At 45.2% G+C, this 266077-nt stretch overlaps 1 protein-coding gene across 2 annotated transcripts; it reads left to right on the top strand.

Moving 5' to 3' along the window:
- The first annotated feature begins 129858 nt into the window (after positions 1–129858).
- On the top strand, positions 129859–257995 carry STON1 (stonin 1). Of its 2 annotated transcripts, XM_044292486.1 has the most exons (5): positions 129859–129898; positions 131204–131357; positions 245174–247075; positions 249121–249323; positions 257595–257995. In XM_044292486.1, the coding sequence occupies exons 3-5, from the start codon at positions 245194–245196 to the stop codon at positions 257667–257669; spliced, it is 2160 nt and encodes a 719-aa protein (XP_044148421.1). In that variant the 5' UTR covers positions 129859–129898; positions 131204–131357; positions 245174–245193; the 3' UTR covers positions 257670–257995. The 2 variants fall into 2 exon arrangements, with proteins under 2 accessions (XP_044148421.1, XP_044148420.1); XM_044292485.1 differs by lacking the exon at positions 129859–129898 and having other exon boundaries at positions 130888–131357.
- Positions 257996–266077: the final 8082 nt, after the last annotated feature.

The following is a 266077-nucleotide window of genomic DNA, read 5'->3' as shown; positions in this document are numbered from 1 at the left end:
ACCCCACTGGCCTAAATGAGCAACAGAATTATAGTTGCTTCATATGAAGAAAGGATGGCAGCCTATATAGGTTGAACAATTATTTAGGGAATTTCATGGTGACCCGTTGCTGCGCACCTATGCACCAATATACCGATTGTCACATTGTTCATCCTTACGTATGAGGGCATTGTTTGCAGATTTTCCCTTTATGCTTTTCTGCCCCAGGAGGTAGGCAGGCAGGGGGATATGATGATTCGAGAGGGGGTACGGATTGTTACACTGCCGTATAGCATCCTTGGTAGATAATCAATAATTGCCGAGTTTGATATATATGTTCATCTAGGGTTTCCCATAGGTGGATATGTAAGATAAGCCCCATAATAAGAGGTCCTCTTTGAACACTCTGTATGAGCCAAACTATTCGGCGTCTCTTAATGTATTTGGCGATCCTGGCCAATTAAATCCTATGTACCGATTGAGCAATTGTTTAATAGCAGGCAAATCATCATTTGCAGCAGCAACGGGCCCATTGTGTGTGAGCTGTGACGTTGCCAAGCAACGAGCGACGCTCAGACGCAGGTCCCCACCTCACTTCTGGTGAGCCCGCACTAGATGATCCCGGCTCCCGGTCTGGTGGAGCGCACGCGAGCGGCGTACGTTCCACAGGCAGAAACATCAACTCACAGTGCTACAGACAGGTGAGGCGGCTGATCGGGGGGCGTAAACTAACCGGGAGTGGAGGTATATAAGGCGGGGGGGGGGGGGGGGTGACTATTATTAGTTACTCACCCAAATCACCACTATTTGAGGTGAGACAAAGGCTGACAAGGGACACTTCCCTGGATGCAGCATGGATGTGATGCACTCATGATCCATATTGAAAATACGGAGTAATTCCATCTTGGATTTTAGTAAGTAAATATTCTGAGTTTCTTATCTGCCACTCAGAAGTATAAGTGATCAATACTTAGTATATTTCTGTAATTTTTCTCTAGTTATCCCTGAATACTGTGTGAAGTCCCCTGATGATGTCTGAGAAACAAGACTGAAACATGACGTGTAGGGCTTTGTAAACAGGGTAAAGTGCAGTACTAGGCCCATACTGAGGGTAAGGTTCCGTATGGGGTCGCCCCTGTCGGGGCGGGTGCTCTGTGTCTGTTAGGCAGGTGTAAAGAACCGCTCCTAGCCCTCCTACAGGTAGGGAACCCAGTAACCGGGAATACTAGGAGTTTGTCATGCCATCAGACACAATCACCATGGTCACCTTGGTTCCTGTAGAACCGATTACCAGGACCTTCCTCCACTGGATGTGGAATCCACAAGACGTGGTAAGATCCACCCTTTTTCTTCACTTTATTGTGATCTTTGAAACAGTGGAGTTGTTCATTTCGTTGTCTCTCACCTAGTGGTATTCTACATATTTTAAATAAATTTGTAAAAGCTATGTTTTAAAGATACCCAGTTCACATATAATTTCCGCTATAATTTGGGTGTGACTATATACTGCTACACACCCACCATTGTGTGGTGGTATAACCAATACATTGTCTATGTTAAAACCAGCTCAACATTCTTTTGACTTACAAAATTTGGGATTCAGATTTGATTTTTTTTGGGGGGGGGGGGGGGGGATTTGAGGATCCGTACAGTGTTGGCTCTGATATTGTGAAATCTCTATGTCACGGTCTGGAGTCAGGCTCGGAGGCCAGTAGCTATAGCAGCGGAGCAGATATTCACACTGGTCACCCTGGCTGATGACACGGGTTCACCTGAGGTGCGGGGTCTAAGTACTAACCGGTATTCGCCAGAGCTCCTGATGGTGGAGATGGACTTTGCTGCGTGTTAGTACCAGGTCGCGGTCCTCAGGATAGCCCCAGCAGGAGGTGAGCAAGCCGAGGTCCAGTAGCAGATATAGCAGACAAGGATCAAGCAGAAGCGTGGTTGAATAACAAGCCAAAGTCGGTAACAAATAGTGCAGGTTGGGATTAAGCAGGAGCGTAGTCGAGGAACAAGCCAAATGTCAGTAACGGATGGTAGCAGAGATACGGTCGGCAGCAGTAAGACAAGAGCAAGATATTGGCTGGTAAGGCACAATAATCTGGCAACCAGGAAGTGCAGAGACATGGCTTAAATCAGGAAGTTCATGGGAGGAGCAAGGGGTTCAAGGTTCAAGGCAAACAAGATTCAAGACAAGATCATTCAAGGAATAGTCTAAGGAACTGTCCAGCACTTCAGGTGGCTCAGCAAGTAGAGGCACCGCCAGACACAGCAGAGGTCCCAGGTTCAAGTCCAGATCCTAACAGTACTCCCGTCCTCCCAGGACATCCCCTGGATGTCTTAGGGCCAGGTTTGTGAGGAAACCTCTGGTGGAATTCCTTTGTTAATCTAGGGGCGTGAACATTCTCAGCCGGCTCCCAAGAGTTTTCTTCTGGCCCATATCCTTCCCATTGAACCAGATATTGTAATTTTTTCCGAAAGATCCTGGAGTCAAGAATTTTTTCCACCACAAATTCTTCTTCACCCTGTACTTCAACAGGTGGAGGAGGAGGATGAATTCTTCCAGAAAAAGTATTTTCATGAAACGTTTTAAGTAGCGATACATGAAAAACAGGGTGAATCCTCATATTGTCGGGAAGTTTTAGGCGAAAAGTGACCGGGTTTATTTGAGAAGAAATCTCAAAAGGTCCCACAAACTTTTGACCCAACTTAGCACATGGAACCTGAACCTTCAAATTTTTGGTAGATAACCAAACTTTGTCACCTACTTGAAAGGTGGGGATTGATCTCCGATGTCTGTCAGCAGCTTTCTTGTAATATTCCTGAGCCTCCTTCAATGTGTCCGTCAATTTCTCCTGGATCTCCTGTAATGAAGTTAATCTGTCTGTAACAGCAGGAATTGGAGTTGAAATAGGTAGCCCTGGAATAAAAACTGGATGATACCCAGTGTTTAGGAAAAAGGGGCTTTGGGAAGTGGAGCTATGTTTAGAGTTATTGTAAGCAAACTCTGCCGTAGGAAGGTAGTCCACCCAATCATCCTGAAGATAACTCACAAAGCATCGAAGGTATTGCTCCAAGGTTTGATTGGTCCTCTCGGTCTGACCATTAGACTGTGGATGAAAAGCTGAGGACAGATTAATTGTTACACCCAACGCTGAGCAAAAACTTCTCCAAAATTTAGAGGTAAACTGTACTCCTCTGTCAGACACCACATCATCAGGAATTCCATGTAGTTTAAAAACTTCCCGGACCATTACTTCTGCAGTATGTTCGGCAGAGGGTACCCCCTTAACTGGAATAAAATGAGCCATTTTAGTGAGACGGTCCACAACTACCAAGATGGTGGTCATCCCTTTAGAAAGGGGAAGGTCAACCACAAAGTCCATCGAAATTGACCCCCATGGTCTTGATGGAACAGGCAGTGGTTGAAGTAACCCCAGAGGAGACGATCGGGGTGTCTTATTGCGAGCACAGGTTCGACACGAAGCCACATAATTCTTGACATCTTTCTTGTACCCAGGCCACCAAAAGGAACGTGATAAGAGTTCCTCTGTCTTAGAAACCCCAAAATGACCAGCAAGTTTAGAGTCGTGAACCAACCTGAGGGCTTCTACTCGAACTGATTCAGGTACATAGAGGCAATGCGCTTGAGTCCAAAAACCGTTGCTGTACTTGAGGTTAAAGTCTTTAGGAGGATGATTAAGAAGTGGGTCACTTCTCATACCCCTTCTTGAGAAGATTAAGAAAGGTCTTAGAACTCATGGCCCCTAGAAAGTTCTTTTGAGGCAGGATTGTACATTCGGAGTTGCTTTCCTGGAGAGGCCCAGACAACATCCGTGACAGGGCATCAGCCTTACCATTCCTTGACCCAGGGCGGTACGAGATAACGAAATTGAACCTCGAGAAGAATAGGGTCCAACGTGCTTGTCTAGATGACAACCTCTTGGCAGAACGAATAAATTCTAAATTTTTGTGATCCGTGAGAACGGTTACAGGGTGCTTAGCCCCTTCCAGCAGATGCCTCCACTCAGAAAATGCTTGCTTAATTGCCAGCAGCTCCTTGTTTCCAATGTCATAATTCTTCTCGGCTGGAGACATCAGTCGAGAGAAATAAGCACAAGGATGAAGCTGCATTCTTTCTCCAATTCGCTGAGAAAGAATAGCTCCCACAGCAGAATCTGAAGCATCAACTTCTACGATGAAAGGTAGTTCAGGATCTGGATGTACCAGTATTGGTGCAGTAGTGAAGAGAGTCTTTAGTTTACTAAAGGCAGCTTGTGACTCAGATGACCACAAAAAGGGTATTCCTTTCTTTGTCATCTGTGTAATTGGAGCTATTACCTTGGAGAAATTCCTTATAAATCTCCTGTAAAAGTTAGCAAATCCAACAAATCGTTGTATCTCCTTAACATTCGTAGGGACAGGCCAATCCACCACTGCTTTGATCTTATCGGGATCCATGCTTACCCCTTCAGAAGAAATTATGTAACCCAAGAACTGGATCTGACTTTGTTCAAACTCGCATTTCTCTAGTTTTATGTAAAGTTGATTCTGCCTTAGTCTCTTGAGGACAATACAGACATGCTTGCGGTGTTCTTCCAAATTATCAGAAAAAATTAGAATATCATCCAAATAGGCTATTACAAACTGATCCAGCAAATCTCGGAAAACATCATTAATAAAATGCTGAAAGGTTGCGGGAGCATTGCACAGTCCAAAGGGCATGACCAAAGACTCAAAATGTCCATATCTGGTTCTGAAAGCAGTTTTCCATTCATCTCCAGGACGAATGCGGACAAGGTTGTATGCCCCCCGTAAATCTAATTTGGTAAAGAGCTTGGCGGAGCGGAGTCTCTCGAGCATTTCTGGAATCAGTGGAAGTGGATAGCGATTTTTAATTGTGATCCTGTTTAAATCTCTGTAGTCGATACACGGACGCAGGGTTGAGTCCTTTTTCTCCACGAAGAACAAGGCTGCCCCAGCAGGAGAGGTTGAGTGTCTGATAAAACCCTTCTCCAGATTCTCATTAAGCCACTCCCGGAGCACCTTCAGCTCAGGTTCTGATAAAGAAAAAAGGCGACCAAAGGGTATTTCTGCCCCTGGAAGCAATTCAATGGGGCAATCATACGAGCGATGAGGAGGCAGCTGATCGGCGTTCTTTTTATCACAAACGTCACAAAACTCAAGATATTGTGGAGGTAGCTTGTCATATGACTGGGTAGTTACCATAACTGCTTGTGAATCCAGGGTTGGTGGAGGGCTTATTTGATAAGATTCCCTGCAATGTTTTTTGCAATGGTCAGAGGTAAAACTTAAAGAACGTGTTTCCCAGTTGATGGAGGGATTATGGATAGAGAACCAAGGAATGCCCAGGATGATAGGGAACTTGGGTGATGTGATCAGCTGAAAACTGATAGTCTCCTGATGGTCAGTCTCAATTAGGAGTTTAAGTGAAACAGTCTCATGGGTAACAGGTCCTGAAGATAAGGGTGAGCCATCCACAGTTTCCATATCAACAGGGGTGAGTTTATTTCTTATTTGAATGTTATGATTTTGGGCAAATTCAATGTCCATGAAGTTTCCCCCGGCCCCTGAGTCCAGCATAGCAGAACAAGGTATTTCACCATCTTCAACGATAAGCTTTATAGGGATGATAAAATGAGTTGATAAAGAATGAACTTTATTTGCTTCCTGAATCAAAGGAGAGACAGACTGAGAAATTGAGTTTATTTGTTCAGATACAACATCAGTTGCCGCAATTGTTCTTCTAAATTTATTGGGACAATTAATTGCGTAGTGTCCAGCGTTTCCACAATAAAGACATAAGTTCTCTGAACGTCGTCTTTCTTTCTCCTGAGTAGTAATAGATCTTTTAATAGCATCCACCTGCATAGGTTCAGCACTGTCAGAATCTGGAAGAACTCTTGGATCCTTAGGAGTAAACTGGCTAGTAGAAAAACGCATGTCACCATTACTGCCTAGGATTCCCAGTCTCTCTTTTCTCCTTTCAGTAAGCCTCTGATCAATTCGAATACATAATTTAATAAAAGCCTCAAGGTCTTCAGGACTTTCTACTCTGGCTAGCTCATCTTTTACTTGTTCAGAGAGTCCTTGACGGAACTGACTCTTTTGTGCTGCTGGATTCCAATTGGTATCTGAGATCCAACGTCGGAATTCTGTGGTGTACTCTGCAACTGAGCGTCTGCCCTGCCTTAATTTGTGTAATTTTGCCTCAGCAGTAGCGCAGCGGTTAGGATCATCGAAAACTTGATTCATAGCAGCCACAAAATTATTGAAATTATCCAGAATGACATCATCTTTCTCCACATAAGGGGAGGCCCAGGCTAAGGCTTCCTCAGTCAGGAGATTAATAATAAACAGCACCCTTCTCCTGTCAGAAGTAAATGCAGCTGGTTGCATCTGAAAGTATATACGACACTGATTAAGGAAACCTCTGTAATGGTGACGGTCTCCATTAAACTTGAGTGGTAGGGGCATTCGTGCATTAGTATCTACAGCAGCAGTGTCACGGGAGCGAAAGTCCCGCAATTGTCTATGCAGATCAAGGATGTCCTCTTGTAGCCCTTTCACTTCAATTTGTAAATCAGCAAACTTCTCCTGGTAGTTAACACCAAATGCCTGCAACTCAGAGATTTGTACCCTGAGAGGAGCCACAGCAGCTGCTACAGCGGCCTCCATGTTTTGGGCCAGATTATTCTGTCACGGTCTGGAGTCAGGCTCGGAGGCCAGTAGCTATAGCAGCGGAGCAGATATTCACACTGGTCACCCTGGCTGATGACACGGGTTCACCTGAGGTGCGGGGTCTAAGTACTAACCGGTATTCGCCAGAGCTCCTGATGGTGGAGATGGACTTTGCTGCGTGTTAGTACCAGGTCGCGGTCCTCAGGATAGCCCCAGCAGGAGGTGAGCAAGCCGAGGTCCAGTAGCAGATATAGCAGACAAGGGATCAAGCAGAAGCGTGGTTGAATAACAAGCCAAAGTCGGTAACAAATAGTGCAGGTTGGGATTAAGCAGGAGCGTAGTCGAGGAACAAGCCAAATGTCAGTAACGGATGGTAGCAGAGATACGGTCGGCAGCAGTAAGACAAGAGCAAGATATTGGCTGGTAAGGCACAATAATCTGGCAACCAGGAAGTGCAGAGACATGGCTTAAATCAGGAAGTTCATGGGAGGAGCAAGGGGTTCAAGGTTCAAGGCAAACAAGATTCAAGACAAGATCATTCAAGGAATAGTCTAAGGAACTGTCCAGCACTTCAGGTGGCTCAGCAAGTAGAGGCACCGCCAGACACAGCAGAGGTCCCAGGTTCAAGTCCAGATCCTAACACTCTATTTTGCAAAAGCACTGCCACCAACAGTCTGCTTTATTATCACAGCTTTCATCCAGTGCATCTTAACCACTTCAACCCCGCTAGCTGAAACCCCCTTCATGACCAGAGCACTTTTTACACTTCTGCACTACACTACTTTCACCGTTTATCGCTCGGTCATGCAACTTACCACCCAAATGAATTTTACCTCCTTTTCTTCTCACTAATAGAGCTTTCATTGGGTGGTATTTTATTGCTGCTGACATTTTTACTTTTTTTGTTATTAATCGAAATGTAACGATTTTTTTGCAAAAAAATGACATTTTTCACTTTCAGCTGTAAAATTTTGCAAAAAAAACGACATCCATGTATAAATTTTTCGCTAAATTTATAGTTCTACATGTCTTTAATAAAAAAAAATGGTTTGGGTAAAAGTTATAGCGTTTACAAACTATGGTACAAAAATGTGAATTTCCGCTTTTTGAATCAGCTCTGACTTTCTGAGCACCTGTCATGATTCCTGAGGTTCTACAATGCCCAAACAGTAGAAAAACCCCACAAATGACCCCATTTCGGAAAGTAGACACCCTAAGGTATTCGCTGATGGGCATAGTGAGTTCATAGAACTTTTTATTTTTTGTCACAAGTTAGCGGAAAATGATGATGATTTTTTATTTTTATTTTTTTCTTACAAAGTCTCATATTCCACTAACTTGCGACAAAAAAAATAAAATTCTAGGAACTCGCCGTGCCCCTCACGGAATACCTTGGGGTGTCTTCTCTCCAAAATGGGGTCACTTGTGGGGTAGTTATACTGCCCTGGCAATTTAGGGGCCCAAATGTGTGAGAAGTACTTTGCAATCAAAATGTGTAAAAAATGGCCTGTGAAATCCGAAAGGTGCTCTTTGGAATGTGTGCCCCTTTGCCCACCTTGGCAGCAAAAAAGTGTCACACATCTGGTATCGCCGTACTCAGGAGAAGTTGGGGAATGTGTTTTGGGGTGTCATTTTACATATAACCATGCTGGGTGAGAGAAATATCTTGGCAAAAGATAACTTTTCCCATTTTTTTATACAAAGTTGGCATTTGACCAAGATATTTTTCTCACCCAGCATGGGTATATGTAAAATGACACCCCAAAACACATTGCCCAACTTCTCCTGAGTACGGCGATACCAGATGTGTGACACTTTTTTGCAGCCTAGATGCGCAAAGGTGCCCAAATTCCTTTTAGGAGGGCATTTTTAGACATTTGGATCCCAGACTTCTTCTCACACTTTCGGGCCCCTAAAAAGCCTGGGCAGTATAAATACCCCACATGTGACCCCACTTTGGAAAGAAGACACCCCAAGGTATCCAATGAGGGGCCTGGCGAGTTCATAGAAATTATTATTTTTTTTGCATAAGTTAGCGGAAATTGATTTTTTTTGTTTTTTTCTCACAAAGTCTCACTTTCCGCTAACTTAGGACAAAAATTTCAATCTTTCATGGACTCAATATGCCCCTCACGGAATACCTTGGGGTGTCTTCTTTCCGAAATGGGGTCACATGTGGGGTATTTATACTGCCCTGGCTTTTTAGGGGCCCTAAAGCGTGAGAAGAAGTCTGGAATATAAATGTCTAAAAATGTTTACGCATTTGGATTCCGTGAGGGGTATGGTGAGTTCATGTGAGATTTTATTTTTTGACACAAGTTAGTGGAATATGAGACTTAGTAAGAAAAAACAAAAACAAACAAGGCTCCATTCAGACGTCCGTATGATTTTTACGGATCCGATCCATGGATGCACATGCGGACGTCTGAATGGAGCCTTACAGGGGGGTGATCAATGACAGGGGGTGATCAGGGTGATCACCCCCCTGTCACTGATCACCCCCCCTGTAAGGCTCCATTCAGACGTCCGTATGATTTTTACGGATCCATGGATACATGGATCGGATCCGCAAAACACAGGCGGACGTCTGAATGGAGCCTTACAGGGGGGTTATCAATGACAGGGGGTGATCAGGGTGATCACCCCCTGTCACTGATCACCCCCCTGTAAGGCTCCATTCAGACGTCCGTATGATTTTTACGGATCCATGGATACATGGATCGGATCCGCAAAACACATGCGGACGTCTGAATGGAGCCTTACAGGGGGGGGTGATCAATGACAGGGGGTGATCAGGATGATCACCCCCCTGTCACTGATCAACCCCCTGTAAGGCTCCATTCAGACGTCCGTATGATTTTTACGGATCCATGGATACATGGATCGGATCCGCAAAACACATGCGGACGTCTGAATGGAGCCTTACAGGGGGGTGATCAATGACAGGGGGTGATCAGGGTGATCACCCCCCTGTCACTGATCACCCCCCTGTAAGGCTCCATTCAGACGTCCGTATGATTTTTACGGATCCATGGATACATGGATCGGATCCGCAAAACACATGCGGACGTCTGAATGGAGCCTTACAGGGGGGTGATCAATGACAGGGGGTGATCAGGGTGATCACCCCCCTGTCACTGATCACCCCCCCTGTAAGGCTCCATTCAGACGTTCGTATGATTTTTACGGATCCATGGATACATGGATCGGATCCGCAAAACACATGCGGACGTCTGAATGGAGCCTTACAGGGGGTTATCAATGACAGGGGGTGATCAGGGTGATCACCCCCCTGTCACTGATCACCCCCCTGTAAGGCTCCATTCAGACGTCCGTATGATTTTTACGGATCCATGGATACATGGATCGGATCCGCAAAACACATGCGGACGTCTGAATGGAGCCTTACAGGGGGGGTTATCAATGACAGGGGGTGATCAGGGTGATCACCCCCCTGTCACTGATCACCCCCCCTGTAAGGCTCCATTCAGACGTCCGTATGATTTTTACGGATCCATGGATACATGGATCGGATCCGCAAAACACATGCGGACGTCTGAATGGAGCCTTACAGGGGGGTTATCAATGACAGGGGGTGATCAGGGTGATCACCCCCCTGTCACTGATCACCCCCCCTGTAAGGCTCCATTCAGACGTCCGTATGATTTTTACGGATCCATGGATACATGGATCGGATCCGCAAAACACATGCGGACGTCTGAATGGAGCCTTACAGGGGGGTGATCAATGACAGGGGGGTGATCAGGGAGTGTATATGGGTGATCACCCCCCTGTCATTGATCACCCCCCTGTAAGGCTCCATTCAGACGTCCGCATGTGTTTTGTGGATCCGATCCATGTATCCGTGGATCTGTAAAAATCATACGGATGTCTGAATGGAGCCTGACAGGGGGGTGATCAATGACAGGGGGGGTGATCAATGACAGGGGGGGGTGATCAATGACAGGGGGGTGATCAGGGAGTTTATATGGGGTGATCATGGGTGATCAGGGGTTCATAAAGGGTTAAGTGACAGGGGGGGGGGTGTAGTGTAGTGTAGTGTTTGGTGCGACTTTACTGACCTACCTGTGTCCTCTGGTGGTCGATCCTAACAAAAGGGACCACCAGAGGACCAGGTAGCAGGTATATTAGACGCTGTTATCAAAACAGGGGTTAAAAAAAATCAGATCTCCAGCCTGCCAGCGAGCGATCGCCGCTGGCAGGCTGGAGATCCACTCGCTTACCGTCCGTTCCTGTGAGCGCGCGCGCCTGTGTGCGCGCGTTCACAGGAAATCTCGGCTCTCGCGGGAGGACGCGTATATGCGTCCACCCAGAAGAGCAGGGCCGCCGGCAGGGCGCAATCCTGCATACGGCGGTCCTGAGGAGGTTAAGAAAGGGATACTCAAGGGCCAGTTCTTGAGGCTCCGACGTAATTGCACATCTATGACGGATTTCAAGGAGGCCTCTAACGATTTATCGTCGCTGTTCCAAAAGAGGGGATACCCTAAAAAGGTTATCTCACAGGCTTATTGTTTAGCAAGGAGCTCGAATCGCTCTGATCTCTTTAAACCAAGACCAAGGATCTGTGATAATAAGGTATGACCCATCACTCGGTTTACCAATCAATGGACTGACCTCTATAGGATTTTGGGCACATATTGGTACCTTCTAACTTTTGATACAAAACTTACTCCACATATTGATTCTAAACCAAGAATAATTGCTTGTAGAGCTCCTAATTTGCAGGATAAACTGGTGCAAAGTCATTTCCAACGTCCACCTGTTATGACGGATGGTTGTATGAAATTGAGGGGCACATATCCATGTGGGAATTGCAACGTATGTCAACTCGTGTTGGGCTCCAACACCTTCGTGAATATGGGCAAACAGAAGAATCTAATTTCTGTCGCTCCAGAAATGTGGTATATGCCTTATTGTTCCCTTGTGGGAAGATATACATGGGACAAACGACACAGGAATTGCGTAAGAGGGCACAACAGCATCTTTCCAATATTGGCCTGGCATCACGGGACAAGCTTAGAAGAAAAACCTTTGACATCGGTGGCTTCTAATTTTTTGGAACATCATGGAGGTAGGTGCAGTGGCTTGAAAATTGCTGGCTTGGATCTGATTCGTATTTAATTAAAATTTTATTTTTATTTTTCCCCCACACATTTTACACTAATTTGGTCATTTTGTATTCTAGGTTTTCTTTTTTTCTTTATTCAGCACTTTGGATTTGTATTCGTCTTTGGGATTGGAGACACAAGCACATCGCACTTTTTGGGAACATACATATTTTGGATCAGATTTTTGTACCTTCACATCTGGGATTTATATAATAGAATTGTGGTCATGGACAGGCTTTTGAAGCTACTTTTACCTAGATGAGGACTCTTATAATAGTCTACATGTGTTGAATATATGAATTTTGTTATAATGCAATAATTTTTATATATAAAAAATGTGTATTTATTTAGTTTCTCTCTCTTTCATTCTCTTTAATGGCTTCCCGATGCAGGCCCATGTGGTTCTTAATGTTCAGCTTCCACAATCACTTTGTTGGTTCCTCCTTTCCTTTCCGTTTTCCCATTCAAAATATTTTTTTAGATATACATTACATTTCCCTAGTTTCCAGGCCTAGTACCTCTTCCCTTCCCTCCTGTGTTTGGTGTGGAGTTAACCACCCACACCGCACCGTGATATTATCAACCCCTACAATCCGTCATTTTTTGTTTGTGTCAGTGAGGCTATGGATCCAATCACAGCACTGGCTAGACAATTGCAGGGTTTGTCTATAGAGGGAGCTGACCTCCGCACGCAGATCCAGGGATCACAGGCTGCTGGTGCCAGTATTAGTTACCAGGCCTGTCCTGAACCTAAGGTTGCACTTCCAGACAGATTTTCGGGGGGAAGCGATCATTTCATTCGGTTCAGAGTCTTGTAAATCGCACTTTAAGTTACGTCCGCTCTCATCTGGGAATGAGAGTCAAAGAGTGGGTATTATCATGTCGTTGCTTAAAGGGGATGCTCAGTCTTGGGCTTTTTCTCTACTGACCGGATCACAGTCCCTCCAGCCGGTAGATGAATTTTTCAGAGCTCTAGGTCTTATCTACGATGACCCGGATCGGATCTCCCTGGCCCGAGACCAAGTTACGTGGTTTATAGCAGAGAGAGCTATCTGCGGAGATCTATTGCTCTGAATTTAGGAGATGGGCTACGGATACGGAGTGGAATGATCCAGCACTGTCAAGGATTATCCTAGAGGCTGGCCTTTCACGAAAATCCTGAGTCATTGGAAGCGGCTATTTTCCTTGCTGTACATATGGATAGACGCCTGATAGACATCTAAGATCTCGGGACGAACTATCCTATAACATGGCGGCTTCCTCTGACACCTTGGGTGGGGAGACTCCTGAGTTTATGCCTGGTGATGAACCTATGCAGTTAGGGGGAGCTACCCCTGGGACTGCTTGCAGTTTGAGTTTTAGTCATAAGAAGGAAGTATGTTTTTTCTGTGGAAAAAGGGGGCATTTTGTTAATTTTTGGCCTTACATTCAGCATCAAGGTGAAAACAAAAATAAAAAAATGTTTAATTCCCATCTTACTCTTGGTGGTGTGGGTGGGGAGTCAGAGAATTCACTTTTGTCATTCATTGGTAGTCCCCGATTTCTCCTGTCTGCAGAGGTGGCGCTTGAGTCCAAAACTGTGGGAATTGAGGTGTTTATTGACAGTGGGGCAGGGGTTAACCTAGTTGATGGTAGGTTGGTCCGTTTGCATGGGTTGACAACAAGTGCATTAGAGAAAAATATTTTGGTGTTTGCAATAGACTCTGCACCACTTAGGCCTCTTTCACACTTGCGTTGTCCGGATCCGGCGTGTACTCCACTTGCCGGAATTACACGCCGGATCCGGAAAAACACAAGTGAACTGAAAGCATTTGAAGACGGATCCGTCTTTAAAATGCGTTCAGTGTTACTATGGCAGCCAGAAAATATTTAAATGGTCTCTTGGACCTGAAGCGTGTGTCTGCAACCTCTCTGATAATATAACTTAAACTAAATCTAATAATAATTCTTTATTGAAATCCTTAGATTACACAAATGTATAATGTACACTTAGGGACAAACATTTAAAACTATCAGGTCTGGGTAGATTCCAAGGTGAATGAATCTGCTGCTGATGCGGGTTTCACATGTGCATTCATATCCTCCCCATTGGGGGAAGGGGACCGCACTCTGATACTTTAATGATAGGTATGTCTGAATCTACCCTACCTGCCTAAAAGCTATAGACCTGCTTCCCTACATGTTTCGCCGAGCTATTCGGCTTCTTCAGGGGAAAACAACACAGGTACTGAAAATTGGGGGCGGGGCCAGGGCATTTAAAACTTCCGGATTGCTTAGCGATCGTTTTAGACCAGACAAAACCCTTACCTAACTAGGTGTGTGTACACGTCACCCGGAAGGACCTTCCTATTGGACCGGGCTCTGCTCTCATGGGGCATCATCGGGGTGCGTCGCGCATGCGCCATACCGGGATATGCAGCCGTGCCTCCTTAGGACTTCATCCATACGTGCGCATGCGCCGTTCCTATGCTACCATGGACGCTCCATCGGACACTTCTGCGCATGCGCTAGGCTTCGTCCCTTCCTGCTATCATTTACCTTCTATCGCGCATGCTCCGGATCGCAGGCGCAGTTTACCTCTGAGACTGAGGAGCAGCGATCCGGAGCATGCGCGATAGAAGGTAAATGATAGCAGGAAGGGACGAAGCCTAGCGCATGCGCAGAAGTGTCCGATGGAGCGTCCATGGTAGCATAGGAACGGCGCATGCGCACGTACGGATGAAGTCCTAAGGAGGCACGGCTGCATATCCCGGTATGGCGCATGCGCGACGCACCCCGATGATGCCCTTTGGCCGCCACGGACCATGAGAGCAGAGCCCGGTCCAATAGGAAGGTCCTTCCGGGTGACGTGTACACACACCTAGTTAGGTAAGGGTTTTGACTGGTCTAAAACGATCGCTAAGCAATCCGGAAGTTTTAAATGCCCTGGCCCCGCCCCCAATTTTCAGTACCTGTGTTGTTTTCCCCTGAAGAAGCCGAATAGCTCGGCGAAACATGTAGGGAAGCAGGTCTATAGCTTTTAGGCAGGTAGGGTAGATTCAGACATACCTATCATTAAAGTATCAGAGTGCGGTCCCCTTCCCCCAATGGGGAGGATATGAATGCACATGTGAAACACGCATCAGCAGCAGATTCATTCACCTTGGAATCTACCCAGACCTGATAGTTTTAAATGTTTGTCCCTAAGTGTACATTATACATTTGTGTAATCTAAGGATTTCAATAAAGAATTATTATTAGATTTAGTTTAAGTTATATTATCAGAGAGGTTGCAGACACACGCTTCAGGTCCAAGAGACCATTTAAATATTTTCTGTTTATCAAAAATTAGCGTGGTAACCTCCTGCGGGATTTTTTGTTTGTTAATAATATCATTTAAAGGGGTTTATCCGCCCAATCTAATAATTGATCCGTTATACATGCCGGTTGACGCGGTCGCGCTGAGCTGTTTGGAGTTCCTCATATGACATCCTGATACCACACATACTCCCTATTGTGTAGTCAGAGATATAGCCCTAATGATATGGCAGGGTTTCTCTCCAACCAACTGAATAGCCAAACCTTTTTATCTGAGGCGAAAATTGTTTTTTCCAGCGACAATCTCCCACTCAATTGTCAAGATATCTCCCAAGCTTTTAAAGAGATTGAGAAAACATACAAAAGATATATCAGATCCTTATGGGAGATTACCAGCTTGGAGACATACCTCCAACAAAAAATTGTGTATAGGGGTATGCGTATACGCATCACCCCCAATGCACATCAGGAGGATATAGAATTTGTTAAAGGGTGGGAGGATTTGCTTACAGATAACTCGCTACGTATGCAGGCCTACATATGCGAATATGAAAAAAAGCTGCTAATAAAGTCATCTTCACAGCTTGAAAAGGAGATAGGAGATATACAGACATTTCGGACACAGCCAGAATTCCCTACATTCGAGAACAGACTCCAAAAGAATATAGAGAATTTACAAATCGAAATTAAAGAGAGGAAACATAAAAAATACCTAAGAGATAGAAGAGATTTTGAGACGGGCTACATCTATAATAATACGAATAGCAATAGGCCTCAGTACCCCAGGAGGACCGATCAGAGAGATTATACTGATATCTCTGAATCGGATCTCTCAGAGTCAGAGGGAAATACAAGACCCCCTAAAACGGGGGAAAAAAGGAGGAACAAATATTATAGAGGAGGCTACCAAAATAAAAAATACTCACAAAATTCAGGACAATCTACGGGATTTAATCCTAATCAGAAATGGCAAAATCCACCGCAGGTAAATCAGGTGGTCAATACACAAGATGCAAATGTACAACTGGCAGCCGCCCTGACACCCTCTACATCCTCGTCTTCCTCCTTATTTGGGGAACATGGAGCCATACCACAAGTGATGGTACCAGGGGTCAATGCCATACCACCGCCTTTTTTAGCACCGGGGGCAAAATTAAGAGACAGGGACAAGTGGGGCTACAACCAGCAGAAAATTTAGCGAATATCAACATGCTACAAATTATTAATGTATCCGGAGTCAGTCTAGGACCCCAATATGAATCACTGTTAAGTAAGGGCCTTTCTTTTACCCCGACCCCAGTATTCAATTGTTTCACCTGGGTGAAAGATGTAAATCTTTTTGCCAGGAAGCTGGCATTACACAAAGAATATAAAGAAAAAGATAGGCAAGACCCTGGTAGGAAAGAAAGGGAAGCCCTGTCTGTCCTAGAAGAACTGTTTAGAGAAGGTCGAGGCGAAGTTAGTACCCCGGCAGCCCCTCTAACGGATCTGGGTCCAAAATCCAGATACACTCCTCCCTTCTCGGGATATGCCAGTGTCGAGACCTTCGTGAATGCAGTAACTAGAGATCTTGAAAAAATCAAGACAAAAAAAAGTGATGTGGGAAATAATCTGACTCTAGAAGAGAAGGGAGTATTAGAAGACCTGACCAAAAAAGATGGTATAGTGATAAAGCCCTCTGATAAAGGGGGCAATATTGTTATAATGAAACAAGAAGACTATATAGATATGGTCATGAGACTGCTGAAAGATCAAAACACTTATAAAAAACTAGAGGCTAACCCCACAACCAAATTCAAATTAGAACTTGAGATTCTCTTAAAGACAGCTAAAGATTCAAACTTGATCTCTAAAGATGAATATAAGATCCTATTTAATGCATATCCCACAACTCCTACCTTCTACGCGTTACCGAAGGTACACAAAAAACGTGACCCCATACCAGGCAGACCGATCGTGTCTGGAAATGGGAGTATGTGCGAAGGAATTAGCACGTATGTGGATCTAATCATTAGGCCCTTTGTCGAAACTCTCCCATCCTATATAAAAGACTCTCTAGATCTGGTCAAAAAACTAAAGGATATTGCAGTAGGCCCCAACACCCTGATAGCCAGCCTTGATGTCGAGGCCCTCTACACAAGTATAGAACACGAAAAGGGGATACGAGCGGTCAAGCACTACTTGTACACTAAAGGGATACAATTTTATAGTCACAATGATTTCGTCATTAATCTCTTACGTTTTTTACTCACCCACAATTATTTTATGTTTGATTGCACTTATTATTTGCAGACACGCGGCACCGCTATGGGGACGGTTTGCGCACCTACGTTCGCTAACCTGTTTCTTGGGTGGTGGGAAGATCAACACGTTTTCACTGAAGAGAATACACAGTACACAAATTTAATTTCTTTTTGGGGTCGTTACATAGACGACATTATAATTTTCTGGGATGGCACGGTCAGGGAGTTTAAAGAATTTACTGATAAGCTAAATAACAATCAATTAGGCCTTATCTTTACAACGGAGATCCAGATGGAAAGCATTAGCTTTCTTGACCTTAAAATAACATTGGATGGAAGAGGAGGTATTAAAACCGAAATATTTAGGAAACCCACGTCATCAAATAGCCTCTTACATTGGCAAAGCCACCACCCTTTGCCGCTGAAAAGAGGTATTCCCGTGGGCCAATACCTGAGAGCCCGACGAAATTGTTCGGATGACGAGGCCTTTCAAAAAGAGAGTAATATTTTATACTCCAGATTTCGTATGAGAGGCTATCCTAAAAAAGTCCTGCACCGAGCCTATAATAGAGCTCGTAACGCCGATAGAGATGAATTGTTAAATAAGAAAAAAACGGAAGAAGGGAAAGTTGTGAGATGCATTGGCAAATATAGGAAGGTGTACGAGGTCCTAAAAAGACACTGGCATATCCTCAGGATGGATAAAGACCTTAGACAGATACTCCCGAAAAATCCCAGTATCACATATAGAAGGGGCCCTAACTTAAAAGAAATGCTGGTCCGAAGTCACTTCCAGAGAACATCGAGAAGTAAAGAAACATGGCTCAAAACCACGGGATCCTATCCATGTGGGGCGTGCAGCTTTTGTAAATTCATGATTCCTAAAAAGGAATTTGCGAACCCAATAGATGGTCGAGTATTCCAAATTCGTGAATTCATAAACTGCAAAAGCACGGGGGTAGTCTACTGTATTCAATGCGAATGTGACAAACTGTATATCGGTAAAACTATTCAGGACCTGAGGAGGAGCATTTCAGTCGAAACATTTCAGCATACTCAATACAAGTGAGGAGACGCCATTGTCTAGACACCTACAGGAGTGCCATGATGGTAAAACTAATGGTCTAAAGGTATGGGGAATACAAAAGATGAGGAATTCACCTAGGCAGGGCAGCGTAGACCGAAAGCTGCAACAAGAGGAGACGAGGTGGATATATCGTCTCCAATCACTAGCCCCTAATGGGCTGAATGAGGGTTTTACTTTTACCTCTTTCTTATAAAATGCAGCTGTTTTGAATTGTAGTGAACCGGCCTGTTTCAAAATTAGTAAGAAAACAAAATACTAAAGACAGCACTAAAAATATTGATTATTTATTAGACACCTTAGGGATGAATTTAGTTGCTACGTCTGAAAATTTAAGGGACTGGAACAAAAGAAAACGGTAACAAGAGAGCGATTAGTAGTTGGAAAAATATCAGTCGTCCCCCCACTAGTTTATGGGGTCATTACTCACCTGGGGATTCTTGCGGGCCGTGACTGGGGGTGTCAGCATGTGGGGTGAAGTCGCAGCATTGTGGAGTTCATGGATGGAGGTCCACTGCCATTAAAACCTGTAAAGAGGTGTAAAATTCCATCAAAACAATAGTGACAGTAACACATGAGTATGCATAAGTAATAATAAAAAGTCCTTCTTGAAGTGCCACATAATACATTTTTGAGGACTATTGTATAAATCTATATATATACACATATATATATATATATATATACATGTTAGAGATGGGTACCCATCAAGAGGTATAGTTAATATCGATACATGTAGAGATCCATCAATACAGAGGGTACCCCTAGGGCACGAAAATAAGATCTACTCATACAAATGTTAGTATAAGGACATAGTTAATGCAATTTTACATTAGCAGAAATCCAATTGCTGGACGCAGGCGCAGTTTACCTCTGAGACTGAGGAGCAGCTATCCGGAGCATGCGCGATAGAAGGTAAATGATAGCAGGAAGGGACGAAGCCTAGCGCATGCGCAGAAGTGTCCGATGGAGCGTCCATGGTAGCATAGGAACGGCGCATGCGCACGTACGGATGAAGTCCTAAGGAGGCACGGCTGCATATCCCGGTATGGCGCATGCGCGACGCACCCCGATGATGCCCTTTGGCCGCCACGGACCATGAGAGCAGAGCCCGGTCCAATAGGAAGGTCCTTCCGGGTGACGTGTACACACACCTAGTTAGGTAAGGGTTTTGACTGGTCTAAAACGATCGCTAAGCAATCCGGAAGTTTTAAATGCCCTGGCCCCGCCCCCAATTTTCAGTACCTGTGTTGTTTTCCCCTGAAGAAGCCGAATAGCTCGGCGAAACATGTAGGGAAGCAGGTCTATAGCTTTTAGGCAGGTAGGGTAGATTCAGACATACCTATCATTAAAGTATCAGAGTGCGGTCCCCTTCCCCCAATGGGGAGGATATGAATGCACATGTGAAACCCGCATCAGCAGCAGATTCATTCACCTTGGAATCTACCCAGACCTGATAGTTTTAAATGTTTGTCCCTAAGTGTACATTATACATTTGTGTAATCTAAGGATTTCAATAAAGAATTATTATTAGATTTAGTTTAAGTTATATTATCAGAGAGGTTGCAGACACACGCTTCAGGTCCAAGAGACCATTTAAATATTTTCTGTTTATCAAAAATTAGCGTGGTAACCTCCTGCGGGATTTTTTGTTTGTTAATAATATCACTATGGCAGCCAGGACACTATTAAAGTCCTGGTTGCCATAGTAGTAGTGGGGAGCAGGGGAGCGGTATACTTACAGTCCGTGCGTCCCCACTACACTTTACCATGCCTGCCAGGACTTTAGCGTCCCGGCAGCCATGGTAACCATTCAGGAAAAGCTAAATGTCGGATCCGGCAATGCGCCGAAACGACGTTTAGCTTAAGGCCGGATCCGGATCAATGCCTTTCAATGGGCATTCATTCCGGATCCGGCCTTGCGGCAAGTGTTCAGGATTTTTGGCCGGAGCAAAAAGCGCAGCATGATGCGGTATTTTCTCCGGCCAAAAAACGTTCCGGTCCTGAACTGAAGACATCCTGATGCATCCTGAACGGATTTCTCTCCATTCAGAATGCATTAGGATAAAACTGATCAGGATTCTTCCGGCATAGAGCCCCAACGACGGAACTCTATGCCGGAAGAAAAGAATGCAGGTGTGAAAGAGCCCTTACTCAGAAATGTTTGTCACAGATGGTGCAGGACATCCGTTTAAGAGTGGGTGATTTTCATCAGGAATCCATTTCGTGTTTTGCCCTGGGGGGTCTGCCTGCTCCATTGGTTCTGTGTTTACCATGGGTGAGCAAACATAATCCTACCATTGACAGATTCTCGATTGGAGTGATTATTGCATGGACAACTGTCTTAATACATCTCTTTCCGTCTTGCTCACTAAAGCTGTTCCCTCTTTCATTTCAGATTTTTCTGATGTATTTTCTGAGAGTGGTTGCCAGGGTTTACCCCCACTCCGGGAATGTGATTGTCCTATCAATCTTATTCCCGGAGCGAAGGTGCCAAAATCTAGGTTATATAACCTCTCTGAACCCGAAAGAGCGGCCATGCGAGAGTATATTGCCGAGAGTTTGGCTAAGGGCTAGTAGACATGAGCTCAATTCGATTACGGTCCCTGATCCGTACCCCCTTCCTTTGATTCCTGACTTGTTTAACCAGATTGTTGGTACCAAGGTGTTCTCCAAGTTGGACCTAAGAGGGGCATATAATCTAGTCAGGATCAAGGAAGGGGATGAATGGAAGATGGCGTTTAATACCCCAAAAGGTCATTTTGAGTGTCTGGTCATGCCGTTTGGGTTAACTAATGCTCCTGCGGTTTTCCAGCATTTTATTAATGATATTGCTGTGTCCCACTCAAGTAACCGTGGGCCCCGCAAATGTGTTTTTATCATGTATTAATGTCATGTGATATGCCTGTATTTTGTATTTTATCTCCTGTCATATTCTCGTGTCACAATGTGATTTTACATGCAAATATCCTCTATACAGGCCTAGTCAGGGTGCACTACACTCCATTCTCCACAGGATGGAGCAGTGTCAGTGTGTATAAATAGCTTAGCTCAGTCCCATGTTAGGCTACTTTCACACTTGCGTTCAGGGCTCCGCTTGTGAGTTCCGTTTGAAGGGGCTCACAAGGGGCCCCGAACGCATCCGTCCAGCCCTAATGCATTCTGAGTGGATGCGGATCCGCTCAGAATGCATCAGTCTGGCGGCGTTCAGCCTCCGCTCCGCTCAGCAGACGGACACCTGGACGCTGCTTGCAGCGTTCGGGTGTCCGCCTGGCCGTGCGGAGGCGTGCGGATCCGTCCAGACTTACAATGGAAGTCAATGGGGGCGGATCCGTTTGAAGGTGACACAATATGGTGCAATTTTCAAACGGATCCGTCCCCCATTGACTTTCAATGTAAAGTCTGGACGGATCCGTCTGCGGCTACTTTCACACTTAGAATTTATTTTACAATATAATGCAGACGGATCCGTTCTGAACGGATCCGTCGTCTGCATTATATGAGCGGATCCGTCTCAGACGGATCCGCTCTGAACGCAAGTGTGAAAGTAGCCTTAGGCTGTGCAGTCATATGCCGTGTGTGCAGTCCTGTGCAGTTGTGTGCTGTGCAGTTCAGTTCCTGGTTGATGTAAATCCAGACCAGTGCAGATGAGCTCAGGTAAATCCAAGTGAGACCAAGTGGGCAAGTTGGGACAGTGAGCCTTTTCCCCCAAGCACTACAAGTGACCGGATAGTGACTACGTCGGTCGGGGTGATCTGCATAGCCAGTCTCGCATTGAGGTGGTGTTTGTCAAGCTCTATGGAAATACGGTACAACAATTCCAGCTGATGAGTCACGTGAGACGTCACGTTTAGACTCTATACCACGTGGGACGCCGCGTCAGCTGTGATCGGCTGCTACCTCGATTCTCCACAGCGAGCTGAGTGGAAGCATATGGTAAGAGATCTCTGTTACTATTTTTCTACTATATCCGAAGAGTGACTCTTTTCAGGACTTGACACAAGTGTCGATTCTTCTATCCTGGAGGCTTGAAACTGGACAGTGTTTGGTATCTTTACCTCCATTTGATACACTTGAACCATACACCTTGGGAACATCATTTGACTGATTCTTAGTGGACAGTGTCTCATGAACCCCTGAACTATTATTACCAACAGGTTTTTTCAGGACCCTGCCTTCATTTATATATTTTATTGTACTGATACAATGTTTTTATGTATGATGATCTGATGCTATATTAAATTTATACCCCTTACTACCGTTTCCTGTTCCCTTATACGGAGTGCCCCTCATTTGTTTTTATTTTCACTTTTTACCTACCGTGCGGTCTGGGTGGACCGAGAGGTGAGCACCCTTTCCATTCAGTCTATAGGGTGAGCCGCTGATCTGTATTACTCGTTATTTAAATCCAAGTGAGAGTTCAGTTGAATGCAGTTCTCTCAGGAGCCTTCAAGAAAGCTACAGCGATGTAGCTGAATTTCTGGAGAGAGGCCCCTTCCTAGCCTCTCTGTCCCTGTCGGTTCCATAGCTGAGGGTTAAGACCTGCAAGTATTCTTCCTAGAGGTGAGCAATCCACTCCTATAGATCGCTCTTCCAGGGTGACCAATGTCTAAACTGTATGCAGCCGAGTATATAAGGAATTATCACGTTTATGCAAGAAAAAAGGATTAGCAATATAGTCATTACCTGAGGACTTATTAGGCACCTTTGTAGTAGGTGTAGGAGATAGCTTGAAGCATCTACAGCTCCTGTTTAAATCCTGAGGACAGTCAGGCCAACTGTCAGAACGGCATTGGAATAGAAGTTTCAGGATTCAGAAAAGCACCTTTTTATTCAAGGATTAGGACCAGGCCGGAGTTGTTACCAGTGTAAGACCTCCATTATTACCAGCCTAGTCTGAGCAGTAGTCTTCTTATGTGTTACATGAGCCTGTACTTCATTGAGGATCTGCATTTCCCCTTCCCCATATGTATGGGAGATTGTGCTTAATGCCGGATTGTATCAAGAGACTGTTTAATGCCTATGGATGTGTTGTAATCAAGAGTCGTCATCAGTAAAGTGCCATTTGGAGTTTCACCCTGCTTGCCTCAGACTCAGTTCCTCTATTAACGCTATAGTAAATGGTTGTACCTCCATCCAACAGGTACTGGCGTCACGATTACAAGGGACATTGCCACTGGCACATTAATACAGACCACCAAGGGCACCTCAAACCACCATCTGGCCTGTGTCCCTTACACCAGAGTGTGCCCCAGAGAATCCTTGTGCCATTCTCCTTTTCACTTATGCGAGCCTGCCCAGGGACAACATAACCGTGAGTAACCAGAACTGTATTCACCTCGGCCCACCTATTGCTCACACCCTGACCTGACACATAATTCCCCTGCAAGGTCTGGCATACCACAATATCTTTCATCATCTGGTGGGGAGATTTGTTGTTGTGTATCTGGATGACATACTAATTTATTCTCCTGATATGGAGATTCATCAGGATCATGTGAGACAGGTGTTACAGATCCTAAGAGAGAATAAATTGTATGCTAATATGGAGAAGTGTGTATTTGCATTTCCGGAAGTGCAATTTCTGGGTTACCTACTCTCAACTTCAGGTTTTCGTATGGATCCAGAGAAGGTCCGTGCTGTGTTGGACTGGGATCGACCCGAAAATCCAAAAGCGCTTATGTGGTTTTTGGGATTCACCAACTACTACCGTAAATTTATTTTGAACTACTCGACTGTGGTTAAACCTTTAACAGACATGACTAGGAACGGTTCGGATGTCTCAGTCTGGTCTGATGCGTCATTACAAGCTTTTTCTGTGGTTAAGGAATGTTTTGCTTCTGCTCCTATACTGGTGCAACCGGATGTGTAGGGAGCAGAGGTAGGGGTAGGAGCAGTCTTGTTGCAGGGTCCTTCACCTAGTAAATAGCGCCCATGTGCATTCTTCTCTAAGAAACTCTTGGCTGCAGAAAAAGAATTATAACGTGGGTAATAGAGAGTTGCTGGCCATTAAGTTGGCTTGTGAGTAGTGGCGTCATTGGTTGGAAGGAGAAATCCCTCCTATTACTGTGCTTACTGATCAAAAAAAATCTGGCTTACCTGTAGTCGGCTAAACGACTGAACCCAAGGCAGGCCAGATGGTCGTTGTTTTTTGCCAGATTTAATTTCACTGTCATGGTCTCTCCCTTGACAGGGGTCAGAATATCTAAACCAAAGAGGCTGCACCTGATGTGATCCGACAGCCTCTTTGGTTTCATTTGTTTCTGTGTTGTTGCTGGTTATGACCACACCTCTTGTCTCAGGTGTAGCTCAAGTGGTCATTCCAACTCCTCTATTTAGTCTGGTCTCACCCATCTTGCTATGCGGTTGATAGCTCCTTTCTGGTTGTGGAAGTGCTATGTTTGATTTTCCTCTGAGTTCCTGCTTGTCCGCGTACTTTGGAGTTAAGTGTCTTTCCTATTTCTAGTTTGTTGTTTTCCCCTATCTTTTGGTATTATGCCTGAGGGAGTCCCCTGTTCCTTTAGCTGGGAAGGAACAGGTCATCTTTTGTCCTGACACTATTTCCAGTGAACTTTAGGGTCAGATAGGGCTCAAGGTTCCTGCATAGAAACATTCCTACCATCAAGGTATTTTCATACTGATAGTAGTCAGGGCTCGGTTAAGGGATTCACTAGGTGGTGACCTTTCCCCTTTCCCTAGTTTTCAGGCCTAGTACCCCTTCCCTTCCCACCTGTGTTCGGTGTAGAGTTTACCACCCACACTGCGCCGTGACAGTTACACGATACATAATATGGTATAACGGCACATGTCCCTTTCGTTATTTTCTTGTGGAACGCATGTTGGCACGCACAATTTGGACCCAGTGGATGCACATACTGATTGTTGTGATGCGTTTCCGGTCTTTAGAACGCATTGTGAATACACTTCAGTTTTTGCGCATGTGCAGATTACATTCTCAAGACGCCCTTGCACTGTATTTGATGCCATGTTTATGAACTGTATATTTTCTTAGCGGTCTTACTTATGTTCTTATATTGAACTTGGTGTTTGTGGCTATGTGTGTTGATCCAAACACAATGTTGTAATTGTATACAATGGTTTTAACTTTTTGGGCTTTGTGTTTACTTCTTTTTTTATTTTTTTGCATGGTCATGTGTTGATGCCGTGGTTTGCACTCCTCTATTGAATGTGGTGTGCCCCCTTACTTCATAGTTTTTTATATCTGGCTCCTCAATCTATCAAGGGGATTCTTTACGGTAAGAGCAGTGAGACTATGGAACTCTCTGCCTGAGGAGGTGGTGATGGTTTTTCAAATTGAGGAAAATTAATTTCTACCTTTTTTTTTCCTTCTTCTGGATCAACATTACAGGATAAAAAAACAGTACTGGATGGACATATGTCTTTCTTTAGCCTTACAAATTATGTTATTCCATCTATCCTTCCATCCAATCTCTTATCTTCTGATATTTACAAAAGCAGATTTTAGGTTGGCCTTATACCTTGGGACTGTCACTACCTTAACCACCCAATAAACCAGAGTTCAAAGGGTTTGTCCCATGAAAGACATTTATCACCTATCTATAGGATGTCTGATTGCTGGGGGCCACACCACTTGGGCCCCCACCAACCATGGTCATGCAGTGATCAGGTGGGACGCTCAATGTCTGCACCTGAGTACAGGGGACATTTATTAAGACCAGCTTCCTACACGCCATCAGAGGCGCCACAATTTTTAAGAGGCGCATGGCTCTTAATAATTTTGCCTCCTCTGTGCTGGTACGTGCGCCAGAATGGAAATGTACACCAGCTGGTGTAGATTTTGGTAAAACCTATGTCAGTCTCGTGGCATAAATTTATAATAAATGTGTTGGGTCGGCTATATCTTGCCCCACACCACAATGGTGAACGTAGCTGTAAACAGTGATGGTCAGTTCGCAGTGTTCGCCAACGAACACATGCGATCTGCCATCTTTACTCCCAAATCCGGCGCTGCAGAGGTAAGTCCTTATCTGTGCCTGCGCCGCGAGCCGCTCTGAAACACATGCGGTCACCGGGAGCAGGCAGTTCTGAGAACAGCCTTCATCGGCATAATACATACGGTCGTGTGCATGAGCCCTTAGGCCGCTTTCACATGAGCGTATTGAAGTCCGTCAGTATTCTGGCTCAGGATTCCCGATGACATACCATCAGTATTGCTTCAGGATTTCATCAGGATTTATATTCGTGTTTCTTCCTTCCTTCATTATTAATGCACTGCACAGACTGTAATGTGCGTATTTGGAAACAAATCCACACAAAACTCGGACATGCTACGGATTGCAAATGCTGACGGAAATTATACGCCCATGTGTATAGCTCCATTCATTAACATTAGCTATAACAAAACCAAGGTTCGCAGTGTAGTGGGGCTGCCACCGAATGAATGACTGCATGTGAATAGCAAAAAAATTTTGCGATTCGCTTCTCCCGATTGCAGCAAACGTGTGAGTTAGGGCTCATGCACACAAACGTATTTTCTATCTGTGTCCATTCCGTTTTTTTATTACGGACCGTATTCGGAACTATTCACTTCAATGGGTCAGCAAAAAAAAAATACGGAAGTTACTCCGTGTGCATTCCATTTCCGTATGTCCATATTTCCGTTCCACAAAAAAATGAAATGTCCTATTATTGTCCGCATTACGGACAAGGATAGTACTGTTCTATGAAGGGCCAGCTGTTCTATTCCGCAAAATACGGAATGCACACGGATGTCATCCATATTTTTTGCGGATCTGTTTTTTGCGCACCTCAAAATATATATGGTCGTGTGCATGAGCCCTTACACTGTGCGCCCAAAATCACCATGTAGACATAACCTTAGGGAGGAATGAGTCACTTGGGAACTCTGTTCTTGTGATCGGTGGGGCCCCCAGTGATCAGGCGTTTGTCACTCGTCTTGTGGATAGACGATAAATAACCTCGGGGGGGGGGGGGGGGGGGGGGGGGCGACCTCCTATATTATATAATCTGGATACCTTCCAAAACTGTGAAGTCCACATTATATGTCGTGTACACATCAGTGGTATGCAATCTGTGGCTCAGTTGTCAAACTAATATTCCCAGCATGTTCTGACTTGGGGCATGCTGGGGGTTGTAGTTTGAAAACAGGTGGGGGAGAAAATTGCATAAATGGGGGAGGGGAAGAAGCGGTGCCAAGCTGTACCTTTATAGCACTGCAGTAATGTTTTCCTATGGTGGCTATAATTTTGTTTTTGGCTCATTAAATGTCCACAAGTTCCAGAAGGTGGCATAGTGAGACAACGCTGCTATTCCTGTGAAGCAAGCGCTCCAATGTTTCCATTAAAAAGTCTATCTGCCGACAGTCCCTGCTCATAAATCACTTATATAATTGGTGTGCAGTTCATTTAAAAGGAGTCATTCTCCAAACAGGATTGTTTGTTAAGCGGGAGGATAGAAAAACATTGCTTTGAAATGTACAAAATTGGAAAATTAATGAATCCAGGAAGGTTTTGCAACTTAATCAGCTTGAACTGCAGTTTACAGCCCGTCACATACGCACCATACCTCTTTCTATTGTGTCCTATAACCCAATACAAGTTAAGCTAAACTAGACCAAGTAAAACAAAATTGCTAATCGGAAGGAACGCTCTGCTATAATCACACTTTCCAGAGTAAATTCTCGCCAACAATTTTAACATTTGATGTCACCCCTGTCTGTGGCGGGTTTCGGGAATAATAAAGTATCAGACAGAAAGTGACAACTGGAAATCTTGGAGGTTGTCCATCGGGTCATTTATGAAACAGCAAAAGGATATGCCATAAATGTCTGTTAGTCTTATAACATTATCAGGAAGTAGCCCTAAGGGCTCATGCACACGACCGTATGTATTTTGCGGTCCGCAAAAAATACGGATGACGTCCGTGTGCACTCCGTATTTTGCGGAACAGTACAGCTGGCCCCTAATAGAACAGTACTATCGTTGTCCGTAATGCAGACAATAATAGGACATGTTCTATTTTTTTGCGGACCGGAAATACGGACATTCCTAAATGGAATGCACGCGGAGTAATTTCTTTTTTTTTTTTGCAGACCCATTGAAAGGAATGGTTCCGCATATGGTCCGAAAAAAAACAAAAACGGAACAAACATGGAAAAAAAATAAGTTTGTGTACATGAGCCCTAACCCTGTGGAAAGTCATTGACATAACAAGAGTTCTCCAGGCTTTTAATGTTGATGACCTATCCTCGGAATAGGTCATCAATATCAGATCGGCAGGGATCCGACACCCAGCCCCCCGCCGAACAGCTGTATGGAGGGAAGGCGTGCACAGTCTGCACTGCAATAGACAAAGCAGCAGAGAGCAGGAAGAGAGACCGCACGTACCCACCGCGCATGCCTTCCCTTCATACAGCTGATCGGCAGGGGTGCCGTGTGTCTGAACCCCTCCGATAAAAGCCCGGAGAACCCCTTTAAAGATTTTTTCGCAACTGTATATGTATTTCATATTAATATCCAATAGGAGTTGGTTTGGCGCATGCTCAGCGCCCTCTCCCTTTACTGCTATGGTACTGTCGAACAAAGCCTAGCAAGCACACTCTGCTATTTAGAAGAACCATGGCAGTAAACAGAGGGTAAGCCCTGCAGAGGGGGGATCTGCTGCTACTAGACATTTAGGGCATATCCTATTGATATATCATGAGACAAACCCGTTAACTGTTGGTATGTCAATGACTTTTCAAAGGGTTAGGGCTACTTCCTGATGATGACATAAGACTACCCTCCCCAATACTTAAAAAAAAATGTACCCCCTCATTGTGCCCCCCTTGCAGTAGTTATGACCTCTCTGTGCCCCTTTCACAGTAGTAATGCCCTCTTTGTGCCCCTTTACAGTAGTTATGCCCCTTCACAGTAGTAATGCCCTCTGTGCCCCATTCACAGTAGTAATGCCCTCTGTGCCCCCTTCACAGTAGTAATGCCCTCTGTGCCCCCTTCACAGTAGTAATGCCCTCTGTGCCCCCTTCACAGTAGTAATGCCCTCTGTGCCCCCTTCACAGTAGTAATGCCCTCTGTGCCCCCTTCACAGTAGTAATGCCCTCTGTGCCCCCTTCACAGTAGTAATGCCCTCTGTGCCCCCTTCACAGTAGTAATGCCCTGTGTGCCCCATTCACAGTAGTAATGACCATTGTGCCCACTTTATAGTAATGATGCCCATTGTGCCCCTTTCATAGTAATAATCCCCATTGTGCCCTCTTAATAGTAGTAATGCTCTCTGTGCCCATTTTAGTAGTAATGCCCTGTGTGCCAGCCCCCTTCCCCTTTAGCACCCTACTGCTACCACCAACCAATTATCTCTGTGCCTGCATGTAGTAGACTGGCATTTGCACAATGCCTGTGACATGCATGCTGCTGCAGCAACACCTTTCTAGTCTGCAGCCATTCCTGGGCCTCCTGTTCACAGTTTGGAATGACCAATATAACCATAGTTTCTGATAGTTTCATCTGGCTGTACTTTATTATGTGATCAGTAAGGCATTGTGGTTTTAGCATTAACTGGTCAGTGACCACCCTCCCTATTTTTATGTTGGACGGTGAAAGTCACTAAAGCCCTCATGATACTATATCTATGGTGCGACTAACTGGACAGCCAAATGTTGGGACCCCCACTGTGAAAGATAGCTGGGGTCCCTAGAGAGAAGACAGAAGTGGTTTTCGCTGGTTATGTCTTCCCTATTCTCACATACACAGGGCTCTGTATGAGCACTCTGTACAGAATAGAGGCCGTGGCATTTTCCTGGTGGTCATGTGACTGGCCAGGATCGCGGTCCTAGGTGCCTGCTGCTGGTTCTAAATGCTACTTTAAATTGCATAATATTTTGACAGATTATTGCTAACAAGCGTTCGTACGATAATCGGCCCGTTTAAAGATGCCACCAATTACCAGATGAACAAACGAAGCACTCGTTGTTTGGGTAATAGATGATTGGTGCAGTCACCTATATTAGCAACAATGATTCTGTGTTGGAACGAGCGATGGCATTAGCGATCACTCCTCCCCGTACTGTGAAGGAGATTGCTGCATGTACATGCAGTAGTCACCTCCGCTGAGAAGCAGGCGATTGTGGGGAAGAAATTCTTCCATCCCGAAAATCTTTTGCTCCATCAAGCAGTGTAAAGAGGCCTTACCTAGACTCAGTACTGCCCTAATAGTGGCGGTGGTCTCTACAGATCTTTGAGGGTCAGAGTATAAAAGTAAAAACAAAATTTTAAAATTCCCCAAAATATTTCCCTCCCAATAAAAAAGTTCCCTGTGCTAATCCCTATTATACCGTTAGACAAAACTTCATAACCTGAAACTGGGCATGTAGTATATCAAATTTATGGTAGACAATGATGAAAGCAAAACAAAAAAAAAACATCTATTATGAGGGCAATACTATACTATTACTAGAACAAAGATGCAAAAAAAACATGTTTTTACTATTTTTCAAACTATAAGTCTAAAGATTCTAAAAAAAGGAATGTGTAGAAAAACTACACTTGCATTATTCTCCAAAAAATAAAAAATTGGGAAAAATAATTTCTCTATCCTGACCAATAAAATAGTTATAGCTGTTAAATTGAAATGCTTACATTTGTTTCGGGAATGGATTGTAACGATCGGCAGGGTGGTTCCATCTGCAGCACAGCGACTCCTCCCACTGGGTGGAGCTACCCCATATAAGCCCCGTGGCAGCTATGCACAGTGTTCCACTAATTTGGAGTGTGCACCGTGCATACTGCTACAGAAGCCTCCCCCATAGGCATTGGATCCGGACCCCGGAACCCCTGGGAACCTTATTCCTCACTCCGCTAACCTCCCTGGCAATCCGGGACGCTACTGAGGACTCTACCAAACCGCAAGTATAATGAATTCAGTGGCTGAATATAACCTGGACTATCAGTACCTTCCAACTAAACAATAATATTCAAGGCACTCTGTTCTCTGTATAACTTATGCAAGTGAGGTGTGTGTTATGGAAAACAAGATTTATGGACTATAACTGTTGCCTACATCAAAATGAATTACTACATCCACCTGTAGGGCGTATGGCATCTCGCCGCTAATAATACATTCAGAGCAGGGAACAGGTGTATGATGTCAGGATCCCTAACTCTCCGCTCAGTTGTTTGAGAGAGCCGCCTGGGAATCCACTACTGAACCTGATCTATAACCTCACTTTCCTTCTGGGTCTTGGGCACTGGTTAATGCAACACGATTCCGCAGTTGAGATCCTCGCAAAACAGCTCGGTGCATTACATATTAGTGGAACCCCAATGGATCCAGCGGAACTAGCACGACACATCGTCATCCTCTCACAAAAGGTTGAGAACCTCTCAGAGGATGTTCAGAACCTGCAACTAGAGAACCAGACATTGCGAGACCTTGTCGCACAGAACACAAACCCCCCAAGGGAGGGACCTGAGCCAATGGTCAGTCCTCCGGAACTATTCTCAGGCGATCGCAAGCAGTTCCGAGATTTCATTAATGCTTCCAAATTAATGTTTGAGCTTCGTCCTAGGACCTACCCTACTGACCGGATAAAAGTCCTCACTATGATCTCCTTTCTTAGGGGGGAGCCCAGAGCCTGGGCAAATACCTACTTGGAGAGGGAGGACCCCGTCCTAGACAACTACCACCAATTTCTTACAATCATGGCCCTCTTGTATGAAGACCATAGCAAGCAGCTGACGGCGGAATCCGCCATCAGGAGCATTAAACAAGGCAGACGACCTGTTGAGGATTTTATCGCGGAATATACGCGGTGGGCTCGGGAGACTGAGTGGAACGATCTCAGTCTTAGGAACCAGTTCCGTCTCGGCCTTTCCGAAGCACTGAAGGATGAGTTGGCAAGAGGTGACATGCCCCTCACCCTAGAAGATCTTATGTAACGTGTCACCATCCTCGACAGGCGTCTCCGTGAACGCAGAGCAGAGCGGTCCTATGGATATCTACCTCCCAGTAGACAAACCGAGATGCATCCTCCTGAAGAAAAGATGGAGATAGCTGCCCTCAGGGGCCCTCTAACAGAAAGAGAGAAAACCAGAAGACGCAACCTGAATCTCTGCCTATATTGCTCTTCCGAAGGCCATGGGGTAGAAGATTGCCCGGTAATACGGAAGAAGTCCGAAGGTAAGCGATACTCTCTATGTAAAATCGTAGATCCCCAGATCAGAACCCCGGGTTACTTATACACCTCTCTTACTCTACAGTGGGACCAAAATCGTCTTACCGTTGACGCAATGGTGGATACAGGATCCTGCGGAAATTTTATCGATACGCTGTTGATTAAGCGAAATAAAATTCCATTGATCAAAAAGAATTCCCCGTTGTCTGTGAGTTTTATTGACGGTACTACTTCGGCCTCAGGCCCAGTTCAAAACCAAACCTTACCTATAATGGTGACCTGTGAAAACAACCACACTGAATTTATGTCCTTTGACATTATACCCTCCCCTCTATTCCCTATCATACTAGGACTACCTTGGTTAAAACTACATAGACCAACACTACTATGGGACCAAGGAAGGGTACGGTTAGATTCGGGGTATTGCCAGGAGACCTGTTATCCTACAAATTCCATACTACTGGTTGGCGGCACCCAGGTACCAGACCACTACCAGGATTTCGCCGACGTGTTCAGTTCAAAGAATGCAGAGATGCTTCCGCCTCACAGGACATACGACTGTCCCATAGATCTACTTCCAGGAAGTGAAATACCTAAGGGGAGAATCTACCCATTGGCGAAACCTGAGCTAGACCACCTCAAACAGTATCTAGAGGAAAACCTGAAAAAGGGATTCATTAGGGCCTCTACTTCACCCGCAGGATCGGGAATGTTCTTTGTTCGGAACAAGGATTCCAGCCTCCGTCCTATCATCGACTATAGAGCCCTAAATAAAGTGACGGTAAAGAACAGGTACCCACTGCCTCTCATTAACGAACTGATTGAACGTCTCAGCACTGCCACTGTCTATACCAAACTGGACCTTAGAGGAGCTTATAACTTGATAAGGATCAGAAAAGGAGACGAGTGGAAAACCGCTTTTCGCACCCGTTACGGACTCTTTGAGTACCAAGTGATGCCGTTCGGACTGTGCAATGCACCTGCAACATTCCAAAATTTTATAAATGATATTTTTCGAGATCTACTGGATGTTTGTGTCATTGTCTACCTCGATGACATATTGGTTTATTCAGACAACATCCAAGACCATAGAAGACATGTGCGTTGGGTATTAGCACGTTTGAGAGCCCATTGCCTGTACGCAAAATTCGAGAAATGCGTATTTGATACGACTACACTACCGTTCCTGGGTTACATCATCTCCCCCGAGGGGATTCAGATGGACCAGACAAAGATTGAATGTATACAAAATTGGCCCACTCCAGGATCCAGAAAGGCACTTCAAAGGTTTTTGGGGTTCGCTAATTTCTATAGGAAATTCATCAAGAATTACTCTGCAACTACAAAACCGCTCACCAGACTTACAAGCATCAACACGAGGTTCATATGGAATGGAGAAGCTCAGGAAGCATTCCAACTACTGAAGGACAGGTTTACATCCGCTCCCATTCTCACCATACCTGACCCTAACAACTTGTACGTCCTCGAAGTGGATGCTTCCCAACATGCTGTTGGAGCTGTCTTATCTCAACGTTCATCATTAATGACGCCCCTACATCCGGTAGGGTTTTTCTCCCGGACACTCAATCCGGCCGAGGTTAACTACCCCATAGGGGAAAAAGAACTTCTGGCAATAAAAAACGCGTTGGAAAATTGGAGACATATAGTGGAAGGCTCAACACACCCAATCACCATATACTCAGACCACCGCAACCTCCAATACCTAAAGACGGGTAAGACATTATCCTCTCGCCAAGTGAGGTGGAGTTTCTTCTTCGACCGCTTCGATTTTCAAATCACATACAGACCCGGTTCAAAAAACGGAAAGGCAGACGCCCTATCTCGTTTGAATGATCCCCATCCAGGAGCAGAATTCCCTTCGTGGGTAATTCCACCAAAAAAAATTATCGCCACTGTAGCTCTACGACAAAGACTCAAGGACTGTCTAACCCTAAATGAAAACGATCTACCTCCAGGACTCCGTAAGGATGATGAAGGCTTCTATTATAAGGGAAATCATCTATATATACCACCAAACGTTACAACACAAGTAATTCAACTATGCCATGATACTCCCATGGCGGGTCATCCGGGCATCTCCAAAACCGTGGATTTAGTCCGCAGATATTACTGGTGGCCCAACATGATACAGGAAATTGAGGACTACGTCGCCTCATGTGAGATTTGTGCCACCTGCAAACATGATCGTAAGCAACCTTACGGCCTACTAATGAATCTCCCGATACCCTCCAGACCCTGGGAGTGGGTATCACTGGATTTTATAGTTGATCTTCCTCCCTCACATGGTCATAATACCGTACTTGTTGTTGTGGATCTACTAACAAAAATGGCACATTTTGTGGCCCTGAAAAAATTACCATCTTCGAAGGAGACTGCTAAGGTTTTTGTGACTAACATCGTCCGTCTACATGGAGTGCCTACTAAACTGATATCGGACAGAGGCTCACAATTTATCTCCAAGTTCTGGAAGGCTCTTTGTGGGAAACTCCAGATAGACCATCGGATGTCCAGTGCATACCACCCGCAGACAAACGGACAAACTGAGAGAGTAAACCAATGCCTCGAGCAGTACCTTCGCTGTCACTGCTCATATCTCCAGGACAACTGGGAGCGCCTGCTTCCTCTCGCGGAATTCTCCTATAACAATTCCAAAAGTGCCTCCACTCTTCACTCTCCATTCTTCTCGAACTACGGTTTTCACCCTTCTCCTCTCACTCCGATGAGTATCCCTACTAACGTGCCAGCTACTGAAGATTACATCTCCACATTACAGAAGACCCTCAAGGAGCTTAAAGAAAACCTTATCCGAGCTAGAGATCGACAAAAATGTTATTATGATCGACGCAGGAGGCCGAGTCCCCCATATCAAGCAGGGGACTCCGTCTGGCTCTCCACCAAAAACCTCCGCTTGGGTACTCCTTCTAAAAAATTGGGGAAACAGTTCCTGGGACCATTCCGTATCGAGAAGGTCGTCAACCCCAACACGATGAAACTCATTCTACCTCCTCGTTTTCAGGTACACCCCACCTTTCACGTATCTTTGCTGAAGCCTTTTCGTCCTAACCCTTTCCCGGGCAGGAACCCTGCCCCGTCACCTCCGGTCATTGTCCAAGGTGATGAAGAGTTCGAGGTTGAGGAGCTCTTGGATTCCAGAAGGAGGAGGGGGAGACTCCAGTACCTCATACGATGGAAGGGTTATGGTCCCCAAGATGATTCCTGGGAGGAGGCCGATGATGTCCACGCTCCAAAATTGCAAAGGGAGTTTCACCGCAGGTTCCCCGACCGGCCCTCCCCTTCTAGGGTACCCCGGAGGGGTTCCCTTGGGAGGGGGGTACTGTAACGATCGGCAGGGTGGTTCCATCTGCAGCACAGCGACTCCTCCCACTGGGTGGAGCTACCTCATATAAGCCCCGTGGCAGCTATGCACAGTGTTCCACTAATTTGGAGTGTGCACCGTGCATACTGCTACAGAAGCCTCCCCCATAGGCATTGGATCCGGACCCCGGAACCCCTGGGAACCTTATTCCTCACTCCGCTAACCTCCCTGGCAATCCGGGACGCTACTGAGGACTCTACCAAACCGCAAGTATAATGAATTCAGTGGCTGAATATAACCTGGACTATCAGTACCTTCCAACTAAACAATAATATTCAAGGCACTCTGTTCTCTGTATAACTTATGCAAGTGAGGTGTGTGTTATGGAAAACAAGATTTATGGACTATAACTGTTGCCTACATCAAAATGAATTACTACATCCACCTGTAGGGCGTATGGCATCTCGCCGCTAATAATACATTCAGAGCAGGGAACAGGTGTATGATGTCAGGATCCCTAACTCTCCGCTCAGTTGTTTGAGAGAGCCGCCTGGAAATCCACTACTGAACCTGATCTATAACCTCACTTTCCTTCTGGGTCTTGGGCACTGGTTAATGCAACACGATTCCGCAGTTGAGATCCTCGCAAAACAGCTCGGTGCATTACATGGATAAAGTGAAATTCGGGGGAAATTTTCATTAGTAAAATCTACTAGAGTCACATAACGTACAAGTTGTTAATCTCATCTCTCTGATCCTTAAAATGCAACTTATCAAGGTGCTCTGTACACTATTCACCTTAATATACACCCCAGGAAATAAAAAATGGCTGCATGTTGCTGGGCTGTAGATGTGAAGTAGCTAAACTGATGCCTGCTTACTATGACATCACTTCCTGCTCTCCAGCTATTGGCTGAAGCTTCTCCTCACTGACTTCCTGTTCTGCCCGCCCCTGCATACACACTACAGAAAGCTCTCTGCTTTATTTTAGCTGCATCCTTCGTGTTTGTTATCTACTTTTATGTAGTTATCTTGTCTGTAGGGAGAATCTCTGATTTCTGCTATCGTTCATTGAATATAAGATAATATACTTCTGTTATTATGTCTGCTCTTTTACACCTGGTACAGAGCGTACGAGAGCAATAACCATCTCATGAGTAAATTACAAACTGTTCACAAGATTTGGAAAGATGTGCTTTAGTTGTTTCTTTGCTGCAGCTATTTGTATAGTCACACGAAAGTAAGAAATAATATAGAAAAGCTATTTTTCTACATTAGAAAGTTTATTCAATATTTGTCAAGTTGACTTATAGAGCTACCATACAAATAGCATCTGTGAAGGATCCTCCTGCTTTTCCTAAAAGAGTTGTCAGGACAATATTAGGACATAGTGATGTCACAGTGGGGGGGAGGGGAGCAAATCTGTTGCAATAGAGCCATCCATTAACCGCCTCCGGACCGCCTAACGCAGGATTGCGTTCCGGAGGCGGCTGTCCCAGGCAGAGTCAGGCATCTATGCGTCATCTCGCGAGAGGTGAGATTTCCTGTGAACGCGCGCACACAGGCGCGCGCGTTCACAGGGTCGGAAGGTAAGCGAGCTGATCTACAGCCTGCCAGTGGCGATCGTTCGCTGGCAGGCTGTAGATGCGATTTTTTTTAACCCCTAATAGGTATATTAGACACTGTTTTGATAACAACGTCTAATATACCTGCTACCTGGTCCTCTGGTGGTCCCTTTTGCTTGGATCGACCACCAGAGGACACAGGCAGCTGTGTAAAGTAGCACCAAGCACCACACTACACCCCCCCTGTCACTTATTAACCCCTTATGAACCCCTGATCACCCCATATAGACTCCCTGATCACCCCCTGTCATTGATCACCCCCCTGTAAGGCTCCATTCAGACGTCCGTATGTGTTTTACGGATCCATGGATCGGATCCGCAAAACACATACGGACGTCTGAATGGAGCCTTACAGGGGGGTGATCAGGGAGTCTATATGGGATGATCACCCCCCTGTAAGGCTCCATTCAGACGTCCGTATGTGTTTTACGGATCCACGCATACATGGATTGGATCCGCAAAACACATACGGACATCTGAATGGAGCCTTACAGGGGGGTGATCAGGGAGTCTATATGGGGTGATCATCCCCCTGTCATTGATCACCCCCCTGTAAGGCTCCATTCAGACGTCCGTATGTGTTTTGCGGATCCGTGGATCCGCAAAACACGGACACCGCGGATTCGCAAAACACATACAGACTTCTGAATGGAGCCTTACAGGGGGGTGATCAATGACAGGGTGGTGATCACCCCATATAGACTCCCTGATCACCCCCCTGTCATTGATCACCCCCCTGTAAGACTCCATTCAGACATTTTTTTGGCACAAGTTAGCGGAATTTTTTTCTTTTTTGTTTTTGTTTTTTCTTACAAAATCTCATATTCCACTAACTTGTGTCAAAAAATAAAATCTCACATGAACTCACCATACCCCTCACGGAATCCAAATGCGTAATGTTTTTTAGACATTTATATTCCAGACTTCTTCTCACGCTTTAGGCCCCCTAAAATGCCAGGGCAGTATAAATACCCCACATGTGACCCCATTTCGGAAAGAAGACACCCCAAGGTATTCCGTGAGGGGCATATTGAGTCCATGAAAGATTGAAATTTTTGTCCCAAGTTAGCGGAAAGGGAGACTTTGTGAGAAAAAACAAAAAAAAATCAATTTCAGCTAACTTGTGCCAACAAATTTTTTTTTCGATGAACTCGCCATGCCCCTCATTGAATACCTTGGGGTGTTTTCTTTCCAAAATGGGGTCACATGTGGGGTATTTATACTGTCCTGGCATTTTAGGGGCCCTAAAGCTTGAGAAGAAGTCTGGGATTCAAATGTCTAAAAATGCCCTTCTAAAAAGGAATTTGGGCCGCTTTGCGCATCTTGGCTGCAAAAAAAGTGTCACACATGTGGTATCGCCATACTGAGGAGAAGTTGGGGAATGTGTTTTGGGGTGTCATTTTACATATACCCATGCTGGGTGAGATAAATATCTCGGCAAAAGACAACTTTTCCCATAATTTTTATACAAAGTTGGCATTTGACCAAGATATTTATCTCACCCAGCATGGGTATATGTAAAATAACACCCTAAAACACATTGCCCAACTTCTCCTGAGTACGGCGATACAACATGTGTGACACTTTTTTGCAGCCTAGGTGGCTGCCACCATACCTGATCATGTGGTGGCAGAAATTGAACTTTGTACTTAACTGTCACAACCAGACAGCTGAGAAGCTCTGACAGAGGCCTTTCAGAACCTCCTCCTTGAGTTCTCTTGTTGTGCTGTTCAGTTGCTCATCTCGTTAGCCTCTCTCAGCTGTCATGTGTTGGACTAATTGCTTCCCTTTAAATTCCTCCCCAGAATGCTTTTCTGGGCGGCTTATACTTCTTCCTGGAGTGTGTGTGCATGCTGGTCTTGTTCTCCTGTCTGCTACAAAGCTAAGTGTTGAACATTTATCTGTTATTTTCTGTTTGCTGGATCCCAGGTGACCCTGACTCCCTCCGTATCTTGTGTAGGGAGCCGGTGGTCGTGTCCCCTCACTATTGTAGGGTGCTCAGGGATTATATAGTCAAGGTACGTGGATATGCAAACTTCCACCATTCGGATCTTTGCATAGGCTGAGCAGCCAGGGAAAGTGCCAGGTCTTCTGCAGGGGTCTCCCTTTTGTTCCTTAGCTTTTGGATCCAGCGGGTCATTTATGCTTGTTGCTTTGCCTTGTTTCCTGTACACCATCCGTGACATTATAAGCCGCCAAAACCGTCTCAAGCATGGATCCGGTTTCACTTTTGGCTGAACGCTTCCAGGGTCTTTCATTGGAGGTAGCTGATCTCCGTAAGACTTTCTCAGCTTCAAGTGACCGGTTCAGCTTGCGTTCATGGAGTTTGTTCTGAGCCTAAGATCTCGCTCCCTGATACGTTCTCCGGGGGTAGTGAGAATTTTGTGCGTTTTAGAGAGGCTTGCAAACTCCATTTTCGCCTTCTTCCTCATTCCTCTGGTGATGAGGAACGGAGGGTGGGGATCATTATATCGCTGCTCAGAAGTAACGCTCAGTCCTGGGCCTTTTCGCTGCCGGAGGGGGCACGGCCTCTCCGTTCAGTGGATGAATTCTTTTTAGCCCTGGGTCAGATATATGATGATCCGGATCGTATTGCTCTGGCTGAGTCTAGACTACGTCTATTACGCCAGGGTAAACAATCCGCAGAAATATACTGCTCAGAATTTCGGAGATGGGCAATTGATACTGGTTGGAATGATACTGCACTCCGAAGTCAATTTTGCCATGGTCTTTCAGAGGGATTGAAAGATGCATTTGCCTTTCATGAGAGGCCTATTTCTTTGGACTCTGCTATGTCTCAGGCCGTTCGTATTGACAGGCGTCTTAGAGAGAGAGGAGAGATGTCCCCTTCCTGTCATACTCAGTCCCAGGACAGTGCAGCGGTCCCATTCTGTGCGCAAGGGTCTCAGTCGCCGTCAGCCCCTTCTGAGCAGGAGCCCATGCAGCTGGGGTTGATTGCTTCTGACAATAGAAGATTCAGCTCGCATGGGAGGGTTTGTTTTTGTTGTGGAGGTATAAATCATCTGGCAAATATTTGTCCCTCTAGGAGATTCAGGCAGTTTTCTGGGAGTAATAAAGAAACAAACAGGAAAAAATCTTTTAAAAATGTTCCGCCTGTTACTATTGGCAGGGTTCAGGCGGAAATTGAAGGTTTTCCGTTTGCTTGTAGTTCCCATTTTGTCCTGCCGGCTAGGGTAGCGCTAGAGAGCAAGAACATTTTTTGTGAGATTTTTGTAGATAGTGGAGCAGCGGTCAATCTCATTGATAATCAATTTGCGATAACTCATGGTTTCCAGGTGTGCACTTTGGGAAAGGATATTCCTGTTTTTGCTATCGATTCCGCTCCACTTTCTCAGAAATCATTAAAGGGCATAGTTCACAATATCCGTTTAATTGTGAGTGATGCTCATGTTGAGGATGTGTCATGTTTCGTCCTTAGCGGTTTGCCCACCCCTCTGGTGTTGGGGCTGCCCTGGCTCACTAAGCATAACCCCACCATTGATTGGCAAGCGAGGCAAATAAATGGTTGGAGTGACTTTTGCAGAGAGAATTGCCTCATGACATCTGTTTCTGAGGTTGCTACTAAGACTGTACCATCTTTTCTCTCTGAATTTTCGGATGTCTTCTCTGAGAGTGGAGTTCAGGATTTGCCCCCGCACAGGGAGTACGATTGCCCTATTAATCTCATCCCAGACGCCAAGCTGCCTAAATCTCGTTTATACAATCTTTCCCAACCTGAGAGGATCGCTATGCGTGCTTATATCTCTGAGAGTCTGAGAAAAGGTCACATACGACCCTCATAGTCACCTGTTGCCGCTGGTTTTTTCTTTGTTAAGAAAAAAGATGGTTCTTTAAGACCTTGTCTGGATTTCAGGGAGCTGAACAGTATCACAATTCGTGACCCTTATCCGCTTCCTCTGATTCCGGACCTGTTTAACCAGGTTGTTGGGGCTAAAGTCTTTTCCAAATTAGATCTAAGAGGGGCATACAACCTGGTCAGGGTCAGAGAAGGGGACGAATGGAAGACGGCCTTCAATACCCCTGAGGGCCATTTTGAAAATTTGGTTATGCCTTTTGGTTTGATGAATGCCCCAGCCGTTTTTCAGCATTTTGTGAACAGCATTTTTTATCATTTGATGGGAAAATTTGTATTGGTGTAATTGGATGACATTTTGATTTTTTCTCCCGATTTCAAAACTCATAAGGAACATTTACGTCAGGTCTTGCTCATCCTGCGGGAGAATAAATTATATGCGAAACTGGAAAAATGTGTGTTTGCGGTTCCAGAAATTCAATTTCTGGGGTTTCTTCTCTCCGCTTCTGGTTTTCGCATGGACCCCGAGAAGGTCCGCGCTGTGCTTGAGTGGGAGCTTCCTGAGAATCAGAAGGCGCTGATGCGTTTTTTGGGCTTTGCCAATTATTACAGGAAGTTCATTTTGAATTATTCTTCTATTGTTAAACCACTCACTGATATGACCAGAAAGGGGGTAGATTTTTCTTCTTGGTCAGTAGAGGCGCGTAAGGCTTTTTCTGATATCAAGGAGAGTTTTGCTTCCGCTCCCATCTTGGTGCAACCTGATGTTTCTTTACCCTTCATAGTTGAGGTTGATGCTTCTGAGGTGGGTGTGGGGGCGGTCTTGTCTCAGGGTTCCTCTCCTGCCAATTGGCGACCGTGTGCCTTTTTCTCAAGAAAACTCTCCTCCGCAGAGAGAAATTACGATGTGGGAGATAGGGAATTGTTGGCCATCAAGTTGGCTTTTGAGGAATGGCGCCATTGGCTAGAGGGAGCCAGACACCCTATTACCGTATTTACTGACCATAAAAATCTGGCCTACTTGGAGTCAGCCAAGCGTCTGAACCCGAGACAGGCCAGATGGTCTTTGTTCTTTTCTAGGTTTAATTTTGTTGTCACGTTCCGTCCTGGAGTTAAGAATGTGAAGGCAGATGCCCTGTCACGTTGTTTTCCGGGAGGCGGGAATTTTGAAGACCCGGGTCCCATTTTGGCTGAAGGTGTGGTGGTCTCTGCTCTTTTTCCTGAATTGGAGGCAGAGGTGCAGGCAGCCCAGTCAGAGGCTCCTGATCTTTGTCCTCCTGGGAGGTTGTTTGTGCCTCTCGCTTTAAGACACAAGATTTTTAAAGAACACCACGATACGGTCCTTGCTGGGCACCCGGGGCTAAGAGCCACACTGGATCTCATCGCTCAGAGATTCTGGTGGCCTGCGCTTCGTAAGTCAGTTGAGGGTATTGTGGCAGCCTGCGAGACTTGCGCTCGTGCCAAAGTCCCTCATTCACGGCCATCAGGTCCTCTCCTTCCCTTACCCATTCCTTCCCGTCCTTGGACACATCTGTCCATGGACTTCATAACGGACCTGCCTCGTTCCTCGGGGAAGACTGTGATTCTGGTGGTGGTGGACCGTTTTAGCAAAATGGTGCATTTCATCCCTTTTCCTGATTTGCCCAATGCTAAGACGCTGGCGCAGGCATTTATTGATCACATTGTCAAATTGCACGGTATTCCTTCAGACATAGTCTCTGATAGGGGCACGCAGTTTGTTTCCAGATTCTGAATGGCTTTCTGTTCTCGCTTGGGGGTTCGGTTGTCATTCTCTTCTGCTTTCCACCCGCAGTCGAATGGCCAGACAGAGCGCGTCAATCAGAATCTGGAGACATATCTGCGCTGTTTTGTGGCGGAGAATCAAGAGGATTGGTGTTCTTTTTTGTCCCTTGCTGAGTTTGCTTTAAATAACCGTCGTCAGGAGTCCTCTGATAAGTCACCATTTTTTGGTGCATATGGGTTTCATCCGCAGTTTGGGACTTTCTCGGGAGAGGGGTCTTCTGGTTTACCTGATGAGGACAGATTCTCCTCGTCTTTGTCATCTATTTGGCAAAAGATTCAGGATAATCTAAAGAGCATGAGTGAGAGATATAAGCGTGTGGCAGATAAGAGACGTGTGCTTGGTCCGGACCTGAATGTTGGTGATCTGGTGTGGTTGTCTACCAAGAATATCAAATTGAAGGTTCCCTCCTGGAAGTTGGGTCCTAGGTTTATTGGGCCTTACAAAATCCTGTCTGTCATCAATCCTGTTGCATACCGTCTTGATCTTCCTCAGACTTGGAAGATCCATAATGTTTTTCATAAGTTCTTATTGAAACCTTATGTTCAACCCATTGTACCCTCGCCTTTGCCTCCTCCTCCGATTATGGTTGATGGGAATCTTGAATTTCAGGTCTCTAGGATTGTGGATTCTCGTCTTGTCCGCGGTTCTCTTCAGTACCTTGTTCATTGGGAGGGGTATGGTCCTGAGGAGAGGATGTGGGTCCCAGTGACGGACATTAAGGCCTCTCGTCTCATCAGGGCTTTCCATAGGTCCCATCCTGAGAAGGTGGGTTCTGAGTGTCCGGAGTCCACTCGTAGAGGGAGGGGTACTGTCACAACCAGACAGCTGAGAAGCTCTGACAGAGGCCTTTCAGAACCTCCTCCTTGAGTTCTCTTGTTGTGCTGTTCAGTTGCTCATCTCGTTAGCCTCTCTCAGCTGTCATGTGTTGGACTAATTGCTTCCCTTTAAATTCCTCCCCAGAATGCTTTTCTGGGCGGCTTATACTTCTTCCTGGAGTGTGTGTGCATGCTGGTCTTGTTCTCCTGTCTGCTACAAAGCTAAGTGTTGAACATTTATCTGTTATTTTCTGTTTGCTGGATCCCAGGTGACCCTGACTCCCTCCGTATCTTGTGTAGGGAGCCAGTGGTCGTGTCCCCTCACTATTGTAGGGTGCTCAGGGATTATATAGTCAAGGTACGTGGATATGCAAACTTCCACCATTCGGATCTTTGCATAGGCTGAGCAGCCAGGGAAAGTGCCAGGTCTTCTGCAGGGGTCTCCCTTTTGTTCCTTAGCTTTTGGATCCAGCAGGTCATTTATGCTTGTTGCTTTGCCTTGTTTCCTGTACACCGTCCGTGACATTAACACTGCTGGATGCACTACAAATTATATTTTGCACTAAGTAAAGATAGACTTTTATACTTTTACTTCTGCCTGCTTTTTAAAACCACCTTTCCACTGCAACGAGCCCCAGGGAGCAACGGTCTGAGGGAGTACACTGTGACACAACATCTCACCAGGGCCACTACCACTCCCAAACTCTGCACAGGTGGAGGAACCTGAGATAGATTTTGCATTGGGCCTCTGTATATGGTTGGCTTAAAGGGAACCTGTCATCAACTTTATGCTGCATATACTAACAGCAGCATAAAGAAGAGACAGGTGAGTTGATTTCCGAGGTCTGTCGATTAAAAGTAAATGGTTGCCGAGAACCAACATCACAATCATTGCAGACTGGGCCTGGAGAAGAGTCATGGCCACCTGAGAAGAATCATTGTTATTCATGAATTCCTGCTCTCCTGCCACCTGCTGATGGCTGACAGTCTTCTACCGAGTTTTCTAGGAGAGAACTGCCAATCATCAGCAGATGGGCGAGAGAGCAGGAGATTAGGAATAACCATGACTCTTCTCAGGTAGATTTGACTCTTTTTAAGGCCTGGACTGCAATAATTATGATGCTGGTTCTCAACAACCACTTACTTTTAGCTCATGAATGACACACCACTGACATCAACATTTCGGTCACTACTTTATGCTGCCCTCAGTGAGGTCAACATAAAGGTGATGACAGGTTCCCTTTAAAGGGATTGTCTCATCAAGACAGCATGTAATGCAAAACAGTTAATCAGACAGCCCTCAAAGACCCCTCTCGATTGATCAGAGAGGAGAGCAGCTGTTGATCTTGAAGGACCCTGCCAAACAGCGAGCATTGCTTCTTCCCCAGCGACCGGGACCCAACTTTCTTAGCATTCTGAATGGCAAATGTGCTTAAATATATAGTCTCACACACTCTTTTTGTACATAACGCTCCATATAGTCATAAGCAGTGTTTGTATCATATCTATCTATGTGGTGAGAGGGAGAGAAGGGAGATCAGAAGAAGAGGGGAAGCAGGGGGAAGTATGCAAAGAATAAAGCTATTTTACAATGTATTGAAATCCGTAATTTATTATAAAGAGGATGGTAGTTACCTACCAGGTCTCAGTCGCCCTCAGCCCAGACCTCGGTGTCCTTATCCCTGCAGTAGGTTATTTCCATATATTTATATTAAATACCAGCACTGCCCACTCTGGGTGTCATGATAACCCTGTTACACTGGCAGGCTACAACGCATCAGGCTGGAAATGTTCTTCTGAATACAAGGCACACATAGGTTTTGGTCACCGAATAAGTGCAGGCATTAAATCCCGAGGTAATGACAGAGATTTTATTTATTCCCAATGGATGCCCTAAAGTGCGGTGGATGCACAAATACATGCCTTATTCAAATCTATGCTTACTTTTTATTCCACAAATTCTGCAAAAGAAAATTGTTTTGACAACAGTTACTTTGGAAAATGTCTATGCTAGATGGGTCCCTTGCCAATATTAAAATAATGTGTCCCCCTACTGGGACCCCCAGTGATCAGCTGTAATCTGTGAGGGAATTATTCAGTATGTGTTCATTTTCCCTGCATCGCCACCTCAGGAAAAATAAAGTATTACACAGTGCCCATCAAAATCAATGGCTTATCTGTGTAATGCAGGATAGAGAGGTGCAAGTAACAGTACCCCTTCTACAAACAACCTGGACACCAGCATTTACAATTTATAATGCTTGGGGGGGCGTGTCTGAACGCCAACTAAGATGGTCGCTTAAATGCTCGGCTCCTGCCTGCACCGCCGTAATCTGGCCAGTGACACCCACATTACCGGCCAAATGGGGGAAACCTCCCCGCAGGTCATCTCCTCCTCCCCGATCTCCATCGCCGCCCAGGACGCTTGAGGAGTGTTGGACGCAGGCTCCCAGGACAGCACTCCCCGCGAGGCGCTCCACCCAGCAAGGAGCCTCCCGCCATCGCTCCCTCCCACCACTTCGACAAAGCGCTCGAGCTGGAGCGCGGGAAGATCCACTGGAGTGGAGGGACGAGCTACCCACCATCACAGAGGCGGCCTCACTACCCGGAGACCTTACACCCCAGACGACCGGACCTGAGCTTTCTCCTGCAGCAAGGAAATTCCTGCCTGCCACATCCAGGAGGTCAGGACATAACGTGGTGGCCCTGGAGGGTAGTACACAACAGAGGTCTGAGGATTCAGGTACTGTGCCCTTACCCGCCCCACAGATCCCAGCCTCCTCATCCTCCTCTAAGAGACCACTTATGGCCCTTTCTGGGGACCTATGATCTGCCCCTCCTGCCCTGGCTACTGAAAACAGCAGCTCCCCATTTCCCACAGATGCCTGGGCTAGCTCCCCAAGCCCTCCCCCTCTGGCTGGCTGCTATATCTCTCTATGCTGCTTCTGAACCCCCACATTTCTTGTAAGTCTTCCTCAGCCAATTCCCTACAAAAGAAGACTTTCGGATGCTCATATGTGAAGTTAAGGGAGCCTGTAGGGCAGAGATTAAGCATATTGTCGACCGAGTGGACTCATTAGAAAATGCACACAATGACACCAGACAGTACATCTGTGCCCTTCACGAGTCTGTAACATCTCAAACGGCGGCTCTTAGGGAAATGGGTCGGCATCTGGAGGACTTTGACAATAGGGGCCGTAGAAATAACATCAAAGTCTGGGGTCTCCCGGAGGCAACTGGGGATGAAGATCTTTTTGTCACTTTGGAGGCTTTATTTAATATGATTCTTGGAGAGCCGCCCTCGCACAAGATAAAATTGCACAGGGCCCACAGAGCGCTCAAACCCAAGGGCACCTCCACTCGTCCTAGGGACATAATTTCTTGTGTCCACAATTATACTCTCAAAGAGGCCATTATAGCAAAGGCCCGGACCCTACACAACTTTGAATTTGACACTGCTACGAGACCGTCAAATAACATACCGCAAGGGATTTTCGTTTGCTTTGTCAGCGAGCCAGCAGGGAATGACAGCAACCATTTGCTCCTTCTCAGACCTGCACCCTTTCTGTGAGATGCTGGGACTTCCTGTACCTGCAACGACAGACTGGGAGATTGAACCCCCCGTGCCACCGCTGCCCCGTGTCTGGTCCCAGGTGGCAAAGAAGAGAAGAGCAGGTCAGAACGCGAGTCCATTCTAAGCTTCAGGGACCCCCCCCCCCCCCCATCTCCAGGACATCGATCACCAGACTGATCCCTCTAATCTAAGTGAAAGGAGACAACCCTGATTCTACCTCTGAGCTACCTACATGAGCAGTAGTTTCCTATTGTTGCAGACATTCCGCACACTTATGCTCCCATTTGCCTTATCTATTTGCTATTTAGCCAGTTACTTAGAAAATGTTATTTTGTTTTTGCTTTCATGGTGCAGGCCCCCCCGAGCATCGGTTGACCTTAGAAGGTCTTGTTAGTTAGTATTTGCTCCACAAGGAGCCTCGGTCAATTGACCTCTGACACTGCAACCCCAGAAGAGGCTATGGTTGTTGCCTCTAGCAGGGATATACAGTACATCCCTGGGAATTGCCATTCACTGTTAGTTATATGTCTTTGAGTTTTGTCTTGTCTGCCCCTCCCTCTTGTTTCCAAATCCCTTTCTAGCTACCTCACACTCCTCAATCAAAGCTCTAATGAACCCTGATCCCGGCACTGGACGAGAATTCATCAGACGTGAGGTTCTTCGACTAACGAACAAGGAACACGCAGAATTACTTTATGTGAATATTGGTGAGCTGTATTCTCCCTGCACTCGATTCCTTCCTACATTACCATGGTGAAGTGTATGACCCTAAATGTCAAGGAACTCAACTTCAACGCCAAGAGGAAACTTTTGATTTTGGAGTTGAAGCCCCTCAAAGCGGACATAGTGTTTTTTCAGGAAACCCACTTTGATAAAAATTCCTCCTTTCGCTTTGCATCTAACCTATATCCTATTGCATACTCGACCACCCATTCTCGCCGGAAGGCGGGAGTCGCCATTCTCATATCAGCCCACTGTCCCATCAGAATTGAATCTTCAATACTAGATCCGCAGGAGCGCTATATTATTCTGAGAGGTAAACTTGCAGGTCAGTCAATCACGCTTTGTAATGTATATGCCTCGAACACATCCCAGATTCATTTCCTTAGCGGAGTGTTCCACAAGGTTTTCAGATTTCTTGATCCATTGGTCCTACTGGGAGGAGACTAACACTTGCAGTCATATTTGGCCTCATGTAACCTGCCCACCCTCTCGACTACAGATACTAATGCCCTTAATAGACCTGTGACTGTGGAAGAGATACAGGAGGTAATTGACCACCTATCGGAGGCCAAGTCCCCGCCCCCTGACGGCTTCTCCTATAAATATTATACATTTTTTAAGACAGAACTGATCCCGCATATGGTAAATCTCTTTAATCGATTCCTATCAGGCGATGCGGTACCTACTCCCATGTCCCACTCATATCTTACATTAATCCTGAAACCCGGAAAGGACCCTCTCGATTGCCAAAATTATAGGCCTATTGCATTACTTAATTCGGACCTCAAGATTTTTACTAAAATACTGGCCTCCCGCTTAAATGCCTTTCTCCCTTCATTGATTCATAAAGATCAGGTAGGTTTTGTTTCATGTCGACAGGGCAGTGACAATACACAACGGAACATTTACTTGATGGAGGTGGTTGTCTGCTCGGGGGAGGAGGCATTGCTTTTAAGTTTGGATGCTAAAAAAGCGTTTGATCACTTGAGCTGGCCGTATCTGTTCGCGACCTTGAAGGCATATGGTCTCTCTGGCCCTTTTGTTCAGGCCATCCGAGGCTTATACTCCTCCCCCACGGCGACAATCAAGCGTCCACACGTTGAGTCTCGACCAATACACATAACCAATGGGATAAGACAGGGAAGTCCCTTATTCCCCTTACTATTTGCATTGTGTATTGAACCGCTAGCGGTTAAAATTAGGGCTTGCCCGGATGTCAGGGGTATCATGGTCAGGGATAAAGAGTTTAAGCTATCACTATATGCGGACGATGTCCTCCTCACCCTCACTAAACCTCATGTCTCCCTCCCAAACCTCCACTCCATATTACAAGAGTTTGAACGACTGTCGGGGTATAAGGTCAATACCCATAAAACTGAGGCCCTCCCCCTCAGCTCTTAGCCCCCTCAGGGAAAACTTTTCTTTCCTTTGGAAGAAGGACTCCTTGCGATACTTGGGTGTGGACCTTACCTTTAGTTACACAGACCTCTACAGAATGAATTTCCTACGTATATATAAAGAAATTAGAGATCTCCTTGCGAAATAGCAAACACTCCCATTATCCTTCCTAGGTCGCACTGTGGCTTTAAATTTGACAATCTTACCTAAGATCCTGTTGTTTGAGACCTTACCCGTTACAGGTCCCCTCATAGATTTGAGATCCGTTTAGTCCCAGCTCCTCCGATTTATATGGGCCGAGAGACGCCATAGGATCCCTAGGTCTCTTCTCCTGTCTAGCAGGTCTCAGGATGGTCTGGGAGTACCTGACCTGATCAAATTTTATTGGGCAGCTCAGTTACGCTGCATCACAGCATTGGCAGCTCTGCAACCTTATTCTATCTGGATGCAGATAGAGAGACTCTGTCTGGCTCCTATACACCCTAATTCTCTGCTACGTTCTAGCCCATATAATACGTCATCAACTAGGGAACTTTTGGGGCCTATGGCCTGCACTAAATCCGTATGGCGGACCTGTAGTAGTAGGTTCCCTCTGGTCTCCCGCCACTCTTCCTTGACCTCCTTTCTATATCATCCTCTACTCCCAGCGAGTCTCACCACTTCAGCGACGAGACTATGGTTTCAGCGTGGTGTCTTTCGCTATGCGGACTTTGTAGACCCATTCATTAAGGACTTTTCAGCTATTCAGAACAAATATAGCCTTCCCTCTTCGACCAATTACTTCTACATTCAGATTAGACACTTTGAGGACAATTATTGGGCTACTAGGCAACCCTGAGATGAGCCCAAGAGAATAATGTAATCCCCCTCCTCCCCTCCCCTTGATGTGTCATTGTCTGTATTGTCTAAGGCCTCTTTAACACGAACGATACGAATTAGGTCCGGATGCGTTCAGGGTGCGGTCAGTGAAACTCGCACCATTTTTCAAGCAAGTTCAGTCAGTTTTGTCTGCGATTGTGTTCAGTTGTTCAGTTTTTTCAACGCGGGTGCAATGCGTTTTGATACGTTTTTCACACGCGTGATAAGTCTATGAGGCCATGGCTGCGTGAAAAACGCAGAATATAGAACAGGCTGCGATTCTCATGCAACGCAGAACTGATGCGTGAAAAACAACACTCATGTACACAGACCCATTGAGATGAATGGGTCAGGATTCAGTGCGGGTGCTATGCGTTCACGTCACGCATTGCACCCGCGCGGAGAACTCGCTCGTGTAAAAGGGACCTAAGTCTTTCTTTACTCTGTTGTTACAGTGTTGTTCAAATAGTCTTCAGCATAGAGCCCATCCTAATAATAGATTTATGTAGCTACTTCCTCACGAACGTTCTTTATACGGTGGGACGCCGTTGATAATTGTCTTTTTTTACTTTTCTTTTTTTTTCAATATCTATTCTTTTCAAAGAAATGAGTACGAGAAGACGCTGGATTTTCATGTAACCTTTATTGGCTTTTGTCTGATTTACATAGCACATAACACGTGACGTTATCGTATATGTTCCTTTGTTGAATATGTCGTGCATTTTGCCTCGTTCACTTGACCTTGTACAATTGTGCATACAGTTGAAACAGATTTGTATTGTTGTATTTCAATAAAAATACAATTATAAAAAAAAAATTAGTAATTTTGCAGTTTTTGTAGTAAAATGCTTTTGCTGTAACTACACAGTATTTTAAGTAAATACAACGTGTTCACGAAAACGGGTATAGTAATGCAGTTTTTGGTGTAATGTAGTGTTTGCTGTAACTACACGGTATCTTGAAGTAATACAGCACATTTACTGAAATGGGTATAGTAATGCAGCTTTTGTCAACTCATCAGTATAGTAATGCAGTGTTTGAAGTAAAATGCTTTTGCTGTAACTGTACAGTACAGGGGCGGACATACCGCCTGAGCAGCCGATTCAGCTGCACAGGGGCCCAGCCTGTGAGGGGGCCCTCCATCTCAGCTGTCTGTGCGTCCACAGGAGGCACAGACAGCGGACTGTAATGGTGAAGCAGAGGGCCGCAGGCTCCCCGCTTCACCATTCATCATCACTCCATCCAGCATGTAGAAGAGGCCCACCTCACTATCTGACCTCAATCTCAGGAGTTACTGTGCCATCCACACAGTGGTGTCACCCGGTGAGGTAGAAAATGGTGTCACCCCCCTGGGACGAGTCACGTAGGGGACGTCCATCAAGCTCCGCCCTGCCGCCGCCGCCGCCGCCGCGCCGCTGACATCCCTTCACTGAGCCTACCGACCCAAGCGGTAACTCGGGGGGGAGGGTTTGGACAGTAAACAAACCGCTGACGTGGGGGGGGGGGGGGCTAGGCAGACAGATTGGCAACAGGGGGTGGAATTTTTTTTGGGGGGGATCAGGGGTGCTAGCAGGCAGATCGACAATGGGGGGGGGGGGTCGGATAAAAAAAGTAATATGCCCCCCCACACTGCCCCACATTAAGTAATATCCGACACCCGGGACCCCCGCCAATCAGTTGTTTGAGAAGGCAGCGGCGCTCCAGCAGCGCCGCGGCCTTCTCACTGTTTACCGCTGGCCCAGTGACGTCACGACTAGTATCAACTAGCGTGGGAGGGGCTAAGCTCTGTTTACTTGAATGGAGCTTAGACGCGCCCAGGCCAGTTGATACTAGTCGTGACGTCACTGGGCCAGCGGCGCTGCTGCCTTCTCAAACAGCTGATTGGCGGGGATCCCGCGTGTCGGACGCCCGCTGATCAGATGCTGATGATCTATCCAGAGGATAGATCATCAGTTAAAACAAAGTGGAGAACCCCTTTATGTAATATGCCCCCCCCACACTGCCCTCAATCATGTAATTTGCCCCCCACTAAGTAATTTGCCCCCCACACTGCCCTCCATTATGTTGTTTGCGGCATTTCCAGGAAATGCACTTTAATGCTCCATGAGTCATGGAGCATTAAAGTGCATTTCCACCTTCTGTTCAAGCTTTACCCTGGCTGGACCTGGAGGCCCCAACCCCCTGCCCCCCCTAAATATAATAAATACTATAATGGGGTATTAAATGAAATCTAAATATAAAGTCAATATGCGCTCAGGCGCGGCAGTGGCAGGTCTGGCTGGCTGTGTGAGTGAGTCACCACCCAATCCATTAGCTCCAGACTCCAGTCCTGGGCCTGCAGGCTGCTCCTGCAGTGCAGCCGCGGCAGCGCTACTCACCAGGTAGTCACACCCCCTTCTCCACGTGACGGCCGGACCGACATCCTTGCTAGTGAGTAAGGAGTAGTGATGGGAAGTTCGGATCTTTTAGGTGAATCGGTTCATTTAAATCAGCTCATTCAAATGAACCGATTCATGAATCGGATCTTCGGTTCACTTGCTGAGTCACTGACTGCTGAGTTGACTCGCAAGTGAACCGAAGACTCTAGGTGCCGTTGCGCATGCGCAGATGCTATACATTCGATTCACTTGCTGCTGACTCAGTGCAGTCGGCTCTTCAGCTCTCTAATTAGTAATGAGTCAGGATCAGGAAGAGTGATTGATTATAGTGATAGTGAAGGGAAGCTGAGGCTGACGCCGGACAGGAGGACTCAGGAGTCAGAAGCTGTCACTGTGGTGTGCAATGTGCATTGTTACCCACAGTGACAACAGTCTGACACTGACAGGAGTAAATTAACCAAGTGAAGTGAAATGTGAATGCACAGGGAAAACTATGTGCTGAATTGATAACAGTATTACAGTAACACAGTCACTGGCTGATAATAAAATAGTCCCCACAGTCATCACTCAGGAAAATAACTAGTGTGCAATTTGTGCACGATTTTCTAATAAACCTGAAGAGAGATTGTCACCCTGTCGGATCCGTCCTGCCACCGCTCCGTCCCCGGATCCCATTGACTATAATGGGGACGGGGGTGGAGCTCCAGCACGGCAGTTTGCGGTGAGAGGCCGCCGGACTAAAAAGTTGGACATGCAGGACTTTTAGTCCGGCGGCCTTTCGCCATGCACTGCCGTGCTGGAGCTCCACCCCCGTCCCCATTATAGTCAATGGGGACGGAACGGTGGTCTGGCGAAATAACGGCAGGACGGATCTGACAGGGTGAACAACCTGTCGGATCCGTCATGCCGCTAGTGTGAAAGTAGCCTTACAATCTCATGGCTTCTGAGCAACAGATCGCGTGGTCTTCACAGTCATCTGCTGCCCAGAAACCATGATTCTGTAGGGGGACGAGCAGTAGCCATCCCTCATCCACATGGCTCACGGGCTCAATATAGAGTTAGGGCTCTTTCACACTTGCGTTCTTTTCTTCCGGCATAGAGTTCCGTCGTCGGGGCTCTATGCCGGAAGAATCCTGATCAGTTTTATCCTAATGCATTCTGTATGGAGTGAAATCCGTTCAGGATGCATCAGGATGTCTTCAGTTCCGGAACAGAACGTTTTTTTGGCCGGAGAAAATACCGTAGCATGCTGCGCTTTTTGCTCCGGCCAAAAATCCTGAACACTTGCCGCAAGGCCGGATCTGGAATTAATGCCCATTGAAAGGCGTTGATCCGGATCCGGCCTTAAGCTAAACGTCGTTTTGGCGCATTGCCGGATGCGACGTTTAGCTTTTTCTCAATGGTTACCATGACTGCCGGGACGCTAAAGTCCTGGCAGCCATGGTAAAGTGTAGTGGGGAGCGGGGGAGCAGCATACTTACCGTCCGTGCGGCTCCCGGGGCGCTCCAGAGTGACGTCAGGGCGCCCCACGCGCATGGATCACGTGATCGCATGTCACGTCATCCATGCGCATGGGGCGCTCTGACGTCATTCTGGAGCGCCCCGGGAGCCACACGGACTGTAAGTATACCGCTCCCCCGCTCCCCGCTCCTACTATGGCAACCAGGACTTTAATAGCGTCCTGGCTGCCATAGTAACACTGAACGCATTTTGAAGACGGATCCGTCTTCAAATGCTTTCAGTACACTTGCGTTTTTTCGGATCCGGCGTGTAATTCCGGCAAGTGGAGTACACGCCGGATCCGGACAACGCAAGTGTGAAAGAGGCCTAAGATAAAGATATAACACACTCTGTCTCCCACATGAACGGTGACATCTCTTTTGACAGACAATTTGATCCTAAAGGGTTAATTCAACCTGGAATCTAAACTCTGTGTCATCTGTCACTTCTCTCTCTGCTCCTGTAGCTCCTGTCCCTTAATCTTATCTCACTGCTGCAACAAAAGCAGCCAGACAGCCTCAGTGTAATGTAACCTGTTCTACACTCTGACTCGCGGCTCTTTTAACTCAAAGAATCGAATGAGTCACAAACTAAGGCCTCTTTCACACTTGCGTTGTCCGGATCCGGCGTGTACTCCACTTGCCGGAATTACACGCCAGATCCGGAAAAACGCAAGTGTACTGAAAGCATTTGAAGACGGATCCGTCTTCAAAATGCTTTCAGTGTTACTATGGCACCCAGGACGCTATTAAAGTCCTGGTTGCCATAGTAGTAGTGGGGAGCGGGGGAGCAGTATACTTACCATTCGTTATCTCCCGGGGCGCTCCAGAATGACGTCAGAGCGCCCCATGCGCATGGATCATGTGATCCATGCGATCACGTCATCCATGCGCCTGGGGCGCCCTGACGTCACTCTGGAGCGCCCCGGGAGCCGCACGGATGGTAAGTATGCTGCTCCCCGCTCCCCACTACAGTTTACCATGGCTGCCAGGACTTTAGCGTCCCGGCAGCCATGGTAACCATTGAGAAAAAGCTAAACGTCGCATCCGGCAATGCGCCGAAACGACGTTTAGCTTAAGATCTGATCCGGATCAATGCCTTTCAATGGGCATTCATTCCGGATCAGGGCTTGCGGCAAGTGTTCCGGATTTTTGGCCGGAGCAAAAAGCGCTATTTGCTGCGGCCAAAAAACGTTCCGTTCCGGAACGGAAGACATCCTGATGCATCCTGAAGGACGGACTGTCCATTCAGAATGCATTAGGAAAATCCTGATCAGTATTCTTCCGGCATAGAGCCCCGACGACGGAACTCTATGCCGGAAGACTATAACGCAGATGTGAAAGAGCCCTTAGTCCGATCTTTAGATTCTTTTAACTTGTGACTCATTTCTATTCTTAGACTCCCTGCACTTGTGTGACTCAGACAGAGCTGCTAGTGTGCTGTGCTTGCCTTGCCCCCTCAGCTCTGATTGGTTGGTGGGCGGGGAGGGGTGGGGCTGGCAGAAGCCAGCTCCACTCTAAGATCATATTACGCTCCTCCCCGTCCCTCCCTCAGGCTCCCTGCTGCCAGCGTCTCTGCATTGTCTGTGTGACTGAGCTTAGCTGTTTCAAAACGGATCGGATCAGTCAAGGAGAACTCAGGCGGTCGGCGGGTGACACCCCATCAGACTGGTGTCACCCGGTGCGGCCCGCACCCCCCGCACCCCCCTCGCAAAGCCACTGCATCCACAGCTCTGAGGAGCAGGGCCTGGGCAGCATGTCCTGATGGCCCTGCCTCCTTACAGCTCAGTCCTGCCGTGTGGTGGGCAGCCTCATGAAGAGTTTGACACCAGCTCAGCCAGGCCTGTCTCCTAGCTCTGCCTCCCGTCTAGTGATGTCAGTAGCCCCGCCCCCGCCGAGTGTTGTGGTAGCGCCACCCCTTGGCATTAGCCCTGCCCACATCTGTTCCTCTCCTAGCGCCCCTGGTGCTGGATGTGTGAGGCCTGCAGCAATTTAGAAGCAGGTGAGTGAGGACTGAAGGCTTCCAGTGTGTCCACTGTCCCACCCAGGCTCTGAACCTGACTTGGTATGGTACTTTTTTTACCCCACCCATCTTCCCTGTTCCCGTCTGGCCCTCCTGTGACTGTCCCTTATCCACATACTGTGAGGCTACATTCTAATGTCTTTTGCGGTCCGCGATCGGCAAGATATGGATGCCGTCCATGTGCGATCTGTATATTTTTGCAGACCTATTAACTTAAATAGGTCTGCAGTCCGCATTTTGTAGAGAAGTATAGGACGTGTCACATTTTCCATCTTGTGCAGAACGGACATACAGATGCAGAAAGCACATACAAGTCATTTGCTTTCCGCATCCGTATGTCTGTTCCGCAGAGGATAAAAAATGTGACATGTCCTATACTGGTCCGCAACGTGCAGGCTAGTTAATGGGTCTGCAAAAAAATGCAGATGGCACATGGGCGTCATCTGTAATTTGCAGATCACAAAATACATATGGTCCGTGTCATGTAAATGGGTTCAAAGTGTTGCCCAGGCACTCAGGGGGTCATTTATTAAGACCGGGGTTTTAGACGCTGATCTTAATAACCCCTAAACTGGCTGTGGTTCTGCTAAAGTTATGAAGAGGCCCCGGCCACCAGTGTAAATGTACTGAATCCTGACCCATGCATTTCAATGGGTCTGTGTGAGGGGCGCATATCTGTCCATAACTACTGTCAGGGGGCCACATATCTAGCATAATTACTGTGAGGGGGCACAGTGTATGAAAGTAGTTGCTAGTGATGAGCGGCAGGGGCAATATTCTAATTCGTGATATTTTGCGAATATTTGGGCGATTATTCGCAATATATTTGAGAATTCGTTATCTCCCGTCATTATTTTCTTGAATGCGGAAATCGGCAATTGAAAATTTGCGATAAAAATTTGCATTATGAAAATTCGCAATCAACACTACTCCTAAAGTCAAGTATATTGCAGCCTTCTCATTGGCCCACAAGCTAGAAGCAGGGAGGGATCATGTGTACTGATTAAAACAAATCTCGAATATTCGAAATTACGAATATATATCACTATATTCAAAATATTTGCAAATTCTCATGACCTGGTGATATGGCTCTTGTCCTGGTGTTAGCTCTGGTACAGTGTTCAAGCAATGTTATGGCCATTATGGGGTCATTGATGTGCAACCAACATGAATGAGGGAAATCGCTGTACAGCGCTGCAAAATATGTTGCCGCTATGTTAATAATTAAAAAAATATCAACCGATGAGCCGCACTAATGGCCAAAGAGGCATTTACTATAATGATATTACATAGGGCTAGTCATGCAGTTTTCTAACCAATTTCTAGTTCTTCCAGGACACCGTTACAGCCCCTCGGTGCTACGTCTATGCAGATACACAAATAAATAAATTGTAAAGCAGATTGTTAATTCTTACAAGACTGTAACTTGGATCATTTATTATTTTCACAAATTGATATTCACACAAAGCCAATTTACCTTCAGAGAACTTTTCCTGCTCCCTCGAGATCTGAGAATCTTCCAGTCACTGGGTAAAAAAAATGCTATTTTTCTTAGATAACTTTCAGAATTATGATAATTACTGAATCTAGTACAATTAGAACTTCACCTGCCAGGGCTGTGAATGCAGTTCCAGGGGTTATTAATGCACACATTTGCAGATAGTCATAAGTTCCGTTAACACACAAGTCCAACATATCAGGCTGGTAAATTTGATGAATGCATTCTGCACTGCGCTGCCTGCAGCCACCCCCAGGGGATGCTGAGTGGCTTGCTGCATAATGCAAAAATACTCCCTTATATGATACTGAAAGCTCCTAAGCTCCCCCTAGTGGAGGTCACCGGCAGTGTAAATTCTATAATTGAATTCTATGACTATACAGGGGATTTGGAGTTCTGTATGCAGAGAAAGAGGATTACTAAGAATTTAATCAGCTGACAATTTTGGAACTAGCTAAAAATACTAAATAAAATGATGTTCAAAGGTGGCATTTACAGTAGGACTAAAGAGGTTGTCTGAGATCCCGATATCCTTAGGATAGGCCATTAGTATTCGATCAGTGGGCGTTTAACTCTCAGCCACCCTAGTGATCAGCTGTTTGAAGGGGCTAGTGTTGCAGCCTCTTCCATGGTTACTATGGGCCACATACTTTGCCATATTCTGTGTAGCAACCGTTCTGTGTATTGCAGCTTTGCCCAGTTCAATTGAGAGGGTTAATGCTGCAATACGCAGGTCAACCGCTACTGTATGTATGGCAAGTGTACGGACCAAATTAAATATGGAAGAGGTGGCAGCACTAGCACGAGATCTGTACCCCCACCGATTTAATACTGATGACCTATCCTAAGGATAGGCCACAGTAGTATGATCTCGGACAACCCCTTTTATCTACTTGTATGTGATTTGCATAATTATATGGCCTTAAGAAGCATCCCAGAATTGAGACATGAGCCTGTGTCAGTCAGTCAGGAACCAGTGTTTATATGTGAGAGCGTCTCATTAGCCCTCTTCGATCTTCTGACTGATCGCTAAAACCTGAAGCTGGCGTCCCAGCTGGTCCCATAAATGTTCGATTGGTGATATTTGGTGACCAGGTGCAGCGAGCCCCTGAGGAGCCAGCGCAGAGGATGGGAGTGGTAGTGCACCTGATGAGATGATGTGCCACGGTGTACTCTCAGGCCATTGCTCCCTGGGGCTTGGTGTAGTTAAAAGGTGATATAAGGAATCAGTTCAGAAGTAGGAGAATATGCTTCTCTTTAGAAACTTGGGTGCAAATAGAAATTGTAGTATATCTAACAGTAGTTTGTACACAGTGCAACTCTGGTATGCTATATTGTTAATGTCTGTGTCCTGAACTTCTGGCTAAGAGCTGAAAGCTGGCACTTGTGGCTGTAGGTGTCCACTGTGTGATGCAGGTTTTTGGAGTTTGCCTGAACTGAACTATGGTAATGGATGTCTTTACACATTTCTCCTCACCTGCAGCAGGGTCTGTATAGCTGTGGTTGCTGATCACTCTGCTGACTGTTAATGCTATAGCTCTGAAGAATATCTGTAACCATGGACCTTGCAGTCTCCCTAACAGATAGAGCTGGATCTCTGGTCCTGAGGCCCTATGGAGCGGGACCAAATGGTTGTGCTCTCTCACTTCTCATTTACTATTTTAGTTATTCCCCCTCTTGACAGGAAGTAGGAATAGCCAACTGCTACCAAGAGGGAATTGTGATATAACATTTTCTTCTGCTAAGCGCAAAGAAATGGTCTGGGCAGAGACAGGGGTATGTGATGAAGATGCCACCGATGTCTGCACAGTGGACAATGAAACTGTGGGAGCTGCTACTGCTTGTCGGTGAAATAAAAAATCCTCTCTACTGGTGTTCTGTTTTGGTTGTCCAGAGCCTGTTCGGCGTGTTTGTGTGCAAAGCTAGGTCAGAACAGCCTAGATGGCAGGCATTTTGTTGAAGCAAGCATTCTGCGTCTCTCAGTTCAATGAAGCACCCTCTCAAAGTGTGTCAACTAGGCAAAATGTCTTTGAGTGCATCAAAGAGGTATGTCCAGCTGTCAACACTCTTACACCAAGAGGTACCCTACCCAAAAGTAGCCTCTCAGAGGCTTTTTATACAACAGCATGGAAGGACTTTTATGCCCTCTCGTGGGAAGACCCAGTGTCTAATCAGACCACACGCGTAATCATTTAAATATCTGCCTGAATCATAACAGCACGCCGAGTTCTGCAGCAATCCAACATTTCCATATGGGTGTGTTATTTTTTTCATAATGAGTGTGTTAATCTATTGTGGGGATTCGCTCTGGTAGTTGGGATAAGCGGGTGCAGTACAGAGGCAAAGTACAAATTCGTAATTCAAATGTCCGTGTTTATTCACACATAAGGTCAAACTAAAAAAAAACACTCTTTGCAAGGTTGGTGTTTGTTCACACCGAGTAGAAAGTTCGTGCATAACAAAAAAACATCACCTTGTCGGCGGTTCTCCTCCAGCAGTCAAAAATGCAGGCTTTAGGTGGCCTGCTCTCCCAACATACAGGTCTTAGCTTTTCAGCCCAGCACAAGGCTCAGTTCCCACACCAGCGATTGCCAGAGCTCCTCTGTCAGAGAGAGATAATCACTTACAGCTGACAATGCTGGCTGGGTTTTTTATAGCCCAGTCAAGACCTGGCCTGGAACGTTGGGAGTAGTCACCCACCCATCACTTTGACTACTCCCAGTAAGAGCCGTCCCGGATTAGCTATATAGCCATACTAAAATTGCAAAGTCTCAATCAGCAATAGCTGCCGCTGACACCTGAAAATACCGGCTCTTACTTCACCGAGGCCAGGAACCTCGGTCACACATACCTTCCTTCAACAACGGACCCTTGCGACTATCTATCTTTGTATCTATCTATTTATCTACACACATACACACTATATGGACAAAGGTATATGTGTGTATGTATATATATATATATATATATATATATATATACATACACACACATACAAATATATATACTTTCATATAATGGGCCATAGATGTGTCTCCTGCCTCAAAAAACATAATCAGTTCATTATAAATGAAAACGATTTATAATACAGTGCCTTGAAAAGGTACTCATACCCCTAGAACTTTTCCACATTTTTTCACATTAAACCCACAAACTTATACGCATTTTATTGAGATTTTATGTTATAGACCAACATCAGCTTTTTATTCTGTTAGGACGCTTCTTGCATTTTGTATTTTTCTGGTAGCTGTCAGAGATTTGCAGAGCAGCAGAAAACATGTTTGATTCTTAGCAGACTAATAAAAGGAATACCAGTGCCACCCGGGAAAATAGCTTAAGAAATCAATGTCCTGAATATAAATGGCTGTGAAAAAATAGTAGAACAACTTATTGACAAAAAACAAAACATTTGTATAGACAAATAGATGACTTTCAATGTCAGGATAAGTACATGACCGTATGCATTTTGTGGTCCGCAAACTTCGGATCCGCAAAAAATACGGATGAGATCTGTGTGGATTCCGTATTTTGCGGAACAGAACAGCTGGCTCTTCATAGAACAGTACTATCCTTGTCCGGAATGCGGACAATAATAGGACATGTATTTTTTTGCGGAACGGAAATACGGACATATGGAATAGGAATGCACACAGAGTAACTTCAGTTTTTTTTTTTGCGGATGAAGTGAATGGTTCAAGATACGGTCTGCAAAAAGTACGGAACAGACACGGAAAGAAAATACGTTCGTGAGCATGAGCCCTTACAGGGATGATTTGTCTATGAAGGTCTGAGGAAGATGCATTGCATTCAAGCAATCTGAATTTTTTGGTAAATCTAGATATAAAAAAACAAAAACAAACAAACAAGAAATAATGTATCAGTTTATAAGACCTTCTTAGAACCCCTCAAATGAACTTCGAGGAAATCTATGAGAGCGTCAGTATCCTCACATTTCTTACTAATTCTATAGAGGGTCTAGAACTTAACTGAGGGGTGGGCCTAATTTTTCTGGTAACAATTTCAGATAGAGCAATGGAGTTTACAATGTAATGGGTTAGAATCGTTTTTCATGACCCAATGTGTTACCTTAATGAGCACTGACAATATAAATCAATTGGTGCTCATTTTAAAAGGGCCTGTTACTCAGGTCGATGCAAATTGTATGGGAAACGAACGATCGTTGGTACGATTGTTTGTCCCCCTATACAGTTTGCATATTGTCAGCAGCACATCCCCTCCTTACCTAGGGATTTGTGTCACCATGAAAAATTACTAACATGAAATATCCAACCACCCGAAAAACAAGCAAACATCTTACCTATGGGCTGTTTAGACCAAACATGGCAACTTTTTGGCAGATGTGTCTGGGAGAGAGTGGTGGGCAGCATTCATAGTGTACCAGGGCACTGTCCCCTTATTTGGCAGCCAGGGCTGTGTCTGGTGATGTAGCCCTGGCACCCTACACAGCTAGGGGTCAATCTCCAGGAGATGCTGGGAGGCTTGGATTTGCCAAATCCATCACAAATATTGCAGTTGGTAAATTAGGTACAAATAGACCATGCCCTGGAATGCCCTCAAATGTGATGGAACCACCCATTTATTGGCAGGGTTTGCATAAACCTGACCTATTTTAGCCTGGAACAGGCTGAATTCGCAGGGACTGTCCCCCAATTCGACACTGTAGGCAACTATGAAACTATTCCAGGAGTCCTGAAGGGCTCCTTTTCCTCAGGAGCCTCCCGGAGATTCCAACAGATGATCGGGATCTAGAATTCTGACCAATTTTCGCCCTTTTTGAGAAGGCTTTTACAGTACCACCAAGACAAGGGCAAAACAACCTAACTCCTAGTCTTTTTAGCAAAACCTTTGTATAAATTACAAAATGAATTACAAAAATAAACTATTTTATACATTTTTACAAATAAAAACTTTACTCAGACAATGCAATCACTTCCAAATCAGGCCACAGAATACCTCAAGTTCAAAATATTCATCCTCTCAAGTATGTCAACCACATTTAGTGAAATGACAACCAAATATTATGGTCTTTAGCCTATACAAATCATGTATTAACCGTCAAGAAACATATCAGTTTTTAGATTTGGAACAACACTCCTACATGCAATGGTAAATCAACTCCCCAGAGATGCCTTGAATCCTGGTGCTCATCCTGATCAGACTTGACCAACAGTGATGCAGTGGTCAGATGACCAGGATTTCCTACCGTTCACACAGTTATATGAAACGTGTTAACCATGTGACCTGGGATGTAGATACCGGATTAGATGTGGACTGTTTAAAAGTTTGGCGGGTGCTTTAGATATTCAATGCAATGGCTAAGGACACGGCATAAGTCTGAAATGCGTAAGTGGTTGAGACTGGTGTTGATTGAGCACCGTAGTGCTCGGGTGCTCGGGCCGAACACATCGGGAGCACCCGAGTATAATGGAAGCCAATGGCAGAACCCGAGCATTAAACCAGGCACCCCCTGCTTTGAAGAGGGGAGGGTGCCTGGTTCATAGGAAAATGTCAGAAATTGATGGAAACACCACCAAAATGGTTCAGGAACAGCATGGGGAGGATGTCTGGATGCATCTTGTACTCGCAGATCGCTGCTGGGAACGATGTTGTCCGAATCGTACGCCACTTTTACAGACTGACAATAATACGCACAAAACTGGGGGGAAAAAAACAATTTTAGAGGAAATTTTTTTAATAAACATTCTTTCCTGTATATTTACTTGTATATAAAGTTCAAGTGCTGCTAAAAATTACAAGGAAGAGGTACTCTGATACAACCTGTATATCACATAGAGGAGGGCCTCATTCACATTGTGGTACAATAGTTCAGGTAGTGGGACTCCTACACTCAAAAAGCCTATGCACTAAGGGAAAGGGCTGCCAAAAATTACAAGGAACCAGCACTTCAAAACACCCTTTGTTACACATAAAGGAGGGCATCATACACACCCTTGAAAAATTATGATTGATGGCCTGCTGGTGACCCAAACATTTGGAGCAAGTTCCTGCTGATCTGACCATCTAAAACATTAGGGGCGAGGGCCTGCTGCTGCATTGGTGACTGTAGATAGCCTCTGGGCAATTGCATGTCCCCGTGACGGCACCGATCCATTTGGATGTCTGCCCTATGAACTTTCGATGTTCTTTTCTGCGCCTACATGGTGATCACGGGTAACGGGCAATCAGGGTTCGATGCCGGAGAGGGAGCCTGAGAAACGGCTACCACATCCAATGGAGGTCAATGGCTGAAATCTGATTGGTTGTTGTTTTTTTCCTAATTGTGAACCACCCAGAGAGGGTGGGTCAAGTTATTAAAGCACAAGCATCCAAGGAAGGCAGCAGGCGCGCGGCAATTACCCACTCCTAACTCGGGGAGGTAGTGACGATAAATAACAATACAGCACTGTTATTGGAATGAGTACACTTTCCGTTAACGAGGATCTATTGGAGGGCAAGTCTGGTGCCAGCAGCCAACTTGCTCCCGGCCTCCACAACGTTCACCCAGTGTGCCATCATGGGGAGGATTGTGTTGACCAGACTCTTGGTTACTAAGACTGGACTTGTAGGTGAGGGCCTGCTGCCGCTTTGTTGACTATAGATAACTTTTAGGCGATCGCACGTGACGGCGACGATCCATTTGGATGTCTGCCCTATCAACTTTGGAGCAATTTTTCAACAAGGACCTTCTGGTATAGCACCGTTTTGCTTGTAATCTCCACCAGAGGAATGATAGATGAGAAGTTCTCTTTGTAGCGGGGGTCAAGAATGGTGAACAACCAGTAATCCGCGTTGTCTAAAATGCGTATAACGCGTGGGTTGTGGGAAAGGCAGCCTAACATGAAGTCAGCCATGTGTGCCAGAGTACCAACAGGCAAGACTTCGCTGTCGTCATCAGAAGGTAAGCTGACCCTGTAAAATATTGTAGGTTAGGGCTTGCAGGTGAGCTGTCTCTGTAAAACATTATTTGTGAGGGCCTGCAGTTGAGCTGACCCTGTAAAACATTATATGCGATGGCCTGCAGGTGAGCTAACCCTGTAAAACATTATATGCAAGGGCTTTCAAGTGAGCTGACCCTGTAAAATATTATATGCGGGGGCCTCCAGGTGAGCTGACCCTGTAAAACATTATATGCGAGGGCCTGCAGGTGAGCTAACCCTGTAAAACATTATATGCAAGGGCTTTCAAGTGAGCTGACCCTGTAAAATATTATATGCGGGGGCCTCCAGGTGAGCTGACCCTGTAAAACATTATATGCGAGGGCCTGCAGGTGAGCTGACCCTGTAAAACATCATATGCGAGGGCCTGCAGTTGAACTGACCCTGTTAAACATTATATGCAGAGGCTTGCAGGTGAGCTGACCCTCAAAAAAATTATATGCGAGGGCCTGCAAGTGAGCTGACCCTGTAAAATATTATATGCGAGGGCATTGTATGCAAAGAATAAGCATGTTGATATGATGGAAGAGGAGGAGAAGGATGAGAAAAAGAAGATTTAACCCTTTTTTGTGGTGGAAGGAGTGCATGGGAATACAGTGTATTGAGTACATTAAACAACACATTTAAAGTGCCTTTGTTCATCTGCTTTCCTCTGGTGGAGTCGAGAAGTCTGGGGCAATCCAGGCCTTATTCATTTTTATAAGAGTCAACCTGTCAGTATTTTCAGTTGAGAGGCGGATACGCTTATCTGTTATAATGCCACCAGCAGCACTAAATACCCGCTCAGACAATACGCTGGCGGCAGGGCAGGCCAGCACCTCCAAGGCATAGAGCGCCAGTTCGTGCCACGTGTCCAGCTTGGACACCCAGTAGTTGTAAGGCACTGAGGGATCACTGAGGACGCTGACACGGTCTGCTACATACTCCTTCACCATCTTCCAAAACTTTTCCCTCCTTGTGACACTAGGCCGCGCATTAGGGTGAGGGTGCTGGCGGGGTGTCATGAAACTGTCCCAGGCCTTGGAGAGTGTTGCCCTGCCTCTGTTGGAACTGCTGTGTGTTCCCCTTGTCTCCCCTCCTCGGTTGGCCAAGGAAGTACGGACTCTGCAGTTATATTTCTCCAATCTCTGGCCCTGACACACAGAAGGTATTGTACAGATGTTTCTAGTCACTGCAGACACCCTCTATAGAAAATTTATTGAAAATGATGGAAAAAATATATTAATTTTCAGTTATATTTCTCCAATCTCTGGCCCTAACACACAGAAGGTATTGGACGGATGTCTCTTGTCACTGCAGACATCCTCTATATAAAAAGTATTGAAAATGATGGAAAAAAATATAGTAATTTTCAGTTATCTTTCTCCAATATCTGGCCCTGACACACAGAAGGTATTGGACAGATGTCTCTAGTCACTGCAGACACCCTCTATATAAAAACTATTGAAAATGATGGGAAAAATATATAAATGTTCAGTTATATTCCTCCAATCTCTGGCCCTGACACACAGAAGGTATTGTACAGATGTCTCTACTCACTGCAGACACCCTCTATAGAAAATTTATTGAAAATGATGGAAAAAATATAGTAATTTTCACTTATATTTCTCAAATCTCTGGCCCTGACACACAGAAGGTATTGTACAGATGTCTCTAGTCACTGCAGACACCCTCTTTAGAAAATTTATTAAAAATTATGGAAAAAATATAGTCATTTTTAGTTATATTTCTCCAATCTCTGGCCCTGACACACAGAAGGTATTGGACAGATGTCTCTAGTCACTGCAGACACCCTCTATATAAAAAGTATTGAAAATGCTGAAAAAAACAAACATTTGTACTGTAGCTATAACATACTGCCAGCCTGCCACCACACACAATAGTCCTTAAAAGGACTTTTGGGTCTTTGAAACGTTTTTCTACTGAATTGATTGTGATCAGACTGCCTACACTCTCTGTCCCTTCCGAAGCGCAGCTCTCCCTGACTACAAATGAGCCGAACATGCGTCATCGGGTGCTATATAGCACCCGATGACATGTGCCGGCCAGCCAATCACTGTAATGCCAGTAGCCAACATAGCTACTGGCATTACAGTAAGGGCGGTACTTACCTGCACATTTATTGGCTGCATAGCAACTGCAGAACGTGCAGGGAGGAGACTCGAGCATGGCCCTCGAGCACATGCGGTACACGGCCGAGCACCGCCATGTGTCGAGCCTAACACTCGCTCAACACTAGTTGAGACCAAATCTGGTGATGGTATATATTGCATTGTTTTAAACATTAAAGGAATTATGCCATAATTGATGTAAAAAAATTGAAATCAGACATTGTAGAGATAGAACCAGCCATGTATCTCCTCATTCATGTTTCTAATTGCTCTGCTAGCTTCTTTTCAGATTGGCAACTCAGAAGGCGTGTCGTTTCTCAGAGGCATGTCCTTTCTCAAAGGGTGTGTCCTTTCTCAGGGGGCATGTTCTTTCTGCCTCAGATCTCTCTTTGTAACTCTCACTGCTTCTGTTAATAGATGGAACTGACCATGTGCATCCACCTCAGTCGGTGGACATGAACATTACTATACAGAGTAAGCACCAGGGGGCGCCACTATAATGAAGTAATAGAATATCAACTGGAGGATTTTTGTAACAGAAAGTAAATGATAAAAGTAACCTGCTGAAACCCCTTTAATAAAGATGGACCTTCTTTTGTCCTGAGCGCTAAGTCTCTTGCTTTATAACACACCTTTCAAACTATCTAAAACAGGGATGCTCAACCTGCGGCTCTCTAGCTGTTGTAAAACTACAACTCCCGCCATGCCCTACTGTAGACTGATAGCTGTAGGCTGTTCAGGCATGCTGGGAGTTGTAGTTTTTCAACAGCTGGAGGGCCGTATTTTGAGCATGCCTGATCTAAAATGTATATGTGATAAATATGTACTGCTGGGAGGCTGAAGTCAGAACACTATTACATGCATTTTTGGAATTTCATGTCTAACTTCGTTAAGATGTCTCATTTAATACATCTTTCAAAAGCTTTTAGATTTCCTCACAAATTAACCCCTGAATTACATTTGCAGAGACGTTAAATGTAAGAATTTTTTTTTAACACAGGGGAATGGTGGAAAATCTCTGACTTTGCCATTGACCTTCCTCTCTAATTGCAGTAACATAACTTCTGTATAATAATGCATTGACAAGAATACAATTACCTATATGACCTGCTTTTCCATTTTCATTTTATTATGTCATGTTTTTTTTAAGTACACTGTTATGTGGTGCAGTATCTAACATTTTCTATCAAAAACCATGTAAACTGTATATGTCTTGTACTTTCTAGATTGTGATATTTGTATCTTCATATTTTCATATATCTGTTCATGCAAAATATTTACTGTACAATACAATAGAAAGATTGAAATGGAGAAAAGAGACATGGACATATGAAAACAGAATAACTGCTAAGAAGGAAGGTCTGTTATAAAATCTATAGAGACGTGGGTCCAGGGCAGTGGTGTACATAGAGAAGTAAAGGCCCCATAGCAAGGATCAAACCAGGCCCCCCACACAGGACAGAAGGGTTTCTGCCTAAACCCCTTTCAATGACCCTTGGGCCATTTTTCCACTGCCTCATTCGCCAAAAGTTGTTCCTTTAAAGGGTAGAGTCCTAACCAAGTTTTCACCTCTAGTAGAAGAGGAGATAATCCCAACTAAGACTGGGCCCCTTCTTGCCCTGGGCCCCATAGCAGTCGCATGGTCTGCCGCTATGGTAGTTACGCCGCTGGTCCAGGGTCTCTGTGGAATGGGCAAGGGACAAAGAAGACCGACAGGCCATCTCCTGGGTACCTTGACCCTTGCGCAAACGTCACAAGCAGGGACAAAAGCAACCACATCTCGTGACCAAGTAGGCCACCAGTAAGATCTGGAAACCAGATGCCTAGTACCAGTGATTCCCAGATGACCTGCAAGTACAGAGCAATGGGACTCCTCCAAAACTTTTAGATGAAGGTTTGGAGGAACTAAAATTTGCCTGAGGGAAGATAACTAGGAGCAACAGTAGAAAAGATAGTCCAGCACTTCAGAGAAGAATATCAAAACTCTGTCTTTATAGGTTGAATTCAAGATAACATATAGTGGACCCCACAGCACACTTGCTATTCCAAGTTGACGCGTTTCGACCAACAACTGGTTTTAGTCGTAACGACTAAGACCAGTTGTTGGTCGAAACTCGTCAACTTGGAGGAGCAAGTGTGCCGTGGGGTCCACTATATGTTATCTTGAATTCAACCAATAAAGACAGAGTTTTGATAGTCCAGCACTTCAGAGAAGAATATCTTTTCTACTGTTGCTGATTGAAGAACTCACCTGGTTCGGTCCACGCACAGGAGATTCTCCATGCAGGGTGAGCTGGACTTGTTTTCTACTGCGTAAAAGATTACTAGGAGCCAGGTTTGGACAGCTGTTTTCTTGATCAGGATTAAGGGCAGCAATGACAATACCTGGAGGAAGAATGTTTGCAGGTTCAATTTTGATGGGATCACTGGTACTGCTTTCACGTTTCCAGATCCAGGACGATATGTAACAATAAAATTAAAACAAGTAAAAACAAGGTCCAGCATTGCCTGTCTAGAATTCACAAGGCCCAGTGTGCCTTTCTAGGATTCACAAGGTCCAGCGTGCCTGTCTAGGATTCACAAGGTCCAGCGTGCCTGTCTAGGATTCACAAGGCCCAGCGTGCCTGTCAAGGATTCACAAGGTCCAGCGTGCCTGTCTAGGATTCAAGTGCTTAGCACTGTCAAGATACATCAGGTTTTTGTGATCAGTAAGTACAATGCTCTGACAATGAGCCCCTTCTATGCATTGCCGCCATTCCTCAGAGGCCCATCTGATAGCCAGGAATTTCCGATGGTAGGCACATGGTTGAAGATTAGTTAAAGAGGATGACCCCTCAAACAATACTGTACCAACTCCTATCTCAGAAGCAATAATGAATAGTTTAGTGACATCAGGTTGAATAAGTATGAGTGCACAAACAAAACTATCTTTCAGAGTTTCAAAAGCGTACAGAGCGTCGGAGACCAGTGGAGAAGATCTGACCCTTAAGTCAGTCAACAGAAACATTTTTAATAAACTTTCTATAATAGTTTGCAAAACCTTGAGAGAAGTAGGCCTAGCCCAACCAACTACAGCTTGAACTTTAGTGGGGTCCATATAGAAACTTTACGGTGACAGAATATAACTCTTCTCTTACACCAAAAACACATTTACTTAGTTTAGCAGAAAGCTGGTTTTCTCTAAATTTTTTAAGAACCTTGTAACATTTATAAGATGAGAAGACCAGTCGGGAGAAAATATCAGAATATCGTTGAGATAAACTACAAGAAATGACCTAGAAACTAGGAATAGCTGGAGCGTTACACAGCCCGAAGGGCATCACAAGATATTCAAAATGCCCTGAAACTGAAATACAGAAAACTGATAATACAACCATCTTCATCCGTTATTAACGGATATGGTTGTATTATCTGTAACATATCTTTAACATGAACTCCATTGAAAGTCAATGGGGGACAGATCCGTTTTCTGTCTGAGAAAACTGATCTGTTTTCATTGACTTGCATTGTGGGTCATGACTGATCCGTCTTGCTCCGCATCCCATGACGGAAATAAAAACGCAGCATGCTGCGGTTTGTTCTCCGGTATGAGAACGCAACCAAACGGAACGGAATGCTTTTTGGAGCATTCCGTTCTGTTCATTTCCATTTTGTCCCCATTGGCAATGAATGGGGACAAAATGGAAGCGTTTTTCTCCGGTATTGAGATCCTATGACAGATCTCAATACCGGAAAATAGAAACGCTAGTGTGAAAGTAGCCTTAATCATAGCTAAGAGTAATGGCTAATGCCCATGAATATATACACAATAAGAGCAGATGCTAATTAGTATTTAATATGATTAAGGATACTTTCAGTGTCCAAAACGCGTCAGAGTGATTGTGATGGCACATCGTGTTTTTAAAGTACCGTCTTCAATAAAGCTTACAAGATTTTAATCTGGACCCTCTCTCCTTTGGATTCGCCACATTGTGTTCTCACCTGGGAGTTTGCCTGTTGGTGTCTGGAGCAATGCAATAAGGAATGTTTCCTCAAGTGGAGGAGAGCTGGAGACTATGCTTATAAATGACCTCACCAGCCTCTGTCCATCCACTGTACCTAGATACTAGGCAGGGGCTTAGACTTACCTTCACCTGGGTCAAAGATTCAGTCCACTGCCTCGCCTTGTATCTAAATAATCTGACCATGACAGAGTGACTTGCTGGCACCCACACTGGCATCCAAGACACATGCCACCTTGCCATTAATTGAAATAGCTATGGATCCTGGTAAGCTTGAGGGGGCCGTTTGGTATCACAGATCAACCCAATGCAACTATTTAAAGGGGTTGTTCCACGAAAAATATTCTACATTTTTCAAACCAGCATCAGGATTCAGGATCTGAACAGTATTGTAACTGCATTTAATTAAAAAATTTGCATAGACTCTGACTTATTCAATTAAATCTATCTGTATAGCGCCACCTGCTGTTTGTTCTTTTTCTAATTTCTCTGTCCACCTGACTGAGGTTGACGCACATGCTCATTTCCATCCTTCAGCTGCCACCAGCTCTAGAAAAAAGGACATGACCCCTGAGAAAGGACACTCCCCTGAGCTGCCAGATTGAAATAGATTTAGCAGAACAATGAATGGGGAGATCTCCAGGTCCATGTGAGGTACAGGGCTGATTATAACTTTGTTTCAAAGAGATTGTCATGTACTACATGTGGTCTGATTTTAATTTTCACATTAATCATGGGATAACCCTTCTAATTTAAAGAGCTATTCCGGTTTTAATGATTACATTTATTTATGTAGATAATAGGATGTGGAACAATTTTCTAATTTGAATCTATTTAAAATGTTTCACCCAGACCTTTATTATAGGCGTGCATTTGTCTCTCCCTAAAGAAAAAAAATGGTACAGTCCAGTTTAGTTGCATCCGTAGGAGAGCTAGATAGGACTAAACATGGCGTCAGTCATGTGAGCCATCATGTGACCCTTAGGCCTCATGCACACGACCGTTTTTTTTTTATGGTCCGCAAAAACAGTAGGTCCGTGATCCGTGTCCATTTTTTCTTCCGTGGGTCTTCCTTGATTTTTGGAGGATTCACGGACATGAAGAAAAAATCGTTTTGGTGTCCGCCTGGCCATGCGGACCCAAACGGATCCTTACTGACTTACAATGCAAGTCAATGGGGACGGATCCGTTTGACGTTGACACAATATGGTGCAATTGCAAACGGATCCATCCCCCATTGACTTTCAATGTAAAGTCAGGAGTCCCTATTATACCATCGGAGTTTTCTCCAATCCGATGGTATATTTTAACTTGAAGCGTCCCCATCACCATGGGAACGCCTCTATGTTAGAATATACTGTCGGATATGAGTTAGATCGTGAAACTCAGATCCGACAGTATATTCTAACACAGAGGTGTTCCCATGGTGATGGGGACGCGTCAAGTTAGAATATACTAAGAACTGTGCACATGACTGCCCCCTGCTGCCTGGCAGCACCCGATCTCTTACAGGGGGCTGTGATCAGCACAATTAACCCCTCAGGTGCCGCACCTGAGGGGGGTTAATTGTGCGTATCATAGTCCCCTGTAAGAGATCAGAGTCTGCCAGGCAGCAGGGGGCAGACCCCCCTCCCTCCCCAGTTTTAATTTCATTGGTAGCCAGTGCGGCCCCCCCTCCCTCCCTCTACTGTATTAATTTCATTGGTGGCCAGTGTGCGGCCCCCCCTGGCCCCCCTCCCTCTATTGTATTAATTTCATTGGTGGCCAGTGTGCGCCCCCCCGGCCCCGCCTCCCTCCCTCTATTGTATTAATTTTATTGGTGGCCAGTGTGCGGCCCCCCCGGCCCCCCTCCCTCTATTGTATTAATTTTATTGGTGGCCAGTGTGCAGCCCCCCTCCCTCTATTGTATTAATTTCATTGGTGGCCAGTGTGCGGCCACCCCGGCCCCCCCTCCCTCCCTCCCTCTATTGTATTAGTTTCATTGGTGGCCAGTGTGCGGCCTCCCCTCTCCCCCCCCGATCATTGGTGGCAGCGGAGAGTTCCGATCAGCGTCCCAGTTTAATCGCTGGGGCTCCGTCCGGTAACCATGGCAACCAGGACGCTACTGCAGTCCTGGTTGCCATGGTTACTTAACAATATTAGAAGCATCATACTTACCTGCTGCGCTGTCTGTGACCGGCCGGGCGCTCCTCCTACTGGTAAGTGACAGGTCTGTGCGGCGCATTGCTTAATGATCTGTCACTTACCAGTAGGAGGAGCGCCCGGCCGGTCACAGACAGCGCAGCAGGTAAGTATGATGCTTCTAATATTGCTAAGTAACCATGGCAACCAGGACTGCAGTAGCATCCTGGTTGCCATGGTTACCAATCGGAGCCCCAACGATTAAACTAGGACTCCGATCGGAACTCTCTGCTGCCACCAATGATGGAGGAGGGTGGAGAGGGGAGTCCGCACTGGCCACCAATGAAATTATTACAATAGAGGGAGGGGGGCCGGGGGGGCCGCACTGGCCACCAATGAAATTAATACAATAGAGGGAGGGAGGGGGGTCTGCCCCCTGCTGCCTGGCAGCCCCTGATCTCTTATAGGGGGCTATGATATGCACAATTAACCCCTCAGGTGCGGCACTTGAGGGGTTAATTGTACAGATCACAGCCCCCTGTAAGAGATCGAGTGCTGCCAGTCAGCAGGGGGCAGTCATGTACACAGTTCGTAGGATATTCTAGCTTGAAGCATCCCCATCACTATGGGAACGCCTCTGTGTTAGAATATACTGTCAGATCTGAGTTTTCACGAAGTGAAAACTCAGCTCTGAAAAAGCTTTTATGCAGACGGATCTTCGGATCTGTCTGTATGAAAAGCTAAATTTGGAATAATGGTCACTCTTAAAGGTGACCATTATTCCAAATTTCGCTTTACATAATCACTAGGTACCTTATACCCCAACGGCTCATTAATTAGTTTTGTCTAGTCCGTCTGTATGAAAGTAACCTACGGCCACGGTTCACGGACGTGGATGCCAATCTTGTGTGCATCCGTGTTTTTTCATGGACCCATTGACTTGAATGGGTCCGTGAAACGTTGTCCGTCACAAAAATAGGACAGGTCCTATTTTTTTGACGGACAGGAAACACGGATCACGGCCGCTGATGAACAACGGTGCATTTTCAGAGTTTTCAACGGACCCATTGAAAGTCAATGGGTCCGCAGAAAATCACGGAAAACGGAACAACAGCCACGGATGCACACAACGGTCGTGTGCATGAGGCCTTATAAGTATCATGTAACCTGGCTTTCAGTTAACTGCCCTGGTATCTAACAGGTATTACTACCTGCAGAAGCACCTTATTTCTGTTAAAGGGGTTATCCGAGAGTATAAAATGTCCCCCATATTCCCGGGCCCCTCACACTGAATATACTTGCGCCGCTCCTCGTCCCCACACCGCCGCTGCTGCTTCTCCCCGTGCACGGATGAAAACATCTGGTGTCGGGGGGGAAAGCAGCCAATGGCAGGCGGGGACGGGCCTCTTTAGTGTCACCCGCAATGCTAGGGAGGCTCGTCTCCTCTCCCCGCCTGCCATTGGCTGCTTCCCCTCGGGATGTTTTCATCCATGCATGGGGAGAAGCAGCAGCGGTGGTGCGGGGACCAGGAGCAGCGCAGGGAGAGGGGAGCCAGGTAGGTATATTCAGTGTGAGGGGCCTGGGCATACGGGGGGAATTTTATACTCTCGGATAACTCCTTTAATGTCAGTGTACTGTAGAAGCAGATCTGTGTGTTTTTGTTTTTTTACACTAAACTTTATTAACAACATGACATCCCTTACAGACAGACAGACAGCCATTTTACAAATCACTACAAGACAGGCAGATAATGATGTAGTTACTGTAATAACCACCACACAAATAAATCATGAATCCAGCATTAGTCCTATTTACTTATCACATGAATGTGTCCTGAGTGCTAACCCAGCACATGTATGTCATGTAACACTGCTTACTGAAAGTCAGGGTGTAAGGAGTGCCAGATGACTGATGCCAAGTTTCAGTTAGGCCGTGCATGTGTTACATAGCCATGGGAATATGGTTCGCAAAGAGGCTCTGCCTCTGACGCCACCAGATGTAAGGCAGCTATCCTATAAGTCAATGTTCTACACTTTAAACAGGCCTTAAGACATGACTTGGATAATAAATAAGCCAGCACCCCATCTGCAAGCAGCTGCTTCTGGTGACTGTCCCTTATCTGTGAAGAGCAGAGAGCACTGGCTTAAGTGGGTGAGAGGCCTAGGTCAGGATTTGGGGGAGGGTACTATATCTCCTTACGAAGAACGCCTTAATCAGCATGAGATTTGTAGGCCATACATGCTCCTCTGGAATTCTGGGATGCAAATGAGATCTTAGCCAGCTCTGCCTCTAATCCCACCAGATTTAAGGCAGCTATCCTATAAGTCAGTGTTCAACACTTTAGACAGGCCTTGAGACATGACTCGGATATTAAATAAGCCAGCACCTCATCTGCAGACAGCTGTTTCAGGGTGATTGTCCCTCAACTGTGCAGAGCAGAGAGCACTGGCTTAACTGAGTGAGAGGCTAATCCAGGATTTCAGCATGAGGAAACTTATAGGCCACACATGCTCCTTTGGAATTCTGGGATCCAAATGAGCTCTTAGCCAGCTCTGCCTCTGATGCCACCAGATGTAAGGCAGCTATAGTCCTTACGTAGTCCTGATACATGGGCTATACTATTCTTCTGCACACTGTATAGGGCTCAAGTGCCTGACATAAGTAAGGTATGCATTCAGATTTTTAAATATGTGTATATTAGAAAATTGTATGATTTTCTATTATATACACAAATACATTTATAAAAAAATAAAAAAACTGAATATCCCTTTAATTTTATAACAACATAGTGCCAACATACTTAGCAGTGTCACCAATTTCCTTCCTCGATGGAGCTCACGATCACAGACGCACACAGACAGGAAGTCTATCAAGCTTTTTTTTCCAGCTGTCTGTAGAGCGGCATCTTAAGAATCAAAAGTAACATGTGCCTCTATAAATGAATAGTCATTCTCTGCGGGAGGCTCAGGTCTCGCCACTCACGTGTTTTTAGCTTCCACGCTCTCTCATGACAAGGTATATGAACATAAATACTCCTAACAAAGTAAAAATTATAAAAATTCATTTCGGAAAACAGGAACAGACTGTCAATCCTTATGTTCCTCGTCAATGACACGTTGGGCTACAGAGCTGCAGGCGACCAAGAAGCAGGACATGAAATATCTCGCAGTCTATGCAGCAACATCTGCTCTGTTTCCTGTACAAGGGCTGCATTCTGTCAGCTCCGCACCTTCCCGCTATGTATGGTCCTTGTTATTTTCCTCTTAATGCCACATTCAATTCAGTCTTTGGATTAAATTCTGGACTGAAATTTGGATGATGGCTTCTCTAGCCTGCACTGGACCAGATTTACTAAAGTGTCTATGGCTAAAGTCTAAACTATGGCACAAATTGATGCAATTTTTTTTATTTAGATTTTCTACACTTTTATTTAAATCCTGCTCGAAAAGGTGGCAGCGCTTAGCAGGAAGGAGGTGGGGCATCACTAGGAAGGGAAGTGGCCTAAGATGTCTCGGTTTATGCCACGATTCTGGTAGAAAATTCTGCTTCAAAGTAAACCAACCAACAAAAGTGTTTATACCTGCACCGCGGTGGGATAAATCTGGTGTACTACAATAGCGCAAAAGGAATACTGGGTAAAGGTATATGTACAAAATACACTAATGGCCAAAGCGGGGATCACTGCCAAACTTGACCCAGATCTCAAATAAGTGCTAAAAATTAACTCTTATTCATTTATATATAAAAGTAGGCTGTGAGCCTCAAGAAGGTGTTTAAAAACACTGTTTACTGCACCAGCGTATTAAACTCATAACTGCTTACATGTGGAGGAGATGTGCACCCCCCCCCCCCCCCCACAGTGGAGTGATAGATCACAGACCTGAACTTAGCGTCCGTGCGGTCACTGGCCACAATATCTTTTGGTGAAGGGTACTGGTTGCCTCCCAGACTCCCTTTAAAAAACAAATGTAACTGTTCTCTTGGTCAGTTATTTCTCTGACCAGTGCTAAGATCCATTCCTCCTGCCCGATGCTGACTAATGTGGGCTCTTACTACCTGACATGCAGAAGCTAGTAAACAGAATCACTGAACTGTCTAACTGACTAGTAGCATTGGCGCAGACAAACAGACAATAAAAGCAGACACTGCCCCCCGACATGTTTCGCCAGAGAACTGGCTTCTTCAGGGGTAACGGGCAGAGTTCATGCCCGTTACCCCTGAAGAAGCCAGTTCTCTGGCGAAACAGCCTACCTTTATATATAAATTAATAAAAGTAAATTTTTAGCACTTATTTGAGATCTGGGTCAAGTTTGGTAGTGAGCCGCGCTTTGGCCATAAATCTGGTGGTCTCTCCAAGGCTGTTTAAACCTGAACCACCAAATCCAGCCCAATGTCTTGTAGGGATAGCTCAGTTGAATGTAATAATAGCAATTCATAATATATACCAATAATCAAATAATAAATAGTTATAGTAATAAAAAATAATAATAATGACAATAAAAAACAATACAAATGGTATTTGTCACCTCAGAGTACTACTGTAGCATTATTTTTGCTCATTGGATAGTGCTGGGTTTACTGTGATGGAATGATTGTTTTATTGTTCTAGAGTTATACTATTAAAATGTAATAAAAAAAATATACTATTAAAAAAATTATAATAATACCTTTCAATTAATGATCTGTTGTTTCATTCTGGAGAAAAAGTGCTATGCATATGCAAATCAGCAGTAAAGTGCACTGTGGGTGGGTTCAAGCCACTCTGTGCACTTTTGCTCCTCCTGCTTCTTCTGCCTCTTTGATCGCTAGGTTCCTGTATATTCATCTCGCTTGACCTTGTCAATAAATATGAGGGGGAGGGTTTGGAAGAGGAAGTAGTAGGAGTAAGGGGGTCACAGAGTGGCTTGGACCGGCCCTCGGTGCACTTAACTGCTCATATGCATATGGTCTGAAAGTATGCAGAACAGTTGCTTAGTGGTTAGCAATGGTGCCTTGCAGGTTTGAACTGAACCAAGGACAACCCCTGTATGGAGTTTGTATGTTCTCCCCGTGTTTGTGTGGGTTTCCTCCGGGTTCTCCGGTTTCCTCCCAAAGACATACTGATAGGGAACTTAGATTGTGAGCCCCATTGGCAGTGATCAGGTCTGTAAAGCGCTGCTCAAAAAATGAATAAATAAATACATTCATTAATAAATACCTTTTCTCTCGAATGAAGCAATAGACCTTTAAGTGAACACTCAGCTAGACCTACAAGGCAACTGGACGTGTTTTAACAGTGAATATCCTGGTGACAGACTCCCTTCAAAGGGTATTGCTTGCAAAACAAAATCACAATCACTCCCTAGACATTAAAGGGGTTCTGCCACCACTGAATGTTATTTGAATATAATTCAGCATGAAACACAAGTTACTATTGTAATTTAGTTTGTTTTACAAAACACTCCATTTGAGAGCTATTCTAATAGCGCCTTCAGGTATTTAATCTGTATAGTAATGTACACGTCCGCCTACTGAGGTGGTCGCACATGCTCAGTTCCATCTTTCTACTTCCACCAGCTATATTTACAGTTAGAAGGTGTGAAAGTTAGGCCTCTTGCACACGACCGTATGTCTTTTTCAGTATTTTGCGGTCTGCCAAAAAATACAGAAGACATCCGTGTGCATTCTGTTTTTGCGGAACGGAACATCTGGCCCCTGACCCGAACAGTACTATCCTTGTCCGTTATGCGGACAATAATAGGACATGTTCTATCTTTGAACAGAAATATGGAAACGGAAGGCATACAGAGTACCTTCAGTTTTTTTTGTGGATCCATTGAAATGAATGGTTCCGTATACGGAACGCCAAAAACGGAATGGAAACGGAAGAAAAAACCTTTCTGTGAAAGAGGCCTTAGAGGGAGAGAGCTGCTGCAGAAAGGACATATCCCCTGAGTTATTATAGGGAGACAGTTTCAGCAGAAAAGACACCCCACAACAGAGGCTGTGATGGGGAGAGCTGCAGCAGAAAGGACACCCCCCCAGAGAAAAGACCCTCCACCCCCACTGTCATAGGGAGAGAACTGAAACAAAAAGGTCACACACCATGAGAAAAGACACACCGCTAGCTGCCACCCTGAAGAGCATTTGGTGCAATGAATGGGGAACCTTAGGGATCCATGTGAGGTACAGGGCTGGTTCTGGCTTGTAATGTACTATATCTAGGTTGGCCAACCTTACAGACACAAAGAGTCAAAAAAACAGCCACAAGCTATACATTTACACGCGAGTCACCGCATTTTTCGCCCGATTTTTCATCTGATCTGAGGTCTGATAAAAATATTTTTTTCTTATTTTTCATTAGCAGAGAAAAAAATATTTTTTTCATCAGACCACAGACCAGACTCCTAAATCAGATCTCCAATCCTCATCTGACCTAAAATAAGATCCCCAAACCTCATCAGACTGGAGAGCACCCGACAGTTTTAGGGAGGGTGATGAGGGACTGATGGTTCCTCCTATCCTTCCCTAAGGTGGTCAGAGGGCCTATATATGGGATGTTTCTGGTGGGTTATGTGGCAGATGGGGGAATGAAAAGGAACGGGTTAAATGGCAGGGTGGTGTGGCTAGTAGAAGGAAGGGGAGGTGGCCTTAGTGGAGGATAAATACGCCCTCCCTGCTCCTGCCTCTTCCTCTGTTCGGTGAAGGAAGCTGGTAGGTCTGCTAGCTCCCTGTCCCCAAGAGTCATGGCCGCAGGAGATGTTCACTTACGTGAAGCGCTCCTGGCTAGGTTTAGCGAGGAAGGGGAAGGCTGGCTGCGCTCTTTTTTGAGCGGCCTTAGCGCTCCTGCTTCCTCCGTCCCTCCTGTGCCTGCTGTGTTGGATGCGGTGGTGTCACCGCTAGTGGCTGTCTCCTCCCCCAGTGCCTTCAGCGATGCGCCGGCGGAGCGGCGGTCGGGTCGTACTCACTGGCCTCCGGTCCGCTTGGGGCATTCCCCTCCCTCCTCCTGGGTTGCGGCGGCTGAGGTTCCGATGCGCAGGCGCGCTGCCTCTGTTCGGCGGCCTGGGACAGACTCGCGCCGCCGTCATGTAGCTCCGCCCCTTCCGCTTCCGCCTGTTTTGCCGCCCCAGTTGCGTTGTACAGCGGCGGTGCAGGCGAGCGGACGTGGTGTTATGGGGTCCAATAACAGTGCCCCGGATGATGGGGATAGGCCGCCCACCCCTCCTGATTCCCAGCCAGCCCCTCTGTTACCTCCTCCTCCTTCTCGTTCAGGGGGAGCATTACAGGGGGATTCGGCGCACGATTTATTTGGGGGTTCAGGGCCTGGTCAGCATGTGGCCATACTGCCTTCTCCAACTGTTGGCATCGATAGTGTGATGGGTGCCCCGCAATTGCCCCCTTCCCTCCCACCCAGCCAGCCACTTGCTGCCCCCTCCACTCAGGTCCGATCACGCAGGCGCAGGGAGGTGTCATTGTCCCCCTCCTCATCGGTCGATGGCAGGAGCGGGGGGCGGCGGTATCGCCGTAGTCGCCGTCAGCGGCGTGGATCCCGGTCGTCTAAGCGTAGTAGGCGGTCCAGATCCTCTCGGTGGCGCTCCCCGTCGTCCTCAGATGGGTCATCGGGCGCCTCAGGGGAGTCTGTGCGTTCACCGCGTCCCCGACGGGATCGGCCAGTTCCGGTTGAAGTGTCCAGGGCCGCTAGCCTGGTGAATTTGGCGGTTCATGGAGATGTCGGTCCTGTACCTGTGATGGCGGCGCCAGTCCCTTCTCTTGCTGGTGAGTACCACTTTGCTGGGGTGTGGGGCAATAGTGGGGCTACTGCCGGGCTGGAGGTATTGTTGAAATCCTTGTTGGAAAGGTTGCCTGCCTCGTCGTCACCTGCAGCTTCAGTGGCTGTGTCGCCGGTAGCCGGGCCGGTGTCGGGGGACGCTGTGTCCCTCTCGGCGGGGCCCTCCCCTCCGGTGTTGGCGGGCGTACACAAGGATTAATTTTTCTGTGGGGTTAGTCCTTTGGGCTCGCATTTGGAGGAAGCGGTGAGGGAGAAGATTTGGGCTAACCAATATGTGGACATTTGGTCCTTAATATCGGTGGACCAACACACGGTGGATAAGGAGAAACGTTTTTTAGATAAGCCGTATGACAGACGAATGAAAGTGTCCAGGACTATGAACAACTGGTTACAAGCGTTTGCTGTCTTAGGTTGTGTTATGGGCCAGCGTCATCCTGAGCGCTGTGCGGAGTTTTTCATATACCTGGATACTATATATAGTGCCTATAAGGCGCATGGGGGCAGTGCGTGGTGGAGGTATGATGAAGAATTTAGGAGGCGTTTAGCACTGCAGCCGGAGCTGGGATGGGGGGTTAAGGCCACGGATGTGTGGCTTCGGCTTATGGTGTCGCAGCGACCCCCTCCCTTTTCAGGGGCGGCCGCTGGTGTCGGGGCTTCCACGGCTCAGGGATCAGTGGCCGTTAGACGACCAGGCGCGTGCTGGTTGTTCAATGAGGGGTTTTGCAAATACGCCGGTTTGTGCAAGTATAAACATGAATGCTCAGCTTGCGGGGGCCCTCACGGAGCGGGGAGATGTACTAAGTCCCAGTTTCGGTCCGGAAGAGTCCCTCCTGTCTTTGAGCAGAAGGACGCCGGTCAGCGTGGTAGAGATGGCGCCGTGGCTAGACAGGTACCCCAATAGGGAGGCTGCGAGTACGCTTCGTGCTGGTTTTTCTGAGGGTTTCCTTATACAGTTTGTTCTTAATAGGTCCCCGGTTTACTCTGATAACCTTAAGTCTGTCAGGGAAAATCCGGAAGTTTTGGTGGAGAAGTTGCGGAAGGAAGTGGCCGCGGGTAGGATGGCGGGGCCTTTTATTGCCCCTCCGTTTGCTAATTTGCGGGTGTCACCGTGGGGTGTTGTTCCCAAGAAAGAGCAGGGTAAATTTCGTCTCATACATCATTTGTCTCATCCACGGGGTATGTCCGTGAATGACGCCATCCTCCCTGAGGAGGCGTCGGTAACGTATGTATAATTTGATAGGGCGGTGGCATTGGTGAGGAATGCGGGGCGGGGTGCTCTAATGGCGAAGTCGGATATTGAATCCGCGTTTCGGCTTTTGCCCATTCACCCTGATTGTTTCCATCTGCTTGGCGGTTGCTTTAAGGGCCTGTTCTACTATGACATGTGTTTGCCTATGGGGTGCTCCATTTCGTGCCATTATTTCGAGATGTTCAGCTCCTTCTTGGAATGGGTTGTTCGGGTGGAGGCTGGGTTGTCGTCAGTGATTCACTATCTCGACGATTTCCTATTTGTGGGCTCGCAGGAGGGCGACGGCTGTCAGCTCCTGCTGGCCACATTTTTGAGGGTAATGGCACGTTTTGGAGTCCCTATTTCGGCGCAAAAGACGGAGGGTCCGGTGACTTGTCTTTCCTTTTTAGGGATTGAAATTGATTCTGTGGCTATGGTGTTTCGGCTTCCTGCAGACAAATTGAGTACTTTGGCGGGTTTGATTGAGGGTTTTTTGGTAGTTGACAAGGTGACTTTGCGGCAGCTCCAGTCCCTCCTGGGTTTGCTTTGCTTTGCGTGTCGGGTCATGCCTATGGGTCGTGTTTTTTCGCGGCGCCTCTCTTTGGCTACGCGGGGGAGCCGATCCCCTCGGCATCGCATTCGGCTCACAAAATCATTAAAGGCTGACCTGAGGGTGTGGAGGTCCTTTCTGGGTTCTTACAACGGGCACACTTGCTTTATCAATGAGATGGTATCGAACTCGGAGTTGGAATTGTGGTCTGATGCGGCTGGCTCGGGTGGTTTTGGAACGATACTGGGTAAGGAGTGGTGTGCGGCTTCCTGGCCGGAGGAGTGGCGGGTTTTGGGCTTGGTTAAGAATCTTACACTGTTGGAGCTGTTCCCTATGGTAGTGGCGGTGGAGATTTGGGGAGGACGTTTAGAGAACCGGCATGTTTGTTTTTGGTCGGATAATTTAAGTACGGTTCAGTGTATTAATTGTCTGTCTTCTTCCTCCCTCCCAGTGCTGGCGTTGCTGCGGCATTTGGTGCTTCGTTGTTTGGAGCGGAATATCTATTTCAGGGCCAGGCATGTTCCCGGAGTTGACAATCGGATCGCTGATGCTCTTTCTCGCTTTAATTGGCAGGTGTTTCGGGAGTTGCATCCGGAGGCGGCGTTGGATGGGCTGGTATGCCCTCAGTTCCTGTGGCAAGTAGTGGCCAACAGCTGATGTCACTCGTGAGTGCGTCAGTGTCGCCAGCAACGTGGCAGGCACATGGTAAGGCCTGGGTGGAATGGTTGGCGGTGTGTGGGGCGAGAAATGTTGTTGGGAGGGATGACATTCGCCTGGAGGTGACTGTGGAGTGACTGCTGAGAATGAGGTCTATGGGGGTTTCTGCTCCTGTTGCTCGGCGGCGGCTGTCCGGGGTGGCGTTCTATTTCAAATTATGTGGTTGGACGGATGTGATGAAATTATTTGTGGTGCGACAGGCTATGAAAGGATGGCAGAAAGAATATGTGGTGCGGGATAATAGACGGCCTGTTTCTTTCGCTCTGCTTTGCAAGATGATTGAATGTTGTGGGACTGTGTGTTCATCGGAATTTGAGGGCGCTATGGTGGCGGCTAGTTTTTGTTTAGCCTTTTTTGCGGCCCTGAGGGTGGGTGAATTGGTTGCTCCATCAAGTTCTAAAGCTGGGGGTTTTTTGCAGTCGGATGTGGTGTTGGCGAATAATGCTCTTAGAGTACATATTAAGAGGTCGAAAACGGATCAGTTGGGGGCAGGGGTGTGGTTGCCAATTTTACCGGTGGTGGGATTAGCTTGCCCAGTTAGGGTGGTTGGTAAGTATATGGCTGTCAGAGCGGGGGGAGTGAATTTTCTCGCGCACGCGGATGGGTCCCCATTTACGAAATTTCAATTTTCCTCAGTTTTGCGCAAATGCCTGAGGCGGGTGGGGGTTGTTCCTAGTGAGTTTGGTACTCATTCTTTTCGGATCGGGGCGGCAACTGAGGCGGCTAGAGCGGGTCTAGCTGAATCCGAAGTTATGCGGATTGGTAGGTGGCGTTCTGCTTGTTTTGCGCGATATATTCGGCCGGATTTGCTGGTTTAATTTAAAAAAAAATATATATATATTAAAAAAAATAAAAAAAAATTGGAAGAGAGGGGTTCGGTGGTTGCAGTTGTATGGAGGTTATGTTTTTCTTTTTGTCTTTTTAGGTGCTGTTCGTCCGGTGGTGTGGTTATTGGGCCACTCTTATATTTTCTGGGCTGCGCAGAGAGCGGAACGGAGGCCTGGAGGCCGGAACTTGGGTTTCAGGGAAGTAGAGGTTTTTTGGAAAGGTATTCGGGGCCTTCGGTGGTCGCAACTGTTGCCGGAGGTGGTCGATTTGGGTTTCCGGTCCGCTGGTCCGGTAATACTGGTGATTCATGCGGGTGGGAACGACTTATGTGCCCTTCGGCTTATGGAATTAATGGCGCTCATGCGATCTGACATAGAGCGGTTCCCGGCCTTCTTTAGAGAGTTGGTCATCGTGTGGTCGGAAGTGATTCCACGAGTGGTCTGGCACGGGGCTCGTGATGGTGAGGCACTTGAGAGGTGCCGAAAAACGCTGAATGCTCGCATTTCGCACTTTGTGCGTTCTCGAGGGGGTGTAACGGTCCGTCACCGTCAACTGGAGGGAGATAACAGGGCATTGGTGAGGCCAGATGGCGTGCACTTGACGGATATCGGTTTGGACATATTTATGTCTGGCATCCAAGACGGGATAGAGCAAGGTTTGTTTTTACTGGGTGGTGGTCGGAGTCCTGTATAAATTCGGCCTCCTCCGTGGCGGCAATGTGGAGAACTGAAGCATGATGGGAGACGATCTGGAGCACATGCCCTCTGATGTTCAGGGGTTGGCACACGCACAGAAGGAGTGGTTCGGAGGAGTTTATAATTGCCTGTATAATGTGAGCTGTGGCCGACAATCACCCAGTAAAAGAGAGTTTTAAAGTTGAAGGTTGTACGTGTCCTTTGTTATAGGATAAGTTGGTGAGGGGATGGGCCCTAAGGTAGGTGTCATCCTAACCCCCTTTTCCCTGAATACCAGCAGTCTGGAGAGCACCCGACAGTTTTAGGGAGGGTGATGAGGGACTGATGGTTCCTCCTATCCTTCCCTAAGGTGGTCAGAGGGCCTATATATGGGATGTTTCTGGTGGGTTATGTGGCAGATGGGGGAATGAAAAGGAACGGGTTAAATAGCAGGGTGGTGTGGCTAGTAGAAGGAAGGGGAGGTTGCCTTAGTGGAGGATAAATATGCCCTCCCCTGCTCCTGCCTCTTCCTCTGTTCAGTGAAGGAAGCTGGTCCTGCCCGCCCGCCCTGTTTATGGTTTTTAATTTTAATGCCTGGTTGGTCATATTGTGTTTCCTTTTTCGAGGTCCTATTGGTGCGGAATTAGGAAGTCACAGCTGGCGGCAATGTGGAGAACTGAAGCATGATGGGAGACGATCTGGAGCACGTGCCCTCTGATGTTCAGGGGTTGGCACACGCACAGAAGGAGTGGTTCGGAGGAGGAGTTTATAATTGCCTGTATAATGTGAGCTGTGGCCGACAATCACCCAGTAAAAGAGAGTTTTAAAGTTGAAGGTTGTACGTGTCCTTTGTTATAGGATAAGTTGGTGAGGGGATGGGCCCGAAGGTAGGTGTCATCCTAACCCCCTTTTCCCTGAATACCAGCAGTCCTCTAAATCAGACCCCCAAAATAAGACCCCCAATGCTCGGATCAGACAACACAAATCAGACTCCCAGTGTCAGACCCTCAGTGCTCAGATCTTCCCCCCAATGCTCAGATCTCTCCCCCATGCTCAGATTCCCCCCCATGCTCAGATCTCCCCCCTTCTCAGATCTCACCCTCCATGATCAGACCTGACCAACCCATGCTCAAACAAGACCCCCCATGCTCAGATTTGCCCCATGCTCAAATTTGCCCCCATGCTCAAATCTGAACCCCTATGCTCAGATCCCCCCCCATGCTAAGATCTGACCCCCATGCTCAGATCAGACCCCCATTGCTCAGATCAGGACCCCCCCATGCTCAGATCAGACCCCCATTGCCCAGATCAGGACCCCCCATGCTCAGATCAGAACCTCCCATGCTTAGATCAGACCCCCATGCTCAGTTCTATAATTTAAAAAAAATCTCTTCCCTTTCCTGATCAGGCACTGGGCTCCTGCTCGGGCACCTGCTACTCTGCAGGTCTGACAGGCTCTCCACTGTGACCTGACGAGCACAACGTCAGGTCATAGTCCGTGTCTCCACGTACTACGTTCTCACACTGTGTGCATTAGGACGTAGTGGAGAGTGAGCTGGATCTGCAAAGTAGCAACAGTGCCCGATCAGGAAAAGAGATCTGAGCATAGGGTGGAGAGTGAGCCGGCCTGACTGCTTCCCGGTCCACAGCTAGAGCTGCACTTGAAGTAGCAAAGATCCGCATGCGGCTCAAGAGCCACGGGTTGGCCACCCCTGTGCTATATGATGTCTGATTTTCATTTTTTACGTGAATCATTGCATAACCCCTTTAAGTTCTGTGATATAGTGGTTCTCAAAAAAATCTTGGGGACTGTAGATAAAAAAAAAACATACCAGCCATTAAAAAAACTGGAAAATCCATAACTACAGTACTAACCTGCAGCTTTTGCAGGGCAGCAGCGGCATGTCTCTGTGTAATACCAGTAGGTGTGACTGTAGCCTAAAACTAGTCAAGAATATCCACGACCTATGACACATATAAAGGGGAACCTGAGGAAGGAAACTTCTCCATCTGACCTTTGCTCTCTTACACATTCCTAAGTAATGTATTTTACTCAAAATTCTTTAAACATTTCCTTTTTTCCCCTCCACTTTTGTTTCCTTCATCGGTTGAATACTTCTAAAACAAAAATTCTTGGCTCTTCAGTTTATTCTTTTTTACGCTTGGTCATAAACATAGGAAGGTCATTCATTTGTTGTGATAACTTAATGCACAGTATGTCTTGGGTTGTTTATGCCTGATAAGACAGTGGATTTGTCTACAGCCGCTCGCTACCAGTTCCTTAGCAGCAGAAAAAAAAAAAAGAAATCAAGGCACAAAGTTAGGATAAAGAGTATTTTGCTACAGGGGCCAAGTAGGGGAGTTTAAAATCCGCCTCTGCCAGCTGAGTCAACAGTGAACCATTCCCATGGTAAAATAATGGGTGTGAAGAGTTTCTAGTACAGCAAGGATGGTTGATCGGGACCATAAGGATCTATGGAGGTGTCTCCGCTGCATTAGCATCAAAAGCAATGCAGTATATTCTACCGTACAATGTGGTGTACAGTCTCGAGTCTTTATTATGATTGAGGAAGCCTTATTTTTGCTACAATACTTGGTGCTTGTCACGTACCGGCAGGACAGGTAGTGGATCCTCTGGACCAGAGAGGCGATGGCGCGGGTTGTACTAAAGGACCGGTTCTAAGCAGTTACTGGTCTTCACCAGGGCCCGCCGCAAGGCGGGATGGATTTGCTGCGGCGGTAACTACCAGGTCGTGTCCCCTAGTAACAACTCGACCTCTCTGGCAGCTGATAAGGCGTGGTACACAGGGAGAAGGCAAGAGCGTAGTCGGACGTAGCAGAGGTCAGGGCAGGTGGCAAAGGTTCTAAGGCGAGTAGACGGTAGCAACGGGTTCGGCAACAGGCAAGGCAAACAAACACTGTGGAACGCTTTCTCTGAGGCACAAGGCACAAAGATCCGGCAGGAAGCTGTGGGAGTAGAAGGTATAAATGGGCAGTGCACAGGTGCAGCCTAATTAAGTCAGCACTGCCTCTCACAAACCTTAACCCTTAATATCCCTTTTGGACCAGGCACCAATCACTGGTGCACTGGCCCTTTGAATCTAAGAGTCCCGGCGCACGCGCGCCCGCCCTAGAGAGCGAGGACGCACACGCCGAGACACTGGAGTGCTGCCTGGGGGCATATGCTGTGAGCGCTCCGCGGCCAGCAGGGGACCCGGAGCGCTCAGCGTAACAGTGCTTTATATTATGGTGCCAGTATAATAGCCCCATGCAATTACCACATAATACTGCCACACAATGCCTGTTTCAAGGGGTTGTCCCAACATTTTTTTTTTTAAAGTTGCCCAAGTTAAATAAAAGCTTTACCAGGCATACCATCTAATATCCATTATCACAATTATAGACTACTAATTTCCCACTATCCAAGAGGGTAATGGTAGTCCCTCCCTGTCAACAGAGGAGTAACTTGATATACCTGGCACCAATTCAAAATTAATAACACTGTATCACTTGCCATTTATAAATGAAGTGAACCAGTGGATCACTGCTAAGAGGTAATTCATTATTAAAAGGGTTAATATCTACCATTAAGAGTAAATGTACTTTCCGTGCTTTCAGTGTGATCCCAAGACTTGTATATTGGTGGCACAGCTTAGTTATTGTGCCTTACTCAGCATAGAGAAGACTGGACCTCCCCCTATAAGGGAAGATATGTGTAGTTTTGGTTGCATCATCCAGTGAGTCTAGCCTTAGTAGCCAAAGTATGAGGCCTACTACAAAAGATTCTCCATCCCTACATGCCGAGGACAAGTGTCAGACCTCTGAAAGAAGGAAGCACGGACATCTTCAAACTGTTCAGGATCACAGGGACTGTGTCTGTTAGCAAAGGTAATGCTTGTTTCAGGCTATGGACTTTGCTGCCCGTGTAGAGGGTATATGGATTTGGCACCTGCAACACTTATAACAGATTGCCTGTCCATTTAAAGATCTGCTCCCTGCAGTGGGAACTGCAGTACTGATTTGAGACTTTTGGTTCTTGTGGTCAAATTGGAAAGTGTTTAGAGGGAGAGACTCAGGGACTAATACTTCCATCTTTGCCACTGCCTATACACAGCCATACAAAGTAAGCTCTGTGATGTAGCTCAGGAATTTACCAATTTCTGCTATACTACTACACTTATCATCAATTCAGTAAAGATCAACTTTATTTATTGCAACCAACTGCCCTGGTTATTAGCTTCACCATCCATTGGCCCCTACATCGGCCCTCCTGCCTTGCACCCTGCCAACTATCCACCATCAAGGGCACCCAAACTATCAACAGGCAAGAGTGTCCTAAAGGAAATGCCAGAGGGAATATCGTCACTGTGTATTTTGAGCACTACTGCCCATCATAGCCGCTACCACTTATCCCATCCTCCCCTCCCCTTAGGGTCATTCAGATTCACGTACCATTTTTATGACTGGTAGACTCCTACATGGCAAATGAATCATTGGGTACAACTGTAAAGAAATATCTTTTATAGGTATACCTCTGCCTATTAGCATATATCTGTTGAGTTTAGTGGATGATATTGGTGGGTAAAGGCATCTGACATCATTCACATCTCTGGCCATTTGGAAAGTGTCATGTGAATGATGAGCGGAAGTTGAAGTAGATACTTAGTCTCAGAGGTCTGGCATTTTTCTAGAGGAAGTTAGATTTATTTTAAAATGTTTGAGATTGCCTTATGTTGTACATCATAAATGCAAAATGGGAGACTGGAGGTCCTCTGCAATAAAGCTTTACTACGGTACGTCGAGACATAATACATGTCATATAACAGCGTTTTGATTCATAGTTCTGAAATATAGTTTGTTCAAGGAATTTGTGAACTCTGAGAAGGAAATCTGATGCCGAAGATGCAATAACAGATTATAGTTTATTTGCCTTAGAGGTCATAGAAGGAAGAGAGCTGGCTGTTCTCAGATCATCCAAGATATGAGATGTGCCTAGCAACATCAAATTCTTCCATGAGAGATTTACCATTAATTGAAGTCAAGACAGAAAATTCTTTATGGGTCGTAAAAAGAGCTACTCCTGATAAATATCCATGCTTTGTACCAACACAGTGCTCCTTCGGATATGCGCAATTCTCTACTTCATAGAGGCCCCCAAAAAGCCCCAAATTTAAACCATCTGCTGGACACCAGGCTTGCCCTAGTCATTTAGGATAACAAAAAGTGCAAAAATGCTGATAAAATCCTCACCAACCTAGATTTAGGAAAAGCTTGGATGAGATATATCAATTAGCTGGTGAAGAAGACAAGAATTTGCAGAGATGCAGACATCTGCCAGACTGGATGAAGCCACAGTTTTTTTTATCGCTGCATTAGGGCACATATTTGATCAAGAAGGTTTTGGTACCAAATTTTCTAAACAACATTTTATGTAGCTTGCATTGATAGCACCAGTCAAAATTATGGTAAACCATCGTAAATAATTTATCCCAAATTAACGAAATCACCAATAAAAAAACCCCCAAAAAACTAAAAAAACTCTAATTTGAACCCCCAAAGATGGCAAAACCTCTTATTTCAATGGATCTATGAACATCTTCTTATTTTCTGGTGCACACAGAGCCCGGTAGGTGTCACACAAAGTACCTAAATCTCTATATAGGCATATCATGTGCCACCACATGGTGCCACTATAAGGTGCCGTATTATGTTCTTCCCTAGAATGCCTCTGTAATACAGCATATGATAGATCATGACACAATTTTATTTCCAGAATTTGACAGAAATTGGAGGCTGTCAGGAGTTCAACCAGACAAATCCTTGTCCATGGCTGTGTTTGGTGGGAGGTAGCAAAGCCGAACAGCCAAGTCCCAGAAGCCAAGCCAATCAGCTTTCTTATTCCTTATTCACAAGTCAGTGATTTGGTCAGTGATTTCCATCAGTAATTTTGAGCCAAAACCAGGAGTGAAGCCTACACACAGAACAGGTATAAGGGAAAGATCGGCACTTGGTTTTGGCTCTAAATCACTGATGGAAAGCACTGACCAAAACACTGACTGTGAATAAGGCATTACTCTGTGTCCGATTCCAGAGCTAGGCGGAGGATTTAAGACCGCTGACTCCTAATTGACTTGATGGTGATTTTCCAAACTGAAGTCCTGGTGTAACGGTCACGTCCACACACACACACACAGGGGGAAGGATAGTGACCACTGCGCTCCACCCTCACCCCTGGCCCTGCCTACTTGCCTCACGAGTCCTGATGACAGGGAACAACTGGACGGCAGTCCCTAGCTTAGAATATGTGCAGGGAAGACAGACAAGACAAAATACGGAACGTGAACGGACCGGGTCAGGACCAAGAGGGCAACGCAGTACAGAGGGTTAAGCAAAGAATGGTCAGGAAAAGCCGGGGTCAAATATGAGGAGAGTCGAGAAGTACCACAGGAGTCAACAAAGAGTAGTCAAGTGGGAGTCGTGGTCAAAATACCAGGAGGGATGCAAAGTACAGGAGGAGCAGGCAAAGGATCGTCAGGGAACAGGATAAGGTAAGTATTCAGGAGTCAAACAATTTGCCAGGAACTTAAAATTAACAGGCAACCTGTGGCCAGCAGGCTGCCTGTTAAATACTGACTAGCTGGGGTCATGTGACGTGGCCAGCGTCACATGACCCGCAGCAGGGAGTATAGCTGAGCACCGAGTGCCCAGCTCAGTGCTCAGATCCCGCCTGGTTGCTGGGGGAACTGGGGACGCCGGCCGTGCGGAAGACACATGCACGGCCGGTCCGTCCCGCCCCTTATCACCAAGGAGAAGAGGACGCTGTGCGTGTCCTCGTTCCTGCACAGACACAGAACGCCGGTGGCGCTGAGGAGAGTAAGCGCCCCGGCGTCTTGTGACACCTGGTTCTTGAGCAGTTTGCTTCTTACTACTTAATTTGAACTCCTAGTACCCGACTGAGGTCAGGACTTCAATATAGAAAATCACAGGCAAGTCAAATTGGGATTGAACACAGAGTTAGAAATCTGATCGGCTTGGCTTCCAGTCACACTGACAGGTTAACCAGCCAGGACTTGGCTAATTGGTATGCCAACCCTCCCAGTAAAGCCAAACACAGAGATTTAGATGGGTGAACTCCTGACACCATAGAGCTCTGTAACTGTCTTATTATGGCATGTACGGAGCGTTAATATGAACCAATACATGATCCTTTATATAAGTATTTTTTAGTCTCCAATATTTTAATGAGTTAGGTCCTCAATTAGGCTCCCATGTCATACAGCATGTGGTGCTCTTCTGATGTTCCTCCTGGCCCCATATCCTTTTATCAGATAAGTAAGAAGTTTTTTACTGCAGTGTCCCTCCGTTGACAGTCCTTTGATAAATAAGACATAATTCACGCGTTGATCATTGATGGCTCTCCTTGATAACACTCAAGGGACTCTGCAACCCAACACTGTGCCATGGTTATGATAGATGTCAGAAAAGATGAAAAAGTGATCATTATTATTCCCATTAAGCTCCTGCTTGTCATTGTCTTTACATAGGTCAGGGAAGTAATGTGCTTGATTGAAAGCAGGTAAGATGATTTCTGCTGAGGAAGGAGTTGAAGAGCATTTGTCCTCGTGGCAGCATCCTCCATCCTCTTACATTTATTTGCTTGGTACAATTAATTTTATATCTGAGACCTTCGATGTGTCCTCTTAAAGGGTTTGTCTCACAAAGAAAACCCTTGGTGACCCCGGTGACATCTGCAGGAATAATGTAATACATAGATGGTGGAAGAGATGAAAACAAAGAGTTCTGAGTCAGGAATCCCCCTCTATGACAGCCATGAATATGGCATATGGAATGGGGGTGTTTTCGTTTTTCAGTTAGTGGTCAACCAAAAGATGACCTGGTGTAATCATATTATAATATCCATGATTCTCTGGTAGGTGCATGATGTCGACCAGATCTGCTGCTTTAGGGATCATATGATGGTCAAATATGAAAAGTGGACAGCAGATAACTTACTCGTTGGAGAAGCACAGCAAAGTACCTCCTAAGTCATGATCTATGCCCACTTGACCATCCATGATGCAGGACTAAATTGGGGAGAAGGAAACAGTATAAATAATTGCATTTATGTTGGTAGTGGTGAGCAAGTTGTGGTAGGCTTTATGCTTGTATGAAGGCCAAGGGTCTTATACACTAGATCAAGGGTGCAAACCCTTTTTTTGTCTGGGGGCCGCATTTTCACATTGCTCTATTTCAAGGGACCGCAAAAATATTGTCCATCGGAGCTCATTTGTAATATGGGAAGTAATGATCGCTACCGCAGTCATTCCTCCCTCTTTCACCTCTGTTGATTATTGCAATGCGTCCCTGATTACACGGGGAGAGGTGATGACGAAAATTGTACATCTTTCATCTTTAAAAAGCCCTGTGTATCAGCTGATCACACGATCGGCTGTGTTTCTGTCCAGCAGGACGGCGGCCACAAGCCGTGGCTCTATGGGCCGCAGGTTGGGCACCCCTACATTAGATGATGCAATTAAGATTTTATTGTAGATCCCGTGCCACCAATTACAACAGAGTGACATTTTGGGCTGGAGTTGCCCTTTATCAAGCTGTGGTGTGGGCTGTATGCGCCCTTGATAATGGGCAACTAGTGCCCGAAATGTTGCTTTATTGTCATTGGTGACACTGGATATACAGTAAAATCTTAATTGTATCACTTATGCTCTCTATAGTTTTGATGGTATTGGTGATCTCTGACAGCGGACCCTGGAGGAACGAGCACCAACCTTCACAGTTACAGCGACAGGGTGTGCAGCTTCCAACTACTATATCATACATGAAAATATACATGTATAAGACCTGGAATGATGCAGATGGATGAAGTCAGGGGCATGCTTGGAGGTGCAGAGCTAGCAATTTCAAATGAGTATATCAGGGGTCCAAACGTCCTTCTGGCATTTGTGGAGACACCGATGATAAAGGGGTTGCCCTGGTTCTAGACATTGCTAGGTGGGAGCTGAGCTGCAGTACCCTGTCACGGCCACTACACAGTGATGGCACCATCTGCTTCCGGCTCCATCCTCCGTGTTAGTTTTGGTGCCAGAACAGCTGATCCATGGGGGTACTGGGTATCAGACCCCACTGATCTGATATTAATAGGTCACCAATATCTAAAACCCGGAAAATGCCACTTGGTAGGTGGTGGAACCTTTTACAGATTTTGCATTGACATTTTACCTCTGATATACTGTAGTCATTCATACATTTCACCCAAAATAACAGTTCCTACAAGTCTTTGTGGTGTGAGAACTGCGGTAACACAGAGGGGATTAATGCGGAGGATGAGAGTATTCTCGCTGAGTAAGCATGTTTCCACATGTCAGGTTCCCCTTTTTACCGCAGATTGTGTTTTCTTTTCCTATTTTTTTTCATTTGCCTTGCAGTTTACAGGACTGAGTTCTCACAGAATCTCCCTATTCTGAAATTACCAAGAGTTCCAGACGCACTTTAACCCATCTGCATCAGGTGACCGCATGTGAACTGCCCTCCTAAATGTGATCAAAGTAGTCGTTTTTGTTCTCAATCACAGTGACTTCAAAATGTATTGATAAAGCCTTGTGATGTGCCCAGTGAAATACTGAGAATAGCACTTTGGTAGCCCTCTCCTTCTTTTTGCACCCTTGGTGAATACTGGCTGGAGTCTTCTTATCTGCCATGAGTAAGGGACTATGTTTTTAGGGGATTTGAGGTTTACACCCAAATACATAAAACTATACATAGAGACAGATGCCCGAGAGTGCACCCTCTGAAAGGAGGAGAGGGAGAGATCCCTGCTTCTGCCGAAAGTTAGTTGGACACGGCGCAGTGCCTATGTGCTTGACCTAAGTGTACCAGCTCCAGGTTGATGTAGTGCCCAATATTCAACTGAGCAAGCCAGGACAAGGCAGCTTTGCTTGCATATGAAAGTGCAATGGGCGCCTCCCCCCAGGGCCCTCTATATGGCGTCCCACATTTGGTAGAAATGCTGAGTGGTATAGTGCAGCCTAAAATGTCTCTTTATGTGTATCATGGTGCTCCTACCTGGATACGACTGGACCTCAGGCTTTAGCTCCGAAGCAATAAATAGGGGGAATAATTGAGGGATTGAGAAAATAACTTGAGTCCAGACCTTGAGATAAAGTTCAATGGCAGCTTTACTTGAAAAAAAACGTTTCTCCAAACAGTTTCCGGCTTTGTCTTGGTTTCAGCAGGCTTTAGCATTATACTGGCAGGCAAACTCAACTCTGCAATAACTTTTTCTCTCTGACTCTGCTGTACTGACAGGCTGGCTGTATAACTCAGCTTCTTCTTTATGATGCACTTCACTCTTTAGTCGGACTTAACTTCAGCCAAGGAACTAATCTCCTGGCTCCTGAGGCTTCAGGCTTTAGCCCCCGTGGCCAGCAAAGCATAAGGTGCTCTGGCTGGCTTTGGCATGTCCAGCAGAGACATGCCCCTGCACACCCTTCCCCCGGCTGGGGGTAAACTAGACTGAAGCTATCTGGTCCCCACCATTCCTGCAGGAAGTAGGGCAAGCCCACTTCTCTCCAGAGGGGGGTTAGAATAGAATTGTAAGTTCCATTCTCTCTAAGTACAGCTTTGCCGTGTTTTCTGCCACCTGCTGGTGAACCAGGCACATTACATGAACATAACAGATGCAAACAGATTAGGAATGCACAGTGTGGAGGACCTTGATATAATACATAGATGTCATTGGTGTCAGCCCAATAAAGAAAGTAGCAGTTTGCAGGACTGGTAACAGCACTCTGGGGTGTTACAGAAGAGAGTTGAAGGCAATAAAGGTTGGTCATGAGGAGGTGAGCAGTGCAAGACTATGGGATGGAGTCTCACCACTTCACTGCAGCGCTGTTGTATGTTAGCAATGTGCCATGTCGGCCCTTGTAGTGGATGATATTATTCCATTAGTAAAGTTGCCACCTGGTTTACTGCACTCTGTGTCTGTGTGCTCTGCCCTCTAAAAGTAAAAAGCCATGTAGTGCCATAGTGTGCACATTTTGTACCTAACAGTGCCCACTGAGTGTCATACTTTACCAACACAAAGCCATGTATTGATTACTTTGTGCCATAGTGTGCGCACATATTGCCTAACAGTGCCCACTGAGTGCCATACTTTATTCACATAAAGCCCTCTAGTGCCTAGTAGTGCGTGCAAAACAATGCCCAGTGAGTGCTGCAGCATATACTTTACCAACATAAAGCCCTGTAGTGCCATAGTGTGAGCACGTAGTACCAAGCAGTTCCCAGTGAGTGCCATACTTTACCAACATAAAGCCCTGTAGTCCTATTTAGTGCCATAGTGCGGGCATGTATTGCCAAACAGTGCCCAATGAGTGCTATCCTTTACTAGCATAAGGCTATGTAGTGATTATGTCATGCCATAGTGTGTACACATAATGCCCACCAGTCACCAGTACCCCGTGAGTGCATGCTTTACTAACATAAAGATCTGTAGAGCCCATGTAGTGCCATAGTGTGTACTTGTAGTGACAAGCAGTGCCCAGTGAGTTCCATACTTTACTAAAATAAAGACCTGTAGTGCCTATGTAGTGCCATAGGGTGTACATGTAGTGCCAATCAGTGCCCTGTAAGTGCCATACTTTACCAACATGAAGCCCTGTAGTGCCTATGTAGTGCCATAGTTCATGCACATAATGCAAAGCAATGCCTAATGAGTGCTGCAGTGCATACTTTGCCAACTTAAAGCCCTGTAGTTCCTATGTAGTGCCATAGTATGCACACATAGAGCCAAGCGGTGCCCAGTAAGTGCAATATAAAGCCCTGCAGAACCCATGTAGTGCCATAATCTTACATGTAGTGCTAAGCAGTGCCCAGTGAGTGCCATACATTACCAATGTAAAGCCATATAGTGCCATACAGAGTGCTAATAGTGCCAAACCATGCCCATGAGTGTCATACTTTGCCAACTTAAAGCCCTGTAGTGCCTATGTAGGGCCATAGTGTGCACATGTAGTGCCAAGTGGTGCCCAGTGAGTGTCATTCTTTGCCAACATAAAGCCTTATAGTTCCTATGTAGTTCCATAGTATGCACACATAGTGCCAAGCGGTGCCCAATGAGTGAAATATAAAGCCCTGCAGAACCTATGTAGTGTCATAATCTCACATGTAGTGCTAAGCGGTGCCCAGTGAGTGCCATACTTTGCCACATAAAGCCCTGTAGTACCTATGTAGTGCCCTAGTGTGCACATATAGTGCCAAGCCATGCCCATGAGTGCCATACTTTGCCAACATAAAGCCCTGTAGTGCCATAGTGAGTACACATAGTGCCAAGAGGTGCCCAGTGAGTGCCATACTTTGCCAATATAACTGTTACTTTTGACCATTTTCGCTCCTGTTGTGCTTTCTATGAAGCCGTTGATGATATGCTTATCTGACATTTCAGGGCAGCGTTCGTTATTGCTGGAGAACGGAGTGCCGAACATGTCATAACTATAGGCACAGGATGATGAAAGAAATGCAGGAGGAAGAGATTACTGACCAGTACTGACGCCTCCACCACTGCACTGATAAGGGAAATCCATTCCATGGCCGTCCCTTGCTTCCCACATCTCACCCATTTTTAATATGACATGCATTTGCCTGGAGATTTCGTGCATCCCTCCTATGTATTGATCTCATATATGATGTGCATGAAATGCTATCGCGGGGGGACAGAAACGACATTAAATCCATTTTATGATTGGAACTTCATCAGGTTATCCCGTCATGATTGACCCGCGAGAAACCCTTTTGAGACTCCAGAAGTATTTTTATGAATATATTTCTGGTTATCTCATTGGAATCCATAAAATGTATTTTATCCATTACTGGCGTTAGCTTCACTGGGATATGATTTTACTTCCTTGGGTCCACACGTGCCTTCAGCCACTGTAAGATGCCGTAGTCCTTGACTGTAAGAAACATTAGTTCCTGTAAAAAAGTAAAACTCCGTAGAGACAGGTGGGTAGATATAGTACACTGAAACATGTTTAGTAATACCGCCAAACGGTGTCCCAGTATATAACTGCAATGTAGTGTGCTCTCCTCCTCTAAGAAATTCTCAATGGCCTGGGTCCTAATAAATACGAAAAAAAAATGTTTTATAACGTCAGCAGATTTGTACCTATGACACTGGCTGACCTGTTACATGTGCGCTTGGCAGCTGAAGGCATCTGTGTTGGTCCCATGTTCGTATGTGCCCGCATTGCTGAGAAAAATTATGTTTTAATATACGCAAATGAGCTTCTAGGAGCAACAGGGGCGTTACCGTTACACCTAGAGGCTCTGCTCTTTCTACAACTGCCGCGCCCTCTCCACTTTCATTGACAGGACCAGGCAGTGTAAATGTCAGAAACCTGGGACTGTCAATCAGAGTGCAGAGGACGCAGCAGTTGCAGAGAAAGCAAAGCCTCTAGGTGTGATGACAACACCCCTGTTGCTCCTAGAGGCTCATTTGCATATATTAAAACTTATTTTTTTCTCAGCAATACAGCCACTTATGAACATAGGACCAACACAGATGCCTTCAGCTGCCAAGCGCACATGTAACAGGTCAGCCAGTTTCATAGGTACTAAATGCCCTTTAAGAAAAATTCATAACTCTCCTAACAGTGACAACCACAAGACCGCTATATCAGTTACTGCCATGTAGCAATGCCTGCTAGTTGACCACCAGACAAAAATCCCAATGACATGGCCCCATAACAGTGACAGCCACAGAGGGTTTCTTAGTGCGTTAGTGGCCAGGACAGAGGCAGCAAGATTTCCTCTCCTTCTCCCTACAATCTTGATTATACTCACTTTGGCATCTTATATCACATGCGTTCAAAAACAAATAATATCACACATTTTTATAATGTCCCTAGTGGTCTACAGTGGCTTAGTGGTTAATACTTATCTGGTGTGTGGGGACTCGCTCTGGTAGACAGGATTAGCGGATACAGTATAGAGGCAACAAGTTCTTTGGATGAAACAGTTCAGTGTTTTAATCAGACTTTAGGCAAGTGACAAAACAAGCAGTCATATTCAAGCAAAAAGTCACCTTGCCGTGTTGGTGGTAATTCACACCATGCGGCGGGTTTTATTGGCTCAAATCTCCGGGCCTGGGGTGGAGATTTCCGTGGTTTGCTGACCCCCCTCCCGACAGAACCCTCTTTTATATTCCTGGTAGCTTCATAGCTTTCCACCAAGTCCACCATCTCAAGGGCATTGCCAGGAGACACCTGACCGATCCAGTGTTGGAGAGGGTATGGCAAAGCGCTCCAGAACATATCGGCTAATAGTCTATCCAGCATAGCCGGGGGACTCAGCACATCAGGCTGTAGCCACTTTTGCAAGAGATGGAGTAAGTCATAATACTGGGTCCTCGCATGCTCAGCTGGTTTAAACCCCGACTGATGTACCCGCTGGGCCTAGACCAACACATTCACCCCCAGTCTTGCCAAAATCTCACCCTTTACTTTTTGGTAGTCAGGCCGCTTGATCTTCCGGCAAGTCGAAATACACCCGCTGGGAATCGGATGCCAGGAATCGAGCGACGACCTCAGCCCACTGGTCACAGGGTAGCCCCTGATGGCCACTTTCTCGTACATCGCCAGGTAGGTTTCAATGTTGTCTGCGGGGGTCATCTTAGGAATCGCGGCACGGACTGCTTTCCGGGCATCGTGGACGCTCGGGGTTGCTCCTGCAGTCTGCAAAGCCATCACGTGTTGTAGCAGCAACTGGTTAGTCTCCTGCTGCTGCTTATTAGCCTCACGTTGCTGCAGGTTTGTCTCTCGCTGCTGCAGATTAGCCTCCATGAGGGCCTTCACAACAGCCTCTATTTTATCATGGGGCACTGGTTGTAATACAGCTGGTTTAATGTACGACATACAACCGTGCCTGAAAAATGCAGAAACCCAAAATATTGACGTTCAAGCCAGCCTCACTGCTCTTGCCCGCATCCTCCACCAATTGTGGGGACTCGCTCTGGTAAACAGGATTAGCGGACGCAGTATAGAGGCAACAACAAGTTCTTTGGATCAAACAGTTCAGTGTTTTATTCACACTTTAGGCAAGTGACAAAACAATCAGTCATATTCAACCAAAAAGTTACCTTGCGGTATTGGTGGTAATTCACACCATGCGGAAATTCTGCCTGAAAGAGTCCTTGCTCATAGCAGCACCAACCTGTTTTCACTCCAAACAGGTAGCAAGCCTTCATCCAGACACAAGGCTCCCAGATCCTAACACAGAGACATGGCTTCTGAGCTCAGCTGCCTTTTTAAGGACAGCCAGGTGCTGCCAAAACCCGGACCGACATTTAAAATCCGGTCTGGTATTTGACCTCATCTGACTGTAAATCAGGCCAGCAGCACATGCTGGGAGGAAAATACCTGTTTTCCCAGACCAAACCTCTCACTGTGTCACAGGTGGTCCTGATTGATAAAGGGCTTAATATTGATATTCACTATCCTTAGGCTAGTTTTATATTGCTGGTAGTCAGATCTGCCAGCTCTCTCTGTATTCAGCACTGGCGGAAGCTACAGGGATGCTGTCCTGCCCCATTAACTATAATGGGAACCCGTTGAGATATGGCCGCAACCTTGCAAATATGCAGAGAATCGGACAGACAAATACCGCTGCGTGGCAAATGCCACATACAGACAGATCCGGCAGGCTGTTCCCAACCAGAACAGCCTACTATCGCACTTACGCACAAGCTGGCGCATGTACAGTTCTTTCCATGAAGCTATTGCCAGCACAGGGATGGGAGACTGTGCGGGCGCTTAGGTGACATGTAAACACACACGAGTGAGATTACATTGCGGCCTCAGAATGACATTGGAGAAGCTAGGACGGAACTTGAGGATGAGGGGAAGTAATAGACTCACTCAGAATGGGCATGGCTGGGCTCCGCTGACAGTTAGGACAGCCCTTTGGCCTCTTTTCACGGGTTATTTGCATACATATAAAATCTTTTTTTTTTTCAGGAAAACTGCATCAATCATACGATACATACTGGTATATTTCTGACATGCTATAGGAGACCTCCAATAACATGTAATCAGGTCTATACACATAATCTTACTGACAGAATCCCTTTAATGCCTTGTAATGTAATCAGTATAGCTTTTGTATTGACCTGTCGGGGTTAACAGTCCTGCACCTGCAGGACGTTAGGCATAAGCTTAGGTCTGCCCCTAACTCAGTCTGGTGCGTAGTGTGCTAGGGAGAAAGCTCCATGTGCTCCACTCCTCCCAGTATTATTCCAAAGATCCAGAGAATCACCTTCTCTGAAGATTCTCTACTTGAGAGAAAGACTTCACCATGTCTACAGTACTCAAGAAAGAGAGAGAGAGATAAAGGAAAGAACCAAGAGAGTTCTGAATCAGGATGGCCCAGTATTGGGTCAATCAGTAAGGAATTTTCTGTTTAAGGTTGACTTTACTGCAGTGAGAGGGACATCGTTTAAACACCCTTCATTCTTGGACATGGTCTGGTCAACCACCTCATCAACCCTGTATTCCTTACTTGAAAATTACAGCCACAGCTAGAAAAGTAATATTGACAGCCATAGATTTAAACTTTGGAAGGATGGAGTATAGACTACTATAATTCCCATCCTTGCTCAAATCCATACATTGTTGTCTGAGAGGATTTCCGCTATTTTCACTTGGAACTATTTACTATTATCCACTTTTGTAATGAGAGATGTTTATTTTCTACAACTGGCCTGGCTACTGACTCCTGCACCATTCACCGGCCATTGCACCACACACCTCCTGCCTTGCATTTGTACCAAACCTATAACATCAAAGCAACCCCAACTACCATCAGGCAGGATCTTCAACATCAATCTGTGCCCAGAGGGAAGAAAGGGTGTGACCTCCAAACACTGCTCTGGCCCTAGGAATCATTGTTGTGAAGATTGCCACTGTGATTGTTACAGCCAGAGTCACTACCACTCTCATCCTCTGCTCATCTGGGCCATGCAGCATATTGAGAGCTCCCTTTTAGAGGTATAACTCTTTCATTTGTCTTCTGAGCTCCTCAGAGGTGGGTTTCTGGACACTATAAGTTCTCCCTCTCTAAGCTGGCCCATGATGATCCCCATAACAATATTAGCCACAGTCACCCCACAACAGGCACATCCCCTAAAAAGGAAATTCAAAGTCTCCCCTCCACCCGATATAACCCACCTCTAGCACTCTTGTCAGGTCACTTTGCCTCACGAACATGACTTATTTAATGTGCCTTCTCAATAAGATTGTGTTTGCACATTCCTTTGGTTTGGCGGGGGTCTTTGCCATTGGGATCCATGTACTAGAAAGATTCTGATGACAAGTAGCCCGCCATACACCGCCTGAACAAAAAATATATCCTGCTGCATAATATCCCTACAGACAGCTCCATAAGTCTTCCATTATGACTTCACCCTTGTGCTCCCACATGAACCTGCTCCATAGAATTCTGTATTACCCAGTTTATTTTACAGCGTGAGACCCCGGCTCATCTATCTGCAGTATTTGCATGTAATCACCCTGGAGTCACCCATTAGTCTGCTTGTAATATGAAACATGGAAATTACATTTGAAACTCTGCTCTAACAATATTAATGACCCCATTAGTGATGCATTTTATGTAGCAAATATCACATGGTCCTTCCATCTGTGTCAACACATCTCAGAGCTGTGCATGAAAATAAACTCCATATTTCTGGTCGTATCATCAATACATGTCCTGGTCCTACAAAGATTCTTTACACTGTCCGTTTGATGCCTTTTGGATGAATAAAATTAGCCATATTTTATAGCCTAGAGAGCTAGGTATCAACTAGAAATGCTGAACCTAATGCATATTGGTCACAGATATGATAATGTAGTTGGTCATCTCTTATGCGAACAATCATCCCCAACATCCAGGTTTTTGCTGGAGTAGTTCCCTGGAGCAAGGGTACTTTGGACTATGGACATTTGCCCTATTGCTTCTAAGCAAAGCCATATACCGTGTTTCTCAGAAAATAAGACAGGGTCTTATATTATTATTTTCTCCGAAAAAAGGGTTAGGGCTTTTTTTTTCGGGGTAGGGCTTATTTTGGCTCCATGAACAACAATCACACATTTATGCTTGAACAAAAAAAACAGGGAGATCTGGCATGAGAGATGACAGGGTGCTGATTGGTGGAGGTGGGGGAGGGAGCAGGACGCGCTCACTACCAATCAGCACATCCAGCTCCAGGCAACAGAGAGAAGGACATCCTCCTGCTGCCTCATTGTTAGAATGTGCGGGCTGGCAGTAGTACAGGGTAGAGAAGTCGTCCAGCGTGCCCAGCGATGTACCCGTACGGTAGATGGAAGTCCGGCTGCCGGCATAATTTTGCATTTAGTGAAGCCGCCAGCCGCGATGTATGCGTGGGCTAGCGGCTTCACTGAAGGCAAAGTGCTGGCAGCCTGCGCTGCTGTAACTCCTGCCTGCCTCCGCCTCCGATCAGCTGGGAGAGCGGAGATTTCTGGCGCCGAGGTCCTGCCTGCTCGCCCTGGCAGCTCAGGAGCCATTAGCGAGGGCTCCTGAGCTGCTGAATCACCCACACTTCCATAAATATAAAATTTATCTAGGGCTTATTTTTGCAGTAGGGCTTATATTAAAGCCCTACTCCCAAAACCCTGCAAAATAGGGCTAGGTCTTATTTTCGGGGTAGGGCTTAATTTCGGGGAAACACTCGGAAAGGTTAACTTGCCCTTTGATGTGTGCTGTTGTATGCACTTCTACTGTTTTATATTGAACTGCATTTTATATGTTTTTTGTAATATATCCTGTTAATTTGCACTGTTATTGCAATATACCTGCACTGCACTGTAGAAAGGGTTATTACACAGCTAATACTGAGAGACTTTGGGACTTTCTTTCTATGCACTGAGAAGTTAGAAATCTTCCACAGGAGGAAAAAACAGACACACTGACCTTTTGTCTGTCTAGTTCAGCTCAGTTATTTACAGAAGACTTGTTTATATTTAAAAAAAACTGCTTAGGCTACTTTCACATCTACTTTTTTTCTGGATCCATCATGGGCTCAGCAAAAATGCATCTGGTATAAAATACAACTGTCTACATCCCTTCAGAATGGATCTGGTTATATTATATCCCAAATGAACGAGACAGATCCGTCACTAGATCCATTGTAAGTCAAATATCGTGTCCAAAATAATGGATCCGTCACCATTGACTTACATTGTGTTTCATGATTGATCCGTCTTCATCAATATCCCATGACGTACTCAAAAACACTTGTGCATCATGGGAACACAACAGAACAGAATGCATTCAGTTCAGATTTGTCCCCATTGACAATGAATGGGGACAAAACTGAATAGTTTTCCTACACTTTTGAGATCCTTTGATGTGGTATGCTGGAGGGGCCCTTTGAATTGTTCCTGCAGTGGAGGCTGAGGAAACGGTGGAGGATGAGGAGGTAGAGGAGGACATTGTCGCAGGACCAACGACATGGCAACGTGGAGGTGGAAGCGGCATCACCTAGCCAAATTGCTGGTGTGGCTGTGCAGGAACCACATTCACCCAGTGGGCCGTAAAGGAAATGTATTGTCCCTGAACATAGTTACAGCTCCACACGTCGGCGCTGCCGTGCACTTTGGCAGACACCAACAGGCTCAAGGACTGGCCCACCTTCTGTTCTAAGTGTGCAGGGCTGGTACTGCTATTTTGGCAAAGAAATGACGGCTTGTGACTCTCCACCTCGGCTCTGTACAAGCCATCAGTTCTCTGAAAGCTGCAGAGTCCACCACTTGGAAAGGGAGAGACAGCAGCACCAGCAACTTGGCCAGGAGCATGTTCAGCTTCTGCACTGTTGGATAAGAGCATGCATACTGTTGTCTCTTAGAAATCGTTTTGATGATCGATTGCTGATGGAATTAGTGACGAGGAGTAGGAGGACGAGGAGCAGGAGCATCAGGACCGGTAGATGATGACTGCCTGAAATCAGCTGCTTGCCACTGGGTGATGCAGCGGTTGCTGCGGCAGGTTGGACCATCACATCAGAGCCACGGTTCTCCCAGGCCACTTTATAGCGATGCTGCATATGTTGATGCAGGGCCGTGGTGCCAACATTGGCACCCTGGCCACGCTTCACCTTCTGCCCACAGATTCTACATATGGCCATGTTCACCTCCTCCGGCGGCTTAATAAAATACTGCCACACTGCCGTGTAGGTGATTTTTACCCCCAACACAATGCACTGACTGACTGCTACTGCCGCTGCCTCAGTGAACTCATGCACCGCCACTTCCCGGGCAGGTAGGCTCCTGCGAAGCGGGTGGTCTACACCTGGCACGTTTGGCTACCAACCTCCCACTGCTGCCACCCTGCTGACTCCGGGCCACACTAGTAGCGACTTGCTGGCTCCAGGGCTGTCTTTAACGCGGGGCAGCTGCCCTGGGCCCAGTTTTTCCTGGAAGGCCCAAGGCAGCTGCCTCTTGAGCTCCACTGGTCACTGCCTACAAATTCAATGACTGTACTAGTACACTACTCACTATCAAAGTAGCACAGCAGGCAGGCCGGCTGGACAGCAGCGTAATGTCATTGACTTCGTCACGCACCTGCTCCGCTTGCTTCATTAACAAAGTGGGAGGAGCAGGCACGTGACGCAGTGAGTGACGTTACGCTGCCATCCATCCGGCCTGCCTGCTACGCTACTTTGATAGTGAGTACTAGTACAGAGCCGGTACCGGGAGGGCTCCTCCATCTGCAGACTGCTCACAGCTCAGCAGACACTCGGCCCTTTCCATGACCGTCTCCTCCAGTTGGGCCCCTTGGAGCCCACATTGATCCCCGCATCTCAACCGGACTCCCTGCACCTCCTGAAGGCTCTGCAGTGCTCCCCAAAGTTTATCCCTGTCCCAAGGAAAAGAGAGAGACCCCATCCCAGAGCAACTCATCGGGGGGCTGCAGGGTTAGGGAGTGGACCAGCCCCAGGCTGAGGCCCCGCCAAATATGACATCCCAGGCAGGGGAGGAGGAGAGAGAGGGGGCAGGTAGGTCGGCCAACGTGGATGAGGGGAACACACAGAGCCAAAATCTGCCATACAAACGGGGGAGAAGCTATTTAACAGAGGACTGGGGGGGTTGGTTGGGCTGCAGTATACAATGTAACAGTCTACAGGTCAGAGGAGGCTGCAGGACACTGTTATGGGGGGATCTGTGGATGACACCTATATAGCAAAAGATGCTATATATGTGTCATCCACAGATCCCCTCCATAACAGTGTCATCAACAGATGCCCCATAACAGTACGTCATCCACAGATTCCCCAATAACAGTGTCATCCACAGATCCCCCATCAGGGCCATCTTTAACGCGGGGAAAAAGGGGCAGCTGCCTCTTGAGCCTCGCTGGCCACTGCCCACAAATTCAATGACATCGTCGTAAAATATCTTGCCTCCGCTCTGCCGGCTCCATGTCCCGATCCTATCCTTCACTATGCGAGCGGCATGGCTCGCATAGTGAAGGACTTACTTGCTTGCTCCTCCTCCCAACCTCCCCTGCCCTTTGTGTACGCCGCACGCTGTGACGTCACGCGGAGGCACTGCAACGCTAGGGTGAGCTGAGCCCCGGTCTCCTTCCTGAACTGCAGAGCGGTGCCCACTTCCAGCCCTGAGCCCAGCTGCCCAGAGCACTGATCCTGAGCCTGCTGGAGTCTTCAGAACTGTAAGTATTTACAGTAATTCACTGTAAGCTATATTATATACAGTGGATATAAAAAGTCTACACACCCCTGTTAAAATGTCAGGTTTCTGTGATGTAAAAAAATGAGACAAAGATAAATGATTTCAGAACTTTTTCCACCTTTAATGTGACCTATAAACTGTACAACTCAATTGAAAAACAAACTGAATTCTTTTAGGTGGAGGAAAATAAATAAAATAATGTGGTTGCATATGTGTGCACACCCTCTTATAACTGGGGATGTAGCTTTGTTCAGAATTAAGCAATCACATTTAAAATCATGTTAAATAGGAGTCAGCATACACCTGCCAGCATTTACAGTGCCTCTGATTAACCCCAAATAAAGTTCAGCTGCTCTAGTTGGTCTTTCCTGAAATGTTCTTAGTCGCATCCCTGTCAGTATGGGGTCTGCATCCCCACCGCTGGGTGGCAGATTGCTGTCTTCACGTCGCAGCACTATGGGTCCCGGTACTGGCTTACGTTGTAGGAGACGCAGGTGCCCGCCAGCATACCGCCGCATCCGTCCTTACTGCTAGGTGTTATCTGATGCGCTATAGCACGCGCGCGCACACGCGCACCTCTACCTTTCCTATAGGAGTAGGCAGCTGGTTCCTGATTACCATCCCCACCCGGAGGCGGGACTATTTGTATTTAAGGCAGCATTCACTCATCACGAAGTGCCCAAGCATGGTTGTTCTACCTCTTGACTCCCACTGAAGCTGCACACTGTGTCTGTTTATTGGATTTCCTGGATTCTGACCTCTGTTTCGTTTGACTACGCATCTGCCTGCCTGTCTGTTTATTGGATCACCTGGATTATAGACCTCTGCACTGTCTGACTACGCATCTGCCCATCACCTCCTGTAAGTCTGCCTGGATCCAGACCCTGCATTGCCTATGAGACTGATTATATCTGCACGCTATATTGCTCTGAACTTTGTGTTGCCTGTATCTGTCAAATGACTCTTGAATACTGTCTGCCAGTAAAGACCATCTGTTCCTTTATTCTGCCTTTGTTGGACTCTGTTCACACTAGCTGCAGGTAGCTGCATTCTTGGTAACTGGTGCAGACACCAGAGTCCTCACTCTGAGAGTCAGCAGTCAGCAATATTGGACTAATTCCCATTCCTCTATCAGCTGACACAGAGGATCCACATCCTCTGGTCATAACAATCACACAGCAAAAGCCATGGTCCACAGAGAGCTTCCAAAGCATCAGAGGGATCTCATTGTTAAAAGGTATCAGTCAGGAGAAGGGTACAAAAGAATTTCCAAGCCATTAGCTATACCATGGAACACAGTGAAGACAGTCATCATCAAGTGGAGAAAATATGGCACAACAGTGACATTACCAAGAACTGGAGGTCCCTCCAAAATTGAAAAGACGAGAATAAAACTGGTCTGGGAGGCTACCAAGAGGCCTACAGCAACATTAAAAGAGCTGCAGGAATATCTGGCAAGTACTGGCTGTGTGGTACATGTGACAACAATCTCCCATATTCTTCATATGTCTGGGCTATGGGGTAGAGTGGCAAGACGAAAGCCTTTTCTTAGGAAGAAAACCATCCAAGCCCGGCTACATTTTGCAAAAACACATCTGAAGTCTCCCAAAAGCATGTGAGAAAAGGTGTTATGGTCTGATGAAACCGAGGTTGAACTTTTTGGCCATAATTCCAAAAGTTTGGCCCAAAAACAACACTGCATATCACCAAAAGAACACCATAACCACAGTGAAGCATGATGGTGGCAGCATCATGCCAAGGGGCTGTTTTTCTTCAGCTGGAACTGGGGCCTTAGTTAAGCTAGAGGGAATTATGAACAGTTCCAAATACTAGTCAATATTGGCACAAAACCTTCAGGCTTCTGCTAGGTCACATTAAAGGTGGAAAAAGTTCTGAAATTATTTCTTTATCTCATTTATTTACATCACAGAAACCTGACATTTTAACAGGGGTGTGTAGACTATTTTTTATATCCACTGTATATTACTTGTTTTATGTGAGTAAGGGTGCTGGGTGGTTGGAGAAGGGTGTGTGTGTGTGTGTTGTGGTGGAGGGAGTGATTGCATGCTAAGGTGTGGGAAGGTGGGATCCAGGGGGCCCAAGTAAATTCTTGCCCAGGGTCCAATCAATATTAAAGATGGCTCTGGCTGGCTCTGCCGCTGCCTCATGGGCAAGCTGCCACCCTCTTCTTCCGATGATGAAGCCCCTTCGTCACCCGGCTCCCAAGTGCGATCAGCTACATCATCATCGTCGAGTACTGTCTGCACGTCACTGATGTCCTCCTCAACCATATCTGGGTCAGGAGCCTGACCGCTCGCAAAACAACCAGCTCCCATGCCACTTTCCTCATCACTACTTGCCCGCCTAGTGGAGGAAGCGGCGAATGTCTCCTTCACATCCTGGCTTGCCAGTAGCTGCTGACTGTCTTCTAGTAGCTCGTCCTCACTGTATAGTGGAGCTGAGCCCACAGCATACATTACCTGTCTGGCTGAGGGAACAGAAAAGGACAGAGGCAGGTTGAGCACAGGTGAGGGCACAGGACCTGCTCCTGGGCCAAGCCAACTAAGGTTTGTGTCTGACAATCCCACCGACTCTTGGCTGGGGGTGTCTGAAGTCACTTGCGACAAAGTCGAAGATCGAGTCAACCATTTAAGAACCGCTGGGTTGCTGGTCAAGACACAACCGTTAGCTAACACTGGGAGCTCAGGCCTCTCGAAGTGACCCCTGCTGCCACGGCCCCTTACTCTGCTGCGACCTGTGCCTACGCCAGAAACATCTAGGTCTCTGCCACTCCCCTGTGCAGGGCCTGGCACTTCTCTGTCTGACATACTGTTAGATCAAATAAATAAAAAGAAAATCAAAACACCCCCAAAAAGTCTGTAATTTTCTCACTTCACCACACAATGGCTAATAAGTCCTTTTTTCCCCTCGCTAATAAACACAAAAATGGGCTTTAGAACATATACGGTAACTGCACCGCTGAACGGCAAATAGGCCCTTACTTTTTCCCACTAATACATGCCACAAAATGCTTTAGAACATATAACTGCACCGCTGAACGGCAAATAGGCCCTTAGTTTTTCCCACTAATACACGCCACAAAAGGCTTTAGAACATATAACTGCACCACTGAACGGCAAATATATTTTACTTTTGCCACTAATATATGACAAAAAGGGCTGTAATTTTTGCACTTCACAACACAATGGCCAAATGCTTTAGAACATATAACTGCACCGCACAAGGGCAGATAAGACATAGAAATATTTCCTTGTAATAACCCGTTAATGGCTGTATCAAACAATACTTGCACCCCAATAACAAGAGCAGTTTGCTGGAATTACAGAGCTGTATAATGGCAATTTGGGTGCTGTCACAGACGGTGTACAGGAAACAAGACAATGCAACATGCATATATGACTCACTGGATCCAAAGCTAAGGAACCAAAAGGGAGACCCCTGCACAAAACCTGGCACTTTCCCTGGCTGCTCAGCCTATGCAAAAATCCCAGAGGTGGATGGTTGCATATCCACGTACCTCGACTATATAACACCTGAACACCCTACAATAGTGAGGGGACACGACCACCGGCTCCCTAAACCAGACACGGAGGGAGTCAGGGTCACCTGGGATCCAGCAAACAGAAAATAACAGATAAAAGTACAGCACTTAACTTAGTAGCAGACTTGGAAATAGGATCAGCATGCACACACACTCCAGGAAGAAGTATAAGCCACCCAGTAATGCATTATGGGGAGGAATTTAAAGGGAAGCAATCAGTCCAACTACATGACAGCTGAGAGAGGCTAACGAGATGAGGAACTGAACAGCACAACAAAGAAAACTCAAGGAGGAGATTCTGAAAGGCTTCTGTCAGAGCTTCTCAGCTGTCTGGTTGTGACAGTACCCCTCCCTCTACGAGTGGACTCCGGACACTCAGAGCCCACCTTCTCAGGATGGGACCTATGGAAAGCCCTGATGAGACGAGAGGCCTTAATGTCCGTCACTGGGACCCACATCCTCTCCTCAGGACCATAACCCTCCCAATGAACGAGGTACTGAAGAGAACCGCGGACAAGACGAGAATCCACAATCCTAGAGACCTGAAATTCAAGATTCCCATCAACCATAATCGGAGGAGGAGGCAAAGGCGAGGGTACAATGGGTTGAACATAAGGTTTCAATAAGGACTTATGAAAAACATTATGGATCTTCCAAGTCTGAGGAAGATCAAGACGGTAGGCAACAGGATTGATGACAGACAGGATTTTGTAAGGCCCAATAAACCTAGGACCCAACTTCCAGGAGGGAACCCTCAATTTGATATTCTTGGTAGACAACCACACCAGATCACCAACATTCAGGTCCGGACCAAGCACACGTCTCTTATCTGCCACACGCTTATATCTCTCACTCATGCTCTTTAGATTATCCTGAATCTTTTGCCAAATAGATGACAAAGACGAGGAGAATCTGTCCTCATCAGGTAAACCAGAAGACCCCTCTCCCGAGAAAGTCCCAAACTGCGGATGAAACCCATATGCACCAAAAAATGGTGACTTATCAGAGGACTCCTGACGACGGTTATTCAAAGCAAACTCAGCAAGGGACAAAAAAGAACACCAATCCTCTTGATTCTCCGCCACAAAACAGCGCAGATATGTCTCCAGATTCTGATTGATGCGCTCTGTCTGGCCATTCGACTGCGGGTGGAAAGCAGAAGAGAATGACAACTGAACCCCCAAGCGAGAACAGAAAGCCTTCCAGGATCTGGAAGCAAACTGCGTGCCCCTATCAGAGACTATGTCTGAAGGAATACCGTGCAATTTGACAATGTGATCAATAAATGCCTGCGCCAGCGTCTTAGCATTGGGCAAACCAGGAAAAGGGATGAAATGCACCATTTTGCTAAAACGGTCCACCACCACCAGAATCACAGTCTTCCCCGAGGAATGAGGCAGGTCCGTTATGAAGTCCATGGACAGATGTGTCCAAGGACGGGAAGGAATGGGTAAGGGAAGAAGAGGACCTGATGGCCGTGAATGAGGGACTTTGGCACGAGCGCAAGTCTCGCAGGCTGCCACAAAACCCTCAACCGACTTACGAAGCGCAGGCCACCAGAATCTCCGAGCGATGAGATCCAGTGTGGCTCTTGCGCCCGGGTGCCCAGCAAGGACCGTATCGTGGTGTTCCTTAAGAATCTTGTGTCTTAAAGCGAGAGGCACAAACAAAGATCAGGAGCCTGTGACTGGGCTGCCTGCACCTCTGCCTCCAATTCAGAAAAAAGAGCAGAGACCACCACACCTTCAGCCAAAATGGGACCCGGGTCTTCAAAATTCCCGCCTCCCGGAAAACAACGTGACAGGGCATCTGCCTTCACATTCTTAACCCCAGGGCGGGACGTGACAACAAAATTAAACCTAGAAAAGAACACAGACCATCTGGCCTGTCTCGGGTTCAGACGCTTGGCTGACTCCAAGTAGGCCAGATTTTTATGGTCAGTAAATACGGTAATAGGGTGTCTGGCTCCCTCTAGCCAATGGCGCCATTCCTCAAAAGCCAACTTGATGGCTAACAATTCCCTATCTCCCACATCGTAATTTCTCTCTGTGGAGGAGAGTTTTTTCGAGAAAAAGGCACACGGTCGCCATTTGGCAGGAGAGGAACCCTGAGACAAGACCGCCCCCACACCCACCTTTAGAAGCATCAACCTCAACTATGAAGGGTAAAGAAATATCAGGTTGCACCAAGATGGGAGCGGAAGCAAAACTCTCCTTGATATTAGAAAAAGCCTTACGTGCCTCTACTGACCAAGAAGAAAAATCTACCCCCTTTCTGGTCATATCAGTGAGTGGTTTAACAATAGAGGAATAATTCAAAATAAACTTCCTGTAATAATTGGCAAAGCCCAAAAAACGCATCAGCGCCTTCTGATTCTCAGGAAGCTCCCACTCAAGCACAGCGTGGACCTTCTCGGGGTCCATGCGAAAACCAGAAGCGGAGAGAAGAAACCCCAGAAATTGAATTTCTGGAACCGCAAACACACATTTTTCCAGTTTCGCATATAATTTATTCTCCCGCAGGATGAGCAAGACCTGACGTAAATGTTCCTTATGAGTTTTGAAATCAGGAGAAAAAAATCAAAATGTCATCCAAATACACTAATACAAATTTTCCCATCAAATGATAAAAAATGCTGTTCACGAAATGCTGAAAAACGGCTGGGGCATTCATCAAACCAAAAGGCATAACCAAATTTTCTAAATGGCCCTCAGGGGTATTGAAGGCCGTCTTCCATTCATCTCCTTCTCTGACCCCTGACCCTGACCAGGTTGTATGCCCCTCTTAGATCTAATTTGGAAAAGACTTTAGCCCCAACAACCTGGTTAAACAGGTCCGGGATCAGAGGAAGCGGATAAGGGTCACGAATAGTGATACTGTTCAGCTCCCTGAAATCCAGACAAGGTCTTAAAGAACCATCTTTTTTCTTAACAAAGAAAAAACCAGCGGCAACAGGTGACTTCGAGGGTCGTATGTGTCCTTTTCTCAGACTCTCAGAGATATAAGCACGCATAGAGATCCTCTCAGGTTGGGAAAGATTGTATAAACGAGATTTAGGCAGCTTGGCGCCTGGGATGAGATTAATAGGGCAATCGTACTCCCTGTGCGGGGGCAAATCCTGAACTCCACTCTCAGAGAAGACATCCGAAAATTCAGAGAGAAAAGATGGTACAGTCTTAGTAGCAACCTCAGAAACAGATGTCATGAGGCAATTCTCTCTGCAAAAGTCACTCCAATCATTTATTTGCCTCGCTTGCCAATCAATGGTGGGGTTATGTTTAGTTTGCCAGGGTAGCCCCAACACTAGAGGAGTAGGCAAACCGCTAAGGACGAAACATGACACATCCTCAACATGAGCATTACTCACAATTAAACGGATATTGTGAACTATGCCCTTTAATGATTTCTGAGAAAGTGGAGCGGAATCAATAGCAAAAACAGGAATATCCTTTCCCAAAGTGCGCACCTGGAAACCATGAGTTATTGCAAATTGATTATCAATGAGATTGACAGCTGCTCCACTATCCACAAAAATCTCACAAAAAATGCTCTTGCTCTCTAGCGCCACCCTAGCAGGCAGGACAAAACGGGAACTACAAGCAAACGTAAAACCTTCAATTTCCGCCTCAACCCTGCCAATAGTAACAGACGGAACATTTTTAAAATATTTTTTTCCTGTTTGTTTCTTTATTACTCCCAGAAAACTGCCTGAATCTCCTAGAGGGACAAACATTTGCCAAATGATTTATACCTCCACAACAAAAACAAACCCTCCCATGCGAGCTGAATCTTCTATTGTCAGAAGCAATCAACCCCAGCTGCATGGGCTCCTGCTCAGAAGGGGCTGACAGCGACCGAGACCCCTGCGCACAGAATGAGACCGCTGCACTGTCCTGGGACTGAGTATGACAGGAAGGAGATATCTCTCCTCTCTCTCTAAGACGCCTGTCAATACGAACGGCCTGAGACATAGCAGAGTCCAAGGAAATAGGCCTCTCATGAAAGGCAAATGCATCTTTCAATCCCTCTGAAAGACCATGGCAAAATTGACTTCGGAGTGCAGCATCATTCCAACCAGTATCAGCTGCCCATCTCCGAAATTCTGAGCAGTATATCTCTGCGGATTGTTTACCCTGGCATAATAGACGTAGTCTAGACTCAGCCAGAGCAATACGATCCGGATCATCATATATCTGACCCAGGGCTAAAAAGAATTCATCCACTGAACGGAGAGGCCGTGCCCCCTCCGGCAGCGAAAAGGCCCAAGACTGAGCGTTACCCCTGAGCAGCGATATAATGATCCCCACCCTCCGTTCCTCATCACCAGAGGAATGGGGAAGAAGGCTGAAATGGAGTTTGCAAGCCTCTCTAAAACGCACAAAATTCTCACTACCCCCGGAGAACGTATCCGGGAGCGAGATCTTAGGCTCAGAACAAACTCCATGAACGCAAGCTGAACCGGTCACTTGAAGCTGAGAAAAAGTCTTACGGAGATCAGCTACCTCCAATGAAAGACCCTGGAAGCGTTCAGCCAAAAGTGAAACCGGATCCATGCTTGAGACGGTTTTGGCGGCTTATAATGTCACGGACGGTGTACAGGAAACAAGACAATGCAACATGCATATATGACTCACTGGATCCAAAGCTAAGGAACCAAAAGGGAGACCCCTACACAAAACCTGGCACTTTCCCTGGCTGCTCAGCCTATGCAAAAATCCCAGAGGTGGATGGTTGCATATCCACGTACCTCGACTATATAACACCTGAACACCCTACAATAGTGAGGGGACACGACCACCGGCTCCCTACACCAGACACGGAGGGAGTCAGGGTCACCTGGGATCCAGCAAACAGAAAATAACAGATAAAAGTACAGCACTTAACTTAGTAGCAGACTGGGAAATAGGATCAGCATGCACACACACACTCCAGGAAGAAGTATAAGCCGCCCAGTAATGCATTATGGGGAGGAATTTAAAGGGAAGCAATCAGTCCAACTACATGACAGCTGAGAGAGGCTAACGAGATGAGGAACTGAACAGCACAACAAAGAAAACTCAAGGAGGAGGTTCTGAAAGGCTTCTGTCAGAGCTTCTCAGCTGTCTGGTTGTGACAGGTGCCCAGTCAGTGCAGCAAGGTGTAATAGGATTGTTCCTATTACCCAGGCTGTAACCTCCCCAACTGAACCCTGTTCAACAGAAATGCTGTGGAATAATTCTTCCCTATCCTTTCCCTACACTTGAATAATATTTCCCTGCACTTGTAAAAAAATTTTTTTTAGCACAATGAAGTCTTTCCTAGCACTGTCCCTCGCGCCTGCTGACATCTCTCCCTGCACTAAGTACACTGGAAAATGGCAGAATCCAAGATGACTGAGGCTATTTATAGGGCTGTGACATCACAGGGCTGGCTGGCTGCTGATTGGCTGCATGCATGGCATTATGGATGACCCCGCCTTCCCAGAGTTCCTTGCTCCATGTCCTCACACGTGCAGCAGCCATTTTAGGAAAAAATGCGATTCATTATTACGAAGCGTGAGGAAATTAGGATTTGGTGCGAATCGAGTTTTTCCTGAAATTCGGATCGAATTCTACTTCGTCAACTTCGATTCGCTCATCTCTACCACAGACCCTTGGCCAGGGTACCAGCCTTCTGAGAGAGAGGGAGGGTGAGCTAGCTCAGGCCTTTCCTCAGCCTCAAACCCTTCTTCTGCCAAGGAGGAGACTGAGGAAGCCAGCCTAATGCCTCGTCTGTATTGTTTTGAACTTGAATTCCTCCAGTAAAGAAGCACACTGGTTTACTGCAGACCCTGACTCTCTGAACTTATTTCCCATTGGGGTACTCCGCACCTTAATAATCTCTTCTGAAAAGTAGCAGATGGTGTCCAGGGGACCAAGTGCAGTATTGGGGCCGCTCCACTGGTAGATAACTCCATTTATATGAGTCCTGCTGCAAAGTATTTCCCTAAATTGACTTTCCCTCTACATTGCCTTTCCCCAGAAAGCCCAAAAATTCTGAATACCAATGCTCACTGAACAAAATGGAAGTTGTCCAATCAGATTTCTATTGGATGGCTGGACAAAGCTATGTGAGCTAACAAGCATGACCTCCAGACTGATACATTTTAACAACTACCACTGTTGTTTGTGCAGCTGCTGATGCATTTACTCCCAGAGCATTGCCTTGACTGGATACAAGTGTAAAAGGTATAACAGAAAGTTGCTGAGCTTTTCATTATACAATGATTATGTTTATAATAGGGGTTTTCTCGGAGTGCAAAATGCATGACCTATCCAGGCTATCTCATCTATATCAGATCTGTGAGAGTCCGACTTGACACCCCCCCTGCCGGCCTGCTGTTTGAAAGGGCAGCAGAGCTCGGACTAGCGCTGCGGCCTTCTCACAGCATTCCAAGCACAGCGCTATACATTGCGTAGTGGTTGTGCTTGGTATTGCAGCCCAGGCCCATTCACTCCAATGGGACGGAGCTGCACATAGGCCACGTGACGGATGAATATGGCCTCTTCAAACAGCTAATTGGTGGGGTGACGGGAGTCCTGAGGATAGCTTATCAATACTGTACTCCCTTAAATCTCCTTTTAGTATTTTTTTTACATAAAGACATAGGGGGAATGTTTTCAACTGTATTAACTATGTAACTATGTATCGTTAGTGTACGCCGGTTTTGTGGAGTACAGAAATCACAAATTATGTCATGAGTGCTATTTTGTGGAAAAATGTGCAACTTCCCCCCTCCTTGCCACCCTCATTACACTTTAAAATCTATGCCGCTTCCGTGCAGGTGTAAATTTTATTTTCTGGTGAAGATGCGCCAGAATTAGTAACTCTTAATAATTGGGGGGAATTGTACGCTAATGGTGTTTAACTACCGCTCTTGTCTCATTCCAAAAAGGGGGCTTAGTGTATGGGGGAGGGGGGGGGGGGAGAAGACATCTACCCCGGGCAGATTTATCATCAATTACTCCAGTTCTCTGGCTTAAATGATGACTGAAATCTATGACCGCTATGAGCTAGCGTAGATTACATTCTGGTTGCACCGATTGTAGGCGGGTGTGCTAAGCCTAGTATCACACTAGCGCTTGTTACATCTGGCAGGTTGCGTCAGGATCTCCGCTGGTCCCCATTACAGTTAACGGGTCTGGACAGCAGCGCTGTAGCTTCGGGCAATGCCGGATACAGAGAAAGCCGGCACAGCCTGCCGGATGTAACAAGTGCTAGTGTGAAACTAGCCTTAATTTATGATGCAGTGTGCACACACACCAGTCCTTGGTAAATGACCCCCAATGTGTGCCAGTTTGACCAAATTATTGTCCCTTTGCTACAGCTATTTTCTTACGCTGAAGTCGTAATTCTAATACATTCTTGGTATGAGGGGTGTCAGGGGCACGATGGGCACCCTAGAAATACCTCTGGAATGATCTTTTTCCCTTTTTTTTTTTTTTTACATTCTAAAATAATAGAAACCGGATTCCCAAAAAGTTGGGACACTATACAAATCGTGAATAAAAACTGAATGCAATGATGTGGAGGTGCCAACTTCTAATATTTTATTCAGAATAGAACATAAATCACGGAGCAAAAGTTTAAACTGAGAAAATGTACAATTTTAAGGGAAAAATATGTTGAATCAGAATTTCATGGTGTCAACAAATCCCCAAAAAGTTGGGACGAGGCCATTTTCACCACTGTGTGGCATCTCCCCTTCTTCTTACAACACTCAACAGACGTCTGGGGACCGAGGAGACCAGTTTCTCAAGTTTAGAAATAGGAATGCTCTCACATTCTTGTCTAATACAGGCCTCTAACTGTTCAATCGTCTTGCGCCTTCTTTGTTGCACCTTCCTCTTTATGATGCGCCAAATGTTCTCTATAGGTGAAAGATCTGGACTGCAGACTGGCCATTTCAGTACCCGGATCCTTCTCCTACGCAGCCATGATGTTGTGATTGATGCAGAATGTGGTCTGGCATTATCTTGTTGAAAAATGCAGGGTCTTCCCTGAAAGAGATGACGTCTGGATGGGAGCATATGTTGTTCTAGAACCTGAATATATTTTTCTGCATTGATGGTGCCTTTCCAGACATGCAAGCTGCCCATGCCACACGCACTCATGCAACCCCATACCATCAGAGATGCAGGCTTCTGAACTGAGCGTTGATAACAACTTGGGTTGTCCTTGTCCTCTTTGGTCCGGGTGACATGGCGTCCCAGATTTCCAAAAAGAACTTTGAATCGTGACTCGTCTGACCACAGAACAGTCTTCCATTTTGCCACACTCCATTTTAAATGATCCCTGGCCCAGTGAAAACGCCTGAGCTTGTGGATCTTGCTTAGAAATGGCTTCTTCTTTGCACTGTAGAGTTTCAGCTGGCAACGGCGGATGGCACGGTGGATTGTGTTCACTGACAATGGTTTCTGGAAGTATTCCTGAGCCCATTCTGTGATTTCCTTTACAGTAGCATTCCTGTTTGTGGTGCAGTGTCGTTTAAGGGCCCGGAGATCACGGGCATCCAGTATGGTTTTACGGCCTTGACCCTTACGCACAGAGATTGTTCCAGATTATCTGAATCTTCGGATGATGTTATGCACAGTTGATGATGATAGATGCAAAGTCTTTGCAATTTTTCGCTGGGTAACACCTTTCTGATATTGCTCCACTATCTTCCTGCGCAACATTGTGGGAATTGGTGATCCTCTACCCATCTTGGCTTCTGAGAGACACTGCCACTCTGAGAAGCTCTTTTTATACCCAATCATGTTGCCAATTGACCTAATTAGTGTTAATTGGTCTTCCAGCTCTTCGTTATGCTCAAATTTACTTTTTCCAGCCTCTTATTGCTACTTGTCCCAACTTTTTGGGGATTTGTTGACACCGTGAAAATTTGAATCAACGTATTTTTCCTTTAAAATGATACATTTACTCGGATTAAACGTTTGATCTGTCATCTACGTTCTATTACAAATAAAATATTGACATTTGCCATCTCCACATCATTGCATTCAGTTTTTATTCACAATTTGTTTAGTGTCCCAACTTTTTTGGAATCCGGTTTGTACGATATCAGTGTTTTTTCCTGTTGCTTGCATGTCGAGCCATCAGATTAAAGCGCGCTCAGCCTTGGACCAGCTTCCCGTCCAGATGATTGCGCTGTGTGGGAAAGCCTGCCAGCCGACGGTCAAGATAAACCGTTTTCTGGGAAAGTGGGGGTCAGAGAATAGCTCAGTGTTTTCTCTTCTCTAAATACCTCATGTCATACACAGTACGGTATAAATGACGATACCCACACTATGCGCAAAAACGTATTACACATTCTTCCCTTCATAAATGGCAGAAAGGCAATAAGATTGTGGGAAAGATGAAAAGATGGTGGATACTTATATTTTCCATAATGTCTCAAATTTTAGGCAACTTTTCCTATAACCCTGTGTTGTCCCTCTGTTATTCCTCCTAAAAATGTATGAATAAATTGACCACAGGGTGTTGTGGGTCTGCTCAAACCCTGACACTGTCCAATCAGAGCTGGCAGAAGAAGGACATAACCCTGTCACTAGGAGAGTGGTAACAAACAGTTCTCAATGTATTCATGCATTTCTCAGAGGAATAATAGAGGAATGACACAATACAAAGAGGCTGCTCCAGAACTGATATTTCTTTGGAAATATAAGTATTTTGCTAACACTGACAAGTCAGTAATTTCTCTTTGAATATCTGTCAGCTGAATGCAGGCTGCTCTAGTAAAGGGGTTATCCGCTTTTTACTATTGATGACCTATCCCTATTGAAGAGAAGGCAGTGCTCGTACAAGCACTGCCTTCTCTGCTCTGTCTACCTGCTCGCAGCAGCAATTGCTGAGAATTTGCGAATATTTAGAATATAGTGCTACGGCATGTATTCGTTATATTGAATATTCAGCATTTTTTCCATCTGAACACATGATTCCTCTCTGCTTCTTGTTTGTGGGCCAATGAGAAGGAAGCAATGTCAAGTTCACAACAACAATACTTAGTGCACCAATCAGTAATCTGTAGTCAGACCTGCTAAAATGTGAAGTTGCACGTAATGCGAAAAAATATTCTATTCACTGCCGATTAGCGCAACCGCAAATATATTGGAGCACTTGATTCTATCTGCATATAAAGCTATTGTAATGTTCTGACATGCCAACCATTTTCTCCAGTCCCAGGAGAAACTCATAGAACTTCTACATTGCCGATTTTCCGCATTCAATAAAATAATCTCGAATTCGCGAATATATGACAAATCCCTTTAGGAGAAACTGAAATGAAAAAAAAAATCTAAATCAAAATGATAAAACTGTAAAAAAAAAAAAAGGAGTAAACTGCACTGACAAGTAATAAAAAATAATAATAATCCAGTAGAAAATAGTAAAAGAACGGTCACCAGTTGTACACATAATACTCAGTATTAGGCCTCATGCACACGACCGTTGTTTTGGTCCGCATCCGAGCCGCAGTTTTTGCGGCTTGGATGCGGACCCATTCACTTCAATGGGTCCGCAAAAGATGCGGACAGCACTCCGTGTGCTGTCCGCATCCGTTGCTCCGTTCCGTGATCCGCAAAAAAAATATAACCTGTCCTATTCTTGTCCGCAAAACGGACAAGAATAGGCAGTTATATCAATTGCTGTCCGTGCCGTTCCGCAAATTGCGTAACACACACGGACACCATCCGTGTTTTGCGGATCCGCAATTCACACAGCGGTTGTGTGCATGTAGCCTTATGGTGATGATCCCACATAAGGGCCAGGAATGGCAGAATTTAATGGTTTTGTGTATTTTCTATTACATCTTTAAATGCTGCTATGCTTTAATACTCGCTGTGTTGTTTATATTCATGTATGATCTTTTGGTGCTTATGTCTAATGAGATACCAGGAATCCAGAAGGCTGTATGGTTTCAGTAAAATGTAATTAACTGGAACTGGCTTATTAAAACTTGTTTTTGGAATGGCAGGTAGGATTGGTAGAGAGAACTACCATTCCACCCCTCTCCAGTATAGCTATTCCCAGATATCCCCCCTAGCTTAAAGTGCTCTCAGGTGTAGTTACTGGGATTTTTACTGGGGGGGAAAAAGAGGCCTCAGACTGTCTGGGTCAGAGCCTTGCAGCTGGTAGACCTGTCTCCTTTGAGAGAATGATCTCCTTATGACTTGTACCTGGCTGAAGTAGACATACTGGTTAGTACACGGACAGGCAAGGTCTTTGATTTGTGTTTATTTTTGGTGCCACGTCTTGTAATTGCACAACTTGGCTGTCCCCGAGTCTGCTGGATGCTGAACTGAAGGAACTCAGTCACCGCCAGCCCTGTTCACACATGCAGATCCCTCAATATAGATAGATAGATAATAGATAGATACAGAGCCGGCCTGTGGGCCCTTGGGCATTTTGCACGGCGCTTACAGCAATGAAACTGCATGTATTATAGATTAAATACCTTACACAGAGCGGATATATGTGAGTCAGTCCTTATGTGCCTACTTTTATTGTCTACCCAATGTTTCAGTCCCTCAGGTCCACTAACAAATATGTGCCCCCTCACAGTAAATATGTCAAGATATGCCCCCTTCATAGTACATATGCCAAGATATGTGCCCCCTCACAGTAGATATGCCAAGATATGTGCCCCTTCACAGTAGATATCCCAAAATATGTACCCCCTCACAGTTGATATGCCAAGATATGTGCCCCCTCACAGTACATATGCCAAGATATGTGCCCGCTCACAGTACATATGCCAAGATATGTGCCCCCTCACAGTACATATGCAAAGATATGTGCCCCCTCACAGTACATATGCCAAGATATGTGCCCCTTCACAGTACATATGTCAAGATATGTGCCCCCTCACAGTACATATGCCAAGATATGTGCCCCCTCACAGTACATATGCCAAGATATGTGCCCCCTCACAGTACATATACCAAGATATGTGCCCCTTCACAGTACATATGCAAAGATATGTGCCCCCTTCAGAGTAGATATCCCAAATATATGACGAATATTCTACAAAATATTCATGAAATATTGCAAATTTGAATCTAGCCCCTGCCGCTCATCACTATTTATTACTATGGAGGGGGCACAGAGGTCTTTATTACTATGGAGGAGCCACAGAGGGCATTACTAATGTGAAGGGGGCACAATGGGCATTTCTATTAAGGAGGGGGCACAGAGCCAGAGGGCATTACTACAATGAAGAGGGCACAGTGGGCATTATTACTGTGAAGGGGGCACAATGGGGATTATTACTATGAAGGGGGCACAATGAGGATTATTACTGTGAAGGGGGCACAGAGAGTGCATTACAACTGTGAAAGGGGCACAGAGAGGGCATGACTACTGTTAGGGGGCACACATCTGTACAAAACTACTGTGAAGGTTGTACAATGAGGGCAATACTACTGTAAGGGGGCAGTGTTGCGGGCTGCAATGCACAAACACAGACCGTGGGGCAGCCGCAGCGGATTGCGGACCCATTCACTTTAATGGGTCTGCAATCCGCCCGTTCCACAAAAAGATAGGACATGTTCTATCTTTTTGCGGAACGGAAGTACAGGACGAAACCCCACGGAAGCACTCCGCAGTGCTTCCGTGGGTTTCCGTTCTTTGCTTCCGTTCCGCACCATTCCGCATCTCCAGATTTGCAGACCCATTGAAGTGAATGGGTCCGCATCTGTGATGCGGAATGCCCACGGAACGGCCCCCTTGTGTTGCAGATCCGCAAATGCGGTCCGCAATACAGCAACGGGCAGCACATGTTCGTGTGCAGGAGGCCTAATCATCCAGAAAATAATACTAATTTGATTCCTTAGTGGTTGATACCTTTTAATGGCTAACTGAAAAAAAAAATGACAAAACTGCTTGATTTCAAGACTACCCAGGTCTCTTCACCAGGCATCTCATAACCTTTTAGATACTTTGTTATACAATGCCTGAAGAAGAGACCCGAGTCTTTTTTTATCTCCTATTTTCTGGCTATCATAGTACAAAGATATTTTATACTCCCCATCCAAAGGAAGAGTTCTATACTGTGTATATCCGGGCTTCTCCTCCGCGCCCCTGATGACATATCCTAGAGTTAACCTTCTTTCAACACGAATTTCTTAAGACTTGCCAAACTTAAATCTCATTTGTTTACAATATTGATGGATGGTAATGCACTGAGGGATTCTACATGGCTAGAGGACATTGCAAAAACTGCCACATACCACAATTAATGGGTAAATTGTATAAAAATATCTAAATGCCACACTCTGCTCCCCTGCTTTAATTTTTTGAGGGTCAAGTATCTTTTATTTATATGAAAGCGGCTAGTCTGCTTTAAACCAATTAGTAGGTGGTATAAAACCCATCCATTTTTGTTGGCATTGCCAATCTGATGTAGGCTCTTACCTTCACATATGGTGACAATGTTCTAAAATGCGACCTTATTGGGAAGGAACATAGGAATCACTTGAGTGGATTTGAAACCAATCTTTGACTTTTTCACGTCATCTAATTTTTCTAAACCTCCCACCTTCAGGTCAAGAGCTTCAGACTCCATTGAACTCGGCTAGCGAGTCTCTACCATCGGGCTCTCCATGGCTACATAAAGTTGCGGACATATGCAGTTTGGATGAACTTGCCTCCTTCCCCAGAGGTTTCGGCATATAAGGCGCCCAGGGTTGGACTTCCGACAGCTCCCTCAGTTCACAAACTTGATAATAAACAATGTGCAGTAGCGCTCCCAGATGTCTTTTCTTTAAACTTTCCCAGTTTTGGTAACCTGGAGTGAGTCTCTTGACATTCAATGTATATGATTTTAATTACACACAGTGTCTACTGGAATGCTATATTAAAGGGACATTTCCATCAGAAAGTGGTATTTTTTTTAAACTCAAAAGTCAAAGAATTGACTTATTGTTTTTCATTTCGGCAGGTCTATACCATTGAAAATTAAATGGGTAGATAGGGAACCCATTGTCAGTTTACTACAGCTATGAGGGTTAAATGGCATCTGCTAGTAAAATAGTAGATTAGTAGAATTGGGATAGCAATATGACCGCTCTATTGTTCTGTTGATAGATCTAGATGAGGATGGCCACAGAAGAGCACTGCACAATTATCAGTGTAATGGTGAGTCATTTATCCCTTTCCCTTTGTGGTCGCAGTTAATGGTCTGCGTGAGAAAGTCGCGGCTATTTGCTGTGCTAAACGTCCAACGAAAGAAGGAAATTGAAGAGACAGGACAGGAAGTAGAATACATGGAGTGACTAAATTATATCCAGAAAACCATCGACCTATTCTTTTATTTAAAAAATACATTGAATATTTACATATAAGTTGTTAATATGTGACTAAAAATAATTGATGGAAATGTCCCTTTAACTGAAACGTATCCTGACTCCCGAGGAATCTGCTCCATCTTATTATTAACACAAAAATATAAAGAAATGCGGGGGAATCCAGTTCACGCTGCATGGGAACGGAGGCGGCATATAATGTTGTATTTTGACAAATGGCGAGGTAAATGTCATTTATACCGCTGCTGTGTATTACCTTGAATATGTATTTCCCTGCGTAATGTAATCATCTTCAGAGGATATTGATTTATAACCCAGAACCGTATCCAGCAGCGAGGCCCGCACAGGAGTAAGAACATCGCTTTATTCTATCCAACTGAACCTGGGTCCAGGAGACGACTGTGTGAACAGCAGCTAATGTAAAATGACACAGCCACGCAGATAGTCTCTAAATAATCTCCTAAACGTTTGAGTCTACAGCTCCTATGCAAAACTATGCGTTTCTACAACAATCTCTTTCATCAACCCCCTGCTTCTAGATAGATAGATTGATGTTAAATAGGGATAATAGAAATAGATAGATGATAGATAGATAGATAGATAGATAGATAGATAGATAGATGTAGATAATAGAATATAGACAGACCGATGGATAGATATATAGACAGATAGATGGATAGACAGATATACTGTCGATAGATAATGATAGATAGATAGAACAATGCATGAATAAATAAATACATAAATAAATAAATAGAACAATGTTACTTTGGGGAGTAACATTGGATGTTTGTAAACATTTCCTCTATTGCTGTTCTGCAAAGTCATCAACTCACTACTTTAGTGCATTTTGAAGGGTTAACTTGCACTGTGATTTATGCTGTTGCTTGAGCTTATACTGTTTTATATTCTTGAATTGCTTTTTAGATGACATGTCCTGTTCATTTGCACTGCTATTGCCATGTATTTGCGCTGAATTGTGCAAAGGGTTAAATCAGAGCCAGTTCACACAGGGCTGTATTACACCAGCAGATAATAGTGCAGATCATCACTAATAAGCATTCGTAGGAACGCTCGTCAGTGATGACCTAGGAGTATAAGGCTACATTCACATGTCAGTATTTTTCTATAATCCGAATTTCGGTCCGTTTTTTGCGGATCCGTTGTTCCTGAAAATGTTTCCGTATGTCATCCGTATGTCATCCGTTTTTTGCGGATCCGCAAAAAACGGAAACATGTATACATTCAATAATCAAATAAAGTTGTTTGGATTTCTTTGAAAAAAAAGTGAAAAATAAAAAATAAAAAAATTATTTGCTATGTGTTTCCAGGAACGGATTCCGCAAAAAACGGAAGACATACGGAATGACATCCGAATGTCTTCCGTTTTTTGCGGATCCATTGACTTTGTATTGTACCAGGATCCGAATTTTGCGGAAAAGAATAGGACATGTTTTATATTTAAACGGACATGCGGAACGGAACAACGGAAACGGACAGCACACATTGTGCTGTCCGATTTTTTCCAGGACCCATTGAAAATGAATGGGTCCAGATCTGGTCCTGATCTGTTCCGCAAAAAACGGAACAGATCAGGAAAGAAAAAACGGAAGTGTGAATGGACCCTAACAGTGCTGCCGATTACCCGATGAGTGAGGGAATGCTTCCTTCCTGACATTCGTCAGCCGATGGTGTAATACTTTGGGAATTTCCAGTCTCTACACTGCAAAGCTAGTAATCTTCTACTGCTGTCATAAGGGACTATTAAAGGGCATCTGTCAGCAGATTTGTAGGTATGAAACTGGCTGACCTGTTACATGTGCGCTTGGCAGCTGAAGGCATCCATGGTTCATATTTGCCCACACTGCTGAGAAAAATGAAGTTTTAATATATGCAAATGAGACTCTAGGAGCAACGGGGGCGTTGTCATTACACCGAAAGGCTCTGCTCTCTCTGAAACTGCCAGGCCCTCTGCACCATGATTGACTTTAGGAGAAGTCAGGGCCAGACATGATCACATTTACACTGCCTGGCTCGGTAAATCAAAGTGAAAAGGGCACGGCAGTTGCAGAGAAAGCAGGACACATGTGAACATGGGACCAACACAGATGCCTTCAGCTGCCAAGCGCACATGTAACAGGTCAGCCAGTGTCATAGGTACAAATCTGCTGACAGATGTCTTTAAGAGCTGAGTTTTGGAGGGAAAAACCAGAAACAGTGAACTTTTGACCATCTGGTTTAGCTCTGCCAGATGGTTGTAAACTTCTGAAAACTGCTTACTAATTCCCATTGATTTGCATTGAGGCATAATGCAAGTCTATGGTAGCCATGAATTGCAAACCTGTTTCTGTTAGGCTGTGCTTCTCCGGTTTCACCTTTCTCACTAGAAGATCAGTTAGAAACTGTATAAAAGTAGAACAGTCACAGCCCCTAGTGGTCGGCTTATAGGGACCAGTGTTTAGTAGGAGGGACTCTGCCAGACTGCATAAGTCACCAGAAGAAGATGCTGAGATGGGGATACTCTACCATAGACCTTGGGTTACGAGCCCCTTGACCAGGGAATCCAGCCGACTGACTGAGCCATAGACCCTAGGACACAAACCTTTAGTCAGGGTGCCAGCCTTCTGAGAGAGAGATGGACAGCTAGCTCAGGCCTTTTCTCATCATCAAACCCTTCTTCTGCCAGGGAGGACACTGGGGAAGCCAGCTCAGTGCACTGCCTATATTGTTTTGCACTTGAATTCCTCCAGTAAAGAAGCACAATGATTTACTGCAGACCTTGACTCTCTGGAATTATGTCACATTGGGGTGCACCATACTTTACCATCTCCTCCGGAGAGCAGCAACATGTAGTGACACCTTGACGGTGTTGAGGGTATCCAACATAGCGTTGGGGGCCACCTAAAGCTTGGCAACTGAAATAGAAATAGATAAAAGCATCAGTTACAGCGTGTCACATCACAGCTCCATGGATATTCATTAGATGCGTTCACAATGTGGCATTGTGATCTTCATGGCGGGTGACACATGTTGCCTCGTAGCCCCAGCTTTATGGAAATACCTTTTGTCAATAGGATGTTTGCTATTTTGCTTCCATGGTTCTGCATCGCGATGTGGGTGCAAAAATAAACATGTATGTGTGAATGGGGCCTTATCAGGTGTTTTCCCAAAGGCTTTTCTTTAGGAAAGATAAACATCTGCACCCCCCCCCCCCCCCACACACACACACACACAAATGTGTGACTAAGAAATACCACTCCAAGAAATACTTGCAAAAGGCTATTTGTGTGTTATTAGTTTAGATTGAGTTTTTTTGTGGCTTTGATATCTATCTCATATCTGTCTAGCTATCTACATGTCTATCATTAATCTATCTATCCATCCAATATTTATCCATTTATTATACACATTTATATAACACTGACATATTCTGCAGCGCTTTACAGACATTAGCATCCAACTGTCCCCAATGGAGCTCACAATCTAAGTTTCCCATCAGTTTGTCTTTGGAGTCTGGGAGGAAAACGGAGGAAACCCACGGAAACACGGGGAGAACATACAAACTCCACGCGGATGTTGTCCTTGGTCAGATTTAAGTCTAGGACATCGTGCAGATTTCTATCTATCTATTTCATATACAGTACAGACCAAAAGTTTGGACACACCTTCTCATTCAAAGAGTTTCTTTATTTTCATGACTATGAAAATTGTAGATTCACACTGAAGGCATCAAAACTATGAAGTAACACATGTGGAATTATATACATAACAAAAAAGTGTGAAACAACTGAAAATATGTCATATTCTAGGTTCTTCAAAGTAGCCACCTGTGGTAGCCATGCTGGTTCAGTATGCCTTCAATTTTGAATAAATCCCCAACAGTGTCACCAGCAAAGCACCCCCACACCATCACACCTCCTCCTCCTTGCTTCACGGTGGGAACCAGGCATGTAGAGTCCATCCGTTCACCTTTTCTGCGTTGCACAAAGAGACGGTGGTTGGAACCAAAGATCTCAAATTTGGACTCATCAGACGAAACCACAGATTTCCACTGGTCTAATGTCCATTCCTTGTGTTCTTTAGCCCAAACAAGTCTCTTCTGCTTGTTGCCTGTCCTTAGCAGTGGTTTCCTAGCAGATATTCTACCATGAAGGCCTGATTCACACAGTCTCCTCTTAACAGTTGTTCTAGAGATGTGTCTGCTGCTAGAACTCTGTGTGGCATTGACCTGGTCTCTAATCTGAGCTGCTGTTAACCTGCGATTTCTGAGGCTGGTGACTCGGATTAACTTATCCTCCGCAGCAGAGGTGACTCTTGGTCTTCCTTTCCTGGGGCGGTCCGCATGTGAGCCAGTTTCTTTGTAGCGCTTGATGGTTTTTGTGACTGCACTTGGGGACACTTTCAAAGTTTTCCCAATTTTTCAGACTGACTGACCTTCATTTCTCAAAGTAATGATGGCCACTCGTTTTTCTTTACTTAGCTGCTTTTTTCTTGCCATAATTCAAATTCTAACAGTCTATTCAGTAGGACTATCAGCTGAGTATCCACCTGACTTCTCCACAACGCAACTGATGGTCCCAACCCCATTTATAAGGCAATAAATACCACTTATTAAACCTGACAGGGCACACCTGTAAAGTGAAGACCATTTCAGGTGACTACCTCTTGAAGCTCATCAAGAGAATGCCAAGAGTGTGCAAAGCAGTAATCAAAGCAAAAGGTGGCTACTTTGAAGAACCTAGAATATGACATATTTTCAGTTGTTTCACACTTTTTTGTTATGTATATAATTCCACATGTGTTAATTCATAGTTTTGATGCCTTCAGTGTAAATCTACAATTTTCAGTCATGAAAATAAAGAAAACTCTTTGAATGAGAAGGTGTGTCCAGACTTTTGGTCTGTACTGTATATCTCTCCATCTCTTGATCAATCTCCTATCTATCTATCTATCTATCTATCTATCTATCACATATCTATCAATCAATCTTTATTGGCAGGTCTAAAATTATACATAAGTATTGCCAAAGCATGCAGGAAATAGGGGGTTTAGAAATAGGGACACACCCGGGGTCGGTGTATAGGAGTCCATGGCATATCAGGCTCCTCTCAGTCTGTGATATATTGTGCTGCTATGTCCACAGTGTTCTCTTCCTCTCCCAGCAGGATGGGCAGTTTCTCTTCCTCCTCCATGGAGCTGAAGTCTGGGCAGAGATCAGACAGTCTCCTAAAGTGGATGTCCCTCACTGCTGAGTATTTGGGACAGTATATCAGGAAATGAGCCTCATCCTGCACCGCCTCCAGGTGGCACTGCTGGCACAGTCTGCTATCTCTAGGTATGTAGCTCTGTCGATGCCGTCCAGATTCGACGGCCAGGCTGTGGGCGCTCAGTCTGTAGAAGGTCAGGATTTTCCGATCTCTGGGGTTCCCTAGTTTCTCCAGATATGGGGCCAGTTTGAAGTCTCTTTGCAGGCTCTTGTACACCATCAGCTTCTGGGATGCTCTCACCTCCTTCCTCCATTCACTGATGTATTCCTCTTGTCTCTTGTTTGCTGTGCTCCTGATCCCGGCTTTTGTGAGGTGATTATCTGGTTGGGCTGGGTTTCAGTAAGTTGATTTTGGGGCTTTGCCTTGCCTGGGATCCCTTGGTGTAGCAAGGCTTTATGGTGATGGGAGCCTTCGCTACTACCATGAATGATAGCCCCTAGAATGATAGCGCCCTCTTCTGGATTGTAAAGTGTAGAGGGAATCTGCCCAGCTCCCCTCGACAGGCACTGTTAGAGGTGCTCCGATGGACCTGGAGGAGATGCTTACCGAATTCCAGGTGGAATATTTCTGTTGGGCTGGAGTCCCATCTTGACCAGTCAGGGTACGTGTGAGGGCCCCAGACTTCACTGCCATACAAGAGGATTGGTGCAATTATGGAGTCAAATCTATCTATCTATCTATCCATCCTTACATCAATCTCCTATCTATCTCATATCTAATATCTATCTATCTATCTATCTATCTATCTATATCTATCTACCTACCTACTTACATCTATCTATCTCATATCACTCTATCTATTATTTATCTCCTGAGCAATCTCCTATCTATCTATCTATCTATCGATCTATCTCATATCTATCTATCTATCTATCTATCTATCTCATATCTATCTATCTATCTCCTATCTATCTATGTATTATCTATCTATCTATCTATCTACTATCTATCAATCATCTATCTGGCATCTATCTATCTATCTAGTATATTAGACCTACCAGCTAACATAGTGGAATTCCAGTCCTGTGGGTTATGTCCTCAGCCTCCTGTTGGAGCTGGCAGGGGGCCCGGTTATTGGAAACACTATAGGGCTGGATTCTGTTCTTTGTAAACTGTGCCATCTGGAGATGACAGTGTTAAAAATTAAAAAACCCAGCAGACTGTGAAGGCATCTCTTCAGGGAGGAGCCCTTATTAGAAAGTCACTTTAACCCTTTCCTTTCCAGAGCGCATAGATTAGAGGGAAAATGAGCCTGGGCCTGGTGCAGACAGGGGCTGACATCACAGGCTCCTGGAAAGTCTCCGCTTCCTGCACCGACCGACTTCTCCAGGCTGCAAAGTTTTTTTTTCCTTTCTCTTGTTGTTGTTGAGCAGAACTTCCTCTGTCAGATGCAGCTTCCCCCTCCACATCACAGGAGCAGCATCACCCGGTCCGGGGGGCTCATCGCAGAAAACGAATGAACTAACTCATCTGGATCCTACCGTCCGGCCCGTCTCCTGCTCATCCAGGTCCGCCGGCCAAGAAAAAGTGAGTACAACCCATGTAACTCACCCAATATTCTCTCTGATACCTTACATACTCCTGACCTTACAGATGGATTTGTCGCAACTCTTTGTGATATCATGATGGGTCATCTGTGGTTTTACATAGGACTGCAGGTAAATTAACAGAATTATGTTATTCACAGTGCAGAATGGTTGCAGCCCCAAACACTTAAGTGATAAACTCAGCACTGCTACACTATCTGTGATACTGGACTACAGCTGTACCAGAGCTCAGTTTGTTGCTATGCTATGCTAACGTTGACATAGGACTGCAGGTAAACGTACTGTAATGTGGTACTAAAGAGTTACAGACGTAGCAAATGTTCACTTTGACATTTGCTGCAATAGCATTGTGTATGACCCCCGAAGTGCTGAAAATCAAATGTAGCAGAGCTGACTTGGTCTTTTGACAAAATCCACTGTGATGTCACAATGTGTTTGTCATTTTAGGGTACTTTCACACTAGCGTTTTTCTTTTCCGGCACTGAGTTCCCTCCTAGGGGCTCAATGCCGGAAAAGAACTGATCAGGCATATCCCCATGCATTCTGAATGGAGAGCGATCCGTTCAGGATGCATCAGGATGTCTTCAGTTCAGTCATTTTGACTAATCAGGCAAAAGAGAAAACCGTAGCATGCTCTCCGGCGAAGAAAACTGAAGACTTACGTGAATTTTTTTCCATAGGAATGTCGGACCTGTCCTTCCGGTCTGTGCATGCACAGACCGAAAAAAAGGTGAAAAAAATAAATGCCGGATCCATTTTGCCGGATGACACCGCAAAGACAGATCCGGCAATTCAATGCATTTTTATGACTGATCAGGATCCTGATCAGTCTTACTAATGCTATCTGTTGGCATACGTTTTGCCGGATCCAGCAGGCAGTTCCGGCGACGGAACTGCTTGTCGGATCACTCTGCCGCAAGTGTGAAAGTAGCCTTACATGGGACTGGAGTAAAACTCCTACATTATCTCATGCCTAATATGTTCAGTTGCGTGAGATGATGCTCAGTTTAGCCTAAAGAGTTAAATGTCAAATACAGTTCTGCTGTACCTATGCAAAACTACCCTTAGGGCTCATCCACACGACCGTATGTATTTTGCGGCCCACAAAAAACACATATCCGAAAAAAATACGGATGACGTATGTGTGCACTCCGTATTTTGTGGAACGGAACAGTTGGCCCCTAATAGAACAGTACAATCCTTGTCCGTAATGCAGCCAATAATAGGACATTTTTTTGGAGAACGGAAATACGGACATATGGAAACGGAATGCACATGGAGTAACGTTCTTTTTTTTTTTTTTTGCGGATCCATAGTAATGAATGGCTCCGCGTATGGTCCGCAAAAAAAACGGTATGGACATGGAAGGAAAATACGTTTGTGTGCATGAGCCCTTACAGGGACGATTTGTCTATGAAGGTCTGCGGAAGATGAATTGCATTCAAGCAATCTGAGTTTTTAGGTAAAATTGCTCCATTAAATGGGTCCTCCCATGAATTTAAAACTTTTTTGTGCTCATATATTTGGAGGTCTTTCTTCTCTTTCGGTGGGTGAGCAGCAGCTCAAGCACCTGAATCTCCCCGATGTATTGCAATTAGCTCTTGTTAACCCTGTTCTCCTGTGCATAGAAATGAGTCCCTCATACAGTATGGCCCCGGAGTTATATATTTCTGAATTCAGAAGTAAGGAAGAATGAATAGAAGAGAACACTACACCAGCACTAAGGCCGGGTTCACACATAAGCGTGCCCGATAAGCGCTGTTTACAAGCGTGCTTATTGGGCGTTTACATGCGTGCCGAGGAAACAAGCAAACGCCCATTGTCGCTCGTTCCCGCTAGGTCTATGTGCGGGAACGCGCGACAATGCGCCCCAAAGAAGCTCCTGTACTTCTTGGGGCGTCGGGCGTTTTACAGCGCGATCGTACGCGCTGTAAAACGCTCAGGTGAGAACCATGCCGATAGGGAAGCATTGGTTTTTGCTTGTTGAGCGTTTTACAGCGCGTAGGAACGCGCTGTAAAACGCTCAGGTGTGAACCCAGCCTTAGGGGAGAAAGAGAAGGATGCTACTGAATTACTGCAGTAAAGGCTGGATCAGTAGGAGAAACAGCAGGGGGCGCCACCAGAGAGGAAAATGTACATAGAACACAAAACAATGGAGGTCATTCATCACACTGGTGTAAAGTAGAGCTGGCTTTGTTGCCCATAGCAACCAATCAGATTCCACCTTACATTTTCCAAAGGAGCTGTGAAAAATGAAAGCTGGAATCTGATTGGTTGCTATGGGCAACTAAGCCAGCTCTACTTTACACCAGTGGGATAAATCTGCCCCAACATGTTTATAGCATGTATATTGTAAAGTAATACTTTTCATGGGATAACCCCTTTTACTATAGGATTTTTTTTTTCTTACTGGTGATTTTGCTGGTCTCTTTTTGCAACACATTTGCATGTGGCACGGGGTCTGTTTAAAGGGCATCTGTCAGCAGTTTTGTACCCATGACACTGGCTGGATTCATTTTTCCATCACATGGTGGCACAAGGGGCAAGGGGAACCTACACAGTATTGCGGAGGTGGTTTTACTGTTTGGTTGATTGATCTGTATATATATACACATAAACGCATACATACAGGACAGATTTGAGGTTGATTATCTAAACCAGTCCAGTAAATCACTGATGACTCGTGGGTTGTGGATAGACCTGGTGTACACTAGGAAGGGATGTACTGCGACTGGTGGGTGGTAGAGTAAGCAGTGAGCTGCCCAGTGGCAGTAACCAGTGAGCGGTAGATTACACAGTAATGTACAAGAAAATGGTGGGAGGTAGATTAAAATATACTAATAAATGGTTGTAAAAAAATATATAATAAGTCATCTCTATCCCTGGGTACCAAGGACCAAGTAACGACTTAAAACCAAGGGCTCCTCAGCTGTCTCCGGAAATACCGTATTTCTATAGCTGTACATGGATCGTTTTTTCATGTAGGTAAAGCATAAAAATGCAGATGCGGTGAGATTTTCACGCATAGTTGCTAAGATGAAAGTCTATTCACTGTATTATTTTCCCTTATAACATGGTTATAAGGGAAAATAATAGCATTCTTAATACAGAATGCTTAGTAGAAGGTCAATTGAGGGTTATAAATAAAAAAATTAACTCACCTCCTCCTCTTAATCGCGTAGTTGCCGATCTCTTCTTACTTCTTTACTCATGAGCTGCCGGCTAAAGGACCTGTGGTGACGTCACATCACATGGTCCAATCACATGGTCCATCACAGTGACAGGTCCTGAAGAAAGAACAGGAGACCAGCAGCTACGCGATCAATTGGAGGAGGTGAGTTAATTAATTAATTTATTTTTAACCCTCAATTGACATTCTACTAAGCATTCTGTATTAAAGAATTCTATTATTTTCCCTTATAACCATGTTATAAGGGAAAAAAATTACATCTACACAACCTTGAACCCAAACCTGAACTTCAGTGAAGAAGTTCGGGTCTCGGTACCACATTCAGTTTTTTATCACGCGCGTGCAAAACGCATTGCACCCGCGCGATAAAAAAAACTGCACAACGGAACGCAATCGCAGTCAAAACTGACTGCAATTGGGTACCTACTCGCGCGGGTTTGCGCAATGCACCCGGGCTGCATCCTGAGCCAAAACGTGATGCCCGTGTAAACCCAGCCTAAGAGGGCAGGAGATTAGGTTTCACATGAGCCGTCAGCTGAAAGATAGATTTTTGTAGCTCAAAAACAGCTGAACATTTTTTTAATAATAGGAACCAATTGAAAAAAATATATAGATTTTTAGCTCAGAATGAGTAAAATGCAATCAAGAGTGTCCATAAAAGTAGAGTCGCAGAGTCTGGAGGAAAAATACATAGTATTGGGTGTTGGGGCTCTGAAGGTGTGGCTATGCATCCTGTTCTTCCTACCCCTTTTGTTGATGTTCTGAAGCAGTTGGAAAAATTCCCACCTTCCATCTTCCCTCCCTACAATAGGTGTGCTAGATTCCTGGATAACGGATAGGATAATTCCCTCTCCAACATGATGGGGTGAACAGTGCCACGTAGGTTGCTGGGCACTACATCGACCCTCACCTAAGCCCCCGTAAAGGATCCATTTAGCCCCCATCATGATACGCACTGCGGTTAATGTAAGTGCCATGTAAGCTGTGCCATGTTTTGGCTCAATTTGGTGCATCTAGTTTTGGAGACATTCTCTATGGCTATCTTGCCAAGGAGGTGTGGGTTAGTGGAAAAGGAGGTGTTGCTTAATGGGAAGGGGTATGGTGTAAGGGTCGTCACTTTGTGACAACCTTTGCCCATATGTCCCATTATTGTAGACTAGGGGGCTACCACAGACAGCTCCTCCTCCAGCAGTCCCAGCGATCCTGTCTATTATATGGTCGACCATCCAGCTGAAGGCTGCCAAGTATTAGTACAGTAGGAGAATGTATGGCAGAATGATGCTCCTCTTGGCAACACCAGCTGATCTCCAGGGGTTCCAGATAGTGGGGCATTTAGTTTTTTTGGGGAGACAGGATTGTCTATTGAATGCCCACTACATGTATGTTAACCCTTTATAGGCCTCCTTCAAAGGAGTAGGTAGGCTTTCATTCTCTGGGGCAAGATTCAGTCTGCTGCTCTTGCAGTACTGTATATCCATATACCCTGACCCAGACAAACTGGCTTGTTGGTACCCTGATTGGCACCATGCCCCCTTAGCTACACAGCTGAGCATCTTGTAGGTGTCCCTGTTTCAAATGCACTTGCATCATGATAAGTGCACTTTAAGAATTGATAAATCATAGAAAATTATGATTAATAGTTGGAGAGATGATGTATTGCTATTTTTGGGAATTCCTCCCTACGCCCACAATCAGTCGATCACTTGCTGCTTATCTTAAAAGTTAAGTGTTATCTCACGAGTAATGTAAAAAATTTAAATCACACATCATATAGCACATGACAATCTCTTTCTAACAAAGCTAGAACCAGCCCTGTACCTCACACGGATCCAGAGATCTCCCCATTAATTGTTCTGCTAGATTTATCTCAAGCTGGCAGCTCAGGGGGTGTGCACTTTCTCAAGCGATGTGTCCTTTCTGCTGCAGCGGGTGGAAGTTGAAGGATGGAACTGAGCATGTGCGTCCATTCGTGAGCTGGACAGAGAATTTAGAAAAGGAGCAAACAGCAGGTGGTGCTATACAGATAGATTTCAGTAAATAACTTAATTACATGCAATTACAAAAGTATTCATATCAAGGTGCTGGTTTTAAAACTGTAGAATCTTCTGTGGGACAATCCCTTTAACTATCAAAAATAAAGAGGGTTGCTGAGGTATCCGTCCGAATTATAAATACATCAAACGCATATGTCTGACCCCCATAACTTTATTATGGTTATATCTACTGAGATGTGTGGAGGCTCAGTTTTCGCAGAATGATCTGTAGTTTTTATTGATATAATTTTGGAATGTGTGTGACTTTTTGATCACATTTTATTCCATTTTTTGGGGTAAGTGAAGCGATAAAATAAATGGCGAATCGGCCATTTTGGGTTTTTTTCCATTACGCCATTCGCTGTATGAGATATATATATTTTTTTTGTTGATATTTTAATACTATGGGCACTTTCAGATGTGTCAATGCCCATGATGTTTATATTTTTTATTGGTTATGTATTTCGTTTTTTATTCTAGGGAAAGGAAGGCGATTCAAATTTTTATATATTTTTTTTATATTATTATTATTGTTTTACTTTTTTCACTTACTTTTTTAGCCCCTCTAAGAGGCTACCATATTCACTAGTCAGATTTTTTTTAGCCTCTAAGCTGAATTTGCTATTACCCTATGTAGGCCATCTCTAACACGCTAGGTCTCTTTAGAGTGTATTAGATCAAACCACCAGCTTCCCCGATAGCCCCCCGCTATTTAGATGCCGTGGTCATGCTTGACAACGACATCTAAAAGGTTAAATGCCTGCAATCGGCATTATTGCTAGTAGCAGACATAAGCCGCGGGCCTCTGTTGTTTGAAAGCGGGCGCCATGTTAAAAGACCCTCTGAATCTAAGGGTTAAAGGGATTGTCAAACGAATATGTCTAAAGACATTAAAAACTCAAAAACAAAAAAGTTTTATTAGTTGTTTCCATTTAAAATAGTAAAAGGTGTATAACCCTTACCCAAAATCATAATGTGCTGTAGGCCCAGCTAGAGGTGTGGATATGTAATATACACTTATTCACGTGTGACTGCGTAGATGTGCTGCACACTACTTCTAAATGTACAATCCATTGCTGGAGGTAATGATTGATAGTGTGAGCCCGCACTAGACCGCATAGATGTCGCATAAGCTTGTACTGCGCATCTATTGATGATGGTCAGTCAGATACAATCAATCTTCCAGCAACGCCAGTATCCACAAACAGGCTCGGTCAGAGCAGCAATGTTGCAGATAGTTACAATCAGACTATGGCCGTGCACTTTGCCAATAGCTGAGGACCCCTATTCATTAGTGCATTCACTCGAGCCTGTATGATGACACGCTGATATGGCTCATATACAGCCAAACACCAGCACTAACAGGCGAGAGCGTACAACTTCAAAGTGCTCGACGCGTTTCAGGAGCACATGTATTGAGCACCAAAGATTAATACTAAAGCGCCTGCCTAAGCCGCACTCCTCTAGTGTGAGAGCTGGCGTGCTCTGATGTGAGCCTCGGCACTGTGAGGGCCTCCAATGTGCCAAGAGCTAACACCCCGGGGACCTACCTCCGCTCACACAGCCAATCTGGCAAGAGACACGGCTCTGATGTCACCGGTCAGCTGGTGGGCAGGAGACGCAGGTATACTCCCCAGGAAAGCGTTACAGCGCTGAACATACTAGGGCCTCCTGCACATGAACGTGTGCGCCCCGTGGCCGTGCTGCAGCCCGCAAAATGCACAAACGCCGTCCGTGGTGGCAGCCGCAGCGGATCGCGGACCCATTCACTTTAATGGGTCCGCGATCCGGACGTTCCGCAAAAAGATAGAACATGGTCTATCTTTTCGCGGAACGGAAGTACGGGACGAAACCCTGTGGAAGCACTCTGCAGTGCTTCCATAAGGTTCCGTTCCATGCTTCCGTTCCGCACCATTCTGAATCTACGGATTTGTGGACCCATCGAAGTGAATGGGTCCACATCTTTGATGCGGAATGCACACGGACACGGTGCCCGTGTATTGCGGATCCGCAAATGTGGTCCGCAATACGGCAACGGGACACCTATGGTCGTGTGCAGGAGGCCTAAGGGCGAATATATTATGGAGGCTCACCAAGAGAAACAAAGCGGTCTATAACTGTATAAACAGGGGGGTCAGCAAACAAGGGGATATGCGAATTATGAATGCAAATTACATTCTTACATAAGAGAGTAAATGCACCATATTGTAATGATGGCAGGATGCTGTGCAGTCATTGACAACGTAAGTGGACCTAATCATGGAGTATGGTAGGTACACATGTGTTATAAATACAGTAAGGCATCCAGCATAAACAAAGAACCATGTAGACAGAATGACCATTAGCAAAAATGTATCATATGTCATATCTGACATAAAAAATGTCCAAAATACTGAAAATATAAAGATTGTCAATGTTGTACAAGAGGTCAGTAAATCCATAATCCAACAAAATGAGATCCATATCCCCCCCCCCCCCCCCTCTTGGTGACATCCTAATATGCTCGATGCCCTGAAATTTGACAGATTCCACCCTACCCCCCTGTAGAGCCACCACAGGACTCGTTATGGGTGTATCATTCGACTTCCTGATGTCCGAGACATGTTCACCAATACGTTGTCTTAATTCACGTTTTGTTTTTCCGATATATTTAATACCACAGATACAGTTCAGAAGGTTTATCACTCCTACTGATTTACAGTTGATGAAAGATCTAATGTAGTAAGTCTTATTATACGTGCTCCCAGCAAAGCATTTACCTTTACTGATGTATTGACAAAACTTACAAGACCCACAAGGAAAGGTACCAGTCAGGGTATTGCGTAACCATGATTGATGCACAGTATTTTGGTAAACACTATGAACAAGGCAATCCCGTAGATTTTGACTACGGCAGTAAGTAATTACCGGTTTCAGAGAGATCAAACTCCCAATATCCGGGTCAGATCGTAAAATGTCCCAGTTGTCTTTCAGGACCTGACGTATTTCCTCGTGTGCCCTGTCATATGTCCCTATGATTTGCGCAACCTCGTCATCCCTTGTTCTGTCTTTAGGGGAAAGTAACTGGTCCCTATTGGCACTTAGGGAGTGTTGATATGCCTGCCTTGGTACCTTGTGTGGGTATCTGCGATGGACAAATTTTTGGTTCAATTCCTTTGCAGCGGATCTAAAATCTGATAGTTGGGAGCAGTTTCTCCTAACCCTTAAGTACTGCCCTTTTGGAATACCCTTTTTAAGGGCCACAAGATGTCCACTCTCCCATCTTAGGAGATTGTTGGTAGCAGTGGGCTTCCTGAAATTCTTAGTAATAAGTTGACCGGAAGTACTTTGGGAAATTGATAGATCCAAGAAAGAGATTTGATTCTCGCTGATTTCTGACATGAAAAACAACCCCAAAGAGTTCTTATTCAGGGTCATGACAAACTCCTGAAACCAAGTCCTAGTACCCATCCATAGGACCAACACATCGTCGATGTATCTAATCCATAACGGGATTGATGATGTGATATTTTCCAGATCCTCGCTGAACACGATTTCTCTCTCCCACCAGCCCAGGTAGAGATTCACAAAAGTCGGGGCGCAGGGGCTCCCCATTGCAACTCCCCTGAGCTGGTGGAAGATCTGACCATCAAAAAGAAACACATTGTGCATCAAAATAAAATCCAATAGTTCCATCAGGAGCGCATTGTGCCGTCTTAGATGTTCTTGCCTCTGTTGCAAAAAGGTGAGCACCGCTCTACAGCCAAGATCATGGGGAATCGAGCTGTAGAGGGCCTCAACATCTAAACTCGGCAATTATGTGCCTGTGTGACACTGGATGCCATTGAGACGACCCAGAACATTCATAGTGTCCCTAACGTGTGAGGGTAAACTGGTAACAAAGGGCCTTAAAATTGTATCGACGTAGGTACTAATATTGGCAGTCAAACTGCCCATACCCGACACAATTGGTCTACCCTTTAAATGGTCACAGCCTTTATGTAATTTAGGTAAGGCATAAAAAGCAGCCATAATAGGGTGCTCAGGGAGGACATATGCGAACTCAGTTTTGTTAATGAGTTTCATCTCCAGGGCTCTTGATAGGATAACTGACAGTTCTCTCTTGAAAACTTGTGTGGGATCAGATGTTAATGGTCTATATGTCTGCTTGTCACTTAGGATTTTATGGCACATGATATTGATCGTGCCCTAAAATGACAATATTCCCACCCTTGTCAGATGGTTTGATGATAACATCTTTATCCTGCTGAAGCCCTCTGAGAGCCTCCCTTTCTGCCATCCCAAGGTTGTCTGACCCACAGTGCTGCATTTCCAAAAGGCAAAGTTTGTTGGTGACAATCGACACAAATGTGTCAATAGGAGTATTGTCACCAAGGGGGGGGGAGCTTTTGTAGACGGAAGTCGTAAGCTAGTGAAAGGACCGTCTCCCGGTTCACGTTGGCCCTCCGTGTCGAGGTCTGCTAAGAGCTGCACATCAGGAAGATCTTGTTCTTCAATGCTTAATTCTTCACATTTACGGCGATCACGAGTGATAATTATTTTTCGCCATTTAAGCTCACGAGCAAAAAGGTGCAGATCTTTTACCCACCGAAGAGGTCAAATCTCTGTATGGGGACAAATGCGAGGCCCTTGCGTAGAACCTGCATCTCAATATTTGAAAAACTTCAAGGTAACAGATTCAATTCTTGTTTTTGGTCAGGGACTAACTCTTGTTCCTGAGGGAACACCGAGGGGGGGAAGGTATTCTCTAAAAAAAACTCCCCTTGTGTTTCTAGCACCCCATCCCCGCCTGCCTCGACCTCTACCTCTACCACCGTATGGCCTACTGTATGTTTGGGAGCCTCAGTGTCTAGTTGAAGCGCATCAGAGTGGTTTACACTGTAATCAAAGATCCTGCCCTCTTTGAAAGTCCTTTACACTCACCTAAATAATTATTGCGAACACCATACTAATACGGTGTTGGACCCCCTTTTGCCTTCAGAACTGCCTTAATTCTACGTGGCATTGATTCAACAAGATGCTGATAGCATTCTTTAGAAATGTTGGCCCATATTGATAGGATAGCATCTTGCAGTTGATGGAGATTTGAGGGATGCACATCCAGGGCACGAAGCTCCCGTTCCACCACATCCCAAAGATGCTCTATTGGGTTGAGATCTGGTGACTGTGGGGGCCATTTTAGTACAGTGAACTCATTGTCATGTTCAAGAAACCAATTTGAAATGATTCGAGCTTTGTGACATGGTGCATTATCCTGCTGGAAGTAGCCATCAGAGGATGGGTACATGGTGGTCATGAAGGGATGGACATGGTCAGAAACAATGCTCAGGTAGCCTGTGGCATTTAAACGATGGCCAATTGGCACTAAGGGGCCTAAAGTGTGCCCAGAAAACATCCCCCACACCATTACACCACCACCACCAGCCTGCACAGTGGTAACAAGGCATGATGGATACATGTTCTCATTCTGTTTACGCCAAATTCGGACTCTACCATTTGAATGTCTCAATAGAAATCGAGACTCATCAGACCAGGCAACATTTTTCCAGTCTTCAACAGTCCAATTTTGGTGATCTTGTGCAAATTGTAGCCTCTTTTTCCTATTTGTAGTGGAGATGAGTGGTACCCGGTGGGGTCTTCTGCTGTTGTAGCCCACCTTTCTTTCCCATTCTGACATTCAGTTTGGAGTTCAGGAGATTGTCTTGACCAGGACCACAACCCTACATGCATTGAAGCAACTAGACTAGATAATCGCATTAATGAGAAATAGAACAGGTGTTCCTAATAATTCTTTAGGTGAGTGTATATCCCTATTAAACAAAAGTTGCTTCTTTTCTTTAGGCTGCGCTGTATATTTCTCTATTGATATCTGAAGGTTGGTTTCTTTTTTATTAAAATCATTATGAATACTGAACTTTTTTGCTTGTTCAATGGCCACCTTCAGTTCACCCTCCACAGTCGATAACACGGTTCTTTCTTCCTCTAATAGGAGTTTCATTAATCTAGTCTAATCTAATTTTATCTCAGCTATTGGCAAAGTGCACCTATAATTGTATCTATCTGCAACATTGCTGCTCTGACCGAGCCTGTTTGTGGATACTGGCGTTGCTGGAAGATTGATTGTATCTGACTGACCATCATCAATAGATGCGCAGTACAAGCTTAAGCGACATCTATGCGGTCTAGTGTGGGCTCACACTATCAATCAGTAGGATGGATTGTGTATCTATCGTTTTGACATAGTTTGCAAATAGACCTAGAGACACCTAGAGGATTAGTTCACTTTACTGATACATTTACAAGTAGTGTGCAGCACGAAGCTGTGCGACACCCACCGTGGGGCAGATGCAGCGGATCGCGGACCCATTCACTTTAATGGGTCCGCGATCCTGCCGTTCCGCAAAAAGACACCTTATATCTATTTGTGGAACGGAAGTACGGGACGAAACCCCACGGAAGCACTCCGTAGTGCTTCCGTAGGGTTCCGTTCCGTGCTTCTGTTCCGCACTATTCCTCATCTCAGGATTTGCGGACCCATTGAAGTGAATGGGTCCGCATCTGTGATGTGGAATGCACACGGAACTGTGCCCGTGTATTGCGGATCCGCAAATGCGATCCGCAAATACAGCCACGGGGCACACACGTTCGTGTGCAAGAGGCCTTAGATTCATGGCGCCCGCTTTCAAACAACAGAGGCCCGCGGCTTATGTCTGCAACTAGCAATAATGCAGATCGCAGGCATTTAACCTTTTCGATGTCGTTGTCAAGCATGACCACAGCATCTAAATAGCGGGGGGCTATCGGGGAAGCTGGTTGTTTGATCTAATACACTCTAAAGAGACCTAGCGTGTTAGAGATGGCCTACATAGGGTAATAGCAAATTCAGCTTAGAGGCAAAAAAAATCTGACTAGTGAATATGGTAGCCTCTTAGAGGGGCTAAAAGAGTAAGTGAAAAAAGTAAAAAATATTAAATATTATTAAAAAAATATAATAATTTTAATCGCCTTTCTTTCCCTAAAATAAAAAAATAAATACATGACCAATAAAAAATATAAACATCATGGGCGTTGACACATCTGAAAGTGCCCATAGTATTAAAATGTAAAAAATATTTATCCCATAAGGCGAATGGCGTAATGGGAAAAACCCCAAAATAGCCGATTCGCCATTTATTTCATCGCTTCACTTACCCAAAAAAATTGAATAAAATGTGATCAAAAAGTCACACACACTCCAAAATTATATCAATAAAAACTAAAGATCTTCCCGCAAAAAATGAGCCTCCACACATCTCAGTAGCTATAACCATAAGGCCTCTTTCACACTACAGTATGTCCATTTCAGTGTTTTGCAGTCAGTTTTTCACGGATCCGTTGTTCCGTTTTTTGTTTCCGTTGTGGTTCCGTTTCCGTTCCGTTTTTCCGTATGGCATATACAGTATACAGTAATTACATAGAAAAAATTGGGCTGGGCATAACATTTTCAATAGATGGTTCAGAAAAAACGGAACGGAAACGGAAGACATACGGATGCATTTCCGTATGTGTTCCGTTTTTTTTGCGGACCCATTGACTTGAATGGAGCCACGGACCGTGATTTGCGGGCAATAATAGGACATGTTCTATCTTTCAATGGAACGGAAAAACGGAAATACGGAAACGGAATGCATACGGAACACATTCAGTTTTTTTTTGCGGAACCATTGAAATGAATGGTTCCGTATACGGACCGTATACGGAACGCAAAAAACGGACCGCAAAACGGAAAAAAAAAAACGGTAGTGTGAAAGAGGCCTAATAAAGATATGGGGGTCAGACTATGGCGATGTAAAAGTTTTTATTATTATTTGAGTATTAAAACACAAAAAACCTACACATATTGGTATTACTGTAATTGTACTGACCCAGAGAATGAAGGGCACAGGTCAGTTTTGCCGCATAGAGAATGCCCTAGGGACAATACCTGTAAAACTGTGTCGGAATTTTTTTTTCAATTCCACCCCATTTGGACTCTTTTTTTTTTCCTGCTTCCCACTACATTGTATGCTATATTAAATGGTGGCATTAGAAAGTACAGCTTGTCCTGCAAAAAAAACAAGTCTCCATAAGGCTATGTGAACGGAAAAATAAAAAAGTTATGGCTCCAGGAATACAGGGACGAAAAATGAAAACTATAAAAAAAACTAAATTAAAACAAAAAACCCTGTGGTATCCAAGGGGTTACAGTCAAATATTGCACAGAATCCAGAATAACTTTTGAAGGGCTCAATAGCAACATTATAGGCTGGGAGCCATTCTTGTCCAGTGGAGTAAATGATGCATATTGTTGGTAGGACAGCGCTGCTAGTCGTTGTCGGTATGACTGCTGTGCTTACCCTGTGCAGTCGCTCAGCAAGCCCTGCTTCCAGTACAGGAGAAGTCATTGTGACCGGATGGCAGCTGTCTTCAGTCCTAGCAACTAAATGCTCCTCACGCTTCCTGTCTGCAGCGCGGTACAAGCCAAGCGGATGAACTGCGCTCTCTATGGAGAAGTTGTTCATTCTGAAGTCCCCACACATCACAGCGACAGGAGCAGCACACGGGGTCAGACTGGTCCTCCGCTATACCAGAGGCTCCCACACCATAATGGGCTCCTGTGAGAACAGGGCCCCAAAGTTCCAGCAGGGAAAACTCTATTTGGAGCTAAAACTTTGAAGCCAAGCGGCCATAGACTGTCAATAGCTAAATAAACTCCCTATACACTAGAATGCTCGGTCGGGCTGAGCATGCATGTCTTTTGTAATGGGAAAAGAGAAATAAGCTGCTCACAGCGACGTATCTACCTTCAGAATAAAGGACAGGACGTATTAAAATACAACACGGCTAACTATTTTTGGGCTTGTTGGCCGAGCGTTTCATACATGACCTAAATGCAGTACAATGTGGCAGATCTACGAACCCTAAAGATGGCGTACGCTTAGACCTGCAGCAGCTTTATCCCAGGGGTTCGGGCTGGATGACAGAGGTGCAGGGATGGACATTCTCTATATCAGAAATAAAAAAGATTGAAATACAGAATTTCACACCAGAATTGTGGCACAAAAAAAAAAAAAGTTGCTTATTAAACTAAATCTCCTTGCTGGACTAGATGCAGATAATTTCTCTAAATCGACGCGTGCCAATTTGTGCCGCACTTGGACGCAATTTACCCCAAAATCTAGGTGCACTACTCGCATTAGTAAATGTAGACCAATTTGGCCACCTGAAGGTTGATTCCCATATAAAATGTTTGCGGCGAATTTAAAAGTGGAAATCCACATGTTCTGTGCCCAAGAATGCTAATGCAATTGATGGAGGCCCCTGGGCAGAAACCCTGGTGGTGGTCCCTCCCCAGTAGCAGTGCCCTATAGTGTATGGGTCCCTCTGCTGGATATGTGCTGAAGAACCGCTGTATATTCTTTTGTAGTCAACCCCTGTATAAGAAAACGCCATTTGCTCCACTTTCCTATAGAGTTAAAGGGGTTGTCCCATCTTAGTCTTTCATGGCTGAGATGGAGATAACCTCAGTAGGCGACGTCCAGGAGTGGGCAGAGATGGTGAGACGCTGTGTAGCTCCCATTCACTGCTATGGGAGATACGGAATTAGCAGAGCGTCGGCTGCTCAGTCACTTCATTAATGGGAGAACTCCTTTAAATAAGGACTACTGATGCATAACAGGCCAAACGGGGCACTCTTGGGTGCATGGTGGCCATCAGGTGGCCTGTTTGTGCGCTGAATGTAAACAAGACGCAATGTAAATATAGTCTAAAAACTCCTACACGATTTTATATAAAGGGGTTGTGCGGAATCCTAAAAAATTCATTTGATTGTGTAAACCTCGTCTAGTCTCCTAGTGCACCCGTCAACCTTCCCTGAGTCTTCATATCAGGCTCCATGCTCCGCTGTTTACAGCCCGAACCTCCAGGTTGTGGGCGTAGATGAGCTGCAGCCACAACACTTCCCATAATGCTGTTCACTGCTAGGTCAGCCAGAAATGGAGACGCCTATACGCCCTTGCCTGGGCCAAAAACTCCAACCATTACACCCTCCATCATCCCCAGCCGACTGCTCCTAATGTTTCCTCCCACGCAGCTTCGATATGAAAGGCAGGGGACTCTGCCTACCCTGCTTGTGGATCGAGCATGTCGACCATTCCAAGATCACATGGGTCTGACATCACGACCATTTGGGCGGGAATCCTGACAGAGGGGCTCATGGGGGGTCTGGTCGTGATGTCAGAAGAGGGCACAGAGGGTGCAGTCACGTGACCACTCCGGATTGAGACAGAAAAAGTAGCGCAAGTACATTAGTACACTGCAGGGCCTTGCAAGGGAAACACAAGGAAAGAGAAAAATGTATACCCGGAGTACCCCTCTAATAAAAGGAAAAGGTAAAATGTGTACCCGGAGAACCCCTTCAATAAAAGGAATGGGTAAAATATATACCCGGAGAACCCCTTCAATAAAATGAATGGGTAAAATGTATACCTGGAGTACCCCTTTACTAAAAGGAAAGGGTAAAATGTATACCCGGAGTACCCCTCTCATAAAAGGAAAGGGTAAAATGTATACCTGGAGAACCCCTTCAATAATTACTGTACATAGCAAAGCAGCCCTGACCATACCTCACCCCCAAATCCTATCTCTTTGGATGGAGAGCCTTTACCTCAACTTTAGGGCTCATTCACATGACCGTAATTCTGGATCTGCCTCCGTTCTGCAATTTTGTGGAACGGAGCTCGGACCCATTCATTTCAATGGAGCTGCAAAAGATGCAGATAGCAAACTGTGTGCTGTCCACAGCCGTAGTTCAGTTCCGTGGTCCCGGCAAAAATATGGAGCATGTCCTATTCTTGTCCGCAATCGCAATTTTCAGACTGCAAAACACGGTCGTATGAATGCACCCTTGGGGTCCATTCACACGTCCGCAATTTCGTTCCGCATTTTACGGAATTGTGGACCCATTTATTCCTACGATGTGCTGCCCGGACATGGAATTGCGGCCCGCACTTTCGGGTCCGCAATTCCGTTCCCCCAAAAAATAGAACATGTCCTATTCTTGTCCGCAATTGCAGACAAGAATAGGCATATAGTGCCGGCAATGTGCGGTCCGCAAAATGCGGAACGCACATTGCCGCTGTCCGTGTTTTGCGGATCCGCGGCTTCGTGGATCCGCAAAATACGTTGTGGACGTGTGAATGGAGCCTTAACGTAAGGGTCCTGATCATTTTCTGACCTGATCGCTGTTCACAGCACTGTAAGTACATAAGATCAGTCCTCCCCACACAGTACAAATACATATGGTTTTCTATATAAAATTGTCAATTAAGATCCACCCTGAGAGGTTTCCTGGAACCATCCCCCCTGCTGTGTAAGCTGGGCAGCCCTGTATCTGCTCTCCAGGTCAGATGGCAGGCGTGGTGTGTCGGGAAATGGTCTATTTTCTCTTAATTACCAGCTGCAGTACATGACTACTTCTGGCAGACCGCGCCTCGGGTTCCGTGATGTCACCTTTGTGCTCCTCAACCTTATGAGCACCGTAGGAGATGACCAGAAGGAGCCATAATAGTCCTAATATACTATACTAATGTTATATATATATAATACTGAGGAGGAAGAGGACACAAAGTCCCTACTGAGGCATCTGCCAACTTTGTATCAAAGGGAGAACAATCCCCTCCCAGTGCACATATGGCAGCCAAGCTCGCTTCCTGTTATTACGCACTCCTATGTCATTTAGTATCCAGTCTCCTTCAGAAAATCTTCCACATCTACATCCCTCGCTCCACAGTGGGAAATGACCCCGACGGTGAGAAATCCCTGTCCTTGAAGGCAACAGCTCAGGGGAGGTAGTGGTTCTCCTTAAAGGGAACCTGTCACCTCAAAAAACCATCCCAAGCCGCCAGCAGTACCTGAGAGCAGCCAGCAGCGTGTTTCCGACAATCGCTTTCTTCCTGAAGGCAGATGAAGCAAAAGCTCAGAGAACGTTTTTTCTAGTCAGGCTTGAAGTCACGGGGGCAGCGGCCTCCTTGCTTCAGGTCACGGTAACCGCGCCCCCTTCCTTGCCCCTTCTCTGTGACTGACAGCCGGCTGTTTGGCAAAGGCAGCTGAACACTCCTGCATAAGCGCTGTCAGTCACAGCGAAGGGGCAGGGAAGGGGGCCCGGTTACCGTGCCCTGAAGCAAGGAGGCCGCTGCCCCCTTGACTTCAAGCCGGACTAGAAAATCATGCGGGCAGGGGATAAAAAACGTTCTCTGAGGTTTTGCTTCATCTGCCTTCAGGAAGAAAGCGATTGTCGGAAACACGCTGCTGGCTGCTCTCAGGTACTGCTGGCGGCTTGGGATAGTTTTTGGAGGTGACAGCTTCCCTTTAAAGGGGTTTTCCAGGATTAGGCTAGTTTTACACTAACGGCAGGGGACTCCGGCAGGCTGTTCCGGCGGGTGAACAGCTTGTCGGATCCGTCCTGCCACTAGTCCATGTGTGGGTCCGTCCCCATTGACTATAGTGGGGGCGGGGACGGAGTTCTGGCGGCAGCACGGCAACGTGCGCCAAGAGGCAGCCGGATTAAAAGTACTGCATGTTTATATTTGTAAGGCCTCATGCACACGACCGTAGTTGGGGTCCACATCCGAGCTGCAGTTTCTGAGGCTCGGGTGCGGACCCATTCACTTCAATGGGGCCGCAAAAGATGCGGACAGCACTCCGTGTGCTGTCCGCATCCGTTGCTCCATTCCGTGGATCCGCAAAAAAAAAATATAACATGTCCTATTCTTGTCCGTTTTGCGGACAAGAATAGGCATGTCTACAATGGGCCGCCCGTTCCGTTCCACAAATTGCCCAGTGTGACAACACCCACTTATCAATTTATCTATATTACATTTCTAACAGGAGTAAAAGAGGAATGGAACAATGACAGGTTCTAAATGAGGATTCTCCAGAATTGATATATTAGAGAATTTATTTACTAAAACAGACGTGTCGGGAGGGGTGCCAGGACCCATTTAACTTACAGACTCTTTTTTTCTGTTTATGTTCCGTTTTTTGCGTTCCGTATACGGAACAATTAATTTCAATGGGTCCGCAAAAAAAAAAAAAACGGAATGTACTCTATGCATTCCATTTCCGTTCCGTTCAAAGATAGAAAATGTCCTATAAGGGTCTATTCACACGTCCGTATGTGTTTTGCGGATCCACAAAACACGGACACTGGCAATGTGCGTTACGCATTTTGCGGACCGCACATCGCCGACACTCATAGAAAATGCCTTTTCTTGTCCGAGATTGCGGAAATGAATAGGACATGTTCTATTTTTTTGCTGATGCGGACAGCACATTCCGGCCCCATTGAAAATGAATGGGTCCGCACCTGTTCCGCAAATTTTGCGGACGTGTGAATGGACCCTTATTGTCCGCATAACGGACAAGGATAGTACTGTTCTATTAGGGGCCAGATGTTCCGTTACTCAAAAAAGCGGAATGCACACGGATGTCATCCGTATTTTTTGCGAATCCGTTTTTTGCGGACCGCAAAATAGTGAAAAAATAGTGAAAAAGCCATACGGTCGTGTGCAATAGACCTAAGTGTGTGTTATTACAAATAATTATTAGCCTTAGCCTCATGCACACGACCGTTGTTGTGTCCCATGTCCGTTGTTCCGTTTTTCATGATTTTCTGCAGACCCATTGACTTTCAATGGGTCCGTTGAAAACTCGGCTAATGCACCGTTTGTCATCTGCGTCCGTGATCTGTGGTTCCAGTCCATCAAAAAAGATAACCTGTCCTATTTTTTTCATGGAAAACGGTTCGCGGACCCATTCAAGTCAATGGGACCGTGAAAAAACGCAGAGGCACACAAGATTGTCATCTGTGTCCGCGTCCGTTTTTTTTCCTATCATTTGCATGGCAAACTTGACTTAGACTTCTTTTTACTTTCCTTCATGTCTGGTGATCCTCCAAAAATAAAGGAGGACACACGGAAACAAAAACGGAAACGGATCACGGAACAACGGAACCCCATTTTGCGGAACGGAACACAACAACGGTCGTGTGCATGAGGGCTTAGCCTCTTTCCGCTTTTTAGCCACTCATCTGAGTCGAGCGTCTCTACTTGTTGCATGCAGCCGTTACCACTGCATAGACCACACACTGGGCAGCACGGGGGCTCAGTGGTTACCACTGGTGCCTTGCAGCATCGGGGTCCTAGGTTTGTATCTGACCAAGGACAACATCTGCATGGAATTTGTATGTTCTCCTCGTGTTTGTGTGGGTTTAGTTTGGGTACTTTGATTTTCCGCCCACACCCCAAAGACTAATAGATCGTGAGCTCCACTGGGGACACAAAGTGATGACAATGTCTATAAGCAAGTGAAATAAATAATAGCAAGGTTCACTTAAAGGGGTTGTCCCACAAAAAAATATTCTACATATTTCAAATCAGCATCTGGATCTGAATACTTTTCTAATTGCATGTAATTAAAAATGTATTCTAGCTACTGAGTTATTCACTGAAATCCATCTGTATAGGGCCACCTGCTGCTTCTTCTTTTTCTATTTTCTCTGTCCACCTCAATGAGGTGGACGCACATGCTCAGTTCCATCCTTCAACTGCCACCAGCTGCAGCGAAAGGACACACCCTGAGAAGCTTAAAATACATCTAGCAGAGTAATTAAAGCAATGGATGGGGAGATCTCTGGATCCATGTCAGGTACAGGGCTGGTTGTAGCTTGCCATGTACTATACGATGTCTGATTTTATGTTTTACATTAATCATGGGATAATTACTTTAGTTGTTTCTCCAAGGGTAAGCTCAAAGAAGAAGGTTTACTGACAACTTGAGAAATAAATACCGGTAGATTATAAGTTCACTGGCTTTAAGGCCTATTGCACACGGCCGTTTTTTTTTACCGTTTACTGGCCGTTTTTTGCGTTCCATATACGGCTCCGTATACGGAACCATTCATTTCAATGGTTCAGCAAAAAAAACGGAATGTACTCCGTATGCATTCCGTTTCCGTATTTCCGTTTTTCCGTTCCGTTTTAACATAGAACATGTCCTATTATTGCCCGCAAATCACAGTCCGTGGCTCCATTCAAGTCAATTGATCCGCAAAAAAAACGGAACACATACGGAAATGCATCCGTATGTCTTCCGTTTCCGTTCCGTTTTTTCCTGAACCATCTATTGAAAATGTTATGGCCAACCCAATTTTATCTATGTAATTACTGTATACTGTATATGCCATACGGAAAAACGGAACGGAAAAACGGAACAGAAACGGAAACACAACGGAAACAAAAAACGGAACAGCGGATCCATGAAAAACGGACCGCAAAACACTGAAATAGCCATACGGCCGTGTGCAATAGGCCTAAAGGGGTTTTCCCCTAGCAATATACCCCCAATGTACAAGATGGGCCAATCCCTTTAAGTAAATAGAGAATCATCATTAATATACTGAAACGTTCTGCAAGATCTCTGCTGTCAGTGAATGGACTACTTGATTATATGCAGAGTACACAAGCCTGTACATAACTAATAATTGTATCCAGACGTGGCCAGTCCTTTGTGAGCTCAGCTCCAGACTGGTATCATTTACCTACACTGGTATGCTAAAGCAAATTGTCAGGACAGAAGCAGAACCTGCCCTGCTGTTGATGTATTTGCCTAAACCGGGTGTAATTGTAGCAGACGTTCTGTGCTGAAGTTTTGGGTCTCAGGTTTTTAGCCAATGGGTGAACAAGAAGGTTGCTATTCACTGACATTAAACATATGTCTTGAAAACAGTGAGGAATTGAAACACAAGGTATGGAGGCCGATGAACCTTCTGGTATCAGACCAAGGTACAGTAATTGATTTCCGATGGCAAAGGGTATAGAGATTTTACACAAAATATATTTTCAATTACTAACAAATATTTTTCAATCTTTAGAAATTGTAATTGGCAGAAATTGCCCATTTTTTTAATTTTTTTTTAAAGCTCAAGACCTGAGTTTTTGTACTCAAGTATTGTGTTTTCAAGCTTCGTTCCAGTCTTTGTACAGCAGGGATCTGTCCTGACCTCACTTCATGGGAAAGTATGTGTTCCCGTGATGTGTTCTGCCTCTTGCTGCCAGTACTGTCAGTGACTCTACGGTCTTCTGAATATTTTTGCTGGTGCCAAAAAACCCTTATACAAAATCCCAAAACATCCAAACCAATTAGTTGAAATTTGTAATAATATTTTGGGTGGAAATCTCCCTGAAAACACTAACAACTAAAAAAGTTGCTTGGAGAGAAATTGATATTTTTCTGACTGCCGGCAAACATCCGGTCACAAAGTATTGTACAAAAATGTATTAGCAGCGGATATGCCAAAGATCAACTGCTTAAACTTCTTGTATGTAGCGTCAGTCTTCGGATACATTGCACCTGCTCAGTAAACCAAAAGATGACACCAAATGAAAAAATATATAAGTGAGACCAAATTTTATTCAGTCTAGTTTTTATCTATGTTTTCGAGCTAGCTGATCTACTAATGTACGGTCAGATTTTTTCAGACTGTGCTGTGAATCTTCTCCATATGATCACATCTTCATAAAAACGACTTCTTGATCCAGATCAGGTTTCCTGTGACAGGAACAATAGATAACAATGTATACTGGACATCTTCTTCAAGAAGGACACCCCTCTAGAAGAGCATGGCCTATGCAATTTTGGGTGGTCATCTCAAAGAAGTTTCACTGAATAGACATTTAGTTGCAAATACCCTAGCATTCAACAATGGTGAGGGGGTTTAGGTGGTCCTTCAGGCCTGAGGCTCACGGGGAACCCACGGCCACCCAATTCAGCCATCAAATTTTAAGTCCTGGGTGCATTGCCTGCATACATCTGTGCCTATCTCTAGGCATAGATGCATGAAAGGACCTTAACAGTGAGGTCACACGACCACCGGTATCTAAGTAGTAATCTTGACCGAATCCATAAAGCAAACTTGGTTCTGGTACTGTATCTATCCAGTGGACGTGGTCCTGTTACCTTATGTAGATAGCTCGGCAATTATGCTCTAGCTATCTAATTAGCTTGGTTCTGTTATGGTAACAGCACAAAGCTCAATACATAGATATGGTACCAGAACTAAAGTCACTGTCTAGATACAATACCAGAACCAAGCTTACTACATAGATATGGAGCTAGAAATGAGCTTGCAGTATAGATAAAGTAACAGGACCAAGCTTACTACACTGATACACTATCTATACAGTGAGCTTGATTTTGTTACCTCATCTATTCGGCAAGGGTACTTTCACACTAGCGTTTTTCTTTTCTGGCGCTGAGTTCCGTCCTAGGGGCTCAATACCGGAAAAGAACTGATCAGTTTTATCCTAATGCATTCTGAATGGAGAGTAATCCGTTCAGTATGCATCAGGATGTCTTCAGTTCAGTCACTGTACGTTTTTTGGACGGAGAAAATACTGCAGCATGCTGCAGTATTTTCATCGTCCAAAATTCCAGAACACTTGCCGGAATGCCAGATCCGGCATTATTTAACATTGAAATGCATTAATGCCGGATCCGGCCCTAAGTGTTCCGGAAAACCGATCCGGTTTTGAGGTCTATGCTTGCGCAGACCTTTTAAAAATGTGCAAAAGATAAATGCTCGATCCGTTTTTTCCGGATGACAAACGGAAAGACGGATCCGGTATTGCAATACATTTGTGAGATGGCTCCGTTTGCATACAGATTGCCGGATCGACGGAACTGCCTGTCGCAATCCAGCGACGCTAGTGTGAAAGTACCCTAAGCTTGGTTATGGTACCATATGTATGCAGGAAGCTCGGTTCTTGACCTGCATATATGTATTAAGCTTGATTCTGGTACTGTATGCGGTAACTTTAGTTTTGGAACTATATCTAGGCATTAAGCATCATATCATTTTTAAAACATTACAGTTTTGGGGGCCCATAAGCCTCATACAGCCCAGAGCTCATGGCAGCCTTCATCTGCCCCTGGTTCCCAAAAACATGCAATGCTCTGCAAGCCAGTAGAGGCTTGGTGTCATGGCTGAGGCTGCTGAGAGAAAACTGCAGAAGCTGTTGTCTAGCTTTTCTCCGCATTTTGCAGATATTGAGATATTTTGGCACATGGTTTCTGCAGATGAAACAACCAGGCATACCACCAGTACTGTTCGATACGTTAGGCAATGTACACATCGCCGGTGAACGTTTCCGGCAGGCTGTTCCAGCACAAAACAGCCTGCTGGCGTTCACCGGATTCGGCATTGCTGGATTGAACAGATCACTGCCGGATCCCTAAGGACTATAACGGAATCTGACGGCAATCCGGCTGCTTTCCGGCATAAATACAAGGTTTCGGACGGACAAATGCTGCATGCAGTAGTCCAGCTGACAGTCGGCCTTTGTGCAGGATCAGGCTGCCAGATCATCTCTAATGGAGATGTAAACGTAACCTAAGACCTCATGCACACGGCCGTTGTTTTGGTCCGCATCTGAGCCGCAGTTTTGGCGGCTCGGATGCGGACCCATTCACTTCAATGGGGCTGAAAAAGATGCGGACAGCACTCCGTGTGCTGTCCGCATCCGTTGCTCCGTTCCGTGGCCCTGCAAAAAAAAATAACCTGTCCTATTCTTGTCCGCGCTTTGCGGACAAGAATAAGCAGTTATATTAAAGGCTGTCCGTGCCGTTCCGCAAATTGTGGAATGCGCACGGACGCCATCTGTGTTTTGTGGATCCGCGATTTGCGGACCACAAAACACACCACAGTTGAGTGCATGTAGCCTAAAGGTTGATTTAGATTATCGGGAATGAACGTTTCTGCCAACACTAGTTCCCAACAATCTGCCTTTGTAAAGGTGACGCCGATCGCAGGTGACACTGTCGTTCGTACAGGCATCTGGATTATCGTTTCTTAGCAGCAGATCGTGCGGTCTAAACAGCGATCTGCTGCCCAGAAACAATGCAGCTGTAAGGGGAGGAGCGATCACAATAGCGATCCCAAACCTGGTCCTCATACTGTGGAGGTCATCACTGCATGGAAATACAGCGGCTTCACCTCCACTGAGCGAGCGGAAGAAACGCTTCCTTCCCGACAATCTGCTGCCCATTGCACTGTGTAAACTAAGAACGTTCCCTAACACAACCTTGGACCCAATAAATGACTTTGTCTCCAAATTCACATCTCTGTTTTGATCCCACATAAGGACAAGTAGTTATATGCCACCTAAAAAAAACAATGTGCCCTCGTCAGTTGGCAGCCATGGACATTGTGAATATTATGCATTGTTGGCATATGATGTTCGGAGTAGATATATTTTCCACTAATCGATTACAAACTGCTGTGATGTAACTGGAAGTTACGAGACGCTCTTACACGGTGTAATGAAGGACGGGAAATAATACGGAAACATGCTGGTACAGTTTTGGCAGGAGCTGGAGGAGCGATAGACGACGCTGCAGTCTCATCATCCTGGAACACTTTTTTCCCCACATGAATATATTTTAGATATAGAACAGACTTTTCTCTCTTGCTACCAGTGATGTGAAGAGCTCTGCAGGCTGGAATGCTGGCACTTTGTGAAGTCAGGAACTAAGGTTCACTTATCGAGAGAAGCAGCAAATTAGGCTTCTTCCCCACATTCATGAGACGTGATTAGGGATGAGCGAACTCGAACTGTATAGTTCGGGTTCGTACCGAATTTTGGGGTGTCCGTGACACGGACCCGAACCCGGACATTTTCGTAAAAGTCCGGGTTCGGGTTCGGTGTTCGTCGCTTTCTTCGCGCTTTTGTGACGCTTTCTTGGCGCTTTTTGAAAGGCTGCAAAGCAGCCAATCAACAAGCGTCATACTACTTGCCCCAAGAGGCCATCACAGCCATGCCTACTATTGGCATGGCTGTGATTGGCCAGAGCACCATGTGACCCAGCCTCTATTTAAGCTGGAGTCACATAGCGCCGCCCGTCACTCTGCTCTGATTAGCGTAGGGAGAGGTTGCGGCTGCGACAGTAGGGCGAGATTAGGCAGATTAACTCCTCCAAAGGACTTGATTAACTGATCGATCTGCAGCTGTGGATCATTGAGCTGCTGATCCTCAATTGCTCACTGTTTTTAGGCTGCACAGACCGTTTGTCAGTCTCATTTTTCTGGGGTGATCGGCGGCCATTTTGTGTCTTGTGGTGCGCCAGCACAAGCTGCGACCAAGTGCATTTAACCCTCAATGGTGTGGTTGTTTTTTGGCTAAAGCCTACATCAGGGTGAAGCTGTCACACCAAGTGCATTTAACCAGCAATAGTCTGTTCATTTTTTGGCCATATACAAAATCAGGGGCAAGCTGCGCCTGTCACCAAGTGCATTTAACCCTCAATGGTGTGGTTGTTTTTTGGCTAAAGCCTACATCAGGGTGAAGCTGTGACACCAAGTGCATTTAACCAGCAATAGTCTGTTCATTTTTTGGCCATATACAAAATCAGGGGCAAGCTGCGCCTGTCACCAAGTGCATTTAACCCTCAATGGTGTGGTTGTTTTTTGGCTAAAGCCTACATCAGGGTGAAGCTGTCACACCAAGTGCATTTAACCAGCAATAGTCTGTTCATTTTTTGGCCATATACAAAATCAGGGGCAAGCTGCGCCTGTCACCAAGTGCATTTAACCCTCAATGGTGTGGTTGTTTTTTGGCTAAAGCCTACATCAGGGTGAAGCTGTCACACCAAGTGCATTTAACCAGCAATAGTCTGTTTATTTTTTGGCCATATCCCAGTCTAATTCTGTCACTAAATCCATACCGGTCACCCAGCGCCTAAATACTAGGCCTCAAATTTATATCCAGCTAAATCTGTCCCTAGTGCTGTAGCTGGGCGAGTTATTTAGTGTCCGTTCAAGCACATTTCTTGTTCTGGGTTGAAATACAATTCCCAATTTAGCAATTTCATAATTTAGTGGTTCCTGCTATATCAGAGCTATTTGAAATCTATCCCAAAAAGGGTATATAATATTGAAGGTGCACATTGGGTCATTCAGAATAACTTCACACACACCCGCTACTGTGTATTTCCAAGTCTAATTCTGTCACTAAACCCATACCTGTCACCCAGCGCCTAAATACTAGGCCTCAAATTTAAATCCCTCTAAATCTCTCGTTACCCACCGCTGTACTGTTGTTGCTGGGCAAGATATTTAGTGTCCGTCAAAGCACATTTTTTGTTCTGGGTTGAAGTACAATTCCCAATTTAGCAATTTCATAATTTAGTGGTTTCTGCTATATCAGAGCTATTTGAAATCTATCCCTAAAAGGGTATATAATATTGAAGGTGCACATAGGGTCATTCAGAATAACTTCACACACACGCTTCTGTGCATTTCCAAGTCTAATTCTGTCACTAAATCCATACCGGTGACCCAGCGCCTAAATACTAGGCCTCAAATTTAAATCCCTCTAAATCTCTCGTTACCCACCGCTGTACTGTTGTTGCTGGGCAAGATATTTAGTGTCCGTCAAAGCACATTTTTTGTTCTGGGTTGAAGTACAATTCCCAATTTAGCAATTTCATAATTTAGTGGTTTCTGCTATATCAGAGCTATTTGAAATCTATCCCTAAAAGGGTATATAATATTGAAGGTGCACATAGGGTCATTCAGAATAACTTCACACACACGCTTCTGTGCATTTCCAAGTCTAATTCTGTCACTAAATCCATACCGGTGACCCAGCGCCTAAATACTAGGCCTCAAATTTAAATCCCTCTAAATCTCTCGTTACCCACCGCTGTACTGTTGTTGCTGGGCAAGATATTTAGTGTCCGTCAAAGCACATTTTTTGTTCTGGGTTGAAGTACAATTCCCAATTTAGCAATTTCATAATTTAGTGGTTTCTGCTATATCAGAGCTATTTGAAATCTATCCCTAAAAGGGTATATAATATTGAAGGTGCACATAGGGTCATTCAGAATAACTTCACACACACGCTTCTGTGCATTTCCAAGTCTAATTCTGTCACTAAATCCATACCGGTGACCCAGCGCCTAAATACTAGGCCTCAAATTTAAATCCCTCTAAATCTCTCGTTACCCACCGCTGTACTGTTGTTGCTGGGCAAGATATTTAGTGTCCGTCAAAGCACATTTTTTGTTCTGGGTTGAAGTACAATTCCCAATTTAGCAATTTCATAATTTAGTGGTTTCTGCTATATCAGAGCTATTTGAAATCTATCCCTAAAAGGGTATATAATATTGAAGGTGCACATAGGGTCATTCAGAATAACTTCACACACACGCTTCTGTGCATTTCCAAGTCTAATTCTGTCACTAAATCCATACCGGTGACCCAGCGCCTAAATACTAGGCCTCAAATTTAAATCCCTCTAAATCTCTCGTTACCCACCGCTGTACTGTTGTTGCTGGGCAAGATATTTAGTGTCCGTCAAAGCACATTTTTTGTTCTGGGTTGAAGTACAATTCCCAATTTAGCAATTTCATAATTTAGTGGTTTCTGCTATATCAGAGCTATTTGAAATCTATCCCTAAAAGGGTATATAATATTGAAGGTGCACATAGGGTCATTCAGAATAACTTCACACACACGCTTCTGTGCATTTCCAAGTCTAATTCTGTCACTAAATCCATACCGGTGACCCAGCGCCTAAATACTAGGCCTCAAATTTAAATCCCTCTAAATCTCTCGTTACCCACCGCTGTACTGTTGTTGCTGGGCAAGATATTTAGTGTCCGTCAAAGCACATTTTTTGTTCTGGGTTGAAGTACAATTCCCAATTTAGCAATTTCATAATTTAGTGGTTTCTGCTATATCAGAGCTATTTGAAATCTATCCCTAAAAGGGTATATAATATTGAAGGTGCACATAGGGTCATTCAGAATAACTTCACACACACGCTTCTGTGCATTTCCAAGTCTAATTCTGTCACTAAATCCATACCGGTGACCCAGCGCCTAAATACTAGGCCTCAAATTTAAATCCCTCTAAATCTCTCGTTACCCACCGCTGTACTGTTGTTGCTGGGCAAGATATTTAGTGTCCGTCAAAGCACATTTTTTGTTCTGGGTTGAAGTACAATTCCCAATTTAGCAATTTCATAATTTAGTGGTTTCTGCTATATCAGAGCTATTTGAAATCTATCCCTAAAAGGGTATATAATATTGAAGGTGCACATAGGGTCATTCAGAATAACTTCACACACACGCTTCTGTGCATTTCCAAGTCTAATTCTGTCACTAAATCCATACCGGTGACCCAGCGCCTAAATACTAGGCCTCAAATTTAAATCCCTCTAAATCTCTCGTTACCCACCGCTGTACTGTTGTTGCTGGGCAAGATATTTAGTGTCCGTCAAAGCACATTTTTTGTTCTGGGTTGAAGTACAATTCCCAATTTAGCAATTTCATAATTTAGTGGTTTCTGCTATATCAGAGCTATTTGAAATCTATCCCTAAAAGGGTATATAATATTGAAGGTGCACATAGGGTCATTCAGAATAACTTCACACACACGCTTCTGTGCATTTCCAAGTCTAATTCTGTCACTAAATCCATACCGGTGACCCAGCGCCTAAATACTAGGCCTCAAATTTAAATCCCTCTAAATCTCTCGTTACCCACCGCTGTACTGTTGTTGCTGGGCAAGATATTTAGTGTCCGTCAAAGCACATTTTTTGTTCTGGGTTGAAGTACAATTCCCAATTTAGCAATTTCATAATTTAGTGGTTTCTGCTATATCAGAGCTATTTGAAATCTATCCCTAAAAGGGTATATAATATTGAAGGTGCACATAGGGTCATTCAGAATAACTTCACACACACGCTTCTGTGCATTTCCAAGTCTAATTCTGTCACTAAATCCATACCGGTGACCCAGCGCCTAAATACTAGGCCTCAAATTTAAATCCCTCTAAATCTCTCGTTACCCACCGCTGTACTGTTGTTGCTGGGCAAGATATTTAGTGTCCGTCAAAGCACATTTTTTGTTCTGGGTTGAAGTACAATTCCCAATTTAGCAATTTCATAATTTAGTGGTTTCTGCTATATCAGAGCTATTTGAAATCTATCCCTAAAAGGGTATATAATATTGAAGGTGCACATAGGGTCATTCAGAATAACTTCACACACACGCTTCTGTGCATTTCCAAGTCTAATTCTGTCACTAAATCCATACCGGTGACCCAGCGCCTAAATACTAGGCCTCAAATTTAAATCCCTCTAAATCTCTCGTTACCCACCGCTGTACTGTTGTTGCTGGGCAAGATATTTAGTGTCCGTCAAAGCACATTTTTTGTTCTGGGTTGAAGTACAATTCCCAATTTAGCAATTTCATAATTTAGTGGTTTCTGCTATATCAGAGCTATTTGAAATCTATCCCTAAAAGGGTATATAATATTGAAGGTGCACATAGGGTCATTCAGAATAACTTCACACACACGCTTCTGTGCATTTCCAAGTCTAATTCTGTCACTAAATCCATACCGGTGACCCAGCGCCTAAATACTAGGCCTCAAATTTAAATCCCTCTAAATCTCTCGTTACCCACCGCTGTACTGTTGTTGCTGGGCAAGATATTTAGTGTCCGTCAAAGCACATTTTTTGTTCTGGGTTGAAGTACAATTCCCAATTTAGCAATTTCATAATTTAGTGGTTTCTGCTATATCAGAGCTATTTGAAATCTATCCCTAAAAGGGTATATAATATTGAAGGTGCACTTAGGGTCATTCAGAATAACTTCACACACACCCGCTACTGTGTATTTCCAAGTCTAATTCTGTCACTAAACCCATACCTGTCACCCAGCGCCTAAATACTAGGCCTCAAATTTAAATCCCTCTAAATCTCTCGTTACCCGCTGTCCTGTTGTAGCTGGGAAAGTTATTTAGTGTCCCGTCAAAGCACATTTTTTGTTCTGGGTTGAAGTACAATTCCCAATTTAGCAATTTCATAATTTAGTGGTTCCTGCTATATCAGAGCTATTTGAAATCTATCCCAAAAAGGGTATATAATATTCAAGGTGCACATTGGGTCATTCAGAATAACTTCACACACACGCTTCTGTGCATTTCCAAGTCTAATTCTGTCACTAAATCCATACCGGTCACCCAGCGCCTAAATACTAGGCCTCAAATTTATATCCCGCTGAATTTGAATACAATACATTGGGCCAAATAATATATTTGTTGTTGTGGTGAACCATAACAATGAGAAAAACATCTAGTAAGGGACGCGGACGTGGACATGGTCGTGGTGGTGTTAGTGGACCCTCTGGTGCTGGGAGAGGACGTGGCCGTTCTGCCACATCCACACGTCCTAGTGTACCAACTACCTCAGGTCCCAGTAGCCGCCAGAATTTACAGCGATATATGGTGGGGCCCAATGCCGTTCTAAGGATGGTAAGGCCTGAGCAGGTACAGGCATTAGTCAATTGGGTGGCCGACAGTGGATCCAGCACGTTCACATTATCTCCCACCCAGTCTTCTGCAGAAAGCGCACAGATGGCGCCTGAAAACCAACCCCATCAGTCTGTCACATCACCCCCATGCATACCAGGGAAACTGTCTCAGCCTCAAGTTATGCAGCAGTCTCTTATGCTGTTTGAAGACTCCGCTGGCAGGGTTTCCCAAGGGCATCCACCTAGCCCTTCCCCAGCGGTGAAAGACATAGAATGCACTGACGCACAACCACTTATGTTTCCTGATGATGAGGACATGGGAATACCACCTCAGCATGTCTCTGATGATGACGAAACACAGGTGCCAACTGCTGCGTCTTTCTGCAGTGTGCAGACTGAACAGGAGGTCAGGGATCAAGACTGGGTGGAAGACGATGCAGGGGACGATGAGGTCCTAGACCCCACATGGAATGAAGGTCGTGCCACTGACTTTCACAGTTCGGAGGAAGAGGCAGTGGTGAGACCGAGCCAACAGCGTAGCAAAAGAGGGAGCAGTGGGCAAAAGCAGAACACCCGCCGCCAAGAGACTCCGCCTGCTACTGACCGCCGCCATCTGGGACCGAGCACCCCAAAGGCAGCTTCAAGGAGTTCCCTGGCATGGCACTTCTTCAAACAATGTGCTGACGACAAGACCCGAGTGGTTTGCACGCTGTGCCATCAGAGCCTGAAGCGAGGCATTAACGTTCTGAACCTGAGCACAACCTGCATGACCAGGCACCTGCATGCAAAGCATGAACTGCAGTGGAGTAAACACCTTAAAACCAAGGAAGTCACTCAGGCTCCCCCTGCTACCTCTTCTGCTGCTGCCGCCTCGGCCTATTCTGCTGCTGCCGCCTCGGCCTCTTCCTCCGCCTCTGGAGGAACGTTGGCACCTGCCGCCCAGCAAACAGGGGATGTACCACCAACACCACCACCACCACCTCCGTCACCAAGCGTCTCAACCATGTCACACGCCAGCGTTCAGCTCTCCATCTCACAAACATTTGATAGAAAGCGTAAATTCCCACCTAGCCACCCTCGATCCCTGGCCCTGAATGCCAGCATTTCTAAACTACTGGCCTATGAAATGCTGTCATTTAGGCTGGTGGACACAGACAGCTTCAAACAGCTCATGTCGCTTGCTGTCCCACAGTATGTTGTTCCCAGCCGGCACTACTTCTCCAAGAGAGCCGTGCCTTCCCTGCACAACCAAGTATCCGATAAAATCAAGTGTGCACTGCGCAACGCCATCTGTAGCAAGGTCCACCTAACCACAGATACGTGGACCAGTAAGCACGGCCAGGGACGCTATATCTCCCTAACTGCACACTGGGTAAATGTAGTGGCAGCTGGGCCCCAGGCGGAGAGCTGTTTGGCGCACGTCCTGCCGCCGCCAAGGATCGCAGGGCAACATTCTTTGCCTCCTGTTGCCACCTCCTCCTTCTCGGCTTCCTCCTCCTCTTCTTCCACCTGCTCATCCAGTCAGCCACACACCTTCACCACCAACTTCAGCACAGCCCGGGGTAAACGTCAGCAGGCCATTCTGAAACTCATATGTTTGGGGGACAGGCCCCACACCGCACAGGAGTTGTGGCGGGGTATTGAACAACAGACCGACGAGTGGTTGCTGCCGGTGAGCCTCAAGCCCGGCCTGGTGGTGTGTGATAATGGGCGAAATCTCGTTGCAGCTCTGGGACTAGCCAATTTGACGCACATCCCTTGCTTGGCGCATGTGCTGAATTTGGTGGTGCAGAAGTTCATTCACAACTACCCCGACATGTCAGAGCTGCTGCATAAAGTGCGGGCCGTCTGTTCGCGCTTCCGGCGTTCACATCCTGCCGCTGCTCGCCTGTCTGCGCTACAGCGTAACTTCGGCCTTCCCGCTCACCGCCTCATATGCGACGTGCCCACCAGGTGGAACTCCACCTTGCACATGCTGGACAGACTGTGCGAGCAGCAGCAGGCCATAGTGGAGTTTCAGCTGCAGCACGCACGGGTCAGTCGCACTACAGAACAGCACCACTTCACCACCAATGACTGGGCCTCCATGCGAGACCTGTGTGCCCTGTTGCGCTGTTTCGAGTACTCCACCAACATGGCCAGTGGCGATGACACCGTTATCAGCGTTACAATACCACTTCTATGTCTCCTTGAGAAAACACTTAGGGCGATGATGGAACAGGAGGTGGCCCAGGAGGAGGAGGAGGAGGATGAGGAAGAGGGGTCATTTTTAGCACTTTCAGGCCAGTCTCTTCGAAGTGACTCAGAGGGAGGTTTTTTGCAACAGCAGAGGCCAGGTACAAATGTGGCCAGCCAGGGCCCACTACTGGAGGACGAGGAGGACGAGGATGAGGAGGAGGTGGAGGAGGATGAGGATGAAGCATGGTCACAGCGGGGTGGCACCCAACGCAGCTCGGGTCCATCACTGGTGCGTGGCTGGGGGGAAAGGCAGGACGATGACGATACGCCTCCCACAGAGGACAGCTTGTCCTTACCCCTGGGCAGCCTGGCACACATGAGCGACTACATGCTGCAGTGCCTGCGCAACGACAGCAGAGTTGCCCACATTTTAACCTGTGCGGACTACTGGGTTGCCACCCTGCTGGATCCACGCTACAAAGACAATGTGCCCACCTTACTTCCTGCACTGGAGCGTGATAGGAAGATGCGCGAGTACAAGCGCACGTTGGTAGACGCGCTACTGAGAGCATTCCCAAATGTCACAGGGGAACAAGTGGAAGCCCAAGGCCAAGGCAGAGGAGGAGCAAGAGGTCGCCAAGGCAGCTGTGTCACGGCCAGCTCCTCTGAGGGCAGGGTTAGCATGGCAGAGATGTGGAAAACTTTTGTCAACACGCCACAGCTAACTGCACCACCACCTGATACGCAACGTGTTAGCAGGAGGCAACATTTCACTAACATGGTGGAACAGTACGTGTGCACACCCCTCCACGTACTGACTGATGGTTCGGCCCCATTCAACTTCTGGGTCTCTAAATTGTCCACGTGGCCAGAGCTAGCCTTTTATGCCTTGGAGGTGCTGGCCTGCCCGGCAGCCAGCGTTTTGTCTGAACGTGTATTCAGCACGGCAGGGGGCGTCATTACAGACAAACGCAGCCGCCTGTCTACAGCCAATGTGGACAAGCTGACGTTCATAAAAATGAACCAGGCATGGATCCCACAGGACCTGTCCGTCCCTTGTCCAGATTAGACATTAACTACCTCCCCATAACCATATATTATTGGACTCCAGGGCACTTCCTCATTCAATCCTATTTTTATTTTCATTTTACCATTATATTGCGATGCTACCCAAAGTTGAATGAACCTCTCCTCTGCCTGTGTGCTAGGCCTAAATATATGCCAATGGACTGTTGCAGTGGTGGCTGACATGAAGCCTGATTCTCTGCTATGACATGCAGACTAATTCTCTGCTGACATGAAGCCAGATTGTCTGTTACGGGACCTCTCTCCTCTGCCTGGGTGCTGGGCCTAAATTTATGACAATGGACTGTTGCAGTGGTGGCTGACGTGAAGCCTGATTCTCTGCTATGACATGCAGACTGATTCTCTGCTGACATGAAGCCAGATCCTCTGTTACGGGACCTCTCTCCTCTGCCTGGGTGCTGGGCCTAAATTTATGACAATGGACTGTTGCAGTGGTGGCTGACGTGAAGCCTGATTCTCTGCTATGACATGCAGACTGATTCTCTGCTGACATGAAGCCAGATCCTCTGTTACGGGACCTCTCTCCTCTGCCTGGGTGCTGGGCCTGAATATATGCCAATGGACTGTTGCAGTGGTGGGTGACGTGAAGCCTCATTCTCTGCTATGACATGCAGACTAATTCTCTGCTGACATGAAGCCAGATTGTCTGTTACGGGACCTTTCTCCTCTGCCTGGGTTCTGGGCCTAAATTTATGAAAATTGACTCTTACAGTGGTGGGTGACGTGAAGCCTGATTCTCTGCTATGATATGAAGACTGATTCTCTGCTGACATGAAGCCAGATTGTCTGTTACGGGACCTTTCTCCTCTGCCTGGGTTCTGGGCCTAAATTTATGAAAATTGACTCTTACAGTGGTGGGTGACGTGAAGCCTGATTCTCTGCTATGATATGAAGACTGATTCTCTGCTGACATGAAGCCAGATTGTCTGTTACGGGACCTTTCTCCTCTGCCTGGGTTCTGGGCCTAAATTTATGAAAATTGACTCTTACAGTGGTGGGTGACGTGAAGCCTGATTCTCTGCTATGATATGAAGACTGATTCTCTGCTGACATGAAGCCAGATTGTCTGTTACGGGACCTTTCTCCTCTGCCTGGGTTCTGGGCCTAAATTTATGAAAATTGACTCTTACAGTGGTGGGTGACGTGAAGCCTGATTCTCTGCTATGATATGAAGACTGATTCTCTGCTGACATGAAGACAGATTCTCTGTTACGGGACCTCTCTCCTCTGCCTGTGTGTGTGCTGGGCCTAAATATATGCCAATGGACTGTTGCAGTGGTGGCTGACGTGAAGCCTCATTCTCTGCTATGACATGCAGACTAATTCTCTGCTGACATGAAGACAGATTCTCTGTTACGGGACCTCTCTCCTCTGCCTGTGTGTGTGCTGGGCCTAAATATATGCCAATGGACTGTTGCAGTGGTGGCTGACGTGAAGCCTCATTCTCTGCTATGACATGCAGACTAATTCTCTGCTGACATGAAGACAGATTCTCTGTTACGGGACCTCCCTCCTCTGCCTGGGTGCTGGGCCTAAATATATGCCAATGGACTGTTGCAGTGGTGGCTGACGTGAAGCCTCATTCTCTGCTATGACATGCAGACTGATTCTCTGCTGACATGAAGCCAGATTCTCTGTTACGGGACCTCTCTCCTCTGCCTGTGTGTGTGCTGGGCCTAAATATATGCCAATGGACTGTTGCAGTGGTGGCTGACGTGAAGCCTCATTCTCTGCTATGACATGCAGACTAATTCTCTGCTGACATGAAGACAGATTCTCTGTTACGGGACCTCTCTCCTCTGCCTGGGTGCCGGGGCCTAAATATCTGAGAATGGACTGTTCCAGTGGTGGGTGACGGGAAGCCAGATTCTCTGCTATGGAACCTCTCTCCAATTGATTTTGGTTAATTTTTATTTATTTAATTTTTATTTTAATTCATTTCCCTATCCACATTTGTTTGCAGGGGATTTACCTACATGTTGCTGCCTTTTGCAGCCCTCTAGCTCTTTCCTGGGCTGTTTTACAGCCTTTTTAGTGCCGAAAAGTTCGGGTCCCCATTGACTTCAATGGGGTTCGGGTTCGGGACGAAGTTCGGATCGGGTTCGGATCCCGAACCCGAACATTTCCGGGATGTTCGGCCGAACTTCTCGAACCCGAACATCCAGGTGTTCGCTCAACTCTAGACGTGATATCAGCAGTTAGAGCGGAAAACGGAAAACGCTGGGTTATTTTAGAGTCATTAACATTTCCTTGACAAGGCCTGTTTGCCACTTAATGACCAAGTTGTTTTTTCACCCTCACATTTTCAAGGCCTCTAACTTTTTTCTGTTGGCACTGCTGTGTGAAGACTTTTTTTTTTAGCTGCTGAATTTTGGAGATATATATAATTCATTGATGAACTTTTCTTTCTTTTTTTGGGAAAGAAAAAGAATGCAAAAAAAAAAAGCCTTTGCAATTTCACCGTTTTCTTTTTTTACTTTGTGACACATTCTGAGAGCTGTAAGCTTTTGGTCGCTTTCACAAGAGCGAGCGAGTTGTACGCTCCGGACTCTGAGTGTGAGTATAGCGCAGCTCCCGTCCTGACCTCCCAGCACTGCCGGGGTCCCATAGCATTATACTGATTTATGAGGCTATGTAACCCTTGGAGGTCTGGAATGTATTGGATAACACTGGCAGCATTATGTCACCGTTATCCAATACATTCCAGACTTCTAAGGGTTACATAGCATCATAAATCAATATGATGCTATGCGACCCCGGCAGTGCTGGGAGTTCAGGACGGGAGCTGTGCTATACTCAGGCTCCGAGTCCGGAGCGTACAACTCGGCCTTTAGCTTTCCATCAGCGTAGCCATAGGAGTTATACATTTTTTTTGCAGAATGAGTTGTAGTTTTTATTGGTACCTTTTATGAGGCACATAAAGTTTTTGGGGATGAAAAACAAATTTATCATCAAGGGGTTAATATATTTGTAGAAATGGTCTAAATAAATGCTGCTCTAAATTGCTACTATATCCGCTGTAGAAATGAAATTCCAGATTTGAAATTGAAACTGAAATTGGGGACAACAGTTACAATGTGGGGTCCTGGTTTTTTACATATGTTATGGTGGCAGTCAGGGCCGTCTTTAATATTAATTAGACCCTGGGCAAGAGGGAGAACACAAGTGCCGCTGCCACATTCATGGGTCTATACTTTATTAACTAAGTAGCAGGACATGTAGGGCATACATGCGGGATCTCCCTGCACTTACTATTATTTCTGGGCGCCGCTCCGTTGCGCCGCTGTGGCCCCCGAACACCAGGGAGGAGACATCAGCTTATCTCCCTGGGCGTTCCATTTCACTGTAGCGCTGTCCAATCGCAGCGCAGAACGTCACAGCCAGGGAGAAAAAAAAACTCACCTTCTCCCACGTTCTGCGCTGCGATTGGGCAGCGCTACAGGGAGAAGGAACGCCCAGGGAGAAAAGCTGATGTCTCCTCCCTATTGCTCCAATGCTGTTACTTGGCATACAGCGTGGGAGAATGTAACGTGGGCCACAGCGGCGCAACGGAGCGGTGCCCAGAAATAATAGTAAGTGCAGGGACATCCCCCATGTATGCCCTACATGTCCTGCTACTTAGTTAATAAAGTATGGACCCATGAAAGGTCCTCCAGTGGCCAGCGGGGCTCAAGAGGCAGCTGCCTTAGGCCCCCAGGAGCAACTGGGCCCGGGGCAGCTGCCCCTTTTGCCCCACGTTAAAGACGGAAAGGGTGGCAGTCTGCACCTACCACGGCTCCTGTACCATGGCTCAGACACACAGGCGTATCTCTTGCCTGAGCAATAGGTTCTAGTTTGCTAGTGTCCCTTGGCTGCCTGACCTGACCTCTGCATGATCTCTGTTTTGACCTGGACTGCTTATTGGAACACTTATTTAAGAGACCCGGGAAGGAAGAGAAGTGGAGAACAGGAGTGGTGGTAGCAATAATGGTGGTAGTAGTTACTCACAGTGGCAATCCTCACCCTCATGCTCCGTGTGGCTGTGCAATGATGGGATCGAATGCACAATACCATCAGGTAGAAATGCAGATGTTGATGCAAACAGTTCATTGTACTTTACTGAGGAAATTTGGCGATTCACACTTTTAAACACAAGCACAGTCTGTACAGGTGTTTTAGGCAATTTTCTCAAAGAGTGTGTGTATGGGAGGGTAGGTAGTTCACCATTCCCCTTTGAGTCTCTCTCTTTCAATCAGCCTGTGCAATCTTACTTCTTCGGCCTAAGGGGTGCATATCTACAGTAACCTCATCAGGGTGCGATCTCTCCAAACACATGGCCAGTCTATACTTTTTATGTGTTAGGACCCTGGGGTTTATCATCCCAACCAAAATGGACGGATGTTGGCTCTGCTATGCGGTAGATTTCTCGGCTCTGCTATGCTTCGCTGGAGTAAATAGGAACTTTTCCTCTTCTGCTGGAACTTTACTTAGCTGTAGTCTGTCTCTTACTGTATCTTTAATCCTAGGAACTTCTTCCTGGCATCAAGCTCACTTAGCTTGGGGTTAAGGCAATGCAAGCCCAGGAGGGGAAAAGCAACCATGTAGACTTTTGTAGACAATGCCCTGCTGGCCGACACACAACCTTTTCCAGAGGAGGGTAGACTAGACTGACCTACACTGGCTAAACTCCTCCCTCTTAAAAGAGGGCTGGAAAGGAACTAGAAGGTTCTTCTCCAGAGAAACTAGCTCTGCACAGATTGCCTCCATCTGCTGGTGAACCAGGCACATTACATGTAAAACAGTAGTTTATAAGGAAATAGAAATATACTCATTGCAGGAAATGGCGATAAGTATAAATGATGACACAGGATGCACCAATAAAGATAGTGGGGGTACAAAATGGTGGTAATGCCACTCTGGGGTATTACACTGTCCTTTTCTAGCTTGGTCATATTCTGCTTAAAGGGAACCTATCATCAGGAAAATGGAACGTAATAATCCAGCAGCATGTTATAAGCAGGAGCAACTGAGCAGACTGATATATTGTTTTATTAAAAAGACTTAGTATAATCCGTATATCATTCATTGCAATTCTTGCCCATTCTGGGGTTTGATGTCAAGGAGGTGGTCCTATGAGGGACTGACAGCTATCTCTGTATGCACAGTCTACCTCCCTTGGCGCATGCGCAGTTGAAGTGGATTCAGGATTTTGCACAATAATTGGTCATGCAGCTGTAGATTCAGGCAGTGTAAGAGGTAATGACATGAAGTGCATGGGCATAACAGATGATGGGGACCCCTTTAAAACATGAGGGTACAATGTCATAAAGATAGAGGCTGGTGAAACAAAAAAATACCTTTTAACCCCTTTCCAACCGACCAATGCAAATATACATTGGGGGTTGGTTATTTGCACACCTAGAGCCATAGCCTCCAGGTGCCCGCTGTTTTAATCAGCAGACACCTGGGGCTAATGTATGCGATCGACAATAATGTTGATCGCACACATTTAACCCCTCAGAGGCAGTAGTTAAATGAGACCACGGCATCTGCCAAATAAAAAACTGAGAGCATGCGCTCCCGACTGTGCAACAGCTCCGCTTAGCGGGATCAGGGAGCTGGATACTGTGGGCGGCAGCCTCTGTCCTCCTGAATGATCTGAGGCTGCTGCAGCGATGATCCTTTAAAGACCCTGCCTGTGGCAGGGCTCCATAGGAACACAGTTAAATTCTCATAATGCATTGGAATCTATGAGAGAAGCAATCTAATGATTGCTTGTTCAAGTTCTCTACAGGAACTATTAAAAAAAACAAAACAAAAAAATTAAATTCAAATCACCCCCCTTTCCCCAAAATAAAAATAAAAAACATAAACAATTAAATAAACATCATAGGCATAGCCGTGTGCACAAATGTCCATATATTTCTATTTGAATTTTTTTTCCTTCTTCCAACTACATTGTATGCAACTGTAAGTTGTGCCATTAAAAAATACAACTTGTTCTAGAAAAAACAAGCCCTCATACGGAGAATTGTAAAAAAAAAAAAAGTTATGGCTCTCGGAAGACTGGGTGTAAAAAAAAAACGGAAAATGGCCGTAACCCAACTGAAATATATAGGGGGATTTATCAAACTGGTTTAAAGGAAAACTGACTTAGTTTCCCATAGCAACCAAAGTTCTTTTGGGAAAATGAAAGGTGGAAGCTGATTGGTTGCTATGGGCAACTAAGCCAGTTCTACTTTACACCAGTTTTGATAAATCTGATTGCAGACAGAGAATCCTCCCTCACTGTACAAGGCTGCTTATACCACAAGTGACTGAAACTCACCGGCTTAAAGATGCTTCAGGTGAATTTAGGAGGCAGATATTTTTAGGAGACGATGGGGATTCGTTATGAATGTGGAAATATGCAAACCTGTTGTGTAGAAGCCAATTCCTCTTCTTTAATGATGTAATAAGCCTATTTCTTCCATGGTAGAACATGTTCAGCAGACAAGTGTGAACCAATTAGAGAGACTAAATGTTCCTGAGTAGCTGTCAGTCAGAGGAGAATCAGCATAATGGACATCATGTGGATCATACGGATAATATGGGAAGGCGCGAAACTAGTAGAGATGATGAAAAGAAACGGCATTATGCGGGGGTCAACAAACAGGTTAATAGGGAGCCATACTGGTCCTAGCTGTGCTACTATGAATACAGGTGTAGATGTCATGCAGATATCGCTTGCGTTATCGCTTGCCCAGTGAACACTGTAAACACTAATCCTGTAAAACAGTGGCGCAATAGTTTTTTATTCCCTGCCTTCTCCAGTACCCCAGAATAGAGTCAATGCAAAAGATGGATTGCTGTAACGTTAAATTGTGAAATGTCCTGATTCGCTGAGTTTGTACATCCAGCAGCACTGTATGGCATTTCTAGAAGGTAGACGGCGACGTGGCGAGGGGGCGGAACCGTTTGCCGGGGCTGTGGGAGGTTATTTCAGGATCAGGAGCCGTTCTTGGGATTCAAATTAAGGCGGGCTGGACACTGCAGGGGGGGGCATCACTGGGCTCCAGAGAGGGAAAAAAACGCCCCTCTGGGCCCCTTGGAGCTTCATTAGCATATCAGAAAAATAACTTTTTTTAATCAAAATGACAAAATGAAGACAACTGCAGGAAATAAGGTACTTTGCTGAACATGGCGATGTTGAAAGCTTAAAATGCTTTTTGACTGACACAATCTGGCACAATCGAAAACGGATCCGTCCCCCATTGACTTTCAATGGTGTTTAAGACGGATCCGTCTTGGCTATGTTAAACATATTACAAACGGATCCGTTCTGAACGGATGCAGACGGTTGTATTATCTGAACGGATCTGCACAAAACGTGAGTGTAAAAGTAGCTAAAGCTGCAATACCACACACAACCTGTAGACAGGGGTGGGGCTGTTGGGAAGATGGTTGCAGCAGAAGTTTTCTATTCCTGTACAATTCCTTTAACCCCTTCACGCATCCCCACGTGCATGTACGTGATCGGCTTTCTCTGTCAGCACAGGTTCAGTGAAGCCGGCGTGCTGGGGTTGCTAGGCAACCAGAGACAGCGACGGGAACTGCATCAGAGCTCTGACCCGCCCACGATCGCTGTGATTGGTCCAATACTGCAGAGGGACCAATCGCAGCGCATCGGGGCAGGTAAGGGGGGGTTAGGGAGGGACTGTGTGCTTCTCCTTCTCTGATCGTCCCAATTCCTGTCAGAGAAGCGATCAGAGAAGGAGAGAGTCTGAAAAGCTCCTGTACATTAATACCTACCAGATCAAATTAACCCCTTTTGTGCCGAAAAGCTGCTTCTGTGCCCCAGTCAGTGACACAGATCAGTTCTGTGCCGCATCAACAGCCTGTCGTCTGTCATCTGTAGTCAGTTCTGTGCCTCATCCCCTGCCTCGTACATAATTAACCCCTAATTAACCCCCTTCAGTACCGATTTGCCACGCTTCTGTGCCTGATTTGCCCAGTCAGTGAGATTAGTCCTGTCCAGTCCTGTCATCATCACCTCATCCAGACACCTGTCACTACTGTCCGTCCGTTAAGACAACTGTCTGCCCGTCAAGACACCTGTCACTCCAGCCTGTCCGTCAAGACACCTGTCGCTCCAGCCTGTCCGTCAAGACACCTGTCACTCCAGCCTGTCCGTCAAGACACCCGTCACTCCAGCCTGTCCGTTTATTAAGACACCTGTCTGTTCAGCCTGTCCATCTATTAAGACACCTGTCTGTTCAGCCTGTCCATCTATTAAGACACCTGTCCGTCCATTAAGACACCTGCCACTCCAGCCTGTCCGTCTATTAAGACACCTGTCACTCCAGCCTGTCCGTCTATTAAGACACCTGTCACTCCAGCCTGTCGGTCTATTAAGACACCTGTCCGTCCATTAAGACACCTGTCACTCCAGCCTGTCCGTCAAGACACCTGTCACTCCAGCCTGTCCGTTTATTAAGACACCTGTCTGTTCAGCCTGTCCGTCTATTAAGACACCTGTCTGTTCAGCCTGTCCATCTATTAAGACACCTGTCCGTCCATTAAGACATCTGTCACTCCAGCCTGTCCGTCTATTAAGACACCTGTCACTCCAGCCTGTCCGTCTATTAAGACACCTGTCACTCCAGCCTGTCTGTCTATTAAGACACCTGTCACTCCAGCCTGTCCGTCTATTAAGACACCTGTCACTCCAGCCTGTCCATCTATTAAGACACCTGTCACTCCAGCCTGTTGGTCTATTAAGACACCTGTCCGTCCATTAAGACACCTGTCAATCCAGCCTATTCGTCCGTCAAGACACCTGTCACTCCAGCCTGTCTGTCCATCAAGACACCTGTCAGTCCAGCCTATTCGTCCATCAAGAGACCTGTCACTCCAGCCTGTTTGTCCATCAAGACACCTGTCAGTCAAGCCTATTCGTCCGTCAAGACACCTGTCACTCCAGCCTGTCCATCAATCAAGACACCTGTCACTCCAGTCTGTCCGTCCATCAAGACACCTGTGACTCCAGTCTGTCCGTCAATCAGGACATCTGTGACTCCAGTTTGTCCGTTCAATAAAGACAACTGCCACTCCAGCCTGTCCGTCCATTAAGACACCTGCCACTCCAGCCTGTCCGTCTATTAAGACACCTGTCACTCCAGCCTGTCCGTCTATTAAGACACCTGTCACTCCAGCCTGTCGGTCTATTAAGACACCTGTCCGTCCATTAAGACACCTGTCACTCCAGCCTGTCCGTCAAGACACCTGTCACTCCAGCCTGTCCGTTTATTAAGACACCTGTCTGTTCAGCCTGTCCGTCTATTAAGACACCTGTCTGTTCAGCCTGTCCATCTATTAAGACACCTGTCCGTCCATTAAGACATCTGTCACTCCAGCCTGTCCGTCTATTAAGACACCTGTCACTCCAGCCTGTCCGTCTATTAAGACACCTGTCACTCCAGCCTGTCCGTCTATTAAGACACCTGTCACTCCAGCCTGTCCGTCTATTAAGACACCTGTCACTCCAGCCTGTCCATCTATTAAGACACCTGTCACTCCAGCCTGTTGGTCTATTAAGACACCTGTCCGTCCATTAAGACACCTGTCAATCCAGCCTATTCGTCCGTCAAGACACCTGTCACTCCAGCCTGTCTGTCCATCAAGACACCTGTCAGTCCAGCCTATTCGTCCATCAAGAGACCTGTCACTCCAGCCTGTTTGTCCATCAAGACACCTGTCAGTCAAGCCTATTCGTCCGTCAAGACACCTGTCACTCCAGCCTGTCCGTCAATCAAGACACCTGTCACTCCAGTCTGTCCGTCCATCAAGACACCTGTGACTCCAGTCTGTCCGTCAATCAGGACATCTGTGACTCCAGTTTGTCCGTTCAATAAAGACAACTGTCACTCTAGTCTGTCCGTCCATCAAGACACCTGTCACTAAAGTTTGTCGTCCATCAAGACACCTGTCAGTCCAGTCTGTCCGTTCAATATGGACACCTATTACTCCAGCCTGTCTGCCCATCAAGACACCTGTGACTCCAGTTTGTCCGTTCAATAAAGACACCTGTCACTCCAGCCTGTCCGTCAAGACACCTGTCACTCCAGCCTGTCCGTCAAGACACCTGTCACTCCAGCCTGTCCGTCAAGACACCTGTCACTCCAGCCTGTCCGTCAAGACACCTGTCACTCCAGCCTGTCCGTCAAGACACCTGTCACTCCAGCCGGTCCGTCAAGACACCTGTCACTCCAGTTTGTCCGTTCAATAAAGACACCAGTCACACTAGCCTGTCTGTCCGTCAAGTCACCTGTCACACAATCCCAAGTTACATAAAAAAAATAATAATAACCGTCAATAGGTAGGTGTGCCATCCTCCTGTGTGTACATACTCGTGTCCTGTGGCACCATTCTGTAAAATATAAGTCTCTTATGCCCCATGTGGATTTGTGCCACCTAATACTGTAAAATAATACATTAATTAACCCCTTTTCTGCCCCAGTAAGGATATTGGCACTACTCTGTGCCCCATACTAGACCCCTGGCTCATCGCCAGCCATCTGTGCTACCTGTGACACCTGTCAATAAGTGAGTGACTCAGGGAGTTTTTATCCTATCCTAAAGGATATACAGTATTTTAGTCTGCTAAAATCTACGTTAGTTTACAGTTTAAAATGACTAAACAGCTTTTCACTGCCGAAGAGGCATATGCCGTGCTTTTTGAGGACACTGACTCCAACAGTGGAGATGAAGTGACATTTTTAGTTTCATCTTCCTCAGATGATTCATCATAGGCGTCCTAGGGGTAGTGCGCAGTCGCAGCCCCGTACAAGTGACTCTTCATGGATCCCCGCAGATAACTATGTGCCCAGGTGCCTGAATTTACAGCCACTCCAGGCATCAATGTAGATACCACAGGTTTCAGTGAAATTAATTTTTTCCAATGATTCTTTACTGATGACCTAATTAACGATGGTGGAATAAACAAATATATATGCAAAGCAATTTATTGCCTCCCATCCACACAGTTATCTCTCAAGGCCCCACAAATGGACCCCTACTGACACGACTGAATTGCAAAGGTTTTGGGGACTTCTCCTAAGCATGGGCATTATAAAAAAACAAACAATACGTTCGTATTGGAACAAAGATATTCTATATCACACCCCTCTTCACTGTCTTGCCATGCCCTGGGCCCGTTTCGAAGCTCTTCAAAGATTTCTACACCAGCAATAATAATGAATGCCCACCCCCAAGAGACCCCAGTTATGACAGACTCTTTAAAATTAGGCCAGTGGTTGACCAATAGAATTGCAAATTTGGTCAAGTATATACCCCCCAAAAATGTCTCTCAGTGGATGAATCATTGGTCCACTTTAAAGGCCGATTTAATTTCCGCCAGTACCTGCCCAATAAAAGGGCTAGGTATGGCGTGAAGTTGTATAAAGCCTGTGAAAGTGTATCTGGGTATACATTGCGCTTTCGTAGTTACGAGGGAAAAGATTCCAAAATTGAGCCACACGATTGTCCCCCGGTTCTGGGTATAAGTGGGAAGATAGTATGGGATTTAGTCCACCCCCTGCTGGACCACGGATACCATCTTTATTTGGACAACTTTTACAGTAGTGTCCCTCTCCTGAAGTGCCTTGCTGCCAGAGGCATAGGCACATGTGGCACAATTAGAAGAAATCAAAAAGGGCTCCCTAAATCTTTTATAGACCAGACAGTGCGTCGCTGGGGAAAGCAGGGCTGTTTGCTCAGAAAATTTGATTCTGCTAAAATACAAGGACAAATGGGATGTTCTTGTGTTGACTACCCTCCATGCAGATCAGTCCACCCCAGTCCAAGGAACCACAGCAAAACATCAAGCCTGTGTGTATCCAGGATTACAACAAGTTCATGGGTGGAGTGGATCTTTCAGACCAGGTACTACAGCCCTACAGAAAATCTAAGGTGTGGTACAAAAAAATAGCTGTGTACCTAACCCAAGTGTCACTATATAATGCCTTTGTCATCCACAGAACAGCTGGTCATGGGGGGACCTTCTTGGAATTTCAGGAAAAAATTATAAAAAAATATTTTTTGGGCGTTTAGGAAGGAGCGGGTAGTTTTTCATCCAGCAGTGCTTCTGGGGTATCAAGAATAATACGTGGGCAGCATTTCCCTGGAGTACTTCCCCCACAGAAAAAAAAAGGCGACCCCAAGAAAGGTGTAGAGTTTACTCGGTTAAAGGGATTAGGAAAGACACCACTCACTACTGTCAGACCTGCCCCTCTAAACCGGGCCTTTGCATTGGAGAGTGCTTTCAAGTTTATCACACCTCCACTGATATCCATTAAGTCCATTTCACTAATTTCTTAATTAATCCATGGCAAGACATTTTCAGTTGAGCATTTTTCCATTTGGCAATCCAATAATAGCTCCCCACCCCAATTGTTTTTTAAAATAAAATCTTATCTTAAAAATAAAAACCTTAAAAATTCCCATTATACCCCTAGATGAATACATTGAAAGGTGTCATTTTATTAAATGAGGCATTTCTTCAATTTACTTTTATGTTCTGGCACCCCTAGAGCCTCGTTTTTGCAGTTTTCACTGTTGGGGTGCCTCAGAGTGTCTTCAAATGCGACATGCTGCCTGAAAATTATTCCAGTGAAATCTGCCTTCCAAAAGCCACACGGTGTTCCTCCCATTCTGAGCCCCGCTGTGTTCTCATACAGCACTTAACAACCACATATGGGGTGTTGACGTATTCAGGAGAAAATGGGTAACAGATTATGGGGTGCATTTTCTCCTGATACCCCTTGTTAAAATAAAACATTTGGGCCTAAAGCGAGATATTCTTGTAAAATATGACATTTTTCATTTTCACTGCCAAGTCTTTCTAAATTCTATGAAACGGCTATTGGTCCAAAGTGCTCAGTGCACCCCTTGAAAAATTCCTTGGGGGGTGTATTTTCCATAATGGGGTCACTTTGGGGGTTCTTTCACTGTTGGGGTGCCTCAGGGTGTCTTCAAATGCGACATGGTGCCTGAAAATGATTCCAGCGAAATTTGCCTTCCAAAAGTCACACAGTGTTCCTCCCATTCTGAGCCCCGCTGTGTGCTCATACAGCACTTTACAACCACATTTGGGGTGTTGACATATTCAGGAGAAAATGGGTAACAGATTATGGGGTGCATTTTCTCCTGATACCCCTTGTTAAAATGAAAAATTGGGTCCTAAAGCAAGATATTCTTGTAAAATATGAAATTTTTCATTTTCACTGCCAAGTCTTTCTAAATTCTATGAAACGGCTATTGGGCCAAAGTGCTCAGTGCACACCTTCAAAAATTCCTTGGGGGGTGTATTTTCCATAATGGGGTCACTTTTGTTTTTTTTTCCACTGTTGGGGTGCCCCAGGGTGTCTTCAAATGCGACATGATGCTTGAAAATGATTCCAGCGAAATCTGCCTTCAAAAGCCACACAGTGTTCCTCTCATTCTGAGCCCCGCTGTGCCCCCATATAGCACTTTATGACCACATATGGGGTGTTTCTGTAAACTTAAGAATCAGGGTAGCAAATATTGAGGTTTATTTTGCTGTTAAACCATGCTGGGTTGCAGGAGAAATTGATCTAAATAGAAAAATCTGCAAAAAAATTGACATTTTAAAAATTCACCTCCATTTTCCATTAATTCTGGTGGAACACTTAAAGGATTAACAACGTTTGTAAAATCCGTTTTTAATACCTTGAGGGGTGTAATTTCTAAAATTGGGTCATTTTGGGGTGTTTTCTATTATATAAGCTTCACAAAGTGACTTCAGACATGAACTGGTCCTTAAAAAGTTGGTTTTGGAAATGTTCTGAAAAATTTTAAAATTTGCTTCTTAACTTCTAAGCCTTCTAACATCCCAAAAAAATAAAATAACATTTACAAAATGATGCAAACATGAAGTAGACATATGGTAAATGTAAAGCAATAACTATTTTTTAAGTTACCACTGTCTGTCAGAGTACCAGAGAAATTCAAATTTAGAAAATTGCTAATTTTTCCAAATTTTCTGTAAATTTTAAAAAATTTTATAAATAAAGGTGAAACATATTGACTCAAATTTACCACTAACATGAAGTACAATATGTCACGAGAAAACATTTTCAGAATCGCTTATATAAGTAAAAGCGTTCCAGAGTTATTACCACATAAAGTGAAACATGTCAGATTTGTAAAATGTGGCTTGGTCCTTTTGGTGAAAACTAGCTTGGTCTTGAAGGGGTTAAAGGAATCCTTTGGGCTGTAGATATGGATGACCTCTGTAATGTCCCAATAGGTCAGTGGTGGAGAACCTATGGCACGGGTGCCAGAGGCGGCACTCGGAGCCCTCTCTGTGGGCACCCTGGAAAAAGTCTATGGTGTACCAATATGCCTTAGACTTTTCTTGACATTCAGCAGTGCAGGGTGCACTATGAACAGAACAGGCAGCGCATTGAATGTAGGCAGGCTATTATAGCTAAATGATAAAGCACATGGAAGATATACTGTATTGCTATTCAAGTTAAATTGCTGTGTTGGCACTTTGCAATAGATAAGTGGGTTTTGGGTTGCAGTTTGGGCACTTGGTCTCTAAAAGGTTCACCATCACTGCAATAGGTAATCATTATCAGATCAGTGGTGATCCGACACCTGGTACCCCCGCCAATCAGCTGTTTTGGGCTGCTGCTGCTGCGCCTGAAGCTAACAGAGTGTGGAAAAATGTGTAGCTTCTGGTGCTGACATACTCAAGCTCAGCTCTTCTTCACTTCAATGGGAATGGAGTGTAGTGTCCCACTACGTAAAGGTGGGCACTACTTGAGGGTCAATTGGGTCATATTGTTCCCCACCTCTTGTGGAACATGGTTATGGTATTTTGTATTGCATTGTAATGCATATTTTCATGCTGTTTCCTGTGTACCAGGCCTGCTAGGGGTGTAGTTTCTCCTCCTAAGCTGTAGAGGGAGCTAGGGAGCCCCCTAGTATATATAGACAGGCCCAGTCCAGGAAGAGGGTGTTAGAGGCCAGTGTTCACTTTAGTTAGGTAGTAGAGTATCAGCTTCTAACATGCAGCTAGATAGTCCAGGTTCCTAACCTGAGTCCCGGAGAAGAAGTTTCCTCCTGAAGTTATCCTGCACCTTGCAAAGTACAGAGCAGTGCCAATCTTATCCAGCCAAGTAGAAAGCTGAAGGGCAGAAGTTTATTGTCAGCAAGAGGATTTATACCAGAGGAGGTTTCCCTACCCAAGGATAAAGCCAGCTATTAGGCATACAGCCTTTGGAGAAAGCCAGACAGGATTCTGCAGAAAGTACAGCCTGATCTGTGAGTTTATTTCCCTCTGAGTCACCTTGCTAGGATTTGTACCTGCCACCTTTGTAAAGCCTGCCTGTTACCACTATTCTTCATATAGAACTGTCTGGAGTTTGTACATAGTTAAACTGTTCAGTAAAGAAGAATTCTAGTTCACTACAATCGTGTGTATCTCCATTATTCTTCCTAATAATCGGTGTGCCACTGTTACCAGCACTGGCGTCACGAACTGTAAGGGATCTTGCCACAGGCACGCTAAACTTTCAACACCCAGGGCACCTCACCTATCACCTGGCTTGGTCCCTATATCTAGAGAGTGCCCCAGAGGATCTACGTGCCAGCCCAGGGTATACTTCATCACTGCTGTATGCCTGCCCAGGGTATACAACAAACTGTGAGTACTAAGAGCAACCCTCGGTCTGTTAAATGACCCCCGTGACCTCGCATTCGCTCACCCTGAAGGACTGGCGTACTGTAGGAGCTACAGAACCCTGGCATGGGGGGGGGGGGGGGTCTGCCTTCACTGCCTACCTGTATATGCAGTGAGGACCTGAGGTTGCGGGAGGTGTACTGGCCATAGACCTTAGGCCTCATGCACACGACCGTTGTGTGCATCCGCGTCCGTTCCGTCATGTAATTTTTCACAGTTTAGCAGAGGTCCCATTCATTTATATGGAGCTGTGAAAAAAAAATGATAGTCCTCAGTTTTTTCTCCGCGTCCAAGATCCGTGATTCCAGTCCACCCAAAAAATATAACCTGTCCTATTCTTGTCAGTGGAAAACGGACCCATTCAAATCAATGGGTCCATCAAAAAAAACACTGATGCACAACTGGTATGTCATCCATGTCCGTGTCCGTTTTTTTCTACAAGGCCTTGGTGCAATAAAATTACACTTTTCATTAAGCTTCCTTTTTTTTCCCATGTCAGACAAAAAAAAGGAAGACACAAGGAAACACAACTGAAGCAAAATCGGACAAAATCTGACCACTGAAGCCAAATCACTGACAGTGAAAAAACATTCGTGTGTATGAGGCCTTAGGAACAGGAGGTACTTATGCACTTGTCCAATGGCTGCAAGTTGCCTCCTGATCTCAACTGTATGACCGTCCTCAGGACAATGCTACAGTTGAATACTATGGTGAGTGCGGCAGTATTCTGTGCATCACTGTGGAATTAGCTTTGCTTGGGCGGTATTTTGTGCAGCACTACAGTATTATTGACTCTTGTCTCTGTCTACTTGTGTTGCCCCGGCTTCTGTCAGTTTGGATACGACTACAATGTTGGGCTATTCTTAGTTTTTTCCCCCCCAGGAATCCTTTAAAGGGGTTCTGCAGTTTTTTTAAACTGCTGATCTATCCTCTGGATAGACCATCAGCATCTGATCGGCGGGGAGCCGATACCCGGGGTCCCCCGCTGATCAGCTGTTTGAGAAGGCAGCGGCGCTGGCAGTAGCGCCGCAGCCTTCTCACTGTTTACAGCAGGCCCATTGAATTCACGACTAGTATCAATGGCCTGGGCCGGGCTAAGCTCTGTTCACTTGAATGAAGCTTAGCCCCGCCCAGGCCAGTTGATACTAGTCGTGATGTCAGTGGGCATGCGGTAAACAGCGAGAATACCGCGACGCTACTGCCAGCGCCGCCGCCTTCTCATACAGCTGATCAGCGGGTGTCCTGGGTGTTGAACAGCCGCCGATCTGATGCTGATGATCTATCCTCTGGAGTTTGAAAAAAAATACAGAACCCCTTTAAGTTCCCAGTCAGCCCATGAGAGTATGGCAGTTGTAGTGGCCCTGATGAAGTGTCGTGTCATGGTGTACTCCCTCAGACCATTTATCCCTGGGGATCTGTGCAGTGGAAATGTAGTTTGAAGAATCAGGCCAAAAGTCTCTTTTTATTAGTTCGTGCAAAATTTAACTTGTGGAACATCCAGCAGCAGATGCAAATACAAATTGCAGTTTTTCTTGCACCAAATGAGGAAATATGGTGGTAGGTTGGATGGCAATTGGTTGGCACTACCAGGCACTTGTGAAAATATGTGTCCTACTGTCATATAGGCATGATATAAGTCTGGCCTTATGGTGATTTAGGTGATGGGTGTCTCAGCTGTAGTCCCTCACCTTGCAGCAGTGCCTGTAAAGCTGTATTTCGCCAATCACTCTTATGCTTTCTTGAAGCTGTATTCTCCAGTTTTGCTGATCTCTCTGGAGTGTTGATCTTACATGAGAATGGTTACCAGGAGTAGGAGCTCTAAACTGTGCTTCCTCTTCCTGTTCTAGCTAGCTTGGAACTCCCCCTCCTGGCAGGAAGTTGGACCATCCCATTCCTACCAAGAGTGGAGGAACAGGGTGATTAGCCCTGTTCCTGCCAAACATCGCCAACCATTGTCAATCATAACCTGGAACACACGGCCAAAACGTGAGAATACATACCAACAGATAGCTATATACAACTGCAGATACCTCCAGGTCTGTAATACTGCATATCATTTCCTGAGCCGCAACAGCCAGAATCAACTGATCAGTGGGGGGTGCTTGGCGTTGGACCCCCATCGGTCTGATATTGATGACCTATCCAGAAGACAGATCATCCATATCTGTAGCCTGGACAACCCCTTTAAGTATAATGCTTATTTACGGCATCCAGCAGATGCCATGCACGGACATTACAATGACTTACCATTAGCAAATCTATTCCGAATACTGGAGCAGTAAAGGGTTGGGGGTTGACATTCTGTTTAAAGTCATTAAATCTGTCATTTTTCAAACTGCCTTTCGTGTTTGTAGACCGACAGCGTCGTCAGGCTATTTGGCAGAGGGGTGGGAAAGAAAAGCGCTAAATTAATTCAGGCCGTGGAGAGGAACCTGAAAGCACCTCAGGAGTTACCTCATTTTTGTGGATATCATATTGTGTGTATTGAAAACACTATAAATATGAAGGATTGGAGAACTGAGAGATTTAATGAAGTGTGCATCTACTGGGAGCGTCGACGGCTTGCAAACGAGAGGGATGTATTAATCCATGCATACTGGGTAATGTGAAGCTCACCACAAAGCCTGGCAGTGCTTTATGGCCCCAAGGCCTAAGATGACCTTCCCACTGGTACAGCCTTTCTGCCTGATTTAGTTTGCTGATAAAACTCCTGTTCCTTTTGCCATTTTATGAAGCTGCGCTGTTTACGTGATTCATGGTCACAGCTGGCGAACTCTTGTATCCACAGGGCTGAACATTTTTACTGGAAGAGAGTGCATGCAAATTAAATGCTTGTGTAAGTTCGAAAGTACTATTTTTTTTTTTCCAAGCCGTCTTTATAACAGATGTTCAGAATTGCTTGGATTTGTTGAATGTCTTAAACTTTTAGTCAACTATTCCTAATTCATACATCTACACAGCCTAAAGGCAGCTCTTAGTTTGTCCGAGGCAGCGGGGTTGAGTTTGTCGTCATGGACTTTAGATAATTTTCCATCAGACTGCAGGTACAGCTGCCGATGTACAGTTAGGTCCATATATATTTGGACAGAGACAACATTTGTCTAATTTTTGTTCTCTACATTACCACAATGGATTTTGAACAAAACAGTTCAGATGCAGTTGAAGTTCAGACTTTCAGCTTTAATTCAGTGGGTTGAACAAAATGATTGCATAAAAATGTGAGCAACTAAAGTATTTTTTTAACTCAATCCCTTCATTTCAGGGGCTCAAAAGTAATCGAACAAATTAAATAATTGTAAATAAAATGTTCATTTCTAATACTTGGTTGAAAACCCTTTGTTGGCAATGACTGCCTGAAGTCTTGAACTCATGGACATCACTGGACGCTGTGTTTCCTCCTTTTTAATGCTCGGCCAGGCCTTTACTGCCGCGGTTTTCAGTTGCTGTTTGTTTGTGGGCCTTTCTGTCTGAAGTTTAGTCTGAAGTGAAATGCTCTATTGGGTTCAGATCCGGTGACTGACTCGGCCATTCAAGAATATTCCACTTCTTTGCTTTAATAAACTCCTGGGTTGCTTTGGCTTTATGTTTTGGGTCATTGTCCATCTGTATTATGAAACCCTGACCAATCAGTTTGGCTGGATTTGAGCACACAGTATGTCTCTGACAACCCCAGAATTTATCCGGCTGCTTCAGCTTGTCCTGTGTCACATCATCAATAAACACTAGGGACCCAGTGCCACTGGCAGCCATGCATGCCCGAGCCATCACACTGCCTCCGGCGTGTTTTACAGGTGATGTGGTATGCTTGGGATCATGAGCTTGTACCATACCTTCGCCATACTTTATTCTTTCCATCATTCTGGTAGAGGTTGATCTTGGTTTCATCTGTCCAAAGAAGTGCTCTGGTTTTTTAAGATGTTTTTTTTATTTTTTTAAGCAAAGTCCAATCTAGCCTTCTTATTCTTGAGGCTGATGAGTGGTTTGCACCGTGCAGTGAACCCTCTGTAATTACTTTCATGCAGTCTTCTCTTTATGGTAGGTTTGGATATTGATACGCCTATATCCTGGAGACTGTTGTTCACTTGGTCGGCTGCTGTGAAGGGGTTTCTCTTCAGCTTGGTAATTATTCTGGGATCATCCACCACTGTTGTCTTCCGTGGGCGTCCAGGTCTTTTTGCATTGTTGAGGTCACCAGTGCTTGCTTTCTTTCTCAGGATGTACCAAACTGTAGATTTTGCCACTCCTAATAGTGTAGCAATTTCTCGAATGGGCTTTTTCTGTTTTCGCAGATGAAGGCTGGCTTGTTTCACCTGCGTGGAGAACTCCTTTGACCGCACGTTTACTTCGCAGCAAAATCTTTAAAATGCAAGCACCACACCTCAAATCAACTCCAGGCCTTTTATGTGCTTAATTCAGAATGAAATAATGAAGCAATTGTCCACACCTGCCCATGAAACAGCCTTTGAGTCAATTGTTCAATAACTTTTGGTCCCTTTTACAGATGAGCGAATATCAGGTTAACGGAATAGAACAGTTTTGCAGCCCATAGACTTCTATTATGACGGAATGACTAACGGAATACCTCTAAAGGCATTCCGTTATGCATTCCGTCGTAGAATTGCGTTATCGTCCGTGGTACGGAATCCATAACGCAATTCACCATTTAACAAGTAGACAAAGCGTGAACGAATTTCCGAGCTGAAACTCCTAAACCCTTCATCCAGTTTTAATGTTGATACCCTCAAATGAAAGCTAAAAGTCTGGTCTTTATGTCCATGTCCATTATATAACTATAACTTTAATATGGTTTAGTAAACAGGTAAAAATAAATAAATTTGTATCAATGTCCAAATATCTAGTATCTGTATCTAGGCTATTTAAGTGTATAACTATGCAGCAAATTAAATTACAGATTCAGCTCTGCTACATCTGAATGAATCCCCGGGCACAGATGTTAAGGGTAAGCTAGAATGATATACCTGGAATGAGTTAAAGGGATGACGTGATGGGAGATTATAGTGTAAATTATTCTGAAGACTTTTTTTTGGAGCGACTTGCTAAACAGATGGCTTTGAAATCCACTTAGGAATTGCAGTTTGTTTAGGAAATTGGCCTTGACGGTTGTATTGGTGTTTATTGAAAAAAAAAAAAATTGTGATTGATATTTGGCTATTTTTTTCCCCCAATTTGAAAGCACAAAGGTGCAAATAAAAATAGACAAAACCTACCTGTGTTTGTAGGAGCGAATTCAGACTTTGTTACTGGGAGGTAAAGATGCATTTTCATTTCCTGCGAGTGACTGAATGCGGCTGTTTCTGCAGCATGCCCAGGTATCGGCCAAACCCTATTCTGCTTAATGGGACAGCTGCAGAAGATGCAGGAACAAATTTGCCACTCGTGGACCCTACGGACATGTTTTCAAGGGATTCCAGCAATTCTTTTTTCCATCCCCTTTTCTGCACTGAAATCCTTGTCAAGATCACTACTAGGGCAGATTATTGGAAATGCACCAAAAAATGGCGTGCATGCCTTGCATCACATTTAAAGGGCATCTGTCAGCAGATTTGTCCCTATGACACTGGCGGACCTGTTACATGTGTGCTTGGCATCTAAAGGCATCTGTGTTGGCCCCATGTTCATATGTGAGAAAAATTATGTTTTAATATATGTAAATGAGCCTCTAGGAGCAACAGGGGCATTGCCGTTACACCTAGAGGCTCCGCTCTCTCTGCAACTGCCGTGTCCTCTCCATTTTGATTGACAGGGCCTGGTGTGATGATGTTTTCACTGCTGGCCCTGCCAATCAAAGTGCAGGGGGGCACAGCAGTTGCAGAGAGAGCAGAGCCTCTAGGTGTAACAGCAACGCCTTTAGGAGCAATGGGGGCGTTGTCGATACACCTAGACGCTCTGCTCTCTCTGCACTTTGACAGGGCCAGACAGTGTAAACGTGATCACATCTGGCCCAAAAACTGATCTGCATGCTTTGCATCCCATGTATCAAGTGCTTTTCAAAGCTTTCTATACCCTTCCTGACAATGGGGCACGACTTTGCGTGAAAAGGGTCTAATTGCACCCTGTGCGCTAAAAATGGAGTAAAACTGCACCAACTTATAGGTGGTGTAGACATAGAGTAGACACTTTTTTGGAGCACGGGCAAATTTTTGGCGCATGGATAGAATTGTAGCTTAAATCTGGCTCAGGATTTGTGATACTCCAGTAGTAAATTTGTCTCATATAAAGACGGTGATTCATATTCTTAGACAGTGTACGGCCTCATGCACACGGCCGTTGCCCGTACTACAGCCTGCAAACAGGGTCCGCAATACACGGGCACCGGCTTTGTGCACATCGTACCACGGATGTGGACCTACTCACTTGAATGGGTCCTCAATCCAGAAGGAGTGGTGCGGAACCAAGGCACGGAACACCATGGAGTGCTTCCGTAGGGTTTCTGTCCGTGCCTCTGCACCGCCAAAAAATAGAACATGTTCAATTTTTTTTTGCAGTGCGGACGGATTACGGACCCATTGAGTGGGTCTGCATCCATCTGCGGCAACTGCACGATTGATGCCCGTGCATTGGGGACCGCAAATTGCGGTCCCCAATGCACATAACGGCTGGCAAGCGTTCATGTGCATGAGGCCTAAAGCCTTGGATTTCTGCCATGGGTTCCACGGGGGCAATTATGTCCGATTTTTCCGCAGTGTATTTCCATGTGTGAATATTTCCTAACATATGCGGACATATCCACAGTATAAAACCACAAATAGGTACCGTATAGGGCCACAGCAATCTGCAGGTGCACCATGGGAATAGGGCAGTGGGATTAGATATTGGATGCCACATCTGCAGGGAGAGTGAGTGCGGGGGCACTTCATATACCTTTGTATGGATGAGAAGAGATATCTCGACAAGAAAACAATTTATTTTGATTCTCTGACACACAGAGCAATTAAAACCAATCTAATTAGAAAAGAGATGATGCCATGACCGGCCGCGGCTCCTCTTCCCCAGTGGAAGTTCGATTGTCTGCTAATTAGTGAAATCTAAAAGCTGTAATAGAATGAATGCCCTTTATGACATGGGAGGGCAAGAGTCAGCTAGTGGCTGGTAATTAATATTTGTTGATTCGTATTAACACATTTTGGGGTGTTTCTGATGCTGCAAGAGGACTTTGAGGTCCAATGCAAAAATATGGTGAAAGATAATATACATACTGTATGCTCAACCTGGAGGAAATTTAATTAGGGTTACTCTCCGTCTCCAAAGTAATTGTAAAAATGATATATTTTTCAAGAGGGGCTGAGATACGGGTCAGTATCCTTATGATTTGAAAGTCCCTTCGTTTCTAAAGTAATATAATATCCGCTAGACTATAAATGTTTTTGAACTGATAACAGCAGCAGAGGAGTGCGTTGATCTTGCGGAGGGCAGTGACTATTCACATACTGAATGGGATCATATTTGTGGGAAGATTTTAATACAGTTGGCAGGTAAAGATCAACCAATGCATGTGAATGATGACAACAGCGGAATATGTGTGTTGATTTAGGCCTCATGCACACGACCGTAATGTTTTTTGCGGTCCGCAAACCGCAATTGCGGAACGGAACGGGTGGCCCATTGTAGACATGCCTATTCTTGTCAGCAAAATGGACAAGAATAGGACATGCTATATTTTTTTTGCGGTGCCTCGGAACGGAGCAACGGATGCGGACAGCACACAGAGTGCTGTCCACATCTTTTGCAGCCCCATTGGAGTGAATGGGTCCGCACCCGAGCCGCAAAAACTGCGGCTCAGATGCAGACCATAACTTCGGTCGTGTGCATGAGGCCTGTAAGATCCTCACCTGTCTCGCACTTCGGTGTGACCAAAAAGGGTGCTCGTGGAGGTGCGGGACAGGTAACGTGTGTTTCCACTGATACAACAGCTCCGACCCCTTTGCGAATCGACGCAGGGATGTGTTCGCATGTGCGCCGGAGGGGAAGACCGCATGGGTTTCGGGGACAGCTTGGCCGGGCTAGCGGCACTACTCTGCGGCCGAGCTTGTCTCCGGTGCCTATTGCAGATTCCATTCCGGTGTCCATGTTGACGCAGAGCCTGTCGTGCGTCTGCGTGTACGCTCGAAGACGGGTTCTAAAGGGGATACGCGGTCGCGTGTATGCGCTTCTTATGCGGTTCGCCGACCGGCGCTGGGAATAGCACCTGGCCACAAGTTCAAAGTAGATTAGGGGGCCGCCATTGGTCTAATTGACAAATGACCGACCAAAGCCGTGTACACAGGTGTAGGGCAGGATCATGACCTATGGGCAGTGGACACTTGGCGCCCTGGGATTTGTTAGCAGGCACATAAAAGGTGGCCTCCCAGGTCGGTCAGTGCCCACTGTTATCTTCCCTCATCCAGGTGCAGGACAGTACTGCTTGCTGCTGGCTGAAGTTTGCTTGGACTTCATCCGTTCCAGTAGGACCCAGGACCCAAGATTTTCCATGTCGCATCCGTTCACTTGGCAAGTTACACAAGGACTTATGCACGGATCGGGACTACTCCTGGCTTCCCTTTGTTTTGTTTGCCTGATATTAGCTCCAGTGAAGTTTTGCCTGGACTTTGTTTATTTTGTTAATAAACCCCTTGACTTCATCTTCACTGGTTTGTTTGGTTGGTGCCTTGCATTACAAGGCCTTAGTGAGAGAAAGTGACTTGCCCACTTCATTAAATATCTTAGACTAGTTTCACACTAGCGACAAGGAACTCCGGCAGGCTATTCCGGCGGGTGAACAGCCTGTCGGATCCGTGCTGCTGCTAGTGCACGCGTGCCCCCGGACTGCTGCTCCGGCCCTATTGACTATAATCACCTCACCTCCGCCCCAGTAATGACCAGCGAAACCTTGTCATTCAAAAGTCTTAATCTCCCCACAAAAAGTAACTTCTATCCACCTTCTACTAATAATGTAGTTGAAGCGTATATTTCATTAGTTAAAAGCGATATTAATAAATTAAAACAACAAGCCCAACAGTTCAGATACAGATCCAATTTAACAAAAGTAGAAAGGAAAACCCTTGATCAGCTATGTCAGAGGAGTGATATCGCCATTGGTAAATATTGTCAAAATTTTGAGTTTTTTACTTTTAGGTTGGATTGGACTGCTGATTAGATTATTGTGATTTACACCCTGTATCCGTTATGTGGGATTGTCATCTAAATAATAAGATATAGGGGTGCGACCCGTTAATACCCCTATTTTGTGCACTTTAGTGCAGTTATGCTTACTAAAGTACGCTGCCCACACTAAGTGCACGGGGAAATATTAATGGTCGCTGTGACCCCTTATTTTAAGGACGGAGGGTCAGCTAAATGCTGATCTCGTCCACATAGAGGTCATGGCACACTTAGGGGACTAATGATACGACTGGGAGTCGTCTAAATGACGATACCAGTCAAATTGAGACTTATTAGTAAAAATTTCAGCACCCAACCACCTGTCCAGCTCTCCCCCCTCAGCTTGGCTACAGTCTTTATTATTTATAATGATTATTTAAAATACATGGCAGCAGGAGTATGGAGGTTCTTGTTGTCCCTGTGCTGCGGATAGGGAGCGATTCAGTTTTCTATATCAACAGTGGATGTCATCGGTTGCTTTTTTCTATTGGCCATAAGCGCCGACTAGAATGTGACACTTTGAGCCTAGAATATTGAACCTTTTCACAAAATTCTAATTTTAAGCTGCATTAATGCAATTTCCTTTTAATTTGCATTACTGAAATAAATGGACTTTTGCACGACATTCTAATTTTTGAAGTTTCACCTGTATTTGCTTGTTATCATTGAGATCACACCCCCACCTGTGGGGAGATGAGGGACACAGCCACACAAGCACTAGTTAAAGGCACATTTTATATTGTGATTTCACTGCTTGATAAAGACCAGAGGTGGTCGAAACGTCGCTGTAATTATGCTGCTGGTTTAATAAAAGACCGGATTTTTTCACTATTGGAGGAGTGCTGCGGACTTCTATACATGTTTATTTACGGAATAAAACTACGACATGTCATAGTTTTATTCCGGCTGCCTCTCGGCATGTTTGCCGTGCTGCCGCCGGAACTCCGGCCTGCCCCCATTACAGTCAATGGGGCCGGAGTGGTAGTCCGTGGGGAACGTGTGCACTAGCGGCAGCATGGATCTGACAGGCTGTTCACCCACCGGAACAGCCTGCCGGACTTCCATGCCGCTAGTGTTAAAGTACCCTTAGTGTGAACAGTACCGTATTGTAGATGATGCCGCAGAACTGGACTTCATGTATAGCAGTCACCTTTCCAAAGTACTAACAGAATGTCTTGGTACTCAGATACCCCCATGACTTACATTAGAGCCAAATTGCACAACAACTAGACAGTCACAAGAAACAGACATGAAGCCTGTATCAGCACTGGCCAGGAATAATGTGCTGAAATAAACTTACTGATCGATGACATAAACCAAATAATGACAGCAAAGGATGAAGGAGATGGAGTCCAGCAATGGATCAGATGGGAGATTGTAATGGCATTTAGGTTTAGAGCGGATGACTGATAGAGAACAGAAATGAACTGACCCTGTTCTGCAATTCAACCCAGTAAAAAAGCTAAAATAAATCAAAACACCAAGCAGAAAACAGAACCCACAACAAACTGCAATACTGACAGCAACGAAAGGCAGGAGGACCACCGGTCCCAGGAAACACTTGCAAAACACAATACAATAAAACAATATACTAGATTCTGGGGACAATTAAAATGAACATACTCTATCCCCAGCACCAGAGAAGCAAAAGGTCTGGCAAACAACAGCTCCTCTCTAAATTATTCACATTAAGCCTCATGCAGACGTCCGTGGAACACGGTCCGTGAGATACCGGACTGGCATTGCAGGAGCGCACGGCGTCGTTGGTTGCTATGAGGACGTGCGCTTCGTGCCGCCGCCGCTGTACTGTAATACACTCGTATGATCTATATGAGTGTATTACTGTAGAGCAGCAGCGGCATAAAGCGCACAGCGTCATAGCAATCAATGACGCCGTGCGCTCCTGCACTCGGGAGGATGCCAGTCCGGTAAATTAGGTGATATTCTGAGTCAGAAGAACTGCCCAAACCATGTTAGAACACAGGAGAGGAAGAGGCAGCAAGGAAAACCCTCTTGATCGTACTGTAACATGTATGTGAAAAGAAGATTGAAGTGAACAGATAAAGAACAACCTTAAAGCAGTCAGTATGTGAATGATAACAGCAGCAAGATAATAGTATTCTGATCTAATGGGAGAAAGTGACCTGTCCACTTGTGTGAATATCTAAGCGAGAAGAGTTCGGTATTTCGCAGAAAAATGAGAAATGAAGTGAACATTTAATGGGGTTGTGACATGAAGCATATTCTTATTCAAAAGTCTCAGGATACCCTTTTATTTCAGAAAAAAAAGGGAAAATGAAATATATGAATACCCCAGAAAGTAATGGGTGAGGGGGTCTATCTTTTAGGCTATATTTGAGACATGGTCGCTATCTTGAAATCCGCCATATTGGATAATTTTTTTTCCAATGGGAAGGGTGCCATGTAGCAAATCAGACCATCATTTTCTCATAAATTGATTACTGCAATGAGATTTGCAATATCTCTTGTGGTTCAAAAGTTATCAACGCAGAAATTTGCAACAACAACCGGGAACCTTCCCTGTGATGCACAGGTATTTGAGTTGTTCGATGTGTTGTCCCTGGTGCTGAACACAGAGCTAAAGGCTCAGTTACCTGTAACGAACAACAAAAGTTTTGAACTCCACATAGTCTTAAATCAATTTTCTGATCCAGAGTGATCTGGACCTCAGACTGGGATGAAGGTTCACCTTCGAACAAGACAATGACCCTAAGCACACAGCCAAGACAACATAGAAGTGGCTTAGGTAGGACTGGACTGGCCATAGACCCTACAGGGAAATTTCTTGGTTCCGATACCCAGGGGGCTGCCCAGGCCCCGCTCACTGCTATTGGCCAAGTACATAATGATCTGATGCTGGGGGCAGGGGCGAACCGGCCATAGACTCTACAGGGAAATTTCCTGGTGTGCCTATACCTAGGAGGGCCACCCAAGCCCTCTGTCACGTTCGGTAGGGATGAGTGCAGCCCTGAACTCCACCAGCACCTCTATCCCTACCTACTTGCACGGTCCGTCCTAACCGACTGTATGCAACTAGGCGGCAGTGCCCTAGCTTAAATACGTGCAGGGGCCTAAGAAAGAAAAAAACTACCGTAACCAGAATCAAGGGAGCCAAGGTCCAAGCCAGGAGCAACGCAGGGACACAGGAAAATACTAAATGCAAGTCAACACAAGCTGAGGTCAGGAACCAAGAGGTAAAAACAGTACAAGGTAAAAAAATAATAATAACAAAGTCAGATAACAGCTGTGGTCAGAAGCCAAGAGGTCGCGTAAGTACCAGTTAAGTCGCAGAGACGAAGTCCAAAACGAGCCAAATTCAAAAGCACAGTAGTCACTATATACAATACGCTAGTGTGGTAAGACCAATCACAGGCAACCTATGGCCAGCAGGCTGCCTGTAAAATAGCCCCAACTGATGAGTCACGTGATTCGCATCACACACCTCAATGCAGCTGAGCGCCGATTCATCACTATCGGTGCTCACCTCCCCTGCTGCTCATGGTCTAGGGGATGGAGGACGCTGGCCACGCTGAGGAGGTGTACGCGGCCGTTCTTCCCCACCCCGCCGTCACCATGGAGACGAGGACGCTAGCTGCGTCCTCACTCCACACATGCGGGATGCCGGCGGCACTGCAAGAAGAGTGCACATCGCCGGCTCCCCTTTACACCCTCCTCAGGGTCACCAGCCGGGTACATAATGATCTGATTCTCTCCTAGGCACCCAGCAAGCAGCCACAGGTGACCTCCTGAATTCTATGTATCTATGTTCTGTGCAGCCGGTCACGGTATCTTGTGCTGTAATGTGGTATTTGGTTCAGCTAGGGCAGTATATTGCTTTGTACTATGGTATTGCTGGCCCTGCTTAATTATGTTGCCCCGCCTTCTGTTAGTTTGGACCTACCTACAACATGGGGCCACTTTTTCCAGGATCACTTTTAGTTTCCAATCCGCCCCTGGATGGGGGCATCAGTTAATTATTACCTGCCTGGTGGCCCCAGATGCCCTTCTGTATTTAGTTGTATGGCTCTCCTCAGGACGGCAATACTGTTGAGAACTGGGATGGGGCATGTAAGATAATTGGCTTTTTGCCTTGCTGTTCACCCTCATAGGCATATGGAATTGGAGCATGGAGCTGGGGAATTTTGGCAGAGTGATGGGGTACATTTGAATGCAGTGGAAATTGACCTGTGGTGCTTGGGGTGGGATTGAGACCATGTTGGAGGTGTGGAGGAATGTGGAAGCTTAAGGGGTTCAAGTATGTTCGTTGTTGGTGGCGGGGTCCTTGAAATTGGTGGACTTACCAGATTGCGATGGTAGGGAGGACTGTTGGGGCTGGACTCCCTGGTTTGGTAAAGCATGGTTGGTGATCAGTCCCAGTAATGGCCTCAGTGAATCTTTAATTTGGGCCAGGGGACATTGGAAATCATTGGGCCCCATAGCAAGAATCTGAATTGGGCCCCCCTAACTCTGCCCACTACTCACCCTGGCCCATCCCACCACCTGCACTGGCTCCTCCCCTGCCACACCTCCTTTGTATTCCTACTGACCCAGAGAATGAAGGACACAGGTCAGTTTTGCCACAAAGGGAACACCGTAGGAACAAAACACGTAAAACGGTGGAGGAATTTTTATTTTTTTTCAATTTCACCCCATTTGGAATTTTTTGCCTGCTTCCCACTATATTGTATGCCATATTAATGTACAACTTGTACCGCAAAAAATAAGCCCTCATATGTTTATGTGAACGAAAAAATAAAAAAGTTATGGCTCAAGGAATATAGGGAAGAAAAATGAAAATGCAAAAATGAAAAAACCTCTGGTATTTTAATGGTTAAAAGGGTTATCCAACCCCTATTATGCCCTCAAAATGCAACAGTTCTTCACCCTTATGGCCCCAGAATATGCCACATGCCCCCTCCCCTCACAGCAATTAGTTCCCCTCACTCACGGCATCTGAGAGTGTTAAAAACCGGAAGTGCGGGATTCCTCTTTCCCCCAGAAGAGATCGGGAAAAGCACCATGTTCTATAAATAAGCCACAGCCTGTACTAGGCTTCCAGGCTTGTTAGTATATCCTAGTTTAGGCCACTAGGTGGCAGCAATGAACTGTGATATAGTGATTAGAGTTGAGCGAACACCTGGATGTTCGGGTTCGAGAAGTTCGGCCGAACATCCCGGAAATGTTCGGGTTCGGGATCCGAACCCGATCCGAACTTCGTCCCGAACCCGAACCCCATTGAAGTCAATGGGGACCCGAACTTTTCGGCACTAAAAAGGCTGTAAAACAGCCCAGGAAAGAGCTAGAGGGCTGCAAAAGGCAGCAACATGTAGGTAAATCCCCTGCAAACAAATGTGGATAGGGAAATGAATTAAAATAAAAATTAAATAAATAAAAATTAACCAAAATCAATTGGAGAGAGGTTCCATAGCAGAGAATCTGGCTTCCCGTCACCCACCACTGGAACAGTCCATTCTCAGATATTTAGGCCCCGGCACCCAGGCAGAGGAGAGAGGTCCCGTAACAGAGAATCTGTCTTCATGTCAGCAGAGAATTAGTCTGCATGTCATAGCAGAGAATGAGGCTTCACGTCAGCCACCACTGCAACAGTCCATTGGCATATATTTAGGCCCAGCACACACACAGGCAGAGGAGAGAGGTCCCGTAACAGAGAATCTGGCTTCATGTCAGCAGAGAATCAGTCTGCATGTCATAGCAGAGAATCAGGCTTCACGTCAGCCACCACTGCAACAGTCCATTGTCATAAATTTAGGCCCAGCACCCAGGCAGAGGAGAGAGGTCCCGTAACAGAGAATCTGGCTTCATGTCAGCAGAGAATCAGTCTTCATATCATAGCAGAGAATCAGGCTTCACGTCACCCACCACTGTAAGAGTCAATTTTCATAAATTTAGGCCCAGAACCCAGGCAGAGGAGAAAGGTCCCGTAACAGACAATCTGGCTTCATGTCAGCAGAGAATCAGTCTTCATATCATAGCAGAGAATCAGGCTTCACGTCACCCACCACTGTAAGAGTCAATTTTCATAAATTTAGGCCCAGAACCCAGGCAGAGGAGAAAGGTCCCGTAACAGACAATCTGGCTTCATGTCAGCAGAGAATCAGTCTTCATATCATAGCAGAGAATCAGGCTTCACGTCACCCACCACTGTAAGAGTCAATTTTCATAAATTTAGGCCCAGAACCCAGGCAGAGGAGAAAGGTCCCGTAACAGACAATCTGGCTTCATGTCAGCAGAGAATCAGTCTTCATATCATAGCAGAGAATCAGGCTTCACGTCACCCACCACTGTAAGAGTCAATTTTCATAAATTTAGGCCCAGAACCCAGGCAGAGGAGAAAGGTCCCGTAACAGACAATCTGGCTTCATGTCAGCAGAGAATCAGTCTTCATATCATAGCAGAGAATCAGGCTTCACGTCACCCACCACTGTAAGAGTCAATTTTCATAAATTTAGGCCCAGAACCCAGGCAGAGGAGAAAGGTCCCGTAACAGACAATCTGGCTTCATGTCAGCAGAGAATCAGTCTTCATATCATAGCAGAGAATCAGGCTTCACGTCACCCACCACTGTAAGAGTCAATTTTCATAAATTTAGGCCCAGAACCCAGGCAGAGGAGAAAGGTCCCGTAACAGACAATCTGGCTTCATGTCAGCAGAGAATCAGTCTTCATATCATAGCAGAGAATCAGGCTTCACGTCACCCACCACTGTAAGAGTCAATTTTCATAAATTTAGGCCCAGAACCCAGGCAGAGGAGAAAGGTCCCGTAACAGACAATCTGGCTTCATGTCAGCAGAGAATCAGTCTTCATATCATAGCAGAGAATCAGGCTTCACGTCACCCACCACTGTAAGAGTCAATTTTCATAAATTTAGGCCCAGAACCCAGGTAGAGGAGAAAGGTCCCGTAACAGACAATCTGGCTTCATGACAGCAGAGAATCAGTCTGCATGTCATAGCAGAGAATCAGGCTTCACGTCAGCCACCACTGCAACAGTCCATTGTCATAAATTTAGGCCCAGCACCCAGGCAGAGGAGAGAGGTCCCGTAACAGACAATCTGGCTTCATGTCAGCAGAGAATTAGTCTGCATGTCATAGCAGAGAATCAGGCTTCATGTCAGCCACCACTGCAACAGTCCATTGGCATATATTTAGGCCTAGCACACAGGCAGAGGAGAGGTTCATTCAACTTTGGGTAGCATCGCAATATAATGGTAAAATGAAAATAAAAATAGGATTGAATGAGGAAGTGCCCTGGAGTCCAATAATATATGGTTATGGGGAGGTAGTTAATGTCTAATCTGGACAAGGGACGGACAGGTCCTGTGGGATCCATGCCTGGTTCATTTTTATGAACGTCAGCTTGTCCACATTGGCTGTAGACAGGCGGCTGCGTTTGTCTGTAATGACGCCCCCTGCCGTGCTGAATACACGTTCAGACAAAACGCTGGCTGCCGGGCAGGCCAGCACCTCCAAGGCATAAAAGGCTAGCTCTGGCCACGTGGACAATTTAGAGACCCAGAAGTTGAATGGGGCCGAACCATCAGTCAGTACGTGGAGGGGTGTGCACACGTACTGTTCCACCATGTTAGTGAAATGTTGCCTCCTGCTAACACGTTGCGTATCAGGTGGTGGTGCAGTTAGCTGTGGCGTGTTGACAAAAGTTTTCCACATCTCTGCCATGCTAACCCTGCCCTCAGAGGAGCTGGCCGTGACACAGCTGCCTTGGCGACCTCTTGCTCCTCCTCTGCCTTGGCCTTGGGCTTCCACTTGTTCCCCTGTGACATTTGGGAATGCTCTCAGTAGCGCGTCTACCAACGTGCGCTTGTACTCGCGCATCTTCCTATCACGCTCCAGTGCAGGAAGTAAGGTGGGCACATTGTCTTTGTAGCGTGGATCCAGCAGGGTGGCAACCCAGTAGTCCGCACAGGTTAAAATGTGGGCAACTCTGCTGTCGTTGCGCAGGCACTGCAGCATGTAGTCGCTCATGTGTGCCAGGCTGCCCAGGGGTAAGGACAAGCTGTCCTCTGTGGGAGGCGTATCGTCATCGTCCTGCCTTTCCCCCCAGCCACGCACCAGTGATGGACCCGAGCTGCGTTGGGTGCCACCCCGCTGTGACCATGCTTCATCCTCATCCTCCTCCACCTCCTCCTCATCCTCGTCCTCCTCGTCCTCCAGTAGTGGGCCCTGGCTGGCCACATTTGTACCTGGCCTCTGCTGTTGCAAAAAACCTCCCTCTGAGTCACTTCGAAGAGACTGGCCTGAAAGTGCTAAAAATGACCCCTCTTCCTCATCCTCCTCCTCCTCCTCCTGGGCCACCTCCTGTTCCATCATCGCCCTAAGTGTTTTCTCAAGGAGACATAGAAGTGGTATTGTAACGCTGATAACGGTGTCATCGCCACTGGCCATGTTGGTGGAGTACTCGAAACAGCGCAACAGGGCACACAGGTCTCGCATGGAGGCCCAGTCATTGGTGGTGAAGTGGTGCTGTTCTGTAGTGCGACTGACCCGTGCGTGCTGCAGCTGAAACTCCACTATGGCCTGCTGCTGCTCGCACAGTCTGTCCAGCATGTGCAAGGTGGAGTTCCACCTGGTGGGCACGTCGCATATGAGGTGGTGAGCGGGAAGGCCGAAGTTACGCTGTAGCGCAGACAGGCGAGCAGCGGCAGGATGTGAACGCCGGAAGCGCGAACAGACGGCCCGCACTTTATGCAGCAGCTCTGACATGTCGGGGTAGTTGTGAATGAACTTCTGCACCACCAAATTCAGCACATGCGCCAAGCAAGGGATGTGCGTCAAATTGGCTAGTCCCAGAGCTGCAACGAGATTTCGCCCATTATCACACACCACCAGGCCGGGCTTGAGGCTCACCGGCAGCAACCACTCGTCGGTCTGTTGTTCAATACCCCGCCACAACTCCTGTGCGGTGTGGGGCCTGTCCCCCAAACATATGAGTTTCAGAATGGCCTGCTGACGTTTACCCCGGGCTGTGCTGAAGTTGGTGGTGAAGGTGTGTGGCTGACTGGATGAGCAGGTGGAAGAAGAGGAGGAGGAAGCCGAGAAGGAGGAGGTGGCAACAGGAGGCAAAGAATGTTGCCCTGCGATCCTTGGCGGCGGCAGGACGTGCGCCAAACAGCTCTCCGCCTGGGGCCCAGCTGCCACTACATTTACCCAGTGTGCAGTTAGGGAGATATAGCGTCCCTGGCCGTGCTTACTGGTCCACGTATCTGTGGTTAGGTGGACCTTGCTACAGATGGCGTTGCGCAGTGCACACTTGATTTTATCGGATACTTGGTTGTGCAGGGAAGGCACGGCTCTCTTGGAGAAGTAGTGCCGGCTGGGAACAACATACTGTGGGACAGCAAGCGACATGAGCTGTTTGAAGCTGTCTGTGTCCACCAGCCTAAATGACAGCATTTCATAGGCCAGTAGTTTAGAAATGCTGGCATTCAGGGCCAGGGATCGAGGGTGGCTAGGTGGGAATTTACGCTTTCTATCAAATGTTTGTGAGATGGAGAGCTGAACGCTGGCGTGTGACATGGTTGAGACGCTTGGTGACGGAGGTGGTGGTGGTGGTGTTGGTGGTACATCCCCTGTTTGCTGGGCGGCAGGTGCCAACGTTCCTCCAGAGGCGGAGGAAGAGGCCGAGGCGGCAGCAGCAGAATAGGCCGAGGCGGCAGCAGCAGAAGAGGTAGCAGGGGGAGCCTGAGTGACTTCCTTGGTTTTAAGGTGTTTACTCCACTGCAGTTCATGCTTTGCATGCAGGTGCCTGGTCATGCAGGTTGTGCTCAGGTTCAGAACGTTAATGCCTCGCTTCAGGCTCTGATGGCACAGCGTGCAAACCACTCGGGTCTTGTCGTCAGCACATTGTTTGAAGAAGTGCCATGCCAGGGAACTCCTTGAAGCTGCCTTTGGGGTGCTCGGTCCCAGATGGCGGCGGTCAGTAGCAGGCGGAGTCTCTTGGCGGCGGGTGTTCTGCTTTTGCCCACTGCTCCCTCTTTTGCTACGCTGTTGGCTCGGTCTCACCACTGCCTCTTCCTCCGAACTGTGAAAGTCAGTGGCACGACCTTCATTCCATGTGGGGTCTAGGACCTCATCGTCCCCTGCATCGTCTTCCACCCAGTCTTGATCCCTGACCTCCTGTTCAGTCTGCACACTGCAGAAAGACGCAGCAGTTGGCACCTGTGTTTCGTCATCATCAGAGACATGCTGAGGTGGTATTCCCATGTCCTCATCATCAGGAAACATAAGTGGTTGTGCGTCAGTGCATTCTATGTCTTTCACCGCTGGGGAAGGGCTAGGTGGATGCCCTTGGGAAACCCTGCCAGCGGAGTCTTCAAACAGCATAAGAGACTGCTGCATAACTTGAGGCTGAGACAGTTTCCCTGGTATGCATGGGGGTGATGTGACAGACTGATGGGGTTGGTTTTCAGGCGCCATCTGTGCGCTTTCTGCAGAAGACTGGGTGGGAGATAATGTGAACGTGCTGGATCCACTGTCGGCCACCCAATTGACTAATGCCTGTACCTGCTCAGGCCTTACCATCCTTAGAACGGCATTGGGCCCCACCATATATCGCTGTAAATTCTGGCGGCTACTGGGACCTGAGGTAGTTGGTACACTAGGACGTGTGGATGTGGCAGAACGGCCACGTCCTCTCCCAGCACCAGAGGGTCCACTAACACCACCACGACCATGTCCACGTCCGCGTCCCTTACTAGATGTTTTCTCATTGTTATGGTTCACCACAACAACAAATATATTATTTGGCCCAATGTATTGTATTCAAATTCAGCGGGATATAAATTTGAGGCCTAGTATTTAGGCGCTGGGTGACCGGTATGGATTTAGTGACAGAATTAGACTTGGAAATGCACAGAAGCGTGTGTGTGAAGTTATTCTGAATGACCCTATGTGCACCTTCAATATTATATACCCTTTTAGGGATAGATTTCAAATAGCTCTGATATAGCAGAAACCACTAAATTATGAAATTGCTAAATTGGGAATTGTACTTCAACCCAGAACAAAAAATGTGCTTTGACGGACACTAAATATCTTGCCCAGCAACAACAGTACAGCGGTGGGTAACGAGAGATTTAGAGGGATTTAAATTTGAGGCCTAGTATTTAGGCGCTGGGTCACCGGTATGGATTTAGTGACAGAATTAGACTTGGAAATGCACAGAAGCGTGTGTGTGAAGTTATTCTGAATGACCCAATGTGCACCTTCAATATTATATACCCTTTTAGGGATAGATTTCAAATAGCTCTGATATAGCAGAAACCACTAAATTATGAAATTGCTAAATTGGGAATTGTACTTCAACCCAGAACAAAAAATGTGCTTTGACGGACACTAAATATCTTGCCCAGCAACAACAGTACAGCGGTAACGAGAGATTTAGAGGGATTTAAATTTGAGGCCTAGTATTTAGGCGCTGGGTGACAGGTATGGGTTTAGTGACAGAATTAGACTTGGAAATGCACAGAAGCGTGTGTGTGAAGTTATTCTGAATGACCCAATGTGCACCTTCAATATTATATACCCTTTTAGGGATAGATTTCAAATAGCTCTGATATAGCAGAAACCACTAAATTATGAAATTGCTAAATTGGGAATTGTACTTCAACCCAGAACAAAAAATGTGCTTTGACGGACACTAAATATCTTGCCCAGCAACAACAGTACAGCGGTGGGTAACGAGAGATTTAGAGGGATTTAAATTTGAGGCCTAGTATTTAGGCGCTGGGTCACCGGTATGGATTTAGTGACAGAATTAGACTTGGAAATGCACAGAAGCGTGTGTGTGAAGTTATTCTGAATGACCCAATGTGCACCTTCAATATTATATACCCTTTTAGGGATAGATTTCAAATAGCTCTGATATAGCAGAAACCACTAAATTATGAAATTGCTAAATTGGGAATTGTACTTCAACCCAGAACAAAAAATGTGCTTTGACGGACACTAAATATCTTGCCCAGCAACAACAGTACAGCGGTAACGAGAGATTTAGAGGGATTTAAATTTGAGGCCTAGTATTTAGGCGCTGGGTGACAGGTATGGGTTTAGTGACAGAATTAGACTTGGAAATGCACAGAAGCGTGTGTGTGAAGTTATTCTGAATGACCCAATGTGCACCTTCAATATTATATACCCTTTTAGGGATAGATTTCAAATAGCTCTGATATAGCAGAAACCACTAAATTATGAAATTGCTAAATTGGGAATTGTACTTCAACCCAGAACAAAAAATGTGCTTTGACGGACACTAAATATCTTGCCCAGCAACAACAGTACAGCGGTAACGAGAGATTTAGAGGGATTTAAATTTGAGGCCTAGTATTTAGGCGCTGGGTGACAGGTATGGGTTTAGTGACAGAATTAGACTTGGAAATACACAGTAGCGGGTGTGTGTGAAGTTATTCTGAATGACCCAATGTGCACCTTCAATATTATATACCCTTTTTGGGATAGATTTCAAATAGCTCTGATATAGCAGGAACCACTAAATTATGAAATTGCTAAATTGGGAATTGTACTTCAACCCAGAACAAAAAATGTGCTTTGACGGACACTAAATATCTTGCCCAGCAACAACAGTACAGCGGTAACGAGAGATTTAGCGGGATATAAATTTGAGGCCTAGTATTTAGGCGCTGGGTCACCGGTATGGATTTAGTGACAGAATTAGACTTGGAAATGCACAGAAGCGTGTGTGTGAAGTTATTCTGAATGACCCTATGTGCACCTTCAATATTATATACCCTTTTAGGGATAGATTTCAAATAGCTCTGATATAGCAGAAACCACTAAATTATGAAATTGCTAAATTGGGAATTGTACTTCAACCCAGAACAAAAAATGTGCTTTGACGGACACTAAATATCTTGCCCAGCAACAACAGTACAGCGGTGGGTAACGAGAGATTTAGAGGGATTTAAATTTGAGGCCTAGTATTTAGGCGCTGGGTCACCGGTATGGATTTAGTGACAGAATTAGACTTGGAAATGCACAGAAGCGTGTGTGTGAAGTTATTCTGAATGACCCTATGTGCACCTTCAATATTATATACCCTTTTAGGGATAGATTTCAAATAGCTCTGATATAGCAGAAACCACTAAATTATGAAATTGCTAAATTGGGAATTGTACTTCAACCCAGAACAAAAAATGTGCTTTGACGGACACTAAATATCTTGCCCAGCAACAACAGTACAGCGGTGGGTAACGAGAGATTTAGAGGGATTTAAATTTGAGGCCTAGTATTTAGGCGCTGGGTCACCGGTATGGATTTAGTGACAGAATTAGACTTGGAAATGCACAGAAGCGTGTGTGTGAAGTTATTCTGAATGACCCTATGTGCACCTTCAATATTATATACCCTTTTAGGGATAGATTTCAAATAGCTCTGATATAGCAGAAACCACTAAATTATGAAATTGCTAAATTGGGAATTGTACTTCAACCCAGAACAAAAAATGTGCTTTGACGGACACTAAATATCTTGCCCAGCAACAACAGTACAGCGGTGGGTAACGAGAGATTTAGAGGGATTTAAATTTGAGGCCTAGTATTTAGGCGCTGGGTCACCGGTATGGATTTAGTGACAGAATTAGACTTGGAAATGCACAGAAGCGTGTGTGTGAAGTTATTCTGAATGACCCAATGTGCACCTTCAATATTATATACCCTTTTAGGGATAGATTTCAAATAGCTCTGATATAGCAGAAACCACTAAATTATGAAATTGCTAAATTGGGAATTGTACTTCAACCCAGAACAAAAAATGTGCTTTGACGGACACTAAATATCTTGCCCAGCAACAACAGTACAGCGGTAACGAGAGATTTAGAGGGATTTAAATTTGAGGCCTAGTATTTAGGCGCTGGGTGACAGGTATGGGTTTAGTGACAGAATTAGACTTGGAAATACACAGTAGCGGGTGTGTGTGAAGTTATTCTGAATGACCCAATGTGCACCTTCAATATTATATACCCTTTTAGGGATAGATTCCAAATAGCTCTGATATAGCAGGAACCACTAAATTATGAAATTGCTAAATTGGGAATTGTACTTCAACCCAGAACAAAAAATGTGCTTTGACGGACACTAAATATCTTGCCCAGCAACAACAGTACAGCGGTAACGAGAGATTTAGAGGGATTTAAATTTGAGGCCTAGTATTTAGGCACTGGGTGACAGGTATGGGTTTAGTGACAGAATTAGACTTGGAAATACACAGTAGCGGGTGTGTGTGAAGTTATTCTGAATGACCCAATGTGCACCTTCAATATTATATACCCTTTTTGGGATAGATTTCAAATAGCTCTGATATAGCAGGAACCACTAAATTATGAAATTGCTAAATTGGGAATTGTATTTCAACCCAGAACAAGAAATGTGCTTGAACGGACACTAAATAACTCGCCCAGCTACAGCACTAGGGACAGATTTAGCTGGATATAAATTTGAGGCCTAGTATTTAGGCGCTGGGTGACCGGTATGGATTTAGTGACAGAATTAGACTGGGATATGGCCAAAAAATAAACAGACTATTGCTGGTTAAATGCACTTGGTGTGACAGCTTCACCCTGATGTAGGCTTTAGCCAAAAAACAACCACACCATTGAGGGTTAAATGCACTTGGTGACAGGCGCAGCTTGCCCCTGATTTTGTATATGGCCAAAAAATGAACAGACTATTGCTGGTTAAATGCACTTGGTGTGACAGCTTCACCCTGATGTAGGCTTTAGCCAAAAAACAACCACACCATTGAGGGTTAAATGCACTTGGTGACAGGCGCAGCTTGCCCCTGATTTTGTATATGGCCAAAAAATGAACAGACTATTGCTGGTTAAATGCACTTGGTGTCACAGCTTCACCCTGATGTAGGCTTTAGCCAAAAAACAACCACACCATTGAGGGTTAAATGCACTTGGTGACAGGCGCAGCTTGCCCCTGATTTTGTATATGGCCAAAAATGAACAGACTATTGCTGGTTAAATGCACTTGGTGTGACAGCTTCACCCTGATGTAGGCTTTAGCCAAAAAACAACCACACCATTGAGGGTTAAATGCACTTGGTCGCAGCTTGTGCTGGCGCACCACAAGACACAAAATGGCCGCCGATCACCCCAGAAAAATGAGACTGACAAACGGTCTGTGCAGCCTAAAAACAGTGAGCAATTGAGGATCAGCAGCTCAATGATCCACAGCTGCAGATCGATCAGTTAATCAAGTCCTTTGGAGGAGTTAATCTGCCTAATCTCGCCCTACTGTCGCAGCCGCAACCTCTCCCTACGCTAATCAGAGCAGAGTGACGGGCGGCGCTATGTGACTCCAGCTTAAATAGAGGCTGGGTCACATGGTGCTCTGGCCAATCACAGCCATGCCAATAGTAGGCATGGCTGTGATGGCCTCTTGGGGCAAGTAGTATGACGCTTGTTGATTGGCTGCTTTGCAGCCTTTCAAAAAGCGCCAAGAAAGCGTCACAAAAGCGCCAAGAAAGCGACGAACACCGAACCCGAACCCGGACTTTTACGAAAATGTCCGGGTTCGGGTCCGTGTCACGGACACCCCAAAATTCGGTACGAACCCGAACTATACAGTTCGAGTTCGCTCATCCCTAATAGTGATTTCTATACAGACTAAGGCCTCATGCACACAACCGTTTTTTGGGTCCACATCCGAGCTGCAGTTTTTGCGGCTCGGGTGCGGACCCATTCACTTTAATGGGGCCACGAAAGATGTGGACAGCACTCCGTGTGCTGTCCGCATCCTTTGCTCCGTTCCGTGGCCCTGCAAAAAAAATATAATATGTCCTATTCTTGTCTGTTTTGCGGACAAGAATAGGCATTTCTACAATGTGCCGCCCGTTCCGTTCTGCATCTTTTGCGGCCCTATTGAAGTGAATGGGTCCGCATCCGAGCCTCAAAAACTGCTGCTCGGATGCGGACCAAAACAACGGTTGTGTGCATGTAGCCTAATGGAGCAATTTACATCTGATGATTGTAAGTTGTTGTCTACTTGGGGGACCTAACAAAAAGTAAAAAAAAAATGTACAAAAATGTTTGAAAATATAAAAAAATAACATTCAAATTTAAATCACCCCCATTCCCCAGAATAAAAACAAACAAAAAAAAATAGCATTATGGGTATCGCCGCAATGCGAAAACTCCTATACTATTAAAATATTTTAAAAAGTTAGCCCATATGGTGGATGGCGTAACAGAAAAATATTTAAAAAAAAGGCAGATTCGTGTTTTTTTCATCGCTTAATCGCCCAAGAAAATTGAATAAAAAGTGATCAAGTCATACACCCCCCAAAATGGTATTGTCAAAAATGACAGATTGTCCCGCAAAGAATGACAGATTGTCCCGCAAAAAATTTGCCCCCATATATCTCTGTAGACATAAGTATACAAAAGTTATGAGGGTCTGAATATCGCGATGAAAAGAAAAAAACATTTTTTTATGAAGTGAGTCCTGTGTATTAAATGTTTCTGTGGGGATTTGAATTCACAACCATCTACATTAAAGACAAGAACCTTAACCACTGAGCTTAAAGGGAACCTGTCACCTGGATTTTGGGTATAGAGCTGAGGACATAGGTTGCTAGATGGCCGTTAGCACATCCGCAATACCCAGCCCCCATAGCTCTGTGTGCTTTTATTGTGTAAAAAAACTGATTTGATACATATGCAAATTAACCTGAGATGAGTCCTGTACGTGAGATGAGTCAGGGACAGGACTCATCTCAGGTTAATTTGCATATGTATCAAATCGGGTTTTTTCCACAATAAAAGCACACAGAGCTATGGGGACTGGGTATTGCGGATGTGCTAGCGGCCATCTAGCATCCCATGTCCTCAGCTCTATACACACAATCCCGGTGACAGGTTCCCTTTAATGCTAAGTCATTGCTTAAAAACCTCGTATGAGACAAGAGAAACTTCTATGAGGTTTTTCAGTAATGATTATCACTGAGCTCCTACGTGGAATTCAAGTCATTTCTTCTGCTTTCTCTCATCATTGTGCGTCTGTTCATTGTACAGTGCTATGGCCAGGTCTGCACATACTGTCATTTGTCATGCATTTAAAAAAAACTAAAAAAATAACTATATTAATACAAGATTGAGATAAATTAAACAGATTAATAAAGTTATCATCTGATCCCCATAGCTCATATGAGTTGGCCGGCAATCTGTAAAACAAGTGATTGTTGGAACAGTTCCACTATAGCACGTTTCCAGTTCCCAAACAATGAGGAATGTGCTGACCGACAGCTTGTTTGTGTAGAGAGTTCACGATCCACATTGCATCGGATAAAAACCCATTTATATTCAGATGTGAGCAAAATAACATTAGAATATTGTGCCCTTAAAAGAGTACAATAGCAAAATCACCTTGAAATAAAGAATTTGTCTCTTGGTCTTCTATACAGGTCTCTGGGGACTTCTAGAGACGTTCTTTAAAGGGGTTGATGTCACAGTACATATTCTGCATTCTTCAAACCGGCACCTGGATCTGAATACTTTTGTAATTGCATGTAATATACAGTAGCCAGTGAGCAATTCAATAACCTGTATCTGTATAGCGCCACCTGCTGTTTGTTCTTTTCCTTATTTCTTGTCCTCTTCACTGCGGAGGTTAAATCTTCAACTGTCACCAGCCATATGTTCAGTTAGATGCTGTGGCAGTTACAGGGAGAGAGCTGCAGCAGAAAGGACACATCCCCTGAGCTGCCAGTCTGAAGAGAATCTAGCACAGGGGTGTACAATCTGTGGCCCGGGGGTCACATGCGACTCTTAATATACCATTCTGTGCGGTCCCCAACCATCTGGTAGCAGACATGTATGTCTATGGCTTGTGTCTGCTCACATGTATCTTTCATGTAGTCTCCCGTTAGATGGGAGTCCTAGAAGCAGGGGTGTAGCTAACGGCTCATGGGCCCCGGTGCAAGAGTTCAGCTTGGGCCCCCCTTCCCTCAGCGCTTTGTGTGTCTTCTTATGTGGCACAAGGGTCTTTGGGCCCCCTCAGGCTCCTGGGCCCGGTAGCGACTGCTACCTCTGCACCCCCTATAGCTACGCCCATGGCCCCCTATAGCTACGCCCATGCCTAGAAGTGTAACTAGACATTTATGATATACAGTATACTGTATGTTCAATATGCCATAAAAATAGTATTTCAGCTGGTAATACCCCTTTAAGTTTTATTTTTGGCCCTTGGATTTGGTTCAGGCTGAGAATGTGGCCCCCAGCCAGAAAAGGTTTTGCCCCCTGGATCTAGCAGAACAATTGGAGCAGTAAATGTGGAGATCTCTTTTCACGTGCCATATGATGTCTGATTTTCATTTTTTTATATCAATCATGGCATAACCCCTTTAGAGAAGTATTCCAGGGGAATAATTGAAAAACTGGGTTGGAATGAGTTAAAATAACAAACCATTACTCACCATACCGTTCCTCCGCCACTGGTGTTCGCCGCCTGCTCTGTTCCCCCTCTACCTCCGGGTCTCAGGCTCAACACACGGGAAATAGCTTGGAATGCGACTTATCTCCAATCACTGTCTTCAGCCTCATTCACACGTCCGTGTCCGTGCTCGAATCCGTGAGCAGGTGGTCAGTGATACATCCGCGAAGCTGTCCGTGAAGGATCAGTGTGTCCGTTTTTTGCTGTCCGTGTTGCATCCGTGTTTCACTGACCCTGAACAGCTGAAAAACAATTTATAAAGAATCTCTTCTAAGGCTACTTTCACACTTGCGGCAGAGGATTCCGGCAGGCAGTTCCGGACGCATTTGTGAGACAGATCCGGATAAGTCTCACAAATGCATTGCAATACCGGATCCGTTTTTCTGGTTGTCATCCGGAAAAACGGATCCGGTATTTTAATTTTCTCATTTTTAAAGTTCTGCGCATGCGCAGACCGCAAAACCGGATCCATTTTGCTGGAACACTTGGGTCCGGATCCGGCATTAATGCATTTCAATGGAAATGAATGCCAGATACAGCAATTTTTGACCGGAGAGAAAACTGCAGCATGCTGTGGTATTTTCTCCGGCCAAAAAACGTAAGAGGGACTGAACTGAAGACATCCTGATGCATCCTGGACGGATTGCTCTCTATTCAGAATGAATTAGGATAAAACTGATTTTTTTTCCGGTATTGAGCCCTGAGGACGGAGCTCTATGCTGGAAAACAAAAACGCAAGTGTGAAAGTGCCCTTAATGATCCGTGAAACACGGATGCAACACGGATGGCATTGTGTGGTTTTCACAGACCCATAGACTATAATAGACGTGATGGATCCGTGAACACGGATAAAATAGAACATGCATCAGTGCTAAAAACACTGACCCGCGGACCGTGCTAAAACACCGATGTCTGAATACACATATGTACTGTCTGTGGAGAACACTTACAGCTCATGACTGTGAAACACTGACGTGTGAATGAGGCTTTAGACGGATCCCTTCTGCAGCCAGTGGTTGGCCTATTGACAGTAGAAGCCAATTCCAGCATGTTAAGCCTAAAACCAGGAAGAGGAGCGGGACCAGGGCAGCAGCATTGAATTTGTGAGGTGATAAGTGTTTCTTATTTTAACTCATTCCAATCCTGGTTTTCAGCAAAATTATTCCACTAGAAAAACAACTGAAATCACATTGGCACATAGCCTTAGTCTTAAATATTTTGGGTAGGTATAAAATTCTATAAACCTGAAGCTTTCCGTACCTTCCATGAAAAGTAAAAGCTTCCCAGTGCTCTTAGCACCTCATGTAAGTTATATTTGTCAAATTTTTCTCCTATAACCATGGCTGCTTTTGTACTGCACACCCCTCTCCTGAGGAATCTGTTGTCTGCCATGTTACTGATACAGTGGAGCTGCAGCCCAGTCATGGTCACTGTTTCTATGTCGCAGAAGGGAGAAAGTAAAGGGCTGCAATAACTCAAGACCCATCCTGCTCTGCCCTGTTGAAATATTGCACTAATTTTTTAATTCTAGATATAATGAGGTACATATTCTAAGGTTTCCCATAGATATACAGGTAGTGTACTGTTGTTGGTTGCCTAGAATAATATCACTACTTGTACAGACACCCCTGGACTATGTTTTAAGGTATGAGCTTGATGAACCCTGTTTAGATTAGTTTGTTCCATGCAGTTCAATTGCAGTTATAACCTAGCCTCCAAGCAATGGGAAATTAATGTTCCTATTATTAATCAAAATGTTTACATGCTTCTGTTAAAGGGGTTGTCCGGGATTGGGGACATGGGTCTACATGTACAGTGGTCCCCTAAATATTACATTCATGCCTGTCCTTCCCTTACCAGACATTTCTGATGGCCCTTTTTCACTTCACAAATTTTCAGCCGGAAGTGCAGTTTCTATCACAGTCAGTGACGTACCGGGTTCCTTTCTGCATAGCGAAGCCTCTCCTTCCGCTTCACAAGGAGCCCGGTTACGTCACCGTCAGCCTCTAATTATTCCAAGCGCATGGAGGGGCAGTAACTATGCGGCAACAGAAGTGCTAAGCCACGCCCCCTCAATGCGCAAAGCCACGCCCCTCGCCGAGCAGGGCGCATTCTTAGTAAGGAAGGAGGCGTTTAGCTGCGCTGGGACCCAGAAAGCATTGAGGCAGGAAGTTACCGCACACCTAAACAGAAAGGTAAACAATCAGTTGGGGACTGTAGGAGCCCTGCTGAAGTGTAAAAATACCTAAAAACATCTGGGGGGACCTTCAAACCGCTATTAATAGTGATTTAACTGGTTTTTTAAAAAAATCTTGATCCCGGACAACCCCTTTAAATTAAAGGGAATATCACACAAAAAGTATTTATATGCATGGGCATTTCAAATGAAGAATTATTACAATTAGAAATGAGCGAATTTCTCAAAAATTTAATTCGGCCAGTTCGACAAATTTTCTGAAAAAATTTGATTCGATCCGAATTTATTAGTGGTAAATCGCATTAAAAAACAGCTATTTCCTGGCTGCAGAAAGCCTTTATAGTGGTGTAGAACACTGTGCCTTGCAGTAACACACATAGGGAGTCTGCTGTGGTAGTGAAACAATACTGTGAGTCAGTATGACATGCAGATGACAGGAGTCGCTCTTAGAATCACTGCACACTTCACTTATTTGCGCAGTTATGGGGCCAAATGTTAGCGTCAAGAAAAAGCGCACTCCTTTTGCACCGCCGTCAGCTGATTCCACATAGATATCTACAGAAACTGTTCTATTAAACACTTATACAAATAGAGCGCCCCTGAATGAGTGGAGAGGGTGTCAGCAGTAAGTTTGTGTTGATGTCACTGATTATTTTGCCCTTCCTCTGATCCGTCAGAACAATAACTCCCCAAAAAACGGATCCTCTCTGTTGAGCATCCACCTTCACTCTGTCAGCATTTGGTCAGTAATCCATCAGTATTGCTAAAGCAAAAAAAAATGGTGTGGATCCAGAGATGACACGTGAATGGAATATTTGCATGTCTTCTGTGTTTTGTACCCACTCCTGCTTTTGGCTACCAAATCATAAACCAATTCTGATGCAAAATAGGGACCATGTCATACAGGCCTTACAGCTGCTACATAGACAGGATCCGTTGTGCGTCTCATTTTCCTTCCTTCTGACAGATCAGAAGAAGGGTCAAATAAATGATGATGTCGACCAGGCCAAAAAGGCATAATAGTGGCCCAGTCATGGAGTGGGGAGGGTGGGAACAGCATGAGAAGTACACAGAGTGGCCCAATGACAGTGGTGAGGTGGAAGCAGCATGTGGGGATCAGAGTGGCCCATTGACATAGTGGTGAAGTGGCAGCAGCATGAGGAGACCACATAGTAGTGATGTGGCAGCAGCATGAGGAGACCACAGAGTGGCCCATTGACATAGTGTTGAGGTAGCAGCAGCATTAGGAGACCACAGAGTTGCCCAGTGACATAGTGTTGAGGTAGCAGCAGCAGCATGAGGAGACCACAGAGTGGCCCAGTGACAGAGTGAGGAGGTGGGGGGCAACACCAGTACTAGCTTAAGACGGTGGATGGCAGTAGGAGCACCTGGCAGCAGGTGTGGCATCAGGCGGGTGGCAGCATCACAATAGTAGCTGAAGCAGGTAGCCAGAAGAAACAGGTCTCTTTTGTCAAAGTGTTGGTGTTGCACCATAGATGGGAAGGAAATCTTGTCCAGGGCAAACTCGGCCAGTTGCAGCCACAAATCGAGTTTGGCTGCCCAGTAGTCCAGGAGATCTTCGATGTGGGGTGGCAGGGTGCACTCCAAGTATGCCACAACCTGCTGGTTCAGGTTGTGCTCAATGTGTAGCTGCTGGTGAGTAGTTTCTTTAGTAGGTGGGTAAAGAAAACTGCTAAACAGTGACACCAGACTTAAGTTGCTTCTGATGGAGCTGGTACTGCTCCTGCCCCCCCCCCCCCCCCACCGCAGCAGCCATGGCACCATGGCAAGTGGAACGTGAGCGCAGAGGGCCCCCCCGGGCAGACCTTAGTGAGGATGGGCAGTGGCGCACATAGGCAGCTGCCAACTGCTGTCTACATAGCATGTCTCGATAGTAGTTCAGTTTGTCCTCCCTCTCAGTGGGTGTGAAAAAGGCCCCCATTTTGGACTGATGGTCTAACATAGTGGAGAGCCAGTAGCCATTCCTCTGCAGAATGGGGACAATTTGGCTGTCACTATGCAAGCAAGTGAGCATGTATCGGGCCATTTGCGTCAGTGACTCGGAGGGACTTCCTGCCTCCATCTCCACTGCATACTGCCACGGTGGTCTGGGTCCTCTGCCTAGTCTTCCTCATCGCCCTGTAGCTCCTCTGGCTGCTCCTGCTCCTCCTCTCCTGTCACCTGTGTAGAAAAACAACCCATTTCTCTACACATTGCTTGTGCTCAAATGTCCTCCTCTTCCTCTAGTTCAGCCCCCACAGGGCTCATGTGGCCATGAGATGTAGTCGCCACATCTTTTGTCCCCTGGCCAGCCAGATTTAGCAGCATCTGTTCCAGTACATGAATCAGTAGAATGACATTGTTCATCTCGTAGTCCTGGTGACTGACAAAGTGGCCTCCTCAAAGGGCCCGAGCAAATGGCAGCTGTCACGCATGAGCTGCCACTGGCTAATATCAAAGTTACACTGGGGAGTACCTCTGTCCGCCTGTATTATCAAGAAATTGTTTATGGCCTTTCTCTGTTCATATAGTCAGTCCAACATATGGAGGGTGGAATTCCAACAGGTGGAAATGTAACATATCAGCCTATGTTGGGGAATGCTAAGTGCTTGCAAAGTTTCCTGGCCATTTTCAGGATGTCTTGCAGATGGGCGGAAGACTTCATGGCTCAGCCCTCCTTGACGCAGCGCCGACACCATGTTCTTCCCGTTGTCGGTCATCATGGTTCCGATTTTGAGTTGTCAAGGAGAAAGCCAGGATTTGATTTGTTGATGAAGGACGCGGAGCAGTTCCTCCCCTGTGTAACTCCGTTCGCCCAGGCAAACCAGGTGCAGAACAGCGTGACACTGCCATGCCCTGCACATGTGGTATGCTGGAGGGGCACTGTGAATTGTCCCTGCAGCGAAGGCTGAGGACATGGTGGAGGATGAGGAGGCAGAGGTGGATATTGTCGCAGGACCAACGGCGTGAGAACGTGGAGGGTGAAGCGGCGTCACCTGGCCAAGTTTCTGGTGTGGCTGGGCAGGAACCACATTTACCCAGTGTGCCTTAAAGGACCTATATGGTCTTTGACCGTAGTTAAAGGGAACCTGTCAATGGGATTTTGTGTATAGAGCTCAGGCCATGGGTTGCTAGATGGCCGCTAGCACATCCGCAATACCCAGTCCCCAAAGCTCCCTTTAAAGCTCCACATGTCGGTGCTGTGGTGCACTTTGACAGACACAGACAGGCTCAAGGACTGGCCCACCTTCTGTTCTACTTATGTGTGCAGGGCTGGTACTGCCTTTTTGGCAAATAAATAACGGCTTTGGACTTTCCACCTCAGCTCGGCACAAGCCATCAGTTCTCTGAAAGTCAACAACTTGGAAAGGGAGGGACTGCAGCACCAGCAACTTGGCCAGGTGCACGTCCAGCTTCTGCGCCGTTGGATGAGTGTACGCATACTGCTGTCTTTGGCAATCGCTTTGGTGATCGATTGCTGATGGAATGACTGACAAGGAATAGGGGGGGGGGGGATGGAGGAGCAGGAGCATCAGGACCAGCAGATGATGGGAATGACAGACAGCTCCCTTTGGCTGAGGTGGTGGAGCCTTAACTGCATGAAATTGGGTGCATGCCACTGGGAGATGCAGCGGTTGCTGCGGAAGGCTGGACCACCACATTGGAGCCTCAGTTCTCCCAGGTCACTTTATGGTGACACTGCATGTGTTAACGAAGGTAACACAACATTGGCACCCTGGCCACGCTTACCTTCTGCCCACAAATTTGGCAAATGGCCATGTTTACCTCCTCCGGCGTCCTAACATAAAATTGCCTCACTGCCGAGTATGCCATTTTCCTTCCAACACCCCACGCTGACTGCCTGCTACCGCTGCCTCAGTGAACCCCTGCACCGCTACTTTCTGGTCCAGTAGGCTCCTGTGAAGTGGGTGGTCTACCCCGGGTACGTTTAGTTTCCAAACTCCCACTTACTGCCACCCTGCTGGCTCAGCCACTGCCTCACGCGCAAGCTGCCACCCTCTTCTCCTGATGATGATAATGAAGCCCCTAATTCACCCGGCTCCCAAGTGCGATCGGCTACATCATCATCATCATCCGCTACTGTCTGCATGTCACTGATGTCCCCTTAAACTGTCTCAGGGCCAGGAGCCTGACCGCTCGCAACACCTGCTCCCACACGACTCTCGTCATCACTACTTGCCCGTCTACCGGAGGAAGTGGCGGATGTCTCCTCCAGATCTTGGCTGGGCAGTAGCTGCTGACTGTCCGCTAGTAGCTTGTCCTCGCTGAAAAGTGGAGCAAAGTCTACGGCATATAATACTTCTCGCGCTGATGGAACTGAAAATGACAGAGGAAGGTTCAGGACAGGTGGAGGGTCACACGGCCTGCTCCCGGGCCATGCCAACTAAGCGTCGTGAACTAAGCGTCGTGTCAGAGGAACTCACCGACTTATGGCTGGGGTGTCTGATGTCACTTGCAACGAAGTCGAAGACCGAGTCAACCATTTAAGCACAGCTGGGTTGCTGGTCAAGACATGACCACTTGATGACACCGGGAGCTCAGGCCTCTCGCTGTGACTCCTGCTGCCACCTCCACTTCTTCTGATACTTGCGACAGAAACATTTTGGTCACTGCCTGTTTTTTTTGAAGGGCCAATCACCTGTTTGTCTGACATACTGCATAATAAAAGAATTAAATTAAAATAATACCCCCTAAAAAAAGGCTGTAGTACAATATTTCCTAACCCCAGAATGCCAATTAAGACGTATTCTTTTTCCTATTTCTACACCCCCAAAAAAGAAATATAACAATCACAATTCAACGCAGAACGGCTAATGGGATATGCGTATATTTCCTTTTTCTACCACGTAAATGTCTGTAGTACAATGTTACTTCACTGCTGAACGGCAATTAAGACATTATATTTTTTTTTTCTGATTAATAAACCACCCCCCCCCCCAAAAAAAAAAAATTAAGACGTATTCTTTTTCCTATTTCTACACCCCAAAATAAGAAATATAACACTAACAATTTACCGCAGAACAGGTGATGGGACGTACGTATATTTTCTTTTTCTACACCACGTAAATGGCTGTAGTACAATGTAACTTCACCGCCGAACAGCACTTATGATATATATATATATTTCTTTTTCCTATTAATACAGCCCCCCCAAAAAAAGTAACACAATGTAAAATCAACGCAGGACGTACGTATCTATCCTATAAATACACACCATAAATGGCTGTAATACAATGTAACTTCACTGCTGAATGGTAATTATGACATTTTTATTCTTTTTTTTTTCTATTAATACAGCTCCCCCCCCCAAAAAGTAAAACAATGTAAAATCAACACAAGACGGCTAATAGGACGTACGTATAGTTCCTATTAATACACCCCGTAAATGGCGGTAGTACAATGTTAATTAAATACATAAAGGGAATCAACAAGGTAAAAGAGAAGAGAATATTTAAAAGAAGAAAAAATGCTACAAGAGGACATAGTTTTAAAGTAGAGGGGCAAAGGTTTAAAAGTAATATCAGGAAGTATTACTTTACTGAGAGAGTAGGGGATGCATGGAATAGCCTTCCTGCAGAAGTGGTAGCTGCAAATACAGTGGAGGAGTTTAGGCATGCATGGGATAGGCATAAGGCTATCCTTCATATAAGATAGGGCCAGGGGCTATCCATAGTATTCAGTATATTGGGCAGACTAGATGGGCCAAATGGTTCTTATCTGCCGACACATTCTATGTTTCTATGTAATGTAACTTCACCGCTGAACGGCAATTATGACATATATTTTTCCCTTTTTTTCCCTAATAATAACCCCCCCCCCCCCAAAAAAAGTAAAACAATGTAAAATCAACTCAGAACGGCTAATAGGACGTACGTATCTTTCCTATTTATACACCCCGCAAATGACTGTATCACAGACCTTTCACCCCAATCACAAGCAAGGTTTGCTGGAATTAGTGATGTATCATATAGTGCAAACAACCTAAAAGCAATTTGGATCCCCAATAAGTGCATCAAGGTATAATAGAATCACTCCTATTACTCAGGCTCTCCTATTGCACCCTGTTCTCCTTTTATAGCGTAGATGATGCCTCCCTATGCTTTCCCTACACCTTGACTATTCTTTCCCTAAACTTGTAAATCATTTTTTCAGCACAATGAAGTCTTTCCTAGCACTGTCCCTAGCGCCTGCTGACGTCTCTCCCTGCACTAAGTGCACTGGAAAATGGCAGAATCCAAAATGGCTGAGGGTATTTATAGGGCTGTGACATCACAGGGGCATGGCATTGTGGGTGATCCCGCCTTCCCAGAGTTCTTTGCTCCATGTCTTCTCTCTAGATAGTGGAGAAGGAAATTACATACCATATATATATTTACCCCTGGGGCTACAGAAGAGGGACTATTTTCTATATACGATAGTAAGATGTTAATATCTAACTGCAATGCATACTGGAAGATGCAGATGCTTGAGGAGCTGCTGCCCACCCACAGAAAGGAAAGTTCTTCCTCCAAATATGTGAGTAATAAACAGTTTTAAATTTCTTGCATAACACCTTCAAAGCTCGATTTCACCTTGCCAATAATGTTTGCGAGAGATGCGTATTTTCATAGTGACCTCATGGTCCAAGCAGTGACATACGTGTTTGCCAGTATCACTGTCCTCAAAGAACTCTCTGCAGCTCTGCTCTTGATTTCTCCACTTGTTTCCCAGCTGAAAGAAAATATATCTGGACTGAATAAAATAATTGATTTAAATGTGTTTTCTCACTCAGTTTCTTAATTCAGCCAAGGTTAATTCAATGGGGAAATAAGGAAATAAGAAAAAGGGAGGGGAGGGATCAATATAAAGCTATGTAGCCTGCAATGTACTTAAGGAAACACTTAACGTTATAGCTGTTTCCTGGCTCTGAAGGATTCATAATTGATAGTTTATGTTTAATCTATAGGTAAAGTTCATATTTGACAGTCAATATGTAATCTACATAACATTTTCAGCAAGGAAGGTTTCATATCGGGTATATAGGACTTTTGGCTAGGCTGAGTTCCTATAAGGCAATAGAATACTGTAATTAGTGACTGCTGTATAAGATGACATTTTCCAGAATGCAAATTCCTCCCCAAGCAGATGTTACTTTCTTCAAGGCCTAATGGTCAAATTTATGTACAAAACTAAAAGTCACATCTATAAGGCCTTGTTGAATGTTTCTAACCATAGATATTAAAGGCTTTTTAAATTATTGCACTGTACTCATTTTGAGCTAAAAATCTTTTTTTTCATCTGGTCTGTATTAAAAGTTTTGAGCCCCTTTCTCTGTACAGCCTTGAGATTCTCCAGTAGCAGTCTCTGTATTTTTACTCTGTTCCTTCAGGCCGCTCAGCTGAAGGCTCCTTATCTATGATGTTATAAACACTATATAGGTCAATTCTTATCTTAATGATAAGAATGTGGCTTAAATAAGTGTTTTTGAGCTATTATAGAGATAAGGTTCATTAGATGACTTGCACATAGTAAAAGTGAAAGTACATTGACACAACTAGAGAAACAGTTAAGCCTTTGTGACAGAACGGCTGAATATTTGTAATAAAGACCAATTGAAAAAAATGATTTTTAGCCCAAAATGAGTAAAATGCTAATTTCCTACGCATGTGTACATAGCCTTTAATTCTCCTTTTTTGCTACATCAACCTTTTGCCTTCTAGGATAGGTTTCCACTAGATTTTAGAACATGACTGAAGTGATTCATGTCTATTCAGCCCCAAGAGGGTGGCGAGGCTAGGCATGGATATTTGGTAAATAGTCAAACCTGGCTCAATATCAGTTTTCAAAATCGCCCCAAAAATTTTACACAATGTTGAAGTCAGAGTTCTGCTTGGCAAACCAACTTTTCTGTATAGAGAATTGTAATGTTGACAATGAAAAAGACCTGATGGCCAATAGTTGGAAGGTCACAATTATCCAGAATGTAAGAGCCCAGCACAAATTATACAACCCCTGACGATAATTTGGCCTCCATCAAACATTGCAATTGGCCCAATGTGTTTAGGCAGGAACTGTTTACCTGACATGTGCAGGACACAGATGATGAAAGTGAATTAACTGCTCTCCTGGAGGTAGTGCAGTTGCTCCAGTGTGATTTACACAACCCCTTTGCCTGTAGCTTCAAAATCTTGGAAATCCCATTCAAGAAATTCTTCCTGACAAGTACTTGTGTTGCCTTGATTGTTGCCTTGATTCCAGAGCAAATTTGACAACTGGGTAGGGATTCCTACAACCATGGAGTATGCGCTCCACCACTTGTAGTTCATATTTTGAAGCTATAACCTGGCAGCTGAGCTGTTGTTCCTCTTGGATAATTCTACTTCATGAGATCATTTCTAAGGCAGTGGCTACACCAAGACTTTTTGCAGAACTTATACTTGATTTTAACTGTCAAGTGTCAGCTGTAGTCCTAAGGTCTCATGCACAAGTCTGCAGCATGTTTTGCAGTCCACAAATTGTGGCTCCGCAAAACACGGAAACTGACCGTGTGCGTTCCATATTTGGCAGAACAGAAGGTCCGGTCCTCAATAGACCAGTCTTGTCCATGATACAGACAAGAATAGCACATGTTTTATTTTTTTGCGGGGCCACAGAATGTATGTACAAATGCAGATAGCACACGGAGTGCTGTCTGGATATTTTGCGGCCCCATTGAACTGAATAGGTCTACATCCGAGCAGCAAAAAATGCGGCTTGGGTGTGGACTCAAACAATGTTCATGCGTATGAAGCCTAAGCAGTAATTTTGTTTGTATACAATTCTGTGCACTGTATCTGTCACTTGTCAGAATCAGTTAAGGTTTTTTTTATGCAATTGGGCCTCATGCACACGACCATGCCCATATTGTGGTCCACGAACCTTCTATGTGCAATCCGCATTTTTCTTACTCCAGTACTCTATTTGGTCAGTGCGACACTGACTGCTGCTGCTACAGAATGTTAGGATCCTGGAGAAATATATGGAGGGATCCTCATGGGATTATAATCATTCCATTAGCCTCCATTGTGTTTTTGGGCGGGAAAATTTCCCACCAAAAATATGTATAAGTCGGTTAAAAATAGATGGTTGCTGGGGTCTAGGGCCGCGGTCACTCATTGGGTCAACAAGTGACCTATGGTATGGCGTTGCTGGGCAAAAAATGCAGAGATGCCCAGCAACAGGTAGGGCATCGATGGGACTGTTTCAAGTGGCCTCCCCGGGTTAGGGCTATATAGTTACGGGTGGCTGGCAGCTTTGTGCTGTCATCCCGACCGCATCTGAAGGAAGTGCTGCCCTCGCCCGCCCTTCCCTGTTGAAAGTTTTGATATTGTCACAGCCACTTTATTAGAAGGAGGGTACAAAGTCGCTCACTGAAAAGGTGAGCGGACGAGTTAAGTCTGAAGTTTAGGCCGAGATTATGGCTGGTCTAATTATTGTTTATTAAGTTATTGGTATGATTGATACAGCTTTAATTGGTTTAAGATAATCTTGAATAAAGTTGGCCGTGGCCTAATTTATTCCACCCAAATACTTGTGTCCACGTGTTTTATTATTTAGTTATGGATGTGAGTATATTTTATGGTACAATTATATGATTTATAATCCCATGTCTAAGTGTAGCTGCAGCCTATTAGACAAAAAATTGCCTAAACTGACTTTTTGGATTAGAGTTTTCCTATGACGCTGCCTATGACAGTGGCTTACAGTAAGACACCTTCTACTACTGTTTGTCGATGGAGATTATATGGCTGTATGCTTGATTTCACAGCCCTGACGTGGCAGATTAGGAAGGCTTTCCATACTTTTGGCCTTGCAGTTTATCCGCTAATTGTAATCATTATACTGTAGGTACAGATAACGTATACCCACTTGAGCTGACACAGCTAATTGGCTGCGTAGTTTGTATACAGAAGTGGATTTAGAAATGTTTGCGCTGTGTGGGATTTGAGTGAATGTTAGGCTTTGCTGGTACTTGTGTCTAGGGAAACAAAGGCAGTCATACATTAATTACCCTGCAAAACACCATGGAAACTTTCCTTGTTTCACTCCTACTGATTCCACAAAATGTCCTTGCAGAGTTTAAGTCATTTTATAGCCAATTAACATGGCACCAGTTTGAGAAATGCAGCGCGCAACAATGGTAAAATAATTGGACTCTGTTCTAGTAAAATAAATGGACTCTAAATGGATTAGTAAAGCTTGCCATATGCATCCCACTACAGCTCTTTTCACGTCAACTGGCACTGTGTGGCCTGAACGTTTTGCATCTACTCTACATTAATTTTAGCTATACCAGTATCTACGGTTTACTACTTTACATTATTATCAGTTTTATTTATATGTGTAATGTAAAGTTAACAAAGAGAAAATAACTCTTTGGTCTACCACCTTTTAATTATCCTCATGTTTGACTAAAGCATCAGGTAGAAATAGGTAGATCAAGGGGTACACTTTAGCCTTGCTTGGTCTCCATTGCAGACAATACAGTAGCAGAAGGAAAGCTGCCTTCTAAACGCAGACAAAGCAGCCAGAGTTCACCTAATTTTTTGAGACCTATTATCAATAAGATTTTACTTTCCCGTTAAGATGTCAAAAAGAGGTCTTCAACTCAGAGCCCTTATCTAGAAGACTATTTGCTCTAAGAGCATATTTTACTGTTGTGGATCTGAATAGTGGCCATGTAATGCTTCATCAAAAGAACAATATTATAAATCTTGCACAGATGGTGGAAAAGGGGGAGTTCTCCCTTTACAGCTGGTAGTTCAAAGAGGCAACTTGGATAGTCTAAGTTGGCTTAGATATTATCAGTTGTGGTCAGCAATAGTCGATGTTAAGGAAAAATCACGATTAATAATTAAACTATGTACACTAGTTAGTGAGAAATCTCAAAGTCGCAAGACGAAGATTTCGCAATTTTATAAGATATTAGTTAACTCACTGTTTAAGAAGACAGTCTCTCCTGGCCAAAAAGCTTTGGGGGTGGACTGTCTTAATAATGGCACGATAAACTGGGAAAATATATGTAGAAGCTTAAGATTTGTAGCGCACAATTTTAATCACATTGTAGTTCAGTTTAATAAGAGGCACACATTATATATTATTTTCAATTTAACCTCACAAAGAATTTATCAACAGATAGGCTAAATTAAATAGTGCTCTTAAAAAATACTACTTATCCTGGAAAAAATAAGCCCTCATATGGTTATATGAAGTGAAACGGCAGAGCCTCTGGGTGTAACGGCAACGCCCCAGATGCTCCTAGAGGCTAATTTGCATGTATTAAAACATTATTTGCTGACGGATGCTCTCTAAAAATTCTGGATAGTTGAAATATAAATAATATTAAAAAGCTGTATTAATTTTCGCTATACATTTTAAAAAACAAAGTGGTAAACACCTGAAATCTCCACATTTCCTCATTTTTATATACTTGCTGGATATATTCTGGCAGAAGCGTAGTTTCCAGCGCAGATTTAGTCTTTTTTCAGGCTGTGTAAATGGTATTTCCTGTCACATTTCTGAACCAAATACCACACATGTTTGTGATTAGATGGTTAGACGGGAACATGGAGAGGATTTAGGCTGAAGGACTGGGCTTTCAGATGTAAATCTCCTAGAAATGTAAGTTTAATGAACTGTAAGTCAACTCTTTTTTTTATCCCCCCTTCAAATAAAGACTATTCAGAAACATTTCAATTATTAAACTGATCTCCCAGTCTAGAAGCCGTGCAAAGGAGGGAAACTAATCATCAAGTCTCATGAATATGTATGGTAAAAATGATGTCGCTGGCAATGGGTCACACTAAGTTTACCAATCTGTAAAGAAAGTCTTAATTGAAATTCTCCTTACTAACTCAGTTTTCATAAAACAGTGACATTAATGTTTTTTTTGGGGGGTACAATACTGATTGCTTATCCTCAGGATAGGTCATCAGTATCTGGTTGGCCGGGGTCCAACTTCCGGTGGGCACTGAGGCCTCTTCCTAGACCAGTGATGTCATGGTTATCGGTCACGTAGCTTATGTTCTAGTGCAGGGATCAGCAACCTTCGGCACTCCAGCTACTGTGAAACTACAACTCCCAGCATGCACACTGGGATTCTGGGAGTTGTAGTTTCAGAACAGCTGGAGTGCCAAAGGTTAATGATCCCTGTTCTAGTGAATGGGACTAGGTTGCAATACCACTCACAGTCAGGGCCGTCTTTAATATTGATTGGACCCTGGGCAAAAATTTACTTGGGCCCCCTGGATCCCGCCTTCCCACACCTTAGCAGGCAATCACGCCCTACACCACAACACACACACAAAAAAAACACACATCTGGTAGAGTACAGTGAATGACTGTAAATACTTCCAGTTCTGAAGACTCCAGCGGCTCAGGATCAGTGTTCTGGGCAGCTGGGCTCAGGCTGGAAGTGGGCACCGCTCTGCAGGAAGGAGACCAGGGCTCGGCTCACCCTAGTGTTGCAGTGCACCCCAGCACCCCAGAGTATGCAGTATAGCACCCTATAGTATACAGCACCACACAGTATGCAGTATAGCACCCCACACTATACAGTACCCCACAGTATATAGTAGAGCAGTATAGCAGCCCACAGTATACAGCACCCCACAGTATACAACACCTCACAGTATACAACACCTCACTGTATACAGGACCCCAAACTATACACGATACAGCCCCCCACACTATACATTACAGCAGTATAGCACTCCACCCTATACCACACCCACAGTATACAGACCCCTACAGTATACAGTACAGCAGTATAGCACTCCACAATATACAGCCCCCCACACTATACAGGCCCCCCCACACTATACAGGCCCCCCCACACTATACAGCCCCCCACAGTATACAGGCCCCCACACAGTATACAGCCCCCCACACAGTATACAGCCCACTACACAGTATACAGCCCACCACACAGTATAAGGCCCCCCACAGTATACAGGCCCCCACACAGTATACATCCCCCCACAGTATACAGCCCCCCCCACACAGTATACATCCCACCACACAGTATACAGCCCACCACACAGTATACAGGCCCCCACACAGTATACAGCCCCCCACACACAGTATACAGCCCACCACACAGTATACAGCCCATCACACAGTATACAGCCCACCACACAGTATACAGGCCCCCACACAGTATACAGCCCACCACACAGTATACAGCCCCCACAGTATACAGGCCCCCACAGTATACAGCCCCACACAGTATACAGCCCACCACACAGTATACAGTCCCACACAATATACAGGCCCCCACACAATATACAGCACCCCACTATACAGTAGTTTACAGTATATTAACATAACAGCCCCTGTCACCTTTTTCTGATGTAATCTTCACACAAAAAAGCTCCACAGTTAACTTCTGCAACACTCCTGATAGGACCTGTGATGACCTCATAGCCATGTGACCAGTAATTGCTAGGTTACTGGTCACATGGTGATGATGTCATTAAGGTCCTAGATCACAACGTTAAAGTACACAGACAGCTTGACACCCGGGGCAGTAGCTAGCAGGGCTCAAGAGGCAGCTGCCTTGGGCCCCCCAGGAGCAACTGGGCCTGGGGCAGCTGCCCCTTTTGCCCCTTGGTAAAGACGGCCCTGCTCACAGTCACTATACAATGTACGGCGCTGTGCTTGGTATGCTGTGAGGCGGCCTCAGCACTCACTGGAGCACCACCTCCTCTTCAAACAGCTGATTGGCGGAGTGTCAGGAGTCAGACCCCCGCTGATCAGATATGATAGGTCCTAAATATTCTAATCCTGAAAACCCCTTTTAACAAAGGTAGAACTAAATCTAATGCTATCATTGGATATACTGGCTGTTATAAAAATAAATAATACATTAATAAATAAATAAAGAAATAGATAATACATAAATAAATAAATACAAGAAATAAAACATTTCAAAACATTCCGACATGAATGACAGGTCATTGAATCAATGAAGTGGCTGAGCCGCACCCTGCGTCCTCTTCATTGTGTCTATAGCCATAACGGCTCATCCCCAATATCTTACATTATAGGCACTGTAACGGACCGTTTCAGCGGACAAGGGGTTAAAATCCGTTTAGGCGATATGCCCCTTTCTGAGAGACAGGCACAGCTACTGCAGAACACCAACCTCCCGAACTGGATACAAAATAGCACTCCAAACTGGAACCTCGCGAATAGTTGCCGGCAGACGAACAGGAAAAGCATACAATCGGCTTACACTCCTGGCAATCAGTCTCCAACAGCATACAGAGAATCCCCCCAATAACGAGACAAGGCTCTGTGTTGAGGGTCAGCAGTGGTCTGACTGTACTTCAGATACAGCCTCTTTTATTCATAAAAAACAAACATAGTACTGCCCACAGGGTTTTGAAATCCAACCAATCAGTATCTTACAACACACACAATGCAAGTACAGCAACCAATCATTCACGCCCCCTAGAGGACCAGAAGGGAGACTGCGACACAGAACAGATACAACACATCCCCACAATGTATCATGGTTTCCTCCTCTCTGTCCCAGAGACAACCGAGGGCAATCCAATTATCTCTCAGGACAAAGGGGAGATCGCCAATACACATGTGGAGACAACAGGACAGACATCACCATTTAAACACACAATGGGACAATAGAACCACACCCAGCATATTCCTCCCAAGCTGACAAGTTACACTTATTATAAATTGTTACAACTTTGTGAGGTTACATTGTCCATACATATAACTTACATCAATTTAAACAGTATAACTTGGGGGACAAACCTATCCAAAATTCACTTGAATAGGTTCAGGGGTTCAAAAGTTAGCATGGGCCATAATCCTGAGGCAAGAGGCCTTCAAACAGCCCCCTCCAAAACACCGTGGCGAGGTTGGTTTTGCCACAGGCACTATTACAATCATTAAATCATACGCATTCCTATATGTAGACACCTGGCCTAGCAGTACATGCATTTTACTATTACCGCTAATGGTTTGTTTTCTCAGTGGACTTTGGAGGGGTTGTCCAAGTGTTTAACCCATTAAGTACCGGGCACATTTTTGTTTTTGCATTTTAGTTTTTTCCTCCCCACATTCCAATAGCCATAACTTTTTAAATTTTCTCTTCATATGACCATATGAGGGCTTATTTTTTCCAGGATAAGTTGAATTTTTAAGAGCACTATTTAATTTAGCATGTCTGTTGATAAATTCTTTGTAGGGTTAAATTGAAAAAAAATTCTGCAAAGATTTTTGGGTTTTTGACATCACAGTGTTCACTGTGTGCTAAAACCGACATGACATCCTTATTCTGCGGCACAATACGAATATGGCGATACCAAACTTGTTTAGTTTTTTTGTTTTGGTATACTACTCTTAAAAAAAATAAAAACCTTCATAGAGCTATATGAGGGGTTGTTTTTCAGGATCAACTATAGTTTTAATTGGTACCATTCTTTTGCTACGTACGACTTTTTGATCACTGTTATTCAATTTTTTGAGGGGGGAAAGGTGACAAAAAAATGGCGAATCGTGTACATTTCAATTTTTTCCTGTTACGGCATTCACCGCACAGGAATTTCTAAAAATATTTTAAGTTTAATTTTTTATTGTTATTATATTTTTATATGTAAAATTGGGAAAGGGGTGTGAGTCAAACTTTTAATATTTAATATTTTTTTTAATTTTATTTGTTTTTTCCCTTTTTTCCTTTATTTAACAACTATTAGCCCCCTTAGGGGGCTGGAACCTGGGATCATTTGATACCATGTCCTATTCACCCTAATAGCAATCTATTAGGGTGAAAAGGATTTTTACACTGTCCCAGCTGAGCTGTTCAGGGAACCAAGACAGGCCTGGAAGGCTTCAGCAGCATCCAGGCTGCCATGTTAACCAATCAGAGACCCCCGATTTTACTGTGGGGGCTCCCATTAGAAGGCAGAGGGAGCCCCATTCTTCTGCCTTACCTCACAGGTGCTGCGTTCGGTGTTGATTGCACCACCTGAGGGGTTAAAGATTTGGCGGGATTGCCGTTCCCCATCATTGCGGCCAGGTGCCTGCTGTATAATACCGCATATGGAGCGGGCTCAGTGCAGCAGCCTGCTCCATACATTCCCTCAACCACTGTGACATACGGATACATCATGGTGGTTGAAGGCGTTAATACTGATAAACTGTCCCCAGGATAGCTCATCAGTATGTGATTGGTGGTGCTCCGACACCAGGCTACGCAGCTCCAGTGAGCACCGCAGCCGCCTAACAGCTTACCAAGCACAGCCTCATCCGATTGTATAGCGGTTGTGCTTGGTACTGAAGCTCAGGTCCATTCATTTGAATGGGTCTGAGCTGTGCCTAGGTCATGCGACCGATGAACGTGACTTTACTTGCCTAGGAGCAGGCCGTAGTGGCCACATTGTTGCTGCTCTTCTAACAGCCGATTGGCGGGGGTGCTGGGAATTGGACCTTCCCCCATGAGATATTGAAGACTTATGCTGAGGATAGGTCATTAGGGTCCGGCTATGCGGCCATCCTGGTCGTGTGACAACTGTTGTGCTCAAGGATCGCAGTGTAGCGACCTCAGAATTGCAAAAAAATTCAACACTGCTGTTTTTTTTTTTTTGCGATTCTAGGGTTTAGTTCACGGCATATGTCCGAGTCACTATGCGATCCTATTCTGTTGTGTACTAGCACTGCTGCACTACACTACCACTGCGATCTTTAGGCGCGAAAGCTGTTGCGCGACCGAGATTGCTATCTAGCACTTGCGGTAGCCTTTTTCGGCAGGCTGTTCCGCTCTGGCCCCATTCACTATAATGGGGGCGGGCCAGAGGTCCGGCCGCAGCACGGCAAACAAACTGAGAGGCGGCCGGACAAAAACCTCAGCATGTTTGCCGTGCAGCGGCCAGACCTCTTGCTCACCCCCATTATAGTGACTTCCGGCGGCACGGTGAAATAGCGGTAGCAAGGATCCGGCAGGCTGTTCCCCCGACGGAACATCCTGCCGGAAAAGGCTACCGCAAGTGTGAAAGTAGCCTGAAACACTCAGACAACCCCTTTAACAATGCAACTATGCCTCATAGCAACTCCCCGAAATTATAATCATGGCTGCTGTTTTCCTGAAATAGTGTCACCCTCAGCTCTTAGTACTGCTTGGGTGTAAACAGGGGCGGACCGGCCATACGGGGAAATTTACCCAATCCCTCCTCCGGGTACATAGCACAGCAATAATGAATGGTAGGTGCATCAGCTACCTGGCTGGCGGCAGAAAGTGCCTTCCTTCATGCAGGACGTCGTACTCAGGACGGCGATACGGTTGAATACTGCAGCATGGCAGTATTTTAACGCTGGTCTGTGGTATATGGTGGGGTGGTATTTTGTGCTGCCTACAGTATTGCTGGCCCTATCTACTTATGTTGGCCATGACTTCTGTCAATTTGGAACCACCTACAACCTGGGGCCACTTTTCGATTTTTTTTTCTGGGGCCACTTTAAGTTCCCAGGCCGCCCCTAGGTGTAAATGTGTATATGTTTCATTCGGCTTTGAGCAATGTTGAATTCTAGCTATGCCCCTTGTGGCATCTGCTTCACATTTTGCAGAACTGCTTTACAGAGGTCACAACCTTTTCTCACGCTGAGCCATATGGAGCGTGACAGCAATCATTCACAATGATAAATTCTGCCCCCCCCCCCCCCCTGACTATGCAGAAATGCAATGACAAGTCTTGGTTTGCTTAGACTTGCACTTCTACAGAGTTAAATGCAGTGACATGTGCCAGACAGTGCAACATCTTCTTCTTCATCATCATCATCATGCATAAGTAGCAAGTCAAAATCCCCAGTGTGGTTCCTTTCCTGGCCACTAGCTGGCAGTGGAGCGCCACAGTTAGCTAATTCATTGGCCTAAAAAGAATCTTCAAAGGAACAACAAAGGAAAATCCAACAGATAACAATTCTATGACATGAATCTTTATGTGCAGATATTCTGAATTATGGATTAGTCCGGGTGTGGCTCATGGTAATTTGCTGATGTTATGCAAAAGTCAATCACAGTTTACATTTTATGAGAAAATGTCTTTATATGTGTGTAGCATTTAGTGGCTTTATAAAAAAAAGTTGTCTTTTTCATGTATATTTTTTATTTTATTTTATTTTACACTTGGGGGTCATTTAATATTACATTTTTTTATTGCTCATTTCTCCTGTAACTAGGGCTGACATATTAAGGGCGAGTTCCCATCACGTTTATTTTTCCGTTCTTCTGATCCGTCAGGAGAACAGAAAAAATAAAGAAAAAAATGGATCATGTTAACAAAAAAAAATAAAAAATACAGATCCTGAGCATCCATTTGAGCCGTTTCCGTCAGAGATCCGTTATTTTAGATTAAAACAAAAGTCCTGCATGCTTTTTTTTTTTTACAGGATCCATTTTTTTCAGAAGACTTAAAAAATAATAATGGTGATGTGAACTCGCTCTCAGGCCCCATTCACACGTCCGCAATTTCGTTCTGGAATGAAATTGCGGACCCATTCATTTCTATGGGGCCGCACGATGTGCGACCCGGGCCCCCGGAAATGTAGACCCGCACTTCCGGGGCCGCATTTCCGTTCCCGAAAAAAAATATAGAACATGTCCCATTCTTGTCCGCAATTGCGGACAAGAATAGGCATATTCTATTAGTGCCGGCGATGTGCGGTCCGCAAAATGCGGAACGCACATTGCCGAGTCCGTGTTTTGTGGATCTGTGGATCCACAAAACACGTTACGGACGTGTGGATGGAGCCTTAATGTAAGTCAGCTTCCGAGCTGTCTTACATTGAGACCATTTCCTACGTGTGAGCAAGGTGAAGTCGCAGATAGCAACGTAACTAACAGTTGGGCCGCCATCTGTGCCTGAAATATGCCTAATATAGGCATATTTCAGTATAAGAAATTACCCCCTAAATGCCTATTACATCCAGTGATGTTTCCTCATAAGTTGTACGTTTTTTTCCTCATCTTCTCCATTCAACCCAGACCACCATGACGACTTCTTTCAGTCATGTTTTGCATCTACAGAGTTTGCTCCACAGACATCTTAGATTTATCACTTTTCCATCATACTCCCCTATCTGGTTCCCCAACAGTGTTCTCCTGCTGTTACCCCGATACTGTACCTCTGTGCTCGCCAATAAGCCCAAATACTGTACTGCAGAAATAATACTACCATAAAGATACTACCCTCATACTAATAGTGCTCCCAGATGTCCAACCAATTATAATTCTCTCCCAGAGTCCATTCATTATTAATAGTACCCCCTACAGTGATAATGCTCCATGAGAGTGCCTCTATATGGTGCCTAATAATAATTATTCTTCCAGAGTACCCTCATTAGTAATAATGTTCCCCAGAGTGCCCAATTAGCAAAAAAGCCCCCTAAAGTAGCCTCAGTATCAATAACACCCCTCCATAAGGCTACCCTGCAGAGCCTTCAGTCGTAATAAGTCCTATCTATAGTGCCCCCCTGAAGTAATAAGGCCCCTTAAAGTGCCCCCAGTAGTATAAGACCCCTTAAAGTTCCCCCAGTAGTATAAGACCTCTTAAAGTGTCCCCAGTAGCCAAAAGGCAATCTAAAGTGTCCCTACTAGCAATAAGGCCACTTACAGTGAACCCAGTAGTAATACCACCTCTCCATAAGGGCCCAGTGTAGAGCCTCCAGTAGTAATAAGGCCGCTCTATAGTGGTCCCAGTAGTTATATGACTACCTAACGTACCCCCAGTCGAAATAATGTCCCCCTATAGTGACCCTAGTAGTTATAAAGCCCCCCTGGATTGCACCAGTACCTATAATGTCCCTCTGTAGCACTCACAGTAGTTACAATGTCTACCGTTAGTGCCCCATGTACTTATAATTCCCCCATGTATTCCCCAATGCCCAGTACTTCTAATGCCCCAGTGTAGCACTCCTAGTAGTAATAATGTTCCCCTGTAGTGTCCCCTACTGTGCTAACCCCAGTAGTATGTTCCCCCAAAGTGGCACAAAAAATAATATACTACTCACCTGAGTGGCGCTCCATGCTTCAGTCTGTGAAGCAGGCTACAAGCCTCTTCTGGCCTGCGGCCTGAGTTGCCAGCATTCTGGCGTAGGTGGTCACAATGAAGTCATTGTGCCGCCTGCGTCCTGGCATGATGATATTATTGCAATGCCTGAGACCCAGCACAGGTGATCGCTATGAGGTCATCTCTTTGCAACACCTGCACTGCCTCATAGACCTAGCGGCCTGTGGCCTAAGAGAGAACTGTGGGGCTGAGAACCATTGGCTCCTGTGTCCTGCTGAGCTATTTAACTGTTTTACTGTTCTGTGGATGGTAATACAGTTGGGAGCCACTACTTTGGGAGCCGTAGGCCTCGCGATGCCCTGGAATGAGTAGCACATAGATACACCCACCCATCTGGAATTTGCTAGAAATGTCAGATGGTCAGTCTACTAATGGTTGTCTGAGGAACGTTCTGCAACGTGTGGCACACAGATCATGCTGGGAGCTCCCTTTGCTATTATTGACCAATAATGTCCCAGATGTGTTTGATGGAAAACAAGTCAGGAGACGCTGCAGGCCTTGATAGCACATTTAGGACACGTAGGCTGCTCACAGTAGCACAAGCAACATGCAACCTGGCATTGTCCTGTTCAAAAAACGGCTCCGGGGACATTTTGGAGAAATGTCAGTACTTTTAGTCTATGACTAAATCAATGTAACGCTGAACTGTTAGTGTACCTGAAATGAAGACTAGAAGGGTCCAGCTACAATACAACTTGCCATCCTGTACCATAATTCCAGTAGTAGGATTGGTGTTACTCTTCATTGAGAAGCCCTCTTCGTGGCTTTGCTATCGTTGTGTCTGAGACAAAAGTGGGACTCATTGCTGAAGTGGATAGACCTCCATTCCAGCCTCCTTTGCCATCTTGCTGTGCACCATGATAGTCTTTGAGAACGGTGGCATGATGTCAGTGGAACGACTGTAGCTGGATGTCTGGCTCGTAGCCCAATGTCTTTAAAGCGCCTTCCGATGCTTTGAGTAGATACTGTTTGCTGCCCTAGGCTTGGGATGTGATATCCAATTTCACTTGCTGTACAGAATGGATCGCTATGCGCCATTCTGCTAATCAGATGAACCGATTAGAGGTTCTCCTTTGAGGACTTCTTGCTGTTATTTCAGTTCATCGTTGTTCTCCCAACCACCGGGACACACAGAGTTAAAAAGTGCTGACATCCCGACCTAGGCACATAGCGATCTACTGGAGTGATAAACCAAGATCTCTCAGTTCATAGACTGTCCCTCTCAGTTTGCAAAAAGTGGTGATAACTGGCATGTCAATGAACAGGAGGCATCGCACAATCATCCCACAGGTCTTGATCCAATTTTGGAGGTTTCATTTGGCAAAAAAAAACTCTACTTTCAATCTGACTTTTATGCCACAGATTGGAGCTAGGTGCTTGAAAATCATCTGTAGATCCTTGTGACATCTGCTACTTCCTCGATTTGTATAACCTTACAGCTTCTTGATGTTGCAATTTCATTGTTGAGGTCAATATCTGGATTTAGGAGCGTTGATATCTGAAGGTATTTGTAAAGTCTTTCTTAGGCTACTTTCACACTAGCGCTTGATCGGATCCGTTCTGAACGGATCCGATCATATTAATGCAGACGGAGGCTCCGTTCAGTACGGATCCGTCTGCATTAATAACTTAGAAAATTTTCTAAGTGCGCAAAATGCCTGAGTGGATTCGTTCAGACTTTCAATGTAAAGTCAATGGGGGACGGATCCGCTTGAAGATTGAGCCATATGGTGACCTCTTCAAGTGGATCCGTTCCCATTGACTTACATTGTAAGTCTGAACGGATCCGCTCGCCTCCGCACGGCCAGGCAGACAGCTGAACGCTGCAAGCAGCGTTCAGCTGTCCGCCTGTCCGTGCGGAGGCGAGCGGAGCGGAGGCTGAACGCCGCCAGACTGATGCAGTCTGAGCGGACCCGCTCCATTCAGACTGCATCAGGGGTGGACGGAGGCGTTCGGGTCCGCTCGTGAGCTCCTTCAAACGGAGCTCACGAGCGGACCGACGAACGCTAGTGTGAAACTAGCCTTAGGGCCCTTTCACACTTGCGTTGTCCGGATCCGGCATAGAGTTCCGTCGTCGGGGCTCTATGCCGGAAGAATACTGATCAGGATTATCCTAATGCATTCTGAATGGAGTGAAATCCGTTCAGGATGCATCAGGATGTCTTCAGTTCCGGAACGGAACGTTTTTTGGCCGGAGAAAATACCGCAGCATGCTGCGCTTTTTGCTCCAGCCAAAAATCCTGAAAACTTGACGCAAGGCCGGATCCGGAATTAATGCCCATTGAAAGGCATTGATCCGGATCCGGCCTTAAGCTAAACGTCGTTTCGGCGCATTGCCGGATCCGACGTTTAGCTTTTTTAGAGTGGTTACCATGGCTGCCGGGACGCTAAGGTCCTGGCAGCCATGGTAAAGTGTAGCTGGGAGCGGGGGAGCAGCATACTTACCGTCCGTGCGGCTCCCGGGGCGCTCCAGAGTGACGTCAGGGCGCCCCACGCGCATGGATCACGTGATCGCATGGCACGTCATCCATGCTCATGGGGAGCTCTGACGTCATTCTGGAGCGCCCCGGGAGCCGCACGGACTGTAAGTATACCGCTCCCCCGCTCCCCACTACTACCATGGCAACCAGGACTTTAATAGCGTCCTGGGTGCCATAGTAACACTGAAAGCATTTTGAAGACGGATCCGTCTTCAAATGCTTTCAGTACACTTGCGTTTTTCCGGATCCGGCGTGTAATTCCGGCAAGTGGAGTACACGCCAGATCCGGACAACGCAAGTGTGAAAGAGGCCTTAGGAAGAAAGTTTTTTGCTGTAGGACAAACAATAAAGTTGTTTAGGGATTTTGAAAAGGTGTTAATGTCCTTTTCTGTCCATGAAAAATATAAAGATTTTACATCCTTTCTTCCACTATTTGAATAGATTTTGTAAAGTATTTTAAGGAATTCTGTCAGCAGTTTTTCAATGCAAAATTACTGACAGCTTAGGAAGAGGCTGGGGAGAGCAGGACAAATGTACCTTTTGTGGAACTTTTATTATCAGGATTAGGCCTCATGCACACAACCGTATTTTGTTTCCGTGCCCGTTCAAATTTTTTTGCGGATAGGATGCGGAGCCATTCATTTCAATGGGTCCACAAAAAACGCGAACAGCACACCGTGTGCTGTCCGCATCAGTATGTCCGTTCCGTTGCTCCGCAAAAGAAATAGTGCATGTCCTATTTTTATCTAGTTTGCGGACAAGGATAGGCATTATTACAATGGGTCCGCAAAAAAAACGGATCCGCAAAAAAAAACTGATGACATTCCGTATGGCATCCGTTTTTTTTGCGGATCCGTTTTTTTGGTGGACCCATTGTAATAATGCCTATCCTTGTCCGCAAACTAGAAAAAAATAGGACATGCACTATTTTTTTTGCGGACCGCAAAACACATACGGTCGTGTGCATGTAGCCTTAATGTGAATATGAACTTTTATTCTGCAGACACTGGTCCTACAGCTGCCCTGGAGGCGGGGCTTTAGTGTGTATTTAACTGCTTTACAGCTCCTCCCCTCTGCTCAGAGTGACAACTGTAGTGAATTCCTGGTTGGATGCTGCAGCTGTCACTCAATACACAGGGGAGGGGCTGTGAAGCAGCTCAATGCACAGAGCACTTCACAGCAAAGCCCCACCTCCTGGGTACTTGGTGGAACAATTCTTGTCAGAAGAAAAGTTCATATTCAGACTACTCCTGATAATAAAAGCTCTCCAAGATATATTTTTTCTTACTGTTCCTAGCACCTATTTAGTGCTGTCAACTTTTTTTTCCATGATCAAAATAGATGACAAATTCCCTTTAAATGGAACGGGAAAGCTGGAGCTCAAAGGTGTAGGATCAGGGACAGGAAAGACACGGACCATGTCTCTCCTGTACTTCCCTTTCCAGCTACTCATGGATCGGTCAGATTGGTCTTAAAGTGGATCTGTCATGTCTTTTATAGCAAATACTTCTATTTCCCTTGAAATAACAATTTGGGGACATCATTTCTTAGCACTATGCACTATGTTGTTCCTCTGTTATTCCTCCTAGAAATGTAGCAATAAATAGATGTTACATTCCCCTTGTCAGTGAGGTATGTCCCTGCACAATCTGACTTCAACAGACAGTGTCAATTTGTTGGGGGGGGGGGGGGGGCAACCGGACATGGGCAACACAGAGTTGACAATTCATTCATAAATTTCTAGGAGAAATAACAGAGGAACAGCACAAAAAATAAAATTTGCTCCTGAATTGTTATGTCAGAAAGAATTTAATTATTAATTATAATAAATGTGTCCAATCCTCTTTATAATCATCAATCAGAGTCTTTATGATTCCCAGGTGCGCTATGCTGCCACCGATTTTTTTCTCTATTTCAATATAAAATACTGCATAGAAATGTGTCCTGATTTACAATGTAGTCCGATCTGTGCATTGTTGCTTTAAGATCACTGAGCTGTAATTTTAGTTGCTTTATGCAAAGTTTTCAAAGTCACAACATCTGCTGTGCATTTTAGGTCTTTATATTTAGATTTAATTATTCTTCTTATTATTACTTTATTCTTATACTGCACTGATGGCTTACAATTAGAACACGGCAGATCGCGCATACTAATGCACTTTTTGAGAAAGCGGTGTTATTTGTTATAGCAGAGTTCATTCTTTAAGAACGTCTTGCTGCATGGAAAATAATGTGCAGCGGAGAAAGCGGGCAACTGTGTGAAGGGCGTTCTAGAGGTGGAAAACAGGCTCGGTGTAGAGAAAGGATGAGGAATATAGAGTGAATAATCATTTAACCCTGCAAAAAGTGTATTATTCCTGCTCTTAAAATTGATTATTGGTCCCTTGTCACCAGTTTTCTGAGCTCTGCTGTGACTACTTGGCCACGGTGATGATGCATGCATCTGTAGAAAAGTGACTTCACGTAGCTCCTAATTATTTTCTCACTATTGCCCCATTTTAGTTGTCAACATATAACGCAGTACAATTAAATACATTCTAGATAGAGTAATAGCTGGGACAGCACAGCAGGATTTTAGTTTTTTTTAAAGTTTTTTTTAATATAGATAGTGACATAGAAAACAAAATCTACATAAATTCTTCAAAAATGTGTATAACCTAAAAATGTGATTTAAACAGTGGGTCATTTTCTAAAGAAAAACTGGCTTCAAAATTCTCCTCATGATACAGCACACCTAAACACCTAAACACAAGTGATAGCACTATATCTGACTATCACATGGCTTGTATCTGGATTTTATGGCAGTTTTCTCCTCTGTAGGCTTTATGTCTTATTCTCAGTTGTCTCTTGGGTGGTAGGTGGAAATGAGCTGTAATGATCACAGAGTTCATACGGAGACAGCAGATTCTGCTTTCTAACTCACTCAGGATCACCCAAAAGCACCATAAATGATATTATAGTGTGTGTATATATATATATATATATATATATATATATATATATATAGTGACACAGTGAGAGGTTTGGCCTGGGAAAACAGGTATTTTCCTCCTAGCATGTGCTGCTGGGCTGATTTACAGCCAGGTGAGTTCAAATACCGGACCGGATTTTAAGTGCCGGTCCGGGTTTTGGCAGCACCTGGCTGTCCTTAAATAGGCAGCTGGGCTCAGAAGCCATGTCTGTGTGCTGGGATCTGAGGCCTGTGCTGGGCTGGAGAGCTGAGACCCGTGTGTCAGGGGAACAGGTCGCCTAAAGTCTGCATATTTCGACTTTCTGAGGCAGAACTGCCACCAAGGTGACTTTTTGTTATATTAACTTGCCATTGCATGTGAAGTAACACCAACACTGCAAAACTGACGTTTTGTTTTTGGCACCATGTGTGAATAAACACTGAAGTTTGAATTACGAACTTGGATTTTGCCTCTGTACTGCGCCCTCTTATCCTAACTACCAGAGCGAATCCCCACAATATATATATATATATATATGTATATATATATATATATATATATAATATATTTTTATGAGTACTGAGCATTAGTAGTTGGAATAAAGCACTTGGGGGGAGATATGACATTTACTATTAGCTTCTGAATCTGTCTGAATCATGTCTGTGCGATCTGCTCTCTCTGTAATTCCTCCCTCCTTTCAAAGATTTCTACAGGATGATGTAATCTGATCCTTCAGTGAGCAGGTAGTCCATCATGTTCTTACAAGGTGGATTTCTCACAAGTTTCAAACAGAAAATAACTTCAGATAAAAGGGGAGGGTTAGAAACAACTGATATTTCTAGAACAAAGCATTTTTCTCTCATAAGATATAATATATTGACATTATAGTCATTGATAAAACACAGTACAGTGATCCCTCAAGATATAATGGCCTCAGGATACAATATTTTCAACATACATTGGTCTTTTCTGACCCATTGTAAGTTGACACCAGACTCAACATACAATGTCTCAGACTCAGATCCAACCAATCAAGGCCACTTCTCTTGTAAATTAGCTGGATTAGTTGCTACTTAGACTGTTATATATAAGGACTTGTTTTATCTGTCTTAGCTATCTGCTTATTTTTCTTAAATCTTCATTTTCTCTAAGGGTACTTTCACATTAGTGGCAGGGGAGTCCGGCAGGCTGTTTTGGCGGGTGAACAGCCTGTTGGATCCGTCTTGCCGCTACTTCACGTGTGCCCCCGGACTGCCGCTCCGTCCCGATTGACTATAATAGGGACGGGAGCGGAGTTCGCCCCTATTATAGTCAATGAGGATGGAGCGGCAGTCCGGGGGCACACGTGAACTAGCGGCAGTACGGCTCCGACAGGCTGTTCACCCGCCGGAACAGCCTGCCAAGCTCCCCTGCCGCTAGTGTGAAAGTACCCTTAGTGTGAAACTAGCCTTATCTTGAATGACATTTTGGGGTTTTGGAACTGATTACTCAACTTCCAATGGTTTCAACATACAATGGTCATCTTGGAACCAATTAATATTGTAGGGACCACTGTATACAGTTATAGCGCTGTCTCTGTTTTGTATATTTCCTTGCTGATCTATTAACAGATATATTTGATTGTAGCATTTGTGACCCTTACTGTAATGCTATTATTGCAGGGAGGTTTAAGTATCTGTATTTCATTGGATTGTTGTCAAGGCAACATTTTGTTTCCTTTTGAATGCTCTATACTAGATTACGTGTATATTCACATAGACTTGTACTAGAGGTGTAAAGCGAAGTAACACATTATTCATTCCCGGCATTGCCCTCCATCATCTGCACTGTGGCTCCTGTCTCCTATTGTCATGCTGATGACATCAAAGCTAAATTATATGCCTCACCTTTATCTTTATCTTGATGGATGAAGCGGCATACAGTTCTAATGATGTGTTATTGGCACTTGTGTTTTTCAGCCTGTGTTTCTGTGGTGGGTGAGAAATCATATATATTAATGGCTCGGGTTGGTATACATTATAATATCATCTTGTTATTAACAGCGCTGACAGTAGGGGGAGTGTTTGCTAGTCTCATCCCTTGGCAAGAGGTTTGTATATAGATGCAGAGTAGATCCCACCCTGCAAGCTTTACTTCCAAATAAAGTGTGTTATGCTCCATTGACTCATTTACACAAGATGGGAAAGATACCACAGAGCCCCCATAAAAGAGCTGAAAACAGGAGAGCTGTTCCGAATCTAATTTCTTGACAAATCAGCCGAATCAAAATTTTCAAAACTTTGCTCATCTCTACCCCTTATGCAAGTAATTGCTAAACAACAGCAGTGATGGTCAGTTCGCAGTGTTCGCCAGCGAACACATGCGGGTTGCCATCTTTAGTAAGGTAGACTCACCCGATGAAGGCCCCCGGTGGCTGTTCTCTGAACTACCTGCTCCTGGTGACTGCATTTGATTTCAGACCGGCTCCCGGCACAGGTAAGGGCTTACCTGTGCATCGCCGGACGGGTGAGTCTACCTTACTAAAGATGGCAGCCCGCATGTGTTCGCTGGCGAACACTGCGAACTGACCATCACTAAACAACAGCCTGGAATAAAGAGCACCATACATAGTCAATGCAATAAGTCAGCTCTGAGGACCAGCATGGCCGCCATAGGCAAAGGCCTTCCCGGAAATCCATTCTTGTTCATAGCTAAGTATATAGTATAATGCAGTCTGCGCTGGAAAAATACCTGTCTGTAATAAACCAGCATGGCTGCATCCGCACTGACACACGGGAACATATCCCCACGCAATGAAGGGAAATATTCCCAAACTTTTTAGAGAACTATGGATCTTGCCATCGCCTCACTCATGCTGTCACTGTCAAATTTTTAAGAGACTTGCATCAAAATTATGTTCCATATCCTAAAAAGAAAACTGTACTTTGCAACCGAAAAAAATCCTATCACTGGCTTTTCTGCTCGTGCATCATAACTGTGTGTGTGAAAGTAATGACGCCCTTTGGCATTATATATTACAGCAGCTTTCAGGCCATTAATGGTGTTAATATTTATGCATTTGGCTGTTTCTGATACTGGTATGTCTGGGCATTTCATTATCCTGCCTGTTCCTTTTTTTTTTTTTTTCATTACAAAGTACTGATAAACAGGTTTTTGTAAATGGATTTCCCCTCCCCCTCATTTTCCGGTTTACATATAAACACGCTCTCCAGCAGGGCTAGAAATGATTCCTTTGAATTTCGGTCTCTGAAATATATTCCATTTTCTATACCGCAATCTTGGTGAGAAAATGTAATATTCCTTTAAATACCATAGGTATGGGGTATAATTATACGTGGGCTCGTAAATGAAAACAGGCTGTCGCCGGAGAAGGAAGTGTTCTCTGCGCACCAATTTACTCAATGCACAGAATTTGCGTTGGCTTCCCAGAATAATGGATGGTTCGTTAACAATAAAAATCTAAGAAATAATCTGCCTTAAAATTGTGTGGCATGAAATTAGCAGCTATCGTCATTTTGCCTGAGCAGCGAGCCTGTAATAAGACAGACTGAGAAAACGGCCCGAGGCAGTATTATGCAGGACTGCCAGTAATAGAGGATTGTAAAAATGCAGCGATAAAGAGAATTTCTCCCAAAATTAATTCATCACCAGTAAACATCAGTTTGAGATGTCACCTTCTGCTGAGCTGTTAAAAATCTTATATCTGCTTCCTGGAAAGTTGGATGACAACCAATATAGCTGTCATTACAGCTCTCTATAGGATTGTCAGTCAGCATTTCCATAGAGTTATGCCCAGAGTTATGTAGAAAGACATTTATGACTCTTATAATGTTGCAGAATTGGGTAGATTTTCCATTCAGGAACATGAGAAAGCTCCGTTATAGACCTCCAATGCCGTGCTTTCCTTCACACAGAATTACAGTTAAAGGGGTTATCCAACTGATGGCATATTCTAAGGAAAGCCCATCGATTTTATATTGGTGGAGATCCTACTCTTGGCACACCCACCGTTCAGCAGTTTTAAGGGGCTGTAGCACTCTGGCAAGCCACATGTCCCCTTTATTGTTGACCAAGCTCAGCTTGGTCCTTGTTCAGTTTACTAAATTGTAATACTAGCATAGTTGCCAGCAGTCCCGATTTTGCGCAGAAAAAAATGGGAGGGATATTTGTAAACCCCGCCCCAATGTGGGTCGCCAGTTTGGGGGTATTGGTTGCCTTAAAGGGCAAGGGCTGTTTTATTTACTTCCGCTTAGCAGTGATCCCGGTGACATCACCGCCACTAATGGGTGTTCTATAGCGCTGTCCTAGGACAGCAATAAAGACCGCCAATTAGTGCCAGTGACATCACAGGGATCACTGCTGGGCAGAAGTCTCCACCTAACATATCCATAGTGAGACCCGGGTACGTCACCGCATCTAAAGATTTTTTTTAACCCAAGGTAAAGAAAACATCCCACATTTTATAAATAATGTCTTTTCTTTTTTAAAGGCCCATCGTTTGTTGGCCGAACTCACCGTTTTTGGTGAGTTTAGCCAACAGTTTAATCTGTATGGGGAGCTCCCAACAGTGTGCTGTCTGCATCTTTTGTGGCCCCATTGAAATGAATGGGTTTGCATCCGTTCCGCAAAATTGCAGAACGGATGCAGACACAGAGTTATAAGTAAACATAGGTCTATGGAATTGTAAGAAAAAGCAGTAAAATAAAAGCTGTGCTGTGATTAGTTTATATGGGCAAAAATTCAAACAGTGCTGTGATTGGTTGTTATGGACAATATACAGTTGTCTTTTAGAAAGCACATACAGGGAGATGAGAGGCAGAGTGAGAAGCAGTGCCTCAGTAGCTACAGTGTATACGTATTAACGCATTAAAAAACACATTGTTTTATTAGAATCTTCAAGAATCCTGTTACCTGGACTTGACAACCCACCAGTAGTTTAAGTTGGATCATGAAGGGTATATGTTTCAAGTTTGGTTGAGTTCCATAATTCACTTTTAGATAGATAGATAAATAGGTAACAGGTGCTGCTAGCACTTAACAGGTTGCCGACCTAGGATGAGAATGCTCGTCCTAACTGGCCAGTACTTAACACCTTAGGACAGGCATTCTCATCCTAGGGTTAACTGGCTGCCCCACACGCGCTGCCGCGATCAGCAGCCGGACCCCTGCTGTATTTACCAGCATCGGTAAAAACACTGCGGCATACAGGGGGTTTGTGGCAGCTTGTACATCCCCATCAGGTCCCCGTGCTGCGGTGACAGGGACCCGATGTTTGCTATGGCAGACCCGATGCCTTGAACAGGCATCGGGACTGCCAGCTACTGAAGGCTCCGGAGCTAAGGAGGCTCCTAGGCAACTGTCAGCATCTTACAGTGTAAGGCCTCATGCACACGAACGTATGGGTTCCGTCTCCTTATTGCGGATACGCAATAAACGGACACAATTCCGTGTGCATTCCGCATCACGGATGCAGACCCATTCACTTGAATGGGTCCGTAAAACCGGAGATGCGGAGTGGTGCAGAACGGAAGCACGGAACGGAACCCTACAGATGCACTACGTAGTGCTTCTGTGGGGTTCCGTTTGCCTTTTTCTGTTCCGCAAAAAGATAGAACATGTCCTATCTTTTTGCGGAACTGACGAATGCATCCCAGCGGCCGTACGGAAATTGCCCATGCATTGGGGACCGCAAATTGCAGTCCCCAATGCATGGAACGGCCCACCTACGGCCGTGTGAATAAGCCCTTAAGACGCTGACAGTTCAATACAGCACAATACAGCTGTATTGTGCTGTATTGAAACAGGGATCAGACCCTGAAATGTTGAAGTCCCATAGTGGAACAAAAATAAAAAAGAATAAAAGTGAAATAAAAGTGTTTTTACCAATAAAAAAAAATTCAATTTCAATTTAAAAAAAGCCCCTTCCCCATAAAAAGAGACATATAAAATTGTACAAAATAGAAAATAAAAATAAAAAATACACATATTAGGTATCGCCGCGTCCGTAACAACCTGCTCTAGAAAAAAATATCCCATGATCCACCCGTCCGGTCAACACAGTAAAAAAATTTAATAAAAACTGTGCTAAAAAGCCATTTTTTGTCAGCTTTCATCACAAAAAGTGCAATACCAAGTGATCAAAAAGTCATGTACAGTACACAAATAATACCAATCAAACTGTCATCTCATCCCGCAAAAAATAAGTCCCTACATAAGACAATCGGACAAAAAATAAAAAAAATGGCTTTCAGAAAATGAAGACATAAAAACATGATTGTTTTTCTTTCAAAAATGCTTTTATTGTGTAAAACCAAAATAAATATAAAAAAAATAGACAAATTAGGTATCGCCACGTCCGTAACAACCTGCTCAATGAAAATATTACATGATTTACCCTGGCAGGTGAAAACTATAAAAAAAAAAAAAAAAAAAAAGGGCCAAAAAATTTATAATAATTCTAAGCCTTATAAGATCCTAAAAAATAAAGTTACATTTACAAAATGATGCAAACATGACAGTGGACATATGGGGAATGGAGGGTGTTTCTTATGATGTATCACTATCTGCCTTAGGCCTCTTGCACACGACCGTGTGTCCCCTGTGGCCGTATTGTGGCCCGCATACAGCGAGTCCGCAATACACGTGACAATGGCCGTGTGCATTCCGCATCACGGATGCGGACCCATTCACTTGAATGGGTCCGCAATCATGGAGATGCGGAACGAAAGCACGGAACTGAACCCTACGGAAGCAGTACGAAGTGCTTCTGTGGTGTTCCGTTCCGTGCTTCCGTTCCGCAAAAAGATAGAACTTGTCCAAAATTTTTGCAGAATGGACTGGTCGCAGACCCCAATCAAGTGAATGGGGTCGCGATTCGCATGCGGTTGGCATACGGTCGGTGTCTGTACATTGCGGACCGGTTGTGTGCTAGAGGCCTTAACAGCAGAGAAATTCAAATTTAGAAAATTGCTAATTTTTTTTAAAATTTCTGCAACTTTTGGATTTTTTTATAAATGAAGGTGAATTATATTGACTAAAATTTTTCACTATCATGAAGTACAATGAGAAAACAATCTCAGAATGGTTTGGATAAGTAAAAGCATTCCGAAGTTATCACCACATAAAGTGACACATGTCAAGTTTCCCCCCCAAAAAAACGCCTGGTCTTTAAGGTGAAAAATGGCAAGGTCCTTCAGGTGTTAAAGTATGGAGCTATGTCTGGTAAACAGTGAAGGGGATGTGTCACTCACTTTAGCCCCTTTAAACAGCTGAATGACAGAGTTCTAACTATCAGACAGCCAACGATTTGATATTGATCGACTATTCTAAGGACAAGTCAATAATATTAGTCGTGGATATCCTCCTCCAATCATAACATTCTGACTTTCTGCAGCCACCACTATGGGGAGCTTAGCAAAGATGGATTTGTATTTTAGAGACGAGCAAATCGATTGCAACAAATCGATATGTCTCATCAGCAGGGCTTCTTCACTAATGAGGGGCTATCCCCACAGGCGAAGAAGTACCCACCTGCCACAAGATTGTCAGGGCAGATTTATATTGGCCCTGACAATTTCCTGCAGAGCAAAGGCAGAGGTCGAGGGTGCCTATACAGTCCAAATCTTAGGCTACTTTCACACCTACGTTTTGTGCGGATCCGTCTGGTATCTGCACAGACGGATCCGCACGAATAATGCAAACGCTTGTATCCGTTAATAACGAATCCGTTTGCATTATTCATAAAAAAAAGTCTAAGTCAAAACTGATCCGTTTTGACTTACACTGAAAGTCAATGGGGGACGGATCCGATTTCAATTGCACCATATTGTGTCAGTGAAAAACTGATCCGTCCCCATTGACTTACATTGTAAGTCTAGATGGATCCATTAGGTCCTGCATAGTCAGATGGTCACCAAATACGCTGCAAGCTCGTTTTAGTGACCGTCTAAAAAACACAACGGAGACCAAACGCAGCCAAAGTGATGCATTCTGAATGGATCCTTATCCATTCAGAATGCATTGGGGCTTAACTGATCCGTTTTGTGCCGCTTGTGAGAGCCCTGAAATGGATCTCACAAGCGGATCCAGAAACGCCAGTGGCCAGGTAGCCTTAGGGGGTGAATTTATTGTATTATTTGTCAGTAAATATCAATTAATTAAATTTTAGGGAAATGTATTGCTTGAATTCCCCTCTTTGTACTCCTATTAAGGGCAGCACATCCACTCTGTGCTTCCCTAAACAAGTATCTTTTAACTTGTATCTTATAGCTGAGAGGTCTCACCCGACAAGCGGGCGCGGCTTCATTGGAAAGTAGGCGTGGCCTAAATGCTGCTCTGTGCGCCAAAAAATTAGCAAAAATGTTGACACATTTTTGTAGTACAACGACACCAACTTATAAGTGCCATAAACTTGGACTAGACAGTTTTTTGGCGCACAGACAGAATTCTAACATAAACCTGGTGCAGGATTAACGATACTCTAAATTCATAAAGCTCCATACGGTAGAAAAGTAAATGTATCTTGTATAAAGAAATTGATTCACACAGTACAAAGTGTGACTCTGTGTTGTGTAGGTGTTCATATATATGTGGTAAATAGTTCTGCCTGTGAGTCTGATCCTCATCTTTCCATTTAAAGTTATAATAAAGAGGTCTGTACATTAATTAAAAGTTATAGTTAAAAACTAGACTGTACAGAATGATTGAACATTGAGGATCGGTAATAGGTGAACCAATTAACTTTTTTTTTTCTTTTCCAGACCATTCAAATTCAGGGAGAATGTCTTCACCAAATCATGATAACTGGGTAACTTTTGATGACGAAAATCTGTTCCAGTCTCCACAAAAATCCCCAACATGTCCTCATGAGAATGCACATAATTCTAAACCAAGTGAACTTAAACTAAGCCTGTCTCATGAACGGATGACAAGCATTTCTTCCTCCAACTCCACCACCCCTCTCACATCTCCTATAATTGACTTCTTCATGAGTCCTGGTCCTCCGAGCAATTCCCCTCTTCGTACCCCTATTAAGGACAGCCCATCCACGCCATGCACCCCTAAACAAGTATCTTTTAACTTGTATCCTAGTGCTGAGAGGTCTCAGAACCACCATTATACATTTTCTGAAGGATCAACTCCGTTGACAACAGTTCCGACTCCAACTATTTCATCCTTTGCAGATACAAACAACACAAATCAGAATCCTTCACTGTACAAAAGTAATAATAGTTTAGGACATTTTTCACTTTTCCATTTAGATCACTCTCAAAATGATTGTGCCTTCTCAAGCCCATTTTGGAACAATGATGCCACAAGTTCTTCAAGCACTACAGCTGAATCTCAGTCAAAAGAAAAAAAATTTGCAAAGCAGGAATATAATATATCCGAAAAGGAAACCTCTAATAACCAGAAGAGTCTTAACCACTGTTCCTTTAGTTATGTTTGTGAACGGCTTCAGCATTTAAAGATTGACCCACCTGACAACTTGAGGCATCAGCCTGCCTGTGCTGAAAGTGAAAGCCCATCATTTATTCCACAAAGTCTCTTTAGAAGTCAGAGGAAAGATGGGTGGCCTTTTATGTTGAGGATACCAGAAAAAAAGAACATGATGTCTTCCAGGCAGTGGGGACCTATTTACCTGAAAGTTGTATCTGGTGGAATTCTGCAAATGTATTATGAAAAGGGCCTTGAAAAACCGTTCAAAGAATTTCAGCTTCATCAATTCTGCAGACTTTCGGAGCCAAAACTCGAAAACTTAGGAGTTTCAAGTAAAATACACACTGTTAAGATAGAAAATGTAACGTATGTGGAAAGAAGGAAATATCATCCAAAACCCGAAGTGGTTCATGAGGCAGAAATCGAGCAAATGTTAAAATTGGGAACCACAGAGTATTCTGATTTGATGGACTTTATTACGACAATAGAGGAGAAGCTTTTGTTGCTTTCACCAGTTTCGAAACAGAAGAAAACTTATGAAGAGCCTGAAATGTTGGTGGAGCTAGTGGACAATTTTTGGGGCCAAATATCAAAAGAAGGAAAGCTAAGAGACAAGTCGCTGGTCTGTCAGTTGTATTGTCTTAGTTTCATTAATAGCGGCATGGAGTGTTTTTTAACATTAAATGACATTGAACTAGAAAAGCTGAACTACTTTGAGAAGAACAGTGAGAAAAACTTGATCAATATTTCGGAATATCATTTCCACAAATGTGTTAAGCAACATGAATTTGACAAGTCCCGGATAGTGAAATTCACACCGATGGATGCGTGCCGGTTTGAACTCATGCGTTTTAAGGTTCCTTGTGATGTCAAAGACCTTCCGTTTTCACTAAAGAGCTTGGCTGCGATACAAGGAGCCTATGTGGAGCTCCAAGCTTTCTTAAACATGTCCAGTAGTATGGTGGGTCCTTCACAGGTGAAATACTGTGAAAATATTACTATCCACTTCCCGGTACCTGCACCATGGGTAAAAGCACTTTGGACTGTTAGTCTGCAGAGGCAAAGGTCTCTAAAGACGAAGATGAACAGAAGAGCTTGTCTTAGTACTGGATTTGAAATGGAATCAGAGCCGGTAATACAAGTAACGATCGGGACAGCAAAATACGAGAATGCATACAAAGCTGTTGTGTGGAAGATTGATCGACTCCCAGACAAAAATTCTAGTAAATATATATTTGATGTTGTTGAATGTATATAATGGTTCTTGACCTGGTCATCTTGTAATTTGCTGGTTGTCTACTTTTGTCTACTGTAAACCAAAGTGGACATTATTTTTATTATGCATTATTCATGAAGAACTACCATAAAGTCAGTGTTCCCCATGAGATAGGAAATGAAGAAAGGGGAAGAGTGGTCACACACATAATTCAGTGAAGATTATCTAGTCACCCACGACGTGTTCTATGCAGGTTTACCTGCCTCATGGGGCATAGTAGGTACAGTCGCACCAGTGTTGGGTGGGTTCTTTAGCAGCTTGGGCAAAACCAGTTAAAAGTAAAGAATCCTTTTAGCATGTTAAAAGGGTTTTCTGAGACTTTCCTAATGATGACCTATCCTCTGAATAAGGTCTCTTGCACACGAACGTTGTGTGCCTGTGGCCGTATTGCGGCCCGCATACGGTGGGTCTGCAATACACGGGCACCAGCCCGTGTGCACTCCGCATCACGGATGTGGACCCATTATCTTGAATGGGTCTGCAATCACGGAGATGCGAAACAGAAGCATGGATCGGAACCCCACGGAAGCACCACGGAGTGCTTCCGTGGTGTTTCTGTCCGTGCCTCCACACTTCATTATATTTTAATACATTCATGCACTGAGGACAATCTCAGATTCAGGGGTGTAACAAGAACCTATGGGGCCCCATAACAAAACTTAGAATGGGGCCCCACACCAACATGACCACCTTTTGGTAGCATGAATATAAGAAGCATTTGACTATGTTGGTTTTCCTAATGTACACAGTGATGTCACAATAGTGGGATAATGCACACAGTGATGTCACAATAGTGGGATAATGCACACAGTGATGTCACAATAGTGGGATAAGGCTACTTTCACAGTGGCGTTTTCGTTTCCGTTTGTGAGATCCATTCAGGGCTCTCACAAGCGATCCAAAACGGATCTTAATGCATTCTGAATGGATAAGGATCCACTCAGAACGCATCAGTTTGCCTCCGTTCCGTCTCCAATCCACTTTGGAGGCGGACACCAAAACGCTGCTTGCAGCGCTTTGGTTTCCGTCTGACGAAACTGAGCCAAACAGATCCGTTTTCACTGACACAATATGGCACAATAGAAAACGGATCCGTCCCCCATTGACTTTTAATGGTGTTCAAGACGGATCCGTCATGGCTATGTTAAACATAATACAAACGGATCCGTTCTGAATGTATGCATGCGGTTGTATTATCTGAACGGATGAGTTTGTGCAGATCCATGACGGATCCGCACCAAACGCGAGTGTGAAAGTAGCCTAATGCACACAAAGATGTCACAATGGTTCGATAATGCACACAGTGATGCCACAATGGTGGGATAATGCACACAGTGATGTCACAAGGGTGGGATTATTCACACAGTGATGTCACAATGGTGGGATAATGTACACAGTGATGTCACAATGGTGGGATAATGTACACAGTGATGTCATAATGGTGGGATCACACAGTCATGTCACAATAGTGGGATAATTCACACAGTGATGTCACAATGGTGGCATAATATACACAGCGATGTCACAATGGTGGGATAATGTACACAGTGATGTCACAAGGGTGGGTTAAGTGATGTCACAATGGTGGGATAAGTGATTTCACAATAGTGGGATAATGCACACAGTGATGCCATAATAGTGGGATAATGCACACAGTGATGCCACATTGGTGGGATTATGTACACCGTGAAGTTACAGCACAGGCATAATGTGCCCAATGATGTCACAGCAGTAAGGCTCACAGTCATATGACAATAGTGATGTACAGAAATGAATCAGTGAGGTCACAGCACAGAAATAATGCAAAAACTAATGCACTCTTCCATTGACCATATACATCACAAACTGCACGTACTGCATGTCTGAGTGGAGATGGGCATCCTTAGTCATCGGGGCCCCATAGCAGATGCCATGCCTGCTACCCTGGTAGTTACACCTATGAAGGACTATTTCACCCCTGTTCTAACACCTTCTTCACTGCTCTTTTTGAAGGTCCTGATCAGCCGCACAGTTTATCCTGTAAGCTTGAGCTGGGCTCCGACCAGGAGATACCTCGCAGCTGGAATCCGATGGCAAATGTGCAGTTTATTATGCCGTTTACATGTGTCTCTGGGGCAGAGGTGAAATCAATGGGCGTCGAGAATGATCTCCAGCCCCATAAACAAGTCACCCAAAAGGCCTGCTACCACATCCAGGTATTATTGATTTCCACATTTGGTTTGAATGGTTTACATCACATATAAATTGTTATTGGAGGACATAAGGAGACCTGATGGAACATTATACATTCTGATTAGATTCGGACAGGCAGGACTTTATTGCTTGTGGGGCTTTCAGAGCAATCTGGGATTCGGTGACAGCAACATCTAAACTAGTTGATCTGAAGCAGACATTGCTGTATAGCCTGCTCAGACATGAGCCCATCCTCTTTATGGTGTGCATAAATATATGCATTTTATCATCTACACAGGAATGGCTGTGTCAGCTGGTTTGGTGCTCAAAACAAGAGGAAAACATACAGTTCAGCAAATCCGTACAAACCTCACAAGGCTGTCATCCATAATGTGCTCATAATTTCTATGCATGGAGAAATTCTCCAGCCACCGCTCTCCAGTCTCTACTCTGACACAAAAACATTGTTTAACATCAATCGAGGTGTCAGTCTTACCGACATATGGCCGTCGCTTTATCCTGGTGACTGTGCTGCTAGGATGGTTCACTAAACGTAAATGTAACGTGAAAAGAACTTTTTGGCTTCTGCAAATGTAAAAAATTGCAGAATGTTTTGCTTTTAAAGTTACAGCATCTACACATTATCCTGTCGAAGTCGAAGTAGTGGGCACGGTTTTAGAGTGCGGCAAACCGGGCAGTTGCCCAAGCTTTGTGTTTCCTAGAAAACCCCCAAAGGAGAACACGGAGAATGAGGCATGTAAACCTTCACCAGGGGCTCTTATTAGACATTGTATAGCAGTATTATTTGGATACTGCATGGTAGTAGTATGCGGGCACTGTATGGAAGTACTATTCTCTATTGTATGGCAGTACTTGGGTATAACCATTCTCTAAGAAGGGCATATCTGTCTAACTATAATGCAAAAATGACAAGCTTGACAAAGGCCTCGTTAGGCTGGTCTGAAACGTTGCCTTGGGAAAAAACGGGTCCACCGCCATCCACTACCTTTGGAGTGCCGCCTCACTTTTACATTTTGGATCTTTCAGTGGACTACTGCCTATTGTCCCAGAGGGATTGCACCCCAGTATCACCTAACAGACTGTGCTGCTGTTCCTTTTTGCTTTGGATATCTATCTATTTCTATCTATTTACTGTATCTGTCTATCTATATCTAATCTATCTAATTTATTCTATCTATTTCCCCATATGTACCAACTCCAGGACCCACTCCTATATCAAAAACGGGACCCTCTGTGAACAGAGAGCACACTGTGCATGCACAGCTTCACAGTGGAACAAGCACAATGAAGGGCAGGGCGCAGCCTTTTTTCCCTCGGGGCACACCCTGGTTTGTGTCCTTTGGTAGCAAAACAATGATAAATGAAGTTCCAGAACTGCAAAGTAATTGTTGTGTCGCTTGTCTCTTTATTCGTGGTAGGAAAATTACAGCATGTGGATCAAAACCTCACACTCCAACACCAGTTGACGCATTTCAGACACTTAGTCCTTAGTCATAACTCAGTCCCTTGTCTGGTGGTACAACGGGCGCCTCCCCCTAGGGTCCTCTATGTGACGCATCCCAGGTGTTGGAATGTCGAGTGGTATAGTGCAGCCTAACATGTCTCTCTATGTGTGTCACGATGCTCCTACTTGGATACGGCTGGACCCCAGGCTTTAGCTCCGAAGCAATAAATAGGGGGAATAATTGAGGGATAATAGAAAAACTTGAGTCCAGACCTTGTGTAACAGCGGCTGCGGTACGTCGCTGTTCCCCCCGCTTACCGCCGTGGTCCTAGGCGCAATGCTCAGAGATGATCCTTCCATCCACCGCTGCAGTCCTGGGCTCTGTCGCTGTATGTGCTGTGGTGCTGAGGATTCCGCTCCACAGTTTCCACTCAGCCCTGGTCACAGCATGCTTGCTGCTGGTTTCATGTTACACAGCCCTAGGGGCGGCGCGCATCACTCCCTGGGCTGCATGGGTTGGGTCATGTGACCTCACTGACCAATCCAGGCTCTCCTGCAGGTACTTAGGTGGCTCAGCCCCCTTCCCAGATGCCTCAGTGTCAAGGTCCATGTGTTTGCTAAGTTCTTGATACTCTTGTGTGCTCCTGACTTAAACTTTGTTCCTGGATTCTGCTACTCGTCTGATCCCTGTCTATTTGCCTTGAATCTCCTGTTGCCGACCCGGATTGCCTGACCTGGTCCTGTGCCGCCTGTCCTGACCTTTTGCCTGTCTGACTACGCTTCTGCCTCATCCTTCGGTCCTGCTCTGTTGCTCCTGGTAATGACCCCCCACTGCCTGACTACGCTTGTACTTCTGGTACCTACTCGGGTATCTCCTGGTCCGCCTGGACCAGCTGCCTCATGTGCCTTCCCTCCTCAAGAGGTAGCAACCTGGTGTACCCCTCAGGAAAGTCTATACTCACCATCAGGGGTACTGTGAAGAATCGACGGGCACACTCAGACAACGCTGTTACAGGGTGTGAGACACGTGGCACAGTGGGTTCACACCCGCTGGTTCGTGACATCTTGTATGTAGTTTAACAGCAGCTTTACTTAATTGAGCATTCATCAAAACAATCTTCAAGCTCTGTCTTGGTTCCAGCAGGCTTTAGCATTAAGCTGGCAGGGTTCTTCAATAACTCTGCTTGCTTTCTATCTCTTTGCTGTACTGATATGCTGAATAGGTAACTTGGCTTCGTCAGTAAGCTGCACTTTTTCTCTGTAGTCTGACTCTAGGTGATGCCAGGGAAATTTCCTCCTGGCTCCTGAAGTTTTGGCCTTCATGGCCAGAAGAGCTTAAAGGGGTTATCCCATCTTAGACAATGGGGGCATATCCTCTGGGACCTGCACCTACAAGGAGAACGGAGTCGGGGAGAGTTGTGGCTGGAGGACCCCGAGTTTCCCGGGGTCCGTCCACCACCAGGCGCAGCTCCCCACCTCTCCCATTGAAGTTAATGGGAGGGCTCCATAGAAATGAATGGAGGGTGGCTGCGCACGCACGGTGCGCCCTCCTCAACTTTCTTTGCTCCGTTCTTCTTGTAGGTGCGGGTCCCAGAGGTGGGACCCACACCTATCTGACAATGGGGGCATATCTTAGCGATATGCCCCCATTGTCTAAGATGGGATAACCCCTTTAAAGTGCTCTGGCTGGCGTGGGCACGTCCAGCAGAGACAGGACCCTGCACACTTTTCTCTTAGCAGGGGGTAAGCTAGACTAACTAGAACTTCTGCCCCACCCTTCCTGCAGGAAGTAGGAGTCGCCCACCTTAATCCAGAGGAGGGGGTTAGAATGGAATGGTAGGTTCTATTCTATCTAAGTACATCTCTGCCGTGTTTGCTGCCACCTGCTGGTGAACCAGACACATTACATATGTACATAACAGTTGCATGCACATTGTGGAGGACCTGGAATAAATACACAAGATGACATGAGGTTAGACCAATAAAGACAGTAGCAAGGTGCAGAAGTGGTAACACCACTCTGGGGTGTTACAGTAGAAGTTTCACAATAAAAGTCAGGCCGACTTGGTTAAACAAGTAAACTGAACTCTTCCCTGAAAATGTTGCAGATAGCACAGATACACGTACTTGCAGGAGAAGGCTGAGCGGTGCACTTCCCAAGCTTGCTGCTCGGCTCTTTTAGCAGTCCCATAGAAATGAATAGAGGGTGGCCGCACATGCAGGCCTAGCGATATGTCCCCAGTGTCCAAGATGGAAATAACCCCTTAACCCCATATGCAAAATCCTCTGGATGGAGTTTAGTAAAAAAAACAAAAAAGAACAATTGACATGCCAAAAATGCTCCGGTGCGACAATTCCTCTGAGTTTTTCCCGTTGTTCCTATGCAACACGCCAGACCTGCAGGGTATAGCGAAGTGAGGTCACGGTTATGGGCAATCGAGGGTACTCACTGTATTGGAGAACCCTGGGCAGGCGCGTGGCAGTGAAGGGGTGGTAGACACTGTTCCTCTGGGGCACACTCTGTATATAGGGACCAGGCCTGATGGTGGATGAGGTGCCCTGGATGTTACAGGTATTTTGAGTGCCTGGGGCAAGGTCCCTGTTGGATTCGTGACGCCAGTGCCTATGGACGCTGGCACACCGGTTGGTAGTTGGAATGATGGAGGTACACAAGTAGAATAGTGAACCAAACGTAACTTTACTGAACAATCCAACTTTGTACAGCAGGTAGTAGGACAGTCTTTCAATCACAGTTCCACAAGTAGGCTTATTCACACAATGGCAGGTAATATTTATGCAAGATACGCAGAGGGTAACTTCACAAGCACTCAGCAGCAGGTTGTACCTTTCCCCAGAATCAATGTACACTGTCCTTTCTAGAACTCCTGCTCTGGCTTTATCTCCCAAGGCCCGGATGCCTAAAGGGTGGCTTAAATCCTTGGTTACTATCTTCCTCAGGTATTAGATTCTTGCTGCACTTTCTATTTGCATCTGCCCATCAGGGTTACTTACTTTACCCTGGATCGCCCTCTCTTGTAAAGTGGATGACTGTGGGTTTCTCCCAGGAGGTTGGGTCCTGCAACTGGGGTATCTTCAGAGCTAACTCGGGCTCTCTTGTTCTCAGGCAGGCTGGAGCTTCTCACTAGCCTCCTGGACATCACTAGCAGCCAGGGCTATCCAGCTGCATGACAGGAGCAGGCTTCTTAACCTCTGTCTTCTCAGACTCCTGACTCTGCACTAACTCTCCCTGTCTGGGCCTGGACATTTATACTAGGGGCTCCCTATCTCCCTCTAGTGTCTGGGATGTCTAACTACACCCAACTAGGCCTGCTATTGCATCATACAGGGGTACATTGCATAGAAAAACACATTAGAACATACATTAAATGCACAATGAAATATAACATTTCCGTTCCTTGTGAGTAGGAGTAACGCGCACACCAATTGACCCTTGTGTAGTGCCCACCCATACCTAGTGGGACACTACACCTGTACCTTTTGCTTTTGGTAGAAGTGTCATATGGTTTAGCTGATTCTAAGCATAAGACTCACTATGTGGTATACAAGAGGAGTCATCTAAGGAAAAGGTAAGACATTATATTAATAGAATTTCCCGTGACTGGTAGCGGAGTGAATGACCATCCAGACAAAATGTAACAGTGGGAGCTTACGGAAAACGCAACTCTCCTAATGAAACAGTCACCATAAACTTGCTTGAATCATCAGTTTTTGAAAGATGATATCATTCAGCGAAACTGCTGGCGTTGGGAGTATTCAGACCAAGCTGCTTAATGATGGCCTAAAATGTGATGAAATGTTAATGCTTAACCGTAGCTTACCTGAAAGAACGTGCTAACTCCGCTGAAAAGTTTTTTTTTTACAGTAGAGCAGTATGGTGCTGCACGGTACTGCATTTTTCTTTATATATATATATATATATAGATTCTGTAAAATACTGAGAATTGACTAGGGATAAAAGGTGCCATATACAGTATACATGAATGATGTGTGAGATGTATGAATACTGGATATTAGCAGTACAGTGTGTGACTGATGTACCCTGAGGCACACAGGGGCTGGAATCTTTAAGATGACCTTGTGATTTTAAATTGACAGTCTGATTAGATAGATAGATAGATAATGACACCCGAGTATAATGGAAGTCAATGGGAGAACCTGAGCATTAAACCAGGCACCCCCTGCTCTAAAGAGGGGAGGGTGCCTGCCTGGTTCATAGGAAAGGTCAGAAATTGGTGGAAACACCACCGAAATGGTTCAGGAACAGCATGGGGAGGATGTCTGGATGCATCTTGGACTCCCTGGTCGCTGCTGGGAACGATGTTGTCCGAGTAGTACGGCACTTTTACAGACTGACAATAATACGCACCAAACCGAAGATAAAATCGATTTAAGAGGAAACATTGTTAGTAAGCATTCTTTCCTGTATATTTACTTGTATATAAAGTGCAAGTGCTGCCAAAAATTACAAGGAAGAGGCACTCCTATACAACCTGTATATCACATAAAGGAGGGCCTCATTCACATTGTGGTACAATAGTTCAGGTAGTGGGACTCCTACACTCATAAAGCCTATGCACTAAGGGAAAGGGCTGCCAAAAATTACAAGGAACCAGCACTCCAATACACCCTTTATTACACATAAAGGAGGACATCATACACAGCCTTGAAAAATTATGATTGATGGCCTGCTGGTGACCCTTATAAACATTTGAAGCAAGGGCCTGCTGGAGACCCTCTAAAACATTAGGGGTGAGGGCCTGCTGGTGACCCTTATAAACATTTGAAGCAAGGGCCTGCTGGAGACCCTCTAAAACATTAGGGGTGAGGGCCCGCTGATCTGACCATCTAAAAAGTAAGTAATAATGGCCCCACTGTTTCTCAGAAGTAATAATGCTTCTATAGTGCTCATACTAGTATTCAAGTTCCTCTTAGTCCCTCAACTGTAATAAAGCCCACCATAATGCCCCCAGTAGTAATAATTCTCTTTATAACTCTTTGTGTATCAGTAGAAAAATGCCCCCTTATAATGTGCGCCAGTACATAAAAGTGCCCTGTTGTGTGGCAGTATAAAAAATACCTCCTCTTAGTGCCCCCTGTAGAGCCAATGTCCCCATAGTACCCTCATAATGTGTGCCGATGCCCCTACTGTGTGCCCAAAAAACTCTTAGTGCCCCCAGTTGAGCCAAAGTTCCCATAGTGCCCTATAATTTGCGCCAGTATAAAATACTCCTATATCGTGCACCAAAAGTGCACCTCCCCTTGTCCCTATGGTGACTGACAACGTGCCAGTATAAAATGCCCCCATAATGTGTGCCAGTATAATTCCCCTATATAATGACCCCAAGAGCTCCTTTTCCCCCATTCTCCATAGTGGCTCCCATGTGTGCCAGTATATGAGATAGGGCCCCAATAGTACTCCCCCCTCCATAGTGCCCCGATGTGTGCCAGTATATAAGATAGGGCTCCCCATAGTGCGCCTCACCCTCCATAGTTCCCCCTATGTGTGCCAGTAAATAAGATAGGACCCCCCTTAGTGCTCCTCCCCCTCCATAGTGCCCCTATGTGTGCCAATATATAGGATAGAGCTCCCCATAGTGTTCTTCACCCTCCATAGTTCCCCCTATGTGTGCCAGTAAATAAGATAGGACCCCCTTAGTGCTCCTCCCCCTTTATAGTGCCCCCATGTGTGCCAATATATAAGATAGAGCTCCCCATAGTGCTCTTCACCCTCCATAGTTCCCCCATGTGTGCCAATATATAAGATAGAGCTTCCCATAGTGCTCCTCCCCCTCCATAGTGCCCCCCATGTGTGCCAGTATATAAAATAGGGCCCCAATAGTACTCCCCCCTCCATGGTGCCCCCCATGTGTGTCAGTATTTAAAATAGGGCCCCCATAGTGCTCCTCCTGCATAGTGCCCCCCATGTGTGCCACTACATAAGATAGGGCCTCAGTAGATGCCCCCATGAGTGCCAGATAGGGCCCCTAGCAAAGTGTAAATAAAAAAAAGAATAAACACATATACTTATTACTTACCTCCTTGCTGCTTTCCGCGATGCAATACAGGCCTCTTCCGGCCTGTGTCCCGCGCTGTACGGCTCAGACAGTGGGATGATGTCATTTGCGCCGCCTGCACCTGTCTCTGATAGGCTATAGGCACTAGGCCTGCAATCTATGAGAGGACTGGGGAAGGGAGACGCCTCTCCTCTGCCCTGCCGCAGCATCCATCTGTATCGCCGTCCTAAGCACAGTGGAAGCGCTCATCTCCCCCTGCTGTAGGTAAGAAAGGGCCCCTCCTGCTCTGGGCCCCTGTGCAACCGAACCGGCTGTGCATGCGGTATGTCCGCCCCTGAGTGGAGAGTCACAGCCTAAACAGAGACAATGTTGCACATTTTAGTAAAAAGGTAAATATGTATTTTTTTCCCTCCAAAATATTGAATAGTCCCTTATAGTAACTGTGTAAGATTTCCAACTTCTCAGTATATAGACAGTGCACTCAGTGCATTAAAGGGGTTAACCGAAATTGTAAACTGAGAGTGAAGCTAAAGTCTGTAAAGCGCTGCGACATATAGTAGCGCTATATCAGTGCGTATAAATAAATAAATATAGACGGGCAGAGACCTGGAGCGGTGGCTCTTTAGCAGAGAGGGGCCTGACAGGTCAGCACTGGTCCGTTTACTATGTTAGCCACATTTCCTCTCTTTGGTAAAGTTTTTCATTATTACAGACCAGTCCTTTAAACACTTATCTTCATGTTGATCCTTATGGTAAAATGACCGTAACCTACACTTACTTATTTTACTATACAGGTGGAGATTGATCGAAAACGTATCCCTACTGATGGAGAAGACATGGACAAGACCAGAGAGTGCAGAACACAATAAAAACAAGTTCTAAAATAGATCAAAGAAATATATATGGAAATATAACCAGCATTTCAAAAAGTGACAAGCCTGGATGCTACATCTCCCAGCATACCCAGCGTGCCGAGGTTATACAACAAACATTCACCATTGTTGTCTTACACGATGGACAGAATCATAGCAGATATATATTATTTTGTGTAACTATTTTCAATGATTGTCGTTTCAATCTACAATCTTTATATGATTGACATTTAATTACACAAATTTGCATAAATAGGAAGCAAATCATTTTAATTGTTTTGTGATTCATGTGTATAACGTTCATAAAAAAAGATTGATCTTGATTGTGAATACTGGTCCAGCTGTTATTGTCTGGTGAAGCTTTATCCCGTGAAGCCCTGCGAAATGACTTCAAGGGCTTTACTAGAGAAAGAGTAGGCACATATAAAAATCAAAAAGCCCCCAGATCAGCAGAACTAATGAGGTAGAGGGGGCATCCTTACAGTCTTACAAGTCTCTACATATTCTGACACTGCCTGATCAGTGCTGACCCTATTGACAAGAAGAATGATAATGTTCCCCCCCCCATTGTGAATTTATTCATACATTTACAAAGGCACAGCACAACACAAAGTTCTAAGAATGAGGAATGCACGTTCTTACTGGAATATGAATGACAAGTGCTTACTATAGTTTTTAAAAGTGAGTTCTCCTTACCTCTGAGACTCCACATGTAGGAGAGTATATGAGAGGGTCAAACCATTGACAAGTAAAGTCAGAAGGTCACTAGATAGAGAAACTGGCCCTTCTGATAAACCAGATGACTTCATACAAAAGCTTGAGGAGGTGGCAGTCATCCTACAATGGTTGACACAATTTGTGTAGCATGTGGAGTAGAAACTTCAAAAAATTGATTGTTGTCCATAACAACCAATTGTAGTGGCTGGGTTTGGGTGGCCCCAATGCTACACTGGGTCTCATGGACATTGTCAAGGTGTCACTGCATGTTGCTGCTCTCTAGAAGAGATAGTAAGGCATGGTATCCCCTAACGGTAAATAAGTCCAGAGACTCAGGGTCTGCAGTAAACCAGTGTGCTTCTTTACTCGAGGAAATCGAAGTACAAAGCAATGAATACGAGGCACTGAGCTGGTTTCTCCAGTCTCCAGAAGTTTCTGTGCTGCAGAAAGGCCTGAGTTAGCTGTCCCATCTCTAAGAAGACTGATACCCTGGCCAAAGGGCTGGTGGAGCAGTGTCTGTGGCTCAGTCGTTGGGCAAGGTATTCCTCTGTCTTAGTGTCTTCTGGTCACTCGTGCATTCTGGCAGAGTCTCTCCTACTAAACACTGGTCTCTATCTGCAGACCTCTAAGGGCTCTGTCCACTCTAATTTATACAGTTTCTGACTGATCTAGAACCCTCCAGTGGGAAGGGTGAAGCTGGAGAAGCAGAGCCTAACAGAAACAATATTGCAGTTCAAGGCTGCCATAGTATTGAGCCTCAATACAAACCAGCAGGAATGAGTAAGCAGTTTCCAGACATAAACAACCGTCTGATAGAACTAAACCAGGCAGTCAAAAGTTTACTGTGTCTGTTTTTTTCCCCGTCCACAACTGAGCTCCTAATAGTCCCTTTTAATAGCAATAAAAAGTTATTAGCTTCTCGGTGTAGAGACTGAAAAGTCCCAAAGTCTCTCAGTATTAGCTGGATGTGCATTAAAGAGGACCTGTCACCACTCCTGACATGCCTGTTTAATAGCTTTATGCATTCCCTATTTAATAACTATTCTGGAGCATCTATTCTTATGTCTCTATGTTGTGCCGTTCCTTTATTATTTCTACTAGAAGTTATGAATGAATTTCTAGCAGTCTGCAGTAAGGGTACAGGGGGTAGGTAACCAGTTGGAGGGGGGGTGTACCTGCACAGTATGAAAATGGCAGCACTGATTGGATAGTGTGAGTCTGTGCAGGTACACCCCCCCAACTAGTTACCACCTCTCTGTACCCTTACTAGTAGGAATAATAAAGGAATGGCACAACATAGAGACATAAGAACAGATGCTCCAGAATTGTTATTACATTTCCAAAGTACAGTGCAAATGAACAGGATATGACATAAAATGCAGTTCAATATAAAACAGCACAAGTGTAAATAAATAATAATAAATAAATCATAGTGCAAGTTAACCCTTTCGAATGCACTAAAAAGTTATTTGATGGCTTTGCATAGCAGAAATAGGGGCAAATGTCCACAAACATCCAAAGTCCACTTCTTCCTCCAGGACACTTCACAATCAAGAGAACAATAAGAAATGAAAGCTGCGCTGATTGGTTGCTACAGGAAAGTATGGGAAAGGCTGCAGTGGAAAGTACTGACCTATTAAAGCGGTAGGATCAATGCCATTCAAATGAATGTGCCTGAGTTGAAATACCAAGCGCGGCCAGTATACAATGTATGGCGCTGTGCTTGGTTTGCTGTGCCACTGCCTCTTCAGGCAGGGCAATTAACCTGTCAGCAGATTTGTACCTATGAAACTGACTGATCTGCTACATGTGTGCTTGGCAGCTGAAGGCATCTGGGTTGGGCCCATGTTTATAAGTGCCCATATTGGAGAGAAAAATTATGGGGGTCATTTATTGAGACCAGCGTTTTAGACGCTGGTCTTAATAAAACCCCTGCACTGGTGGTGGATAGCTGAAGTTATGAAGAGGCACCCGTCCCCTTCCCTGCCCACACCACGCCCACTTTTTTAGACCTGGCGGGAGCGAGGGAAAAGTCACAAATTGCAACGGAGAGTGGTGCGGCAGCTCAGCCCCATCACTGGAGAGAGACTGAGCTGCTCCTAGTTCATATGACCAATGAACTGAGACATCACCGGCCTCGTCAAACAGCTGATTGGCAGAGGTGCTGGGAGTTGAACCTCCACCGATCTGATATTGATGACGTATCCTGAAGATTGGCCATCAATATAAAAATCTTGGACAAGCCCTTTAAAAGCAATCTGTTGTTTGTGAATCCATATAATGGATATGTGTTTGTGCAGCAGCGTAGAATCAATGCCTTTCGATAATTTTACTGAAATGCTAAAAATGTCCTTTCCTGCTCTTGAAGCAATTAGTAACAGCAGGTGTGACAGCGGAGAAGAGCTGTATTGTGACAGGTAGATAAAATCGTCAAACGTACCAGTTCTGCACCTCGCAGGTGCCTATAACCTCTGGGCTTATGTCAAACGCAGCAAATAAGACGATAAAAACTTCACATATAGTTCGCTGTGACAAATTAGCAGAAATAAAAAAAAGTGTGCCACTCTTACGGAGGAAATCGCATCATGTGCAGATCTTCCTTCCCCGAGGGTGAAGTCTATTTTAATTTACTGTCATTTAGTGTAACAATATATAATTACTGTACAGGCGGCAGTGGAGATAAATACATCGAAAAACAACAGGAATAGGAGGGAAAATGTCATGCCTTATGTTTATGAATCGAGCTGATGGCCAAGGATGTGAAACAAGTGTAGGGCGACCTATTGAAGAGGTCTTGTTAGTGGGTTGGAGTAGCCATTGAAGGGATTCTGTAACTTTCATCCAAAGTCTGGTTTAAAGTAAGCATATCACCATGAAGGGTAGGTGAACCGAAACATAACTATACCTTTCTTGTTTCTTCATGGTGCAACGCTTACTTTGAAACTGATTTTGGAGGTGATAGACCCACTTTAAGTTGATTAGGAAGTCAATGTGTTCCAGCAGTAGACCTCTCCATCTTAAAAGGATTGTCCAAGATAATTAAGAATCTTGGTCAAGACCTACAATTCCTTAAAATAAATAATACAAAAAATTAATCTTATACTCTTTCCTTACTCAAGTGCCGCTGAATGAAACCAAATATCAGTGGGAGCCGATGGAGAGCCTAGTTCTGGGGCAGCATTGTGGAACATAGCCCTGAACCATGGCACTACCGGAGGAGGAGCTTTGAAAGGGAGGTGGTAATGGGAAGGGGCAGAGTTCAGCTGAGCTATAGCTGAGTGACCAGTGAGGAAGACCTTCTCTGAATGCTTTAATAGCAGTAGACACACAGAAGGAGAGAATTGTAGGAGGGGAGTGTTGGTAGCAATGATGGAGGTAGCAGTTACTCAAGGTGGTGGTCCCCACACTGGTGTTCCCTTTGGCCGTGCAGTGATGGGAGGGGGCACACATTCTTCCCTTGGGGAACACCTTGGTGTGAGAGGTATCTTGGCGCATGCAATGATGAGGCCAGTTTTAATGCAACAAGTCTGGATGCAGTAGGACATGTATGCAGTAGGCCAAGTAAAGGTTCCCTCTTGGTCTCTCTCTGTATAATCCAATGCTCTCAAATGTGGACAAGGAAGTGCAATTTCTCTCTCACACAATAATTCTGTTTCTCTCTGCTCATAAATAGGGAACTACAATGCCCAGCTACATTCCCTCTTATTCAATAAGTATTTATGTGGTTTTCACTCTGGTGGCAGTCATTTAACAGATGGACCTCCTGTCTTTTCAGTATAGCATGGGACCTAAAGCTTATGGTCCCAACCAAGATGCATTGAAGTCTACAACACTCATATACACTGTATGTGTTTCCTTTCACTAGCTTGTATTTTTTCTGCAGTCTTCCTTTGTAATGGCTGATCTGACTCCTCTTCAAGGAAATCGGTCACCAGCAACCTCCCTATCAAACTGTTCACATAGACAGATATCTGATGTTCACCTGATTAGGCTGCAGTTTTTTCCTTTGTTGATCTGAAGCTCCTTTCCCAAAGTATGATACTTTTTCTTGATATGCAAACTAGGCCTATGGTGCATTGAGGGCTTCACCATTTTCCGCAGTTGCACCCAAATGCCACCACTTTCTGTGGTCAGCCCCTCCCTTGCTGCTTTTCCACTGCCTGCCACTATCAATCAAAGCAGCAAGGAATGGGCTGACCACAGAAAGGAATGGAGCTTGGGTGCAATAAGAGCAATGGTGATGCCCTTTTTGCACCAAAGGCCTTATTTGCACATTAAGAAAAAGTATTATAACTCAGAGGGCAGCTCCTCAGGGACCCATAGCGACACAGTACTGTAGGAACAGCTTCAGTCACCTTGATGGAGTCTGACCTGGAGGGATCTCTTTTGGCATTGAGATACCTGACCCAGACTGCACTGTCAGGCTGCACAACATGTATTCAATAAAGAAACATTGGTGCCATTGGTTCGTCAGAACTGGCAGCAATTGATAAAAAAAACATTGAATTGTAGAAGATCTATGGGGATCAATCTCCCCCTAAAGGAATAAAAGGAAATTGCACATGACCATGCTTGAGTTCTACTTTTAGGTTATATACCCCTGGTGCGTATTAGGCATGGATTTCCAGCACTGATTTTTGTGGAAAATTCCAAAGCAAAATACAGTTAGGCCTCTTTCACCCGAGCGTGACGGATTAGGTCCAGATGCGTTCAGTAAAACCTGCACCATTTTGCAAGCAAGGTCAGTTAGTTTTGTCTGCGATTGCTTTCAGTTGTTCAGTTTTTTTCCGTGCGGGTGCAATGCGTGTTTCACGCAGCCCCATTCACTTCTATGCTGCCAGGGGCTGCGTGGAAGACGCAGAATATAGAACATGCTGCGATTTTCACGCAACGCACAAGTGATGCGTGAAAAACAACGCTCATGTGCACAGACCCATTGAAATGAACGGGTCCGGATTCAGTGCGGGTGCAATGCGTTCACCTCACGCATTGCACCCGCACGGAAAACTCACTCGTGTGAAAGGGGCCTTACTGAGATTTAGAAAATTTCATGTACACGTGATTTTGATATCCACAGCATGTCGCTATGTGACTTTTCAGTGCAGATTTGGATCTAGAGCAAATCTGTGGAAAATCCACAACAAAATCTGCAAGTCACACATGTGGATTTTGGGACAGTTTGGTGCTGAAGCGCAGTGAAAATCCCATCGAAAATCTGTATTAACCATATACCCTTATGGGGAGAAGAAAAGCAAGACTTTCTGCATAAAAGTCCCATTATTTAAAGGGAACCTGTTACCTGGATTTTGGGTATAGAGCTGAGGACATGGGTTGCTAGATGGCCGCTAGCACATCCTCAATATCCAGTCCCCTTAGCTCTGTGTGCTTTTATTGTGAAAAAACCCCAGATTTTATATATATGTAAATGAACCTTAGATGAGTCCTGTCTCCTCCATGCTTCAGAGAGGAGTCCAGCGTTCTCTGATTCTGAGCCCAGCCACGCCTACTGTGAAGGAGCCCAGCACTGCCCCGCGTCCTCCGAATCTCCTCCTTGCTTCCCGACGTCACAAAGCTAGAACGCCGTAATCTCGCGATGCGTGAGCTAGCACATGCGTAGTGTTGGCATAGTGTTCCTTCTCTGTGCAGCCTCAGGGAACGAACTGCGCTAGCTCACGCATCGCGAGATTACGGCGTTCTAGCTTTGTGACGTTGGGGAGCAAGGAGGATATTCGGAGGACGCGGGGCGGTGCTGGGCTCCTTCACAGTGGGCGTGGCTGGGCTCAGAGTCGGAGAACGCTGGACTCATCTCTGAAGCATGGAGGAGACAGGACTCATGTAAGGTTCTCTTACATATATATAACATAGTTTTTTTGACACAATAAAAGCACACAGAGCTATGGGGACTGGGTATTGCGGATGTGCTAGTGGCCATCTAGCAGCCCGTGTCCTCAGCTCTATACACAAAATCCGAGGTTCCCTTTAACAACTCTCTCATGCTGAATATTAGTATCTGCTACAGGGGACACCACCCTGATCTTTCATATGCACTGTGCAAATGGAACTAATTTACCATGTGCACAGATTAGGAAGAGGCAAGTTGGTTAAAAGCTGTCAGTTTTGAAATAGTATTCTGTGCTGTCTACAGACACCGTCATTAAAGACCAGGAGTCATTTTCTCTAGGAAAGGAAATCCGTTTTGTCTGTTTCTGAGGCCTCAGGAAATAGAGGCTATTAATTTTATATATATATATATAATACCATTCTTCAATTTGGGAAGTGAAGCTATTTTCTATGGATCTCTGCAGAATTGTGGACAGGTTTAGGCTTACTATCATATATACTTGCTAATTTAAGACATTGAATCTGAAGGAAGGAGGAGTGATGACTGTACATGAGCTCCCATACCATGGTGTGATAGCACCAGCTGCCATGAGAGGTGCCACAGGTGCCCCCCATATGGGTATATAAATCTGCAATCCTCCAGATGGGGTATCTGAAAACTGTTTTAGTTTGTAATGTTTTTCTATGTCATACACTGTCACACCAGCAGAAGGTGTATGGATGGCACTGGGAATACAGCTAACCCCCTTCCCATTCTTGATAGGAGTTGGCTGGTCTGATTTTTTGTCAGGAAAGAGATCTGGCTTTGATAGTGAGGAGACAGGGAGCATGTCCATCAGTTTTTGCTCCATAGGGACTTAGAACAAGACATTGGCTTGCCTGTGAGGAGGACTGCTTCAGGTTGATGAAAAGGTCCAAGGGCTGCAGAAACCCATCAATGCTAGCAGTGTTACAGTCAGCAGAGTGACCAGCTACCATGGCTTTACCCTGCTACAAGGTGAGGGAGAAGGAGTCAAGACACCTGTCACTACAGTTCAAGACAGGCAAACCTGAAATCATGTAGTGGACACCTACAGCCACAGGTACAAATTGTATTGAAGGGAATCAGGAGGAAAAGACTTTGTCAGCTAGCATACAGTACTTCTGAGTGCCATCAATTGCCATCTACCCAGTCGCCATAGCTCATCATCTGATGACAGAAACCGCACCTTGCACCTACTACTGTTGTAGCGCAAGTTATCTTTTGTACTCAGTAAAATAAGTGGTTTGGTGTTCTCTTTTGTCTGTCTCATTCCTTCACACCATCTTTTCACTGTACTGATCCCCAGGGAGTGATGATCTGAGGGAGTACACTGTGACACAACCACTCCTATCCTCCGCACTGGCCCCTCAGTGGCTCACTACAGATGTGATATGTATACTAAGGGTCCCATCCCAACATCAACAATGAGTTTAAAAACATACAAAGTTTATGGTCATTATGATCTTCCTACCTTCCCTTCAGTCACTTCATTGGCCTCTAGCTATGCCACATTTCACTGCCTCTCCACTAATTTTCTCTGTTTCTCTCCATAATCAATGGCAATCCATCATTTGCCTTCTGAGGCTCCTTTTACAGTGGGTGTGGGTCTTATAAGCTTCATGGCCCTCATGGTGGTCCTGCTGAATCGCTGGGCTTAGCCATATGACATAATTACACTAGAGGGAGTTATTTAAATTTTACAAATAATGACATCATCTCAGAGCTACCACACATGACATCATTGGTGACTAGGAGGAGGGCCCACCTCCATATTTGATTGTTATATATGATGAAGGCAGTCAGAGTAATTTGCAAAGATAAAGGA

This window comes from Bufo gargarizans, chromosome 4 (assembly GCF_014858855.1).
Source record: "Bufo gargarizans isolate SCDJY-AF-19 chromosome 4, ASM1485885v1, whole genome shotgun sequence".
NCBI lineage: Eukaryota > Metazoa > Chordata > Amphibia > Anura > Bufonidae > Bufo > Bufo gargarizans.
Note: the sequence above shows the minus strand (reverse complement) of the source record. Positions and strands in the feature narration are given on the sequence as shown.

Excerpts from the sequence above, each read along its gene's own strand:
- STON1 (XM_044292486.1), top strand. The coding sequence starts at position 245,194 with ATGTCTTCACCAAATCATGATAACTGGGTAACTTTTGATGACGAAAAT. Across the intron at positions 247,076-249,120 it reads ACTCCCAGACAAAAATTCTA|GTCCTGATCAGCCGCACAGT; the intron begins GTAAATATATAT and ends CTCTTTTTGAAG. Across the intron at positions 249,324-257,594 it reads AGGCCTGCTACCACATCCAG|GTGGAGATTGATCGAAAACG; the intron begins GTATTATTGATT and ends TTTACTATACAG.